Source organism: Ambystoma mexicanum, chromosome 3q (assembly GCF_040938575.1).
Source record: "Ambystoma mexicanum isolate Mex_15411 chromosome 3q, UKY_AmexF1_1, whole genome shotgun sequence".
Classification (NCBI taxonomy): domain Eukaryota; kingdom Metazoa; phylum Chordata; class Amphibia; order Caudata; family Ambystomatidae; genus Ambystoma; species Ambystoma mexicanum.
This window is the reverse complement of record NC_090926.1, coordinates 173828850-174117207: the sequence shown is the minus strand read 5'-3', so window position 1 is coordinate 174117207 and position 288358 is coordinate 173828850. Positions and strand designations below refer to the sequence as shown.

General features: G+C 47.4%; 1 protein-coding gene across 1 annotated transcript; it reads right to left on the bottom strand.

Moving 5' to 3' along the window:
- Positions 1 to 139228: 139228 nt before the first annotated feature.
- On the bottom strand, positions 139229 to 271491 carry LOC138582281 (thiol S-methyltransferase TMT1A-like). Its single transcript, XM_069653422.1, has 3 exons — positions 270905 to 271491; positions 140013 to 140276; positions 139229 to 139772 (listed from the first exon to the last, which is right to left on the bottom strand). Exons 1-2 carry the CDS (start codon positions 271403 to 271405, stop codon positions 140040 to 140042), a joined length of 738 nt encoding a protein of 245 aa, XP_069509523.1. The 5' UTR covers positions 271406 to 271491; the 3' UTR covers positions 139229 to 139772; positions 140013 to 140039.
- Positions 271492 to 288358: the final 16867 nt, after the last annotated feature.

The window sequence follows — 288358 nt, the reverse complement described above, 5'->3', positions numbered from 1 at the left end:
GACTTACAAGTGGATCATGGGTGATGAATCAGTGGACCAGGTCCAGGCCATTACATATTTGGGGTACAATCTTACAAATAGGGTTAGTGTGAAACTATGGAAACAGAGCCTTGACGAGAAGGTCTGCAAACTTAAATCCCAAATGAAATTCTTGAGAGTGAAGGTTTGCAGATTTCCTCTGATACCGATAAGGCGATACTATCTTGCCAAATGCGAGCCCATCTTACTCTATGGCCTTGACATTTGCACCCATGATATGAGTCTAATTCTTTTTTGAAAATTATATTTTATTGACATTTTAAGTTATAACATCATATAACATATACAGGCATAAATCTCCATAACACAATTATAACGGATCCCTCCTGACCAAAACCCCCCACCGACCCGCAGTTTGAGCTCCCGTATATAGTCCGTCTAGCGAGTTTGTGAAGATCGTTACAATGTTTATTCAATTGTCTTTATGCACACTGACGTTTTAGGCCAAAAGTTGAGCAACTTTCAGTTGGTCTTGCCGGCAGTGGCCCTTCACGTCTGGGGGTGGGAAGCCCTCAGTACAAAGTTGTCCGTCTAGGCGAGGCGTCCATATTTTTCAAAAAAGGGGAGCCATAATTCTTCAATATTTGATTTGGACTCATCTATCAGATGAGTGAGGAATTCCATATCGTAAATGGCCCGTACTTTCGTGACCCATACCTTTTCACCCGGCATACAAGGGCTTTTCCATTTCTGATCCTGCAGCACCTGGCTGCCACCAACATGACCTGCAGCATATGACCCTGAGTTCCTTTGTGGTCATCCCCTATGTCGATTCCTAAGAGGAAGAGCCAGGGGCACAGGGACCTCTCAATTCCATCAACCCCTTTGATCCAGGATAGTACCTCTCCCCAGTATGTCTGGACCACCGGCCACCTCCACCAAATGTGGATGTAGTCACCTTTTGCCCTCTTACATTTCCAACAGTGCGGGTCGTATTCCGCCCTCATTCTAGCGATCCTCTGCGGGGGGTAGTGCCATCTATGTATGACCGTAAAAGCCTGTCGAAATTTCAGCGAGGTGGTGGAACGATTAGCCCGTCTGCACATTTTAGCCCACCTTTCGTCATCTATCTCCCCCCCCAGGTCCCTCGCCCATTATGCGCGTGCTGGTGGGGGGTCCCTCGGGGCGGAGAGCAGAAAAAGTTTGTAGAGGCGAGATATCACCCCCCTGGAGCCCCGGATGGAAATGATGAGTCTCTCGAAGTCAGTTAGGTCTCTCCTAAGGGTGTCACCCCATGATGGTTCGGTAAGAACTCCCTTGAACTGGAGGTATCGGAATGGTGACAAGGTGCCTATACCCAAAGCCTCCTCTAAGTCTTTCAGGGGTAGAAATGAGCCCCCCACCCAGAGGTGACCAGTCCTGCTTAGACCGGCTTCAAACCACTTTTGAAATGCGGCCGGCTCCGCTATCTTGTCTATGAAGGGGGGAGCCCAGATGCAGCTCAGTGGGGAGGGCCAGGTTGTGAGCCATCGATAGTAGCCTCCCTCCCTCCACAAGGACCACAACACTTTCAGGACTGAATGGTTCAGGACCCTTCTGGGGATGTTCTTTCTTGGGACCCACAGCCACTCCTCAAGCGTGACAGGAGCAAGAACCTTGTTATCCACGGCCACCCATTGCTTTTCTGTCCCTGGGGTAAAGTGGTCAATCAGCACCCTGAGCTAGGAGGCCCCATAGTATGTCTCCAGGTCCGGGTACCCCACCCTTCCGTCTTCCTTTGGCCTTGTTAGTGTCTCATAGGAGATCCTGTGCTATTGGCCAGACCAGAGAAAGTTCAAAAGGACTAGTTTTGTTTCTGTAAAGAATATCTTGGGCACCTGTATGGGAAGCATTTGAAACATGAATAGAAACTTGGGGAGAACCACCATCTTCACCAGGTTGAGCTGCGCCATCCAGGAGAGACCCGATATTGCCCATCTCTCTATGTCCTTTTTAATTTCTGACCAGAGTGGGGGGAAGTTACCCGGGAAGAGGTCGTCCGGATCACGTGTCACTTGGACCCCCAGATATCGGAATTGGTCCCCCTGTAGTCTAAAGGGGAGTCCATTCACGTAGTTTACCTCTGAGTCTACCAGACCCCCCCTATGAACGCCACCGACTTCCCGAGGTTGACCTTAAACCCTGATAGTTCCCCATAGTGCGTCAGGCCCTGGAGGATCCTGGGGACTGTCTGTGATGGCCTCGTAATGTAGAGCAGTGCGTCATCAGCGAATAGGCAAATCTTGCAGTTTGTGTCACCTATTTGTACCCCTCTGATAGCCTCATCGTTGCGAACCGAGATTGCCCAAGGTTCCATAACCAACGCGTATATTATGGGAGACAGTGGGCATCCCTGTCTCGTGCCTCGCTCCAGGGGTACACCTTCGATTCAGTCCCATTCGCCACCACCCTGGCTGAGGGGGAAGAATATCTTTCCGCAAATTACTGAAATCTTGGCCCCTAAAATCGACCCCGAACTCAAACTAACTCAAACTGGATAACAGCATTTCAATGGGCCTCATTCCGAGGTTGGTGGTAGTCATGGCGCTATTTGCGCCATGACTGCCACCAATAATGGTACCGTGTCTGGTTTGGTGCAATGGGGACTTACCGGTCTAGTCAGACCTTGGCGGGACCAGTAAGTCCCCATTCACCAAACCATTCCCCATTCCTATTTGAGCCTCATAGGGCTCAATGGGAATGGGGAGGGCGCAAATAACGGGCCAGCGTATGCCAAGCCCATTATTTGAGCCCAGGTCCCTTAACGGGTCCCGTCCTTAACACCTGGTCAGACCAGGCATTAAGGAAGGGACCCGCTAAGGGACCTCGTAGTAGGGCGGTAAGGGAATACCGGCACCGGTCTCCTTACCAGTGCCCGGTATCCCTTACCACCCTACTCGGAATGAGGCCCAATGACTTTTGCCCAAATGCTAGATCATAAATAGCAATGCAGCATCATGATCTGAGCGAGAAATTGAAAAACGATTAACCTCTATTGGTTAGCTAAAAATAACAAACAAAATAGAATGAGTAAAAAGGATCAAACCTGTGAAGTAGATAAAAAGAATAAGCTGTACGAGAGCAGTAAAGTGGCTGAAATTAATGAAATGGATGAAATAAATGTAATGGACAAGAGGATCAAAGTGGACGTGAGGATTAAAGTGGATAACAACAATTCAACTAACCCAAACTACTAGATCATAAATAACAATAAAACAAATAACAATACAACCTCAAGATCCATGCGAGAAATCGAAAACTAATAACCTCTAATGTAAACTTAAAAGGACAAACAGAATAGAATGAGTAAAGTAGATCAAAGCAGTGAAGTGGATAAAAGAATACATTTTGCGAAAGCAGTAAAGCGGTCGAAATTAATGAAAGGGATGAAATTATTGAAATGGACGAAAGGAACAAAATGGACGAAAGGAATAAAGTGAAGAGGATGGAAAGATGTATATAAGAGACGGATGAGTGCAGACAGATGGCATGGAATGTAAGAGTGCATGGCATAAATGGAAAGTACTGAATAGACGATTCGAGTACACAAGATGGGTGTAGTGCATGGGACAGATGGAGACCACGGAACGGATCGAGCACGTGCGACAAGTGACATGGGCTGAACCGATGATGCAGGATGAATGAACGAAGTGAGTGGAGCGGGTGAAGTTGGTGGAGTGGATGAAGCGCGTAGAGCGGATGAGTGCGTAGAGCGCATGAGTGCATAGAGCGCATGAGTGTGTAGAGCCGATGAGTGTGTAGAGCGCATGAGTGCGCAGAGCGCATGAGTGCGTAGAGCGGATGAGTGCGTCGAGCGCATGAGTGCATAGAGCGCATGAGTGCATAGAGCGCATGAGTGTGTAGAGCCGATGAGTGTGTAGAGCGCATGAGTGTGCAGAGCGGATGAGTGCGTAGAGCGGATGAGTGCATAGTGCGGATGAGTGCGTAGAGCGGATGAGTGCATAGAACGGGTGAGTGTGTAGAGCGGGTGAGTGCGTAGAGCGGATGAGTGCGTAGAGCGGATGAGAACATAGAGCAGATAAGAGCGCAGAATGAATGAGGGCATGAAGCGGATGAGCGTGTGGAGCAGATAAGAGCGTGGTGTGGATGTAGGTTGTGGTGCAGATGTAGGGTGTGAGTAGATAGTAGAGTGGGGCGGATGTAGAGTGTTGAGCAGATTTAGGGTGTTGAGCAGATGTAGGGCATGATGGTGTTGAGCAGATTTAGGGTGTTGAGCAGATTTAAGGTGTTGAGCAGAGGTAGGGTGTGCTGGTGTTGAGCCGATGTAGGGTGTTGAGCGGATGTAGGGTATGGCGTGGGAGCAGAGCGGGTGTAGAGCACATAGCGGGTGTGGAGTGTGTAGCGGGTGTAGAGTGTGAAGCGGGTGTAGAACGCGGAGCGAGGAGCGGGTGTAGAGTCCGGAGCGGGTGTAGAATGCAGAGCGGGTGTAGAGTGCAGGGCGGTGCAGAGTGCGGAGCGGGTGTCGAGTGTGGACCAAACGGATGATGTATGTGGACGGAACGGGTGAAGTGGTTGGAAGGAAGTGGGCACTCAAGACGCAATGGTCGCAGTCCTCCGGCAGGATGTCGGACTCGGTTCAGGTGCTGCCCTCGGTCGCCCGGGACCTTCGGTGGTGGGCCGTCGATGGCAACTTGATGAAGGGGGCTCCATTTTGGCTTCCCTGGCCGGAGGTGACGATCGTGACGGATGCATCCCTCACGGGATGGGGAGCTCATGCCAACGGGCTGACAGTCAGCGGTCGTTGGTCTCCGTCGGAGTCCAGACTCCATATCAATCTGTTGGAGCTGAGGGCCGTCAGGCTAGCCCTGAAGGCTTTTCTGCCGACTGTGCGAGGAAAGAATGTCCTGATCCTGACGGACAACACAGTGGCCATGCACTACCTCAACAAAAAGGGGGGGGCAGGGTCACTTCCTCTGTGCAGGGAGGCGATGCAGCTCGAGTTCTGGGCCATCCAGCAGGAAGTTTCGATCTCGGCAGTCCATCTGGCCGGAGACGAAAACGTGACGGCAGATGCTCTGAGCAGGCAGAGCGCGATCTCTCACGAGTGGGAGTTGGCTCAGGAGATTCTCCTGGAGATCTTCGCCCTTTGCGGGACCCCTCAAGTGGATCTCTTCGCCTCCAGTGTCAACCGGAAGTGCGAAAGGTTTTGCTCGCAGGAATTTCCTCCAAAAGGAGCCTTGGGAGACGCGTTCGTGGTGGGTGGTCATTCCCGCTGCTGTACGCGTTTCCTCCAGTCCCCGTCATCCCGCAAGTGCTGCGGAGGTTACGGAAGTTCGGTTCCCGGATGATCCTCATTGCTCTGGCGTGGGCTCGGAGGACGTGGTACCCGGACCTTCTCGACTTCTCCATGTGCCCTCCACGTCGTCTTCCCTACCGAGACGATCTGCTCTCACGGGAGGGGGGTCAGGTTCTCCATCCAGAGGTCAGATCCCTCAACCTTCACGCTTGGCTTCTGAAAGGTTGAGGTATAAGGATTGGGACCTCCCTGAAGACGTGATGGAGGTGTTGCTTTCGGCCCGAAGGCCAGCAACAAAGTCTCTGTACCGTTGCCGTTGGCGTAAGTTCTGCGACTGGTGCAGAGTTCAGAATGTGGATCCTTTTGCATGTGACATCCTCATGGTTCTGTCCTTTTTACTTTCTTTGGCCCACAGGGGCTTGCAAGTGGGTACCATTAAAGGTTACCTGGCGGCGCTGTCCATCTTTAAGCGCTCGTCTGAAGAGTGTTCTTACTTTAAAATCCCTTTAATTTCACAGTTTCTGAAAGGGCTCACTAATGTGTTCCCTCCATCACCTTTCCTGGTGCCCGATTGGGATTTAAACCTTGTTCTTAGGTTTCTTATGGGTGCTCCATTTGAGCCTTTACATTCTTGCCCTTTGAGGCTGTTAACTCTGAAAACTGTGTTTTTAGCTGCGGTTACTTCCGCTCGCAGAGTGAGTGAGTTACAGGCACTTTCAGTTAAGCCACCCTTCACTGTATTTCACAAGGACAGGGTTGTCCTTCGAGTTCGTCCTTCTTTTCTTCCGAAGGTAGTGACAGAATTTCATTTGGCCCAGAAGGTTGTTCTTCCGGCATTCTATCCTCCTCCGCATCCTGGTAAGGAAGAGGAGAGGTTCCATAGGCTTGATCCTAGGAGAGCTTTAAGCTTTTATGTTTCACGCATGTCCCGGGTCAGAGTGGACGATTAACTCTTTATTGGTTACGCTGGGAAGCGTTTGGGGCAAGCTGTGACGAAACAGACTTTGTCTCGCTGGATTATTTTAGCCATCTCGGAGTGTTACCGCTTGGCGGGTAAGGACCCACCGGCTGGCTTGCGGGCCCATTCTACCAGGGGTGTGGCTGCATCTACTGCCCTGCAGAGGGGTGTTCCTATTCGCAACATCTGTGATGCAGCCACCTGGGCTTCAGTACATACATTTGTACGTCACTATTCCCTCGATTCCATCCGGGGGCAGGATCTGGCCTTTGGCAAGGGGGTCCTTTGCTCTGCTATTTGATTGGCTATTCTAAATTTTGATTCTAAATTCTTTCCCTCCTCCTTGCTCTGGTACTGCTTTGGGAGTCTTTCATAGATATGGAATACGTCGGAGGACCCAATCCCCTCGAAGAACAAGTTACTTTCTTACCTGGTAACGTTCTTTCGATGGGATGGTCCGACGACGTATTCCATATCGCTCCCGTCTTTCTTCGATGTTACTTTTCATTTGTTCTCTTTTATCTCATAGTTCACGTTCTTCCTCCTCCAATTTGTCTGTTCTCCGTTATATTATTCCAAAAGGATATCAGGGTAAATAACATTTTTTTCTTGTTTCCTGCAATCAGTGATGCCCATCGATCTTCAGGCAAAAGTGAGATTTGGTTCTTCATAAACCATCCACTAGATAGATTTCTTTTTTCGGATAGCGCAGGACATATCATAATGATGTGGTGGAGACTCTCAGTTACCGCTCTATCTTTACAAAATCGGCAGTGTTGTTGCGTTCCGGGAATTTGTTTCCTTGCTGACATTATTTCTCTTGTTGGTAAAATATTTAACCTTAGTCTCATGAACGTATCTCTGATCTTGGATGATGGAAATATCTTCAGGTACGTTGGCAATTGGTTGATGGATCTAACATCTAGTTTGCATGGTATATCGTGATGATACTTGGCTTTGATCTTATTCGTATGTATCCAATCATTATCTATAACTCTCTTCTTCGCTTTTTGTGGTCTTTTCTAAATTATTTATTTTGTTGTTATAATTGTTGTGGTGGTCCCAGGAGGAGTTACCACGATAAAGAATTATCCAATCATAGTACTAATCCCTGTATATTGCATGTATAGTTTATTCTCCATAAACTATTCCCAAACCCGTACGATGAGTGCAATAACATCAGCAATGATGAATTTTGAGTATTTAATCCATTGTTTGTAAGAAGAATTTGGACTGCTGCGGCTCATGTTCTTTTAGCTCTCCACGTTTTATTTTGGAGATGTTAATAAAGTCGGGTTTTGCCATTCATTTTGACTATCTACGTTATCGGGCATGGGATTTTCTGGCCTTACCAGACCCGCTGAATATGATGTTATCTGAACCAACTTGGTAGCGATCGGATGGTTGGCCGGAGCAGTTGGATTGTCGTGATCCCCCGCCGTGACCCCAAGAACTGTAAGGCGAATGTCGTGGCCTGTGAATCATGCATGAACAGAGAGGTCAACAGGCACCCCTTGAAGAAATTCTTGTCCGATCACCGTGGGTACGCCCCGTAGGGCATACGGTGGCTGGTTGATTGAGGGAGGTCCGATACCGAATGCCCTCAGCTGATCCACATATGTAAGTATAAGCATGGATTCGGAAAAAAAGATAAAAGGGGTGTATTTTGTATATTGGGGAATTAAGAAATTAAGAGATTTTTGGTGGAAGATCCCTAGAGACAAGACCCCCTAGAAGTCCTTGCGATGTGATATTGAAGATGATTATGAAATCCTCTGGCAAGGCTAGGGAAGAGTGTGTGGTAAACCCTGTTGGTGGGGTGAATTTAGAAAAAGTAAGTATCCCTCATTAGGAGAAGGCAGCTGCAGTGTATTTATTTTGTTGGGGTTTGCTGGCACCAGCTATAGGTTGTGCGTTGGTGTTCGTTTTGAAAATATTGAACTTGTGTATCTCCTTTCGTGAGAAGCGAAAAGCTGTGGTGTCGGCAGCATGTTGGTGCTTGCCTGGACAGTTACGTTGTGATAATAAGAGTTTTTGGTTTTGGGGAAGTAACGCTGAAGAACTGTAACACAGAGAAGTGTTGTGTGAAAAGATCGATTGAATATAAGAAGGCAAGTTAGAGGTCAAATATAAATGCCTGTTAAGTATCAGCGGGTCAAGTGTGATGTGCCAACATGGGGGAGACACCCCTCATGCACCTGTGTAAGGCGTTGTCTATGTACAAGGACAAAATGAAGAAGTATAATGACCAGTTGGTGAAAGGGACTGCTGGGAAGGGGTTCAGGCCATGGCCACAGGAGGACACTCTTTCGGGATTGATACTGCAACAGATAGCGACATATTTACATATTGCATATAAGGGGAAAAAGTTAAATAAGCGATTGGCTGTTTTAGAGCTGTGTAAAATGCATTGTGATGATATGGATGCTCAATCAACACATAGAGGGGGGCGAAGACGGTGGCACACAAACAGAGTTTTGGGATGGACATGAAGCCCAGATTGAGAGTGTGGATAGGACCCCAGATAGCGAACCCGAGGCAAATGAAAGCCTACCCCTAACTCCTGGCAGAATGGAGCAACAACCTACAGCTAATTTGGGAGTTGGTAATTTGACTTTTCCCCTTCTTTCTAGTTTGAATTTGGCTCTCAAAACCCTGGGTTAGACATAGGAAACTTTGGGAGGTGTCTTGGCGGGGTAACAATCTGCCTTTAACGAACTAACTGTATGACTGCCCTTTTTGAAGGGTCTAGTAGAGGGTAAAACTATGAACGATCTAAATGTAAAAGAGGCCACCAGATTGAGGGTTGAACACAACATCAGGCTGGCCACTATGGATGCCAAACTCACCCCATTACTAGAATTTATGATTTCAGGGGAACGGCCATCTCTCTCTTACAGGGGGAAAGAGTTGAAGAAACTCTATGTCCTTGTTGCTATGTTGCAGAGAATTTGCAGGAAGGCGGGAGGTCAAATGCTCCAGATAGTCCATCACCTCTGTTGGATGTGATGATACAAATGGAGGTGGTCAATCACGAACAAGCCATAGAACCACCCAAGAGAGGGCTCATTACTGGTATTAGTAGTGGAGAATCAGATGAAGTACACCAGATTCTGCCAGCTAAAGGGACTAAGTGTAAAGAAAAATCCAAACATATCAGAAAAACAGTGGAATTACCACACGAGGAAACTCCCGATTCACCAAATTTGCAAAATCAGGGGTAGGGACCACTTAATGTATCTAACTACTATATTAATGAAGTTCCTCAGTCAGCCATTCGTAGGAGGAAAAAAGGGAAAAGAGGGGTGAGGATGCATAGGAAAACTAAAAATATTCCAGATACCAAAATTAAGGAAAGGAACTCTAATCTTAGAGCAATTAGAAACATATCAGTGCAAGAAGATCAACTTAAACTGCCTAGTACTGGTAATGACCCTCCTAGTGGCGACAGGACCCATTCTGGGGAAGTGTCAAAGGTGGGGGTCTTTGGTTGGGGGGGAAGCAGTCAATGACATACAGATGCAAACTATACAGGATAGGGATGAAAATCAATTTAGGGCAGTACTTGTGCAAGACCGCCCACAGACAAAACAAACTAAGATGACGGCCTTTGGAAAAATAGTCAGCACAAAGCATGCTAGAGTCTCTACTGGTTCGCAGCATTTGGGGGTTTCCCCTTTGCTGGGCTCACAGTCTTTAGCTCCTGCAGTGAGTGAAATACCCCTGACAGGCATATAGTTAATCGGGGCATAGTCCACGCTTAACACAGAATGTGGGCCGTTCTCTAATAATATGACTAAGGGTGTAGTGTCCACAGGCTTAATGATCCCATTGGGTGATAACAGCCTAGGGTTACCTGTAGCTAAGCCTGAGGAATTAGTCCTTAATAGGAATAAGGAGCTGTTAGTTCCAGAACAGCCTGTTGCCTTGATTAACACAGGTAAAATCATTGGCTGGATAAATAACAACAAGACAGATCAAGTGTCCAATCTTAATATAACTAATCTGTTAAATATCTTTAAGAAGATCCCTCTACTTCGATCTATAACCACTGACGATATTGATGCCATTTCTCTGCTAGCTCATAACAACCTCCGAATGGTATGTAATTTCCATTCAGAGATGGCGGCACATATGGTTAGAGTTCAAGATAAAAACCTTGAGTCATTGGGATTTAACCTGCTGACACTCTCTAGTGCAAAGGAGGCTGACATGTTCCTTGCTTACAAGGAACCCACGACTATTCCAGTGGGGCAAAAGGTACATTCTGCCTTTAATCCATCTCCGTACCAGTTCTGTCTTTGATTTTTAGTCTGCTAAACAATGGTCAGGACTGATCTTGGCTACCCTAAGACAGGGTTCAGGATGTGCATGACATGACTAACATAGAAGTTATTTCATGGAATACGTGTGGGAGTGTTCATTTGAACACATTTTTCACATTTTTTCGTATGCCATCAATCCCCTCCCACGCATATATTTATTCAAGGAAACCATGATGGTTGATCACCTGTGCATAGAGGGCTTTAACACTTTCTCACATCCTGCCTCAAAGGGTACAGCAGGACGGCCAAGTGGGAACTTGTCTATAGCCGTAAATCGTAATTTGGGTTTCAAGTGAGTGATCTGTAGTAGGCATTGGCTCTTGGGTATTGCATTGGATATAGAGAAAGTGTTAGAGCCTATATTGCTGTTGAATATTTATTGGAATCCCTTGAACGTGCCATTTGAGAAAGTGGAGGAGACCCTCAGTGAGGTCTTGGGGGAATGGTGTGAAAAGGGTCTTGGGAAACGCATTATGATGGGAGGAGATTTTAATTCTCTATGTGCCGAAGGTACCGAGTGGAACGATAGGGGGGCTATTCCTAAGATTCTCAACCACAATCTTTGTAGGGGGATGCAGTGGGACACTTTTCTGGAGGGTTGGGATCTTGGGATGTTTGACCACCAATTCCATTTCGGAATTACCCAAGCATACGTGGAAGAGATGCTCTAACAGCTCCAGGAATTATTTCTTCTACGTGGTTAATGGATGGAAACATGCGTGTGGGAACTTGGCTCAGATTGACACCGACCTCGGAGATTATACCCCTTTAGCCTTCGCTCTGACTTTGGCCTTCCTGGGTATCCAAGTAAGACGTGAGCTTATGGGTCTTTCAGTGGTGAAACAAGGGAGATCGGTTAATTGGAATGCTAACACCATTAGGAGATTTAATACCCTCCTTACAGAAAACCTAATAAAAGCCGCCCTACCTGATTTGGGGGAAAGTTCCCACCTACGAGGAGGGAATCTGTATAACAACATTATGCTGACCTGTGCCTATAAAATTAGTAAAGCGGGAGGCAACATCATCAATAAATCTGAGAGCTTAAGATGGGACTCTAGAATTCATAATTTTAAAATTAACAAAAGAAGGGATCTGGTGGCTCTTAAAAAAACAGTCCTTATTGTTAAGGGAGTTTCTGGTTCTAAAGAAAAAGATAATTCTGAGACACAAAAACTTGGTTAAATCACTTATGATGGATCATTATCTGAATTCCCACCAGAATATGATGGAAAGTCTCTATAAGGGTATGGATGGCAAATTCTGGGCCACTGTTAATAGGACTTTAGTCCCTTCTAAAGGCAGTCTAGACTGTCCAATCCAAGCTGCGGCTTGGATCACCTATTACACAAACAAATTTGCATTGCCCTCGAAATGTGTTGCAGGCCCAGGTATGGATTTGGTATCTCCTGTTACTGGAGGCTGTATATGGGACCACGAGGACATTATATGGGACATACATACATAAACGTAAACCGTCCAGAGCCCCTGGCCCAGATGGCACTCTGCCCTTTGTTATCAAGGCTGCCCCTGAGCTGTGGGCCAATCCCTTGAAACCAGTATTTATCCACATCTTTGAGACCCACACTGTCCTGGAATCTTGGGTTCAATCCATCATCGTGCCCATATATAAGAAGGGCGATATCTTAAACCATAGTAGTTATAGACCCATTGCGCTCATCGATGCGGCTAGTAAGGTTTTTGCCATCCTGCTCTTAAGAGACCTTAATAAAAAAAAGTGGTAAGGCACAATTCGCATCTTAGCAAATTCCAAGTTGGTTTCAGGGAAGAGCTGGGAACCAACCTAAATGCAATGGTTTTGGCATATTTAAGAGATTCGGTACATCAGCCCAACATAGGAGATGTGTTTATAGCATCATTGGACCTCTCAAACGCATTTGATGGAGTAATAAGATCGAGGTTGTGGTCCAAGATGCTAGCTATGAAGATCCTGCGTAAGACTGTCCAGCTCCTTGCTTTACTTCATACAAACACAACCATTAGGCTTCATCTGACTAAGGAGGGTACTTTGTCCAGGGAAATAGTTATTTTTGTGGGGGTCAAGAACGGCTGCTCACTGGCACCAATTCTCTTCAATCTGTACGTGTGCGATGTTGAGGGAGTGTGGCAGGGACCTTCCATTGCACCGGCCAGGTTGGGGAGGATGGTGGTCGAGTGGATGGCTTTTGCAGATTACTTTATTCTCTTGGACCGTACCCCTTGTGGCCTTAAGAGAAAAATATATCTTTTTTATCTTTATTCAGTTGCTAACAATCTTTTGCCTAGCACATCCAAATCTCAGATTTTGGTCTTTTCTAAAAGAAGAAAGATTCAGACTTACAAGTGGATCATGGGTGATGAATCAGTGGACCAGGTCCAGGCCATTACATATTTGGGGTACAATCTTACAAATAGGGTTAGTGTGAAACTATGGAAACAGAGCCTTGACGAGAAGGTCTGCAAACTTAAATCCCAAATGAAATTCTTGAGAGTGAAGGTTTGCAGATTTCCTCTGATACCGATAAGGCGATACTATCTTGCCAAATGCGAGCCCATCTTACTCTATGGCCTTGACATTTGCACCCATGATATGAGTCTAATTCCTTTTTGAAAATTATATTTTATTGACATTTTAAGTTATAACATCATATAACATATACAGGCATAAATCTCCATAACACAATTATAACGGATCCCTCCTGACCAAAACCCCCCACCGAGCTCCCGTGTATAGTCCGTCTAGCGAGTTTGTGAAGATCGTTACAATGTTTATTCAATTGTCTTTATGCACACTGACGTTTTAGGCCAAACGTTGAGCAACTTTCAGTTGGTCTTGCCGGCAGTGGCCCTTCACGTCTGGGGGTGGGAAGCCCTCAGTGCAAAGTTGTCCGTCTAGGCGAGGCGTCCATATTTTTCAAAAAAGGGGAGCCATAATTCTTCAATATTTGATTTGGACTCATCTATCAGATGAGTGAGGAATTCCATATCGTAAATGGCCCGTACTTTCGTGACCCATACCTTTTCACCCGGAATACAAGGGCTTTTCCATTTCTGAACCTGCAGCACCTGGCCGCCACCAACATGACCTGCAGCATATGACCCTGAGTTCCTTTGTGGTCATCCCCTATGTCGATTCCTAAGAGGAAGAGCCAGGGGCACAGGAACCTCTCAATTCCATCAACTCCTTTGATCCAGGATAGTACCTCTCCCCAGTATGTCTGGACCACCGGGCACCTCCACCAAATGTGGATGTAGTCACCTTTTGCCCTCTTACATTTCCAACAGTGCGGGTCGTATTCCGCCCTCATTCTAGCAATCCTCTGCGGGGGGTAGTGCCATCTATGTATGACCTTAAAAGCCTTTCGAAATTTCAGCGAGGTCGTGGAACGATTAGCCCGTCTGCACATTTTAGCCCACCTTTCGTCATCTATCTCCCCCCCCCAGGTTCCTCGCCCATTCTGCGCGTGCTGGTGGGGTGTCCCTCGGGGCGGAGAGCAGAAAAAGTTTGTAGAGGCGAGATATCACCCCCCTGGAGCCCCGGATGGAAATGAGGAGTCTCTCGAAGTCAGTTAGGTCTCTCCTAAGGGTGTCACCCCATGATGGTTCGGTAAGAACTCCCTTGAACTGGAGGTATCGGAATGGTGACAAGGTGCCTATACCCAAAGCCTCCTCTAAGTCTTTCAGGGGTAGAAATGAGCCCCCCAGCCAGAGGTGACCAGTCCTGCTTAGACCGGCTTCAAACCACTTTTGAAATGCGGCCGGCTCCGCTATCTTGTCTATGAAGGGGGAAGCCCAGATGCAGCTCAGTGGGGAGGGCCAGGTTGTGAGCTATCGATAGTAGCCTCCCTCCCTCCACAAGGACCACAACACTTTCAGGACTGAATGGTTCAGGACCCTTCTGGGGATGTTCTTTCTTGGGACCCACAGCCACTCCTCAAGCGTGACAGGAGCAAGAACCTTGTTATCCACGGCCACCCATTGCTTTTCTGTCCCTGGGGTAAAGTGGTTAATCAGCACCCTGAGCTAGGAGGCCCCATAGTATGTCTCCAGGTCCGGGTACCCCACCCTTCCGTCTTCCTTTGGCCTTGTTAGTGTCTCATAGGAGATCCTGTGCTATTGGCCAGACCAGAGAAAGTTCAAAAGGACTAGTTTTGTTTCTGTAAAGAATATCTTGGGCACCTGTATGGGAAGCATTTGAAACATGAATAGAAACTTGGGGAGAACCACCATCTTCACCAGGTTGAGCTGCGCCATCCAGGAGAGACCCGATATTGCCCATCTGTTTATGTCCTTTTTAATTTCTGACCAGAGTGGGGGGAAGTTACCCGGGAAGAGGTCGTCCGGATCACGTGTCACTTGGACCCCCAGATATCGGAATTGGTCCCTCTGTAGTCTAAAGGGGAGTCCATTCACGTAGTTTACCTCTGAGTCTACCAGACCCCCCCCTATGAACGCCACCGACTTCCCGAGGTTGACCTTAAACCCTGATAGTTCCCCATAGTGCGTCAGGCCCTGGAGGATCCTGGGGACTGTCTGTGATGGCCTCGTAATGTAGAGCAGTGCGTCATCAGCGAATAGGAAAATCTTGCAGTTTGTGTCACCTATTTGTACCCCTCTGATAGCCTCATCGTTGCGAACCGAGATTGCCCAAGGTTCCATAACCAACGCGTATATTATGGGAGACAGTGGGCATCCCTGTCTCGTGCCTCGCTCCAGGGGTACACCTTCGATTCAGTCCCATTCGCCACCACCCTGGCTGAGGGGTAAGAATATCTTTCCGCAAATTACTGAAATCTTGGCCCCTAAAACCGACCCCGAACTCAAACTAACTCAAACTGGATAACAGCATTTCAATGGGCCTCATTCCGAGGTTGGTGGTAGTCATGGCGCTATTTGCGCCATGACTGCCACCAATAATGGTACCGTGTCTGGTTTGGTGCAATGGGGACTTACCGGTCTAGTCAGACCTTGGCGGGACCAGTAAGTCCCCATTCACCAAACCATTCCCCATTCCTATTTGAGCCCCATAGGGCTCAATGGGAATGGGGAGGGCGCAAATAACGGGCCAGCGTATGCCAAGCCCATTATTTGAGCCCAGGTCCCTTAACGGGTCCCGTCCTTAACACCTGGTCAGACCAGGCATTAAGGAAGGGACCCGCTAAGGGACCTCATAGTAGGGCGGTAAGGGATTAGCGGCACCGGTCTCCTTACCAGTGCCCGGTATCCCTTACCGCCCTACTCGGAATGAGGCCCAATGACTTTTGCCCAAATGCTAGATCATAAATAGCAATGCAGCATCATGATCTGAGCGAGAAATTGAAAAACGAATAACCTCTATTGGTTAGCTAAAAAGAACAAACAAAATAGAATGAGTAAAAAGGATCAAACCTGTGAAGTAGATAAAAAGAATAAGCTGTACGAGAGCAGTAAAGTGGCTGAAATTAATGAAATGGACGAAATAAATGTAATGGACAAGAGGATCAATGTGGACGTGAGGATTAAAGTGGATAACAACAATTCAACTAACCCAAACTACTAGATCATAAATAACAATAAAACAAATAACAATACAACCTCAAGATCCATGCGAGAAATCGAAAAATAATAACCTCTAATGTAAACTTAAAAGGACAAACAGAATAGAATGAGTAAAGTAGATCAAAGCAGTGAAGTGGATAAAAGAATACATTTTGCGAAAGCAGTGAAGCGGTCGAAATTAATGAAAGGGATGAAATTATTGAAATGGACGAAAGGAACAAAATGGACGAAAGGAATAAAGTGAAGAGGATGGAAAGATGAATATAAGAGACGGATGAGTGCAGACAGATGGCATGGAATGTAAGAGTGAATGGCATAAATGGAAAGTACTGAATAGACGATTCGAGTACACAAGATGGGTGTAGTGCATGGGACAGATGGAGACCACGGAACGGATCGAGCGCGTGCGACAAGTGACATGGGCTGAACCGATGATGCAGGATGAATGAACGAAGTGAGTGGAGCGGGTGAAGTTGGTGGAGTGGATGAAGCGCGCAGAGCGCATGAGTGCGTAGAGCGGATGAGTGCGTCGAGCGCATGAGTGCATAGAGCGCATGAGTGCATAGAGCGCATGAGTGTGTAGAGCCGATGAGTGTGTAGAGCACATGAGTGTGCAGAGCGGATGAGTGTGTAGAGCGGATGAGTGCGTAGAGCGGATGAGTGCATAGAACGGGTGAGTGCGTAGAGCGGGTGAGTGCGTAGAGCGGATGAGTGCGTAGAGCGGATGAGAACATAGAGCAGATAAGAGCGCAGAATGAATGAGGGCATGAAGCGGATGAGCGCGTGGAGCAGATAAGAGCGTGGTGTGGATGTAGGTTGTGGTGCAGATGTAGGGTGTGAGTAGATAGTAGAGTGGAGCGGATGTAGAGTGTTGAGCAGATTTAGGGTGTTGAGCAGATGTAGGGCGTGATGGTGTTGAGCAGATTTAGGGTGTTGAGCAGATTTAAGGTGTTGAGCAGAGGTAGGGTGTGCTGGTGTTGAGCCGATGTAGGGTGTTGAGCGGATGTAGGGTATGGTGTGGGAGCAGAGCGGGTGTAGAGCGCATAGCGGGTGTGGAGTGTGTAGCGGGTGTAGAGTGTGAAGCGGGTGTAGAACGCGGAGCGAGGAGCGGGTGTAGAGTGCGGAGCGGGTGTAGAATGCAGAGCGGGTGTAGAGTGCAGGGCGGTGCAGAGTGCGGAGCGGGTGTCGAGTGTGGACCAAACGGATGATGTATGTGGACGGAACGGGTGAAGTGGTTGGAAGGAACGGGTGAAGTGGTTGAAAGGAACGGGTGAGATGGTTGGAAGGAATGCGTGTAGTAGGGGGAAGAAACGGGTGAAGTGGGTAGCAGGAACGGAGGATGGATCTGGAAGAACGGGTGATGTATAAGGAAGACGGGTAAAGTATAAGGAAGCAACGGGTGAAGTATGTGGACAAAATGGGTCAAATATATTAAATCGAACGGGTGAAGTATGTGGATGGAACGGGTGAAGTGGATGGATCAAGTGAAAAATGTGGTTGGAACGGAGGAAGTATGGGATTGGAACGCGTGAAGTATGTGAGTGGAACGGATGAACTGGGTGGAATGGATGAACTGGGTGGAACGGATGAACAGAGTGGTATGGGTAAACAGGGTGGAATGGGTGAAATATGTGGACGGAAAGGGTGAAGTATGTAGATGGATGTGGATGGAACGCGTGAAGTATGTGGATGGAACGGTTGAAGTATGTGGATGGAACGGGTGAAGTATATAGGTGGAACGGATGAAGTATGTAGATAGAACGATGAAGTATGTGGATGGAACGGGTGAAGTATGTGGATGGAACGGGTGAAACATGTGGAAGAAACGGGTGAAATATGTGGAAGGAACGGGTGAAGTATATGGATGGAAAGGGTGAAGTATGTGGATGGAACGGAGGAACTGGTGTACAATGGATGAAGTGGGTGGAACGGGTGAAATGGTACAACAGATGAAGTAGGCGGATGACCGGGTGATGTGTCTGGAACCAGTGAATTGGGTGGAACCGGTGAAGTGGGTGGAACCAGTGAAGTGGTGGAACGGGTGAAGTGGATGGAACGTGTGAAATGGCTGGAACCAGTGAAGTGGATGGAACGTGCGAAGATGACGTATGTGGAAGGATGATGCATGGAGAAAGGTAACGTGGGTAGAACGAATGAAAGGAGCAGTGCATAAAATGGTTGGAGTGCAGGGAACGAATTGGAGTGCATGGAACGGATTGAAGTGCATGGAACGGATTGGAGTTCATGGAACGGATTGGAGTGCATAGAATGGCGTGACTTACATGGAACGGTTTGGAGTGCATGGAACGTTTGAAAGAGCATTGAAAGGAACAGTACTGAGTGCTTGAAATGGTCGTAATACATGGAACTGTTTGGAGTATATGGAATGGATGGAGTACATGAAACCATTGGAGTGGGCTCGATCTCAAGAACCTAAGGTAAACCACCATATCACATCTCCACGCTTACTCTGTTCTCATACCATCATTTGCCTCATACTCCCCATCAACCTAACTAAACACTGCTGGTTATACACCCTCCAGCCTAGGCGTTGTCCTCAGGCCTCACGCAGCCAGATTCGGTCTGGATAACAACCTGCCAGAACGAACACATACTCTTGATCTCTCAACCACCACACCTACCGCTAAGAAGCAGCTCTCACACAAATGCCACACCAGCTGCACACATATCCGGTGCTCACATGCACCGCTTGACTCTCTCTATTCTCTCTACTGACTGGAACTTCGGTTCCTGAGGGCGTTCAACCTACCAGCGCCTTTTGACCATACCAATGGTACATAAGGCGCTATATAAATGCAAAGTATCATAACATAACATAACATATAGTGCCGACATCCAGCCTAACCACCTCCGCCCCATCCCCAGAGAAGAGAAAACCTCCCCCATGAAAGCCCAGCTGACCCTGTCGAAGGTCTTCTCTGCATCGAGGGCCAATAAGAGTGCCCCCTCCTCCCGGACCGTCCTTGAGCTGAGCACATGGAGGGTTTTACGCATGTTATCGGAGCCCTGTCTGTTTAGGATGAATCCCGTCTGGTCAGGGTGGATTAAGCGGGGGAGGCAACCCCCCAGTCTAGTCGCCAGGATTTTGGCAAAAATCTTAGCATCTAAGTTCAGAAGCAAGATAGATCTGTACGATCGATCCACACTCTGCCTGGTCCTTGCCCGGTTTGGGTATTACGGTGATAAGGGCCTGTAGGAACGTTGGTGGGATCCAGTCCTGGTTTCTGATTTGGATGAATAATTTGGCCAGTGGCTTCACCAGAATGGGATGACATTGTTTATAGAAGTCAGCCGTAAAACCATCTCTCCCCGGGGCCTTCCCTGCCTTCAGTCTCTTGATGGCACCCTCCACCTCCTCCTCTGATATTTCTCCTTCCAGGGCCTCTCGCTCAGTGTACGTCAGTCGGGGCAGGGGGTGTTCAGCCAGGTAAGTCCGGATATCATCCAGGGACTCGCCATCCTGTCTGGTGTAGAGTTCTCTGTAAAAGTCTGCAAAACCCTCTGCTATTGCCTCCCGTCCCTTGCAGACCCTGCCCCCTTTATCTCTAAGAAGACTCACCCCTCTCTCTATTCTGCATCCCCGCGCCCTATGTGCCAGGAGGGTCCCCACTCTATCACCCCTTTCATGGTACCTTTATTTGGTGTATCTCACTTTTTTAATGACTTCCCCTATGAGGACTGTGTGCAGCGCCTGTCTTTTACCCTGCATCTCTACCAGGAGCACCTCTCGGTCCTCCCCGGCCATGCCTAGCCTGGCTCTCAGGGCACCCAGTTCTGCTCGTATCTTATTTTCAGCTAGGCCCCTTTCACGCTTACGCCTAGAGCCTTCCGCTATGAGGATGCCCCTAGAGGTGGATTTCGCAGCTTCCCACACCACAGCCATATCCATCTCCCCATCGTTGTTTGTTTCGAAGTAAGCTAACATTTCTTTTCTCATGAATTCCCGTAAAACTGGGTCTCTGAGGAGCGTATCGTCGCACCGCCATCGCGATGATCTCGGGGAGATGGGCAGCGACCAATTTGCCACCAGCAGTTCGTGGTCTGACCATGTTATTGCCTCCACCCTCGGTTGCTCGACCACCCCTCTCCCTTCCTCCAAGATTAACAGGAGATCAATTCTTGTATACGTGTAGTGCAGGGGCGAGAGGAAGGTGTATCCCCCCGGGCCCGGCCATGCCCTGTGACATACATCCACCCAGTAGTGTTCCCTCAGAAGGGTCTGCAGGGCTAAGTTATCCTTGGAGGCTCCCTTTGTCGCACCCCCCCTTTGCTGACCGCCAGTCCAGACGGGGGTCCAATATGAGGTTGAAATCACCTCCAAGTATCATGGCCCCCTCTGCCCATTCGTCCATTACCCTGAAAATTTGAGTGAGAAACCGTATCTGGCCCGAGTTGGGTGCGTATAGGGTGGCTAGCATGATACGTTCCCCCTTATAGGTACCTTTGACCCCCAGCAACCGTCGCCCAAATCCCCTCTTGGTCTCTATTGCTGTGAGGCGGAGCGCCTTGCCCAGGAGGATACCCACCCCCTCCTTTTTGGTGCTTCTGTGGGAGGCCCAGTAATCACTTCCAATTTCCTTCCCCCTTATCATCGATTCCTTCCCCTGTTTATAATGTGTTACCTGTAGGAAGAGGACCATTAATCGCTGCTTGTGGAATATGTTGCTAGTAAGGGATCTCTTATTCTGGGAGTTTAAGCCCTTAACATTCAGCGTGCCTATGTTTCCCTCAATCATTGTCGGCCTTCATCTCGCGCTCTTCAAACATCTTTGTGTATTTTCTATGTAGAACCCATTGTGGAGCAAAAGGCCACGGCTTGAACTGTTTTTCCCCTTTTCCCCTAACCCCAACCAAAACTTCCCTTCCCTCCCCCCTTTTTTCTTTTACCCGCCCCCTCTCCGTCCCTTGTCCCCTCCCTTACATATCCATTGTGTAAGGCGTTCGTCTCTGTCTCCCCAACACTTGCTGGGAATCACAATAATAAAGAACATTCCCTCACTTATTCCACTCTGGAACATTTCCAAATTTCGGTCAACCCCAAAGTCCACAATGAAGGCCCGCCCAGCCATATTCCCCTCCTCTCACCCATGGCCCACGGCCCGCCTCACCAATCATAAGCCCTGCGAGAGTTAGCAGTGGGTGTGAACCAAAAAGCTCACCACGGTCTCGGGGGCAGCTTGTGGCGACCCCGAAATACCCCAACGCCTCAAGCCTCCCATCGGGTGGCTCTACTAATTTGAATCGTGTCTAATGAACAAAAACCTGCCAACCGTCGCAAAAACTTAGGACAACCTGTATTTCCCCCCTGTACCTGGAACTCACCGGGGGTCATGTGGGTCACTGTGGTGCAGTGATTAGACTCGCAGCATGTCCATTATGTTCATGGGGGTCCAACACGGCCTGCTGGGGATGCCTCGTTTTCTGAAACTTCCGAGTGCCTTTCACCTTGAGCTTTCCTTGGGTTAGATCAGGGCCCTGTGGGTCCTGGCTGAGGTCTCTATCACCTCTGCTGTGTTCTCCGGACGTTCCCGGGGCACCCCCAACCAAGTCCTCGGTGGCTCTCTGTATGTCCTCCTCCGTCACGAGCTGGTGCTTCTCACCCTGCCACTCAAACGCTAAGTGGAATGGGTGTCCCCATCGATATTGGACACCCTTCTCCTGCAGCCATCTGGTGCTGGCCCCGCATTTTTTCCTCATCTGGAGTGTGAGGGCCAATAGGTCGTGGAAGATTGCCACCCTGGAGTTTCCATATTGTATTTCTCTAAGGTTCTTTGCCCTATCCAGTATCCTGTCTTTGTCTCTATAATAGTGGAGTTGCGCCAACACCGAACGCGGGGCCCTTCCGCCTCCACCCACCCGGTGAACCCTGTCGATCATGACCGTTTCTCCAGAGTCAGATTCTAGGGCGATCCTGATAATGTCCTGTATCTTGCCCTCAAGGCCCATCTGGGTCTCCCCTTCTGCCTCCACCAGGCCAAAGATCTGCAGGTTGTTTATCCTTTCACGATTTTCCATGTCGTCAACCCTGAAGCGGAGTTCAACCTCCCGATGTTGCATCTCCCTGAACCTTGTCTCCATCTGTGTTTCCAGGAGGTCGGTAGATGCTTGGTTGTTCTCCACCCCCTCCATTCGGTCTTCCAGCGTGGAGACATTGGCCGTGAGGTCGGCAAACTTGGCACCCATGTCCGTTCTCATCCCCCGTATTTCGTCAAGGATCATCTGTATATTGCTCTGCATCGTGTTCATGTCCGGGACTGGGGCGGAGGGGGCTTCACACTCCATCTCTTAGTCTTCTGCTTTGAAGTGGTATTTCACCAATGTCTCCATCCAACTCATGGGATGCCGCCCCCTCTGGTTCCTGTGGCCTCTCGTTGCACCCAATGGCTTCTCCCCAGGACCAGGGATTGCACCTCAATGCCCACCGCGGTTCTTGCGCACAATTTCGTTGTGGGCAAAACCTCAGAGTCTGTTGCGTGTAGTCGGAGTTCCCACAGACCAGTTGACTCTACCTTATCACTGTCCCTGCGTAGAGCTCCTTCTACCTTCCAGGCAGGACCACCTTTGGTGCGTTAGGTTCGAGTCGATGTCCTGGGGCAGTTCCAGTGCCTTTCCGTGCCCTTTGTCACTCCACCATGGGTTTTGGGCGGTTCTCTGCGTGTTCCCCAGAGTTTGGGATCCGGAGTCTCCAGTTATTTTGGTGCCCCCCAACTCCTCCCAGTGCACCTCCCCCGTGTGGCAAGGAGGGGCGGTGTCGGCGGAATGCAGTCAGTATCGCTCTTGCTATGGTTTCCGGGGGGGTTCTGACGGGCCAACGGTCCTCTGGATGCTCACCTGCACTCAGCAGTCCCCGCAGGTGTTCGGGCTGCCTTTCAGTGTTTGGGCAGGGTGGTGGGGTTGGGACCACCTGCTTTAGGATTACGTGTGTGGCCCTACAGTGAGGGGTCAAGATACCACATCTCCTGTGTTGCTGGGGCGATCTCCCCACGTGTCTATCGTTGTGGTGCTTTTGGCCTGTGCAGGAGAAGGGGGGCCCAGGCACGCTCCCGCGTCAGCCCGGGTCTGTGGAGGAGTCCGGTGAGGGGGGGGCTGGTATCCTCGGTGTCCTTGGTGAGGTCAGGGGGTCACCACGGCTCCACCCGCAGCCCTCCCAGATGTTGCCTCACCTCCGTTAGTGTCCCACTTTATGGGGATTGGGGGGGGTAGGGGGCCCGGGCGCGCTCCTGAATTAACCCGGCAGGTGAAAGAATCCTCAGGTAGGGGCCAGGGGAAGAAGAGAGCGCCTCCATTGCTCACGGGCCGTCAGGCCCAAGGTGCATGCAGGGCTGTACCAGGTCTCCGCCCGCCACCCCTCCCAGGGCCGCCTCGTCTGCCTTGGGCTCTCTGGAGATAGAGAGCAGCTGGATCCTTGCTGAGTGGCCCTCTCCTGTTTGCGGGGGGGCTCGGCTCCACAGTGGGGCCCCTCTGCATGATCACCACCAGCCGAACAGGCCGCTTTGATGGGGTACCGGACTCCTCCCCCTCTGGATGGCGGGCAGCTCCGCGCTCCTCGGCTTGAGTACGCCGCAGGGCAAGGTGGGGGAGGGGGGCTGCGGGGCCGCTCTCAAATATCTCCAGACCGAGGGCACCTAGCGATCCGGCACAAGTGCCCGTGGGTGCTTCACCAGTTCCAAAGATAAGGAGAGGGAACGGAAAAAAAGGGCGAGAAGTTTAGAAAGGCGTGCAAGGAAGTGAATGAGATCATGAAGGATCATACTCTCCCAGATGAAGGAGAGGAAGAAGTAGATATACGAAGTGGAAGTATTAAACCACACAGGAGCAGTAAAGATAGTAGTGACAAGAGTATAAAGGGGAGCATATCTAGATCAAGACAAGGGTAAGTAAGGCGCATATTGGAGGAAATTCTGAGCGGAACGCATAGGTCAACCCCTTATAAAAAAAACAAGATTTTGAGGACCGAGAATCTCTTCTTCAGAGTGGCAGGGACTATATCCGGTGAGAGAATTAAAAGCAGCGGCAGGGTATACTAACCCCACACACTAACCCCACTGATGCACATCCTGAATAAATTACCGAGGATACTTTGGTTGGGGAAAAAAAATAGGCAAAACAAAAGGCCTACGGGTGATTAATATGACGCGCAATGTGAGTTACAGTTATGGGCGAGAAAACAGAAAGAGAAGAAAGAGCAGGAAGATAGAGCTAAGGAGAAAGAACGGGAACGGGAGTTTGAAAAGATCAGAGAAAGACGATGAAGGGAATTTGATGAGATCCTTCCCGGAGCATATGCCAAGGCAAAAGAAAAAGATAAGGAGTGGGAACGGAAAGAAAGGGAGAGAAGTTTAGAAAGGTGTTGTAAGCAAGTGAATGAGATCATGAAGGATCATACTCTCCCAGATGAAGGAGAGGAAGAAGTGGATATAAGAAGTGGAAGTCTTAAACCTTACAGAAGCAGTGAGATAGTGGTGACAGGAGAATAAAAGGGAGCATATCTAGATCAACACAACGGTAAGTAAGGATCATATTGGAGGGCATTCTGAGAGGAAAGTATAGGCCACCCCTTAGAAAAGACTAGATTTTGAGGACAGAGAGGATGATCAGAGCGCTGCAAGTGACAATGCAACGTTCATTGATGTAACAGGAGACGATGAGGGAAATGAAGCAGAGGAGGAGGACATATAAACCTCTCCTGTGGACTATGAAAAAAGGGGAGACAGAATCTGGCTAGGTATAGCGGAACACGAGGAAATCCCTGGGCTCCCAAGACAGCGATCAGGAAGTTTGGAAGACAGCAAACCTTACGTTGATAGGTTGAGAATTCTACCAGGATGGAAGAAAATAAGTCAAACAAATGTAAGGCTGAAGGCAGAGGGGATGAAAAGGCAAGGGCAAGCGCCAGGTTAACACAGGTTCCATTATTATATAAAGGAAGAAGGCAACCACAATATTTGCCGTGGCCACAAATGGACAAGAACAATTTGATTTGTAAACTGCCGACTCTGACATCGGGGGCGGGGAAATGGATTTACGAATTAGATAAGATGATGGCTGGGATGACCTTAGCAGTAGGCGAATTAAAGAGCTTGCTTTCTACCACATTGGGGGAGAGAGCAGATAATATATGGAAATGAGCAGGGTATCCTGCAGTGACCGCCCAGAACACTAGGCATGACACAGCGGCTTTTAACAAATGTAGAGCCGACGTATGAAGAGCACTTAGGGTTCAGTACCCAGACACATCAGATATGAGTACAATAATGGCAGACAAAATGCGGGATGAGGAAGACATGTTTGCTTATGTTCAAGAGATTCAATAGAGATGGTGGCTCAAAACAAGAGAGCCGTGGGATGAAAACGTTGCTATTTTTAACCATATATTATGTCAGGGCCTGCCTGAGTCGGTACAGAGGCAGTTGAAAAAGATTGTGGGTATGCAAGCTAGCCATGGGCAGAGATTCAGTTGACGATCAATCACCATTGTCGATTGAAACAGGAGAGGGACAAGGAGAAACTTGAAGAAAGGAAAATGGAGGAAACAAGACTTGTACAAAAGAAACTGTCTAAGTTTACAGTGGAATGGGCGGTTATAATGAATAAAGGGACAGGAGCAAAAGCACAAGGGGCACAACACGTATTGCCAGTGGAGAGTGGGAATTTTGCGGGAAGAGGAGAGTATAAATATTTCCCACGAGGGAGAGGAGGTTTTCCCCTAGGCAGAGGGTTTCACGTGCAAGCTCCGCAAGGAGTAGGACTTAATGGAGGACCAACTAGGTTTGATGGGCAGGTACAGCAGTGTTGGGCATGTGGTACAATGGGACACATTGTACAGGTTTGTAGGAACAGAGGAGGAATGCAGCAGAATTGGCTTGGCTCGAGGGGGGAAATATGTATCCTCCCCCATACATTGCAAAACCGCCCAGTATTATGTCTGAGATCACATCCAGTATCAAACACATGTGCCAGAGTTAGCATATCCACAGCATGGGATGCCTGCGCAGGTACCTATGCAGACACAACCAGCACCAATGCAAACACAGCAGACACATGCACACATTACAAATATCCACAACAGTGTAAACCCCAGCCATGATGCAGAAGCAAGCAGTTGTGCCATGGAAAGCGACTGTAGTGCTACAAACACCTGCACCCAAAATACGGGTTGTGACTGTTGTGGGGAACCCTTTTACCGGCACAGGACTGAATTTGTATCCACAATACGACAGCCCACAGATAGACCTTATGGTGCCCATCCTTTCAGTTACAACTGACTTTCAAGAGCAACCAAGGGTGGGAGTGACCAAATGTGACAAGCACACTCTTTCTTCTTGTATCATTGAGGGGAAGTATCCAATGTCAGGCATTGCAATGAATGCACAAGGCTTTTTTGGGGCAACAAATACGGTTCTTTTTACTGATGAATTCCCTGTTACCATAGGGGAACATGATTTGACCATGCCAATATTGTGCTCCATAAAGACTCCAGGTAACATTCAAGGGAGTGATCTGATGAGTCGCCTTAATATGACCATATCTTTCACTGACCAGGGGATCATGTGCTCCACCCCATGGATTCATTATGTAAACACACAGGAATTTGTATTGACATTTCCTGCCAAAAGGAGCAGAGGGGTGTTCCAGTGAAACTGGCAATCTTTTTCTATGGAGTCTACATGTTGTTAGCATGGCTTCCAAGAACCGAGAACAGACTGTTGAGGGTACCCACAAAATTCTTGTTCAGACCAGAGGTGCCTATGGACATGGAAAGGGATAAGTAATCATGATAGAGCTTGAAGCAGTAATAGTGAGCAAGGATAGAGTGGTCCTGCATGGAGGAGAGGAAGAGGGAGTAAACTGGAGGACAGTTGTAGCTCTCGATGAGGGGCACAGATTAATTGATTTGACAGACTAAGAACTGTTCACAGATGATGACTCAGATGATGAAGTACTGTTTGACATTAGCCTCACATGTAGGTTGAATGCAGGGAGTTGCCGCAGAGACTGTTGTTGGCAAAAATAGTACTGTCCTTTCTTCAGGAGGACCTGGCAAAAGTACTGAAAACATTGTGGACCACCAGTCCAAAATGATGTTGGCTTGTTGAAAGGGGTAGGGACAGTTAAAATCAAGCTGAAGCCAGGAGCCTTTTGGCCTCAAGTGAGACAATATACAGTGTCAAAGGAAGCAGATGAAGGCATTTACAACACTATCACTGCTTTAATGCGGCAAGGCATAATGGTGCCTTCACAATCCCCATCTAACATGGCTGTGCACCCAGTGTAAAAATCGACGTGGGAGTCATGGAGATTTATTCAGGATTTACGGCCCCTGAACAACATTGTTGTGGAAGAGTTTCCGTTGGTCCCAAATCCTGCCACAATATTGTGTAATATCTGAGCGAAAGCTAAATATTTCACAGTAATAGATTTAAAGAATATTTTCTTTTCGATACCACTCTACAAAGAGTCTCAGGATTTTACCTTGTTTTGTTAATGTGGAAGGAAATGAAAACACACACGGTTGCCCAAGGGGTATTGCGAGTCACCCTCAGTCTTTAAGAGAGTGCTACAGACCGACTTGGGGAATATGCAAACTGATAGCATGATATTACAATATGTGGATGACATTTTGGTCTGCAGTGAGACTGCGGAAGAATGCAGGAGAGACTCAATACATCTCATGGCTGAACTGGCAGGGAAGGGATATAAGGTCAACAAGGAGAAATTGCAGTATTGTCAGGAAGAGGCCTTGTACTTAGGTCTGTTGATATCTCAGGAAGAGAAAAAGGTAATGCCTGAAAGAGCAGAGGCCATTATGAAAACAGACAGATCTGAAATAGTGAAAGGAGTGCAGCAATTCCTGGGCCTTTGTAAATATTGCAGGGCATGGGTCTGTCCGGACACTCTTAAACGGACTCAAAGAGGCACACAAGTAGAACTGTAAAATCACTTGACAGCTGAGATGATAGATGCCTTTGACAAATTGAAAATAGCAATCAGCACAGCACCAGTGTTAGGGATTCCCGACTATAATAAGGATTTTTTTCTATTTTCCCATTTCAAACAGAGTAGTGATAATGGCTGTCCTCATGTATAAGACTTCTATGAAACATAAACCATTAGCATTTTATAGTACAATATCAGACCAAGTCATGAGAGGACAATATCCATGCGAACAAGCATTAGTGGCAGCTGCAATTGCCATTGAAAAGTCTGATAGCATTACGATGGTGTGCAGAATCAGTCTTTAGGTGAAACATGCACTATTTTCTATGCGAGAGAAAACTAAAAGTACTTTAATTTCAAGGAGAGCCTCCGGCTACGAGGTAATTATATCCAACCCAGCATTTAACATTGTTAGGTGCAGTGTGGTGAATCCAGGCAGATTTATAGCAGATCCTGTTGAGACAGGGGACAGTGTGCATGACTGCACTGAATACATTCATCCTTATGATGAGATACCACCTATGAAGGACAGTGCCCTCGGAAGGGGACAATTCTCTTTATTGACGGGTCATTGATGAGTGATCAGTCCACGGGTGAGGGGCACACTGCGACAGCAGTGGTAAAGGAAAACCTAAATGGTAGCCTTGAGACAGTGATCATCATGAAATTACCATTGCATTACTCAGCACAAGCAGCATAATTGGTAGCACTGATCGTCACCTGTGCTTTCAGGCCTGTCAGACTGGAGGAGGCATAGCTTCTAACGTGAAGACGACACACTGTTGCAGCATGTGCTGCTATTCGACAGACTCATAAATGCACTTCAACTCCCATAGGGCATCGGCGTAGCAAAATGCATGGCCCATACAAAGGGTGTAGACACTGTTTCTCGTGGTAACAAAGTCGCTGACTCTGAAGGAAAATTAGCAGCTTATTTCACTGAAATTACTGAGCTTGATTCTGCATCCAATACACACACTCATGTCCGTAACATGTTGTCGGACAAAGGGTTTCATTTATTGTCCACAGCCCAAATAATCGAGTTACAGGGAAGAGCCCCAATGTAAGAACGGGAACTTCAGAATTGCAACGGCTTCAGGTATATGCTGGTAGTCTATGCCCCTTTTCAGCGTGGATAGAAGCAGGACTGTGCACCCACCCTGATGCAACTTGTGCAGCAAAATTCCTCATACCTAAGGTATTCCCAAGTGGGGAGTATGTGAGGTGATCCCATCAGATTATGGGCCAGATTTTGTAAACAATATATTTAAGCACTTCACACTTTCTTCCGCTTATCACCCAAAAGCAGACAGGATCTGTGAATGTCTCAATGGCCTACTCAAAGAGCACATCACTAAATTAAATGTAACCCTGAAAAAAGGATGGTTTCATGGCACTATTTGCATTACATAATCATCCTGGCGCAGATCATCACCTGACTCCTCATGAGTTGGTGACTGGATGCTGTATGCGTGTACCTCTTGCTCCTCCCACTCGAGCCAAAATTATGCCCATAGTTCATCTGCTGTTCTTGGTGATGAAATGCATGAGTACTTAGTGGCTATGATGGCGAGTGTTTCTTTTATGTCTCAACAGCTTTGAGCACAGCAGGGGAAGTCGAAGAAGATTGATGAAGACAACAAACAATCCAATCCTGCAGCATCAATAAAGCCACTTTCCCTATTTCGTGGAGACCTCGTGCTGTGCCAGAGCTTTGTGTGTCGTTGCCACAAGCTGCGATTTGAAGGACCCTTTAAGTTAAAAACATCACAAAAACAGTTGTGAAGTTACATGGAAGGCGTGCCTGGCTGCATCTTGGCAATTTCAAACTGTACAAAGGTGAGACTCCCCAGCCGCAACTCCCAGAAGTTGAAGACGGAGAAGAAATGAAGCAAATCCCAACAAGATCAGTTGCAAGAAAAACAAAACTCAGCAATTAGGGATTCCAGAAAATAGTGAATCCTTTGATTATATATAATGAATTAAAAGAGACAAAGAAGATATTGCATTCAATTATGCCACCACAACTAGCACTTCCTTTTCCTTTCCTTTGCTTTTCAGGAGAACTCTAACAAAGTATTGAATGTCTCTCATAAAATTCATTTGAATTTTGGCATTGGCCTATCTGGTAAAAATATACCCTGCCTACGGAATACAAAACATAACCCTTGCTGTTCGGATAGTGAACATCAAAACATGCTTTGTGTTTGAACAGACTCTTCTGGCTGTGCTGACACCATATTTCTTGTGAAAAGGTCATAATTTTCTTTTGCAGGTAAAAAGGACTTTCGAGAGACAAATATGGAACTGTTCAGTCTTGTTAGGTATTTGAGTCTAGTTCAAAGAAATAATAACAATGATGCATGTAACTGTTCATACAAAGTTGATACACTAGCTATAATGCTTATTGCACTGTTGTTTACCTTTTGAAGTTTATATTTCATTATTCTTTTGGCCCTGAGAGAGCTGGTTCTTTATAATGTGCCCAGACCAGCATATAATATAACACCTATCAACATGGCAAATGAGATAAAGCCACAAGACCTTTATGTGGTTACCACTCAAGTCAAAAGACTAAAAAGAAGTGTTGTGGTTGAGGTAAGGAGAGAGACGTCTGAGGAGAGCTGCTATGCCTGCTCCCTTATGCCCTATGCCATAAGTGCCTCCGTAATTTCCATAGCCACAGAAGTAGCAGCAAAGAAAGCACATTGCCTGAAACACATTGCACTGTGTATGACTAAGGGACAGTTCCAGGTTCAGACTGCTGAACTGGTATGGGAAAAAAAGCCAACGTCCCACCGTGAAGACAATTACATACAAGAAATAAAGTCTATGATAAAGGAAGAGACATAATATAAGGTAATAGTGAGCGTCTCATCCGTAGCACAGGAACAGTACTTATATGAGAAGAAAATAAAATGTTGCAACGCAATGATAAGGAAGGGAAGGAGATACCAGGATGTTTGGAGGGAAATTACATACAAAGGGAATATTACTAACGCCTGATAGATTGACTGAAGGGTTAGCAGAGTGTAAAGCACTAGCACTCCTAGAACAATGGGAATAAGATGTACTGAATGTCAATGCAGAGTGCATAAACTTCTGGCCCAAAAGCACAAATCTACTCACCTGGGTCAGTGATGAGGGGGGACCAGTGCCCATAGTGCCCCTAAAGAATACCACCCTGTGTTTCTGAAATAACAGTACAGTTCATGACGGAAGGAACTCCAATTGCCAGAGGAATTTTGATGTACCAGGAATTAAGTCAGGAACAATAGTTCTGATGGACCACTCTTGAGCTTGTGGATCCAACGCGTATATGAAACTTACCCCAAATTGGGGAGGGTTATGTTCCATAGTGCTGTTGAATATACCAACTCTGGTAGTGCCTCAGAGTGACATAAAAATGACTAACTACCCTAGAATGGATGCACACCTAAGTAGGAGAAGGGAGAATTATTTCTCAGCAAAATTGAAGGAAGCTCTTGCAGAGATACCATATGAACACAGGTTGTTCAGTACCGCTTCAACAGTACTTTCATCCATTTTCCTCCTCGAATTACAAACTACAGTAAATGCAAAGTGGCTGCAGATCATGAGATGGGAATTGTTGCAACAGTGAAGGACTTCAATGGCATAAGGGAAGAGCTAAGAGCCATCAGTCTCAGAGATCTCCGAAACACGTATGTTCTTGATTTAATAACAGCCATGCAAGGCGGTGTATGTGCAAATATCGGGCCTTCCTGCTGTACGTACAAACCTGCACACAACAGGGAAAATGGGTCCCTCACAGATCCTATAGCCATTCTGACAGAATTGCACCAGAAAATGGAGGATGAAGTGGATGAACCATCTGTTCTCCTGGATAACCTCTGGTTGGCCAATGTATTCAAGTTATTAGTAGCCATCGTGGTATTGGTACTCTTCGCCTTTTGCATCCTGAGAGTTGTGATAAATGGATGTAAGAAAGCTGCCAAAGGAACAGTTGGCATGGAGATAATGCTAGGTTTCAATGCTCCTGCACATGGCAACAGGCATCCCAATAATATACCTCATGTCTGCATGAAGGAAAGCCCCATTGTTCATACAGGATTAACACTTACGTATGCACAATTCTGCAAACCTGATGGGGAGTGCTGCTATATGACCTGGAGCATGGACAAACACATAAAACTTGCAGGTAACCTGATGGGGGGTGACTAGGAAATGAATTCCAAAATCACCAAATTGGGAAAAGGGCTCTAGAAATGGTGTGGTTGAGGATTCAACCAGAGGGGGGAGTGAAGGCAAACAGCTGAATGTGTCCATAATGGTGACAGCCCCTCCCTCAGCCCAATATCATATGGGGGAGAAACGCTATACATTAAGGTGTCCATAACGACCATATCCCAGGCAGGCGCAAGAAGAAATGAACTTGATTTGATTTAAGATGGCGAGAAAGACTGACTTCCTAGTAACCAAATCATGTGCACCGGATAGACATGAAGCAAACACGACATGAGGAAATACGAACAGTATGTGAAATATGCATAGACCGAGAACATAACATCACCAACTTATTAAGTCTAACTTGAGCAATACATATAAATTGGTTGACTAAAATAGAAGCAGCATGATACTGAAAGGCCATCTTAATTCATATGGATAATACAGCACACAAAGCAGAATGAATGAGAAATCCGAAAATCTATGAATCTCAGAGGGCTAAATTCTCTGCAAAACAGAATGTGCAAAATGGGGACAGAAGCTGTGAGGTTCCAGCCAAGGTTACAGAGACATTAGGGAAGATTTGAATGGCTCAGAATAGTAACAGGAGATAGTGTTTCCCTAGACATCAGACACACTGCTCGAGATGAGTATGAAACAATTAGCCTTTGAATGTCAGGTGCTGGAGTAAACAATTGTTAAAATCCCAAGAGGACTAAATCAACCAAGTTTCTATTGGTCTAGTGTAGATGGCTAGTCAATTGGTCGATGTTAATTAGAAGGTGCCAACCAATCCCCATTCGCAAAGTTGTGCCATCCAGTACATGTCACAGTAGCCAATAGTTTATTTAGTAAATTATGTATTTTGTTATCGTGTTTGGGGTGATCCCAGGAGGAGTTACCCGATAAATAATTATCCAGTCATAGTCCTAATCCATATATGTTCCATTTATAGTTTATTCCCCATAACTTTTCCCTAAAACCCGTAGGTTTTGTGTGCAACAACGTCAGCAATTACAAATTTTGAGTATTGAATCCATTGTTTGTAAGAAGAATTTGGAGAGCTGCGACTTGTGTGCTTATTGAAGTCCTCGCTTTATTTTGGAGCTGTTAATAAAGTCGGGTTTTGCAATTCATTTTGACTATCTCCATTATTGGGCACAGAATGTCCTGGCCTCACCACACCAGCTGAATCTGGGGTTATCAAAACCACCTTAAGTGTGTTAAGTGTGTTAGGTCTGGATGTCCTGGTTTTCTCATCTATGGTCTGCTTCAGATTGGATGAGTCTAAAAGTGAGAGAAAAAGTGAGAGAAAAAGCTGTCGAGTATCTGCATCAAGAGGCAAGGCTAGAGATAAGTGTCTACAATAACACTTGCTGGACATGGGGGAACAGGAATGTGGAGGCCCTCTCTTTTTCCCCTCCCTTCCACAGCCCGGTCTCTCCTTTTCACACCCTTGTCTCTACCTACCACACCCCTGCCTCTCTAGCAACACTCATCTCTCTCTACCCCAACCCTCTCTCTACCATATCACTTTCTTATTTACCACCCACTCTTTCACTATTGCAGTTCTTCTCTCTATCAAGCCTCTGCTCTCTCTACCACCACCTCTCTAACAAACCCTCTCTACCACCCCTTCTCAACAGACCTCTTTCTACCACACCCCCTCTCTCTACCACAATCCCTCTCTTTACTACCCTACCGTACCACATCCCTCGCTCTACCACCCTCCTCTACCACCGCTTCTATCACATCCTTACCCTACCTTACCCCCCTTTAACACACACCCTCTCTACCACACCTCCTCTTTCTATGACAAAACCTCTTGCTACCCCCTTGCACATTCACTTTCACTACCACACATCCTCTTGTTACTATAACCCCTCTCTCGCTCTACAAAACCCTTCTCTATCTACAACACCCCTCTCTCTCTCTTCCAATTGTATGTAACATCTCCCACTCTGTATCACATCCCCATCCTTACTCTCTGCCCCTCTTCTGCTACACTGCCTTCTACTCCAGCCTCTTCTTCTACCAGACCATCTTCACCCCACCACACCCTCTCACTCCCTACCTCCCCATCTCTCTACCAGCCCCGGTATCCCTCCCTATCACACCCCATCGTTCTACCACCCCTGTCTATCACATCTCACTATATGATTTACTTTCTCTATCACATCCACTCTCTCTACCATGCACACTCTCTCATTACCACAACTATTTTCTCTCTAGCACCCACTCTGTCTGCAGCAAATACTCGCTCTTTACCATCCCCTCTCACAACACTTTCTCTACCATATCCTCTCTCGCTACCAAATCCCCCTCTCTCTACCACACCTTCCTCTCTACCACATGACCTTTCTCGCTACACTACCCCCTCTCTCTCACCTTCTGTCTACCACATTCCTGACCTCTCTACAACACACCTGATCTCTCTCTCTTCCACTCACTTCACTTCCACCTCCTGCGCTCTAGCACATCCCCATCCTCACTCTCTACCTACAACACCCCCGACTCTTTAACACAGTTCTTCCTCTACCATGCTCCTTCCTTTACCAAAGCCCCCACATCCAAAACACCTACTTCAACTAACATGCCTTCTTGTAGCACACCCCTATCTTCTAACTTACCCCCTTCTTGTACCACAGCCTTATTCTACCACACCACCTCTGTCTACCACACCCACTCTCTCTACCATCCCCCTTCTCTACCACACACCCCTCTCTCTACCACATACCCCTCTCTCTACCATACCCCATCTATATCACCCCCTCTCTAATGTCCCCTCTCTTTACCACACCCTTTGTAACAACCCCTCTCTACAACCCTCACTCTCTACTGCACATACGATCTCTGCACCACATACCCGGCCATTCTCTCTTCCATTTCCATCTACCACCCCTGCTTTCTAGCATATCCCCATACTCACTCTCTGCCTACCACACCACTCACATTCTCTACCATACAGCTTTGGCTCTCCCAGACCTTCTTCTTCTCTCTTCCACACCCATTCCCCTGCTATACCCCCTTTTTCTACCTCACCCCTTGCTCTCCCCACCCCTTACCTCTACCAGACACCCTTCTTCTACCACATCACCTTCTTTTACCACACCCCTTTCCTCTTTACTGCACTCCCTCTCTCTACCACACCTCCTTCTTCTCTACCACACCTACCTCTCTCTACCACACCTCTCTCTTTCTCTACGACACTCCCTCTCTATGTATTTTGCTGCCATACACCCTCTCCTTCTCTACCACATACCATATCTCTCTCTACCACACCCGACTCTCTCTACCATCTCTCTCTCTACTACACCCCAATTGCTCCCTACTACACCCCTTATCTCTCATCCACTTACTCTACCACCTTCTACCCTCTACATCCCCTTCCTCGCTTGCTGCGTCTCTCTACAACTTCTGCTCTCTACCACACCTTCCTCCTCTCTCTACCATGCCTTCCTTTATCACATCCCTTCTTCTACCACATTCCCTTCATCTATCAAATCCCCTTCCTCTTTATCGCACTACTCTATTACGTTCCCTCTCTATCACATTCTCTTCTTCTCTCGAGCACACATTCTCTTTCTCTACCACAACACCTCTTTCTCTACCACGCACGTGATCTCTCTTCCACTACCCTCTACCAACCCCTGCCCCTAAAGTGTCCCCTTCCTCACTCACTTTCTCTACCATACCCCCTTCTTCTATCACAGCCCCTTCCTCTTCAGCACACTCCTTTTATTACATTCCCTCATTATAACATTCCCTTTCTCCCTCTGCCATACCCCTTCCTCTCTCTATCACACCCTCTTTCATTGCCACCCGACCCTCTGTAAAACCCTCTCTTTCTCTACAACACCTTCTCTCTCTACCATGCACATGATCCCTCTATCACACAAATGATGGCTCTCGTCCACTCCCTTCTAGCACCCCCACTCTCTAGCACATCCCTTTCCTTACTCTCTTCCACTCTCTACCAAACCCCCTCTGCCACATACCTGATCTTAATACAACACACCTGATTTCTCTCTTCCACTCCACAATATCACCCCAGCTCTTTAGTTCACCTCCTTGCTTACTGTCTGCCTACCACACCCCTTACTCTCTACCACAGTTCTTCCTCTGCCATGCTCCTTCCTCTACCAAAGCCCCCTCCTCTACCACACCCTTCCTCTACCATGCCTTCTAACTTACCCCCTTCTTGTACCACACCCTTCCTCTACCACACAATCCCTGTCTACCACACCCACTCTCTCTACCACACCCCCCTCTCTACCACACACCCCTCTCTCTCTACCACATACCCCCTCTCTACCATAACCCGTCTATATGACCCCCTCTCTAATGCCACCTCTCTTTACCACACTCTCTGTAACAACCCCTCTCACCAGCCCTCTCTCTACCACACCCCTTTCTCTCTATAACACATATGATCTCTCTACCACATACCTGATCATTCTCTCATCAATTCCCACCTACCACCCCTGCTTTCTAGCACATCCCTCACATTCTCTACCACACAGCTTTGGGTCTCCCAGACTTTCTTCTTCTCTCTTCCTCACCCATCCCCCTACTATACCCCCTTTGTCTAATTCACCCCTTGCTCTTCCTCCCCCCTACCCCTACCAGACACCTTTCATCTACCATATCACCTTCTTCTACCACATCCCCTTCACTGCACTCCCTCTCTCTACAACACCTCCTTCCTCTCTACCACCCCCACCTCTCTCAGCCACACCTCTCTCTATGACACTCCCTCTCTATGACCCCCCATTTTGTTGACATACACCCTCTCCTTCTCTACCACACACCATAGCTCTCTCTACCACACCCCTACTCTCTCTAGCAGACCCCCACCCTCTCTACCGCACTCCTGTCGCTCTGCCACACCCTGTTCTCTCCCTACCATGCCCCCTCCTCTCCTTACTACGCCCCAATTGCTCCCTACTACACCCCTTATCCCTCGTCCACTTCCCTCTACCACCTGCTATCCTCAACATCCCCTTCCTCACTTGCTGCCTCTATCTACCACTTCTGCGCTCTACCACGCCTTCCTCTTCTCTCTACTTTACCGCCGTCCTCTACCACACACACCCTTTCTCTACTACCACACCTTCCTTTATCACATCCCTTCTTCTACTACATTCCCTTCTTCTATCAAATAACCTTCCTCTTTATCACACTACTCTATTACATTCCCTCTCTATCAGATGCCCTTCTTCTCTCTAGCACACATTCTCTCTCTCTACCAGAACACCTCTTTTTCTACCACACACCTGATCTCTCTCCCACTACCCTCTACAAACACCTGCCCTCTAAAGTATCCCCTTCCTCACTCGCTTCCTCTTTCACACTCACTTCCTCTACCACACCACCTTCTTCTATCACACCCACTTCCTCTTTAGCACACTCCCTTTATTACTTTCCCTCATTATAACATTCCCTTCCTCCCTCTACCACACCCCTTCCTCTCTCTATCACACCCTCTTTCACTGCCACACCATCCCTCTCTACCACCCTCTCTTCTCTCTACAACATCTGCTCTCTCTACCATGCACATGCTCTCTCTACCACCCAACTGATGGCTCTCTTTCACTCCACTCTAGCACCCCTGCTCTCTAGCACATCCCCTTCCTTACTCTCTGCCACTCTCTACAACCCCCCTCTCCTTACCACATACCTGATCTTAATACAACAGACCTGATTTCTCTCTTCCACTCCACTATACCACCCAGCTCTTTAGTTCATCCCCTTCCTTACTCTCTGCCTCTCTCTCTCTCTCTCTCTCTCTCTCTACCTCAAACCTCATATCTCTACCACTGCTGCCTAACTCCCCACTCTCTAGCACATCCCCTTCCTTACTCTCTGCCTCTCTTCCATACCCTATCCCTCTACCACACACCTGCTTGCTCTCTAGTGCACCTTCTTCCTTTCTCTACCGCACCCATTCCCCCTACTGCACCCCTTCCTTTTCCTCACCCCTTCATCTCTCTCACCTCCTTCCTCCCCCTCACCTTCTTCTCTCCCTCTCACCCTTCTTCTACCACATCCCCTTCCCCTTTACTGCACTCCCTCTTTCTACCACACCCCCTTCCACTCTCTAGCACACCCTCTTCCTCTCTCTATCACACCTCCTTCCCCTTTCTACCATGCTACACTCTCTCTGCCACACCCCGTCTCTACCACACACCCTCTTTCTCTAGCACAAACCCTCTCCCTCTCACCACAACTATAACTCTCTCTATCACACACCCAATCTCTCTACAACAGCCTCATCATCTCTACCACAGCTCCACCCTCACTATCACACCCTATCTCGCTCCACCACACCACTTCCTCTCCCTATCACACCCTTGATCACCCTTCCACTCCCCTCTACAACCACCTGGCTTCTAGTACATCCCCTTCCTCACTCACTGTGTCTCTCTACTACAACTTCCTCTTTCTACCACACCTTCTTCTTCTCTCCACCCGATCTGGCTTTTTTACCACACCCCCATCTTCTTCCACATCCCCTTCTTCTATCAAATCTCCTTTACTGCACTCCTGTTGTAACATTCCCTTACTATCACATTCCCATCCTCTCACTGCCACACACTTTCCTCTCTATCACACCCTTTCCTCTCCCTACTGTACTTCATCTGTCTGCCAAACACCCTCCCTATCAAACACCCTCTTTCCCCAACACACCTTCTCTCTCTAACACACCCTCTCTCTATCTACCACACACCTAATCTCCCTATAACACACCTGATCACTCACTTCAGCTCCCCTCTACCCCTCTCCCTAGCACATCTCCTTCGCTCTCTGCCACATCCCATTCTTCACTCTACCCCACACCTTCCTCTCTCTACCACACCCCCACTCTGTCTACACAGCCCCTCTCACCATCTACAACACCACTTTTATCCCTCTACTGCACTCCCTGCCTCTTCATCACCCCTACTCAGTACTATACCCCTCTTTACTACAATATCTTTCCCTCTACCACACTCCTCTCTCTACCACACCCCCTCTCTACCACACCCCCTCCCTCTCCTCTCCCTCAATATCACACTCCTTCTCCATTACTACCAGGCTCCTGATCTCCTGCACCACACTCCCTATCTCTAGCTACCACACACCATATCTTTTGCTACCACACACCATACCTCCTACATCCATACTCCCTCTCTCTCCACCAAGGTTCCTTGCACTTCACCACACCACCCCTCTCTCTCCACTACATTCTATCTCTCTCTACTACACTCCCTCCCTCTCTCTACCACTCCCTATCTCTCTCTACCTCACTCCCTCTCACTGTACTATACTACCTCTCTCTACTACATTTCCTTCACTCTCTAACACACCTCCTGTCACTCTGTACCACGCCTCTCTCTACCACACCCTCTATCACTCCCTCTCTCTTTTCATCACATCTTCTCTCACTCTACCACATCTTCTCTCACTCTACCACATCTCTTCTCTTTCTCTACCACATCTCCTCCCATTTTCTACCACATCTCCTCTCATTCTCTATCACACTCCCTCTCTAACACACTCCCACTCTCTCTACCAGACTGCCTCTCTCTCTACAACACTCCCTCCCTCTCTACCACACCACCTTTTTCTATTTTTTGCAACATTCACCGAAGCGATAAGGTTCTCTCCCTGCTTCTTAATGCTTGCCTGTGTCTGGGCTCCCCATCACATTAGCTCGTGTCTCCTGTTGCCTTCCTGGTCTCAGGGCCTCAGCCAGCCCCTCTCCTCTTCAGCCCTCCTCCTTTAACTCCCCCTCCCACCCCATCCACAGATTGCCTCTTCATTGGGTCAGATGACCGGAACAAGCCTTGAGGCTTCCGGGTCCTCTTCCATTGTCGGAGCGCACACAAATTTAATTTTGCAACATCTGCTGAAGCAGTAGGTTTCTCTCTCTGCTTCCTAATGCTTGCCTCAGTCTGGGCTACCCCATTGCATTAGCCTGTGCCTCCCATTGCATTCCTGGTCTCAGGGCCTCCGCCAGCCCCTCTCCTCTCCAGCCCTCCTCCTTCCACTTCCCCTCCAACCCCATCCATGGATTGGCTGTTCATTAGTTCTGATGACTGGAAAACGCACCTCATCAGGAGTTCCCTCAGGGCAGCCTGCAATGGGCCACATAATGGGTGCCTCCCATGACACCTCCCCCACCTGTTTGCTCATTCACCCTGGGCACCCTTGAAAGCCGTCTACTGCAAAAACCAGGTAAGGTGGTAGGAATTGGGAGCACAGCCAGTACTGTGCTTCTGTAAGCCTGCCACTACTTTATTAATACCATTCTATTTTTACCATTGTGTTGAATGTTGCTGTGCTCCAAAGGTTACCAAAGTTAGACACAGTATTGAATATTGTAGAATTGTTGAGTATAGCCATTGCATTAAATTTAGCTGAATTTTTGAGTATAGCCAATTTAGCTGATTTTTTTCGTATAGCCACTGTATTGAATTTAGGTACATTTTTGAGTATAGACATGCATTGAATTTAGCTGCATTTTTTAGTATATCCATTGCTAATTTTGCTGAATTATTGTGTATAGCCACGGTATTGAATTTAGCATAATTTTTTAGTATAGCCATTGTAATGAATTTAGGAGAATTTTGATGCAACTGTTCACTAACCCTACTAAAAACTCTCCAATATCCTGCATACCCACACTCAAATGTTCGAGAAAAGGTATCCGTTAAGAAAGCCATACCAGATGTATGCCCGAAGAGGTGATAATCTCTTGGAAAAAGGTCCCCAAAGGAATATGAAAACAAGAAAAGGAGAAGCCGGTGACGTCACAAAGATAAGCATGACGCACTGAGAAAAGTGGTTGAAGAAAAGGATGTATGGATCCTATGGAATCTGATGATGAAATAAGGAACCAAGTAAATGTTCCTGTGCAGGAAAGAAGGTTGCATGCGTATATGTGACTCACTGAAGACAATGCAAACTGTTTAATAACTGTACAGATGCTGTAACGCGAATAGATTAAGTGATCATAGAAGCTGGCTACATGTAGTGAATAGACTGCAGGCAAAGCCGCCAATATATATATATAAAGGAACTGGACATCGGTGTCACAATTTTAGTACACTCATACCCACAGAGAAAATGGATCGAAAACTGTGTCACAGCAAAGAATTCGTTTTGAGCATGAAGGAAGGTAGAAAGGCTGCTTGGCCTGATGTCAAGACTGGAAGCAGCCAAGAACTGGTTATCTGTTCTCAAAGGCAGCAGACGTGAGAAGCCTGATCATCCCTTGGATAAAGCATGAGGAAAGAACACAATGAGTGCCAAGTTTATTAATTCAAGACAATTAAAGGCTATGAAATGGGCCGAATCGCGGTCTCCTGTCACGTGAGTCGAGGATGAAAATAGGAGGTGGGCATGGGGACCAGAACTGTGATAAGCATGTACCAATACTCCTTTAAATTCCCAGAGAAAATAAACTACTACAAGGCTCAACAGTTCAAAGACAAGTCTGCATTGACGAAGGCATGGTCGATGAGAGATGCGGGACTCATTGTGTGAGGAGGTGAAGTCAAGTTCACCCCCTGGCACCTGGTTCTGAGCTTACGTGCTGCTAGTGTGCCGGATGTTCCAGACATGGTATGAGCGTGTGTTACGCTCACCTGGTATCCACAGGGACGCCACCCAGCCCTGGTTGGATGATTCATACTCTTGAACCCTCTCCCGGTCCCTTGGTAAGGCCTCTGGTTAAAGATGGGTCTGCAATATAGGAGAGCTGGATTCAATACCAGATTGTCTTTATGTTTTCCCACCTCCCTTGGCCTCAACTCCTTCCTCCCCCTTGGGTCTTCTCCTCACCTTAATATTTTAAAAGGTGGATTCTCCGTCCTACTCCTCATGGCAGGGGCGCGTAGATGTGGGGGCGAGCAGAGACCAAGTTACTTCACTGGTGCAAGCCCCCCTGTGGGATTCCAGGCCTGCTGCCACTCTGTAGATTTGCTGCTTTACAGTCTTTATATGCAGTTCTTATGTTCGAATAATAATGTCTTGCTTCTTTCCTTTTAGGTATGGAAAGGTATTTTGGTGTTGTCGTGCAGTTTGAAGAAGAGCATGGGCCGGTAGGCGAAAGCGTGGTGTGCACGATGCTGTCCGGTGAGTAATGCGCGATGTACAGCGCTGTTTTGCCTTTTATATTGCTAACCTGTGTCTTTTCTCTCCTGGCAGGTCGCGATGTTCCTCGCCGAGTGCCATAATGTTCCAGTGATGATACTGACCAGGAGATGACTACCCAGGTAAGAATTGTGTGGCTTTCTTCGATCGGGAGGAAACGTGAGTAAACGGTTACTAATGCTGTCTTTCTTTATCCTTTTTCCAGGTTATGGTATTCCAGGATGCATGCGGTGCCGGATGATGGAGTTCGTACCTTCAGATGAGTGGAACTGAAGTCGGCGATGGATTGAAGACAGGATACTGTTCCAAGTAAGTTTCGTAGTGTTCTTTCTCTCTCTGCAGGTCCTTGGTTTCAGGTAAACTGGCATTGAAGAACTGGACAAAGTGAGTGTTACGCTGCTCACAGCAGAATAACGCAAAGCATGTTCTGCTGTTTGGGTGCGGTTTAAATAGTCTCAGGTAAAGTAGTCCAGGTAAAATAGTCCCAGGCCTGCCACACCCAAAGTAGTCCAGGTAAAGTATTCCCAGGCCTGCCACACCCAAAAGACTAGACCGCATAGCTCAGTCCCTTGTAACTGAGCTATGTGTGTGCCTCCATGTTGGCTGAACCCCCCAAGTTAAATAGTCCCAAGTAAATAGTCCCCTTCTAATGTTGATCTTCATGATGGTTATGAGCCTGGTGCCAAAGGCGCCAGGACTCACTCCAAGAGAGTCTTGGATGAGGTTTTAAGGCCTCTGACCTGGCCCTAACTGGAAGGGTGACTTGCCAGTGAAGGCCAGGGGTAAGGGTCATGACAGCACTCCCCCCCCCAAGGCCCCTTTCACAGTGGCACTTCTGCCTAGTCCTGGTTTGGCTGGGTAATTCTGATGGAACCTTTTAATTAAGCGAGGTGCATGGATGTATTCACTGGGTAGGACAAGACGTCTGCCTTTCCATTTCGGACTCCTGGCCGGAAGGTGATCACATAATCATATTCAGTGAAGAAAAGAGCCCACCCCAGTTGACGGGATGATTGAGCCTTTGCTGTTTTTAGGTATTGCAGGTTTCGATGATCAGTTATGACCGTGACAGTATGTCTAGCACCAAGGAGATAGTGTCGCCATGCCTTGAAAGCTGATTTTATAGCCAAGAGTTCTTTGTCTGTGATAGCATAGTTGAGTTCGGGAGGTGAGAATTTTCGTGACCAGAAGGCCACAGGGTGTAACTGCCCAGTTCCTGGGTCCCTTTGCGAGAGAACAGCTCCCATAGCCATGCTAGAGGCATCTGTTTCAGCTATATAAGGGAGGTCTGGGCGAGGATGCCGTACAATTGGAGCAGAAGTGAATTTTTTCTTAAGTTCTTGAAAGGCCTTCTCTGCTTCTTCGGTCCAATGGAACTTTTTAATGTTTTTTCTCAATAGTGATGTAAATGGATGCACTATTTGGGAAAAATCTGGGATGAAACGGCGGTAAATGTTTGCAAAGCCCAACACACTCTGGATTCCTTTAAATAAAGTTGGTGACGGCCAGTTAAGAATGGTATCTACCTTGTGCCTATCCATTTTGATACCTTTTGGTGTGAGGATAAAACCAAGGAATTCCACTTCGGTGACATGAAAAGAGCATTTTTCAAGTTTAGCATATAGTTTATGTTGGCAGAGTTTATTAAGGACGGAGCGGACATGCCTGACATGGTCTTCTTTTGTAGCAGAATACACTAAGATGTCATCAATGTAAACCAGGGCGCAAACGTCGATGAACTCCTGCAAAACATCATTCATAAAGTACTGGAATGCAGCGGGAGTGTTGCAAAGTCCAAAAGGCATTACCTTGTATTCATACAAGCCGTATTTGGTACGAAAGGCGGTTTTCCATTCGTCTCCTTTCTTCACTTGAACAAGATGGTACGTCCCCCTAAGGTCCAGTTTGGTATAGATTTGGGGCGTCTTTGACTTGATCCAATAATTTGGGAATAAGGGGCAGTGGATAACTGTTTTTTAATGTGATCTGGTTTCATGCGCGATAGTCGATGCAAGTCCTCAAATCTCCTTCTGTCATGATCTCTGCTTCCAAAAGATCAGGACTTGCCCGACTCCCTTGGAAGCAGACCCATAACCCCGGTTCCGAGTGCCAGCCAGTCCCAATTGGGACCTTTTGGACCCTGTCCTGGCGCCAGTGGCACCAGGCTCATAAAGATGCCCAGTCCCAGCGCTGGAAGCGCCGGGCTCATAATGCTTGGGTGAACTTACCTGCAGCAGACCATGCTGCTTAATTACCTGCCAGTTGAACCCCTGATCCTCTTCTGTTTGGGACTACTTTTCCTGTTGGGTGGGGCAGGAGCCACTCCCTAGGTTCAGAACACTGGAACTCTTCTGGAAAGCAGGAACTCTTTTCTTACCTAGGCGTGGCTGTGGAAGGAGACACCTAAGCACTACAGGAGGCTATTTAAACCACACCCGATGGATGAATCTTGCTTTGTGTTATTCTGCATTCTCTGCAGCAGAACGCTCATCGTGTCTTCTGCTTCTGATCCTGGGCCTAAGGGAACAAAGGCTTACCATCCTGGAATCCAGTCTTCAGCAGCACCTGTAAAGACAAAGAAAGAACAGGTTAGCACTACGGTCTTCAGTGGCAGCGCATCTCTTACCTGGTCTATCGGCTGTCACCAACGCCTCGCGCTGCATTCCGGCATCTGAAAGACAAAGGCTTACCTACTCTTCGCATGCTCCGGAGGTCTTCGCACTGCATTCCGGCATCTGAAAGACAAAAGCTTACCAGCTCTTCGCACGCTCCGGAGGCCTTCGGCGCTGCATCCCGCATCTGAAAGACAAAAGAAGGTGCGTTTAAAGACGTTGGGCAACTTTATTACTCACGTGCCATTACTCCTTCCCACGCCGAATCCAGTGGGTATTCCAGCACCCTTCAGCTTCTCTAAAGCTCCGAACTTGTAGCTGCAAGATAAAAGGGACAGTTAGTGCGCATCGTGAAGCAGGCTACAAGCGCTTACTTACGTGCTTCCAGGCGCTTCTATTCCTCACGCGGGTTCGATCCTCAACTCTCATCAGCCCGCCATCCGCCATCTCCGGAACCCTGCAAAACAAGAGGTATCATTACAAAAGACTTTTAAGACATTTGAAGTGCCCAGAACTAACCGTTCGTGCAGTTGACGACTGACAGCAGTCCTCTGAGGTCAAGAGGCCTGCACCCTTATCCAGTGAAGAAACTGGTTACGGCACCCTGCCCCGAGGCAGATGGAGAGCTCGGCGTTCACTTACCTAAGACATCTTACTCTTCAAGTCAGACATACAGTGCACAGAGGTCCAGCCCAAAGAGCCAACCGTGTGTTACACATCACCTTTGAAGATACGGCATTCACCCAGTCAAGACCGGCGCCTCTGCGGGAATCAGGTGAGCATTACAGAACACAAAGCCTACCGCAAAACTCCCACCCAGGCGCTATGGAAACCTCGGATACCGACCAGCTAGCCCAGTTACTTGGGGAACTAAGAGCAGAAGTGCATGCAGCCCGTCAGGAAACAAATGCTCTAAGAAGGGAACTGATTATTTCCAAGGAGCGAACAGACGATCTCGCTAGACAATTGCTACAGTCACAAGCCGGACAAACTCTGTTACCCGCATCAGGGGCAAATCTTCCTTCAACATCCTCTACGAACCCAGTGCAGATCAACCTACCTGGGATTGTACCTTTGGCACCGCCCGAACGATTTTCTGGTGACCCAAAGAGGTTTGCAGTATTTATTAATCAGTGCCGGTTGCACTTCCTATGCCGGCCAGCAGCCTTTCCAACTGATCAAGCTAAGGTAGCTTTCGTGCTTTCGTACCTTAGTGGCAATGCGGCAGACTGGTCGATCCCTCTAGTTAATCAAGATGATCCGGTTCTCCATGATTTTCAAGCTTTTCAGCTCAGTATGGAAAAACTGTTTGCAAGACATTCACATGGGCAGGCCTTGGACAATGAGCTCCTTTCATTTCGACAGGGTAATCAAGACCTTTTGGCTTATATTGCGTCTTTCAACAGACTGATAGTGGAAACTCGATGGCCTGAGGACAAAAGGATTACGCTGTTTTATAGAGGTCTACGTGGAGAGCTCAAAGATGTCTTAGCCCAAGTAGTGAATCCCCCGCAAGACTGTTCGGACTATATTGACTTAGTCGTTCAAATTGACCACAGACTGCAGAACAGGAAGGCCGATCGTTCCAAGTTTGATGCTCGAGTATTTTCCAAACCACCAACTCCTACCAAAGGAGTAGACTCCGGGGAACCCATGCAAATAGGGGGCCTGAAAGGACCACTAACACAAAAGGAGCGGGAAAGGAGAAAACAGCTGCAATTATGCCTCTATTGCGGAAACTCGGGGCACTTTCTTCGAGACTGTCCGGTGAAACCAGCCAAGAAGGCAGTAGGAGCTGCAGTTACCAGGGTCACAAACTCTGAGCAGGGAAACGACCTCGCCCGACAAGAATAGAGGTCCTCTTGCCGAGCGTTAAAACCAGTTCAGTGACCTCGCATTTCGTGATACCTATGGTCCTCATTAGCCCTGAACATCCGGATCGATTACATGCGATTGAAGCTTACGTCGACAGCGGTGCCATCGGCAATTATGTGGATCATGAAATGGTTTTGAGGATGAATCTGACTATTTGTCCAAAGGCTGTAAAGGACGTCATTACTACGGTGGATGGTACGGAGATAGCCTCCGGACCAGTAACGCATACCACCCAAGAAGTGACGCTAGTAAGTCAAGATGGACACCATGAGAAGATCGTGTTCGATGTGATCAAGGCCCCTCAGTTCCAGATTATTCTAGGAATTCCTTGGTTAGAGAAGCACAATCCTCAGATCGATTGGCGAGCAAGAACGGTTCAGTTTCCAGAATGTGTCTCTACTTGTCACCCTCGACCTGGTGTTGCACTGGCAGCAATTTCCTCGGAGGCTTCCCAGTTACCTCCTGAATACCTAGAATTCCAAGATGTTTTCCGGAAGGATCAGGCTAACTCTGTACCTCCTCATAGGTCTTATGACTGCCAGATAGACCTGATACCTGGATCTACTCCTCCTTGTAGTAGAATTTATGCCCTCACTGAGCCTGAGAATCTTCACCTCGGACAATACCTGGATCAATACCTAGCGAATGGGTTTATTCGTCCTTCCAAGTCCCCTGTTTCCTCAGCTTTGTTCTTTGTTCCAAAAAAAGAAGGGGACCTTAGAATTTGTATAGATTATCGCGCCCTGAACCAGATCACCGTTAAGAATAGATATCCGTTACCTTTGATCCCTGAACTCCTGGACCAAGTTAGAAAAGCATGCATATATACAAAGCTGGATCTAAGAGGAGCCTACCACTTGGTACGAGTAAAAGAGGGCGATGAATGGAAGACGGCCTTCCGCACCAAGTATGGGCTATTTGAATATCAGGTCATGCCCTTCGGACTTTGCAATGCCCCGGCCGCCTTTCAATATTTTATGAACGATGTCCTCAGAGAGCTCATAGATGTGTGTGTTGTTGTTTACATTGACGACATCCTCGTTTATTCTTCATCGGAAACTGAACATCGGAAACACGTGAAAATGGTCCTCGAGAGATTGCGTCAACACAAACTTTTCGCTAAGTTGGAAAAATGTGTTTTCAACGTGACTGAAGTTGAATTCTTGGGATTCATATTATCACCTAGCGGAGTGCGTATGGATTCAAAGAAGGTCGATGCAATTCTCAAATGGCCATCGCCATCCTCTGTAAAAGGTGTTTAAAGCATGTTAGGCTTCGCTAACTTTTACCGCAGGTTTATCCCCGAATTCTCTCGAATAGTCCAGCCCATCACCGCCTTGTTAAAGAAAAACAAACGTTTTGAATGGTCTACCGAGGCGGAACAAGCTTTCCAGAATTTGAAGACTAGATTTATCTCTGCACCGATCTTAAAACATCCTCGCCCAGAACTCCCCTACATCGTTGAAACTGATGCTTCGAGCCTTGCCATGGGGGCAGTTCTATCACAAAAGGACCCAGTAACCAATCAGTTGCATCCCGTGGCATTTTGGTCCCGCAAATTCTCGCCTCCTGAAATCAATTACACTATTACTGATAAGGAACTTCTAGCTATCAAGTCCGCCTTTAAGGCTTGGCGGCATTATCTTCTGGGGGCCCGACACACCGTTACTGTGATTACAGATCACCGAAACCTGCAATATTTGAAAACCGCAAAAGCTCAATCCTCTAGGCAACTCCGTTGGGCACTATTCTTTGCCGAGTTTGACTTCATAATTACCTATCGACCTGGTACAAAAAACGGTAAAGCTGATGCCCTTTCTCGGATGGGAGTGGAAGAACATTTGATCAATCCTAAACCTGTACCTATCATTCCCGAACAAAGAATTCTAGGTGTAATCGCCACACAATCCATAGAGGAAGTTAAGGATAAAGCCAGGCTACTGGTAACTCCAGCAGACATACAGAATTGGCATCTGCAGGGAAAGGACTTTACGGTGAAGGACAACCTATTATATTTCCAAGAACGGTTATACCTGCCCAGCACAGATTTACAGAAAAAGGTAATCTCTTGTTATCACGATGCTTTAATGGAAGGACATCCCGGTATGACCAAGACCTCGGAAAAGATCAAGCGCTACTTCTGGTGGCCGTCTTGGAAAAAAGATATCAGAGACTTTATAATGTCCTGTGGAGTATGCGCCCAAAACAAGAGTCAAAAGGAAAAACCAGCCGGCCTCTTACGCCCTATTGACATCCCGCCTCGCCCTTGGCATACGCTTTCTATGGACTTCATCACCGATCTACCTCCATGCTCTGGGTACAATACGATCCTAGTAATCGTGGACCTATTCTCCAAGATGGCGCATTTCATTCCACTCAAAGGCTTACCAACAGCAGCAACTCTGGCCCGAGAATTTCTCGAAAACATCGTCCGACTGCACGGTTTTCCTTCAGTTCTAATTTCGGATCGAGGTAGTCAATTTATTTCTCATTTTTGGCGAAGTTGCTGTCGGTCGGCTCAAATTGATGTGAGACTTTCGACCTGCCACCACCCTCAAACCGACGGACAAACCGAGAGGACCAATCAAACTCTGGAACAGTATTTGCGCTGCATGCTACAACAAACTGAAAAAACTTGGAAAGATATCCTTTGGATAGCCGAATATGCCTACAATAACTCTGTCCACTCGGGAACGGGGAAGACCCCATTTTTTCTTTTATACGGTAGTCACCCTCGAACCTCGGAGTTGGATCCACTCCAAGATCTTGGAACACCAGCAGTAGACCACCTGCATTCTACAATCACCCAAGCCTTTAAGGAAGCCGTTTCTCACCTTCAAAGGGCTAAAGAACAATACAAGAAAGGAGCAGACCAACATCGGAAGGAAGCCCCCCAATATCAAGTAGGAGATCAAGTCTGGTTATCCACCAAATATCTACCTCTAAAAGGACCACGCACATTCAACCCAAGATACCTTGGTCCCTATTCCATCACTACCATAGTAAATCCAGTAGCGGTCAAGTTGGACTTGCCCCCTCACATGAAGATACATCCGGTCTTCCACGTCTCTCTATTAAAACCCGTGCAACCTCAAACCCGACTAACTACATCTCCAAAACCTATTCTAGTTGATGGAGAACTCGAGTTTGAAGTCAAAAGCATCATGGATTCCAAGATCTCCAAATCTAAACTATTTTACCTGATTGACTGGAAAGGCTACGGTCCCCAAGAAAGATCCTGGGAACCTGCAGAATATGTCCAAGCGCCTCGTCTAATCAAAAGATTTCATCGAACATTTCCTAACAAGCCCAAACCCCCGGAGAAGCCCGGTTTGGGAGGGGCCTTGAGGGGGGTACTGTCATGATCTCTGCTTCCAAAAGATCAGGACTTGCCCGACTCCCTTGGAAGCAGACCCATAACCCCGGTTCCGAGTGCCAGCCAGTCCCAATTGGGACCTTTTGGACCCTGTCCTGGCGCCAGTGGCACCAGGCTCATAAAGATGCCCAGTCCCAGCGCTGGAAGCGCCGGGCTCATAATGCTTGGGTGGACTTACCTGCAGCAGACCATGCTGCTTACTTACCTGCCAGTTGAACCCCTGATCCTCTTCTGTTTGGGACTACTTTTCCTGTTGGGTGGGGAAGGAGCCACTCCCTAGGTTCAGAACACTGGAACTCTTCTGGAAAGCAGGAACTCTTTTCTTACCTAGGCGTGGCTGTGGAAGGAGACACCTAAGCACTACAGGAGGCTATTTAAACCACACCCGATGGATGAATCTTGCTTTGTGTTATTCTGCATTCTCTGCAGCAGAACGCTCATCGTGTCTTCTGCTTCTGATCCTGGGCCTAAGGGAACAAAGGCTTACCATCCTGGAATCCAGTCTACAGCAGCACCTGTAAAGACAAAGAAAGAACAGGTTAGCACTACGGTCTTCAGTGGCAGCGCATCTCTTACCTGGTCCATCGGCTGTCACCAACGCCTCGCGCTGCATTCCGGCATCTGAAAGACAAAGGCTTACCTACTCTTCGCATGCTCCGGAGGTCTTCGCACTGCATTCCGGCATCTGAAAGACAAAAGCTCACCAGCTCTTCGCACGCTCGCAAGAAGGTGCGTTTAAAGACATTGGGCAACTTTATTACTCACGTGCCATTACTCCTTCCCACGCCGAATCCAGTGGGTATTCCAGCACCCTTCAGCTTCTCTAAAGCTCTGAACTTGTACCTGCAAGATAAAAGGGACAGTTAGTGCGCATCGTGAAGCAGGCTACAAGCGCTTACTTACGTGCTTCCAGGCGCTTCTATTCCTCACGCGGGTTCGATCCTCAACTCTCATCAGCCCGCCATCCGCCATCGCCGGAACCCTGCAAAACAAGAGATATCATTACAAAAGACTTTTAAGACATTTGAAGTGCCCAGAACTTACCGTTCGTGCAGTTAACGACGGACAGCAGTCCTCTGAGGTCAAGAGGCCTGCACCCTTATCCAGTGAAGAAACTGTTTACGGCACCCTGCCCCGAGGCAGATGGAGAGCTCGGCGTTCACTTACCTAAGACATCTTACTCTTCAAGTCAGACATACAGTGCACAGAGGTCCAGCCCAATGAGCCAACCGTGTGTTACACATCACCTTTGAAGATACGGCATTCACCCAGTCAAGACCGGCGCCTCTGCGGGAATCAGGTGAGCGTTACACCTTCCTTCTTAGGTACGAAGAATAAGGGACTGGCTGCCGGTGATTTGGACGGGCGGATAAATCCATTTGCCAGGTACTGATCAAGATAAGATTTCAAATGGAGGTTTTCTGATTCAGGAAGTGCATCGATTCAGCCACAAGGAATTTGCGCACCAGGTATGAGGTCGATCTGACAATCGTAGGGCCTGTGCGGTGGTAGTGTATTGGCTTGTTCTTTCTGGAACACATCTTGAAAATCTTGGTATTCATTTGGTAGAGTACTAGTCACACCTAGTACAATCGCCGCCGTACTGGGAGTAGCAGATGTACATAAGTCTGTTTTCCCCTTTTCTTGGTAATAACAGGAGCGTGCACAATCATCAGAAAAGGCCAACTTCTTGGCACGCCAATCTATTAGAGGGTTGTGAGCTACCAACCATGGCATCCCTGAGATTAGTCGAAACTGAGGAGCTTTGATGAGATCGAATGCAATAGATTCTCAGTGTCCATCCTGGCACAGTAGGGTTAGTGCTGCTGTACATTGGGTTACTGGTCCGGAAGCTATTTCTGTCCCATCAACAGTAGTAACTTTTTCAGTAGTCGACTTAGAGCATAAGGGAAGCCCCATCCCTGCTGCCAGATCTTGGTCTACATAATTCCCAACTTCCCCGCTGTCTATGTATGCTTCGACAGCATGCATCCGAGACGGTTGTTGGTGATTGATCAAAATTACTGGTAATGCCAAGTGTGAGGTCTGTGGCTCATCCTTCTCGCTCGACAAGTGGACCTCTACGTTTGCCGGGCTTGGTAGTTTTCCGACTCCTTGTTATTATCTCCCTTCTCTGTGGCTCCAACAGTTCTCCTTGGTGGTTTCACTGGACATTCTTTGAGGAGGAGGCCTGATTTTCCGCAATATAAGCATAATTGCTGTTGCCTTCTCTTGTCTCTTTCAGTTTTAGTTAAAGGGGGCCCTACACCTCCGATTTGCATGGGTTCTACCGTTTTCTCCAATGTACGTGGAACATTATCCTTTGACCGGACATACACAGCTCGAGTGTCTAACCTTATCCGGTCCGCTTTTCGGTTTTGTAATCTGTGATCTAATTGCACCACAAGGTTGATGAATTCTGCTCAGTCTTTAGGTGGGTAAACCACTTGAGCAAGGACATCCTTTAGTTCCCCTCATAGACCCCGATGAAATAGTGTGGTCCTTTTTTCCTCAGGCCACCCAGCTTCAATGACTTGTCTGTTAAATGTTGCTATACATGTAAGCAAGTCTTGACTTCCTTGACGGATTGACAAAGGTTTGTTGTCTAATGATTGGCCCTGGGCATGACAAGCAAAGAGTTTTTCCATTTCCATCTGGAAACCCCCAAAGTCATGTAACAACGGGTCATCCTGACTTACCAATGGTACCGACCAATGTGCAGCACTGCCCCTCAGATATGACAAAACAAAAGCAACCTGCCCTTGGTCGTTAGGAAAAGCCCCAGGTCTGCAAAGGAAATGAAGACGACACTGGTTCATGAACGTTGCATACTTCTTGGGGTCCCCTGTAAATCGTTCAGGTGGAGCTAAAGGAGCTGCCCCAGGAAGGGTTATTTGTACTGGATTGGTAGAAGTTGGTACAGGTGCTGGCGGAATGTTACCATGCAATGGGGTCTGTCCTGCCTGTGATTGGAGCAATTGTCTACTTATTTCGTCGGTACGATCCTTAGTAACAATCAAATCCCTCCTAAGAGCATTGGTTTCTTGCCTGGCTGAATGTACTTCAGCACGTAACTGCCCCAACAACTGAGCTAACTGGTCAATCTCTGAAGTCTCCGTGACGCCCAGGTAGTTAATATTATTGAGGCTTCGCATTCTGTTACGCTCACCTGGTATCCACAGGGACGCCAACCAGCCCTGGGTGGATGATTTTCACTCTCAAAGCCTCTCCTGGTCCCTTGGTAAGGCCTCTGGTTAAAGATGGGTCTGCAATATAGTAGAGCTGGATTCAATACCAGATTGTCTTTATGTTTTGCCACCTCCCTTGGCCTCAACTCCTTCCTCCCCCTTGGGCCTTCTCCTCACCTTAATATTGTAAAAGGTGGATTCTCCGTCCTGCTCCTCGAGGCAGGGGCGCGTAGATGTGGGGGGAGAGCAGCGACAAAGTTACTTCACTGGTGCAAGCCCCCCTGTGGGAATCCAGGCCTGCTGCCACTCCGTAGGTTTGCTGCTTTACAGTCTTTATATGCAGTTCTTATGTTCCTCTTAGTTCGAATAATAATGTCTTGCTTCTTTCCTTTTATGTATGGAAAGGTATTTTGGTGTTGTCATGCAGTATGAAGAAGAGCATGGGCCGGTAGGCGAAAGCGCGGTGTGCACGATGCTGTCCGGTGAGTAATGCGCGATGCGCAGCGCTGTTTCGCCTTTTATATTGCTAACCTGTGTCTTTTCTATCCTTGCAGGTTGCAATGTTCCTCGCCGAGCGCTGTAATGTTCCAGATATGATACTGACCAGGAGATGACTAACCAGAAAAGAATTGTGTGGCTTTCTTCGATCGTGAGGAAACGTGAGTAAACGCTTACTAATGCTGTCTTTCTTTCTCCTCTTTCCAGGTTATGGTATTCCAGGATGCATGCAGTGCCGGATGATGGAGTTCGTACCTTCAGGTGAGTGGAACTGAAGTCGGCGATGGATTGAAGACAGGATACTGTTCCAGGTAAGTTTCGTAGTGTTCTTTCTCTCTCTGCAGATCTTTGGTTTCAGGTAAGCTGGCATCAAAGAACTGGACACAGTGGGCCTCATTACGACCCAGGCGGTAAGTTACCGCCTGGGTCGTACCCTTACCACCATGGTGTAAACTACGTTTACACCATGGTGGATGGTGGATTTACCGCCCCCATTCCAAGGTGAGTGGGGCGGTAAATCCCCATTTCCCATTTTACCCTTCCCCATTCCCATTTTTGCCCCATAGGGCATAATGGGAGTGGGGAAGGCGCTAATTACGCCACCGTAAATTACGGTGGCGTAATTAGCACCATGGTCCCTTAGCGCCATGGATTTTAACGCCTGCAAAAAGCAGGCGTTAAAATCACCATGGCGCTAAGGGACCTTGTAATCAGGCGTTAAGGGTCGGCGCCGTTTACGGCGCCGTTAACCCCTTAACGCCTGACTCGTAATGAGGCCCAGTGAGTGTTACGCTGCCCACAGCAGAATAACGCGAAGCATGTTCTGCTGTTTGGGTGCGGTTTAAATAGTCTCAGGTAAAGTAGTCCAGGTAAAATAGTCCCAGGCCTGCCACACCCAAAGTAGTCCAGGTAAAGTAGTCCCAGTCCTGCCACACCCAAAAGACTAGACCGCATAGCTCAGTTCCTTGTAACTGAGCTATGTGTGTGCCTCCATGTTGGCTGAACCCCCCAAGTTAAATAGTCCTAAGTAAATATTCCCATTCTAATGTTGGTCTTCATGATGGTTATGAACCTGCGCCAAAGGCGCCAGGACTGACTCCAAGAGAGTCTTGGATGATGTTTTAAGGCCTTTGACCTGGCCCTAACTGGAAGGCTGACTTGCCAGTAAGGGCCAGGGATAAGGGTCATGACAGCGTGTCAACCAATTATAGAGGGGCATATAACTAAGGGCCTTATAGTTTAAGAACCAATGGTATTCTGTGTACTTAATAAGTGTTGAGGATGACTTGCAATAGAGGCAGGCTTAAGTTGTCCACCTGATAGTAGATGTCCTATCACAACCCGACCACTTATGGAAGGTATATTTAGATGTTTTCCTTGAGTCAAGCACACCCCTTTGTAGGTTTTTCTTATTTGACACGTAGCATGATGTCACTTATGACAAATATTTACTATACAGGATTACACTTATTAACTTATTACACAATCATTTAGAAAGAATTTCACTAGAAGACAACTTAATATTATATACCAATACACTTCAATACAAAACTCCAAGATTTCGAGACAGTTTGCGCTCCCCTGAAATAGGAGTCAAATGGCAGTTCAGTTACTTAGAAGTGGGTAAAAGGGACAAGGTAAGTAGAATAGATCACATGTACTTGTTGGACAGTGAAAATAGTTTCAGTTCACCAGAAGAGTTCAATTCAAGTCAATAGGCCTAGGCCAAAGTCAATGGGCTAGTGTTCTGGATAGGAAAGAGCAGTTCTGGTATTAAACAGTAAAGTCTTTGCAAAAGTTCTCAGAAGTAGCTTAGGTGAAAAAGAATCATATGTCTGGTCACAAGCTGATTAGGCTTGCAAGTTGGGAAAGTTTCACGAACTTTCACCGCAAGAGTGGCGTTCTCTCAATCGGATTGGCACAGTACCTTAATATGAAGAACAGAAATGTAGCTGAAGATTTTGGTTCCTGGCAGGTCCTGCAGATCTCACTGTTCCTGAGCCTCAGTCATGGGGACAAGAGAGAGGACGTCGGGGGACTTCTGCACTGCACGGGATCGTTGAAAAGCAAACAAGATGAAGTCACTTCAGTTCCAGTAGCTGCAGATTGAAGCGCACAAGCTGGTCTCCCTCTCCCTGGTTAATCCTAACCAGCCTTGAGAATGCTATCCAGGTGGCTTACGAGTTGATTGCTTCCACCAACTCAAAGGAAGAAGTCGTCCTTGAAGGGGCTTCTCTGTCGAGATGAACTTGGCAATTCGGACCTGCATCAGGGCTTCACCGGGCAAACCAATGGTCCAGGGGTTGCAGCAGCTGTCCTCTTCCAGCTCTTCTTCGGTTCTTTCGTTCCAGTGGTCGACACTGCTTGCCAGTCCAAGAGACTCGCCTTTTAAACAGTTCACTCCCTTTCATTCCAGCCTAGCTGTCACTCACCCTGCAGGGTGGCTGTCCTTGCTGGACAGTCAGCCAGCCAATCACACCAGAGTGCATTTGGGTCTCCTCGGAGACTAAGCATAGGGAGTTTCGGGCACCTCCCTCGCTTCCTGCCCACCCAAGACACTCACACGCCAGAGGCGGTCTTCAATCCTGAAGCCTGCCAAAGGCATACGAACAAAGGGACCAAACCTGGTTTGGCGCGCAGACACAAACACTAGAAGGACCTTTCCAAAAAGAAACTGCGAAAAAAGAAGTCCAGACCTGTTTAAACAAAGGGGCTTAAGGCGCCATCTTGAAAAACATGGCTCCCGTAATTTTTAGCTACCGGTGTTCGCGGTGGGGAAAAATCATGGTAGTTTGTTGTAAAACCACTGCCACCAGCCTTTCCAATAGGAAAGGATAGCATTTGACTGCTACATGAGTAACTAGACACAGGGGATACTAGGTAACCCCTCCAGCACTCCATTGTAAAATGGTGTGTGCTGGGTCTAGTAATTTGGAAAGACTAGTAAAGTCAATTTCACTTTACATTCTCTGGGAAACAGTAGTTTATCCCAGAGAAGGTATTGAAACCTTTGGGAAGTCTAAAAGACATCCCTGTGTCACTGCACTGAGGGTGCTGTGTAACACACATGAAAGGATGATGCCTATGGTGTTATCTAAAACTCCATAATCAAAGAGTACAAGTGTAAAACACACATCAAAATACACGAAAGAGTGGGAAAAAAGGCTCACACTCTTTCCAGGTAAGAAAATCAAGTCCTAGAAATCCAGCAAAGTTGCTGGGGGTCTCTAAGGTGAAGGTAATTAGCACATTAATGAGAATTCTCCCTAAGGGGGGGCGCTGTTGCGCACGTGGAGAGATGGACGCCTCTGTGTAAGCTCTCCAGGCACCCTGGGCTGCAGCACCAATAAATGTGCCTAATGAAGCCGGTTCCACATGGAATTCGCCTGAGGTGCACCGCCGAGTCTATTGGACATCCACACGAAGTTTGATCACGACTGCCCGCGCCAGCTCGAAGATATTCAGCGAGGAAGTTGCCTCACGGGTGCCGGGAGATACCGCGTCGTGCGGCCCGCGAAGCAGGAGGAGGAACCCGGCAGCATGACGAATCGAGGGCTGCACGGCCCGAGCTCGGAGGCCTGCTGGCGCATGAAGGGTCGCGGGCGGTCCAGTCACCGTTGAGCGCCTGCTGGCTGTCATGATGCCCGCTCCCGGGGAGCCGGTTCAAGCCCTGCGTCCCCGAAAGTGGACATCCAGTCCCCAAGGAAGGACCCAGCAACCCCATATAGGGGCCCTTTGGACAGTGTCCTGGCGCCTATGGCGCCAGGCTCATAAAAGACATCAGTCCTGGCGCCATAGGCGCCAGGCTCATTATGGGAGTGCTTGGGTGCACTTACCTGATGCAGACCATGCTGCAGGATCCCGGCCTCCTGGAGGCCTGAAAGGAACTAATTTACCTGTGGGACTAATTTACCATCCGGGCGTGGTCGGGGAAGGATACATACCTGATTGGAGGAAGGATACATACCTGGAACTTCTTCCAAGGCTATTTAAACCCCACCCGAACAGCCACACGTGCTTCGCGTTGTTCTGCATCTAGCAGCTGGACGCTCACCGTGTCTGCTCCTGCATCCTGACTTCTGCCACGCCTGCCAGCATCCTGGATCACCTGCAAAGGAAGAGAAGAAGAGAACAGAAGAAGGAAAAGTCCTTACCTGCTAAACCCGCATCCCGGAGACATCTCGCTGACAATCCTGAAAAGGAAAACTTTTATTTAAAAGCTCATTGCGTCGATCGCTGCAGCGCTGCATTCCACTCACCTTTACAGGGCGCCTCCATGTTCAGCAGCGATCATCCGGATTCGCAGTCACGTCCCAGCGCCTAGGGAGAAAAAGACCAGAACAAAAGGTGAGAGAGAGAAGGGAATAAGGAAAGCTAAATCTCCATGTTAAGACTTACATGTTGATTCATTCCCTCTTCATTTCGGGTCCGCGCCGCATCCTGGCATTTCCGGACCCCGGCCCCTAAGGGGAAAAAAAGAGACATCAGCGTTAATGAGCGAATGAAAAGACATTACCAAAAAAACGCTCATTAAAGACTTACCTAATTTCTACAAGGATTTCACCTCTCATCTCGGGTCGGTGCCTGTTCCCCAGAATTCCGTACCCCGGCCCCTATGGGGAAAAGGACACTAGCATTAGTACATTAATGCATGGACACAAGGGGAACCTCTTATCAAAAAACTTACCTGGAAGCCAAGCAAGTTTGGTTCTCACCAATCCGAAAATCCAGTGAAGTAACTGGATACCAACACGCCCCTGCATCAGAAGCAGGATGGAGAGCTCGTCCTTCCAGACCCTAAGGTGAGACGCTACGAGGAATCACAGAAGGGTTTCGAGGAGGGTGAGAGGGGAAAGTTAGAGGCCGATGGCATTACCCCGCAGACAGTTAATCCCCTATTTTCGCCTACAGAAGGATACTTCTGCGAGCCAGACAAGCCAGATTTGGGGGCCCGGTCCAGTCCGTCTTCCGAACCCTGCGCATTACCTTAGAAGAGGTCACAGCAGCGCGAACCAGGCCAGCGCCTCCGTGGGAGTCAGGTGAGCGTAACAGAACGCAAAGACTTCCTACAAATTCCCACTCAGGCGCTATGGAAAGTTCTGAGACTGATCAGTTGGCCCAATTAATGGGGGAATTACGGGCCGAAGTACATGCCGCTCGTCAAGAGACTAATGCCCTCAGGATGGAATTAATAATATCAAAGGAAAGAACTGATGACCTGGCCAGACAGCTTTTGCAAGGTCAAGCTGGGCAAACTCCTCTACCCGGTTCCGGAGGGAACCCCGCTCCTGTGGTTTCCAGTAACCCTGTGCAGATTAATCTACCTGGAAACATGCCGCTGGCCTCACCCGAACGCTTTGCTGGGGACCCCAAACGATTCGCCGTATTCATGAATCAGTGTTGTTTGCACTTCCTATGCAGACCTGGGGCCTTCCCTAATGATCATACCAAGGTAGCCTTTGTATTGTCATATCTCAGCGGCTGCGCTGCCGATTGGCCAGTTCCACTGGTTACTCAAGATGACCCGATTCTCCGTGATTTTCAAAGGTTTCAAGCAAGCATGGAAAGGTTATTTGCTCGACACTCTCAGGGGCAGGCCCTGGATGACGAACTTCTATCCCTGCGACAGGGCAATCAGGACCTCCTATCCTATATTGCAACCTTTAATAGACTAATTGTGGAAATGGGATGGCCACAGGATAAAAGAGTCACGTTGTTTTATCGAGGCCTACGCGGAGAACTTAAAGATGTCTTGGCCCAAGTTGTAAATCCGCCCCAAGAATGCACAGAGTATATAGACTTAGTGGTCCAATTGGATCACAGACTTCAAAACAGAAAAGCAGATCGGTCCAGGTTTGAGACCCAGGTGTTGGTCAAGGCCCATGCTAATCCCAAGGGAGTTGATGTCTCTGAGCCTATGCAAATTGGAGGGGTTAAAGGACCCTTAACTCAAAAGGAACGTGAAAGGAGGCGGCAGTTAAAATTATGTCTTTATTGTGGGTATTCTGGACTCTTTCTACGAGATTGCCCGGCAAAACCCCCCGAAAGGCGGTAGGAGCCACTGATAAAAACCATGAAGACTCTGTTTCGGCAAACGACTCCGCCTGACAAGTGTAGGGGTCCGCTTGCCGAGCTTGAAAACTAACTCTCAGACCTCGCATTTCATTGTGCCAATGGTTCTCGTAGATCCAGAACAGCCTAAGCGGTTGCATGCAATAAAGGCATACATCGATAGTGGGGCTATTGGAAACTATGTGGATCGTGAATTGGTCTCTAGGATTAACCTCCCTCTCCGTCCTAAAACCAGCAAAGATGTCATCACCACAGTCGATGGAACTGAAATTGCCTCTGGACCGGTAACACATTCCACTACTATGACTCTTATTGGTCCCGACGGCCATCAGGAGGGTGTTGTGTTTGATGTAATCAAGGCTCCACAGTTTCAGGTTATTCTTGGAATCCCTTGGTTAGAGACACATAATCCTCGAATTGATTGGCGAGCTAAGAGAATAACCTTCCCGGATTGTACACAAACCTGCTACCCAGAAAACCTGAAGATTAATCTAGCATCTGTAACCTCTGCCTCCATGCAACTACCTCTGGAATACCAAGAATTTCAGGACGTCTTCCAAAAGGAACAGGCCAACACGTTACCTCCTCACAGATCGTACGATTGCCAAATCGATCTGGTGCCTGGTGCACAACCCCCTTGTAGCAGGATTTATGCCCTTACCGAACCTGAGAATCTGCATTTGAGACAATATTTGGATCAATACCTAGCTAATGGTTTTATTCGCCTGTCAAAGTCCCCGGCATCCTCGGCTTTGTTCTTCATGCCCAAAAAAGAAGGCGACCTTAGAACCTGTATCGATTCCCGTGCATTGAACCAGATAACGGTTAAAAACCGTTATCCTCTGCCTCTGATCCCTGAACTCCTTGACCAGGTGATGGACGCTTGCATATACACCAAGTTAGATCTCCGGGGGGCTTATCATCTGGTACGAGTTAAAGAAGGCGACGAATGGAAAACTGCCTTCCGTACTAAATACGGATTATTCGAGTACCAGGTGATGCCTTTCGGATTGTGTAACGCGCCGGCTGCCTTCCAATACTTCATGAATGATGTCCTTCGGGAACTCATCGATGTTTGTGTTGTCGTATATATCGATGACATTCTGGTGTACTCCTCTTCGGAATCTGATCACAGAAAACACGTCAGGGCAGTACTTGAAAAATTGCGCCAACACAAACTATTTGCTAAATTGGAGAAATGTGTTTTCCATACCACAGAAGTCGAGTTTCTATGTTTCATCCTGACACCCAAAGGAGTCTGAATGGACTCAAGAAAAGTGGATGCCATCGTCAAATGGCCATCACCTAGCTCTGTAAAAGGGGTTCAAAGCATGCTCGGCTTTGCCAATTTCTATCGCAGGTTTATCCTGGAATTTTCACACGTGGTACAACCCATTACTGCACTCTTTTGAATGGTCTGAAGAAGCAGAGCAGGCCTTTCAGGATTTAAAAGCTAAGTTTACCTCCGCACCTATATTGAAACACCCGCGTCCAGATCTCCCTTATGTCGTCGAGACTGACGCATCCAGCCTAGCCATGGGAGCTGTCCTGTCCCAAAGAGATCCCGAAACCAACCAACTGCATCCCGTAGCATTTTGGTCCAGAAAATTCTCGGCACCCGAGGTTAATTATGCAATCACGGACAAAGAACTGTTAGCCATTAAGTCCGCTTTTAAAGCCTGGCGGCATTATCTGCTTGGCGCTCGACATACCATCACAGTGATCACTGATCACCGGAATTTACAGTATTTGAAAACCGCCAAGGCTCAGTCATCACGGCAGCTCCGATGGGCTTTGTTTTTCGCTGAATTTGATTTCGTGATTACCTATCGACCTGGCTGCAAGAATGGCAAAGCAGACGCCTTATCCCAAATTGGAATGGGAGAATCTGATACAAACTCAGAACCAGTACCAATAATTCCCGAACAGAGGATTCTAGGCATGACTTTGTTACAGACGCTTGAAGACATTCAAGCCAGAGTGAAACAACTCCTGGACCCTACAACCTTACAGGATTGGATACAAAAGGGATCAGACTTTACCATAGACAATGGTTTACCTTATTTCCAAGGACGCTTATTCCTGCCACATAAGGAATTACACGAACTAGTTATTTCCGGTTATCATGATGCATTAATAGAGGGACACCCCGGTATTGCCAAGACAGAGGAAAAGTTGAAAAGACAATTTTGGTGGCCCTCTTGGCGAAAAGATGTTAAATCTTTTGTGATGTCCTGTGGTGTTTGCGCCCAAAATAAAAGTCAAAGGAAAAGACCAGCCGGTCTCCTTCAACCTCTAGACATACCGCCAGCACCCTGGCACACCCTATCAATGGATTTTATTACGGACCTGACTCCTTGTTCGGGGTACAATACTATTCTGGTAATTGTGGATTTGTTTTCCAAAATGGCCCACTTTATTCCTTTGAAAGGTTTACCTTCAGCTTCTGTCCTAGCCAAACAATTCCTCGAAAATATTGTTCGGCTACATGGATTCCCATCTATACTAATCTCTGACCGGGGAAGCCAATTCATTTCCCACTTCTGGCGCAAATGTTGTCAAATGGCGCAGATCGACGTAAGATTATCGACCAGTCACCACCCTCAGACCGATGGTCAGACCGAGAGGACAAATCAGACCGTTGAGCAATACTTACGGTGTATGTTACATCAATCTGAAAGCAACTGGAAAGACATTCTTTGGATAGCCGAATAGGCATATAATAATTCGGTACACTCTGGAACTGGCCACAGTCCTTTTTATACTTTGTTTGGGCATCACCCTCGAACCTCAAACCTTGACTCACCTGGGAACCTCGGAATGCCTGCAGTAGAACATCGGCATTCAACAATTATCAAAGCCTTCGAAGAGGCAACTACGCATTTACAACAAGCCAAGAGAAAATACAAGGAGAATGCTGATCTACATCGGAGTGAAGCACCTCCGTATCAGATTGGGGATCCAGTGCATACATGCCAACATTCTGTGACCAAAAATCTGTAGGAATCTTAAAGTTTCAAAAATAGTCAGGCGAGGAGGTAATGATAGGAATAGGGCGCGTCAGCAGCCCATTGTCATTGAATGAGCCCGCCGCCGCGGGTGCATTCAATGACAATGAGGCGCCTGACACGCCTTCTGCCATCACGCCAGCTCGGGGGAGCCCTTGAAAGACTCGCCGGAGTTCACGTGGTGGGGGGCTAATGGCGCCTTTTGTGAAAGGCACTCGCGGCGGAGGGGCGCCCTTCGCCCACCTCCGTAGGCGCCTTTTACATCAAAGGCCTGCATGCTGCGCCTTCTCCCACTACGCCAGCTCGGGGAAGTCCTTGAAAGACTCCCCCGAGCTGACGTGGTGGGGGGCTAATGGCGCCTTTGGCCAAAGGCACCCGCGTTGGAGGGGCGCTTTTAGCCCACCGCCATGGGTGCCTTTGATATTAAAAGCCTGCATGCTGCACCTTCTCCCGCTACGCCAGCTCGGGGAAGTCCTTGAAAGACTCCCCTGAGCTGGCGTGGTGGGGGGCTAATGGCGCCTTTGGCCAAAGGCACCCGTGGTGGAGGGGAGCATTTAGCCCACCGCCGTGGGTGCCTTTGACATTAACAGCCTGCATGCCGCGCCTTCTCCCGCTACGCCAGCTCGGGGAAGACCTTGAAAGACTCCCCTGAGCTGGCGTGGTGGGGGGCTAATGGCGCCTTTGGCCAAAGGCACCCACGGTGGAGGGGCGCTTTTAGCCCACCGCCGTGGGTGCCTTTGATATTAAAAGCCTGCATGCTGCGCCTTCTCCCGCTATGCCAGCTCGGGGAAGTCCTTGAAAGACTCCCCCGAGTTGGTGTGGTGGGGGGCTAATGGCGCCTTTTGCCAAAGGCACCCTTGGCGGAGGGGTGCTTTTAGCACACCGCCGTGGGTGCCTTTGACATTAACAGCCTGCATGTCGCTTCTTCTCCCGCTACGCCAGCTCGGGAAGTCCTTGAAAGACTCCCCCGAGTTGGCGTGGTGGGGGGCTAATGGCGCCTTTGGCCAAAGGCACCCGCGGTGGAGGGGCGCTTTTAGCCCACCGCCGTGGGTGCCTTTGACATTAAAAGCCTGCATGCCGCGCATTCTCCCGGTACGCCAGCTCGGGGGAGCCCTTGAAAGACAACCCCGAGCTGGCGTGGGCAAAAAAAAAAAAATGTTTTAAAAAAAAGTTTATTTTTTGAATTATTTTTTTTTTTACAAACAAAAATCGGTATTTGGTGTCAAAAAATCGGTAGGCGGTAGGACTGCTTAAAAAGCGGTATCCTACCACCTAAATCGGTAGGGTTGGCAAGTATGCCAGTGTGGTTAGCTACCAGACATTTACCACTCAAAGGGCCTCGAACTTTTAATCCAAATATCTGGGACCTAATTCTATTATGGCAATAATTAACCCAGTGGCTGTTAAACTTGATTTACCAGCTAGTATGCGAATTCACCCTGTTTTTCATGTGTCACTTCTGAAACCAGTGGTACCCCGGAACCCGAATGCTCAAACCTCCAGAACCTATTCTAATAGATGGGGAGCCCGAATTCGAAATGAAGAACATTTTAGACTCAAAAATGTTTAGGTCAAAACTGTTCTACCTAATTGATTGGAAGGGGTACGGACCTCAGGAGAGGTCGTGGGAACCCAGCGACCATGTGCATGCACCTCGATTAGTCAGGAAATTCCACCGACTCTTCCCAGACAAACCAAAACCCCCGGAGGCAACAACCTTGGGAGGGGCCTTGGGGGGGAGTGCTGTCATGATGCCCTCTCCCGGGGAGCCGGTTCAAGCCCTGCGCCCTCGAAAGCGGACATCCAGTCCCCAAGGAAGGACCCAGCAACCCCATATAGGGGCCCTTTGGACAGTGTCCTGGCGCCTATGGCACCAGGCTCATAAAAGACATCAGTTCTAATGCCATAGGCACCAGGCTCATTATGGGAGTGCTTGGGTGCACTTACCTGATGCAGACCATGCTGCAGGTTCCCGGCCTCCTTGAGGCCTGAAAGGAACTACTTTACCTGTGGGACTAATTTACCATCCGGGCGTGGTCGGGGAAGGATACATACCTGATTGGAGGAAGGATACATACCTGGAACTTCTTCCAAGGCTATTTAAACCCCACCCGAACAGCCACACGTGCTTCGCAGTGTTCTGCATCTAGCAGCTGGACGCTCATTGTGTCTGCTCCTGCATCCTGACTTCTGCCACGCCTGCCAGCATCCTGGATCACCTGCAAAGGAAGAGAAGAAGAGAACAGAAGAAGGAAAAGTCCTTACCTGCTAAACCCGCATCCCGGAGACATCTCGCCGACAATCCTGAAAAGGAAAACTTTTATTTAAAAGCTCATCGCGTCGATCGCTGCAGCGCCGCATTCCACTCACCTTTACAGGGCGCCTCCATGTTCAGCAGCGATCATCCGGATTCGCAGTCACGCCCCAGCGCCTAGGGAGAAAAAGACCAGAACAAAAGGTGAGAGAGAGAAGGGAATAAGGAAAGCTAAATCTCCATGTTAAGACTTACCTGTTGATTCATTCCCTCTTCATTTCGGGTCTGCGCCGCAACCTGGCATTTCCGGACCCCGGCCCCTAAGGGGAAAAAAAGAGACATCACCGTTAATGAGCGAATGAAAAGACATTACCAAAAAAACGCTCATTAAAGACTTACCTGATTTCTACAAGGATTTCACCTCTCATCTCGGGTCGGTGCCTGTTCCCCGGCATTCTGTACCCCGGCCACTATGGGGAAAAAGACACTAGCATTAGTACATTAATGCATGGACACAAGGGGAACCTCTTATCAAAAAACTTACCTGGAAGCCAAGCAAGTTTGGTTCTCACCAATCCGAAAATCCAGTGAAGTAACTGGATACCAACGCGCCCCTGCATCAGAAGCAGGATGGAGAGCTTGTCCTTCGAGACCCTAAGGTGAGATGCTACGAGGAATCACAGAAGGGTTTCGAGGAGGGTGAGAGGGGAAAGTTAGAGGCTGATTGCATTACCCCGCAGACAGTTAATCCCCTATTTTCGCCTACAGAAGGATACTTCTGCGAGCCAGACAAGCCAGATTTGGGGGCCTGGTCCAGTCCGTCTTCCGAACCCTGCGCATTACCTTAGAAGAGGTCACAGCAGCGCAAACCAGGCCAGCGCCTCCGTGGGAGTCAGGTCAGCGTAACACTGACCCCAACCACCCGACCATCATTGTAGGAGTAGCAGGGGAGCAGGGGTCCGGAGCCTACAAAACAGATGGTAAGAGGGCCGGGAGCCCCGCACACCATCGGCCGGTGGGGATCCGACCCCCCGGGCCTAGCTGCCTCCTCCACCCAGCGGGCTGCCCTTCTCCTGCTGCACTGGATGAACTGGGGGACTGCGGGGGGAGAACTCAGCCCACCGTCGCAACGCGCAGCTCTACCAGGCCCGCGGCCGACACTACCATTGGAATCAGAAGCCGATCCACACGCGGCTAAAGTTCAGAGCCGTCACGGGCATTGGGACTCGGCTCCTGTAAAGACTGGTGGGGGGGTCTGTACTTCTGCTCTCTATATGGTAGAGGAGAGGCACAGAAGACCCCAGCCAAGATTCTCTATTACGGTAGCAATGGACGAGCAATCAAGGCCTAGCTTCTCAGGAGGTGATGCAGGCTGGTTCTTCCCCAAGCCCCCACAAAGGAATGTCCACACACTGTATTACTGAAAACACAGTCTTTATATAATTAGTTCAAAGGTTATGTACACTTATCACAATAACGCACTTTGTGCTCAGGAAAATCAATAATGGTAAATATCTACAATTCTAAAGTGGTACCACTAATATTAGACCTCATTAAAGTGCATTCACAATACTGTAGACATGGCACACAGATCAATAAGAAGGAAACCAGCAATAGAGAGAGGAGAGATAAAAGATGGTTGAAGCAATAGGCAGAATACTGGCCCTCGCTACTGGACACAGTTCTGTGTGGAGATCCCCCCACCTGGGCAACCTGTAAAATAAAGAGATATAACACAAGCCCAGTCCATATATTGTTCAATAGTCTTATTCTCTCCTACAATGTTTTTACCCCCCCAATGTACCTGGTGGAGTCGAGTTCCTCGAAGAGGCGTCGACAGATCCTCCTTGAATGACCCCCTTTAAAGCAGGAGTCACGGATCGTCGAGAGGCGTCGAGAAGCGTCGAAGAACTCGGTGTTCGGTGTCGGGGAATCGACGGCCCTTCTTGAATGCCTTCCCTTTCAAGCGGGAGACACGGGGCGTCGAACGTCCGACAACAAACAAGGTAGAACGGCGTCGATGAGGCGGCAGGCTTCGATCCGAGCGGTGCTCGTCGGCGTCGAGACATCGGCGTCCTGCGAGGAAGAGGCGTGCGGGGCACCTCGGCGACACTAGTTCTGGACCGCAAAGATTGTGGGTGACGGTGGCCCAGCAAGGGCGTCGAGTCGCTCGAGTCTTTGGGGTCGTGAGGTGGCGGGAAACCCACCGGCGGATTCTCCTCGGCGCGTTGGTCGTCCTCGACTTTCTCCGGCAGGACAAAAGCGGTCGACGGTGCGGACGAGGGAGTCCTTCGAGTCAAATGTTCTTAGGCAAGGAGCGGACGGCTCCGGTCGTCGGCGGCACGGCGTCAAGTGGTTCCCACGGCTGGGCAACACAACTTCGACGGGCCTCCAGCGGTTACACAGACCTGCGAACCCTGGTCGACGGCAATGGACTTCGACAGCGTCGATGTCCGGGTGCTTCACTTCGATCTCCTCGGCGGTCCCGTCTCGGGTCGGCAGCCTTTCGAGGGTCTGACTTCCAGGGCGCTTCGGCGAAGATTCAGCGGTGCTCGATGGTCCCTCGGAGCACGGGAAGAGGGCGCCTAGCCAGGTCCTCTCTCGGGTCAGTCCTCGACGATTTCGACAACCTTCAGTTTCTGTCGAAGCAAATGCCACAGCAAGTCTTCTTCTTCCAGCTGGACGTCGAGGATCAGCAAATCCAGTTACTCTTGAGTGGAGACTCAGCTTCTGAATGCTTCTGAACAATTTCCAGTGGTGAGAGGTCCCCAGATATACTATTCTGTCTCTCATCCACACTGCTGGCACACACACAGCAGCCAATCACACAGAAGGGCATTCATGCAGTCAGTCAGCCAATCAGGCACACAGTGCATTCAGGCCACACTCCTCCCTTTCAGACACTCACAACAAGGAATGTGGATTGGGACAAGTACCCAGCCATTCAACACTACACACTGCATTCAGGCCAGTTTCGGGCAGGGCTGTCTCAGTCTTTGTCTCACATGCCAGAAACCAGACAACCACAACAAGAAGTGTATATTGGTCACACACTCCATTCACCCAGGTCCCACCCACAGGAGGTACCCACAACATACAGTCAAAGGGAAGGCTCCAGTCAGTCTAGCTGGGCCTTCACAACAACACCATATATGGAACTTCCACCCAACAGCCAGTCAGGGGGAAGGGACAGAGTCAGGGCTTCCCAGGACTTTGGGAAAAACAAGACAACAGGCAATAGAAAGCAAGAGGCCACAGGGGCCATCTTGTTTTCTATCAGGAATCAACTGATCCCAATGGCAGGGCCTGGGTATCCCAAAATGGAGGACACCCAGAGCACCTGTCCAATTCAGCATGGAGCTGCCACCAGCCCATACCCTGCTCTGTGGGCCACCCACAGGTGCCCAAAAACATACACTAGGGGCACAGGGTGGTACCCCTACCCAGGGGTGCCATAAGGGTATCCCATGGGTCTGTTCACCAAACCAAAAGAGAGAGCTGCACTGCCAGGAGTCCCAAATGGACTCCTGGGCAGAAAACATAACAGAACACACGATAAAAGGCAGAAAAGGACAAGGATTCAGAGGCCCTGTCCCTCTGATGCATTTCCAGCATCACAGTCGCCCCCCCCCCAGACTGAGGTGGAGGGTGTCTAATCTCCCACGGGATAGACACCCTCATCCAGACGGTCAACATACCTTCTGGAAAGGCCATCCGCATTATCGTGACTCTTCCCTGGTCTGTGCTCTATGGTGAAGTCTAGCCCTTGCAGGCTAATGGACCACCTGAGCAATTTCGGATTCTCACCCTTCATCTGCATAAGCCACTTCAGGGGCTTATGATCTGTTTGGACCTTGAAGGTAGACCCCGTAAGGTAGGGCCTAAAACGCCTAAGGCTCCAAACTATGCTAAAACACTCCTTTTCAACAGTAGCCCACCTAAGTTCTCTACCCTTGAGTTGTCTACTGATGAATATGATAGGGTGTTCTCTCCCTTTGTCATCTAACTGGGACAAGACAGCTCCAATTCCGGTGTCGCAGGCATCCGTCTGGACGATAAAGGGTCGGCTGTAGTCAGGCGCACACAACACAGGTGCCCGACACAGACTTTCTTTCAAGCCATCAAAGGCCCTCTGACAGTCTTCAGTCCAATTAACCTTCCTAGGCTGTTTGGGCGAAGTTAGAGCTGTCAGGGGTGCAGCTATGGTTCCATAGTCTGCCATGAAATTGCGATAGTACCCAGTGAGGCCCAAAAAGGCTCTCACCTGGGTTTGAGTAGTGGGAGTCTCCCAGTTCTGTACGTCCTGTACTTTACTGGAGAGAGGTTGGATTTGACCCCCTCCTACCTCATGACCAAGATAGGTAACTTTCCCCTGAGCTATCTGGCACTTGGTGGCCTTGATAGTGAGGTTAGCCCTTTTCAAGGCCTGCAACACCCTATCCAGATGTGTCAAATGCTCTTCCCAGGTGGAACTGTAGACGGCAATGTCGTCTAAGTAAGCCACACAAAAGGCTTCCAGCCCACTGAGCGCATGGTTGACCAATCTCTGGAAGGTGGCAGGGGCATTCTTCAACCCAAAGGGCATGACCCTAAACTGGTAGAGTCCCTCAGGTGTGGAGAATGCCGTCTTTTCCTTGGCATGGTCCGTCAGAGCTATTTGCCAATAGCCTGAGGTAAGGTCAAAGGTGCTCACAAATTTGGCAGCACCTATGGTGTCCACGAGCTCATCAGCCCTGGGCAATGGGTGCGCGTCAGTTTTGGTGACGGCATTGACTCCTCGGTAGTCCACACAGAACCTCCAATCCTTGGTACCCGCCTGGGAACTTGCCTTGGGGACAAGGACCACTGGACTGGACCAGGGACTGGTTGAGGGTTCAATAACACCCAGATCCAACATCTTGGCGACCTCAGCCTGGATGTGGTTTTTGACGGTATCCGACATACGATAGCTCCTGCTCTTGACAGGCACGCTGTCACCAGTGTCAATTTCGTGCTTACACCACGGTGTAAGGCCCGGTGTCAGTGAAAACAGAGAGGCATACTGCTGGAGCAAAGCCCTGCAGGCCCTCTGCTGCTCTGTTGTCAAATCGGGAGAGAGTTGTACTCCCTCCACTGAGCCATCCTGAGGGTTGCTATGCAGCAAATCAGGAAGGGGCTCACTCTCATCCTCTTCTTGCCCTGAAGCTAGCAAGAGACATGAGACCTCTGCTCGCCTGTGGAAAGGCTTGAGCCTGTTGACATGGAATACCTGGGGGGCTACCCCAGAGGCTCCCATGTCAACCAGATAATTGACTTCGCCCATCTTGGAGATGATCCTGAAGGGTCCAGTCCACTTGTCTGCCAAAGCTCTAGGCTTGGTAGGCTCCATCACAAGGATTTCCTGTCCCGGAGTCCAATCCACTTGCGAAGCTTTAAGGTCATGCCAGTACTTGTTCAATTCCTGGCTGGCCTTGAGATTTGCTGTTGCCTGACCCATCATTTGTGTCATCCTCCGCCTGAGGCCTAACACATAGTCCCCCACTTGCTTGGCGGGACCTGGAGGGGTGGCTTCCAAGCCTTCTCGGATCAAGGCGAGGGGCCCCCTCACGGGATGTCCAAAGAGTAACTCAAAGGGGCTGAAACCAACACCCTCTTGAGGTACCTCTCTGTAAGCAAACAGCAGGCATGGCAGGAGGAGATCCCATTTCCTCCTTAGGGGTTCTTCCAAAGCCCCTAGCATGCCCTTGAGAGTTTTATTAAATCTCTCAACCAGACCATTGGTCTGGGGGTGGTAAGAGGTGGAGAACTTGTAGGTTACCCCGCAGTCTTTCCACATGGTTTTCATGTAACTAGACATGAAGTTGGATCCTCTGTCAGAGACAACCTCCTTGGGGAATCCAACACGGGTGAAAATGCCCAGGAGAGCCCTGGCAACCACCTTGGCAGTAACAGTCCGAAGGGGTATTGCCTCAGGGTACCTGGTGGCATGATCTACCAAGACCAGGATGAACCGATGTCCACCTGAAGTGGGAGGGTCAAGGGGACCGACGATGTCGATGCCCACCCTCTCAAATGGTGTGCCAACCACTGGTAATGGCTGCAGTGGGGCAATGATCCTGCCTCCAGTCTTGCCAGACAACTGACAAGTGGGGCAGGTCCTGCAGTGGGACTCCACCTCTACCCCCATCCTTGGCCAGTAGAAATGGGCAGAGAGCCTCTGCTTAGTCTTCTTAGTCCCAAGATGACCAGCCAAGGGCACCTCATGCGCCAACTGCAGTAGGAAGGGCCTGTAAACCTGGGGTACCACCAACCTCTTGCGGGCACCAGGTTCAGGCTTAGTGGGCTCACTAACAAGGAGCTCACCCTCCCAATAAATCTTGAATGTCCTTGGCACTTCACCTTGTGCCTGGGACAGGGCCTGTTTCCTCAGACCCTCGAGAGAGTGGCACTCTCTCTGTCCTTTACAGAAGTCTGCCCGGGAGGGTCCCCCTTCAGCTAACAAGCATTGAAGGTCGGGATGATCCTCCGGGTTAAGAACCTCTCCCACAGGAGAGTCTTCTGCCTCTTCTCCCACAGGAGTTGAGTTTGGGTTTTCCACTGGACCCAGCCCGTCCGGAGCATGGATCCCAATGGGTGCTGTCGGAACAGCAGGAAGAGAAGGTGTTCCCTCCACAGAGGTGGCCTTCTTGGTCTTCCTTCTTCTTGCCTTAGGCCTCGCCTTTGGCTCGGGTACCTGACTCACAGCCAGACCCGGTGTCACCTGTGACCTAGTGACCGCAGCAGCAGTCAGGGGAAGACCATCCGAGATCAACCCCAACTCCACTAGATCATTACCTAACAGAATGTTAGCAGGGACATTGTCCTGAACCAGGACAGGAAGCTTTGCTGTCTTGTCTCCAATCATGAGTGTGACTAAGGCTACAGGGGATAATTTGGGAGGCCCACCAGCTAACCTGGTGGTTTGCAGAGGAGCACCTTCATAGTCCTCTGGCTTGAGCAGGGTCCTGTCCACCACTGTCATGCTTGCCCCAGTGTCTCTCAAACCAGTAGAAGGCTGGCCATTCAAGAGGACACTTCTCAAAAACCTACGGGTGTTCTGCGGGATATTTGCCAGTACTTCTGCGTACTGGTCCCAGGCCCCAAGGGACACTAAGGAAATCTCTACCGGAGCACCAAAGGTGATTCCGGTAGAGGAGGGGAGGACAGTGGCCTCCACCTCAGACACGGGGTAAGGGTAGGTCAGGCTGACAGCCTGTACTCCAAGTGCCTTACCTTTACACTTGGGGTCACCCCTTTTGTGATCCAGAGCCCCACAATCCCAACAAGTGCCAGGAGTGCGGGGTACGGTACTGGAACCACTGGGAACCTGCTTTGCAGCCGGTGGACCACTACTCTTATTCCCAACCACAGAGGACTTATCCCCACTAGATTTTTGGGTCTTAGGAGAGGAAGGTTTTGGTTTACCCGACTGTGACTGCTTGGGGGACTCCTCAGCTTTCTGAGAGGCCCCCTTCTCTTTGTCCTTGTCCTTCCCACTGGAGTCCTTAGGGGACACCCGGTGGGAGACCCACTTGTCAGCCAACCTAGCCAGCTTAAAGGGGTCCAAAATGTTCTGGTCAGCCACATACTGACGCAGCTCTGGTGAACAGGCTTCAGAAAAATGCTCAAAAAACAAGAGGTGGGACAACTCAACAAAAGTTTTCACCTTGTATCCATCAATCCACCCCATCATGTTCATGTGCGCAGTACTCACCCAGTCAACCCAAGACACATTCTCTCTTTTCTTAAATTCCCTGAACCTTTTAAGGTATTGGGTAGGTGTCTTGCCAAACTTGGCAATCAAAGCAGACTTCATACACTCATACTGACCCCTTTCTTCCACACCCAGCTTCAGAATACAGTCATATCCAGTTTGAGGCACTCTGCTTAACAAACACTTAGCCCAATCTCTTTTATCTACATCATGAATTGCACAAGCCATTTCAAACGCTTCAATCCATTGTAGGATATCTGAACCCTCCACAAACACACCAACCAAATCTTTCATAAACTTGGTGGCTGGGGACCTGACACTCTCACTGGATCTAGCTGAAGTCTCCACTCTAGCTTTCTCTAGCTGGATTCTCTGACATTCAGTGTCCTGGCTTTTGAGTTCAAGGTCCTTATTTCTGAGTTCAAGATCCCTATTCTTGAGTTCCACTTGCTGTGCCAGCTCCTCTTTCTTAAGCTCAGCTTCTATTTCCAACTTGCGATATTCAAAGGCTAACTTCATCCTCAATAACTCAAGTTCCATGGAATTGCTGGGGTTTGGAACAGAGGCAGCAGGAATGGTGGCATTCCCAGAAACAGATTCAGCGACAACCCCAGGGGCAGAGTCCTCACTGGTTGCATCCCCCCCTTCATCAAGGGTTTCACCATCAGTCTGGTAGTCCACCAGGGCAGCTATCAGCTCAGCCCTAGACTTATCCACAAAGTCTAACTCCCTGGCTTCACAAGCACTCTGGAGAGCCTCTAAGCTCATCCGAGTCAATTTATCATTTGCAATGGACTCCATTGCTTGTAATGCAGTTATTTGGAACACACCCGAACCTTAATCTAATAAAGTGCGGATATTTTGTAAGTGGCACGGTTATACACTGAGTCTTAAAACCATAAGCATCCCACCGCTGGCCACCAGCTGTAAAGACTGGTGGGGGGGTCTGTACTTCTGCTCTCTATATGGTAGAGGAGAGGCACAGAAGACCCCAGCCAAGATTCTCTATTACGGTAGCAATGGACGAGCAATCAAGGCCTAGCTTCTCAGGAGGTGATGCAGGCTGGTTCTTAAGTACAGTGTATTCCCCAAGCCCCCACAAAGGAATGTCCACACACTGTATTACTGAAAACACAGTCTTTATATAATTAGTTCAAAGGTTATGTACACTTATCACAATAACGCACTTTGTGCTCAGGAAAATCAATAATGGTAAATATCTACAATTCTAAAGTGGTACCACTAATATTAGACCTCATTAAAGTGCATTCACAATACTGTAGACATGGCACACAGATCAATAAGAAGGAAACCAGCAATAGAGAGAGGAGAGATAAAAGATGGTTGAAGCAATAGGCAGAATACTGGCCCTCGCTACTGGACACAGTTCTGTGTGGAGATCCCCCCACCTGGGCAACCTGTAAAATAAAGAGATATAACACAAGCCCAGTCCATATATTGTTCAATAGTCTTATTCTCTCCTACAATGTTTTTACCCCCCCAATGTACCTGGTGGAGTCGAGTTCCTCGAAGAGGCGTCGACAGATCCTCCTTGAATGACCCCCTTTAAAGCAGGAGTCACGGATCGTCGAGAGGCGTCGAGAAGCGTCGAAGAACTCGGTGTTCGGTGTCGGGGAATCGACGGCCCTTCTTGAATGCCTTCCCTTTCAAGCGGGAGACACGGGGCGTCGAACGTCCGACAACAAACAAGGTAGAACGGCGTCGATGAGGCGGCAGGCTTCGATCCGAGCGGTGCTCGTCGGCGTCGAGACGTCGGCGTCCTGCGAGGAAGAGGCGTGCGGGGCACCTCGGCGACACTAGTTCTGGACCGCAAAGATTGTGGGTGACGGTGGCCCAGCAAGGGCGTCGAGTCGCTCGAGTCTTTGGGGTCGTGAGGTGGCGGGAAACCCACCGGCGGATTCTCCTCGGCGCGTTGGTCGTCCTCGACTTTCTCCGGCAGGACAAAAGCGGTCGACGGTGCGGACGAGGGAGTCCTTCGAGTCAAATGTTCTTAGGCAAGGAGCGGACGGCTCCGGTCGTCGGCGGCACGGCGTCAAGTGGTTCCCACGGCTGGGCAACACAACTTCGACGGGCCTCCAGCGGTTACACAGACCTGCGAACCCTGGTCGACGGCAATGGACTTCGACAGCGTCGATGTCCGGGTGCTTCACTTCGATCTCCTCGGCGGTCCCGTCTCGGGTCGGCAGCCTTTCGAGGGTCTGACTTCCAGGGCGCTTCGGCGAAGATTCAGCGGTGCTCGATGGTCCCTCGGAGCACGGGAAGAGGGCGCCTAGCCAGGTCCTCTCTCGGGTCAGTCCTCGACGATTTCGACAACCTTCAGTTTCTGTCGAAGCAAATGCCACAGCAAGTCTTCTTCTTCCAGCTGGACGTCGAGGATCAGCAAATCCAGTTACTCTTGAGTGGAGACTCAGCTTCTGAATGCTTCTGAACAATTTCCAGTGGTGAGAGGTCCCCAGATATACTATTCTGTCTCTCATCCACACTGCTGGCACACACACAGCAGCCAATCACACAGAAGGGCATTCATGCAGTCAGTCAGCCAATCAGGCACACAGTGCATTCAGGCCACACTCCTCCCTTTCAGACACTCACAACAAGGAATGTGGATTGGGACAAGTACCCAGCCATTCAACACTACACACTGCATTCAGGCCAGTTTCGGGCAGGGCTGTCTCAGTCTTTGTCTCACATGCCAGAAACCAGACAACCACAACAAGAAGTGTATATTGGTCACACACTCCATTCACCCAGGTCCCACCCACAGGAGGTACCCACAACATACAGTCAAAGGGAAGGCTCCAGTCAGTCTAGCTGGGCCTTCACAACAACACCATATATGGAACTTCCACCCAACAGCCAGTCAGGGGGAAGGGACAGAGTCAGGGCTTCCTGGCTTCCAAGACAACAGGCAATAGAAAGCAAGAGGCCACAGGGGCCATCTTGTTTTCTATCAGGAATCAACTGATCCCAATGGCAGGGCCTGGGTATCCCAAAATGGAGGACACCCAGAGCACCTGTCCAATTCAGCATGGAGCTGCCACCAGCCCATACCCTGCTCTGTGGGCCACCCACAGGTGCCCAAAAACATACACTAGGGGCACAGGGTGGTACCCCTACCCAGGGGTGCCATAAGGGTATCCCATGGGTCTGTTCACCAAACCAAAAGAGAGAGCTGCACTGCCAGGAGTCCCAAATGGACTCCTGGGCAGAAAACATAACAGAACACACGATAAAAGGCAGAAAAGGACAAGGATTCAGAGGCCCTGTCCCTCTGATGCATTTCCAGCATCACAGCTCCCCTGGGACAACTGAGTCAAACGGCACTGCCGCATAACCCCACTGCAGACAAAGTGATCGATTGCCCCAGCACCAGCAGCTCCTGCCACACCACAGATAGCCCATTGCGGCCACCCCAACAATACGCCATTGAGGAGGATGTAAATTCTGCTATAGGCCACACCAGAGAAGGGGGAAATACTCACTGGAAGGCGCTTTCAAGAAATAAAAATTCGCAGACCGAGATTGTATCAAGAGGTCACAACCTGCAAAATAGCTGCTTAGAGGGGCGCAGAGAACCACGTCCAAGATAACCGGCACATAAAAGGAAGCAGAAAAACAGTGCGGCGTATCCTAATGGGGGGTGAGGGCCCTCCTTATAAAGCGGAGTGTACACACCGAGTGGCACCCTGACGTAGTCCCTACCACTAAATGTTATATGACACAGCAAGCAACTAAAGGACAACATGCCCCCTTTGTGTCATCTCAATTGAATAATAGACACAGGCATAGGTAGTTACATTTTTGGGACAGATCACAAGAGGAGGGGACAAAGCACCAAGAGGCATACCTCACCACCGCTCAGGTCACAAGACACCAGCACCCTCCACCATCATCAGGCTCACCTCGCAAAAACCCAGCGACTCTTAGGCTGAAGTGAACAGGAAGGACACAAATCCTAATCTCCAAGAAAACCCGACATCATCTACTTGCTGGGTACAACACAACGGAGTCAGCCGTATAAGTGCTGGGAATCGAAGAATAGAAAAGGTTGACACTCCTACAAACTATGTAGAGAACTCCTATAAATAAATGCACCAGGTGGTCACGATCCGCGTTCATTGTACTCTGCGAGAGAACCCAGACACACCACAGCCCTCCCGCAGCGAAAAAAACACTGAACCAAAAGTAGAACCATCAGTAACCATGATGGACCCACAGGCGGTCTTCCAGGTCATGCAGCAAGGGTTCACAGCACTCAATGAAAAACTAGACGGGATAACAGTTAACGTCGCCTCCATTAAAACACAACTGGACAAGACCACAATGATAATCACAGAAGCAGAAACATGGATTTCTGGCACAGAAGATACCACAGTTTCAACGATGGCGATATAATTGGGAACGATAAAAACCAAATTCGAGGACTTGGAAGCCAGGTCGAGACGGAACAATATCCGTATAGTCGGCGTTCCGGAGGAAGTCCTAAAAGGACCCATGGAACGGTGGAAAATCTCCTGCGCAACCTGCTGGGAGACCCCGGGTGGTCACCCACGTTCATTGTAGAGCGTGCGCACAGATCCCTTGCACCAAAACCTAAACCCGGAGCATACCCAAGACCCATCATAGCGCGCTTGATGAATTATAGAGACAGAGACCTAGTGCTGAGAACCGACAGAGAAAAGCAAGAACTGAGATGGGAAGCAAATACCATACGCATTTCCCAGACTTCACGCTGGCGGTGCAACAAGAAAGGCGCCTATTCAGTGGAGTTAAAAAGCTACTACGCGAATGTCATGTCCCCTATTCAATGTTATACCCGGCCAGGCTGAAGATACAGCATCAAAACAAAACATACTTCTTTACATTTCCTGAAGAGGCAGAAAACTTTGTGGAAACTCACATCCCAATGCCGTCTCCTTCCTTAGGAGCTGTACAAGATCCCTGAGGAAAAAATATCACTTTGCAACAGAGGAGGCACTAGAATAACGAACCATGGAGTGATATGAAGGCCCTCCCCCCTGTGGGGTGGCCCTATTGAAAGGGCACATCCGAAATGGTCAATATGTGGCAAGAATGAGGTTCTTTCCCTTTACTATCCAAATGAGAGTGAGCAAAAACATGGAGCTGGCTACACTAAGAAAAGTAATATGCAGTTGCGTCCCAGGATGTCGCTACAGACCCCCTGTAGCAGGTGCACTATAAGTTGACGGTGGGAGTGGGGAGGGGCAAAGGGGCATAGTTGAAGTTCGGGGAACTATGAGGGAGGGGGAGGGTCGCAGGGCACAGTTGTTGGGGTACAGTTTTTGGACTAGAAGTTTTAAACTACAAAAAAGCACACAGATGAAGAACATATCCACGACCAATAGCATAACAAGAACAGAACATAGCATGCATTATCCTACCCATGTCCTAGGAGATGGCTAACGCAATCAAGAAGGAAATTAAAATGTGGAGCTGGAATGTCCAAGGTCTGGATTCCTGTGTTAAGAAAAGGAAAATATTGACGTACATTAACAGACAGGATCCCAAGATAGTCTTCCTACAAGAAACACATGTAGGACACCAAAACAATGGACCTCTGGCTCCAAATTGGGGGACACACCAATATTACACAACACACTCCAGTCGAGCGAGGGGGGTAGCGACTCTCATACATAAAACTCACCCGTTCACCTGTATCAGTTTCAAATGTGACCCTGGGGGACGATATGTAATGGTTCATGGCATGCTTCATGACAAAGAGGTAGTACTACTTAATATATATGGCCCAAATCTGGATGACCCAGACTTCTACTCCTCATTATTTGGAAAGCTTGCACAGTTCCCTACGGCACATCTTCTATGTGGAGGTGACTTTAATACCATCTTAGACGTGCAACTAGACCACACATCGAATCAACCAAGGCCACTCTCCAAATCTCCCCAAACGATGCTCACTCACATGGCTGATTTAGACCTGAGAGACGCATGGCGATCCATACACCCCGGCAAAAAAGAGTATACATATTACTCCACCGTGCACGACATGCACTCCAGAATAGAGCTATGGCTAGTCACCAGTGTAGCACTGGGGTGGGTCACTGACGCCCATGTTTACCCCAGAACATATTCGGACCATTCACCAATACAGTTAACGCTGAGACTCCCTGAGATTAAAATAAGCAGACCACCATGGAGATTTAAACCAGCCGCCCTTAAAGATCTAGTTTACAAGACAACATTAGCTCAACACATACAGGAATACTTTGATATAAATGAGGGCACTGTTACCAGTTATGCAATTCTGTGTCAGGCATTTAAAGTCTGTATCAGGGGCACTGCAATGTCCACGGAATTTGGAGTTCTCAAAGATATACGTAGGAATCTTGCGCGACACGGAACGGATATTGCTAACAAACAATCTCAATATGCACAATCCCCAACACCACAACTGCGACTGTAGATTAAAATCAAATTAAATGAATTTAGGGAAGTAGCGGAACGAGAATCCAATATTTTGATAAACCTGCAACAGCGCGACGGTGCGGTGAGGGCGAGCGACCGGGAAGGCTACTAGCTAGAGTGGTGCGCACTGAAAGGGGCCCAACCGCTATTCCATGCATAAAATTACCAAACGGCAATGTAACTACGGAAAACGCTGAGATTAGAGAGGCATTCTATGATTTCTACAGGCGGCTATACTCGCCCCAGAGCGTCGCAACCGAAGAGGAGATAGATCAGTACCTCTCCAATATACCAACGACACTGCTAGCAGACCCCACTAGGGAAACCTTTGAAAACCCAATTACTGAGGCTGAGATAACAGAAGCCATAAAAGCGCTCTCCAATGGGAAAGCACCGGGCACAGATGGCCTAGGGGCGGAATTCAATAAAGAGTTCAGCCCAATCCTCGTACCCAAACTGCATGCAGTATGGAAAGAGGCCCTAGAAAAAGGGGAACTACCAGAAACCACCACAGAGGCAGTTATTACACTATTACTTAAACCCGGAAAACCACCAGACGAGTGCGGCTCATACAGACCGCTGTCACTGATAAACACTGATGCCAAAATTTTCGCAAAAATATTAGCACCCCGGCTGACCCCACTGATGCCCTACATGGTCCATGAAGACCAGGCCGGATTTGTTATGGGTAGGTCCACGGCAACAAATATTAGATGTCACAAGATTCTGGCGACTATACCCGAAGATACCCAAGGGGTGGAGGTGTCCCTGGACATGCAAAAAGCATTTGACACAGTATACTGGCCCTTTCTATTTAGAGTTCTACAAAACTACGGATTTGGTCCCAATTTCATCAAACGGATCAAAATACTGTACACGCATCCTTATGCCAGGATAAGTATTAATGGCACTCTGTCAGATACGCTGGAACTCCTGGGGGCACCCGACAAGGCTGCCCACTGTTACCGCTTTTATTTGCACTAGTGATAGAGCCGCTGGCAGACATACTTAGGACCCGATACAGCGCATATGGGTTGAGGCTAGAAGGTCAATTGAACATCATCACTCTATATTCTGATGATATACTGCTATATTTAAAAAATCCAGATCGCACGCTCGGCAGAATCCTTGCGGAAGTCAAGAAATTTGGTGACCTCTCCGGTTTAAAACTCAATGCCAATAAATCGGAAATGTTCCCTCTCACAAAAACGACAGTGGCACCTCATGATCCTCACAGGATCTGCTGAAACCTGATACACATTCAATACCTAGGAACATATGTAGCTAGGACTGCCCAGTTAACACGTGCCCTTAATTACAACACCCTAGCCGACGCCCTATGTGTGAAAATGGCACGTTGGAGTGCATTACCTATCTCGATGATGGGGAGAATCGCCCTTATCAAAATGATAGTTCTCCCAAAACTCTTTTACCTATTTAACACAGTACCAGTGTGGACTGGTCGAGCATTGTTCACCAAAATAAAAAGTGCCTGCATTGCATTCACATGGGGAGGGCATCCCAGATTGAGTTGGGAGACGCTGACGGCGTCATATCTGCGAGGTGGCCTAGCGGCACCCGATTTTGAACTATATTTTCTAGCTGCGCAGGCACGTTACGCTGCTCAATGGGCTACCAGCTTCCTCAACCCTGAGAACACACCACACGACTATCACGCAACGGAACCCACCATACTGCTTCACAACATGACAAGCCCTCATCCCAAACATTATAATTCCATTGACCCAACGCAGGTGACGAACACAGCCTGGTCCAGAATTACCGATATTTATGGCACAGACAAATTGTGCCACCCTAGCATGCCGATTTGGGGCGATCCACATATACCACCTACGTTGGACAAGGAGGCAACAACACATTGGATCGCCAGGGTAATTGTACAATGGGGTCGATTGTTCCCAGACAAACATTTCATGACCTGGGAAACATTAAGAGCCGTAGTGGGAGACATAGCCAAATAACAAACTGCAATACATGCGCATCAGAGCAGCCATTAAGCGCGTATGGCCTACCGTATCAGAAGAACCAGAGATAAATCTGGGACTGGGGTACATGTTCACCGAAAGGGCAGGAAAAGTCACGGCATCCACATTACATAAAACTATTGCCCAAACTCGCCCACTGCCAGAACACAAAGCCAAGGCTAAGTGGGAACAGGACTTGGGGCAGAGAATCGAGGATCACCAATGGCTACAAATATGCACCTTGACCAAACATATATCCTGCAATGCCAGATACAAACTCATACATTATAAAATAGTACACAGGACACACTATACCCCTGCTAAGCTCAAGAGAATCTTCCCCACAACAGAAGGTACATGCCCGAGATGTTCCTCCGAGGATGCAGGTATTTACCACATGCTGTGGTCGTGCATAAAGCTAAAAGAATACTGGACAGAAATCTGTACAATACTGGGCGAAATGGCTGACCAACCCATCGACTGGTCTCCACAATAATGTCTCCTGGGAGCCATAGGGAAAATGAACAAGACATGGCGGAAACTTCTCAATCTGAGTTTGCTGATAGCCAAGAGGGCAATATTGCTGAAATGGAAGAATAGTGTGCTACCTACAAGAGAAGACCGCGAAAAAGACATGATATGGACGAATGACATTGAGGAACTATAAATAAACTCAGTACAACTCACTTCCAGGCCCAGGAACATATTGGCTAGATATAAACAATATCTGTCAGACCAAGTAGCAGTAGAGGACTCGGATTGATAGAAAATGTAATATCATATGTTGTAATGTCTGGTACTCTTAACAAATGTGTGTATGACTCATCTGTGTGCAATCATAAATAAAGTTTTTAAAAAAGAGAATTAACCCTAACAAGCAGGCTATTCAAATGGGAAGGCCCAGAACACAGCGCACAATGGAGTACCATTTAATAATTGCAGGGAAGATGTGTGGAGGGCTCTTAGGGTACAGTATTCTGACACATCAGAAATGGGTGCAATTATGACATGAAAGATGAAGGAAGATGAAAATCCTATTGCTTACATTCAGGACATTCAAGAGCGTTGGACTCTTGAAACGAAGGAGCCAAGGGGAAAAACAGTGGCATTATTTTACCACATTTTATGTCAAGAGTTGCCAGAGCAAGTGCAGAGACAAATGAAGAAATTAGTGGGTATGGAAGCCAAGCCTTGGGCTGAGATACAGTTGACAATAGTGCATCACTGTTGGCTATTGCAGGAGAAACACAAGAAGAAAGATGAGGCTAGGAAAGCTGCGGAAGCTAAATTAGTTCAGAATAAATTGTCAAAGTACGCCATACAAGGGGCGGTATTGGCAAGTGGAGAAGGGATAGGGATACAGCAAACAGTGGGTACATCGCAAGCGAATAATCAGCGTCAGATGTACCAATGGAATGGGTTCATGCCACGAGGCAGAGGTATGGGATATAGAGGAAGGGGTGGATTTAAAAGCAACCAAGGTTGGTTTCAAAATGCGCGAAATGAGAATCAGAATGTACAAGGAGGATCTAACCGAGGGCGACTAGTCAGATGGTCACCCCCTGTATGTTGGACTTGTGGGATAGTAGGGCACATTGCACACTTATGTGGGAGCCAAGGGAATGTACAGAATGGACAATTCACAAGAGGTGGGAAAGCTTATCCTCCACCATATAGCACACAAACTAGGGAAGGGTTTTCCCAAGATCAGACAGTGTATCAGACACAAGCACCACAAATGCAACAGGCACAGCAACCACAGCAAGCGCAAATGAAACCGCCACAAGGGCAGTCACAGCATGCCCCCATGCAGACACAGCAGTATACAAACACGGGACACTTGCTGACACCTAGGATAGGGGGTGTCACCGAAGTGGGAGGGAATCTTTTCACAGGTACAGGGGTGTGCATGTACCCACAATAGGACAGATCACAGGGCGACTTGATGTGTTCAGTACTATCTGTGACACCAGACCCCCAAGAGGAACCAGGGGTCTATGTGGCAATAGGAGGCACATCTTTTTCATTTTTAGTAGACACTGGTGCTACTCGTTCATGTATACGAGAGGGAAAATATCCAATGTCAGGAATTGCCATGAACGCTCAAGGGTTCTCTGGAGCTACAAGTTGAGTTCCTTTTACTGATGAATTACCAGTCTCTTTAGGAGGGGCAAGTGGCTCTGTGAGGCTTTCCAATTGAGCCAGAGGTTTTCCTTTATGGGGTGAGCATTCTATTAACATGGCTACCTGGCTTAGTGGGAAAGATGATGAGTTCTTGTTTAGACCACAAATACATATGGACGAAGAGGGGGGACAGTCTATCCCCCTAGAGTTAGAAGCAGCCATTGTACGAAGGAAAATGGCAATGCTTGAAGGAACAGATGACGAGGGCAGACCATGGAGGACAATGATAGCTCTCGAAGAGGGTTAGGCTGACTGATATTACTGATGATGACATGCTTAGGGATGATCTCACAGACAATGAAGTAGTGTTTCACATGAGCATTACTTACTGGGTAAGGATAGAGAGATGGGAAGTTCCACAGAGAACGCAAAAATGTGGAAGCGTCCAGCATTTTTTGACAAAGACTTAGAGAAGGTGGCAAGTATCCTATGGACTACAGGCCCCTATGACATAGGCCTGTTAAAGGGGAAAGGAGAAGTGAAAAAAAAGTTGAAACCAAGAGCAATTTTACCTTGAGCAAGACAATACCCCATGTCTCGAGAGGCTGATGAGGGTATTTTTAAGACCATTTCAGCACTGATGGAACAAGGCATTCCAGTACCGTCAGAATCATTGTATAATACCGCAGTTCAGCCTGTGAAAAAATCAAAGGGAGGGTTGTGGAGATTCATACATGACATGAGACCGATTAACCAGATTGTAGAAGCAGAATTTTCTTTAGTTCCTAATCCAGCGGCGAAACTATGCAGTATCCCGGTGGACGCACAATATTTCACGGTAATCGAATTGAAAAATGCATTTTTCTCAATCCCGTTCCATAAAGACTCACAAGACTTGACTTCATTTACGTTCCGCCAAAATCGTATGAATCATACTAGGCTGGCCGAAGGGTACTGTGAGTCTCCATTGATCTTTAACAGGGTCCTCCAGATGGATATAGGCAATATTGATTTAAAAAGTGCCATGATTCAATACGTAGATGATATTTGAATCCGTAGCACGACAGAAGATGAATGTGGGCACAATTCGATTTAGTTTAAGACTATTTCAGCAGGCAAGGTATGCAAGGTAGACAAAGAGAAGCTACAGTATTGTCAAGAAGAGGTGTTATACATTGGAAAGTTGATTTCACATGAGGGAAAAAAGGTGACACCTGAAAGTGCTGAGGTGATTATGAAAACTGCAAACCTGCATACAGTAAAACAGATGCAACAGTTTTTGGGGATATGTAATTATGTTAGAGCTTGGGTGTTTGATTACAGTTCATACACAAGACCCATTTGCATGCTTTAAAAAAGGCACGAGTGGACAAGGTCACAATAGAATGGACTGAGGAGATGAAGGAGGGATTTGAAGAGTTGAAAAAAGCAATGTGTACAGCTCATGTTTTGGTAATCCCCAATTATGCTGAGAAATTGGTCTTATTCTCGCACACAAATGGGACAGTCATGACTGCAGTGCTTACACAGAGGACCACATTGGGGTACAAGCAACTAGCATATTACAGCGGGATGTTAGACCCAGTTATGAAAGGACAATTTCCTTGCGAACAGTCCTTGGCAGCTGCCACGTTCACAATTGACAAATCTACAAGTACTGTGATGGGTTGCTCTATGACATTTTTTGTGGAACATGCTTTGTTTTCCATTTTAGAGAAACCCAAAGGAACATTAACATCCCAGAGAGCTTCTGCTTACGAAGTAATGATTTTGAATCCAACAATCAAAATTGTCCGATGTAAGATAGTGTATATGCTACGGTTATAGCTGAGCCAGTGACAGAAAATGACCATGTACATGATTATGCAAACTATATTGAATTTTATGATGATATAATGCGCGTAAGGGAGAACGCATTGGCGGGAGGGGAAATTCTCTTTAATGATGGTTCTTCGAAAATTAATGAAACTAGTGGAGAAAGGCATTCTGGCGCAGCTGTAGTGAGGCACAGAGTCAATGGGGAATTTGAAGTGGTAGCAAGTGCAAGACTACTGTCTCACTTTAAGGAACAAGCAGCAGAATTGGTAGCGCTTATTGTCGCACTGAGAAATATGAAGGACAGGAAGTGATTGTGTACAGTAACTCAGCCTACGTGATGTCAACAGAACATGCAGGGCTAGCGCGTTGGAAAAGGTGGGGCTACCTCCATGCGGATGGCACTCCAGTACAGCACACATCCTTATTGGACAGGCTTATTAAGACACTACAACTCCCACTTGCCATAGCGGCCATTAAATGCGCCGCTTACACTAAGTGAACAGACTTTATTTCTTGCAGAAACAAAGCCGCAGATGTAGAGGCTAAGAGGGTTGCATATTCTCCAGATATTTCAAGTTTTGATACTCCAAATGTTAAAGAAAAGGTAGTCACAGTTATGGTGATGTGAGAAGGGTTTAATAAGTTACTGATGACCCAGTAATTGAAGATTCAAGGAAGTGCACCACAGGAAGAACAGAAATTATGGAAACAAGGGGGGTTGTTCTTTGTCTCCTTCAGAAGCATTGTGGCGACAAGATAGCACTGGAAAGCTGGTGATACCAGTAGCACGGTTAAAGGCTGCACTACCCTGTGCATGTAACTAGGCAAATTCTTGCTGCAACAATTGCAGAAGTCTGGTTTGTCCCAAATCTGTTAGAACACGTTGCACTTTATGTAGTAAACTGCATCGTATGTCATAAGTTTACCACTGAAAACAAAAAGAAAGAACACTTATGCACACCTAAAGTTCTTTGAGGAATCTACCTCTTTCTTGGTTTTTAGGGTTGGTAGTGTGGTGCAGAGGAGTGTAACACAACCCTGACCACAAAAGTGATGGGTGGAAGGTTCTGAATGAATTTAAACCACTGGTAAATGCTCTGGGCAACCTTCCACACCACCATTTTTTAGCCCGTCTGCGCCATTGCAAAAGGGGACCAGCCATGTGCAAATCAGTCAGCAGCTGCCGCCACCGAAGGTAGCAGCCCAGCCCGAACTGCTAGGCCAGGTCCCCTTCGCACAGAAAACCAAGCAACCCCAGACATGTTTCGGCCTTGTTGGACCTCCTCAGTGAGGTGCAGCCTGGTTCCCTGTGGTGCGGCGAGCAAGGGACCCACGTCTGGGCATACCCTCTCTCACAAGGAGAAACAAACTGACCACAGAAGTGATGGGTGGAAGGTTTTGAATGAATCTAAACCACTGGCAATTGCTCTGGGCAACCTTCCACACCACCGTTTTTTAGCCTGTCTGCGCCATTGCAAAATGGGACCAGCCATGTGCAAATCAGTGTAACACAACCCTGACACTAGGTTGCGGGTTTGGGAAAACTGGAAAAGGGAGGGATTCCACATGTTGTGGACCCCTCGCGTCCCTGGCACACTCAAGGTTACTGTCCGTGGACAGTCAATACATTTGGTTCTTTAAATGCAATTATTTACAAGCATGTAGGTCCATAAAAATATGAAAAGGTTCTTATGCTTAGTTCAATGATAAATGTTTCAACTAGTGAGTTAAAGAAAATTAGTAATTAAATAAAATACAATAGTTTCACTCTAGATTCTCAGAGAGAAGTATATATACATTTAATTGTTTATTTCTCAAATATTGTTAGTGAGATTCTCTTTTTCACATACATATAGTTCGCAACTAACATTGTTGCATGGTGTGTAGTTCTACAGAACATTTAGCAATCTCTGTAATCTCTCACCCCTGACAATACTTAAAAACTCAATGCGTTTCGGGAAAAATCCCTTCTTCTGGAGTAATTGTTAAAGTAAATGCAATTAGTAAGACATACCTGTTATTAACTATATGAGCAAGATTCCATCTGAGAATTATTATTTCTCCTATAGATATCTAGAAACATTGAGAATTACTAATTTTCTTTAACTCACTAGTTGAAACATTTATCATTGAACTAATCATAAGAACCTTTTCATTTTTATGGACCTACATGATTGTAAATAATTGCATTTAAAGAACCAAATGTATTGACTGTCCACGGACAGTAACCTTGAGTGTGCAGGGGACGTGAGGGGTCCATAAGTTTACCACTGGGAATACACTGCAAATAATTAGAGGAGTTATTGTTCGACCAAATGGTGCTTTTCAGAATTTACATATCGATTATGTTGATATGCTGCAGATGTGTAGTGGTTACAGGTATCTGATAGTGATGCTGTGTCCCTTCTCCAGGTGGATCGAGGCAGGTCCGTGTACACACCCTGATGCCACTTGCACTGCAAAGTTTCTAGTGCGCAAAGTTTTTCCAAGATGGGGTGTGTGTGAAGTGCTGAGATCCGATAATGGACCACATTTTGTCAATGAAGTATTTGAACAGATAGGGCTTTTATTGAGCATAAGCCATACATTTTCCACTGCTTATCACCTGCAAGCAAACAGAATATGTGAGAGACTCAGTGGCCTCCTTAAAGAAAGGCTTGCCAAGCTCAAGTTAACCCTGAAGAAGGGATTGCCATACTACCTGCCCTTAGCTTCATATGCACTAAGGAATCAGCCTGGGTCGGACCACCACCTCACAACCCATGAACTAGTAACTGGGAGGTGAATAAGAATGCCTCTTACACCTCCATCAAGGAGTAGAATTGATGCCCAGACTACAGCCAAAATATTAGGAAATGAGTTACATGATTATTTGGCGTGTATGCCTGCTAGTATCTCTCTAATTTCAGATCAACTCAAGCGCCAGGGGGGTCGGTCTCGGAACACAGATGAAAACCATTCAGCAACCAAACCTATTGAACTATTATCAGCATCTAAGTTATTTGCTGGCGGTACCGTGCTAATCAGAAACTTCCATAGGAAGTGGCACGAGCCAAGATTTAATGGACCGTACACTGTTGAAAAAATGTCACTCCCTCAGCAGTAAAAGTCCAAGGCAGACAAGCACGGATACATTTGAATGACACTAAACTGTACCGCGGTGAGACCAAGCCTCCCACAGTTGTCTATTCAGAAACAAGACAAGAAGAATTTCAGCGTGTGCAGACTCTTTCGATGCGGAAGAAGAAGGACGATAAATCAACAAGTTGATAAAAAATGCAGATTGAATTTGGACTGTGAGTCCCCTTGGACACTCCTTATAGATATTATAGCAGGCGTACAGATCTTTTGCCAGGAGTCACAGGAATCTTTGAAAATGAACTTTAGAAAAACATTGATGTATCACGAATATGTCTGATTTAGATTTTGAGTTTGATAATTTGAAAAGGGAGCAATACCCTGATTAATTTCTCACGGAGTATCTATTTGGCTACATGTATAGTCCTTACAGACAGAGATGCATATCACCTTATGCTTGCTGGTTTTGTGTTATCCTGCTCTTGTCAGAAGAAATATTGATATCCGCACTTTTTTACAGGATCCTAAAAATGGGCCAGTGATCAGAAGGTTGCTAATTGCAATTATTGAACAAGTATTGTTATCATAAAAGTAGAAGTGTCTGTTATTCCCTTAAAAAATCATAGTAGAAATGAAAGATGATGAGGAAAACACAATGATGAGGAATGAGCAAGCCCAAGAAATTCCATAGTGGCATAAGTGGTGTGGGATAATATGTTAGTTCCTGATATATGTATGTGCAACTATACTTTTAGTCTTTTTGTTTCTCCTGTTAAGCATACCCTATCATAGTAATGGTCCAGGTAAAGCAGAGACTACTTTGATCCTCTCCACTCCTGGAACTATTGTTGATTTGCCTGTCACTAAAACCCCAAAGCCCTTTGGGTTGTCTCCCCAGACTAGAGCTGCTTTAGAGTTATTTCCATGGGCTGCAACAATTATGTTGCGGAGACATAAGGGAAGTGTGGAGGAGGATAATGAGGGATAAATACATACTTAGATAATGCTGCACATCTGGGTCACAACATGTGTTATCAACACATGAAAAGTGTAGGAGAAAGAACGTCTAAAGAGAGCTCTTAAGTTTGTGCCCTCATACCTTATGCTATAAATGCTGCCCAAACTTGAATTGTCAGAGGAATTCCAGAATATGATGCCAGATGTCTTGTCTGTCCTGATAGAATAGAGACTGTGTGGGTACCTTGATGCTGGGAATGATCTCAGCAGCTTGTCTATGGACGAGTCAAAACCAAGAAGGGATGGGAAGAAGTATTAATATCCTTTGCAGCTCATTTATTGAAGTCAGACTACGTACAAGAAGTACAGAAGGTAAATGATGAATGTTTAAAGTCATAAGCTGAACATGCCAAGCTGCTGACATGGGTAGAAGATGAGTCACGCCCAATGATCGTGATTCCAGTGGCGAATGCGACACTGTGCTTTCGGAAAGAAGGAAAGAAGCATGTGGGAGTTAACATAGGTTGCAAGACTACAGTTGATGTCTCCTAGATGGGAGCAGGGACGGCCGTCCTGATGGTTCAGTATTGGGCTTGTGGGTCCAGAGCCTACATGAAGCTGCCCAAAGATTGGGGAGGAAAGTGTTCCTTAGTGATCATTCATGTTCCAGCGCTAGTGATTCCTCAGAGTGACCTGATCATTGGTGTATTTCCAAAAGCAGATGCCCATTTGAGAAGGAGAAGATCGCCTGGATTCCTCAGTAGAACCAAGAGGGAGAATCACTTCTCAGCAAAATTGATAGATGCATTTGAAGCTATCCCTTATGAGCATAGACTGTTCAGCAAAACTGCTTCAATCTTCACGACTAGCTTCAAGCCTAGGATCCAGATGATGGCCAATGCAAAGTGGCTACAAATCACTCGGTGGGTACTTCAGCAGACAATCAACACTACCATAAAGGGATTCACTGCTATTAAAGAAGAATTGTGAGGGCCATACGACTACTGATCCTCCAGAACCGATAACCAATATGTCCTGGATATGATCACAGCAATGGAAGGAGGAGTTTGCGCCAAAATCGGGCCATCATGTTGCACATTCCCACCTTCTCACAATGACGAGAATGGGACCTTGACAGAGGCCATAACGTTGCTGATGAACCTACATAACAAGATGGAAGACGACACAGAGGATATTACAGATGACAGCTGTTTTGCTTCTGTCTTCTCATGGGTTCCATATTGGATGACAAGTATCTTCAAGTTTCTTGGAGCAGTCTTGGTGATGGTGATGTTTGGATTCTGTGTGATCAGGATAGTAATCACACAGTGCAAGAAGATAGCAAAGAAGGCAGTAGGAATGAAGATCATGATCGATGTTGAATCAGGATTTGAACCCAAGGAAATAACTGATGAAGAAATCAAAGAATACATAAAGGCCAGCATTGTAGCACCTGGAGGGATGAAGTTCCTATATCCAAAGAATAACAAGAATTATGTGGGACGATGGGTCTACTGTAACGCAGCAGCTATATGGCCTGGAGTGCTGACAAACAGCTAAATCAGCTGGTTCCTTGAAAGGAGAGATGAAGATCTGAACACCAGAGAAACACTTTTTCAAAAGGAAATGCAAAGATGTGGAAACTGATGAAGGTGGGGTTGATGAATCAACCAGAGGGGGGAGAGTAGAGGAGCAGCTGAATGCCTCTGCAGGAAGTCCTGCTCCCTTGCTACCTGTATGTTGGAAGCTTGAACCTGCACCATGTTTGACACCAGTAATTCTAACCATACTGCGACAAATGTTCGAGAAAAGGTATCTGTCAAGAAAGCCATACCAGATGTACGCCCGAAGAGCTGATCATCTCTTGGAAAAGGTCCCCAAAGGAATATGAAGACAAGAAAAGGAGAAACTGGTGATATCACAAAGATAAGCATGACGCACTGAGAAAAGTGGTTGAAGAAGATGATGGATGGACCCTATGGAATATGATGACGAAATAAGGAACCGAGTAAATTTTCCTGTACAGGAAAGAAGATTGCATGGGTATATGTGATGCACTGAGGACAATTCAAACCGTTTAATAACTGTTCAGATGTCATAACACAAATAGATTAAGTGATCACAGAAGCAGGCTACATGTAGTGAATAGACTGCAGGTGAATCCGCCAATATATATATACATAAAGGAACTGGACACCAGTCTCAAAATTTTTGCAAAATTATACCCACAGAGAAAATGGATCCAAAAATGTTTCGCACCCAAGAATTAGTTGAGAACTTGAAGGAAGCGAGAAAGGTTGCTTGGCCTGATGTCAAGACTGGAAGCAGCCAAGAAATGGTTATCTGTTCCCAAAGGCAGCAAATGTGAGAAGCCGGGCCATCCCTTGATTAACTATGAGGAAAGAACACCATGAGTGCCAAGTTTATTAATTCAAGACAATTAAAGGGTTTGAAATGCGCTGAATCGCAGTCTCCTGTCACATGAGTCGAGGATGAAAATAGGAGATGGGCATGCGGACCAGAATCGTGATAAGCATTGTTCGGCGAAATTCCCAGGCAAGCAGAGCAGTTTGCTAGGAGTTTGCTGACTTTGAACTTGCAGAAGGTCTAATTCCTTCCCAATCCCCAAAAGGAACTTAAGTCCAGCCAGGTAGCAAATTTAACTGAGGTTTATTACAGCAAACAAACTGCAGGGATCAAATGCACAGAGACAATTCCTTGCTCAAATAACTCGCAGGCCAAGTTTTCTAGCATGTTGCGTCACAAAAACATCACACCCTGGGCCCTTCTCCAAAAACCTCCACTACGTATAGGATGCTGAGTAGTAGTACCCCTATAGTAGCCCCTATAGAGATTATTGGATTGGCACGAATCATGTCAGGTGTCAGGCCTGGCCCATCCCCAAAAACTGCTACTTACTAATTGTTACAGATTGTGATCCCAATTATTGGTCAGTTGCCCCAGCTACCCACCCGTAAGGCCACAAGGAGTGATTGGCTAAGTTATGAGCCCCCAGGCCTGGGACAAAATCAATTCCCAGCTCGGACTGCAGCTGTTCACGGTGCTCTGTGCAACTATGCGTCTGCGAAGTGTCTGTGTGTGAACCATTTTTGCTGTGTGATTGCTCCTTTCCCAACGTATAACTGTAGTCTGCATGTAACATTTTTGTTGCAACCGTTCTCTGGTCTGTGAGGCGGCTGCATTTCTCAGCCACCGACTCTTGGCTCGCCTGCTGGGTCACGTTCTGAGAGACCATGTTCATGAGCCCTGAACTTCTGAATTATCCTGTATTTAAGAAGAATTGTGCTTTTCCACTGCAGGTGTTACTTTGGTTCAGGGCAAAGAATGTCCCTCTGCAACAGTGCGACCTTGGCGGTGGCCTCGTTCCCCACCACGGTAGTTCTGCTTACACAGTACTCACTGTGCTTCAGGTTTTCTAAGTTGGTTATGGCCTACCATGATTTCCTAAACCGTGGTCTGGTTTTCCCTATACGCGTGTAGTATCCATAGGTTAATGTGTTGTGTCTCGGTCAGGTCCCTTGAGTGCTCCTGCCGTTCCATGGGGTTATTTGCATCTAAGCATCTGCAAGCATGTAAACGTGATATTCTTGCTTCTGGTGGTTCCTACGTTGCTGCGATAACCTAGTGGTAAAATAACAAACTTGCAGACAATATGTGCATGTCACCTTCCTCTAGCTCATAGAACTGTACGCATATGTTCTTCATGTAGTGGGCGTGTGTGTGAGTGTCCCGAAGGTGCGGATGGCACGTGTGCTTCATGTCTGATGCTGCTAGGATCCTGTAGTCTCTAATGACTAGGCATGGCTTCTCAGTGCTTAAGTCGGCTCGGTCCATATAGCAGTCTCTGGTTCCGTTTTGTAACTCTTCATCCACCATGGGTAATGTTCGTACTGCTACAGGCTTGTAGGGATGGCTGAGAGGATACTTCTCACAGTACTTGTCCATTGTGGGTGCAGTGGGGGTTGGTGCAAGCTCATACGATGGCAGCCATATTGTCTTTGGTTCTTCTTCCAGTTGGGGTGTCTTTCTGGACAGGGGGAATAGTTTGACCTCCTCTCTTCAGTCCCCCCTCTGGTTGACTTGTCGACCACACCACCATTATTTCCTCCACTGTCCACCAATCGCCATACCTTAGTTATCCCTGTGAGGTGTCCATAGTAGTTGACATGACCTTCAAATGACCAGTACATGTAGACGCATCCACCTTCGGGCTTACACCATAACCATTTCCCTACGTATTTCTTTGGGTTGCGTGGGTTGTCTACCTTTATTCCAGGTCGGAACAGGTCAGATTTTGCTATTTTTTGCCTTATTTTTTCTCTTGCTTTCACAATTTCGTCCATTGCTTCCCCAGTCTCCATTTCCATTAGGACTTGCATCCCTATCACTTCTTCCACCGTCTTCTTGCACCTGCCAATACATATCTTGATCCCACACAGAGATGCTGCTCCCAGTACTAGAGCTCCTGCTATCACCCTCAATCCATCCGCCAGCCAGGACGGCATCCATGACCATGGACATGCAAACCAGCTTTTGTCTTTCCCTGTTCCTCTCAGTTTATTTTCCATTTTTGTGTGCATCTGGGCTAGTTGTGTAACTGCGTCTGAGAGGGTTCCGTTATCTTCATCATTGGCAGATATGAATGTGCAACAGGAACTTCCTATCTTTGCGCAAACTTATCCTTCCAAAGCTGCGAGGAGATCCAGAACATATCTATTCTGGAGTGCCACTAACCTTATCGCTCTGAGCTCTTCTTTTATTGTGTTGAGCCCGTTCACCGTTGAGTTTATGGTTACCATCAACTCCCAGCGAGTGATCTGCAACCATTTGGCATTTGCGTATCTCTGTACTCCGGGTATTAGTGATGTAAAGTTTCTGTGGGTTGCTGATATTTCATCCAGTGCTGCTTCTGATTTTCCCCATAAATAATTCCCCTCTCTCCTCACCCTGCTTAGTGTTTTCTGCTGGTCGGCATTGTTCGTTTGAACAGTTGTTGCAGTATTCAGCGATCTTTTCTTCCTCTTATTGTCTTCCATTTTCGGTAACTCATCAAGCTTAACGTCCTTACTCAGCACCATAGAGGGCATGTTGACTGTGCTAGGGAGCATACTCCTCCCCAGTTTGGTGGCAGCTTGTCGTAAGCTTTGGATCCACAAGCCCAGTAGTGGTCCATCAGTACTGCTGTTCCTGCACCCATCTCCGGAATCTGCTCTATCCTTTGGCATCCCACGTTTTCTCCTACTTCTTCATCCCATGTGCTGATAACAAAGAGTAGGTGTCTTGAGGGGGATTATAGGCAATGATTCAGCTTCATTGTCCACCTATGTCTCTAAATTTGTGCTTCTGTCCCATTCTTTGAGGCACTTGTCATTTTCTTCTTGTACCTTATTGACGGCGGCTTTTGTCAGAGTCAGTGCCTTGCTTACCACTACTCTGTCTTCCCATCCATCCTTAGTCTATACTCTTCCAATATCTGTGGCCTTTCCCAGCAACCGGATTCTCCTCCTTCTTCCTTTACTCTTGACCATGGGCATGGCAAGTATTCCAGTGTAATTGTCTGTGTTTCTCCTTTCTCTGGTCCTCCAGTTATGTATTGCAATGCCTCACTGAGCTGCCAGCAATTGTTCATCATGGCTAATGTTTTGATATAGTTGTCTTGATATTGAAAGGTCCCCTTGGACATCCATCGTAATGTGGCGCTTCTCCCTTGAAATCTTTCTCGCGTCTGGAACATTGCTAGATACATCAAGCATTGTGCTCTCGCTGCCGGTATTTCTGTTGCTACGAAGGTTCTGGTGGCACTCATGGTGTATCGTATTAAAAAGCAGACATAGCAGCTTTCCCTGGTCGCGTCCTTACCAATTTTGAACATGTGCTTGTACCACATGATGCTTGCTATGTGTGCTGTGTCTGTGAGATACATGTCAACTCCCTTCATTTCTGCAGCAACACTGTGCTTACCTCTCCTTACCTTATCAGCAGTGTCTTCTCTTCCACCTGACATGGTTGTCCTCGCTGCTTTGGTTGGGGGAATTTTAGCAAGGGTAAAAGCGGTTGCATGCATAGCAAAATAGAGCTGTACGAAAACAGTACACAACAGTCCAATGGGTAATAGGAACCCCACAACAGTTACTACAATCTTTATTTTATTCATTATAACCACTTACACTGCTTTGTGAGCAGCTGGAGAGATGATAAAGTTGCCTGCCTGAAATTCGCAGTAAAAAGCGTTAGTTGTTTTAGTAGTTGTAAGTATTAGTCAAGCTCCACAAACTAAGTAATCGCTAAGTGCTCATGCAAAGACTTCCTCCCACATTTTCTGTATGGTTGAGTGACGCTATCTGGGCAGGACGTGGTATGAGCTATATTCAAGTTGAGGGTATACTTGGGTCAAGTATTCTATGAATATGAAGAAGTATATCTCAGGGCATCATGCTCTAAAATAGCTGGGTCTTCTTACAGCATGGACAAATTGATTGGGCTGTCAATGGGAGGCAACATCAAACTACTTATCTAACAATTATATCAACGGTCGCAACACCATGCATGTGTGAAAAACGAAAAAGTTAAATCGTGTTACTGCTGTTAAATGTGCATAACCTGCGTGTGCGAGAAAAGAGAACGTAAAATTATGTTACTGCTGTTGAATTTGCACATGTATTCAAGTTGCAGCATTTACGTTGGGTATGAGGTTGGGTAGGGAGTGGGTAGAGTTTCTTATGGGTCGATTTGCACCAATATTGCTGTGTGTATTTCGGCAGTTTGGGAACATCTGACCATGGGTGGCCAGTTGTCTCTAATTCAGGATTAATGGGGACATTTGTGCTTTTAAGTGGTTCGTTGGTAGTTGTAGTGTTGGCCCAGTCGATATCTGCAGCGGTGCCTCTGGGCAAGGCCGATGCTTTGTAGGGCTTGATGTCGTGTAGGTGATGCCAAGTAGTTTTCCCCTCTAGCCATACTGCTCGATCAGTGACTGCCTCAACAACGTGAGGACCGGTGAACGCTGCGCATTCCAGCGCCTTGCAAAATTACATAAGAGGACCTGGTCACCGATTTGCACTAAGGGGTCTATAAGGGGTTGTCGCTCTGTGTCGTCAGTATTCTCTTGCACGTTGTCTTCTGGCCTGTCCTGGGTCTGTTGTATCTAGTGAGAGATAAAAGAAGCACTAGAAACCAGTGCAGTTACATATTCATACATTTCCTGACGCAAAACTTACTTCAGCAGCATTCTCACAATCCTTCAGGGCCCTAGTGGGAGGAGCCAATGGGAGATGCATGCGCTGCCCCGCCACCACCTCATGGGGCGTTAAATGGTGGGCAGACCCTGGCTTGTTGCGCAGTTCGAATAGTGCCAGTGGCAAACAATGAAGCCAGTTTTTCTTGGTGCTCTGCTGGAGGCCATTGAGTCGTTCACACCGCCCATTTGCTTGGAGGTGGTATGCACATGCAAATTTGTGTTTTATTCCTAGCAAGGATGTGATATGTTGGAACATTTCATTGGCGAAGTGAGGGCCATTGTCAGAACTCAGAACCTCACAAATGCCCCATCTTGGGAAAACTTCCTGGACCAGAAATGTAGCCGCTCGGAGACAGTCAGAATGGTAACAGGGTCCTGCCTCTATCCATGTTGAAAATGGGCAGACAACTACAATCATGTATCGTATCCTTGACATACTTGGATCAACATGGAGATGCAGGAATGGGCCTTCGGGCTTGGGTATGGCTACCCTCACAACTCCCAGTGTGTGCCCAGTTGCAAACTGCTGGCATGTCAAACAGTTACTGATGAAATTTGCCACATGCTCACTCAAATTTGGACAGAACCAATTTTCTCCAATGCGCGCTGCAATGACCTCCTTCCTTTTGCGTTGTATGATGTAACTGTGTCAATGCTGTTTTTAGTAATGCAAGTGGCATGACCACCTTTCCAGTGTTGTTTTGTCACCATAGGGTGTCTGTAGGGGACATCAAACATCCCCTCTTTACCCAGAGTTCCTTTTCCTCGCTGGGTGCAGCTCCCTGCAGCTCCATGATTTGTGTCTCTGCTAGGTGATTGTACCCTTTCTTCAATACCATTTGCCTTTCTCCCCCCATGTTCCGTGCTCTGTCCTTCAACTCTCACAACAGAAAATATGATGCACATTTTGCCTCATAGTCTGCTGCCTCGTTGCCTCGGGATATTGCATCTTCCCCTTTGGTGTGTGCCTGGCACTTCACCAATTCTAGCTCCTGTGGGTTCCATGTCTTAAAATCGCAGCAAAAATGGCGTGTATACAAAATATTGCAGCAAAAATGCTGTGGTTTTGCCGCCACAACCATGTAAAGGATGCGGGGGACACCCCTGCAACCCCCAGACCCATTATACCATTTATGGGAAGCGGGGGAGACCGCCGCAACACCCGCTCCCGTTACATGGTATAATGGGGTGCACCTTTACCAGGTCAAACCACAGCATTTTTTACGCACTTTTTTTTACTGGTGACATTTTTGCCGAGATTTTATTACCTGATACCCGCCTGTGGGTATGCAATCACTTCAATCAGTTCCCCCAGTAATAGTGCATGTTGTACTGGAGTCCCATCCGCCTTTCTGTTCCATCTCCTGAGCCATCGTGCCAAACTAGAATGGGCTGTGGACCTGACATACGCACTGTCCGAACATATTGTCACTCTTTTATTTACACTGTTTTGTAGGGCCAGTATGAGAGCCACTAGTTCTGCTGCTTGTGCTGAATAATGGGGTGGTAACTTGGCACTCACCAATACCTCACTGGTGCCATCTTCTCTTAGTCTTATCATAGCAGCCCCTGTTCTCCTGATCCCATCACTTAGATCAATTGTTGAGCAACCATCACTATTGTCACCAGAATCAGTGATATCCTCGTCAGAAAAAGTAGACTTCGAATCTCCTCCCTCCCCTAGCTTCTCACCTTCGTCCTCCTTCCTGGAACCCTTCCTCTCTTTTCTTCTGGTACTCTCCTTTTTTTGTGGAGATAAGGAGGACCACGGAAGGAAGCCACCGTGCCACCAGATGAGGTGACCCAGGACCCTTCCCCCCCCCGGAGTGCCAAGAGGGGAAAAAGCCTGAAGGCACAAAAAACCCCTGAGAGACCTTGGTGTCAGCTGGAGAGATGCACAGGCGGAACACTCTTGAGACAAATGCAAAGCAAGGTGAATAGATCCAAGGAGAGATGGCGGATAAGATCTTGGAGGAGTGAAGTCAGAGAGGCAACTAAGACCCTGTACACGGGGTAGCAGGCAACCAGCAAGTAGAACATGCAGAATAGCAATCCAATAGGCAGGCAGGGATCTGGTACACCTATGAGCAGTAGAAGAGAAAGAAAACCCACGAGAAGCAGGAAGCAGATTCTAACGTGAGCAAGTCAGACGTGTGCTAGGGAGCATACTCCTCCCCAGTTTGGTGGCAGCTTGTCGTAAGCTTTGGATCCACAAGCCCAGTAGTGGTCCATCAGTACTGCTGTTCCTGCACCCATCTCCGGAATCTGCTCTATCCTTTGGCATCCCACGTTTTCTCCTACTTCTTCATCGCATGTGCTGATAACAAAGAGTAGGCGTCTTGAGGGGGATTATAGGCAATGATTCAGCTTCATTGTCCACCTATGTCTCTAAATTTGTGCTTCTGTCCCATTCTTTGAGGCACTTGTCATTTTCTTCTTGTACCTTATTGACGGCGGCTTTTGTCAGAGTCAGTGCCTTGCTTACCACTACTCTGTCTTCCCATACATCCTTAGCCTATACTCTTCCAATATCTGTGGTCTTTCCCAGCAACCGGATTCTCCTCCTTCTTCCTTTACTCTTGACCATGGGCATGGCAAGTATTCCAGTGTAATTGTCTGTGTTTCTCCTTTCTCTGGTCCTTCAGTTATGTATTGCAATGCCTCACTGAGCTGCCAGCAATTGTTCATCATGGCTAATGTTTTGATATAGTTGTCTTGATATTGAAAGGTCGCCTTGGACATCCATCGTAATGTGGCGCTTCTCCCTTGAAATCTTTCTCGCGTCTGGAACATTGCTAGAGACATCAAGCATTGTGCTCTCGCTGCCGGTATTTCTGTTGCTACGAAGGTTCTGGTGGCACTCATGGTGTATCGAATTAAAAAGCAGACATAGCAGCTTTCCCTGGTCGCATCCTTACCAATTTTGAACATGTGCTTGTACCACATGATGCTTGCTATGTGTGCTGTGTCTGTGAGATACATGTCAACTCCCTTCATTTCTGCAGCAACACTGTGCTTACCTCTCCTTACTTTATCAGCAGTGTCTTCTCTTCCACCTGACATGGTTGTCCTCGCTGCTTTGGTTGGGGGAATTTTAGTAAGGGTAAAAGCGGTTGCATGCATAGCAAAATAGAGCTGTACTAAACAGTATACAACAGTCCAATGGGTAATAGGAACCCCACAACAATTACTACAATCTTTATTTTATTCATTATAACCACTTACACTGCTTTGTGAGCAGCTGGAGAGATGATAAAGTTGCCTGCCTGAAATTTGCAGTAAAAAGCGTTAGTTGTTTTAGTAGTTGTAAGTATTAGTCAAGCTCCACAAACTAAGTAATCGCTAAGTGCTCATGCAAAGACTTCCTCCCACATTTTCTGTATGGTTGAGTGATGCTATCTGGGCAGGACGTGGTATGAGCTATATTCAAGTTGAGGGTATACTTGGTTCAAGTATTCTATGAATATGAAGAAGTATATCTCAGGGCATCATGCTCTAAAATAGCTGGGTCTTCTTACAGCATGGACAAATTGATTGGGCTGTCAATGGGAGGCAACATCAAACTACTTATCTAACAATTATATCAACGGTCGCAACACCATGCATGTGTGAAAAACGAAAAAGTTAAATCGTGTTACTGCTGTTAAATGTGCATAACCTGCGTGTGCGAGAAAAGAGAACGTAAAATTATGTTACTGCTGTTGAATTTGCACATGTATTCAAGTTGCAGCATTTACGTTGGGTATGAGGTTGGGTAGGGAGTGGGTAGAGTTTCTTATGGGTCGATTTGCACCAATATTGCTGTGTGTATTTCGGCAGTTTGGGAACATCTGACCATGGGTGGCCAGTTGTCTCTAATTCAGGATTAATGGGGACATTTGTGCTTTTAAGTGGTTCGTTGGTAGTTGTAGTGTTGGCCCAGTCGATATCTGCAGCGGTGCCTCTGGGCAAGGCCGATGCTTTGTAGGGCTTGATGTCGTGTAGGTGATGCCAAGTAGTTTTCCCCTCTAGCCATACTGCTCGATCAGTGACTGCCTCAACAACGTGAGGACCGGTGAACGCTGCGCATTCCAGCGCCTTGCAAAATTACATAAGAGGACCTGGTCACCGATTTGCACTAAGGGGTCTATAAGGGGTTGTCGCTCTGTGTCGTCAGTATTCTCTTGCACGTTGTCTTCTGGCCTGTCCTGGGTCTGTTGTATCTAGTGAGAGATAAAAGAAGCACTAGAAACCAGTGCAGTTACATATTCATACATTTCCTGACGCAAAACTTACTTCAGCAGCATTCTCACAATCCTTCAGGGCCCTAGTGGGAGGAGCCAATGGGAGATGCATGCGCTGCCCCGCCACCACCTCATGGGGCGTTAAATGGTGGGCAGACCCTGGCTTGTTGCGCAGTTCGAATAGTGCCAGTGGCAAACAATGAAGCCAGTTTTTCTTGGTGCTCTGCTGGAGGCCATTGAGTCGTTCACACAGCCCATTTGCTTGGAGGTGGTATGCACATGCAAATTTGTGTTTTATTCCTAGCAAGGATGTGATATGTTGGAACATTTCATTGGCGAAGTGAGGGCCATTGTCAGAACTCAGAACCTCACAAATGCCCCATCTTGGGAAAACTTCCTGGACCAGAAATGTAGCCGCTCGGAGACAGTCAGAATGGTAACAGGGTCCTACCTCTATCCATCTTGAAAATGGGCAGACAACTACAATCATGTATCGTATCCTTGACATACTTGGATCAACATGGAGATGCAGGAATGGGCCTTCGGGCTTGGGTATGGCTACCCTCACAACTCCCAGTGTGTGCCCAGTTGCAAACTGCTGGCATGTCAAACAGTTACTGATGAAATTTGCCACATGCTCACTCAAATTTGGACAGAACCAATTTTCTCCAATGCGCGCTGCAATGACCTCCTTCCTTTTGCGTTGTATGATGTAACTGTGTCAATGCTGTTTTTAGTAATGCAAGTGGCATGACCACCTTTCCAGTGTTGTTTTGTCACCATAGGGTGTCTGTAGGGGACATCAAACATCCCCTCTTTACCCAGAGTTCCTTTTCCTCGCTGGGTGCAGCTCCCTGCAGCTCCATGATTTGTGTCTCTGCTAGGTGATTGTACCCTTTCTTCAATACCATTTGCCTTTCTCCCCCCATGTTCCGTGCTCTGTCCTTCAACTCTCACAACAGAAAATATGATGCACATTTTGCCTCATAGTCTGCTGCCTCGTTGCCTCGGGATATTGCATCTTCCCCTTTGGTGTGTGCCTGGCACTTCACCAATTCTAGCTCCTGTGGGTTCCATGTCTTAAAATCGCAGCAAAAATGGCGTGTATACAAAATATTGCAGCAAAAATGCTGTGGTTTTGCCGCCACAACGATGTAAAGGATGCGGGGGACACCCCTGCAACCCCCAGACCCATTATACCATTTATGGGAAGCGGGGGAGACCGCCGCAACACCCGCTCCCGTTACATGGTATAATGGGGTGCACCTTTACCAGGTCAAACCACAGCATTTTTTACGCACTTTTTTTTACTGGTGACATTTTTGCCGAGATTTTATTACCTGATACCCGCCTGTGGGTATGCAATCACTTCAATCAGTTCCCCCAGTAATAGTGCATGTTGTACTGGAGTCCCATCCGCCTTTCTGTTCCATCTCCTGAGCCATCGTGCCAAACTAGAATGGGCTGTGGACCTGACATACGCACTGTCCGAACATATTGTCACTCTTTTATTTACACTGTTTTGTAGGGCCAGTATGAGAGCCACTAGTTCTGCTGCTTGTGCTGAATAATGGGGTGGTAACTTGGCACTCACCAATACCTCACTGGTGCCATCTTCTCTTAGTCTTATCATAGCAGCCCCTGTTCTCCTGATCCCATCACTTAGATCAATTGTTGAGCAACCATCACTATTGTCACCAGAATCAGTGATATCCTCGTCAGAAAAAGTAGACTTCGAATCTCCTCCCTCCCCTAGCTTCTCACCTTCGTCCTCCTTCCTGGAACCCTTCCTCTCTTTTCTTCTGGTACTCTCCTTTTTTTGTGGAGATAAGGAGGACCATGGAAGGAAGCCACCGTGCCACCAGATGAGGTGACCCAGGACCCTTCCCCCCCCCGGAGTGCCAAGAGGGGAAAAAGCCTGAAGGCACAAAAAACCCCTGAGAGACCTTGGTGTCAGCTGGAGAGATGCACAGGCGGAACACTCTTGAGACAAATGCAAAGCAAGGTGAATAGATCCAAGGAGAGATGGCGGATAAGATCTTGGAGGAGTGAAGTCAGAGAGGCAACTAAGACCCTGTACACGGGGTAGCAGGCAACCAGCAAGTAGAACATGCAGAATAGCAATCCAATAGGCAGGCAGGGATCTGGTACACCTATGAGCAGTAGAAGAGAAAGAAAACCCACGAGAAGCAGGAAGCAGATTCTAACGTGAGCAAGTCAGACGTGTGCTAGGGAGCATACTCCTCCCCAGTTTGGTGGCAGCTTGTCGTAAGCTTTGGATCCACAAGCCCAGTAGTGGTCCATCAGTACTGCTGTTCCTGCACCCATCTCCGGAATCTGCTCTATCCTTTGGCATCCCACGTTTTCTCCTACTTCTTCATCGCATGTGCTGATAACAAAGAGTAGGCGTCTTGAGGGGGATTATAGGCAATGATTCAGCTTCATTGTCCACCTATGTCTCTAAATTTGTGCTTCTGTCCCATTCTTTGAGGCACTTGTCATTTTCTTCTTGTACCTTATTGACGGCGGCTTTTGTCAGAGTCAGTGCCTTGCTTACCACTACTCTGTCTTCCCATACATCCTTAGCCTATACTCTTCCAATATCTGTGGCCTTTCCCAGCAACCGGATTCTCCTCCTTCTTCCTTTACTCTTGACCATGGGCATGGCAAGTATTCCAGTGTAATTGTCTGTGTTTCTCCTTTCTCTGGTCCTTCAGTTATGTATTGCAATGCCTCACTGAGCTGCCAGCAATTGTTCATCATGGCTAATGTTTTGATATAGTTGTCTTGATATTGAAAGGTCGCCTTGGACATCCATCGTAATGTGGCGCTTCTCCCTTGAAATCTTTCTCGCGTCTGGAACATTGCTAGAGACATCAAGCATTGTGCTCTCGCTGCCGGTATTTCTGTTGCTACGAAGGTTCTGGTGGCACTCATGGTGTATCGAATTAAAAAGCAGACATAGCAGCTTTCCCTGGTCCCATCCTTACCAATTTTGAACATGTGCTTGTACCACATGATGCTTGCTATGTGTGCTGTGTCTGTGAGATACATGTCAACTCCCTTCATTTCTGCAGCAACACTGTGCTTACCTCTCCTTACTTTATCAGCAGTGTCTTCTCTTCCACCTGACATGGTTGTCCTCGCTGCTTTGGTTGGGGGAATTTTAGTAAGGGTAAAAGCGGTTGCATGCATAGCAAAATAGAGCTGTACTAAACAGTATACAACAGTCCAATGGGTAATAGGAACCCCACAACAATTACTACAATCTTTATTTTATTCATTATAACCACTTACACTGCTTTGTGAGCAGCTGGAGAGATGATAAAGTTGCCTGCCTGAAATTTGCAGTAAAAAGCGTTAGTTGTTTTAGTAGTTGTAAGTATTAGTCAAGCTCCACAAACTAAGTAATCGCTAAGTGCTCATGCAAAGACTTCCTCCCACATTTTCTGTATGGTTGAGTGATGCTATCTGGGCAGGACGTGGTATGAGCTATATTCAAGTTGAGGGTATACTTGGTTCAAGTATTCTATGAATATGAAGAAGTATATCTCAGGGCATCATGCTCTAAAATAGCTGGGTCTTCTTACAGCATGGACAAATTGATTGGGCTGTCAATGGGAGGCAACATCAAACTACTTATCTAACAATTATATCAACGGTCGCAACACCATGCATGTGTGAAAAACGAAAAAGTTAAATCGTGTTACTGCTGTTAAATGTGCATAACCTGCGTGTGCGAGAAAAGAGAACGTAAAATTATGTTACTGCTGTTGAATTTGCACATGTATTCAAGTTGCAGCATTTACGTTGGGTATGAGGTTGGGTAGGGAGTGGGTAGAGTTTCTTATGGGTCGATTTGCACCAATATTGCTGTGTGTATTTCGGCAGTTTGGGAACATCTGACCATGGGTGGCCAGTTGTCTCTAATTCAGGATTAATGGGGACATTTGTGCTTTTAAGTGGTTCGTTGGTAGTTGTAGTGTTGGCCCAGTCGATATCTGCAGCGGTGCCTCTGGGCAAGGCCGATGCTTTGTAGGGCTTGATGTCGTGTAGGTGATGCCAAGTAGTTTTCCCCTCTAGCCATACTGCTCGATCAGTGACTGCCTCAACAACGTGAGGACCGGTGAACGCTGCGCATTCCAGCGCCTTGCAAAATTACATAAGAGGACCTGGTCACCGATTTGCACTAAGGGGTTGTCGCTCTGTGTCGTCAGTATTCTCTTGCACGTTGTCTTCTGGCCTGTCCTGGGTCTGTTGTATCTAGTGAGAGATAAAAGAAGCACTAGAAACCAGTGCAGTTACATATTCATACATTTCCTGACGCAAAACTTACTTCAGCAGCATTCTCACAATCCTTCAGGGCCCTAGTGGGAGGAGCCAATGGGAGATGCATGCGCTGCCCCGCCACCACCTCATGGGGCGTTAAATGGTGGGCAGACCCTGGCTTGTTGCGCAGTTCGAATAGTGCCAGTGGCAAACAATGAAGCCAGTTTTTCTTGGTGCTCTGCTGGAGGCAATTGAGTCGTTCACACAGCCCATTTGCTTGGAGGTGGTATGCACATGCAAATTTGTGTTTTATTCCTAGCAAGGATGTGATATGTTGGAACATTTCATTGGCGAAGTGAGGGCCATTGTCAGAACTCAGAACCTCACAAATGCCCCATCTTGGGAAAACTTCCTGGACCAGAAATGTAGCCGCTCGGAGACAGTCAGAATGGGAACAGGGTCCTGCCTCTATCCATCTTGAAAATGGGCAGACAACTACAATCATGTATCGGTATCCTTGACATACTTGGATCAACATGGAGATGCAGGAATGGGCCTTCGGGCTTGGGTATGGCTACCCTCACAACTCCCAGTGTGTGCCCAGTTGCAAACTGCTGGCATGTCAAACAGTTACTGATGAAATTTGCCACATGCTCACTCAAATTTGGACAGAACCAATTTTCTCCAATGCGCGCTGCAATGACCTCCTTCCTTTTGCGTTGTATGATGTAACTGTGTCAATGCTGTTTTTAGTAATGCAAGTGGCATGACCACCTTTCCAGTGTTGTTTTGTCACCGTAGGGTGTCTGTAGGGGACATCAAACATCCCCTCTTTACCCAGAGTTCCTTTTCCTCGCTGGGTGCAGCTCCCTGCAGCTCCATGATTTGTGTCTCTGGTAGGTGATTGTACCCTTTCTTCAATACCATTTGCCTTTCTCCCCCCATGTTCCGTGCTCAGTCCTTCAACTCTCACAACAGAAAATATGATGCACATTTTGCCTCATAGTCTGCTGCCTCGTTGCCTCTGGTTATTGCATCTTCCCCTTTGGTGTGTGCCTGGCACTTCACCAATTCTAGCTCCTGTGGGTTCCATGTCTTAAAATCGCAGCAAAAATGGCGTGTATACAAAATATTGCAGCAAAAATGCTGTGGTTTTGCCGCCACAACCATGTAAAGGATGCGGGGGACACCCCTGCAACCCCCAGACCCATTATACCATTTATGGGAAGCGGGGGAGACCGCCGCAACACCCGCTCCCGTTAAATGGTATAATGGGGTGCACCTTTACCAGGTCAAACCACAGCATTTTTTACGCAATTTTTTTTACCAGTGACATTTTTGCTGAGATTTTATTACCTGATACCCGCCTGTGGGTATGCAATCACTTCAATCAGTTCCCCCAGTAATAGTGCATGTTGTACTGGAGTCCCATCCGCCTTTCTGTTCCATCTCCTGAGCCATCGTGTCAAACTAGAATGGGCTGTGGACCTGACATACGCACTGTCCGAACATATTGTCACTCTTTTATTTACACTGTTTTGTAGGGCCAGTATGAGAGCCACTAGTTCTGCTGCTTGTGCTGAATAATGGGGTGGTAACTTGGCACTCACCAATACCTCACTGGTGCCATCTTCTCTTAGTCTTATCATAGCAGCCCCTGTTCTCCTGATCCCATCACTTAGATCAATTGTTGAGCAACCATCACTATTGTCACCAGAATCAGTGATATCCTTGTCAGAAAAAGTAGACTCCGAATCTCCTCCCTCCCCTAGCTTCTCACCTTCGTCCTCCTTCCTGGAACCCTTCCTCTCTTTTCTTCTGGTACTCTCCTTTTTTTGTGGAGATAAGGAGGACCACGGAAGGAAGCCACCGTGCCACCAGATGAGGTGACCCAGGACCCTTCCCCCCCCGGAGTGCCAAGAGGGGAAAAAGCCCGAAGGCACAAAAAACCCCTGAGAGACCTTGGTGTCAGCTGGAGAGATGCACAGGCGGAACACTCTTGAGACAAATGCAAAGCAAGGTGAATAGATCCAAGGAGAGATGGCGGATAAGATCTTGGAGGAGTGAAGTCAGAGAGGCAACTAAGACCCCGTACACGGGGTAGCAGGCAACCAGCAAGTAGAACATGCAGAATAGCAATCCAATAGGCAGGCAGGGATCTGGTACACGTATGAGCAGTAGAAGAGAAAGAAAACCCACGAGAAGCAGGAAGCAGATTCTAACGTGAGCAAGTCAGAAAAAGGAAGAGGACAGGGAGAAAAGACAGGAAGAGTGGTAAGGCAAGAAGAAAGGAAAGGAAAAGAGGTACAATAAAGGAAAGCAATTGAAGATGAACCAAACAAAGCAGGAACAAAAGATAAAGCACTGAAGACAAGTAGGCGGGCTGGAAGGGAACAATGAACACAGGGAGCGATAGCAGCAAGCGGAAAACCGGAAGCGTTGCGACACATCCGCAACCCGGAAGAGGTGGAATAAATACTCCGCGTCGCGCTTACGTGCAACAACTAGACCGGTGATAGAACGATCGTGACAGGTAGGCAGTCACGGCGCAACGGGAAAACGATCATCTCCCGCACCACCAGCGGCTCCACAAGCGCCACCTGCCTCGCTGTATGACAACTATAGAGGACATATCCCCCTCAAGTGCATCTTCCTCCACCTTGCGTGTGTCACTGAACAGTTCTATATTTTTGGTACAGTCATGTGCCCACTCTCCCGGTTGATATACATCTGCCATAAATAGTGCTGGATTTACAGTTTTGCATCTTACTATTGTCAAGTCTGGTTTTTATAGTATGATCTCGTAGCCTGATGCTCTTTGGGTTGTCAATGTGCTCTTTGGCTTGTGTAGTATTGAAAACAGTGCATGCTTCATGTAAAAGGTGGTGGAGCACCCCACTGTTATTGTCAATGCCTGCTGTACTGCGAAAGCTGCAGCGGTCAATGATTGTTTGCGCGGATAGTGTCCTCTCATTACTGGGTCAAGCCGTCCGCTGTAGTAAGCAAATGGTTTATGGCACATGCTTGTTTTCTGCGTCATTAATGCATGCTTTCATAACCACACCATCGGTGTGTGAAAACAGGAATAATTCTCTTTTGTAGTCTCGGGTCCCTAACACTGGAGCCTTGCATATTGCCTCCTTCAGCTCATTGAATGCTTTTGTCATTTCTTGAATCCAAGCCAGTGTTTTTGCTCCTCTCTGAGCTTCCTTTAATGCAGTTAGCAGCGGCCTGGTATATGTGCTGTAATCAAAACCCATGCTCTGCAATAGTTGCACAACCCGAGGAACTGTTGCATCTCCCTCACCATTTTGGGCTGTAGTGTGTTTTGTATTACCTGTGCTGTCTTAGGGGTAATGTGTCTTCCATCTTTGGATATCAGCTGTCCAATGAACAGCACTTCCTTTTGACAGTACTAGAGTTTGGTCTTGTCTACCTTGTACCCCTTTTATCCTAGTATTGTGAGCATGTGTACGGAATCTGCTCTACACTGGTCTTCTGTCCTGCTGCAGTTCAAAATGTCATCTACATATTGCAGCACTGTGCTTTCTGTTTCAATGTTACTTAAATCCATTTGGATCACTCTATTGAAAATAGATGGTGACTCGCAGGACCCTTGTGGCAACCGAGTGTGTTTCCAACTGAGGTTGCGATACATAAAGCTGATGAAATCTTGTGAGTCTGGGTGTAAGGGTACTGAAAAGAAGACATTCTTCAAATCGATCACAGTGAAAAAGGTGGCTTCCACTGAAATGCCACAAAGATTCATTGCTGGGTTTGCTGCTATCCGATACCCTGCTTCTACAATATCGTTAAGAGGGCGTAGGTCTTGTATAAAACGCCATGACCCCTCGTTCGCCTTGCATACAGGGTAAACTGCAGTGTTGCATGGAGATTCTGATGGTACCAAGATGCCTCTCTCAATGAGGGCACTGATTGTTTCATAAATGCCCTCATCTGCCTCCTTTGTTAAGGGGTATTGCTTCGCTCGTGGTAGAATTGCACCAGGTTTTAGTTTCATCTTCACCCCACCTATCCTCTTTATGGACGCCACATCATAGGGATAAGCTGTCGGGTACTTTTGCCAAATCCTCCTCCCAGAATGATGGTGGCGCTTCCAGTTCCATTGCCATTTTTCTGTGCAACCTCTCTATATGTCATCTGCAACCAGAACTTCATGCTCATTTCCAACACCATCTCTGTCTCCACCCTTTCTTCCGAGAACAGCTCCTCATCTGTTACTGTAGTCAGCTTACATCCTTCTGCCACTGCAATTATTGCCCTCCATGCTCTGCCTTGGTCTTCTGTTGTGTGCACTGCATCCTAGTTCTCCCTTGCCACAACTGCCTCGATGTCTATAGACACAATTGTTCCTTCCTTCTCATTTAGTCGTGATTCTCGTCTAAACAGGTCTCACCTGGCATCCTACATACCTTTCCTGCTATTCCTGGTATCCAGGCAAGTGCCACGTCTGTCCCATACTGGAATATTGCTGGATCTACTGGCACCCGCCTCTGTACCATGTTCCCACAATATGCTTGGACGATCTGCCTTGTCGTTACTATGTGTATTCCTGGTATAGAACATATTATGCCCTTGTCTGTGAACGAGATGGTCATGTTCAGTCTGCTCATTATATTACTGCCCAGTAAGTTTACAGGTGCTTGTCGGGAATAGAGTAAGGGTAAAGATAAGTCATGATCTCCTATAGATAAGGAGATGTTATCAGTAAAAGGAACAACTTCTCGAGCCCAATAGAATCCTTGAGTGTCCATGGCATCACCTGACAACACAAATGTCCCTTCTCAGATGCATGACCTAGTCACCCCAGTGTCAACAAGAAAGGAAAGAGTTTTGCCACCTATCGCCAACCTTATGCGAGTTTCCTCCACAGGATTAGGTGTGACGGACAGGATGGGACAAAACAAGTTTGTCTGTGGGCTGTCCTATTGTGGATACATAGATAGTCCGTTCCCGGTGTAGGGGTTGTTCCCAACCATGGTGACCCCTCCCAACTTTCTCACTGTTACCACTGCCACAGTATCCATGGGTTCTGGGGAGTGGCAGCCCTGTATCTGCGCAAACTGTGGTGTTGCTTGTGGATAATGTGTTGACGATGCTGTCACTTGTGGTGCTGTCATTTGAAATGTTGTCACTGGTAAAGCCTGAGGCTGGTGCTGTACTGGATGTGGTACCTGTTGCTGGGTATTGTGTGTCTGCCCTTGTTGTTGTGCATCTTGGCCATAATAGTCCTCCTGTCTTCCTTGGTAGCCCTGCTCTCCCCTTAGTCTGCATGCTCTGGAAATATGTCCTAGCTGGCCAAAGTTCCAACACTGAGGTGGTTCCCTCCCCTGACTGCCCTGGGAACCCTCCTGCAAGATCTCCTTGTACCTGTGGCATCTGCTGATTGTAACCCCAGAAGCCTCCTATGTTTTGATGAGACTCGGGCCGAAGCCACGCCCTCATTGGAAGTCTCCCCTCGCGCGGTATCCCTGTTGGTATCCACCTCTACCCATGCACCCTCCTCCCATGGGCAGGGCATATTGTGCCTGCTGTGTGGGGCTTGTTATTATTGCCCCATCCATTGCATATTTTGCCAATTTCTTTTGTACTAACGTCACCTCGTCTGCCTTTCTCTCCCGCTTTTTGCTTAACTTTCTCCTGCCATAACTTGCAATGATGCACAATGGTGAGCTGTATTTCTGGCCAGCCCTTTGTTTCCATCCCCACCAGTTTCTTCAAACTTTTCTGCACAGGTTCTGGTAACCATTGCACCAAGATGTGATAAAACATTGCTTTCGTTTTGTCCCACAGCTCACGGGTTTCGAGGCACCAAAGCTCTTGAATCTCTTGGATATAGTTAACAGGACCTTCGTCGTCATGCATCTTGCATGACGTAATAGCCCCTTTGTCTGACGTGTCTGGGTATTGGGTCCGCAATGCTTGCCATACCACTGCTCTGCAATTTGCAAATGGTGCCCCGTCATGGGCAGTGTTATGGATAGTCAGCCCTGAGAACCCTGCCCTCTTCCAAATGTTATCAGCTGCGTTACTCAATATGGACACCAGTAGCCCCTTGACATCCCCCATTGCTAGCTGGTGTCCTGCTGTCAACTTCTCCATCTCGTATATCCACTTCCCAGCTCCCGCACTTAACAAAGGTAATCTGTATTTTACATTTTTTTTGTCTGTGTGTTTCCATGGTTTGCACTGAGGTTGTGTCCCATCTCTCTCCACTAGTGGCATCTGTGAGTATGCCTCCCTCTCATCTGGCGTTCTTCTGTATTGTCTAATTTGAATGAGACCCAGCTCATCCTCCATGTCTGCATATATGTCTGTGGGTTCTAGCCTGGGTACGCGTTTGGTTCTGTCATGTGCTCTAGACAGTCGTCCTCTGGAGTTGGCCAGTGCTGTCTCCTCCCTCCTGCGCCCTGGGAGATCTCTTAATCTATTGATGTAAGGTGTCTGTGTAGTGCACCCATTGATTGTCTGTGTGTGTGTGTTCTTCACATTCTAGCCCTCCTGCATTCTGACCCTGGGACCTACGCTCCCATGATGCCGCGTCTCCCGTTCTAGTGAGATAGAGTTTGCTGTGCCCCGTTCTCTTGCCGTCACGGTGTTCAATGTCATTGTCAGACCCCTCGTCCATGTCACTATAGAACCCTTCTGAAAAATTCAGCTTCCGTGTAGTAGGGCTTGAGTTGTGTTCTACATTGAGGTCGATATTTGAGAATTTGCATGTGTTCTCCTACTCCCGTGTCCCCAAGTGTGTGGTGCCTCTTTCTGCTGAACCTTCCCTACGTGTGTCTGTGTGGTTAATTTCTCTTCGCCTCTCCTCATCCCGTCTTTTCCTGTCTAACTCTAATGCAATCTGTTCTTTCACCACCCTTATTGCTCATCCTCATCTTCCCGTTTCCTTATCAGTCTTTCTACCTGTAACTTCCTCAGCCTTCTCTCCTCATACTTAGGTGTTTCTTGCATTATTTTCCTTCTCCATTCTGCCATCTCAGATTCCTTCTTGTCTTTCTCCTTCTTCCCCTGTTCTTCCCTCTCTATCTTCCGCTTTCTCTCCTGTTCTACTATCTCCACCTCCTGCTCCCTTCTTCGCTCCCTCTCTTCACGTACTAATGTTGCTGCCTTATCCCTCTGTTGTTGTTCCTCCACCTGCGCTGCCCAGTCGCGCCTTCCCTGTTCCAATTCTAAATCCTCTATTGCTTTCGTTGCTCCTTCTGCTGCCCCTGTCATCTTCCCCTTTAACTTCAGGAGTATCTGTGCAGCTATCCATTCTTCCGGCCCTGTTCCTTCGAATTCTGCTTTCGTGCACTGCAGCCCTTCCTCGTCTGGGTCGGTGCTGCCGGCGGCATGGTCTGGACCTCGCTGCTGTTCATCTTTGGTATATGGTGGTGGTTTATAAGATGGGTTGGAATACCCCTCTGCTCCCCTTAGTTCCCTTAGTGGGTATTCCCTGTTCGTCATCTGCATCATCAGATATTACAATAGGTTGGTTTGGGGGACATGAGGAAGGGTCAAGTACCTCCGTATTTGCCTCCTGCTGGTTCATCATCCCTACCCTTTCCCCCGCTCCCTCTTGGAACATGCGCCACAACTCGAATACGGCCATGCGGTTTGCTAATTTCTTCCCATTGTATATGCTCTGTAAGTGGGTCAGTAGCGATTGCAGCACGTCCTTAGAGAAACTGCCGTTAGGTGGCCATGGATTCAGGCTTTTTCCCTCACTGTCCTTTGACCACGGTATGCTATATTTTACGATCTTGTTTTTGTACAGGGGCAATGTCTTGCACATGAGGTGTATTGGCGTTACTCCCCCCACCATCCATTGATACATCGGGTACATTATTATTCTTTACCTGACCTCTAATCAAGGATTTCGATAGTCTGATGTTCAGGGAGCAAAAGTTAGAAGGTAATTTAAAACTTTTCAATTTCTACAAGCCTTCTTGGCTCTGTACCTTAGCCATTGTACTCCATGTAAAGCCCCTCTTCACCAATCACTGCCTTCTCCAGCACACCACCTCAATTTTGTAAGCGCCTTCCATGCACCACCTCCTCTCTTTCACCTCTGTACCAATCCCAAGTCCACACTGCTAGCTTCTCACCTTCACAACACTCCAACCTATGCACCGAACTATGGGTGACGTCACCAAGCTAAAGTTCGAACACGTAGATGTACAAGTCGCACACACAGATATCAATGACCCGCTGTTTCAATTCCACAGAAGACCCCATAAAAAGAATCCCACAAATTCAAAAGAAAAACCCCTACAGCTGTCTTCCCGCCTCTCCAGGGCAGAGTATCCATTTATTTCTTGTGACTAACTGCACCTGTTGCGTCGCTAAACGTGTGAAACGCCTCACTCCAGGAGACCTAACCAGATAGTGCACCTTCCATACGGTAGGATAGCTCCAGCTAACCCCTATGGAGATACCGTCATCTATGCTTCACGTTAAAACACCAAATTCATAGGAATACCTTATGTGCATACTTCTAAAGTCCAAGCCTATCAAGTCTATAGTCCCGGTTCATCACCAGAATCTTTTACCTCGAAGACCGAACAATCCTTAGACATAAAAAAACAGACTTCTAACTCCGCTCCACGTTCCTACTTGACACGCACCTACCAGTACTCATTAAGTACTACACAATGCTACACATTACAATGATACCTCCCGCCTCCCGCACATGATAATTCCCACCCTCACCCTTTCCTTTGCTCGTTGGCAGGACCAATACTTACGTTCCGTGCTTGTCGACGCTGCTCAGCCGCTGGCTCCCCGTCAACCGCTTGCCTCGCCTTTCTTGTATGCCTTGGACTCTTCACTGATCGCAGGCGGGATCATTTTTCAAAAACGGCTCCTGACGACTTATCTCCCGTTAGTTCTGTTCTGGTTTACTCGCAGTTCCCATGAAGATCCCACAGACTTTTCAGGTCCGGCGGCTAAGGGGCAGCTTCTGGCCGGGCTGATGACACAAACCATTGCTCTGCTACCAACTTGTTAGGGGGAACTCCCAGGCAAGCAGAACGGTTTGCTAGTAGTTCACAGACTTCGAACACGTGGAAGGCCTAACTCCTTCCCAATCCCCAAAAGGAACTTAAGTCCAACCAGGTAGCAAATTTAACTGAGGTTTATTACAGCCAACAAAACACAGGGATCAAATGCACAGAGACAATTCCAGGCACAGCTCAAAGATTTCTGGTTCACAGGACAGTTTTGAAAGCATACAAAAAAGGTAGCAGGCGCCCCTCTCTTGAAAGAACACGGCATGATAACCTGTTCAGTGGTTTTTAACCATTTTGAAAGTTCGCAGCCATCTGCTTTTTGCTCACTGTACCTTGCATCACAAATACATCACACCCTGGGCCCTTCACCAAAAACCTATCTCCACATAGGATGCTGAGTGGTAGTCCCCCTATAGTAGCCCCTATAGAGATTATTGGATTGGCCCGAACCATGTCAGGTGTCAGGCCTTGCCCATCCCCCAAAACTTCTACTTACTAATTGTTACAGATTCTGAACCCAATGATTGGTCAGTGGCCCCAGGTACCCCCCCCATTACGGGTAGTAAGGGTAGTAATTGGCTAAGCTGTGAGCCCCTAGGCCTGGGACAAAAGCAATCCCCAGCTCGGACTGCACCTGTTCACGTTGCTATGTACAACTATGTGTCTGCGAAGTGTCTGTGTGTGGACCATTATTGCTGTGTGAGTGCTCCTTTCCAAACGCATAACTGTAGTCTGCATGTAACAATTTTGTTGCAACCATTCTCTTGTCCGTGAGGCGGCTGCATTTCTCAGCCACCAACTCTTGGCTTGCTCAGAACTCTGCTGGGTCACGTGCTCTGAGACCGTGTTCATGAGCCCTGGAGTTCTGAATTATTCTGTAGTTAAGAAGAATTGTGCTTTTCCACTGCAGATTCGGTTCAGGCAAAGAATGTTCCTTTGCAACAGTGCGGCCTTGGCAGTGGTCTCGTTCCCCACCACGGTAGTTCTGCTTACACAGCACTCACTGTGCTTCGGGTTTTCTGAGTTGGTTATGGCCTACCATGAGTTCCTAAACCATGGTCTGGTTTTCCCTGTGTGGTTTGTGTGTAGTATCCATAGGTTAATGCATTATCGCTCGGTCAGGTCCCTTGAGTGCTCCTGCCATTCCATGGGTTTATTTGCATGTAAGCATCTGCAAGCATGTAAACGTGATCTTGCTTCTGGCGGTTCCTAGGTTGCTGCGATAAGCTAGTGGCAAAATAACAAATGTGCAGGCAGTATGTGCATGTCACCATCCTCTATCTCATAGGACTGTACGCATATGTTCTTCGTGTATTTGGGTGTGTGTGTGTGAGTGTCCCAAAGGTGCAGATGGCACGTGTGCTTCATGTCTGACACTGCTAGGTCATGTAGTCTCTAATGACTCAGCATTGCTTCTCAGCGCTTTAGTCAACTCTGTCCATATAGCTGCCCTCGGTTCAGTTTTGTAACTCTTCATCCACCATGGGTAATGTACGTACCGCTCCAGGGCTGTAGGGGCGGCTGAGAGGATACTTCTCATGGTACTTGTCCATTGTGGGTGCAGTGGGGTTGGTGCAAGCTCATGCGATCGGCGGTCATATTGTATTTGGTTCTTCTTCCGATTGGGTTGTCTTTCTGGACGAAGGGAATAGTTCAACCTCCTCTCTTCAGCATGTACCCATACTCCCTTATTTTCCCAGAGAAAAAGAAACTACTACAAAGCTGCGCTCAAAGACAAGTCTGCATGGCAGAAGATATGGGCGATGAGAGATGCGGGACTAATTGGTTGAGGAGGTAAAGTCAAGTTCACCCCATGGAACCTGGGTCTGAGCTTACATGCTGCTAGTGTGCCGGATGTTCCAGACATTGTATGAGCGTGTCAACCAGTTACAGAGGGCCATATAATGAAGGGCCTTATAGTTTAAGAACCAATAGTATTCTGTGTACTTAATAAGTGTTGAAGATGACTTGCAATAGAGGTAGGCTTAAATTGTCCACCGGATAGTAGATATCCTATCACAAGCCGACCACTTACAGAAAGTATAGTTAGATGTTTTCCTTGAACCAACCACAACCCTTTGTAGGTTTTTCTTATTTGCCACGTAGTATGACGTCACTTATGACAAATATTTAGTATACAGGATTATGTTTATGTGATTTGAGCTGAGAGAACACGAGCAAACGTCCGTTGATGTCTGTTGATGTCTGTTTTAGACAACTGATAAAAAAACAGTTGAACACAATTTTGCCAACTCCCTGAGTGGGTTTTATTATTTGGTGCATCCCATCCATTGCATGACATGTTACTGAATAAGGACCATAAGTTCTTCATTATTGATTTGCATGCAAAAACCTTTTATGTTATTCAAGAATACCAACCAATCTTTGCTGTTGTTGAATAAGGAAATGAGAAAGATAACATAATTTTTGTCTTTATACGTGTGGCATATTTCAAACCCATAAAAGAGAGACACTGGGCCTCATTACGAGTTTGGAGGCAGCCATACGGATTTGGATTTGTTTACAAATGTTGCATTGTGTACACAGGTCACAACGTTGTGTAGTGTCACCAATGCGGCCTTGCCACTTACTGGCAATAGCTTCAATATAAGTGCTTTAAGCAACCTTTTATTACCAAGCTATTACCAATGTGTGCTGTTTCTATTCTAAAAAGGGTGATTCAAATAGTGTTCTATTTGAAAACAGGTCAGCCTTTCTAGCAGCCTATGAATCTCATTTATTAAAGTTTGTTGTAACTAAGCATTGCAGCCTTTAGCCTTTAAATTCCACTTGCTAACTTTGGCAGCTCACTTCAAATTGTGCTCAGTTTCTCACAGATGGCTTTTTAAATCAGAAATCATGATGGCTGCATTTTAACAAAAACGAAAAACAAAACTGCCCTAGTTTACAATTGGCTGATGGATCAGCTGTATATATATATATATATATATATATATATATTGAAAACAGGGAAAAGTAGATGCGCTTTTCCATACAGGGACGGCACTCAAAGCGGTCAGGACGCCAGAATGAATCTCCAAAAAATAAATCAATCCATCAATCGCCAAAGTTCTTATGCCATATCCAGCTTTATTAAAGGCATTGCAACCTATGACGCGTTTCGCAACGCACCCGTTGCTTGTTCACATATAAAACATGAGAGGACTGCACAATGCTTTTAAATACAGAGGCGCTGCATCTCTATGGTTCAGCCCGACACATTTTGTCCCTTTTCGCTTTCACCTCTAGCAATTCCCCATAGACGCTCTATGTCAAATGCATGCGCCATTTTGGAATGTGTTAAGTCTCACTCTTAGTCCATTTAAGCTAGTGCTTTCAAATATTGCAAGATATCACATTCATCTATTTAAAACCGTTCAATTCACGGTCGCTGGTTTTTATTTACGCAACCATTTAGGTTCATTACCTCTATGCTATTTATTGAGCACAGTCAAAAACCTGCTGCCTGTGCATTGACACGTTTTTCCAATGACAGCCTGGATTTACAATTGGGCACTGGCCACATACAATGTTCTTATGCTGCCACCAATTAATTTCCTGTTTTTAAAAATATATATATATGTGGGGAAACATAGCATTTCTTTGAAAATTTTCAAGTTCAATATTATAAAGTGCATAGTGCTGTAAACATAACTCTCAATCCACTCACCTTTAAAAAAAACTCCTAAAGTGCATAGTGCAAAGTGCTTTGTTGATATCCTGAACATTGTTCCTCACAATTTATCAATTGATTTTTTAAAAAATATTTTTTTCTTAAAACATTTTTTTTCCTTGGCAGCGAGATAAAAGGATATTAATGTGCTCAGTGGTGTAAACATACATTAATGCTCACAACTAGTGTTAAATATACAATATAAAACCAGGATTTGGGCACAATGTAGACAAGAGCATGTAAAAAGAGGAAGAGGTTTGAAACAGGGAAAAAGCTCTGCAGTTCTCACTATTACATAAAAAGTCAACACACATGTATAATACAAAAAAGGGCAAAGTTAAAGTTTTATATATATATATATATATACACACACACGCAGGTTCTTGAATGGCTATCTCGGTCCCTCCCACTTAGTTGGGCTCTCTGCTGCGTCTTCTCGCTCCATGTCTGCCTGGCTTTATATCAGTCTGCCTTCTTCCCAATAGTCTGTGAATCTCTTCCACAGTTCCTTGCAGCAGGACTTTTAATATGTAGGGTTAGTTGCTGGGAATAAGACTAATTCTTCGGCCCGGGCCGTGTCAGAAGTGAGTGACTATTCAGCCACGCGAACTTAACAAAAAGGTACATGTTTCTTGAGTTGAAACCAGGAGCTGACGTCAAATAATTGGTGCTTTACACGGTAACGTGGACTGCCACGTGCAGTCGTACAGATTTTTGGATTAGCTTTTAGAATCATATTACACTTTCCCTTTGCTTACATCCACACCAGTAACATGTCTGCCATTCTGTCTATGGGAAATGTGATGACGTCCATCTTATTGTATCTATGTAATCGGCATAAATAACACATGTGTGTAATCGGCATAAATAACACGTGTATTTCATAATTCTACAGCTGCCATACTAGTGGCAGGATGTAAGATTTAGCAACTGGGAACTCAGCCATGTTACCGGTTTGCAAACATAAACATCGGCTCACTTAAATAACAAAGGCTTCTGTGCAAGACTTTGGCCCTCATTAGTTTTGCCAGTATCCCGCCGGTAATTCCAGTAGGATACCCGCAAAACCGCTTTACCATTTCTGCTGCCTGATATCTGGGTATTACAGGGTTATGGGAGGCGGAAGGGCCGATACGTTCCCATTCCATGGAGTCCGCTAGGACTCCATGGATGGGATTGCCAGAATCACTGGCACCGGTACTATCGGTGATGGTGATTCTGGCATTTTTTTGCTGACAGGGGCCTGATTTACCGGCAGGTCAGGGCTTTCGGATCTGTGTCCCCACCTGCAAACATGTGTTTTGCCGGTCCGGAATAAATGCTGGTGCCGTAATTACCAGCAATTATACCAACATTTATTCCGGACGGGCAAAACTATAAGAAGGGCTTTTATCTGCCTGCTTTTAAAATGTGCTTACTGGCTGTGAGCATAATAATCAATCCAATGCTCACTGTCTCCAGAGCTCGGGTTCTCTCTAGATTGGACTAGTGAAACAACCTCTTTCTAAATCTGCCTGCTGCCTGCTTCTACTCTCCGCCCTCTGCACTCATCCAGAACAGTACTGCGAGGCCTCAAGCCCAGGGATCGTATCTCTCCAGGACTGAAATCTCTGCACTGTTCCCAGTGGCTGCGAGGATTAAGTTAAAAACCCTCTGCATCGTCCACAAGGCCTTCTGGGGTCTGGGGCCTCAATTCCTTCAACTCGCTCTTCTTAATATCTTCCTTCGCGAGATCTTGCTCATCTGCCTCCAACTCCCTCAGGGTCAGTCGCTTCTCCAAGCAACAAGTTGGTGGTAGATCTCTCTCCTCGGCTGGTGCCTCCCTCTGGAACAGCCTCCCTGCCTCCCTTAAACTTGAGGAGAACCATCTATGTTCCGGAAACACCTCAAAACCTTTCTCTTTGCTTCTGCTTTCTCCCCTCCTCTCCTCTGCTGACCTCCTGGCTGATACTGGCACTGCACTGGCTACCTGGACACCCTCTGATCCCGGGCCCAGGTCCCTCTCCCGCCAGCGTCACACACCTGCATTGCCCACCTGGCAACCCCCGCACTTGGAGACTGTCCTGTATCCCTACAGTCCCCCACCAGACCTCGATAGCTGATGTCCGCATTTACAAATGCACTTGCCACATGCTGGCCGCTATTTTACTTATTATTATTATCTATTCCCAAGTACTGCACATTCCCTCCTCCCTTCCCACGCACTTGCGCGATCTGAATGACACCTGGCCTAGTAGGATCGCTGTATGTCCCCCTTGTTCCCCTCCCTTGCCTCGTCGCGCCTTGAAATACTTGTTTATAGGCGCATTTTAAATGCCATATCATATCATATCATATCATTCAAATTACTTCTAAGTGCTACCATCATGCTGAATGCAAGGGTTTGCTGTTTGCATGAGATATTTATGGGGGATAAATGCTCACATCTGGCTTGGTGCTAAGGACTTCATAACAGCAAGGGGAGGAGTGAGGTGGTACAACCAGCTCCCAAGAACACTAAAACATGAGTTGAAAAAGAATAGCATGAAAGATTGGGTGTTAACTGTAATATCTGTCAAATAGGGTACATTGGTATTGTCTTTGTATCCCAACAATAAAAACGAGTATATGACACAGGGTTAGATGGTAAAGAAGGACTGAGAATGATGTACCGTTCACTTCTTGAGTTTTTGTTTGTGTTATATATGTACAAAAGTAATATATTTTCTCTGCATATAAAAATGCATCCATTTTTGCTGTGATTCACTCTGTAGAATCATATTTTATGTGCAATTCGACTGGAGTTAATCAAATGAGGCTCAGTGTGGCCCCCATTTCCTGGTTAGCAAGACTATTGCATTATTGGATGCATTGTAATATCCATCCTGCTATCCCTGACTGCTCATAGGATATCCTCTGTGCACAATCCTGAAAGCTAGAAAGAATTGGTGTCTTGCTAATAGATCTTGCTATTTAAATGCCAAACATGAAAGCTAGGGTTCTGCCTGGTATATGTAGGCTCTTCTCTGCATTAGAATGTGCTTCTCTGAATAATTCTGGCAATTCACTTGTTTGGTTGCGATGACAGTCAGAGATGAATTTTGGTTACAATCATAGGTTAAAGACCACATGATCCTTGTGTATTGCAAGGAAAGCCTCTTCCACTAACAGGGCCCGTAGTTCTCTTACCATTGTTAAGGAAGTGATTTGCACTAAGAACAGAACTTTAAAAGTAAGGTATTTAGAGAGCACATGTGCATTGGCTTGAAGGACAGAAGCATTAGCCTGGGTAGAACCATATTTAAATATAAACTGGGTTTTCTGTATAGGGCTGTGCAATCTCTGTATTCCTACCATTAAATCAATTATCCCTGGCACTTTCCATCAGGTGAACTTATATGGTGATGTAGAGCACACTGTTAGGGCTGATAAATAAACCCATACTAAATGGTATGCCAGTCCATTATCTAAGAGGTTTCATCAACATTTGACAATATCAGTACGAGTTCATTGAAGTGAACCCATCAATCAGTTTATGTACCACAAGACATACCTCTTCCATGCATTGAATTAGTAGAAACGTGTGCTATGTGCTTGTTTCATTCACAATGTCCATACACCTTTGCCAAAGCTTTAAGTGACTGAAATATGGCCTTGGGAGCTAAACTGCTGAGTTGAGAGGATGTGGATTAGGATGTGAGATCATCTGTTGCTCACAAGTGAGAAGATGTATGAGTCAACGCAGTTTCATTGGCTTTGTGATTGCCATCTGAAGAAGGTACCTTGCCACTTTGACTCACCCATGAGCCGGTGCATATTCTGTACCATCCAGTCTATCAACAGTACCAATGGAAAAACATACAAGTCTGCAGCTGTGAGTACTGTGACATAATTTTGGACTCAGAGATAGGCCCAGGGTAACCAAAGGGGGCTAATTGCCCCCACCCACTATATAATGTAGGCCCCAGAGTAAGTAAAGGGAGGATCATCCGGGTTACTGCACCCATCACCACCCAGGCAGAACCACTCCCACTACAGAACTCACTGGACTCTGGGAGAGGGGAAACTGGTACCCCAGGAGAGAGAGGGACCAAGAGAAGGGAAAAGACAAGGACCATGCCAAGGGGAAAGGATACTGCCTGAGAAAAGAAGTAGCAAGAACAATTCCCAAGTACCCCTTTGCCATGTTCAGCTCCCTTATAAGCGTTGATTCGTGTCAGCAAAATCATTCACCAGGTCCCTTCAAGAATCCCTTGTCAGTCTGACCCTTCTTGTTTATCCCATTACCTACCATCCTTACAGGTACTAGTAGGTTGTAAACCATTACTTCCCAAAACCCCACTCCACATCAAAGCCGTCTGGAATTGTACCTTAACCTGAGACCTCTATTTAAGCTGCGAATTAGCAACCTCGTGTTTCTTTTGCTTACAAATAACAAATACTCAACAGTAGTTTGACATTACGATGGCCAGCATGCACTTACCTCTGGCCAACTGCGACCTTGCAAGTAAACCTCACACAGGGCCAATGGGGCACTGGTACAGTAAACTGGCGGCCAGAGAGCCGGAAGCCTGCCACAGCGAATTCCAAAACATTGTGAGATTCAAGATGATGGACATCATCTTCAGAGTTCGGTCAATGCGCTGCACCAGCTGTGAAGCACATTTTGAACCGGTACAGAAGAATGCAGTTTGGACTTCACTGCCCCTCAAGGTGGGTCTGTGCTGCTGTTATTTAGGCAACCTTCATTCAATGCCGAGTGTAGGTGTTGGAAGGGGGGGAAGTGGTTGTGATGCAGAGCAGAGAGGAATGGCGAACAAGTAGAGGTACAAAGTTTGGAGGAGACCAGAAACATCTGAAAATGGGACAGGAAAGCGGAGGACGTAGAAATTTGAGAGAGCAGAAAGAGGTAGAGAGGGGGATAAGAAGGAAGGAGGTAGAAATGCAACAGAAGAATGGAAAGACCTGCAAAGGGGAGTAAAATGCAGAGGAAGTGGAAAGTTGACAGGTGGAGGAAAGAGCTAGAGAAGGGAAAAGTAAACAGTGGAGGTGGGAAATTAGAAGGAGAGCAAAAAGGCGAGATGAGAAGAAGGTGGAAAGATGTAGAGAGGGGGACAATCAATGGAGGAGATACAGTGGAGAAATGTAAGGGGTAAAGAGTAGGGGAAGGTAAGGAAGTAAAAACAAAAGTGGAATACGGAGAGAAAGAGAGAGAGTAAGTAAAGATGGGTGAAAGATAACTGTTAGGCGATCCTCAGCACATCAGGCCTCCCCACATCAGAACACTGCTCACATTCCCCCAACATCTCCACCCCAGCTTCGAGGCTCAAGGGATTCGGTGAACCCACAGAACCGAAAACACCGTACCTTCTTTGGTGTACGGGCTCGATTACAACCTTTCCTGCATTGGCAACTGCCTTGGAGGATATATCGCAGAAGGGGCGGCGTTACGTCATCACGTCGGTCACGTGATACAGTGTGGCGTTCCTCACGTGCTCTTGGTGGACGTCACATGGCCCAGAGACGTCACATGACCCAGGGACACACAGTATAAAGAACTGAGAGGCAGGACGATCATTGCTTCTCAGCTGGCTTCGGACACTGTTTGGCGTTACTACTTGCTCCTTGCTACCTCGACCACGGAACTCTATCTTGGACTCTCTTGGACACCTCTTTGTACCTTTGCTTGGAACTGTTTACCTGTTGCCGGATTTTTGGACTGCACCTCGACTTGTCTTTGGATCATCCCTGAGTATCTTGCTGTACTTCTACGCCCAAGTCAAGCCCTATCTTACAGGTGGCCTACCCGTATCCACGCTTACCTGCGGTTCTACCACTCCAGGGACCGCTGTATCTTTTTGAGCCTCGAACCTCCCTACTAGGTTGCCTGGGTCTCCCTTACACCAGATAGGTAAGATCCTTTAGATTCTTTTGTTTACCTGCCTGTATTGTGATTGCCTGGTGCTTAACCTCATTCCTTCTTGACAGCAGCATCGGTGTTCCAGAGGCTCCGTGGATCTGGGAAGACATCTCTCACCTGTGGCCTCAAGGGTCGCACAGCGGGTTTCTATTTGTTCCCCTGTGCGTCACTTGGGGACGGAGGTCTCATCGGTCTACACGACACTCAAGTCAGAACAGACTGAGAAGCCGTATAGTCGTGTTAGACGATGCAGGGATCCACGGACGAACCCATAACTGCTTTAGTTCAGGCAATTACAATATTAAGGGCAGATATGGCCGCCGCGAACACAGTGATCCATCAAAGGTTGGATACCATACAGAGCGTTCAGCATTCCCTTCCTGCAGACCCTGAGTTTGGAGATGGCAGCTCCTCCACTACACCCCCTCCCTTGGCTACTTCTACAGTCCCGACTCCGATAATCCTCCCAACTCCTTCCCCCCTGGCTGCTCCTGAACGCTACCAAGGCGATCCCAAGAAATTCAGAACCTTTGTTAACCAGTGCAAGTTACATTTCTTATGCAGGCCTTTGGCTTTTCCCACGTCCACTGCTAAGGCCGCCTTCGCCCTTTCCCATTTAGCTGGAACAGCTGCCGCTTGGGCTAATCCCCTGTTAGAGAACAATAGCCCAGTTCTTTATGACTTTGATTTGTTGGTCCTAGAAATGTCCCGAGTATTCGATACCCGACACAAGGCACAGTCTAGGGATTTGGAGTTGTTGGAATTGACTCAGGGCAAAAGGACTCTGATAGATTACATCACCCGGTTCAATCAGCTAGTTGCGGAAACATCATGGCCAGAAAACAAGCGGGCGGTGGTCTTTTATAGGGGGTTGAGTAACACCATGAAAGACGCTTTAGCAGTGATCCCTTCTATGCCTACTCAGTATCAGGAATTGGTTGATCTCGTCCTGCAGGTAGATGCACGACGATCGGAGCGTAGAGCTGAATTGGGGGCCTCTTCCTCTCCTACTCTTGTTAGTACTCCCGCTTCCAGTACTGAAGAACCTATGCAAGTGGGAGGGTTACGCAGTCCTATTACAACATCTGAGAGGGAACGTAGAAGGGTAGATAATGCATGCTTTTATTGTGGCACCACTGGACATTTCGTGAAAGAGTGTCCTCGACGTCCCAAGAAGAGTCAGGTTTTTCGGATGGCTCGACCTTAGAACCGGAGAACAGGTCGAGTGTCCCATCATCTTCTCCGGGTACCCTTCTTGCCTTTGCTCATGTTCAACCCATCTCCGTAAAGGCTACTCTATGTCCCTCTACTGGCCTTCTTCATGCAGTCAATATCATTATTGATTCCGGTGCCACTGGTAATTACATAGATATTGATTTGGCCCATTCCCTCAATCTACCCTTAGTGGTAAAAACACGACCGGAACATGTCCAAGCCGTAGACGGCTCCGCATTGGTTTCTGGTCCTGTTAGACATCAAACTGCACCCCTGTTGTTGAACATACAAGATATACACACAGAAACCTTAAGTTTTGATTTGATCACCGCACCTCAATTCGGTATCATACTAGGGATTCCCTGGTTACGTGAACATAATCCACTGATCAATTGGCAAGCAGGCACTGTACTCTTTGAGTCCGATATTTGTCAGAATTATTGTCTCCCGGTCCATCAAGCCCCTGACACACCCTCTCGGGTCTTGGGAGCCTTAGCACAACTCACACTGACCGTTGACGATCCAGAAGTCATACAGTCCCATACTGTTGGGGGGTTGATGTCTGGGATTCCGCCAGAATATCGGGCTTTCGAATCAGTCTTCGATCGAGGCTCGTCTGAGGTACTTCCTCCACATAGAACTTATGACTGCCCAATCGAATTGCTTCCTGATTCCACTGTTCCTTCGGGCAGGATCTATTCTTTGTCTCCTTCGGAGGAACTGGTGTTAAAAGAATATGTACAGAACGCCCTGCGTTTAGGACACATCCGCCCCTCCACTTCACCAGCGGCAAGTCCTATCTTCTTTGTACCCAAGAAGGAGGGGGATTTACGTCCTTGTGTGGATTATCGGCGTCTCAACGCGATCACCAAGAAGGATAGATATCCCATCCCGTTAATTACTCCACTCTTAGATCATTTAACACATGCTTCCATTTTCACCAAACTTGATCTACGCGGCGCATACAATTTAGTACGCGTTCGCGAGGGAGACGAGTGGAAAACTGCTTTCTGTACTCGTTACGGCTTGTACGAATATCTTGTTATGCCCTTTGGCTTATGTAACGCCCCGGCCACGTTCCAACGATTCATGAATGAAATTTTCAGGGATATTCTGGCTGTGTACATGGTTGTGTATTTGGACGACATCCTGATCTTCTCTCGTGATCTTGATGACCATGTAAAACACGTCCGAGAAGTATTAACCCGTTTAAGAAAACATTCCTTATTTGCCAAACCTGAGAAATGTCAGTTCCATAAGACCTCTGTTGAGTTTTTGGGTTTCCACATCACCCCTGGGGCGTTATCCATGAACGAGTCTAAGGTCAAAGCAGTCTTAGATTGGCCTGTACCTCAAACACTCAAGTCCTTGCAGGCCTTTTTAGGATTCGCCAACTTTTATAGGCGTTTCATTTCTTCCTTTTCTACGATTGTAGCCCCACTCACGGCCCTGACTAGTCCTCGGGTACCATATCAGTGGCAGAGAGAACAGCAGGAGGCTTTTGAGACTTTGAAAACCGCCTTTACTACCGCACCGGTACTCCAACATCCCAATCCTGATCTTCCGTTCATAGTCGAGGCAGATGCCTCTTCCTTTGCCCTCGGGGCGGTACTGTCACAAACATGTCCTAATACAGGCAAATTACATCCAGTGGCATACCACTCCCGTAAGTTTTCCAGTACTGAGTCTCATTATACAGTTACGGAGAAAGAACTCTTGGCTGTCATGGACGCTTTCCGTGTTTGGCGTCATCATCTTCTGGGGGCTAAACATCCCATCACAGTATACTCCGATCATCGGAATCTACAGGATTTGGCCTCTCTGAAATGCATTAATAGCAGACAGGTTCGATGGCATCTTTTCTTTTCCTCTTTTGACTTCCGTATTATGCACCGTCCTGGAACGGCACATGGGAAGGCGGATGCCTTGTCACGTTCCCCGGGGGGGGTCCAATTGCCTACATTCCCCGACACTGTTCTCGGAAAGAGTCATGTGATTTGCCTCTGTACTCCCTCATTGTCACTGATAGACTCGGTTCGATCCTGGACTAGCAATCATTCTGACCAGTTGCGAGAATGGGACCCAGTGTATTCTGATGGATTACCGTTCGTACATGAACGCCTGTTCCTTCCCACACCTGACACACGTAATCTGGCCCTTGAGTGGTCTCATGACGCTCCCTTTAACGCTCACCCCGGACAAGAGCGCACTTTAGATCTTCTCAAGCGTTGGTGTTGGTGGCCTTCTATGAAGCGCGATGTAGAATGTTATGTTAGATCATGCGCAGTATGTGCTCAGGCTAAACATCAAAGGGGTCGACCGATTGGGTTGTTGCTTCCGCTTCCGGTACCTCCCAGGCCCTGGCATACGTTGACGATGAATTTCGTTACTGATCTCCCCAAATCGAAGGGCTTTGACTCCATCTGGGTGGTGGTGGACACGTTCACTAAAATGGCCCGTTTTGTTCCTTGCAAAGGTATCCCTTCGGCTCCTGTATTAGCGGATTTGTTTTTTGAACATGTGTTCATGCTATTCGGCCTTCCTTCGGTCATTATATCTGATCGAGGGTCACAGTTCACCTCTCGGTTTTCGAGATCCCTGACGAAGCTATTGGGCATTGATACCAGGTATTCTTCGGCCTATCATCCTGAGACCGATGGACAGACCGAAAGGACGAATCAATCTATGGAACAATACCTTCGTTGCCTTATATTGCAACATCAGACCTCTTGGTTGGCCGCTTTACGGCTTGCGGAGTTCGCATATAATAATGCGGCTCATTCAGCCACTGGTTATTCTCCTTTTTACGCCCTCTATGGCCAACATCCCAAGGTCTTGCCGGTCCCTGATGCTTCTGGTTCTGCGAACCCTGCGGCCACGACATGTCTTAGGGATCTTTCTGCCTTACACGCTAGTACAGTGGTTCATCTCACTGAAGCAAAGGCTGCTATGAAGGCCCGTGTGGATGGCAAACGTCGGGCTGCTCCCCCTCTGGTGGTGGGTTCCAGGGTCTGGTTGTCTTCACGTCATCTTCGTCTAGTGGGTTGTCGGAAGTTGCTACCTCGCTTTGTCGGTCCTTATGTGATATCAAAGGTTGTGAATCCGGTGGCTTTCCGTCTAGTGCTTCCCAGCTCTTGGCGCATCCACCCTGTGTTTCATGTCTCCCTCCTCAAACCTTGTCCCGACTCTGTCCGTCTTCGTACCCCTGTTGCGCCGGTGTCCTTGACCTCTCCAGATGTTTTCGAGGTGTCGGCCATTTTGGGCTCCAGATGGTTTAGGGGTAGGATCCAGTATCTGGTGGATTGGAAGGGTTACGGCCCGGAGGAACGTTCATGGGTTTCCGCCTCTGACCTGAACGCCCCTCGCTTGGTAGCCCGTTTCCATTTAGACCATCCGTCCTGCCCACGGGGTCGTGGGCCGTTGGGGAGGGGCTATGTTAGGCGATCCTCAGCACATCAGGCCTCCCCACATCAGAACACTGCTCACATTCCCCCAACATCTCCACCCCAGCTTCGAGGCTCAAGGGATTCGGTGAACCCACAGAACCGAAAACACCGTACCTTCTTTGGTGTACGGGCTCGATTACAACCTTTCCTGCATTGGCAACTGCCTTGGAGGATATATCGCAGAAGGGGCGGCGTTACGTCATCACGTCGGTCACGTGATACAGTGTGGCGTTCCTCACGTGCTCTTGGTGGACGTCACATGGCCCAGAGACGTCACATGACCCAGGGACACACAGTATAAAGAACTGAGAGGCAGGACGATCATTGCTTCTCAGCTGGCTTTGGACACTGTTTGGCGTTACTACTTGCTCCTTGCTACCTCGACCACGGAACTCTATCTTGGACTCTCTTGGACACCCCTTTGTACCTTTGCTTGGAACTGTTTACCTGTTGCCGGATTTTTGGACTGCACCTCGACTTGTCTTTGGATCATCCCTGAGTATCTTGCTGTACTTCTACGCCCAAGTCAAGCCCTATCTTACAGGTGGCCTACCCGTATCCACGCTTACCTGCGGTTCTACCACTCCAGGGACCGCTGTATCTTTTTGAGCCTCGAACCTCCCTACTAGGTTGCCTGGGTCTCCCTTACACCAGATAGGTAAGATCCTTTAGATTCTTTTGTTTACCTGCCTGTATTGTGATTGCCTGGTGCTTAACCTCATTCCTTCTTGACAGCAGCATCGGTGTTCCAGAGGCTCCGTGGATCTGGGAAGACATCTCTCACCTGTGGCCTCAAGGGTCGCACAGCGGGTTTCTATTTGTTCCCCTGTGCGTCACTTGGGGACGGAGGTCTCATCGGTCTACATGACACTCAAGTCAGAACAATAACCCACAAACCTAAGAAAACAGATTAGGACAGGAGAAACAGAGAGAAGGAAGGAGAACAAGGCATAGTGATGTAAGCCAGAAAGGCTGACTTACCATAGGCTTTAAGAGAGGAAGAGGTGAGCAATTATGTGACAAAGTAAAAGGATCTAAGAAGGGATCAGAAGGGGATAATGGGAACTGATTGTTGCCGATCTGAAGCAAGCCTGGGGCCCTCAAACCTTGCAGACAGAAGAGACCCTCTAGAAACTCAGCATCCTAACCAAGACAAAGCTAGAGAAAAGCATCATCCAAATCAAGAAAGTAGCGCAGGGAACACTTGAAAGCCCAATGACTTTGAGTGACTGCCAGGAGGTTACACCGAAGGAATGGTTGGACCGATGGACTACTGTCTTTAGGCAAGTTGAGATTGCTCCCTTTTCATTTCTTTAAAAACATATGGGTTTCATTTGATTTGACACCAACTGAACGCATGATATAACCATTCCCAAGATTTTTATCACATTCCTCACCAGCAGACCAGGTGATGACTTGGTAAAGGCGACCCCTTGTCACAAAGGCCTGCATCCTCTTTTACAATGGAAAGGCTAGTGCCTGTTGGGAATTCAACATGGCTCTCAGGAATAGTGTTTTGCGTTTGGAGGTAGTCTAGACATTTCCACAGTCATTATAAATCCCAAGTGATGTAGTAAATGCACCTTGAACTGAGAGGCAGTGTATGGGTGAGCATGTACGGCTTTTCTTGGTCGATATGCTGATACACCCCATAACTCCTTTGGGGCCACAACCAGTGCTGATGTTATCCCAAATACAAGGACTCCTTCATGGACACAACCAGTGCTGATGTTATCCCAAATACAAGGACTCCTTCATGGACACAACCAGTGCTGATGTTATCCCGAATACAAGGACTCCTTCATGGACACAACCAGTGCTGATGTTATCCAGAATACAAGGACTCCTTCATGGACACAACCAGTGCTGATGTTATCCCGAATACAAGGACTCCTTCATGGACACAGCCAGTGCTCATGTTATCCAGAATGCAAATACTGATAATGGAGAGGGCCCACCTTGATTCAGTAATAGGTCTGATGCTTGTCATGCACTGAAAAATGAAAATAAGACTCTTTCATGTTGATTGTGGTCCTATAGCATCTGTTCTGCTATTATGGATTCGATCTACTAAAGTGTTGTCATTTTTGTGACCCCACAAATCAGTCGAGTGGCCGGATATTAATTATTGGTCTTAATGTCTTGTCTTTCTTTGGAATGAGGAAGTACGTGCAATAGAAACCTCTGTTTCTTTTGTCCTTGGGACATTGCGCTATTTCACCTCTTCTACAGGAGAGTTTTCACCTCTACTAGCAGTAGCGCTTGATGGCATAGACTTGTTTTCTCTGGCCTGGGTGTTAAAAGCCACGGTTTCCTTCTCTCTGGCCTGGGTGGTAATTGGCATGATTTTCTGTCGAACTAGATGCAGTAGCCTTGGCTGGTGTCCAGTTAAAGGATCGAATACAAAAGGTTTGAATGCAAAAGGTGAGTCAATAGGCTTGAAAACAAAAGGTTTGAATTTTTTTTTAAATTATATATATTTTTTTGGGTTTCCGTATAGGTAAAAAAGTGGTTTTTACCACAAAAACAGGGGTTGGGAGGGGCAAAAATAAATAAATAAATAAATAAATAAATAAATAAATAAATGTGAACCTTTTGTTTTCGGTCCTTTTAAGATTCAAACCTATCGTATTTCAAACCTTTTGATTCAAACCTTTGACCTATAACCGCCTTGGTTTATAGGACACTTCTCACACACTTGCTTGTGGTGATACCACTCCATCAGTTGCTATAAACTGTAACGCTTCCCCGGCGGCGGGAAAGTGTGAGAAGGCACTGTTTTAGGGAGTGTGCTCCCATGGAGGGGCCTCTCTGTCCTCTGTTACAGTCTATCTGACAATGTATAAAGTATGGTCCTTGTGTGTATGGTCGGTATTGTTGCCATCATGGTGCTGGAGTAAGAAATTAGTGTTCATAAGCTGGTGTTGCCTGGCCTCTATACCCTATCCTAGCAGCTGGATCACCCCATTTATGAGATGGTATAGTATAAATTCCACCCAACAACTGTGCATTCTCAGTCTCCTTTTTGGAACTCTCGATTGGGTTGTATACAAATTGTTCATTTTACAACTGTTCGAGTTACAATTGACCTTTACACAATTGACCGAATTGTGAAGGTCAATTGTAACATATATGCGGGGGGGGAACCCCCCGCAACCTCCCACCCAACCCAAAGCCCAAACCGATATATATATGGGATACATTACTCACTGTAATCGTATTTCTGATGCTTGCATCTGCTTAGATTCAAATGCTGTGCATAGGCCGACATCTAGTGGAAGCTGTGGAGTATTACAGTTTGTTTTTCGAAACTCGAAAATGGGTGTCGACATAGGGCGTGCCAGTAATACTATCCCTAGTGTGACGTCCACTGTACCCATGATCCCTCACGCGTCTAGGACCCTCAGATTGTATTTTTTATGACATGAGGTAGCATGAGGAGTAACGTGAGTACAGATTATCCAAGCAGATAGATAGAAAGATAAGATTACAAGCATCCATGCGCCTTCTCTCAGAGGGGAGGAAGGGCGGGTCGCATGTGAATCTAAGCAGATCCAAGCATCAGAAATACGATTACGGTGAGTAATGTATCCCTTCTGAGGCTTGTGGAATCTGCTTATATCACATGGTGTGCATAGATTAGCGAGAAGTGTTAGAAGAAGGAGGTGGGATGTGAGAAGGGTCATGAGCAAATAAATGTCTTAGAACTGCTTGTCCCACTTGAGTATCTGTCTTGCAATGGGTGTCAATGCAGTAGTGCTGAGTAAAAGTGTGAAAAGAGCTCCAGGTAGCTGGTTTGCAAATGGTGTCAAGGGGTACATTTGCAATAAAAGCCAGAGTGGCCCCAATGCCTCTTGTATAGTGGGCTTGTGGCGAAAGGCAGAGTTTCTTTAGAAAGGGAGTAACACAGCTAGATACAGTTTATAATCCACTTAGAGATGGCACCTTTAGAGACGCGGTCTCTCTCTTTGCCTGTAGCTACGGAGACAAACAGTTGGTCTGTTTTCCTCAGCAGTCTGGTTTTGTTTACATAGTATAAGACCGCCCTACACACATCTAGGGTGTGTGGTCCTGCACTGACAGAGCCTGAATTTCACTGACTCTTCTTATAGATGTAATGGCTACCAAGAAGGCATTTTTATATGCCAGGTGTTTGAGACTGCTCTTATGCATGGGCTCGAAGGGAAGGCCCATGAGTTTAGCAAGCACCACATTAAGGTCCCACCCTGGTGGTGGGTTAGAAATTGGACGGTGAAGTCTCTTTCTCCTTCCATGAAGGCTTTAACCACTGGTACTTTCCACCACGATACTTTGTTATGCGAGGTGGTGTACACTGACAGAGCTGCTAGGTGTACCTTCAGTGAATTAAATACCAACCCTGCATCAGCAGGTGGAGCATGTAGGTGACTATAGTGGAAGGAGTGCAATCAACTGGGTTGATTTGCTTATTCTGGCACCAGATAACGAATCTCTTCCATTCGTTAAAGTAGCAATACCTTGTGTTTGGCTTCCTAGATTCTTTTAGGATGTCCATACATCTCTGAGGTAAATTGAGATATCCAAACTCTATGACCTCAGGAGCCAAGCTGCCAGGTTCATTGAGTTGGGTTGAGGATGTACTGTCTGACCTTGGTGCTGGGACAGTAGGTTGTGCCAGTACGGGAGCATGATGGGTTCACACACCGCTAGTCTGCGTAAGTGTGGGAACCACGGTTGCCTCGCCCACATGGGAGCAACTAGGACGAGCGTCATCAATTCTCTGTGCATCTTGTTGACCACCTTCCTGATGAGGGGGGTTGGTGGAAAAGCGTATGCAAACATCCCTGACCAGTTCATCCACAGGGCGTTCCCCTGGGAGTCTGGTTGGAGGAACCTGGATGCGAATCCTGGGCACTGTCTGTTTTCGCTTGTGGCGAATAGGTCTATAGTGGGGAAACCCCACTGAGAGAAGAGATCTTCTACGATTTCTCTGTGTAGACACCATTCGTGTTCTTGTGGGAGGGGATCCCTGCTCAACGGGTCCGCCAGAGAATTGAGATCCCCTGTAACATGTTGAGATGACAGGTAGATGTTCCGTCTGAGTGCCCATATCCACATTTTCTGGGCAAGCTTGGACAGATTTGGCGAACAAGTCCCTCCTTGCTTGTTCAGGTAAAACATTGCTGTTGTGCTGTCTGTCAGGATATGCACTGACAGGTTTAACAGGTAGGGCTCGAATGCTTGAAGAGCTCTGAATACTGCCAGAAGTTCTAGCATATTGATATGATTCTTGGCCACTGAGTGAGACCAGAGACCCTGAGCTGTGTGGTGGAGAAGGTGTGCTCCCCACCCTGACAGGAATGCGTCTGTTGTGACTACAGCCTGTATCTCGGGATCGTAAAAGGGTTTCCCCTTTGACAGGTTTTCTCTTGTCCACCAGTGAAGACTTTGTACAAGTGTTGGCGAAACGACCACTAGATCGTCCCACTGACCACTTGCCTGAGACCACTGTTTCGCCAACCATTCTTGCATGGGACGCATGCGCAGGTGCACGTGGGGGACCAGGTAAATACATGACGCCATCATGCCCAGCAAACGCATCGCGTTGTGCACCGTTATCTGGCGACCGGCGTGATATAGCGGAATTTGCAGCAGATTCCGAATTCTATCCTCTGATAGAAAGGCCAACCTTTCTTGTGTGTTTAGGACAGCTCCTAGGAACTGTTTGGAGGTGCTTGGCACAAGACTTGACTTTTTCTCGTTTATGGAGAAACCCAATTCGAAGAGGAGGTCGATAGTTCTTTGAATATTTGATCTGCAAATTACTGGGGTCCCCCCCATTGATGAGCCAGTCGTCCAGGTAAACGTACACTGGGATTGCCTCCCTGCATAGGTGTTCCACCGCCACCGCCAGTACCTTGGTGAATACCCTTGGAGCCGAGGTTAAACCGAAGGGCAGTACCTTGAACTGGTAGTGCTGACTGTCCACCTTGAAGCGCAAGAATGTGGGAACATGGAAATATGAAAATAGGCATCTTTCATGTCCAATGTTGCCATTTAATCCCCCTTTTTTAGGAGGGGGATTACCTCTTGGAGAGTAGTCATCCGAAACTTTTGAGGCTTGACATACTTTTTTGCAGGCCGTAAGTCCAATACTGGGCGCATTGTCAAATCTTTTTTTGGCACAAGGAAGTAAGTTGAATAAATACCCTTGTTTACCTGGTGTCCCGGGACGAGTTCTATCGTGTCCTTTGCTATAAGATTGGCGATCTCTTGAAGGAGGATCTTCTGGTGGTCTAATGAATGTACTTTTTGACTTGGAGGGTGGTTTCGGGGACGCTCTAACAGTTCTATGCAGTATCCTGCGGACACTGTGGACAGCACCCATCTGTCTGATGTGATCCCTTCCCAAGCTTGGGTGAAGTGGGTAATGCGTCCCCCTACTGGGGATGCGTGAGAAGGGACCCTGAACGGAACGTCACTGTTTTGCGGGAGGCGTGCCGCCGCCTCTATTGGGGCTGCCTCTACCCTTACCACGTCCCCTCTTGTTACCCCTGCCATAACCTTGGGTACACTGCTGGTTGTTGTTATTCCATGGGGCACCCTGCCCCTGGGAATAGTTGGAGCCTCTTTGTGAGTTTTGGCCACGTGGGCGACGAAAATTGCCAATCCCTCTTTGATTGGGGGGTTTGTTAGCTAACTGGCCCAGGGATTTGAGAGTCTTAAATTTATCTTCTGCATTTTTTAAGGCATCCTCTACCGCCTTACCAAACAGTAGATCGTGCTCCACCGGTTTGTCTATTAAAGATGCTTGTGTCTCGGGTTTAAACACAGATTGTCTTAGCCAAGCATGTCTTTTGATAACAGTGCTCTCTGCTATCAATCTGTCGGCGTTATCCGCGGCATCAAAGGTTGCCTTAAGGATGCAACCGGACACGGCTCTTCCCTCCGGTGCAACCTGTGCCAACTGGCTTTTTAAAGGTTCCGGGGCGGAGTCAATGAGCGCCGCAACTTCTTCCCACTGATGGCAATTGTAACTCGCCAGTAGGGTGGTGGAGTTGGCAATCCTTGCCTGGTAGGCGGAAGTGGAGGCTACCTTCCTTCCCAAACCATATATCTTCTTGCTCTCCTTGTCGGGGGGAGCTTCAGACAATGATAAGGGTGTTCCCGCCCTCTTTTGGGTATTAGTCACTACCAGGGAGTCCGGCTTCAGTTGCCCCCTTATGTAGAGTGGGTCTGATTGGGCTGCCCTGAACAGTTTTTCAATCCTGGGGTTTACAGCCCTGGTGAGATTGGGATTGAGAAGGGAAGGGTCTATTCTCCTTTGTATTAACTTGAGATAGGGATGGCCTGGGCAACAGGTCTCTTCTTTCCCACTAGTTCCTCGGTAAAGTCCCTCTCCTCCTGTGCTCCCTGCGTATCTATGCGGAAATGTTCAGCCACTCTAGATAACACCTCATTTAGGAGAGGTTGGTTGTCGACAGGAGTGTCGGTAACCGGAGGTTCCTTGTCTACTGGGGAGTCTACTCTGTAGACTTCTGTGTCATCTTCGTCCTCCTTTTGGCCCTCGTCATCCCCATAGTAATCCACTCCAGTATGGACGTCCAACGTGGCCAATTCTGGATCCTCGTTAAATGATGTATCCTCATCATATTGAGAGTATGGCTAAACGTGGTAAAGGTCAGAAGACCTACTTTGTGTTGGCGCCTCAACTCGAGGTTTTTACCAGGGGTTGCAGGTCTTTAGACCCTGAGGGGGTTGCCCCGTCAGGGGTATAGGCAAGGAAGTGTAGTGGCATAGAAATCTGCTAGGGATGACATTCTAGACATAACTCTGTCTATATCCTCACTTGACCATTCTTTAGAGCTGGGGATTACCCTCTCCTGGGAGTGTTTCCCTTCTATATCCTGACTTGACCTATGGCCTTGTGCAGGGGTCTTGGATATTTTTTCAGAAGATTGTGACTTGTCCCTATGTGTCTGTGGTGCAGATGAAGGCTGAGAATGCTTTTTCTACTGTTTTCCCTCCCTCCCCATGACTGGAAGAGTGCTTCCCCGGTGTTTACACCTTTTTCGGAGCTCTTCGACGTCTGGCATCGAGATTCGGGGGTAGTGTCCCTTTTCTTAGCGAGTGGAGGTCGGGGCACGGGAGCAGCTGTTACGCGGTCTGCTGACGCCGACTCCTGGAGTGGGGCCTGGGGATGGTGGTCGTCTTCATCTCCCGACGATCGAACCTCCATTAGTTTAGAGAGCGAGGCACTATTGGCAAAAGTGGATGGTTGCCTGGTGTCATGCGGCGATCTTGATCGAGAACACCCAGAGGACACTGATTCGGTGGACCGTTCTCTGCGTCCCTCTCTCCGAGAACTCGACGCACACGCCGAGTCTCGGTTGGACTTCGAGTGCTTAGTTGATGTGTTGCGGGTAGCGCTTGTGTCGCCGGGGGTGTTCCCCATAGCTGCCCTGCCGGACAACCTTCCGAGGTTGGGGACTTGCGCTTGGCTGTCTCTCCGGGGCACTTTGCCCTCGCCGTCCGATAGGATGGCGTCGCTGCCATCACTGAAGGCGCCCTCCGCTTCATTGGCCTCTCGTTGCCTGGCGTGGTGGGCCCAACGTTTGATCGAACGGTCTTTAGAGTCTTCGGTTTAAACCGACTACACGCTCTGCAGGTCGCCTTGAGGTGGTCCCTTGGCAAATAGAGGTTACAGGTAGCGTGTCTGTCAACCCAAGGGTACTTGCGGTTGCACCTAGGGCAAAATTGGAAAGGGGTACCCTCCATATGCACCCTGTGGCAGTGGGCTAGTGTGTGTAGAAATATATAAGAAAATGTATCTATATATATAGAGTGTTGAGTATGTACCACCCCCCACTTTCCCTACTTGTAGGGGCCGAGGCCAGAGACCTTCCAAGGCCCGGGCTGAGGCCAGAGGGCTTCCTAGGCCCAAGTCCGTTGTGCAGCTCTCGACGGTTGTTTTCTTCTCCGGCCGGCGTCGAGTGTCGACCTTTGGTGACTCGATGTTGGGATGGAGAAAACGGGGAAATATGATTTTTTGCAAAATTATGGCTAAGGCCAGGGAACTTCGCGGGATGTTTCCGACCAGTATGGCGGAAAAAAACAATCTGAGGGTCCTAGACGCGTTAGGGATCATTGGTACAGTGGACGTCACACTAGGGATTGTATTACTGGCACACCCTATGTCGACGTCAATTTCCGAGTTTCGAAAAAAAGAAACTGTAATACTCCACAGCTTCCTCTAGATGTCGGCCTATGCACAGCATGTGATCTAAGCAGATTCCACAAGCCTCAGAAATATATATATGCGGTCAATTGTGAAAAGGTCAATTGTGACCCTTTAAAACCAGTCAATTGTTCATTCCAAAATTGTAAACAAACAATTTGGTGTATACCCTCGATTGGCTCATCCAATTGATTTCTAATCAGGGATTTGCCCATCAGTAGTATATTGATGAAAGCTGCTTCCGTTTCAGATTAAAAAACCTGCCACTCTGAGCCACGAGTATCTTTCTAACACTCACCATGTGGCTGCTTGTCAATCGCACCCTCTTGTAAAATGGTCTGTCTGTGCACTTGCTTCCTCTGGTAGCATACTTATAAAATGTTACATCATGTACCATTTGGAAAAGTCATACCTTGCTAGTAATGATGTACCATTTGAATATATGCTGTACACATCTGCGGTAGTAGCCGTCTTCTGGTTGCATGTTTACAGGGATTGGGGTTGTTTCTTGGTCTGGTAATTGTTTGAATGCAAACAGATTTATTTTGAAAAGTTCGCTGCGAACAATTATCAGACGAACAAACAACCCCACACCAATTTTAGACCACAGAGACCAGGCACGTGCATTGGCCCACAGTGTCAGGCCACATCTGAGGCCTGCAGAACCATGGATTGCTGGTAACCAAGAGGACCTCGGCTTTATCACGTTTCAATTTCAGACTGTTGCAAGAGTTGCCATTCAGACACGGTTGGAACTTACTTGAGATGCTGTTCAAGTCACTGTCGAGCCAAGGGAAAAGCTGTGTCATCATCATAGGTATAGAAAATACATCCAAAAGAGTGAATATCTTTTCCCAGGGAGGAGGAAGATAGAGAGTAAAGAGGGGAATGGGAATATTGCTGGAGCACCCTACAAGGTATAAACTGAAAATCATATGCAAATGGGATAGTAGGAATCACCTGCTTTCTGTGAGAGGAAAAGAATGACCCACTGCAAAGCACTGCGGGTACAACAGTAAAAGTGAAGGCAGCAAAAAAGGACCTAATGTTTGATTGTCTGGAAGGCATTTAAGAGATTTAATATGGCCATCACCCAAACACCGCCGATGTCTGACAAAAGATGGATGCCACTGACCGGAGCCACAATAACTTATTCAGTGCCATATCCAGGGTGAAACAGGATGGCCTGGACAGGATGGAGAAGAAAAGGCACCTAATGGTATATGCTAGTTCATGCACTAGTCTGTCCTCCTCGGCCTTGTAGCACTTACATTTTGTGAGATAATTTAGTGTTGTTCTACTTCGTGGGATTATCATTTTCTTGGGAATTTGCTGTAATACTTCAGCATTCCTTCTCCTGGAACTGGCATCTTGAAGTTAGTTGTAATGTTCCTCACACGGGTGCACAGAGTTGATCATTTCGAGTAAAGAACTGGCTTCCGTGTCTTTTTTTACACAAATTTTGTTCTTTTAGTAAGAGATTGTTGCGGCAGATCTACCTTGACATTATTTGAATGCAAGAAAGATTCCTAATTTCAATGATACTGGTTTATTCAGAGAAGGGCACATAAGTTACTAAATGCTGAATCCTAGGTGCAAATAACCAGATGCACCTTATGCGGTTACTGCTGATAACTGTCCATAAACCCATATTCACTTCATTCTGTGTAGGTAAAAGTAATTATATTTATCCTTTTTACATACATTTCCAGTTCCTAATCTCCTGTTAAAGGAGGTCTTCTTTATAATTAATGAACTGGCCCATTTCCAAGCCCTGCAATGTCAGAGTATTCCTATAAATTTCACTGATTTGAAAACAAAATATGTTTACAATCTCTTTGTTTTATAGTTCAAATAACATCTTTTGTACTTTATTTTAAGACAAACAAAGCAGCAACAGTAAGAGTGTACAGAAACTCCCAGCAAATTACACATATCCAATCAGAAGTGACACTGCAGCAGGTAAGCCGCATCTCCCCCAGTGACTCATGAGGAGAAGAGGTCTGGTGGCTAAGTTGCTGACTTTGGAACCTGGATACCTGCGCTCTGTTTCCAGATGTGGAACTTGACCAACAAGTTGTGTGATTCTCGGCAAATCAACTTCCTGAACCTGAAATTGAAAACATGTACATGTACATTTTCAGAAACCAACTCTGCAGCGTCTAGAACTATTCCACTAACATGCCCTCACCCACTGAACACACTATGGTTTCTGTAATCCAGTCTCAACCTGACCCATCACACTGTCATGTTCAGTAAATCGTTCCCTGAAAGTGATTGGCTGTCATTTGAGGTAGGGACACCATTTTCCAACTACTGACACAAAATTAGTAATTTAGGTGGAACAAACCTTTGTAAATAGTGCATGGAAGGGCAGTTATTTGATTGCATATCCAATAATGTGTGGTGCAGTAGGTTGCAAAGGAAGTGGAGCCCTGATGTGCTGCAGCTTCATCTCTGAGAATGGAGCCTTCTCCAGGTCTTTCCAGGTCTCTCTGCAGAGGTTGCACCCGCCGAAGATGTTTTTCCAGGCGGGATCATATATTTTTTGGAAAATGTAGGTCCAGGTTGAAGGATCTGCACATACGTGCTCCACAAAGAAGTATGCTCCGCCCTGAAAACAACAATTCGGAGAAACTGTAAATAATGTTATTTTATCAATAGAATAAATGTGGAAAATAAGGCAAGACGGAAGGTATACAATAGACTAAAACTCTCCTTTAAGGATCGCATAAGAAAGAAATCCCAGACTGCGAGGCACCAACTAAGCCTTACTCTGGAACATCAAACCTTGCCACCCAGCTATTTGCAATCTACAGTCAGGCACTTGCCCTCTTCCACATTGACGATGGCAATGCCAATGGTGGCTACTCCAGAGGTGGTGGCACATCACTGCTCCTCCGCTTTTTGGCACCCTTTGTGTCGTGCTAAGCACTACATTTATATGTATTATGGAGAAGTACCTTTCACTCACTCCATGATCTTTCCTTTCTTTCTTCCATTCACACTTTCTGTAACTCGGCCCTTATCAGTGCCAAAAAACTATACTTTTCTAACCTTATTGTCTCATATTCTCCTCACCCTCTGCATCTTTTTCAGCTTCTTAATAGTATCTTCTCCCCATCTCGTGACCCCCTTCTTTCTTCTTCACTTACTCCTACTAACCTTAAAACCGGGTATAGTGACTTTTTCGAATGCCATATTTTCGAAATGCCATTTTGTCGGCACAAAATTGCTGAAAAAAAAGATTTCGAATGTTTTTTTTTAATTTTATTTTTGAAATGGGGGTATTGACACATTTTTTTACTTACAAAACAAAAAAAAACATAAAATAAAAAAGAATACATTCAAAAAAAAAAATGTAAGCAAATTGTTTTCGACAAAATGGTATTTAGAGAATATGTTTTCGAAAATATAACCGGATACCCTTGAAAACCTCTTCATCTCAGAAGTTGCACACCTACGTTGCTCCTAATCAGCCATTAGTAGCACCTCATCCTTTATCCCTCCTCATCTTTTGTCATCCTTCTCCTCCTACTCTCTTATATGCAAGCATGATAATGAATCTAACCTTGCACGCATTCACCCTACCGCTTCTACCCTCGAGTCTATTCCTTTCCCTCTTATTACTTCGCTCTTTCCTTTCCTGTTGCCTTATCTAACTTATCTTATCAATCTATCCTGTCCATCTGCAACTTTCCCTCACTGAGTTTAAGAATGCAGTCAAAAAAACCTTGTCTGGACACTTCTGCACCTTCATGATACCACCCCATCTCTGTTCTTCCCTATCTTTCTAAAATCTTAGAACATGTGGTCTATACTAAAGTCTCATCCTATTTTGATCACATCTCTCTTCTACCACCATCTCAATCAGGCTTACGTCCATTTCACTCTACACAAATGGCCCTCCTCTCAGTTTCTGATTCCCTTTTATCTGCCTGGCACTCTAAACTCTATAAACTCTCTTCAATTCTTATTTTACTGGATCTCACTGCTGCTTTCGATTTTACACTCCTTTCCACACCACATTCTTTACGATTCTCTGGTACTATTCTTTCTTGGTTTTGGTTGCATCTGTCTGCCTGTTCTTCTTCTGTTGCTTGGAGTGGCTCAAAGTCCTCATCTTTTCCCCAGGCTCATGGAGTTCCCCAAGGCTCAGTTGTGTGATCTCTCCTTTTTTCATTGTACATTTCCCCCCGTCTTCAATTATTTCTTCCTTTGGGGTTTTGTCGTATTTCTATGCTGACGAATCTCAACTCTATATTTCTTTCTCCTCCTTTTCTGATACTCTACAACCTCCTATTTCTGACTGTCTTCCCTCAATTCAATCTTGGATGCACTCACATTATTTACACCTCAATCCCTCAAAGGCAGGCATTCTATTATTTCCTGCCGCCTCTACTGTCCCTCCTCCTATTATCTCCTGCCATTTATTTTCCTCCTGCCTCTCGTCTCTTCATGTCTTCCACGTGTAATTAAGGTGTCCTTTCTGAGTCTTTCCTTTCCTTTCACTCACATATTTCTAATTCTTCTAGCTCCTGCCGTTTTCAACTAATATTCGTAAAGCTTGGCCCTTCCTCACATTCCACACCAAGCTTCTTATCACTGCATTAGTCTTCTCTCGTCTTGATTAATGTTCCTTTCTTCTTGTTGGTCTGTAACTCGGCCATTCGCACTCTTTGAGGAATTCCCCCTCGGTCTTCCATTGCTTCCATTTGTCAATCTCTTCGCTGGTTATCTTTTGAATTCTGATTGCAGTTTTACTTTCTCCGTATTACGTTCAAATGTTTCCATGAGTTGGCCCCTGCTTACCTTTGCTCACTCGTTTCTTTGTTTGCTCCCTCTCGTTCCCTTCGTTCCCAGGCCTAGTTTCTTCGAACTGTCCCTCAGCCACCCTGCTCCTAATCCCGTTTTCGCACTTTGTCTCCCTAGGCTTTGGAATGCTTTATCACTGCATATTAGATCTACTGCCTCATAGTCTCTCTTTCACACACATCTTAAAAATCATTTGTTATCCATCATGTCTTAACTGTTACATTTGCTGAGAATCTAATAATATATAGATTCTTGCAAAGTGCAAAGATTGGAGTTCCTGTCACCCTGCAAAGTGTGATATATAGGATATTGATTGGGCCATCAGCAGCCCAGACATGCATGCATGATGCATGATGCATGCACGGCACTGTTCAGGTTATTACATAGACTTGAAGGCCAGTAACTATAAAGTCACTGCCTTCATTCACTGGGCACGGAAGATTGCAGCCCAATGAACACAATACCTGCCCGTGTGCTGCCCTCAAGACTGTGCCGCTTGATCCAAAAGAGAAAGAGAGAAGGAAACCATCAGTCCCTTAGTGCCTTAGTGTTTTGCATGTTAGTGCAAAGGTGTGTGAATTTCTGTGTATGAGATTGTGTGCGTGTGTGCAGGTATGTAGTATGTGTGTGCGTTTGTCTGTGTATGTAGGGGGAGATTAAGTTTGTGTCAGTGTGTGTGTGTGTGTGTGTGTTCATATTTGGTGAGAGAGGGGTGCCTAGCATTGACTTCATTAACTATCCTCTGCCTGGTGATCTTGCATAGAGGCAAAGTAATAGAGTAAGAGGGGTTAGTGATTGTGCCGGTTGTGCCAGAATGATGAAAATATTTGTACAGGCCAATACTGACATATATCGAGCACAGGAAATCAAGGGATGTGATGGCTGGAAGGTTTAGAATTAATCTTAAACCTCTGGCAACTGCTCTGGGCAACCCTCCAGACCATCATTCTTCAGCCTACCAAGCCATTAGAGAAATGTAAAAGACTATATGCAAATCAGGCTTGTTACCACCCGTAAAGGGACAGTCCAGCACAAACTGCTTGGTCACATCCCTACTGGAGGAGACCACAAGCAAACCCAGACATGCCTCATCCATACTGGGTGTCACCAGTGAAGTGTAGCTTGGGTTTCTACACCCAGCAGGCTTGGGACCCACCTCTGAGGACACCCACACCACTTGGGGTGACAAGGCAAAACAAAACAGGTGATGGGTGGGGTTGCTTGTCATCTTGTGCAGAAGGAATGTGACCAAGTAGTTTGGGCTAGACTGCCCCTTTTATGGTGGGGCCAAGCATGATTTGCATATGGCTTTTCATTTTCTGTAATGGGTTGGCAGCGGGAAAACTAAACACACAACACTGAAACTGCATCTAGACAAAATCAGTCCCTATTGTCCACAGCAATAGATTACAAAGAACAATTTCCCTTTATAAATATATGAACATTTTTTATTTCAAACCAAATAATAAATGAAAAAGAATTATTTTTATTTTATACACAGTATATAGAAAGTAAAACTAAGTTAAAAAATAATCCGCACATCAATCCATTAACAAAACAAAATGAAAAACACACAAGAAATACAAAAAAATGAATAAAATCAAATAGTCCTTTAATACACCACTCAATGCTTGTTGCAAAGCTTGCCTACATCACATAGACAAGACAACCCGGACATGTGAACGCTTCCGGCCTTATTCAGGCTTTAAAGGCTCTGGACTTTCATCAGGGGGGAAATATGATTTCTTCCATTTTTTATGTATAGACTCCAAGTCTGTTTATCATATTAATAAACAGACAGTTTTCCTTCACAAAAAACGTAAAGTCTTAGGCTGTATAAGGTGATTAGCAGACATTTTGTTCACACTTGCCAACATTGTTCATTGGCTTTCCTCTAGAAGCTAGTCAAAAATATCCAAATGTCAACTTCTGTGTTTGTCATACCTTCTTAGTGGGATCATTCAACAATGTTCTATCAAGAGAAAACACTGTTCTCTTTCCCAGTTTGAATGGTTGGTTAGCACGATCTGTAATTAGTTGAAGCCTGCCCTTCCGTTCCTCGCGTCTGTGTACTCTAATGTGTGTGATCCATTAAACAAAAGTCAACAGTAGAATACTGGTCTGATGGGTTGCCCAGAGCAATGCCAGAGGATATGATTAATTCTAAATCTATCAGCTTTCACCTCTTTCTTACTCAAACCAGGTTTGCATTGTTCAGCCCAGAAAAGGAATGCTAAATGCAAAGAATGATATTCCAAGGTTTGACTAGCTATGGTAACATTAGTGGAGGCCATGTGCAAAACAGTAGACATTGTATAGACAGAAGTCTGCAGGGGTCACATGAAGGACATCAAGGATAGGAATTCCCAAATCAAGGCTCCCCGAAGTCTTTCAAACAAGGGGAAGACCTACCGACATTAACTATCCCTATTTTTAACATAACTGTCTCTACTCTAAGTGAAGCACAAATATCTTTATTTTCTAAACACCTGCCATTTATTCTAACACAAATAACATCAATATTCTATCTAGAGATCGAAACTCAGATTCGTGACTGAAGGTATTTTAGTGATAGAACTTGGGACCCAGAAGATAATGCCAGTGGCCCTCCAGGTAAATTTTCTGTTACTCCCCCTAATAGCAGAACGCCTCTATAAAGAATTGTCTTTCAACAAACTATCATATAAAATAATCATATTGAGTTTTAAAAACAATAAATAGCAGCCATATAACCTAGACATTGAAGAATAATTCCAACCTGGTGATAAAGCCCAAAGACATGGTTAGAGGTATTAATGTCCTCAGCCTACATAAATGTGATCATGTGGCACTCATGTTGATAGGTAACAGAGAAAATTGTGAACTATTACCAATCAACCGCCTAGAAGAAATAAAGTTTCCAATAGAAGAAGTAACAGGCATAGCTTTAGTAAATGGTCATATCAACAAAGATGAAGATACTTATTTTAATAAATAGATGCTTCATCATTGTTATTTATTTGTTTATACGTGCCGAAAGCCCGCAGGCATCAGGGTGCCAACATTTAGACAGGACTCTAAACCAAACTTAAGAACAAGCCATCGACGAGTAGTCGAGTAGGGAAGCTCAAGGGGAAACTATACTAGACTTAAACGCATAGAGGGTTCGGGATCTGAGGGAAGGCTATATAGGGTCCTAGTGTGTCATCATTTGAACAGATGTGTTTTAAGTTTCTTTCAAAACAGTTCTAGTCTTAGAGGTAGTGGTAGATTGTTCCATTTAGTTGCCACTTTACTAAGGAAGGCTTTCCTAAACCATGTGTTTGCTTGTGAGGTGCTACAACGATAAGGCCCTGCGTTTGAGATCTGAGAGCTCGACCAGGTAGGTAACAAGTGATCTTTTCTTTTAGGTATACAGGTGCTTTCCCATATAAACACATGTGTACCAGTGTCAGGGCTTTAAACTGGATTCTATCTTCCACAGACAGCCATTGGAGTGTTCTTCTGTCCTCACTAATGTGTTCCTTCTTGGTTTACTTTTTTATAATTCTTACTGCATTATTCTGGATTGTTTGGCATTTTATTATGCACCATTTATTTACCCTAGTAATAGTGCATTGCCATAATCCAATCTGGAAGGTTTGGTTGCTCTGGCTATACATGTACAGTTTTCCTCGCTCAAGTAGGGTCAAATAGCCCTGAGGAGCCGTATATAGTAGGAACAGTTTTTATTCAATTGCATGACCTGAGCCTCAGCATTAACAGAGGTTTCCATGACTATCCCTAGGGTTTTCACTGTGCTGGCCACTTTAATGGGGCAATCGTTGATAGAGAAAGACTCATACTGTTGACTTAGGTTAGCCCTTGCTTGACTTGATCTGAAGATAATCAGCTCCATTTTTTTGCCGTTGGGGCACATCCATTTATTAGTCATCCAAATTTCTATTATCTTGTTTAGTGCCTTAACTTTATCGCTGTCTTGTAGGTAGTTTACACTCAGTTCTACTACCAACTCGGTTCGGTCTGCGTAGTTGATGAAATGTGCGCCAATTTTGTCTAGTATTATGCAGAGAAACCCAATATAAAGATTGAAAAGGAGAGGGGACAGAATGGCACCTTGCGGTACCCCACAGAAAATGGATGTTTCATAGGAGAATTTATCCTCCCAATGTACCTTGGATGTTCATTCTGATAGAAAAGATGTTAGCCAGTGAATTGCTTCTTTGGAGCAATTTGCCCCCTCCTACAGCACTTGTTTGAGCTGTTTGTGATCTATGTGATGTTTTATAGTCTTCCAAAATTGTACAAACAGGCACTGGATACACCTGGACACTAATAGTTTCTGGATGTCGGTCAGTAGTAGAACCATTGTGAAACTACATTGATAATCATCTTTAGCAAATGGCAATCACATGTCCCTCATTGTTATCAGATACTAGAGATGTAATTCATCTTGTTGAGTGAATCTATTTTGATTCAGCAAATGAAAATTTGGTGATCTTCACTGCTTCTCCTCATAAGGATTGCATCACTCAAGTAATGGCAGTGAGCTTAATAGAAAGGAATCTTGATGAAAGACCAGTATCACATTCTGCCCCTACTGTATTTATACCAGATTTGTTAGAAACTGAGCTTGTGAACAAATATGTTCTATATGGTGGCCAATTCTAACTCCAACAAAAAGGAATGGCAGTGGGAGCAATATTTGCATCCAGTCCTGATAACATCTCAGGGTGCATTTTGCAGGGTATCTTTGCAAGTACTCATTCCAACTAAATCTACGTCTTTGAGGAAGATACATTGACGATATTGTGGTCAAATGGAATGGAGCACCAGATCACATGAATGAGTTTGTAAAATGGCTAAAATATTTGAAGCTCACCATGACAGCTGTCCACGGATATTAAGAATGAAGTGAGTGATTGAGTAACTATCTCTGAGTTGTATCAGAAACTGTCAAACCAAAATACTATTTTTCATTAAAATAATCAGCACACAAGGTCCCAGTAGCATATGATCCCATTTGGGCAGTTTCAAAGAATGCGAGGAAATTGCACAAAAAAAGGATGAATACTTTATCCAAATAGGACATGGATATCCAGGCAGACTGTGATGGCATGCCGTTAAATGGACCAGGAATAATAACTGCATAGAACTACTAACAAAATGTTGAAAAGAAACACTGGCACAACACATTATGCATGCAACTACTTTGTGTAAGTACTCCAGTGCTTTTAACAAGATAGCAATACCAAACGGCCAATTTGCAACATTGTAGAATGGACCAACAGCTCTTTGCATCAAACGAGGGCAACTTAAGAAAGCAGTCAGTCCACTGAATCAGTAGAAAAGAGGATAGAAGCATGAGAAAGACCTGGGGTGTTTTGTCCAATAACTGGATATCTCCAATGTGAATTGTGCAATCCCTGTAAGGATGCTAGGACCAATAAGGAATATCATTATTGGGACATAATTTGGAAAGAAAACTATTTTCAAACTGCCAACCACAGAATGTTGTGCACGGAATAGAATTTCCATGCAAATTGCTATATGGGGCTATGATAATCGGGCGGTTACACGTGAACTGTGGGAGCCCGATCTTAAATTAGATCAGGACTGTCACAAGGACCTGTAATGCATGACACCACAATGAATTGCAAAGAGGGGTCTACAGGTGAGAGAACGCTATGTGGACTAGCTGACAAATTGCAGTTATATTATATGCTGTTAGGAATGCAAGAACGTTTTTTGCAGGTTGGAAGTCTGTATACGAAATTAGGAAGTTCCGAAACCTAACCTAAGCATTCAAGTTGTTAGATTGTGAATATAACAATCAGACAAAGTTACTCATCATAGGAACTACTGTACTGCTAGTCAATAGTCCTCTTTCCCCATACCTTTGGGATATGGCATTTATTTTACCTAGCAGAAAAATATGTCCTTCTTTTATTACAATAGCAAAGTCAGCACATGTGTGGACTCGGCCTGCCCCTCCAAGCACTGCTCTCACTTCTCAACTTCACCAGTCAGTGCTTTTCCATCCGCCTTGGGTGTACTTGAGCAATTACTATGTTTTCACTAGTACCCCAAAGGTAGGATGCTCCTACGCCTAACTAAACTAAAGAGAATGTTTCAAATTGTTTGACCAAACTGAGCAGCATTGCTACAGGCAACATCCATGCAGTAATGTCCATGAAATAATGCTCATAGAAGGCTGATGGTGTATTCACATTGTGATCTGTGACAATGTCCCATGTTCCAGGTTAGATGATGGGACTGAAGAGCCCATGGGACTAGGGACCACCACTTGATCCATAAATGGGGCCACCGACCATATAAATGGGGGATCCCTTCTGCTCCCCAGTCCATACCACTTGCCTCATTATATGAAGGTCGCTACCTATGTTCAGGACGTCACTGTTGTCCAGGCTCAAAGACATGAATATTATAATGTGAAAATATACACTGTGTTGGTTACAACCCACAACCAAGAATGACCAGCTGTGGAAAGATGGATTTATTTATCCATGCACAACGCCCACAGATCCACACAAGCTAGACAATGCAAAACTTGATGACACAGTATGAGCAACAACAGTCTTCTAGCGAAGCTTTCCCATGAAGCTGCCTGTGACCCAGTCTCACTGAAGTCATCGGAAGGCAGCACTACACAGGGACTCAAACAATTACCCACCTCTTCAAATCAGGAATGAAAGCCTCAATGGAGGAGCCACAGCCGCCAATGGCAAACCGATCAATCAAGATGGGGTCCCCTCAGGTTGAAACCATAGGCCACTGAACTGCTTTGCTACATGCACAGAAATACAAAACAGCTTTTGTTTTCAAAGTCGTTTAGCAAGTTAGCCAACCAAGCTTGTTTGCAAGGAAACCCCAGCAGAATTCAATTACAAAATATTATGATACATTTGGACAGAGTCACTAGCAGGTGAAAGGGGCAATGGTTTATCAGAGGCGTGGGAGTTAGGAGTTGAAGATAAGAGGAGCAGGGTTGTGTGTGGCTGGAATGTAAGGATGGTAGAGGAGGAAAGGCCGAGTGGAGAATGAGAAGTAGGTGGCAGAGATAGAGAAGAAGATATCAGGGAGTGGGACAGAAGGGGCAGTGACTATGGGGAATAAAGAGGAGGTAAAGGAGGATGAAAGCAGTTATAAGGAAAAGGTGGAGAGAAAAACTACGAACAAGAAGGTAGATGAGGGACAAAAGACTTATTCGGAGGAGGAGGTGAGAACAACGAGAAGGATCAGTAAGGAGATGGCTGCTAGATCTTTAAAAAAAAGAGAAGTGAAGGGAAGGTAGTGACAACAAGAGGAATTGAGGAGAGACTATACGGAAGAAAGCTAGACATGGAGGTGGGGAAAAAGAGAGCATAGAGTTATTGAGGAGGAAAAGAGGAGGGGCACGAGAACAAGGAGAGGAGGAGGAAGAGGGCGTAGCCAAGAAGCACAAGGCAAGGGGCAGTAAGCTAGAAGCATGTCTCAAAGGAATTGTATGATCGGACTGAAAAAAAAGGTCTGACCGTACAAAAAGTCCGAAAAATGCTACCACCAAAGGTTCAAACTTTTGGTGTTCGAACCTTTGGTGTTCGATCCTTTGGTGTTAGCATTGTAGGTAAGTATATAAAAAAAAAGACTGCGCGGGCAGCAGGAGTGGCCCCCGCAACACCCCGTTCACCATACTGTGTGGTATAGGGAGCGGGGTGCTGCTGGGGACACCCCTGCAGCTCCCGAAAAGAAAAAGTGAAGGGGAACTGGCACCACAGGGACTCAGCATGCAAAAAAGGTAAGTAGGGTTTGTTTATGTTGGGGTGTGGGTGAGGGTGTGGGTGGGAGAGTGTTGTGGGTATGTTGTTGGTGTGGGTGGGGTTGTGGGTTTGTAGGGGTTTTGAATTTGCATGGGAAATGTGCACGACGGAAAAATCATGCAGATCCTGTCTGAAAACTATGTGCTTGGAGAGAACGTGGCAGGGTCTGAGACTGGCACAAAGGGGGTTAAGCCTGGCAACTCCAGGGCCCACTGCAATGTTTTCTAAGATCTCAAAGAGTCTGACACCTGACCCACGTTCAGACAACCAGTAGCACCAGGGCTGCTGGTGCCAATTCCACACCAAGGGAAGAAATACTTCCTGGCAACTTCAACGAAAGCGAAGAATCCAACTTCAAGAGCCAAGAAATAAGTGCTAGATCCCTTAATCGTCAAAATACGAGTGATTGTTCAGCATCCCAGTGGCAAAGACTAAGGGAAAGAGAGAAGGACTGAATGTTAAAAGGAGCAACAGAGAAAGAAAGCCTGATTTCTTCATATTCTTTGATTCCCCACAGTGCAAACTAATCTCTTAGCGCTTCTGCTGTTTAATAAAGGTCCTTGAACCTTAGAGTTCCTTGTTGACCCATCTGCCGTGACATGGTTTAGCAATAACTCCCAAAGGAATATACTGCTGGAAAGCGAAAGAGCTGCCTTTGCCCACAACACGTTCGCAAGGAGTCCTTTCAGAGGAGAAATCTTTTGAAGTGAATAATCTACCAGTATGCAGCAACAACCCATTGTGTGCCACGGATGAATGGTTTCTAAGAAACATTGGGCCTCATTACACGTTGTGCGGTAGGGATTTAACGTTACCGGTAAGGGAATACCGGTACCGTTAAATCCCCATGCCAATAACGACCCGGCTCACCGCTATTTGCGACACCGCTAAGTACGGTGCCACTTAAAGTGGCCAGTCCATGGGCGTGCGACCCTCGATTCCGTAAATAACGCCATGCCGCTAATAGCACATCATCACAAGCCAGGCAGACGTGCTAATGGCGGCATGGAAAAGCCCCCAAAACCCCTTACCGGCATGGCGCAAATACCGGCTTCGTGAACCACCCGTTATCAGAACCTAGCAGTGTTCCCACCTGCCACAGGTGGACAAAATCATCACAGGTGGAGGCAATGGAAACTGTGGCAGCACAAAAGGAGCACACCACACCCCTCACACACCCGTTCCCACACCAAGATGGTTCCAATACTAGCAGCATTACATGGGCTGGAGGACATGATTGCAGTGCAGCAGCAACAACAACAGGCAGCACAAAGGACACGCAGGAGGAGAAGGAGGAGGATGGCAAGATAGGTGCAGCAAGCACCACCAGGGCACCTATGCATACCACAGAGACAGCCACCAATCCCCAGGATCTGAGCCAGTCCATTAAACCTAACCCCTGAGCAGATACACACCCTGTACCGTCTGGACCGGGATACCATCACCGGCATCATGTACATGACACATGACGACATTGTCAGCCTCATAGACATCAGAACTGCCATTCCCCCCTCTACAGAAGGTGGTGACTGTGCTCCATTTCCTGGCCACAGGCACCTACCAGCATACAGTGGGGCAGATGCAAGGCATCTCACAACCAGTATCCTCACGCACGCTGAACCAGGTACTCAATGTCCTCCTGAAGCATGCACAGGAACACATATTCCTGCCACGGACTGCCCAGGAGATCGCAAACACCAAAGTTAGCTACTATTCACTGGCAGGCATCCCAAGTTGCATCAGGACCAGCGACTCTACCCATGTGGAATTGGTGGTCCCACATCAAAATGAAGTAGTCTACCAAAAGACAAAAAAATTCCACTCCATCAAAGTGCAAATGGCATCTGACGCTAAGACGATAATCACACATTGTTGTGCCCGATTTCCCAGATCAACCCATGATTCCATGGCCCTGCGTAACTCAAACATGCCACGCTACATGGAGCGACAAGCTGGTCAACGTTCCTGGCTACTTGGTGACTAGCAGGGCAAGCACATGGCAGTGTGATGTGGTGGGGAGAGATACATACTCCTACTGGGTGTTGACTGTCGTCTGTAGGACAAATGGACATACAGATGTAGGCCAATGTCCATCAGGGAAGGCCGCAATGTCCTTGAGGAGAACACACATGCAATTATGAGCTGCACAACATAGAGTACAATCCAGGTTTCCGAATATTGCACATCCGTCCACTTTGCACATCATGCCACACCACATACCACACAAATCAGCAACATGGCATCAAGATGGTACTACAGAATCAGCACGGCACAACATCAAGACAGCAATATGCCCTTGAATGCATGCAAAGGTAACACCCCTAGCCATACCATTGAACCACGCACCTATAGCACCACTGAAGTGATGCCACACAGCATGGCAACATCCTGGCCATCGCCTCTTGCATGGCCAGGAGGGACACGATGAGCGTCAGCATCTGATGTATCAAATGCAATGAGATACAATGTGATACAAGGGAGAACTATTATGGATGGAGATGGGTATTGTTGCCCTGATGTATGTGGTGAGGCCCACAAAGGACACTGTCCCCAATGAAGTACACATACACAATGATGGAGACCAAGCCTGTGTTTCAAATTTTCAACAGTGTATTGTGATCATAATGTGTACAAAAAGTGCATGGCCCCAACGGTGCAAACACCCTTTCCCCCCTCCGACTCCCCCCACAACACTCCCAAAAACACCCTTTCCCCCTACCCCTCCCCCCACAACACTCCAAAAAAAAACCTTTCCCTCTCCCCCCTCCCCCCACAACACTCCCAAAAACACCCTTTCCCCTCCCTCCTCCCCCCCACAACACTCCCAAAAAAACCCTTTCCCCCCTCCCCCCTCCTCCCTCCCCCCACAACACTCCCCAAAACACCCTTTCCCCCCTGCCCCCTCCCCCCACAACACCCCCATGTGAGGTTCATAGTGTGCAGGTGTCCTGCTCGACATGTGCCAGCAAGTTTTGATGGCCCTAATTCTCATGGGCTCCTCCGCCATTGGGTGGTTGGGATGGCGTGCGCCTCATGATGCGCAGAGAGCGGCGCCGGGGGCTTGTTTGTCGGGCACTCGCAGAGGAGGAGGTGCCCCGTTGATCCTGTGGTGGGGGGGGGATATTGTCGCTCCATGGTGTCCGCAATACGTGTGAGTGCCTGCCTAAGTTGGGCCATTTCCTCACAAATCCTGTTCGTGCAGGCCTCCATGGCATCCCTTGTCTGGCTTGCATACGTACTAAGCTCAGACGGGCTGCCTCTGCCACAAGCTGGCCAACCAGCGCAGTGATTTCAACCTGCCTCTGGCTGATGGTAGCAAGGTCGTGTTGACTGGATCCAGCTGTTGGGGTGGCTGCTGCACCCTGGTCCATGCCTCTGGCATCAGGTGAAGGCACCTGAGGGCTCCATCGTCCTTCCACAGTCTCGTTGCCTGATTCTACATGGCTACCTGATAGTGATAATGGCCTTGGGCTTGGCTCAATGGACCGTGGTGGGCTGGGGGTCTGGCTTTGAATCTGAACGTCAATTGCCTCCTCAACGTCCGAAAGCGGGGAGGTGGATGCTGCCTCACCAGTGGAACTGGTGGCAGCAGAGTGTGCGCCCTCCGTGATGGTTTCCAATGTCATGGGGTACACTGCCGTGGGTGGAACAATTGCAGCAGCCGTGGCCTCAGGCTGTGTAGAACTGGTGCTCTTGCTGCCTTTGCTCCTCTGCTGCTGGTCACTCCTCCTGGTTCCCCTTGAGGGGGTCGCAGTGTCCCCTCTATCATGTGTCCTGGGCTTTTCTTAGCTGGTGGAGCAGGTGTCACAGTGTCCGGTTCATCAGTGTCTGTCTGTGACCCTGTAGGGGACAAAAATAGGGAGTATCATTGTTTATGGTTCTACGTGCCTTATGTAGAATGTTTAAGTCATGCCACTCTATGCATTGGGGCCTCTTTATTTTGGAATCCGATAACGGGGATGTTGGGTGGGTCATGCATGAATGGGTCTGTGTTGCACGTGTATGTGGTGATGCGTGCATGTAGGTTTGTGGCTGGATCGATGGCCTGATTATGGACTCATATTTGGGGGGCCCATCACCCTTCACTGTGCATTGTTTGATGTATCGACTCAACCTCCATCTGATGAAGTGGGCGCACCATGCTCCATGTCTCCAACACCCTCGATCGATTCCACACCAATTGTGGCTGGACAGGTCTCCACCCACTCCCGGAGTTTTATAGGAGAATCTGCGCCACCTCCTGTGGCCATTTCCAGCTTGCGATTCACGCACGGATGTTTCGTACACGGACCCGTAGGTCGTCCCACCGCTTTCAGCAGTCCTTGACAGTGTGGGTGGTGGTGCCCAACGCACTGACTTTGTGGGCAACCTCTGCCCAGATGGCCTTTTTCTTGAGGAGGGTCTCCCGCCGCATGTCATTTGTAAAAACGACATTGGAATTTGCCGCAAGTGTCTGAGTAAGCATGATCAGCTCCTCGTCGCTGAATTTTTCTTTTCACTGGCGATCAGCACCTTTCTTGACGGCCTTGGCATCTTCGCGCTGTCCTGGATGATTTTGTGTTGGAGTCTTGTCGAAAGAGGTCCTGGATGCAGAGGATGGCAATGGATTGTGTTTTTAAAGATGGCCGTCATGCTCCCTCCCGTTCCTGTGCGATGAGGCTATTTCCGGTTCCGCATTTTAACAGTTACTGCTAATAGCGGTGACCGCTATTTGCATGCAGAGTGAGGGCGGAGATGCTATCTGCACTTTCGTTGAAGCCGGTAAGGGACTCTTTTGGGTCTTTAGCGGCACGGCGATATGGTCATTACCGGCATGGCGCTATGCTTGTGTCCGTGTACTCATAATGGTACGCTATTGGCGCCCTCTTGCCAAGGCGGATACGTTAATAGAGCCATGCCGGTAAATGTTGATTTTTACTGCACAACGTGTAATGAGGCCCATTGTTAGGTAAAAGCTGATTAAAATATAATGCTATTTCCAGAACACCTGAGGGGTTAACCACCATACAAAAGATACCAAAAGATGGTTTAGCCCCTCAGTGTGCCTTTTTATCATAAGGCTTTAGAATGAAAAAGAAGAGCCTTCTGAATTTCTAGAAGCCAGAGTTCTGCCAGGTAGTTGCAACACAAGTCATTTTGGATGCTAGGTTTGGCCATGTTGGGAATAAAAGAGAGCTTGTTGTCTAGCGTGAGGGATACAGAATTAACAAGTCTCTAGATGCACATTCTGCAAATTCTAGTCCACATATGTTTGTACTGTAAACACGATGAATCCTTCCTAGCACCCTTCATAATGCTCATGTTCTCCTATGAGATACCAATATGCCCAAACGTCAACTCCTCAAGTACAAAGCCAATGAGCTCAGGGACTGAGAGGATGGATGCAGGCACACCACTGCTTTTGAATGAGAAGGTTCTCCCTGACTAAAAAACCAACTGCATGGACCCCCTCCAAGGTCATCATGTCCAACTGGGCAATCAGAATAACTAATCAAAGGTTTCTCTTCAAATCTATAATGGCCCTGTGGCTGAGGGGAAAGAAGGAAAGGCAACTATCCTCTTTCAATAAATCTTTACAGCAACCCCCAAAGCGTGGCGCACCCAGGCCATCCACAAGGTGTAAAGGGGGTATCTGCTGTTCAGATGGTTGACACAATTTCATCTGGATGCTGTTCTCATTCATGAATGATGACAGACAGAAGGCTGAGGAGATCTCCTCAACATTGAGAGTCCCAGGCAGATGCAAAGTCTGGAGGAGAATATTGTCATGAATGGCATATTCCCACAATGTCATAGTTAGGATGGCTCAGTTCACAGACTTTGTACTGCCCTCTTTGTTCCGACAGAATATTTCTGTAGTGTTGTCTGCTAGGATCAACACCACCAGGCTGGCAACGTTTGGAAGAAATGCCTTCAAGACAATTGCCCTGATCACTAGACAATGTTTGTGATCTTGCCTGTAATTCGAGGTTGTGGACTTGGGGATCAACTCACACTGAGAAAGTATAATTTATGTTGATTAGCATCGAAGGTGCACCTTGCAAAATGCAGCCCTTATAATAAAGTTGTCACAGTGGCAACACACCATCTACCCACCAGATATGGGAGAATAACTAAGAACCGCTGTTTAATTTTGAAACTACTGCTCGGGGTAATGATTTATGTCAGCATTAAGAATGCTACTGCAGTCAATACATTATGACAACAAAATATTTCAGATTAAGATTAAGTGCCATGGAATTAAATTAAGGTGTTTGAATATTTCAAATAAAAATCCCTTATCGGCTGAAATAGAATAAACATAATCTCCATTTATGAAAAGTGTGATAGTAGGAAAGAGACGAACAGTCAATTTGTTTCGGAATATGAAGCAACAGTAAGAACATTCCCCACTCTAATTCTTTGAAGGAGTTTAGCTCTAGGAAGTTTTCTTTGAATACTGAAATTGGATACAATGTGTTTATAGAAAAAGAGACCTCCAAAAATGAAAATGGTGCTCTAGCAGAATAAATAATGGTGAATCAGTAAAATCCCTCATGAAAGCAGACGTTTAATTTGTCGTATGACAATTGATGGTGAGGAGTGTTCATGAAACAATTGTTCAAAACAAGGGCCTAAATTAGTTACCCATATTTATTAAAGCTTTGTGTTTTTTTCATTTACAGTATGTTGTACCTAATTTTAGAATTTGTATTTAGAAGTGGAGGAATGATAAAACAGCTAGAGGGATACACATGGAATGTTAGGTCTTGGTGAGCCATTCATTTCTGGATGTCTTTTTAGTTTACTCTATCTAGCAAAGCCCAATATAATGATCCAAATATACAAATTGCCATCTGTTTGAAATGTTTTTACAGTGTCCTGGATCAAGTGTGTCTGGGATCAAGTATGTCTGGGTTTTAATGAACGTGTTAAAGTTGGGATAGACCGAAACATTAGACAACGTTGACCTCGTTTTGCTAATGTCAATTCTTGTTTATGAATTACAAACATTGTTTGTCTTCATTTGAGTTATGTATACCTATGTGTTTTTAAGCATATGGTTATTGTTAAAGGTGTACATGTTAATTTTCATCACTTGGTTATTGTCAAGATTGTGCATACTATCTGCTTGTATATTGTTTTGTTCAGTATTGCTTGTCTCAATATATCTATTCATGTGGTTTATCAAGCTTTTATGATTTCACAAATATGTAATAAAAGATTGTACCTATACTTATTTGTGTATTTGTATAGCACTGCATCCGGCAGCCATCAGAGTGCATTACATGTAGACAAGTACAGTGACGGGACAACATGGACAAGTGATATTAAGTGTCAGGTTCTAGGATTTTGGTAAGGTGACTTTATTTAAAAAAAAAGGGTCTTAAAGGCATGGGCCCTCATTACGACCCTGGCGCAAAGCGAAAAACGATGGCGGTAAACGATTACCGCCATCGTCTTCCGCTAGGGCCGATTACGACCCGTGACCGTAAACTACGATGTCATTAGCGGCATCGTAGCTAACGCTGCCGCTGACTGCGCCAAGGGCGCGCGCACGCGAACATCCACACCGTACTTAGCGCCATGGCGGAAAGGTACGCGAATGCCGACCCAAGCGGACATGCCCCTAACGCCATCACCCAGCCCGTTAAGTACCTTACCGCCATGGTGCCAATTACGCCATCGCGAACCAACCGTAAAGGGCCATGTAAAGTGAATGCAGCTGCCACAGGTGCACAGAAACAGCACAGGTGAAGGCAATACAGACTCAGGAAGTACAAAAAGAGCACACCCCACCCCTTCCCACACCCAGTCACACTCCACAATGATACCAATAGGACTAGCAATGTTGGGGCTGGAGGACCTGATAGCAATGCAAGTGCTACAACAGCAACTACAACAACAACAACAACAACAACGGGCTGCACAGAGGAGACGCAGGAGGAGAAGGAGGTCAAGGCAGGCCCAGCAAGCCCCACCAGCACAGCCAGTGCCACCACGCAGGCAGCCCCCAATCCCACGCATCAGAGCCAGCCCATTCAACCTCACCGCTGAGCAGATCCACACCCTGTACCGACTGGACCGGGACACCATCACCACCATTGTGGACATGATACACAACAACATCGTCAGCATGATTGAAACACCCACTGCCACCCCCCCCCCTACTGAAGGTAGTGTCCGTGCTCCACTTCCTGGCCACAGGCACCTACCAGCACACAGTGGGGCACTTGCATGGCATATCACAACCATTATTCTCGCGTACACTGATGCAAGTGCTCGATGCCCTCCTCAAGCACACAGATGACCACATCTCATTACCACGGTCTGCCCAGGAGATTGCCAACACCAAGTGGGTTTCCATGCACTGGCCGGCATACCTGGTTGCATTGGTGCCATTGACTGCACCCATGTTGAATTGGTGGTCCCACATGCCATGGAGGTACCGTACCACAACCGTAAACATTTCCACTCAATCAACGTGCAAATGGTCTGTGACTCCAACAGGAGCATCACACATTGTTCTGCCAGATACCCCGGATCAACCCATGATTCAATGGTCCTTCGGAACTCCACAATACCACGCTACATGGAGCGACATGCAGGCCCAAGATCCTACCTACTCGGTGAGTCTAATGTCATGAGCATGGAAATGCAAAGTGGGTGTTGAATGACGTACCAATGCATATTTCATCTAGCAGATACAGGGGGGTGATGCATACGTCAAATGGGTGCAACTAGCAGTAGCCAGATCATTCTCTGTGGCAGCACTGACGTCAACAGAGTAGTGTACACATTATGCCTGACCTAATCATCCCAACATGTGAATGAAAGTGTATCCCAAAAACGACACAACCATCTGCAAGTGCATTGTGCAAATTGTGACCGCATTGACCCTAAAGAAAACCACCAACATGCACGTCACCATGCACCAACTACTGAAAGGCCTGTCCCCCACAACTGCGCACAAAGGAGGCACATGACAGACAGGAACATCAATGCACCACTACAAGACCCACAAACTGTCCCCATTGACACCAGTAATGCTCACTGGGGTCATAATGAGCCAGACATCAATGTTGCTATCATGTGGGCTTCAAGCTCACAGGACACGTGCAAGATCACATGAATGACGGCCTGAACAGACACCGTGGATGGCCATTCACAAGGCAATCGTCCCCCCTGCATTGTGTTTTTGCATGCAAAACAGTACATGAGAGCCATGAACACATACTGGTTGCACAGTGTAAATCCATTAGCACAACTCTAATTGGTGCACAGTAACAGTCGGAATCAAGGCACGGTTGTGCGTCATGTTCACAAATCAATCTCGTTCCTGACACATTCATTTTTCACATTTTACAGGTGATGCGGGCTATCCCCTGAAGAGGTGGCTCCTCACACCAGTGCGGAACCCATCGAACCAGCATGAGGAGGACTACAACCGTGCCCATGCACGTACCCGTGTGGTGATAGAGCAGGCTTTTGGCCTACTGAAGGCAGGTTTCCGCTGCCTCAGCAGGTCTGGCGGGGCACTCCTGTACCGCCATGAGAAGGTTGCAAAGATCGTCATGGCATGTGTCATGCTACACAATATGTGCATCAGACGAAACGTGCCTCTGCCCCCTGACGCAGAACCACAACCACCTGATGATGGGGATGATGATGATGGGGATGGGGCAGCACCTCAGGGAGGCAGCGATGCACAGGAGGGGCATATAATGCGTCAGAATGTCATTGACCAATACTTCTAGCACACACAGCGTGTGTGTAACATATGGATGGCACTTGGGGCACTGTGTGTGTCTGGTATGTCAACACTGTGGACTGTAAAACAATAAAGCACACATACGCAATGAGCAATGTCCACACATTTCGTTTGTGAGAAATGAAAAAGTGTATTGTTCTTCTGAATAGGTATAACAGAACCCCTCCCCCTCCCCCCTGAACACTCCAACACACCCAATTCCCCCCTTCCCCTCCCCCTGAACACTCCAACACACCCAATTCCCCCCTCCCCCTCCCCCCTGAACACTCCAACACACCCAATTCCCCCCTCCCCCTCCCCCTGAACACTCCAACACACCCAATTCCCCCCTCCCCCTCCCCCTGAACACTCCAACACACCCAATTCCCCCCTCCCCCCTGAACACTCCAACACACCCAATTCCCCCCTCCCCCTCCCCCCTGAACACCCTGCAAACATGTGACAGTGCCCGTGGTGAAGTGTGTATAGTTTTGCACACTATTGACTGCCCCCTCTCCCGGAACCTGGGGCCCCCCTGCCTGTGCTCCTCAGGGTCCTGGATGACCTGCGGACGGGAGAGGCTTGTGCTGAACTTGCAGTTGAGGATGTACCGGGCTGCTCAGTACGGCATGTGTCCACAATTGTCTGGATGAGCTGGCTCATCATCTGCCGCACTGCAGCAAGTTCGGTGCATATGTCCCTGCTGGCAGATTGGATGGCAGACCTGATGCCATCAGCACTCCTCTCCATGGCTGCACTGGCACTTCCACATTCTGCAACATGCTGCGTGAGGAGTGTTCCCAGTACTTCCTGCCTGTTGGCAATCTGTTCCAGTGACAGCTGGAAATCTGGCCCAATGGAGGGTGCCAATGGGGGACCAATGGGACTACTCCCATCTTCCCCAACTCCCACTGGGCTTGGAGTTGCTGGCCATGAATTAGCAGGCGATTGGCCCTGGGTGTCATCTCCATGATGGCTGATTGGGGATAGGTGTGGTGAGTGAAGTTGCGTGTTGTGGGCAAGTCCAGTGTCATCCTCCACATCACTATCGGAGCAGGCAGCGATGGCTGCAGTCTCCCCAACAGTACTGCTCCCTGCTGACACATTGCCCTCAGTGGGCAACAGTGGGTGTTGTTGGGCTGCAGGCGCTGTCACGACCCCGTCCTCGGGGGACTTTGCTGCCCTGGCCTCTTCAGCCTGGCGTGGTTTCGGCCTGGGTCCAGCAGAGGTGGATGCATGGTTCCCTTCTCCCACTTTCCAGGCCTTCTTGGCTGGGGTGCTGGTGCTGTCGTCCCTGCCAGTGTCCGATTGCGAGCCTGTGGTGGAGCAGAGGAGGGTGACTGTTATTGATGGTTCAGCGGACATTGAGCAGGCATTGTGAAGAGTGTAATGGATAGATGGTGGAGTTAGTAGCCCGTGACATACAGGTTGCCTCCCTTTAGGTTCGGTTTTGCATGCAGGTGTGTGTCTGCCTACTGTACAGTGTACATGCTGCATGTGCGCAGGGTGTGGCTCATCTGCTGATGTGTTGCGTCTGCCACATTGTGATTGTCACGTGCAAGTGTATCAGGGTGTCTTGCAAGGCTGGATATGAGGCACCTCCCTATGTCTCCAGATGTCGGGGCCCCTCTCTCCATCTCGCCGACACCTTTGATGCACTCAATGCCAATCAGAGAGGCACATGTCTCCTCCCATGGCTGCATCTTCAGTGGGGAGTGTGCTCCCCCGCCAGTTCCCAGGGCCAGGTTACGTTTGGCAGACATAATGCCCCGGACCCTGATCCGCAGGTCGTCCCACCTCTTGCGGCACTGTTTGGAGGTGCGTGGGGTGGTTCCAACAGCACTGACACGTTGTGCCACAAGTTCCCACACCTCCTTTTTGCGGCCTATGGCTGGCCGGGTCATCTCAGTGGAGAAGACAACATCGGCCTTCTCCTGGAGCGTGTCTGCAAGCATTTGCAGTTCCTCACAACTGTAGCGCTCCTGCCGCTGCCTGTCACATGCCTTCTTCACAACTTTCGGCATGGTTGGGTGTGGAAATGGGTGGGTTATGGGAATGACAGGGTTTGAGGGTTGGTTGTGGTGTGGTTGGGTAGGATGGCAATGGATTGTGTTTTTTAAGATGGCCGCTGTGCTGTTTCCCGTTCCGCCGCGATTACGCTATTTCCGGTTCCGCCTAATTGCGGTCACCGCTAATTACGGTGACCGCTGACTACGGTCGGCGCAATGATGGGTGGCGGTAGGTCACCCTGCGCTGTTAACAAGGCCGGTAAGGGCTATTTACGGCATGGCGTAGTTTACGTTACCGCCATGGCGTAATGCTCGTGCGCGATGGGTCGTAATATGGCGCTCTTATCGCCATCGGACCATGGCGTTAACGCTCATTACGCCATGGCGGTAATTTCGATTACTTACCGCCTGGGTCGTAATGAGGGCCATGGTCTAGTAAAAAATGTTATTTAAAAAATAGATAGGCAACATAAAAAAAAATACTAGCATTCTCTTTTTTAAAACTTCCTATGTAAAATGTTGAGCTATTCAAGCTCAAAATTTGCAAAAGCAAGCACATGGGCGCATCCATTTTGTGAAATGGATGCCCTCCTGTGCTGGCTTTTGCTTTTGCGGCACTAATGAAAGAAAACCCAGCCAGCTGTAGTAAACAAAAGCTACCGCTGGGTGGCTTTCCCTTCATTAGTGCTGTACGCGGAGGACGGGAACCGGAGACCAGAGCAGGAAAGCTGCAGCTGAATCTCGGTAAGTGCTATTAATTTTTTTCAAAAAATAAGCACTATCTGGGTTTTTTTTTCTAAGTTTTCCGGGCTGGAGGAGCCCCGAAAACTTAGAAATAAAACCACAGCTTTAAAAACGTTGTATTTATGTTTGCGGTCACTTTTGAAGCGACCACAAACATTAATACAACATTATTGTGTTGGAAAACGCTGCGGTTTTTCTTTCCAAGTTTCTCAGGCTCGGAGGAGCCTGAGAAACTCGGAAAGAAAAACCGCAGCGTTTTCCAACACAACCGCGTTGTGTTTCTTCCTGAATCTGCTTTCCCATTTGGGGCTCTCGGGCTCCCCAAGGGGAGCCCGAGAGCCCCAAATGGGAAAGCAGATTTAAGCAGAAACAACGCGGCATTGCGGAAAACAACTGCGCTGTTTCTGTCTGAATCTGCTTTCCCGTTTGGGGCTCACGGGCTCCCCACGGGGAGCCCGAGAGCCCCAAATGGGAAAGCAGATTTAGGCAGAAACAACGCAGCATTTAGCATTTCCCATTTGGGGCTCTCCGAGAGCCCCAAATGGGAAATCAGCTGTAGGCAGAAACACTATGCGGCATGTAAACGCTGCGGTTTTTCTCTCTGAGTTTCTCAGGCTCCTCCGAGCCGGAGGAGCCTGAGAAACTTGGAAAGAAAAACTGCAGCGTTTTCCAACACAATAACGTTGTATTTATGTTTGCGGTCGCTTCAAAAGCGACTGCAAACATAAATACAATGTTTTTAAAGCTGCGGTTTTATTTCTAAGTTTTCCGGGCTCCTCCAGCCAGGAAAACCTAGAAAAAAAACGCAGCTAGTGCTTATTTTTTTAAAAAAAATAAATAGCACTTACCGAGATTCAGCTGCAGCTTTCCTGCTCTGGTCTCCGGTCCCCGTCCTCCGCGTACAGCACTAATGAAGGGAAAGCCACCCAGCGGTAGCTTTTGTTTACTACAGCTGGCTGGCTTTTCTTTCATTAGTGCCGCAAAAGCAAAAGCCAGTACAGGCGGGCATCCATTTCACAAAATGGATGCGCCCATGTGCTTGCTTTTGCGAATTTTGAGCTTGAATAGCTCAAAATTTTACATAGGAAGTTTTAAAAAAGAGAATGCTAGTATTTTTTTTTATGTTGCCTATCTATTTTTTAAATTACATTTTTTACTAGACCATGCCTTTAAGTTTCTTCCTGAAGCATAAGTAGTTTGTTTCAGCTCTTAGGTTCATAGGTAGTTTCTGCCATTTGGTGATGGCCTTGGAGGAGAAGGCCCTGCCTAGTCTGTTTGTTCTTTTAGCTGTGATGATATGCAAGAGACCTTTGTCTCTTGATCTAAGGATGCGACTTAGTTCATACCAGGTGAATTGCTTCTTTAGGTATGCAGGGGCATCTCCAAATAGACAACGATGGACCAGTGTCAATGTTTTGAATATGATGCAGTCCTCTATGGCAAGCCAATGTAAGTCTCTCCTGTCGCCTGTGATATTTTCTCTCTTGGTTTTGCCAGTTATAGCTCTTATTGCATTATTTTGAATTACTTGGCACTGTTTTATGCAATTTTTGCTGGCGCCAAGTATCAGGGAATTACCGTTATGAAGCCGGGAAAGGATAGTGGCCCTGGTGATTGTTGTGTTGTTTTGTTGGTTTATCAAAGGTCTGATGCTTCTCAGGAGTCTTTGGTGGTACTAGCAATTTCTTTTGAGGTAGGCGACTTGGGCCTCAGCACCCAGTGAGGCTTGTAGGTAAATGCCAAGTTCTACTTTTTCAGAGACTTTGATTGACGTCTCTTTGATTTTAAATGAGGAATAAGCAGTGTTAAGTTTTTTCCTGGCACAAGATGAGCCAAAGGTCATTAGCTCAGTCTTGGTGCCATTAAGACACATCCAATTTGCCTTCATCCATGTTTCGATGGAGTTATATATAGTTGGTAGTTTGTTGCTGTCTTGGCTGTAGTTTCTGCTAAGCTCAAAGACCAGCTGCGTATCATCGGCGAAATTGGTGAAAAATCCCCCCAGCACAGGTACAGGTTAAAGAGCAGCTGAGAGAAGCTAGCTCCCTGTGGATTGCCACAGTCCACTGGCCTAGTTGATGAGGCATGCTCACCCTAAATGATCTTGGACCATCTGTCTTGGAGGAAGAACGACACCTAGTCGATAGCCCCTTTGGAGCAGTTTCCCTATGAGTCCAGGGCCTCTCGGAGCAAAGGGAAAGCTGCCGAGAGGTCCAGGAGAATCAGTATGCCTGTCTATCCAGGATGCTCAGGATGCCCAGCATCTCTGACTGAAGATCAAAAACGCGGACTCTGTGCTGTGGCCTTTTCTAAAGCCTGACTGTTGTGGATGGAGGAGGTTGTTATTGTCCACATAGTTCTGGAGTTGGTCAGTAGCGATCTTGTCCAGAATCTTTAAAAGAAAGTTACAGTTTGTGATTGGCCTAGGGTTTGAGGGGTCTTGTTGGTTTCATTCTGGCAGGGGGGTAAACGTAACTGTTTTGATAGCTGCCGGGACTGTGCGGTCCCTAAACGAGGCGTTGACCATTCTTCTGATGGATGCAGTGAATATTTCTGCGTTGTCCAATATTAGTTTGGGTGGTATTACATTTTCTGGGCAAGATGTGCAGTTAAAGTTTGAGATCTTTTTCCTCATGTCTTCCATAGATATTTGGGTGAACGGAAATTTTGGACCTTGTGGTTAGGATTTCTTCTTGTGTTGGAGCTGGGAGAGGGGGGCTGGTGTTCTTACATTTTGTTATTGTTTCTCAAGCTTTGATGATTTTGTTTTGGAAGGCTGTTTGGACCATTTCATAGTATTCTTCTGAGGGATGGAATGGTGGGGAAAGGGTTTTTGGCTTTCAATGGATTTCAATATTTGGAATAATTTCACTGTGGAGTTTGCAGCAGTGGCAATCTCTTCATAGTAGTGGTTCTTTTTTAGTTCTTTGAATTTTGTCTTATACATAGTGTATATGTTCTTCCATTTCTTTTTATTAGTCTCAGTGGGGTCTTTTATCCATTTTCTTTCTAGTTTTCTTTTCTCTTTTTTGAGTGCGTTGGTTTCTGCATTGAACCAGTTTTGGTGATTTGCGTTGGGTCCGACTTGTTTGTTTTTTATTGGGGCGTGAAGATCAAGGAGTTCCTGGAAATAGATACTGTAAATCAGCACTATTTTATCACATGTGTCATCGTCAGTTGTAGTGTTCATGACATGATTTATTCCATGCGATAATATGTAAGTCGTAATTATTTTTAGGTTTCTGCCTTGTACAAGCATTGGGCCATTATTTAGTTTTTCTACTTTTTGTTTTGGTATAAGCCTAGATTAAATTTTGTGGAGATCTGACCAAATACATGGGTAGGTTGTCAGCACTATAATGTCAACATTATTGGTGATTATCCAGTCTAGCTGGTTTCCTGAAGTGGAGGTGGGGTCTTTGTTTATTACTGAGTAAGAGCAGTTTTATTGGTCAGCCTCTAGATTGGTGGCTTCCATTTCCTCTCCAACGGTTAATGTCAGCAAGGAGTATGGTCCCTGTGTTTGGGGCTTTGAGGTTGTTCAAAATTAGGGTTAGTTCATTGTTGAAGTCTGAGACCACCGAAGGTGGTCTGTAAATGACTGTGATGTTGAGGCAGTTATTGTGGGTGGGGTCAGTTTAAGGAGTAGAATTTCACATCCTGTGCACTTTATAGGAGAGGGAAACAGCTTGAGGTTTTGTCTGGCGATTATCGCCACTCCACCTCCTTTACCTATTTCTCGGTTCTTAAAATAGATAGTGTAGTCTAGTAGTGCAGCAATGTCAATGGTAGGTCCCATTGGTTCTTGTAACCATGTCTCTGTTAGGCAGAGGATGTCTAAATTGTCCTAAACGATGTAGTCATGTGAGCATGCTTGTTTAGAGATCTTGTGTTTAGTAGCGCAATTATTAATTGAGAGAAGTTTGTGGAGTTGTTTGTATTTGTTTGCTTTGTTATGTTCTCACTCGAAGCTTCTGGGTTTGATTTAGCTGGTTCAGTATTACCTGCCTCGGCCAAGGTGGTTGGTAGCAAAAGTTCTACTGCAGGGGTGGGGGTGTTATCGGATGTGGCTGGGATGAGAAAGTAATTTCTAGCATTTATGTATAACTGAGCTAGCTGCCGGTTTTGTAAAGGTTTTGTCCGAGCTAGCAGGTGACAAATTTTAGAATAACCCATACCTGTGTAAGTGTCTCAGGAGCTGCTTAGTGCAGGGCAGAGTTTTACGCCAGATGCCGAAGTCCGCCGTGGACCGGCGTATACCGGCTTGTCGCGGTAGCGCTGGTGCTGAACCGCCTGACCTTTCCCTAAATGCGACATTGGGGTTTCTGGGAACTGTAGTTCGCAAGTAGTTTTTGCTTCGCAACACGTGTTTAAGCCTGAACAGGGTGATGGTCCCCTTGTGAAGCTTAGAGGTCACAGGTACCCTCTTGACAGCTGGAGTGACAACAAAGTCACTTCAGCACAGAGGCTGCCTTTAAAATGTGCACCCTGTTCCAAAATCATTTAATTATGAGAGTTACTATCCTGGTGGCAGTTGTACATTTTAAGCATAAGCAACACCTGAGTGAAAGTATGGTGGCTGGTTCTTATCATAATTATTAATGCCACACCAGATTTGTATCATACATATGTTAGCTCAGTGAGCCCAGGCCAGCCATGGACAGTCTGTCTGCATTCTCCCTAGACTGACTGTCTCTCCTGCAACCAGCAGGGCAGGAGCCAGCCTAGAGTTGCCTCTCTTTTGATCCTTTGTGAGATTAGGTAACACCTCTCTCCAGCAAGACAGCGCTGCAGCAGGAGCTGTCCTGGGAAACAGTCCTCAAAGGGCACACCCCGTAAAAAAAGACTTGACTTACATCCGCGTGCTGCATACCAAAGGGATTTTGATGCTATGGGTCTGATAAGGGAGCTGAGTTAGTGAAGCCAGAGGGAACTCAGCACAGGTGTGGAAGGGTACATTTCTTTCAGTATATCTCCACCCTTCCTGTCTTCTCAATTTCCATTGTCAGAAAGCACTTTGGATATGATGCAAGAAAGCAAGGACCACTTGTCACAAGAACAGGGATTGAACCCCTTAAACCAGGCTTGTTTTGACCAATCACCTTTTGCATATGAAAAGAGGCAGTCTCCCACTTCTTATTTCATTCACTGTTGGACCAGGAATTCAGAAAGAATTAATCTGTTGTTCTTCTGTGAGAGTTGATCTTTCCTCAGCCCTCAGCCATTGAGGTAATGCACAGTGTCGGAAGTGGCTGCTACGTGATACATGATACGTATGAGAGAGACAGCAGTGCAGATTGACACTTGCGTTACCTCGTATGCTACCTTGCACGCTACCTTGTACGCTACCTCGTACTTTCCTCAAAGGGCCGCCGACTTGTTGGTACTGGATAACGGGAGCGGCGTGAAGGCTTAACCTGCCGGTGAGTTCTCCCTCTTGGGAGATATTCTTGACTGCACACTGTGCTTAGCATAGGACAGAGCTAAACACTCCTGACCCTGGGCTGTGGGCCGCAAAGGACCCCCTGATTTGGTGCGGCAGGCAGTGAGAATATTCCACCTCCCACGGTCGGGCCAGGGTGGACTGGTTTCTTTTTTAACATCCCTTCAATTATCACCTATAGTAAAGTGGGTGCAACTGTTTGTGCATCTGCACATTTGGGAGACTGGAGTAAATTTACCGGCAGAACTAGCATTGGTGGCAGGGCAGGGAGCTAACCTAACCTTCGTATTCTTTCTCTACTGTCAATTGGTAATTTCACCACGCTGGTTTTGGGCAAGCACACTTACTCTTGTGGGATATGAAAGATTCAGGCAAATGGAAATATAGTCTACGTAGTACAGGGATTAAGCCCGGAAACCGAGCCCGTAGTCCGGCTGCAGGGAATCATAGTTTAATTAAAGAAGCGCCTCGAGCAAAAAAAAGGGTTAAGGAGACTCCCAGTCCTAAACAAATGCCTAACATACAATCAAAAATTATCACTTTCCTTGAGCTGGTACCAAAAGGCCCAATGGCAATTGATATGCCCACTGAATCTGTGACCTCAACGTTAATGACTGAAAACCTGGAAGCAGATAGCTCAGACCATTCTTTTACTATAGATAACAATGGCTCGCTCTTGAATTTGTCTTACAACCTGAAACATAATTCTTTGGGATTCACCCCATTGTCCTGTGACAACATACCTGGGTCGAATTTGTCAGCGAGTCTGAACCTGGAGGCACTTGCATCAATAGTGGATTTGTTGTACGAGGAAACAATCTTGGAAGAGGAAGGTTCATTTATAACGCAGTGGTCCAACACAGGGAAGACCACAGTACTCCCTTCTAATACTGCGACCCTCTCCACCAAGATAGATGCCCTGCTGTCCTTGTGTTCGAAATTGGTGACTGACCAGTTTGAGGTTAAGGACATTATAGCAAGAGTGGTTGATGTAATTTCGGCAGCAAACGCTGACCTTTTAGCTGGCTCTGACTAGCATAAGGGGGTTCCCACATTACTTAAGCAATCTGCCCATTACAGAACTACTTCTAACTTGCCTGTGATTGACTCTTGCCTGAAGATGTTCCACGGAAGGGCAAGGAAGAAAAAATGAATGTACGTTGAGCGCATTGTATTTCGGAGCAGCACCAGAATGACTCTTTGCGGGTAACTTCAGAAACTGAGGAGGAGACAATGGAAGCACTGTGTATTGAAAATTCATTGATGAGATGCTCTCCCATGAAAAAGCCCAGACGTAGGAAACATCTACAAATCGGAAAATCTCCAAAGCCCCTCAAATGAGTGGAGTGGAGTTCTTGAATGAAAAACTGACCACCAGAGTAAGGGATATCCCTGAATCAAGAGCCATTACTGCCACAGGTCTAGCAACTTTTGTTACCCAGGATCAGGGCAATGGTTCTAGCAGACAAGTCGAAGTTAGGGGCCCACTGAACAAATGAATAAGCAGGCAACAGCCTGGGGCCCTTAGGCCACCCCCCAAAAAGAAGGATTTAATTACAGGTGTTGGAGAAGATCCATATACAGAGGTCCTTTAGCGACTGATTGACATTCCTCCCATGACTGCTTATGCAGAAACTCTCACAAGCATAAACGTGCGACCAGGAATGTTAAGCTACTCTTTGAAATGGATCACTGGAATCTGCAATTCTGTATGGTCAAGTTAAATCATTTATTTAAACTCCAGCCACAGCAGCTAAGAACTAGGGAACACTATACTAATTGTTTTGATCCACTTGTCCAAAAGGCAAAGTATGACCTGCGGAAGCAACAGTCGACAATAGGTAGGTCCGCGGGTCACACTGATCTGAGAAAAAGGCAACTAAATATTCTAGCCTAAACTAGATATAAAAATTGGTTAAATAGCCATACATTTTCCTTGAGAACTGTCAATTGGAAAGGGGGGCGTGGCTAACTGGCCATGTAGAAGGCTGGGTGGCTCTGGAGCTCCCAAGGATCCGACAATCATTCTAGAAAACCTGCCGTCCAAACTGCAGAACACCCACCCAAAAGGCAGGCAAAAGCATGGGAGAACAAGCGGCGTGCAATGCGCAAAACCGGAGCTGAATCCGAACTACGTTGAAGAAGTTCTTTCGAATGTAAAGGAAATTAGCGATCCGACGGATTTCAACCAAATGGCCACCGCACTATTGAACAAAGGATTCGGGGACTGGACGCTGCAGAGCCAACAGAGAGGAGCCCCGCAGAAAGAATCAACAGACCCGGCATCAGGGAGAGACTAACAGCGAGACCAGAAGTGCATGGAAGGAGAGGCACGCTACACGCGGCAGCGAGCTGACTCCTACCCACAAGGCGAGCAAAGCAGCACGGAGACACTACGGGCAGCACAGAACAAAGGGACATACAGAAACTGGGGAGCAGAGCAGTGACCCTGAGCATCGGAGCGCGGTGCGCACCGGGCCAGGCCCTGATGGTGCCCCAGCGGGGCTCTGGCCCACAGGGAGAAGACAGGAGGTGTAGGGAGAAGCAGCTGCAGAAGGCATGGAAAACTGAAAGAACACCCAAATAAGGGAGAGATGAGAGTGATCATCGCAAACTGCCTACACGGGGGAGCCTCACACACCGAGATGCCCATCACAGCGTCCCAAGTTCCGGACCGGACAAAAACACAAAGAGGTTTAAAAAGGCTCCCTCTAGAGCAGTCTTCAATCTGTGGGGCGCGCCCCCCTTGGGGGGCACGTCAACATGCCTGGGGGGGGGCACGTGATGCCTAAGTTTTCCGGGCTCCTCCAGCCTGGAAAACCCAGCTAAAAAAAAAACCCAGCTAGTGCTTATTTTTTTTAAAAAATCAATAGCACTTACTGAGATTCAGCTGCAGCTTTCCTGCTCTGGTCTCCGGTCCCTGTCCTCCGCGTACAGCACTAATGAAGGGAAAGCCACCCAGCAGTAGCTTTTGTTTACTACAGCTGGCTGGCTTTTCCTTCATTTGTGCCGCAAAAGCCAGCACAGGAGGGCATCCATTTCACAAAATGGATGCGCCCATGTGCTTGCTTTTGCGAATTTTGAGCTTGAATAGCTCAAAATTTTACATGGGAAGTTTTAAAAAAGAGAATGCTAGTATTTTTTTTTATGTTGTCTATCTATTTTTTAAATACATTTTTTTTTTACTAGACCATGCCTTTAAGCTAGCCATCACCATGCAAAGTTGAAAGCAGGTAACACACGTTTTGCATTTGTATCACGTATCAAGACACAGTATTGCACTTATATCTGGGGTTTTATTTTGGGCAAAGCTAGCTAAGAAGCAACCGTGCATTGTAAATGCCATTGAGGGTATTAGGTTAGGGAGGGAGTTACAATAGCATGTTTTGTGGCCTCCTTGAAAGAGAATAGACGTTATACAACAGCTGCGACTGGCTCAGTGTGAAGAGTGCTCCACCTAGAACTCAGCTGTGTGTGTAGCAGTAATCTGTGATGGCATTGCTTATGATTTTATTTGCAGGTTTGCAAAAAAAATTCACGCTTCAAGGCAAACTAGTGAATGCAAGTTTAAGCAGCACTTTCAAGTTGGGAAAATTATGTATTTTTTGTTAAATGTAAGACGCCCACTTGGGGAACAATAGTGTGCTCAGCATGTTGAAAGCCTGTCTTTAACAGTGATGCCTCCCCACCTCTGCTCTAACACCTTCTGTCCTCCCACCAGACCTGCAGCTCTTGCGTCAGAAGATCTTCGCCTTCCCATACTTGACTAACTGTTCTGTTTTCATTGCAGCAGCATTGCTCCATGTATCCTTGATTAACTGTTCTGTTTTCATTTCAGCAGCATTGCTCCAAGCTTCAGTCTATCAACCAAACCACCTGTGTTCCAGCAAGAAAAACCCAGTGAAGCACTTGCCCCAGTCACGCAGGTAAGGATTTATTTTCCCTGTGTGCTACTGGATGAGTACATATGCTGATGTTTTATATCAACCCTGTGCAAGGTTGCGCCTGCAACCTAGTCCGGGACCACACTTCAAAAAGAAATTAGAGCTAGGCCTGCATGATCTGAATGGGAAGTGTTCTGAGACTTGTACCAATGTATTTTAATCCAACCAGTGTTTCTGACCCATTTTTGCATGGGGCTTCCCTCCCCCACTCCCAAGCTTTTCAGAATGTTTATTTGGGATTTTTTGCTTTTTTAAAATCTCCTCTCCTTTTTTCCTCACACCATATTTCTGACCCTTTTTTGCATGGGGTGTTTACCACCAACCCCAGCCTTTTCACATGGCTCAGTTTAACCCTTTGTATGTGGTGTTTGCCATTTTTGCGCTTTTTTTCGGGGGAGAGGGGCTCAGGGGGAACCTGTGCTGTATTAATAATGCGGCTCCCCTATGGCAGATTGCTGGAGCCCAGCAATCTGTCACAGGGGAGCCGCGTTATAAACACAACATTATCGGACTGTCCAAAGGGCTTTGCACAGCTGATAATAGTTTTTGCGTATGGTTGTTCCTTTCACTGGTCGGGGAAGCATGAGTTGATACTTTTTCTCTCAGGCTCTGTACATGTAAGTTTGACATTGTAGTTGGAATGGTGCTGAGTAAGATGTATGCTGAGAAAGTGATTCTCCCAACCATTCTCGCTGTCAACCGGGTTATGCTTGGTGAAAGTGCAGCAGAGAAATGCAAAAGTATCCCTATGTCAGGCACAACAATTTGCCGCCGTATTGCTGACCTGTCCTCTGATATCAGTACAGAATTGATATCGTGCTTGAAAGACAGCCAGTTCGCCCTACAGTTGAATGAGGCCACTGACATATCAAAAGAAACTCACTTGATTTCCTATGTGAGGTACTGCCATGGAAAGGAGATGTTGGAGGACTTTGGGCCTCATTACGACCCAGGCGGTAAGTTACCGCCTGGGCCGTGACTTTACCACCATGGCGTAAACTATGTTTACGCCATGGTGGTTGGCGGACTTACCGCCCCATTCCGAGTTTGGCGGGGCGGTAAGTCCCCAATCCCCATTTACCCTTCCCCATTCCCATTTTTGCCCCATAGGGCATAATGGGAGTGGGGAAGGCGTTAATTACGCCACCGTAAATTACGGTGGCGTAATTAACTCCATGGTCCCTTAGCGCCATGGATTTTAACACCTGCTAAAAGCAGGTATTAAATCCGCCATGGCGCTAAGGGATCTCGTACTCAGGCGGTAAGGGTCGGCGCTGTTTACGGCGCCGTAAACCCCTTACCGCCTGAGTTGTAATGAGGCCCTTTGTGTTTTGTAAGCCAATTAAGGGCAGAGCAACTGCACCTGAACTCTTTGAAATTTTAAACAACTTCCTAAATTCCAACTGCCTAAAGTGGGAAGCGTGTGTTGGTATTTGCACGGATAGTGCTCCTTCAATGTGTGGTGCTAGAGCTGGGCTAAAAGCAAAAGTATTGGCAGTAGCCCCACATATTGTGTGGACACACTGCATGATACACCGGGAAGCTTTGGCTGTGCGCAATATGGGGCATGAACTCACACAGGTTTTGACTTCTGTTGTAAAGATCGTACATTTTGTTAAGATACACCCGAGAAGAGCCTGTCTGTTTGCCACTTTATGTGCAGAAATGGGAGCTGACCATGATGCTTTGCTGTTTCACACAGAGGTCAGATGGCTATCCAGAGGAAAGGTTTTAAATCACATCTATGAACTCAGAAACAAAGTGAGACACTTTCTCCTGGATTTAGACCAGACAAAAGCAGAGCCTCTGTGTCATTCATGCTGGCTTGTACTGTTGGCTTACCTTGGCGACATCTTCGAAAAGCTGAATTTTCTAAACCTCTCCCTGCAAGGCACAGAAACCACATCATTTGCCATGAATGCAAAAATATCGGCATTCAAGAAGAAGCTGGAGCTTTGGAGGAGGAGGGTTGATATTGGCATTGCCGATGCGTTCCCATTATTAGAAGATGCTCTTGAGGAGATGGAGTATGATCTTTCATGTGTTTCTGAAGTAATTGGAAACCATTTAAATGCTCTCAGAACCAAACTCGATAAGTAATTTCCCGACGACAATTGCAACATGAATGACTGGGTGGTTCAGCCTTTCCTACCAGACGTAGGAGCCCATCTCCCAATACAACTCCAGGAGGAACTAATGGAGCTCCAAAGTGACCGCCTAATAGAGAGCCAATTCAGAAAATTGTCCTTGGGTGCATTTTGGCAACATGTTTCTGCAGGGTTTCCAACGTTATCGAAATGTGCAGTCAATGTACTGTTTCCTTTCAGCACCTCAAACCTGTGCGAGATAGGGTTCTCTGCACTTGCAGCCCTAAAGAAAAAAATATTGGTCAAAGCTGGAGATGGAAGAAAGCCTGCGGTTGGCTATTGCAAAAATAGAACCCAATATTGACAGGCTGGCTGGTGAAAGGCAGGCCCACCCTTCACACTAGTTCTCCAGTATGCCACTGTCCAACTTGCAAGTGACAGCATTGACAGTACGTTGTTGTACTTGAGAAACAAATTGTTACAGCACTTGGATAGCAAATGTTACTACAGGACAGCAATATTGGCTGTTTTTGTTTGTGTGAAATAAATATCCAGCACTATTTTCAGTCGAGTCCTCTGTATTATAGCAAAATAATCTGAATGCTTTGTTCACAAATATTTCTCCTCTAATATGATTTGAATCATTGCAAGCAATGATTTTGAAACAACGTGGTGAGTTCATGTGTATAGGGGGGGCCTGGGCCGGAGAAATTTTTCTTAGGGGGGCTCGGGTTCAAAGAGTTTGAAGACCACTGCTCTAGAGTCTGCCCGAAGCGCACTCTCAACGCGAGGAGTGGGGGATACGGAGCGTGAGACATAGCCCTCAGAGTGGGGACGCAACACCCAGCGTTCAGTGTGGACCGCCGGCACAGCGCAGACCGCTTCACTGGTGCAAGCTTGAAGCCGGAACGGAGGAGGCAAATGAGAAGCCAGCTCCCTCTGAACCACGCTACTGGTGCTCCCACAGGGCTATGAGGAGTGGCCACGGAAGGCAAGCCCCAGCATCCTGCAATAATAGGCAGACATCCAACCCCATATGTGGACCGCCCTGAAGGACATAGGCTTGTGACAAAGGGCAGACTGTTAATAGGGCACAGCAGTACAGCAGTACAGGAGTACTTGCTACTGGCACATGAGCACCAGTTCGCACTGTGGCTTACCTGAACCAAGGAAGACACGAGACACACATGCTGCACGGGACTACACATCAAGCTGTGTCTGGGCAACGCAGGACGGCTGGCGGAGGCACAAGTTAAGGCACCTGTGGACTGACCACCAAAACTGTAAAAACAGGAGACTAAATAGTCATAGGCCCACCCCTGAAGGCATGCGAGGAGGGGGATCCGCCAAGACACAACGCAGCACACACGCTGCATTACACTAAGATACCTCCACCGGAGCCACACCAAAAAAGACGCCAGCCAAAGCACAGAGAGGCGGCCCAGGTACGTGTAAGACTGACTGAGGCTGCCCACATTGTGTGCCATAAATAAGTCGGACTGACCCAGGCAGCACTACATTGAACGACTCCAAAGGAGACCACCACCCTGGGAGAGAACAGTAGGGCCAGAGCACCCGGATACGACAGCGGATAGCCCCCATCACACTGAGCCCAACGTCGGATAGAAGCGAATAGCCACAATATTGCACGGCCAGGTCCCACCCACCCGGAACTGTAACACTGTAATATATCGGAATGGCATCCAAGCAGACCAAGATGAAGGGGAAACAGTCTACGATGGAGGACTTCACTAGAACTCTGCAACCATCGGAGGGAGCCAGGAGCAAAGACAGAAGCGCCCAGATGGATTCCTCCCCAGTACGGGGGGACTGGCAGATCCTAGAGGCCATTGCAGACTTGAAAGTGGCGTGGGAAACGAAACTGGAGGCTGCTATGACTGCACTAAAAGAGACGCTGGAATCCAAAATCGACGCAGTACAACTAGACGTGAACCTCCTGAGACAGGACATAAGAACTATAGCGGAGCGCACAGGTAAATTGGAAAAAGAAGTGAAGACAAACACAGCTAACTGCGCGTCGCATGCCTCGGAGATGCACACCTTACGACAACAAGTGAGCAATCTGGAAAACAGGGCTGAGGAAGCCGAATGACGGGCACAAAGAAACAACATATGGATCGTGGGGCTTCCGGAAGGAGAATAAGGCTCGAACCCAACCGAGTATATTGAAACCATGCTGCTGCAAGAAATAGAAGGGGGAACACTAACTTAGGGATTTGCAGTGGAGAAGCCGCATGGAGCCCTGGCAAGGCGGCCCACCACGGGGGCTCCCCCAAGAAAGTGGGACTTGATTATAGTCTTGTGACGCAAGAGGATGGCGGGTAAAATGTGGCATATGACAGGGAGACACAGAGTACCCAAACTCACACCCACTAGATAAGTTAGTCGGGTTACCAGTAGTGCGGTAACCCCCTGCTGGGTTCCCAGTTCCGGCTTAGCTGGATAGGATCAAATGCAGGCTCGCCTGAGATCCAGGGATGGAGCTGGGCAACAGTTGGGATTGGGACGGGAGGGAGGTGGGGGGGATTTGGGGAGTTTGTTGTGATAGTTGTTAGGGAATGAGCTTGCACCTACGTGCCTCTGTGCATGATCCACGCCAAGTACTCTTGGGTTGAAGGACAAGGAGGGAGGGAGAGAGGACGGGATATGGAGGATAATGGGGGACCTTAGAATAGTAACCTGGAATGTCAGAGGACTCAACAGCTACCTGAAGAGAAATAAGGTAATGATGTACCTGAGAAGGCAAAAGGTGGAAATAGCCTTATTGCAAGAAACCCAGATCACTAAAGAGAAAGAAGAGGTGGTAAAGAAAAAGTAGAGAGGGACCACCATAGGAGCAACGTATTCGGCATACGCCAGGGGGTAATCATTTGGGTGGCGCCACATGTGCCCTTCCAGATGCTAAAGACCATGGTGGATCCGGATGGGAGGATGGTAGTGATTGGGGGGCTGCTAGAGAACAGAGAACTGTGCATCATAAATACATAAGCCCCTAACCAAGACACAGTGGCCTACTTCAAGACGTTATATAGCAAGATCAGCCCCCACATAGGAGGTGCGATCATATAGGGAGGGGACTTCAATTGCACGCTGAACCCCAAAATGGATAGATCAGACACAAAACTAGATAAGCCCGTCCCCGCAGCGAAAATGCTACAAGCCCTGCTAAAAGACTTTGGGCTGAAACACATATGGAGGCAGCAACACCCGAATGATAGGCACTACTCACACTATGCCGCCCCACAGAACTTGCACACGAGACTGGATTACATGTTCACCACTCCGGAACTTGCTGGGGAATGACGGTTTCAGAATATAAGGCGAGAATACTATCGGACCACTCCCCCCTGGTCCTGGTGTGGCGACATCAGCCCCCAAGATGGAGGCTTAGAGCCAAGGCATTGAAGGGTACTGCATTCCGAGAGGACCTACGGGAGGAGATAATTGGGTATTTCGAAAATAATAAATAATACTGGAAGCGTGGAATCAGAGGGTACCCTGTGGGAGGCCTTCAAGGTGGTAGTAAGGGGTGCGGCCATATCCAAATCTAGAGGGCTCCAAAGGGGCATAGTACAAGAGTTACAGGAGATGGAAAAGAAACTAGAAGCAAGAAGGAAAAGAGGAGGCACCTCACAGGAGGACGCTGAATGTGTGAGCCAATTATAACAGGCATGTGGTGGGCTCTGGGAGAGGTTATGCAACCTGAATTATAAAAAATACATTGAAAGACAACACGCAGGGGGGGACAAACCAGGGAGGCTGCTTGCATGGCTATATAAGGACAAGACACCAAGATCAGTGGGCCAAGTCTGGAACACCCATGAGAGTGTGAACGAGGGATTCCTTAGATTCTACAAACATCTCTATGAAGATACAGGAGAGACGGGAGAGCAGGAGAATCAGGAGACGCTAGAAGACATAGGCTTACCTAAATTAAGTGTGGAAGGCAGGGAGAACCTGGAGGCCCCAATCACAAGAGATGAATTAGAAACAGTGGTAATGCATCTGCCCATGAGCAAAGCCCTTGGTACAAATGGGCTCCCCAGTGAATTCTATAAAATGTACAGACAAGAAGTGCTCCCCCCGCTACTGGCAATGTTAAACGAGGCCTTCGAGAAAGGGAGACTGCCGGAATCTCTGAGGGAGGCGGTAATTATTTTGCTCCTTAAACCTGACAAGCCAAGCACAGACTGTGGGTCGTACAGACCACTATCTATGCTAACCCAGGATAGTAAAATCCTCACATCTGTGCTGGCAAATAGACTTAAGCGGGTAATAAATAAATGTTTACACACCGATCAAACTGGATATGTCCCAGGTAGAAGCATATCCGATAACCACAGGAGGCTCCACCATATCATAGAACAGGCGGAGTGCGACCCAAGTGAAATAGCAGTAGTCTCGCTAGACGCAGTTAAAGCCTTCGACTCTGTAAGGTGGCCTTGGATGATGGCGGCCTTGAAAGAATACGGGATGGGACGGGACCAGGGCTGAAAATGGTGTATAGCTCCCAAAAGCCAGGGTCAAAACGGGAGTGATAATTTCAGACAAATGGCAATTTAGCAGAGGCACGAGACAGGGCTGCCCATGATGCTGTACATCCTTGCACTAGAACCGCTGGTGATCTATCTGAGACAGCAGTATGAAGAAATAGGGGTTTATACTAAAAGGGGACTGCACTTGATATCATTGTATGCGGATGATATGACAATGCATTACTTACCGTAAAAGCATTTCTGATGGTTGTATCTGCTTAGATTGACATGCTGTGCATAGTCCGACATCCAGTGGTCACTGCGGAGTATTGCATTTTGTTTTTCATAGTTGAAAAGGGGATGTAGACAAGGCGTGTCTGTAACACTATCCCTATAGTGACGTGCATTGTACCCACAATCCCTCACGCGTCGAGGTCCCGCTGTTTGTGGTTTTTCTGCCCTGAGGGAGCCTACTAGACATGAGTGAGTACGGAAAAGAGAGAGAGAGATAAAGGATGTCTATGTTCCTTCCATCTGAGCGGGGAGGACGGGTGGGCACATGTGAATCTAAGCAGATACGGTAAGTAATGCATTGCATTTTGATGTTTGTTAATCTGCTTAGAATCACATGCTGTGCATAGACTAGCGAGCAGTACCCGGAGTTGGAGGTGGGTTGTGAGAAGGAACAGTAGAAAAAATATGTCTTAATACTGCTTGTCCCACCTGGGAATCAGATCTAGAGTGGGCATCTAGACAGTAGTGTTTTGTAAAGGTGTGTACAGAACTCCAGGTTGCCACTTTGCAAATGGAGTCAAGAGGGACATTTGCAATGAATGCTATGGAAGCCCCAGTGCCAGGAGCAGAATGTGCTCTTGGCTTGAAGAGTAGTTCTCTCTTAGCAAGAGTGTAGCAGAGAGTGATGCATTGGGCAATCCATCTAGATATAGTGGATTTTGAAACTGCATCTCCTTCTCTTCCTGCTGCCACAGAGACAAAGAACTGATTAGTCTTTCTCAGAGGTCTAGTTCTTTCCATATAAAACATGACCACTCTGCGCACATCTAGTGTATGCAGGCTCTTTCCTCCTAAATTTGAAGGGTTTTGAAAGAACGTCGGTAGTTCTATTGACTGGTTGACATGGAATTTAGAAATACATTTTGGTGCAAAGCTAGCATGTGTGCGTAGAACGACCTTATCCTTGTGAACTGTTACAAAGGGTCACTCTTGCATTGGGCGCATGCGCAGGCACACATGAGGTACCAAATATATACATGACGCCATCATTCCTAGCAAACGGATTGCTTTGCGTACCGTCATCTCTTGACCGGCCACATATTGAGGGATCTGAAACAGCATATTTTGGACCCTCTCATTGGAGGGGAAGACAAGGCTGTCCTTTGTTTGAATTAGAGCCCCTAGGAATTGTTTGATCTGGCTGGGGTCTAGGCTGGACTTCTTCTCGTTGATGGAGAAGCCCAGTTGGAACAAAAGGTCTACAGTATTTTGGTTATTTGAGAAGCATGTCTCGTAAGAATCCCCTGTTATGAGCCAATCGTCGAGGTAAGGGTATACTGGGATGGACAACCTGTGCAGGTGGGCCGCTGCCACTGCCACTACTTTCGTGAATATCCTCGGCGCTGACACTATGCCGAAGGGTAGCACTCTGAACTGGTAGTGTTTGCTCTCTATCATGAACCTGAGGTATTTTCTGTGCGCTGGCAACATTAAAATATGAAAGTATGCATCTTTCATGTCCAGTGTTGTCATGTAATCTCCCTGTGAAAGCTGGGGGATTACTTCTTGTAAGGTCATCATGCAAAACTTTTGAGGTTTGACAAATGTGTTCGCTGGGTGCAGATCTAGTACAGGGCGCTTGGTTAAGTCCTTTTTGGGTACAAGGAAGTACACTGAATAAATAACTTCCGTTACCTGGGATAGAGGCACAACTTCTATTGCTCCTTTTTGTAGCAGCAGTTCCACTTCTTGAAGAAGGATGGCAAAGTGCTCCGGTGATAAGCGTCGTTCCCTTGGGGGTCTGTACTTGGGGGACCAACTGAATTCTATGCAGTAACCGCGGGCTATAGTTGACAATACCCAGCGGTCTGATGTTATTCACTCTCATGCTGGGAGGAAAGATGTTAGCCGGCCCCCGACCGGCGATGCATGGGAGGGGACCCGAACCTTCGGGTCATTTGGTGTTGGTAGCCAGGGATCCTCTGGGAGTGGGGCCCCGACCTCTACCCTTGCCACAGCGTTGTCCTCTTTGAGTGTATTGCCCACTGGTTCCATGAGTAGAGGACCAGTTGCCTGCAGTGTACTGCTGTTCGTGTTGCTGTTGTTGACGTTGGCCTCGAAAAAAGCATTTGTTGCCAAATCCTCGCTTATTGGGAGGCCTTGAGATTTGGTCTAAAGTCTTTAGGGTGTTGAAATCCTTCTTTGCGGTCTACAGTTCATCATCTACCACTTTCCCAAAAAGGTTAGAATCCTTTATTGGTTTATTAATGAGTGACGCCTGGGTTTCTGGCTTAAAACCTGACTTGTGTAGCCAGACATGGCGCTTCAGAAGTATCCTCTGGACATGATGCTCTGGTTAACGAGAGTTCCTTCTGTTACAGTGGTTAACAATCGAGTTCTTAAGGGCTCGGGGACTTCCTCGAGGTCTTGCCGTAACTTTCCCCATTGGGCATCAGCATAACTTGCCAGTAAGGTATTATTATTAGCAACTCTGGTGGAAAAAGCTGCTGAGCTGTAATTCTCTTACCCAGGGCGTAGAGTTTCTTTCCTTCCTTGTCCGGGGGTGCTTCGCTAGTTGATAGCGGAACCCCTGACCTTTTCCTTGTGGTAGTTACCACCAAGGAATCTGGTATTGAGTGACCCTTAATGTATAATGGGTCCGAAGGAGAGGGAGTAAACAGTTTTTCAATTCTCGGGTTGACCCCTCTAACCAACGCAGGTGTAGACAGCGATGGGATGATTCGTCTCTTAACTGAGGCGAGGAGGGGAATGGTCTGGCTAGTTGGAGGTTTTTCCTTAATGATTTTTTCTACAAAATCAATATCGGGAGTAATTTCCCCAGTCTCAATTTCAAAGTGCGCTCCTGCTTTCTGTAGTAGCGCATTGCAAAGTGGGTTGGTCGTCTATAGGTGATGGGATCCTGACCGGTGTGGTCTGAGGAGAGGAAAGGTTCAGGATCTCAGGGTCTGAAGACTCTGTTGGGGACTGCCAAGGCAGTGAGCCACCTTCATCTGGGTCTTCTTCGAAGCCCCCCCATGTCAGGGTTTTCCTCAAAACCTTCTTCGAGGTTCTGTTGGTCTCCAATATTTAAGAACTCCTCATGCTCTTGGAAATGAGAGTCTTCTTCAGTGAGGTCATAAGTATTAGTCTCCATTTGAGGGGGGTCAAATAGTCTAGGATATTTAGCCCTGGGGTCCTCATGAAGTACCTCGCTTAGCCTCTTGGGTGTGTTATGTTCAGGAGTGGACATACATCTATCCAGCTTGTCCATACATGATTGGAATCTCTCAAATGTCCAATGTGGTAACCCAGAACGGTCTGGAGGTGAAAAAGGAGGCTCCTCTGCCTGTAGCCGTCTAGATCTGTCCCATAACGTCGAGAATGAAGTCCCTTCGCCTTCTGAGAAACCTTCTCGTAGGCTTGGGCCTTCCTTCGACGGCGGGAGCGGTTCCTGCCTCCCTTACGGCATTCTCAGCGTCTCCAGAGGGAAACTTGCAATACATCTTGGAGGTGATGGAGCGCTATGCGACTCTCTCAGGTATAGCGGTGAACCCCAAAAAATCATGCATGTTCTCCCTGGGTAGGTACAGAGAAATCCCACAGGAGAACTTACCTATCTTGCAGATAGCCTGGCAGACCAGAACATTCAGATACCTGGGGATTAACATATATCACACGGCTGTAGACAAGCACAAATATACACAGAGAGGGCAGTAGAAGGTATCAAGAATAGCATGGGGTTCGGGGCAAAGCTCCCCCGAGCCATGGTGGGGAGGGCGCCTTGCTTAAGATGGTGGTCCTGCCTAGGCTATTAAATAAGTTCGCAAATGTCCCACACATGTTGTCCAAACACTTTTTTATCAAACTCCAGAGTCTATGCAGAGGTTTCCGGTTGCACAACTCCAGAAACAGGGTGACCCTATGGAAATTACAGAATACGTATGACAGAGGGGGGATAAACTTGCCGAACTTTGAGATATACCAGTTGGCAGCGCAGTTACAATATGCCGCTAGGTGGCTGTCGGAAGACGAGACAGCAGAATCTAGATTGCTGAGGGATGAATGCGACCCTTATTTCCTAAAAGAACTGATATGGCTACCCAAACCAGGGATGCATGGGAGATTGAGATTGCAGGCACTGGGCTGAAAGACTTGGCACAAAGCGTGCCGAGCTCTGGGAAACCCAGCCCCATGCTCCCCACAGGTGCCACTTGTGGCGTTATGCGGGTTAGATGAGCAACTAAGGAAAGGGATCTGCAAACACTGGGAGCCGGTAGGCCTAGCGACCTTGGGAGATATATGGCAAAAGGGGAAAGCACTGGACTTCCAAACGATAGTGGACGAAACTGGGATACATGTGGGATACATCACATATAATAGAATAGTTAAACGGGTGAAGGAAACGTGGTCCGAAATAGCAGTATCAGAAAAACCGGATACAGTCATGGAAACAATGTATGATATCTCGGAGGGAGGGCACAGAATATCCCAGATTTACGAACTGGTGATGTCTAGAGTGGGAAAGGAGCTGCTCCAACTGAGACAGGACTGGGAGGAGGAAGCGGGAGAACCAATGCAAGACGGGCAGTGGGAAAGAGCTCAGAGATATCATAAAAAGGTGTCAAAGAATGCGAAGCTGCAACAGGTTCAGTTATACATCACCCGATGGGCATACATGACCCCTCGAATGATCACCAAATTCGGAAGTACAGAAGTACAAAAATGCCCAAGTGAGGGGGGGTGGAGGCTGGGATGATCCATATGTTCTGGGCATGCCCAGAGGTGGGAACATTCTGGGAGGAAATCAAGCTACGACTATCTGAAAAGGGACTCAAACTAGACGTGGAATCCGTGTGGGCATGAATGATGGGAGGATTTACCAGACCACGCAACCTGAAACACGTATGCAAACTCAAGGACCTGGCCTACATTCTGGCCAATAGGAGAATAGCCATGAGCTGGAATGCTGCCTATAGACCCAGACTAGAGGCATGGTGGAACGATCTCTTAAAATGGGCAGACGCTGAGACAGTAGTATGGTAGAGGGGAGGATGATGAAGCTCTGATAGCATGGAGACAAATGGTAGCCACGTTGCCGGGGTCCTTCCATGCCAATTCCAGTGAATATGACATGCCTGAGAATGGCGAAGAGAATCAACCCCAAGAGGAGGGTAGCCTGAAGAATTGAGGTGGAAGCTCGAGTTCAAGGGAGGGGAGGGGGGAAGACATTAATAAATAACACGCAATGCATGCTAAGAAACTTGTAACTGAAAATGTCGGGTGTGATGGTTAAGTTTTGTTTGGTGTAAAAACCAATACAAATTATTTTAAGAAACAAAACTGTCAATTGGAAACTCTTCTTGAAAATACTAAAAAATAATGATTATAAAAAGTTTTAGTGTATGTTGAGAAGATGGTTAAACATTAATGTTAAAGCAGATCTGAATCCAATTGGCGCCTTGGAATGGCAAATGGCCATTGGAAAGCTCAACCATATTCTTGACCATCAATATGTGTCAGACTCTAAATATGTTGTTACTCTGGGTTTTAACTAGGGTTTTTCATTGGATGATATCTTATTGATTATCAAGTCATTGAACAACTCCAATGCCCAGGGCCCAGATCTGTTATCCAATGCCGTTCTCAAGGTTAATCCTTTATTTTGGGCCGCAAGTCTTGAATGAGGGGGCCATCCCGGACTACTGGAGAAAATCGTTTTTGATCCCTGTACATAAGAAGAGTGATATGGGGGACTGCTGGCAATGCTGGACGCAAGCCAAACGATTTTCTCTAACATCTTGTTGAAGAAACTCGAGAAATGGGTGGCAGCAGCCTGCCTGTTGTCACCGTGTCAGACAGGTTTTCGAAAGGGGCATAGTACCCTGCACAACATCAGTGCGCTCCAATTTGCAATCACTGCTTGTAAAAGCACCCCAAATGGAAAACTCTACGTGTGCTTTATTGCCTTTAGCAGGGCTTTTGACTCAGTATCTCGTCTACTGCTGTGGTCGAAATTGCACCAATGGGGCATTGACGGTACCTTGTTATGACATGCATTGCTTACCGTAAAAGCATTTCTGATGATTGTATCTGCTTAGATTCAGCTGCTGTGCATATAGTCCGACATCCAGTGGTAACCGCTGAGTATTCCATCTTGTCTTTCGAGAATCGAAAGGGGACGTCGACATGGGCGTGCCTGTAACACTATCCCTACGTGATGTGTAGTGTACCCAAAATCCCTCACGCATCTAGGTACCTCTGATTGTATTTTTTCTGCCGTGAGGGAGCCTTATGACTATCGTGAGTGAGTACAGAAAAGAGAGATAAGTAGTAAGACGTCTATGTTCCTTCCATCCAAGCGGGGAGGAAGGGTGGGCGCATGTGAATCTAAGCAGATACAATAATCAGAGATGCTTTTACGTTAAGTAATGCATGTCTTCTGATGCTTGTTAATCTGCTTAGAATCACATGCTGTGCATAGTCTAGTGAGCAGTACCCAGAGTTGGAGGAGTGTTTTGAGAAGGAACAGTAGTGAAAAGATGTCTTAGTACTGCTTGTCCCACCTGAGAGTCAGACCTAGAATGAGTGTCTAGGCAGTAGTGTTTTGTAAAGGTGTGTACAGAACTCCAGGTTGCCGCTTTGCAAATGGACTCTAGGGGAACATATGCAATGAATGCTATGGAAGCCCCAGTGCCTCGAGTAGAATGCGCTCTAGGCTTGAAGGACAACTCTCTCTTAGCAAGAGTGTAACAGAGTGGGATGCATTTGACAATCCACCTTGAGATTGCTGATTTAGAGACAGGATCCCCTTCTCTACCAGCTGTCACTGAAACGAAAAATTGGTTTGTTTTCCTCAGTGGTTTAGTTCTGTCCAGGTAAAACATGAGTGCCCTATGGACATCTAATGTGTGTAGGCTTCTTTCGGCCATGGTAGTAGGGTTCTGGAAGAAAGTAGGCAGTTCTATTGATTGGTTCACGTGAAACTTGGAGATAAATGTAGGCGCAAATATAGGGTGAGTGTGCAGAACCACCTTATCTCTGTGAACTGTAATGAAAGGGTCTAGGGCTGAGAGGGCCTGTAGTTCAATAACCCTTCTAATAGAAGTGATAGCCACTAGGAAGGCTGTCTTATAGGTAAGATCTTTGAGACTTGCTCTATGCATAGGTTCAAATGGAGACCCCATAAGTCTGGTTAATACCACATTCAGGTCCCATCCAGGAGCTGGATTAGAAATGGGGGGATGAATCCTATTGACCCCTTCCATGAAAGACTTAATAACTGGTATCTTCCACCACAACACCTTCTGTTGTGACGTGGTGTAGGCTGAGAGAGCAGATAAAACAACCTTTAGGGAATTAAAACCCAGCACTGAGTCAAGTACAAATGCCTCCACGACCTCGCCCCGCCCTACCTGACCGACAGAATCACCAGGCATACGGCCACCAGACCCTTAAGATCACACTATGTCAACACGATTGTCACACCCACCTCACGAAAGGTGCGAGCTGGAGGCTCCAGCTTCCCCACCCAAGCAGCCACGCACTGTAACGCCCTGCCACCTCACCTAAGACGGATTGAATCACACCTAGCCTTCCGCAAGGCTATTAAAACTAAACTCTTTGTCTGAAAGACTATCCATCATGAGTTGGCTCAACGGTTCCTTGCATTTTCTTCCGTTTAACAATGCTTTGCATGTGTGTTCCTCTACCTGCAACCAAGAGCCCACTGGGCACCCCCTGTAAATTGAATCTTCGCATTTTCTGTAACAGCGCCTCAATGCCTTATGGGCTGCAAGCGCGCTTTATAAGTGCAAAAAATAAAATAAAATAAAATAAGTAAGTGAGTCAGGTACATTACAATGTGCGTGGGAGAACAGTCAATGGGATTGACGCCCTTGGAATTGCACCAGATAACGAAGCGTTTCCATTTACTGGAATAGCAATATGGGGTGTTAGGTTTCCTTGCTTCCCTAAGTATGTCCATGCATCTATGAGGGAGTTGTAGGTGTCCGAACTCTATGACCTCAGTAGCTAGGCCCCAAAGTTCAATGTTTGCGTAATGGGTGGAGTGTCTCCCCTTTGTCCTGCGGCAACATGTTTTACAGGCAAGGTAGCTTCACTGGGGGAGAGAGGGACATCTCCATCAGATGAGCGAAACAGGGTTGGCAGGCCCACATGGGGGCCACCAATATCATGGTGACTGGTTCCTGGTGCATCTTGTGGACTATCTTGTTGACTATGTGAGTCAGGGAAAAGCGTAAGCAAATTTCCCTGACCATGTGATCCAGAGTCCATTCCCCTTGGAACGGTTCTGGGGTACCTGGAGGCGTAGTCTTGGCATTGAACGTTTTCCAGAGTCGATCTCTGGGAAACCCCATTCTGGGAAAACGTTGGAGATGATGTCTTTGTGTAATCGCCATTCGTACTCTATGGGTAGTGGGAAATCTCTGCTGAGTATGTCTGTCAGAAGATTGAGTTCCCGTGGAACATGTTGTGACAACAGGAACATGTTGTGTTTGAGAGCCCACTTCCAAATATTCTGGGACAGTTTGGACAGCCCTGGAGAGTGAGTGCCACCCTGTTTGTTCAGATAGTACATGGCCGTGGTGCTGTCTTTGAGGATCAGGACTGTCTTCCCTTGCAGTTGTGTCTGAAAGGCCTTCAGTGCTTTGAAAACTGCTAACAGTTCCAACAGATTTATGTGGTTGGATGCTATGTCTTACAACCAAACTCTGTGTGCTGTTTGTTGAAGCAGGTGAGCTCCCCACCCTGTGAGAGATGCATCTGTAGTGAGAGTGGCCTCCACTGCGGGGGTGGTGAAGGATTTCCCCTTCAAGACGTTGTACCTCGACCACCACCACAGCGAGAGAACGAAGGCTGGCGAGACAACCACTAGATCGTCCCATTGTCCGCTGGCCTGACACCACTGGCTGTTGAGCCACTCCTGCATTGGACGCATGCGCATGCGTGTGTGAGAAGCCAAATAAATGCATGACGCCATCATTCTTAACAGTCGCATAGCCTTGCGTACCGTCACATCTTGACTGGCTACATAGTGAGGGATTTGAAACAACATATTTTGGACGCTCTCGTTGGAGGGGAAGACGAGGCCGTCCTTTGTTCGAATTAGAGCCCTAGGAATTGCTCGACTTGACTGGGGTCTAATCTGGATTTCTTCTCGTTGATGAAGAAACCCAGGCTGAACAAAAGGTCTATTGTCCCCTGGGTATTTGACAGACATGTCTCGTAAGAGTTCCCTGTTAAAAGCCAGTCGTCGAGGTAAGGATAAACTGGGATGGATAGTCTGCACAGGTGTGCTGCTGCCACTGCCAGTACCTTTGTAAATACCCTTAGTGCTGAGGCTATGCCGAAGGGAAGTACTTTGAACTGATAGTGCTTGTCTTGTATCACGAATCTGAGGTATTTTCTGTGCGCTGGCAACATTGAAATATGAAAGTATGCATCCTTCATGTCCAATGTTGCTGTGTAATCCCCCTGTGTGAGCAGGGGGATGGCCTCCTGCAGGTCGACCATAAGAAACTTTTGAGGTTTGACAAATGTGTTTGCTGGGCGCAAATCTAGTAAAGGGTACATGGTGAGATCCTTTTTGGGTACAAGGAAGTACACTGAATAAATACCTGTGTTTACCTGTAGAAGAGGTACGACTCCTATGGTGCCCTTTCCCTGCAGGGCCTCGACTTCTTGTAGCAGGATGCGCAGATGTTCTGGCGTCAGGCGTCTTGAACGTGGAGGTCTGAATTGGGGGGAACGGCAGAATTCTACACAGTACCTGTGGCCGCCGGTCTTAAGTACCCACTGACCTGTAGTTATCCCCTCCCATGCTTGAAGAAATTATGTTAGCTGGCGCGACCAGGGAGGCATGGGAGGGGCCCCGGATCTGCGGGTCATTTCTTGCCTGAGGCTGGGGAGCCTCGAGGGTTAGAATTCCGGCCCCTTCCTTTTTCACGTCGTTGACCTCTTGGGGGATACGGTGTGGTGTAGCTGCTGGTTCCTTGGGGAGAGGACCAATTATTTCCTGAGCCGTATTGGTTCTGAGGGAAACGTTGGCCACAAAAGGAACTTCTCGATCCACTCCCCCTCCTTGGGGAAGGCCTCTGGGTGATCTGATCCAGGGTCTTGAGGGTGTCATGCTCTTTTATAGCAGTTTCAAGTGCTTAGTCTACTGCCTTTCTAAATAGATCAGTCTCCTCCACCGGCTTATTTATTAGTGAAGCTTGCGTTTCTGATTTGAAACCAGAGTTTCGTAACCATGCGTGCCTCTTCAGGAGGGTACCTTGAGCTAAGGACTTGCCAGCTGTCTCTGCCGCAGTGTCAGCAAAGGGATATTCATCCTGATTGTATTGGTGCACAGGAACCTCATCTCCAGTGAGGTCATAAGTATATATTTCTTCTTGTTTTTCCTGAATAGGGTCAAAGACTTTTTGAAGTTAAGCCAAAGGGGGAAAGGAATTCTCTTCCCGTGGCCTCTTGGGCGTAGACTTCTCTGAGAGTTGTACAAAACTCTCTAACCTATCCATACATCCCTCAGATTTCTCCCTGGTCCAAACAGATGCACCAGAGGAGTCTAGGGGTGGAAAAGGCTCTTGTAATGGATTTTCCATCTCAAAACGTCGAGATTTCTCCTTTAACGTCAAAGAAATCCCTCCAGTGCCTTCCGAAAAGTCCTTTCGGGGGACCGACGGTTCATGTGTGTCCTTGTGTCTGTCCTTAGGTCTATCCGTGGGTTCCGATGAATCCTCCGGCTTATCCCTGGATTTCGAAGAATCCCTAGGTTTGTGCTTAGGTATCGACGAATCCCTGGACCGTTGCTTCTGATTACACGCCAAAATAATCCTAACAATGCTTTCCGCAACCTCTTCATATGTGGAAAGGCATCTATTTCGGTCCTGCGGGTTGCGCGGTTGTATTTGACGGAACCGGGGCCTTCTTGACCGTGGCGCCTTCTTCTGATGCGTCTTGACCATCTCCTGAGTATTGGGGGCAGCACCCTTTGATTTAGAATGCCCGGGCGCAAGGCGCACCTGCGTCCCCCTCTAAATAAGGGTACCGGCATTAGCAGGCCCGCTAATAGCGATCGCGCTAATACCGGAACCAGAAGTAACGTCATTGCGCCGGAACAGGAACTGGCGTGGCGGCCATCTTGAAAAACACAATCCATTGCCATCCTCGATACACAAGACCTGGAGCCTAAAAAGAACACCAGAACATCTACCACACCACCAGCACAATGCCAAAGGCAATTAAGAGAGGGGCATCCTGGCAGCGCAAGGAGCGGTTCACCGAGGAGGAACTGAACATGTTCGAGGACACTCTGGCTGAGAATGCAGAGGTGGTCTTTGCCAATGACCTGAAAAGAGCAGCACAACTTAAAAAAAAGGAAATCTGGGAGCAAGTGGCCCAGAAAGTCAGTGTGGTAGGCACCACCCCCCACACAGTAAAGGACGTCTGAAAACGTTGAGACAACCTGCGCCTCAGAGTGTGCAATATCTTGTCGGCCAACCGGAGCCAGGGCCTGGCTACTGGTGGTGGATCTAACTCCCCAATCAAACTCAGCCACTGGGAGGAAACCTGCGCCAGCACAATCGGGATGGAGTCAATAGAAGGTGTGAGAGACATGGAACATGGAGCCACGTCATCGGCAGATGGAGGTGAGTGTCCTAAGGAAACACAGTATTGCAAAGTCTGATAATAGTCCACCAATGTGACCATGCCATGAGGCAATGCATGGCCCATTACACACACATGGACACATCCCTGCCTAGATGCCGTCCCCAGCACTTCTACATCCGCATGCATGCAGCATGCCTATGCCATACCTGACACACACCACAGACAGGGAAACGGCATGTGTCACACAGCACGCAGTCCACAACACAAAGGCATGTCTCACAGCAGACACCACCACACACATGTCTGAACCTAACATATGCCTGAGCAGCCCTACCAAATGGCAGATAACCTGTATGCCACAAGAGTAGGACAGCAAGTCCTCAAATGTGTACAACTGCACTAATACCATTGTATGCATGATGCATGTACAACCATCACTGATGCTGTCCCTCTTATGGTCCCCCACAGGCTGAGATACCGACAGCGATGCAGAGGACTCTGCAGCACAGGCCACCACACCTACCAAGAGGGCCAAGTCCAGGGAAGAAACCAACAGGCCTTCCACCTCCAAGGGCACTGGCAAGGCAGATCTGCATCTGAGGAAAAGACACCAATGGATGCCAGGGTACAGGGCTGTCATGGGTCTTCCACAACTCCACAAGTCCCAACACCTGTGGAATCCGCAGCTGTAGAGCCACTGGCAGATGGGACCCTGTCTGCAGCTACCGGTTCGGTTGGGGAGGCAGCTGCCACTGCGCCACAGAGTGGCGATGAGGTCCTTTCACAAGGCGAGGTCTGTGTCCCTGAGGAGGACTCCCACTCCATGGAATTCTTTGGCACACCAAGCCCCTCAAAAGAACACCAGTACACACCCATCAGCTCACCCGATGGCACCTCTCATGTCCAGTCGGGAGGAGAGGCTGTAGAAGAGGCCTGGAGCCCCACACAGGACACACCAGATTTGGGCCCATTGCCACACCTGCCATCCACCTCCACAGGGGTCCGGGACGGGGAGTTCAGGATGACGTAGATGGTGGCGCGCCAGCAGGAGCTGACTAGCCTAGTCAAACAATATGTCACTGATGGTGATGTGACGAGGAGGGAGGCCAGAGACAACACTGCGGCAATGAAAGGGGCCATAGAGGCGAACACACAGAAGATATGTGTGGAGCTGTCGGCTGTGTGGCAGGTCCTTGACAGGATTGCGGATGCCATGGAGGCTCTGCATCCTGCCCCGACAGTTGAGCATGCGCCCATGGGGTCTTCCTCGTGCTCCATGCAGACAAGCCCCCTGCGCTGGTCTGTGCGCACCATGCCCCGCCGCAACATGCCACCCCCGGAGTCAGACACAGGCCATTAGTTGGAGGCTCAGCCTGCATGTGCACACCTATGGAGGCTCGAGTGCCATAACATTGCATGCCATGTGTGGGGGAGTTGTGGGGGAGGGGGTGTGTGGGGTAGTTGTGGGGGGAGGGGAGGTTAGAGGGGGTGTGGAGAAGTTGTGGGGTGAGGGGGGTCTGTGGGGGCGTTGTGGACAGAGGAGGAGGGTAGAGGGTGTGTGTGTGAGGTGGAGGGTATGAGCACATTTTACTTCTTACTGTTAAATAAACCCGTTGTGGACCTGAAAAAATACTAGCCTGGACATACCTTATTGTGTATGTGTCATTTATTGGTTTGCAGTGCATAGTGTCCATGTACTCCCACGCCCAGTCCCCTCAGTTCCACATTCATGGCACCCTCAGCACCCATGTCTCTTAGAAGTATTGGCCAATCACTGACTGGCGCACAGGACGTCCCTCCTGTGCAGCGCCACCGCGATGATGTGCAACCACATCTTCTTCATCTTCTTCATCATCACCTGGTGGTTGCTGTTCAATGTCAGGGGGCAGAGGCACGTTCCGTCGGATGCATATGTTCTGCAGCATGACACATGCCATGATGATCTTGGCCACCTTCTCATGCCTGTAGAGCAGTGCCCCACCCGACCGGCTAAGACAGTGAAAACGTGCCTTCAACAGGCTAAATGTCTGCTCAATGACCACACGGGTACGGGTATGGGAACGATTGTAGTCCTCTTCGCGCCTGTTCTGCAGTTACGGACAGGGGTGAGGAGCCACGTCTTCAAGGGATAGCCACTGTCACCTGCATGGGTGCATAATAAGGTATGTGTAAGTCAATTCCTGATGGACACCTGTACTTATCACACATGCCTCAGATTTTTGTTGTTCACATGCACATGTCCCTGGTTGTATGCACACATTTCACCTTGCCACAATGTGTGCTGTGCCATGGTCTTATGGTGTGGGTTGTGTCTTCTAGTTGATATAGGGTGTACACTCCCTTGATGTTCTGCATGCACTGTGGATGTGTTCCGCTGTGTTTGTTATCATTATGTAATTTGTAGTGATTGGTATAGTTTTGTTACTGGCAGCGTTGCCAGAAGTCTCAGCATTATTTGTCATTCAGCGCTTATTATTTCCATGGTGACATGCAGCGCTACTGTGCTGGTGGCCCTGTGACAAGCAGTGTATACCCTTGGTGGAATTGATTTGTGCACTCTCATGGATGCTTGTCCTGTGTTGTGAATTGCTGCAGACATTTGCATTGTGCATACTCACAGCATGTTGGAGGTCTGATGATGGGTGGTGGACATGTTGTGGGATGTGGGCTGGTTGAAAGTTAGGTGTGCTGTAATTGGTGTGCAGCTTCCATCACTGCAATGAGGATTGGTAGTCATGTTCAGTTAGGGATGCTTTGGGGCACAGTGTTTTGCGATGTGGCCTTTGTGCTGTCACCACACCAATGACGCCATGGTAGCGTGTGCATCTCTCCCCCATTACACTGCTCTGTGCCTGTCATGCGATTTACCAAGCAGCCAGGCACGTCGTCCTGCATGTCACTCCATGTAGCGTGGTAGCGTGGAGTTCCGCAGGACCATTGAGTCATGAGTTGATCCGGGAAATCGGGCACAACAATGTGTGATGATCTTGCTGGAGTCACATAACATCTATACATTGATGGAGTGATATAGCTTACGATTGAGGTACACCACCTCCGTGGCATGTGGGACCACCAATTCTACATGGGTGCAGTCAAGTGCACCAATACAATTTGGCATGCCTGCCAGTGCATGGAAGCCAACTTTCGTGTCAATATCTCCTGGGCAGTCCGTGGTAGGGTTATGTAGTTCCTTGAGTGCTTCAGGAGGGCATCCAGCACTTGGTTCAGCATGCGAGAAAATAAGGGTTGTGACATACCATGCATGTGCCCCACTGTGTGCTGGTAGGTGCCTGTGGCCAAGAAGTGGAGCACAGACACTACCTTCAGTAGAGGGAGGATGGCGGTGAGTATTTCAATCAGGCTGACAATGTCGTTGTGTATCATGTCCACATTGGTGGTGATATTGACCCGGTCCAGATGGTACAGGGTGTGGATCTGCTCAGGGGTTAGGTTGAATGGACTGGCTCTGATGTGAAGGATTGGGGAATGCCTGCATGATACCACTGCCCGCACTGGTGGGGCTGGCTGGGCCTGTCTCACCCCCCTTCTCCTCCTGCGTCTCCTATGAGTTGCCTGTTGCTGTTGCTGGTGTGGCAATGCAAGCATGTCCTCCAGCCCCAATATTGCTACTACAAGAGGAATCATTTTGGTGGGGGAAGGGGTGTGGTGTGTGGGTGTGCTCCTTTTGTGCTGGGCCAGACTCCTGTGCTGATTGTGTGCACCTGTGGCAGTTGGGAACACTGCACATTGCTGTTTGCGGCATCCCAGTATCCCTTATTACCACCTTCATGATGCCAGTACTTGCATGTCCGCATGACTTGTGATGTCCTCCTGTTAGCGCCATCGGTATTGCCAGACCAGGGGCGTGTGGCAGCGCGCATGCCGGTACGGGGAGCACGGAATCAGCGGTGGTGCTAATACCGGGTTGTTGAGTCGTAATAGCCCAGGGTGGTATGCGGTGCCGATAATCCCTTATTGGCATCGTTTCTCCATTACATCCAACCTCGTAATGACCCCCACAGGGAACAAAGAGAGAGGAAAAGGAAAGGCATTCTCGGAAAAGGAAATGTCCACCCCGACCCCACTCTTCCAATTGTGTAGGCCGGCCAATTGCTCGGCAGCCCCGACCGGAACACTGTCCGTCGAAGGTCCGTGGATCCGGCTTCGGTGTAGATCAGGAAACAGCCATCAATGGAATGGAAGGTAGGAGAATAATTAATTACATTACGATATATGACCCAGGGTCAAAAGGATAACAATAGCAATGACCCTGGACAAGCTCTGCATAAGGCGACCAGTATGCTGGGTGGAAAAAAACAATCTCAGGGACCTTGACGCGTGAGGGATTTTGGGTACACTACACGTAGGGATAGTGTTCCAGGCACGCCCATGTCGACGTCCCCCTTCGATTCTCGAAAGACAAGATGCAATGCTCTGCGGTTACCATTGGGTGTCGGATTATATGCACAGCATGTGATTCTAAGCAAATTAACAAGCATCAGAAATTTCATTACACTGTTGCACTCAGGCAACACAGTGGTGGTCGGTATGAAACAAGAGGGACTTATTACCTCTGAGATCCCAGTAAATATGGGTGTGAAACAGGGATGTGCCGTTTACTATACAACTATATGTAAATGATATGGGTAAGGCAATTCAAGCAGTGCGTAAATTTGCTCTGCGGACAGGAACTAAGCTGACACACTGGCTCAGCTACGCTGTTGACATGGTCCTGCTGGATAGGAACCCAATTGGGTTGCAGCGCTCAGTAACCTCATTAGCTAAGAATGCTGGTAAGAATTATCTAAATATAAATACCCAGAAAACTAAAATACACGGTAACTGGACCACAGTCCAGGAAAACCAGATTTGCATGGGCTATGAATGGCGCAACTTTGGAAATTGTGGACCGATATGTGTATTTGGATTTCCCGATTCAAGCAGTGCGTAATTTTGCTCTGCGGACAGGAACTAAGCTGACACCCTGGTTCAGCTACGCTTTTGACACATTCCTGCTAGATAGGACTCCAATTGGGTTGCAGCGCTCAGTAACCTCATTAGCTAAGAATGCTGGTAAGAATTATCTAAATATAAATACCCAGAAAACTAAAATACACTGTAACTGGACCAGATTTGCATGGGCTATGAATGGTGCAACTTTGGAAATTGTGGATTGATATGTGTATTTGGATTTCCCGATTTGGGATTCCCCGACACCTGAATTGCATAAAGAAGCCATTTCTTTTAAAATATAGAAGAAATTGTATTCTTTAAAAAAATGTATACATCTTAATGGAGGTATTAATATTGAAGGACAAATTGCTCTTTATCTGAATAGCATTGTGCAGGGAATTCTATATGGTCTGGCCATCCTCCCTGAATTCTTGATGCCTTTGTTGGACAAATTAGAAGGAAAGATATTGAGATCTATCCTCAGGGTTCCACAATCAGTGCTGTTTGAGACACTCCGATGTGAATTAGGTGTCCAATCAATAAAGTCATGATGGGTAACACAACGTTGTACGTTATACATCACGATTATTCTTGCATCTGATGAATTGAATACACTATTTAGCTACCTAGAAACTTCTAACATGCAAGTTTGCAAAAATTAGTTAATATTACAACTTTGTAAAACTACATTAGCCCACCTTACCAACTTCAATCTCTCCCTGGACGAGCTGATTAGCCTACTGAATTGGTATTGCATCCGAAAAAAGAAAGCAAGGATGGCTGACAAATGAAATAGCATAGACTGCCTGTCCTCCAAGATGATGTATACAAAATATTCTATGCATGGATTTTGTAGTCATGCTCCTAGGTCATATTTAATGAAATTATACTCCTATGCGATTCACAGATTCATTATTTATCTGTGAATGAATATTCTCCCAACATTTGGGCATACTGGCAGATGGAAAAAAATTCCCAGAGATAAGAGATTTTGTCACCTGTGCAATTCGAGGGTTGAATCAGCGCGTAATTTGTTGACGTAATGTCCATATATTATGCTAAGGGTTATTCCAATTTCATAACTGACATGTTCCGGATAGAGTGTAACCAGTTTTGGAGTAACTTGCTGTAATCCCATTGTAACCTTCTTAATAATGTTAATCATTTTAATAATGTTAACTATTCTAATAATTATTGTGATGTAATTATTGGTCTTTTTAATCCTGTATGTTTTGTATTTTCTTTGGTAATTTCTCATGATACTGATTTGGTACTTTTTGATTAGATTTTTATAATGTATTGTGTATACGGTTTGTTTTTTAACCAATAACACAAACAGAAGAAATTTGAGGTGAAGTAGGATTCCAAGATAGAGGCAAGCTCTGCTCTCTACCCACTCCCAGGGCACACAAGGGGTGACTCTTGATGAAGATCATGTCCTGCCACTCTGCACCAAACCTACCAAGACTGGGAGAGCAGTAACTGAAAGGAGTCACCCTGTTCTAGGGCCCTCTAGGTAGGTCTCCCAGCATCTGGAGCGCCAAATCAGCAAGGATCCCTTTTCTATAGCATCAAACCAATGGAACCGCATTTGAACAGTGTTCAGAGTACTCAAACCAGAGGGACACACCAGTGCTGCTTTTGACACTTCATGAAACCTTCGAATGACAACTGTTTTGCAACAACCAAACTGAATCACTGCTGCATCATGCGAAGAAGAGCAAGTCACCTGTTTGGCTCAAAAAACCTGCTCATTACTAAGGACCAACTTGAAATGCTGCCTCTTCTAACCCTGCATTGGATCATCAAGGTCATCAAGGTCACTGTATCGAATCAACAGACCTTGATTCGAACCACGTCACTCACTGACCCATACCAGCAGTTACCAATGTCATGAGCCGTTTAGACCCTCGATCTGACCATGCAGAGCCATCCGAACCGCATGACCTAAATGCTGCATCAACCTCCCACTTCAAACCAATTAGATACCAGCTCGCCACTTCAGCCAGCACAACTCACCGCACCTGAATCTGGTTCGATCCGCACTGCATTACTGTTCCAATTCTGGTATGACACTGTCGAAGCGCCGAACATTGGATTAGGGTACCTTGAACTGACACTATCTCTATGCTCCAGCTTTTGGGGCCCTAGAGACTGGCTAAGTCCCTTTTGCACCCTTTTACCATGGAAAGGCACATCCTTTTTGAATTCCTTATTGCATTCCTTGCCCGTTTCCTTCCCTGCTGAAAACCCAGATTGCTGCACCATTACTTTCTGCATTTCTAGGTCTTTGCTTTACAGTGGTGGGTTTTTATAGATAGTGTTTTATAATTATTACTACATTAGTGTGGCTAATTAAAGTATATATATTTTTTTGGACTGTTGTACTTTACTATTTGGCTTACTGCTGGATCACATGCACCCCTTCTGAGAGAATAGCCTTCCCTCTGCCCACATTATCACAGAAGGTGAAGGAGGTATATATCTTAGCTGTGCTTGTTTTACCTTTATGATTGGGACGACTGGTGGTTTATAGAAGTGCAGGGGCTGAGTAGGCGGTTCAGCCACTACTCCTCCTTAGGTCCAACATATCACATGTCATGCACACACCATGGCAATGCAGGGACATGTTCAAGCCTACATGAACACACACCCACCCACCGACCAACATGTCACACATCAAGCACCATATTTGACGTGACACAGACATTGTCGTGCCTATGGGACACACCCCATGCTCAGAAAAGTCTAGTACCAGATCATTCCAGAACCAGACCACATGGAAATATTGGGAGTACAAATGTACTGCACTGGACACAAAACACTCTCACCTACACACGAAACTCATTATAGAAAGAAATCTCTCTCACTCATAAGCATCCCAAATATTACATAGTGAAAAAACTCACTACAACAAAACATTTTAAAAACAGATTTAGACAACCGACTTCCACCCCACCTCAGAAGGTGCAGGTAAGGATGACAATAGCTCACAGTCAGGCTAAAGTGTACCTCACAGGAGAACCTTAATAGTGTACATGGCGGTAAGTACAATGTAGCTCACTAGAAAACAATATCTGCGCACATTGTACACTCATGTAATAAATGAAAACAAAAGTGTTACATATCAATGCATGTAACTGTTGTACTATGCACGTGTAGACACAAATGTTATAACAAGGAATGGATTACTCGTGTAAATTGCTAATACCCTTGAACCATACGATAACTTAGGTTAATAAATTAGACACACGTTGCTGTAGAGCACTTTTGTTACAATAACACATTAATAAAATAACAAGCAACTATGTACATGTCACACACCAAAGACCTCCAAGACCTCCACAAGCAATGATGTTTTATCTGTCTGCAACGTTGGCACTGGTTATACCATACACAAAAGAAAACAGCAACTTGGTCCATGCTTTTCAAGCAGGTATACACTTTCATTTACAGTATCAAGTTAAGGCCAAATAAACAGCAATGTGAAAGAAAGCACCTGACACAAAAAACATGGCATATACACCTATCACCGGATGAATACATCAGGTAACTCAAAACAAAATCATTCCTTCAACACTTATTCTTTCCTGCATGGAGAATTGAAGGGATTCCTACGGGAGCTAGGGAAGATCACCTGCAACGTAAACAGTGGAGATTCTAAAGTAACAGTATCATTATGGGGAATAAACAAACTTGGCTCAGAGATCTAATCTGTCCTTAGTCCAATGTTCAATTCTCTATCGTAACCAGCAAGCTATAATGGTGAAAAGCATCCTTCAGCGCATTTATGTTCTCAGGGTATTTAAAGTGCCCCAGCGGGCTTCTTTCTTTGGCATTTGATCCAGAAGAAGGAGAATCCTCCTGGTTCTGCAGCTGTTCAGCACCCATCTATCTCTTCGCATTCTCTAGGGGACTCCTTTGATAGGATTATAAAGACTGGAGGGGGGTTATTGTACTTCTGCCCCCTATGTGGTTGGGTACAGGCACAAACACCCCAGCCAAGACTCTCAAATGGTGGTAATGGATGAGCAACCAAGGCTAAGACTCAAGGGAGGTGATGCAGGTTAGTTCTTAAGTACAGTGAATTCCCAGGCCCCCACCTAAGGAATGTCCAAACACTAAGTTAGGTGATAACACAGCTTCTTTATATAAAATAAGATTCTGATAAATATACACATAAATAATACACTTTGTACTTTAGCCACACTATCTTAATACTGGCAACAATATATTTACACTATGTGGTGCCATACTATATTTAGATTCACAAAAAATGCATCAAATGCTGACAGTTTTAAAAAGCATGAGAATTACTAAGCAAGGTGTAACTTCAAAGATCAGGGTGAAAATGCATATTACTTTCAGAACATAGACGATATACTTTCTTTAGATTCAAATGGTAATGCCGTGTGAGGATCCCCCACCTGGGAAACCTGCAAGAGAAAAGTTAGGGTGTATCTTATCTTGTCTATTACAGCCCAGTCCAAAAATGTTTAATAATGTTCTGCTTTAATTTTATAGGTTCCACCACCCCAATGTACCTCCTATGCCACAGGAGAACAGGATCTAAAATTAACCTGGGACCCCTGGACAACTCCTGAGGCTGGAAGATGCGCTTCCTCGTCACAGTATCTTTGGTGCTTTGGCAGGCAAAGTGGTGTAGTTTCTTGGCTTTACTCGAAGGGACTCCTCGAGGACAGACCCCCTTAGAAGAAGGATGTCGAGAGAAAAGAGGGAACCATGCAGTCCCAGAGGGGTAGCACTTTCGGTCTTCACAGTGGTCTCCTTTGGCCAGTCATTACTCTGGCTGTTGATGTCCCATGAAGGTGAAACTTGCTGTGGACTACGAAAAGGTCTGGCTGATGAAGATAAGACCCTTGGAGAACATGGATGACTTTCAGTGGCGACGGGTGCAGTGGCAGAAGTAGTTGTCAGGTTTCAGGATTTCGCAGTTGACTGACATTTGGTTTTTCGGTATTGCAGCCAAAGCACTGACCTCTGGATGGCTTCTAGTGCTCTGAACTTGACCACTGGACTGGACTGTGCACCCTCACCAAGTCTGTACCCTCGGGGTGTCTTCTTCAGATTCTGGTGGCGGGAAAACCAACAGCATACACACTTCTTCCCCCAGTGACCGTGGATCCTCTTGGGAGAGGAAAAGTGGTCACCTGTGGTGGCAAAGGTGTCCCTTGAAGGATTCTTCATGGAGTTGGAATTTTCGCAGCTCCAGGTGCTACGCAGCACTATGCCAGGGTACCCCCTCCTCAGGGCAATACACAGCAATTGGGCTTCCAGTCGTCACAAAAGACTCCTCCGGACCGTGGGGGATACCACTGAACTTCTTCGGATCAAGATGTCCAGGCACTCTTCTTCTGGACTCATGAAGACCCCTTTTCAGACGGTAGGCACACAGGACTGGCTTCCATGGTACTTCCGATGAAGAGCAGCAGTGGCACGATGATCACTCATAGCTCAGGAAAAGGTAGCCTATCCAAGTCCTCTCTTGATTCTGTCCTTGGGTCAGCTCAGCAGTCTTCAGATTCCTTGAAGAAATGCAGCAGCAGATGTCTTCCTCCAACTGCCCACATCCAGGCCCGCATCTATGGAGCCGCAAACAACTCGGCTGAACTGTTTAAAATCTGCAAGGAACTAGCCAATCCATCTGCAGTCTCTACCTCACCTCTTCCATCTCAGGCCCTTTGCACTGCACTTGCCATCCACTTCACTGCTAAAACTCAGGACATCCTACGTTCTCTCTCATCCCCTCCCTCCACCACTCCTCCCAACATCCTCCTTCCTCCCCGACACCACCCCATCCATCCACACTCTCTCCTCCTTTTCTCCTGTCATATCGGATGCAGTTACTACAGCAGTTTACTCTATTAAGGTTTCATCCAAACAGGTCTCACCCTGTTCTTCCAGAACAATCAAGGACAATATCTACTCCCTCGCTCCAGATCTCACTGATTACTGCAACCACTCTCTTGTTCCTTCCCTTCCTCTCCCATGCACTCCTTTGTGCACTGAAAGGAAGACATGGTATCAACAGTAAGACAGTGTTAAGATGGAGTTCCGAACTCTGACCTGGGAGGCAGAGGTTCAGAAGGCCAGCCTAGTTTCTTGGAACAGGGTAAGCTTCTGGACAAGCCAGACCAATCAAGGTAGCATTGGCGGTGGTGAAGACTAGGTCTCAGAAGGGCTGAGGGTGACTGAAAGCCCACAATGAGCACACACAGTAAACCACACTACAAATCACACCCAGTCAGGTGTATATATATATATTAAAAATACATGCACATTTGTTCAAGGCTTTTGAAATCAAACACAAAGCAAATATCAACAGTAATACCTCAAACCAATACAACTCTACTACAGCACATATATACAATACCAAATGGCCTAAAGGGTTAATGCACATAATTGGTCCACAACCTAAAAGGAAAGGGAGCAAGCAGTGAAAATAGACTTTAGGCAGTTCTTCATCAATCAATTCCTAAATGAGAGGCAGTCCAATCCCTACGATGAGTGGAGCCTAGTGCTCAAAAGTACTTTCAAACGCTGGTGCACGTGATAGTGCAGAAGGGCAAAAAAATGGGGTCTCTTGTAGGGGCTGTGGCAGCTCAGGAAGGTAGGTGAGACGATGAACAATAAGTTCCCACTATTCGCAGAGGGTCTCCCCGACAGGGCAGAACATGTTCCAGGAGTTGGGAATGGGACGATAGCACAGGCTACCTGTGGAAAGGTGAGCGGCCCACAGCGGACACTTGTGCGTAAAAATAGATGGATGTGCTAGGGGCCACAGGTAAGGGTTGCAAGTACTCACCAACCCCCGGTGCACTCCGGACCTAACATGGGCATTCAAGTCCACTTCGGTTGCAGGTTCAAATGCGGCAGTTGTGCGGCTCTGCAGCTTTCAGCACAAAAGATACAGTGATGATTCTGTGACGGGACACTGGCAATTTCTCTGCTCCTGGTAAAGGGATCAGGCCAGTTTCACTGCAGCAGGCTTCAGGGCAAAGAGGGGCACAGCAGAACGGCACCTGTGAAGTTCATCACCACGGCTGGGCGACTCGGTGACTGCGTATACTCCGGTTCGGTGGCTCTCTCTTTATTCCAGACCTGGGGATTCGGTGTGAGACCAACGAAAACAAAGAGTTTACGATCTACCAAGTTTCGAGTGTCAACTCGAAAACGGCAGTGGTTTCAGAGCAAAGGTCCTGCGCAAGCTGGTCAGTTCACTGGTTGGTCCAGGAACACTTTCGAAGAGACTTATTTGCAGGTTAAGATGAAGGTGCTGAGAATAGTTGATCCCACTATTCCAATTGGTCGAAGCGCCTTTGCAGACCTTCTGGTTCGATCCGATGCAGAGGGGTCCAGCAGGACAATAGCAGGCTCAGGGTGCCAAACCTTCCAGAGTCACCTTCCAGGGTCACCAGCGTTTCCTCGATTCGGCTTCTTAGTTTCAGGATACTTGGATCCTATCCTAGGTTCAGTGAGAACTCAAGAGATCGACCTGGTATGGGTGTTTGGAGCCTTCTCTTATCCAGAATCTCCTTCGTGCCAAAACAAAGAGGACCCAATGGGAGATCTGCTCACATACAGGCACACCAGACGTGGACCAATCACGGACCACAGTGGTCCCAGTCATTCCCAGCACACCAGACTATCTGGCACCCAGGATGTTTATTGGAACTAGACAGTCCAGCCCACATCCTGGAGGCACACACACAAGGCATGCCGAAGCCTGTGAAAGATTGGTGTTTGGCGGGAGAGTGCATGCCCAAATAAGGACAGACCTGTGTCTGCTCGACCTGAGGAAGGCAAAGGGTCAAGATGGCCAAAGGGAAGGACAAAGAACCTCATGGCATGGCCATTTTGGAGCCAGGCCACCTTCCTGTGCCAGCCGCGGTAAACGTGGTGTGCATGGCAAGAAAGGGTTCAAATAAGCAAAAAGATAAGCTGCCACCAGCCCTGTCCAAGGCACATCTGCACCTCTCCTAAAAAATCCTTTGAGGGAGTCCAGAGCAATGTTCCCTCTAATTATTTTTCTCTTAGTGCGGAAATTATTTTTCTTTGTGTGCGCATTATTTCCCCTGTGTGCAACTGAATAACGATCTAAGCCACTTTTTTGAGCATGCTTAGTTAGTGAGATACCATCTCTGAAGAGTTTGGAAGGCAATTTCCCCTTCCCAACCACCGCAATGCTTTACAAATCAGTGTAAAAGGAGCATCTTACAACTCTTTTTCTGAAAATGTAGGCTAGAGATCATCAACCTGTCCAAGACTTCAAGATATACCATAGTACCAAACAAAAGTATCCTGCTCTGTAGCACTGCTCAGTAACAATACAGAAAGTGCTTAATGTCATTGGGAAACAACTCATGTGTATGACAAAAACCAAGTATCGCTAATCACTGATGTGGCTGTGAAGAATTCAGAAATGAAGCAATGTTTGCAAATTGACTAATTGTAACTGAAAAGAATGTGTCAGAAAACATGCCAATAAGAGTTCATGTGCCGCTTTAATGGAGTAATTCAAGGGCCAGGAGAAGATGCATCTCATAATTTGTGTAAGGACGATAATTGCATCAGAATAACTGCACCACAGAATATGATGATCGGAATTCCTCGGCCTCTGCTCACTTTCCACATTATGTTGGTCTGTGAGTTGTGATAACATTTACTCAAAACCGGACTTACAGCTAGGAGGCATATACACCATCCATTTTACTCCCTAAAAACGGGGTAATGTGCCTAACAAAAACCGGAAGCCATGAACATATAGGAATCTACCCCTGCTTCTACCCACAAAGTTCCACTAATATCTTTTCGAATCAATGACCAGCAGAGCAGCGGCATTGGTAGAAACTCGAATAATATTACTGCCGATCTCAAGAGGAATTTGAAAGGGAAAGAACATATTTTAATAAGCATGAAATATTCCTACTAGCAAAGCCAACTACTTTCTTACTCTCTGAAAAATGTTTTGATTCCAAGTATGGAGTAAAATTGTATACGAACCCTGCTTGTAACCCCCGGGGAAACTTGGGGTGACCAACCCCAAGTTAATTGCAAAAATTCAGAAAAGGTAGCAGGCACCCCTCTCTCGAAAGAACATGGCATGATAACCTGTTCTGTGGTTTTTTTCCCACTTTGAGAGTCCGCAGCCATCGCTTTTTGCTCACTGTACTTTTCACAACAGAGGAATAACCATTTGCATATCAGTTTTTGGCCCGTCCACAGGTTATCATGCCATGTTCTTTTTAGAGAGGGGCGCCTGCTAACATTTTTTGTATTCAAGCTTGTATGGTAGGGCAATGTAAATCGGTTAGACCAGAATATCAAGAATAGTTAGTATAATTTATCTTAATTTTGAGAGAAAGCAAATATTAGGTAGCTGCTGTGTCTTGTCCCTTATTATCTCTTTTTGAATAGGTGGTAAGTGTCTGTGTGAGCTGCTAAAATTCTTCTGAGCGGCACCCGGAAGGAAGCTGGGCAAGCGCACATGCGCACAGCTTAGAGGGAACATTGGTCAAGAGCCTATGGAAACAAAAGGAAAACCCAAGCGCACTGTACTGTAAGGTACATTGTGCACTTGTAACATGTTGTAGAAAGGTTGCAACACTGTAAAGGATTAAGGGAAACAAATTCTACCAGTACTGACTGTCTTTAAGGGCATTGTTATTGTTATTGTTATTTTGCACTTATATAGCGCCTTATATACCATTGGTATGGTCTGAAGGCGCTGGTAGGTTGAACGCCCTTGGGAACCGAAGTTCAGATCAGTAGAGAGAGAAGGGAGAGTCAAAAGGTGCGTGTGTGCACCGGATATGTGTGCAGCTCGTGCGGTACACGTGTAATAGCTGGTTCTTATCGGTAGGTGTGGTGGTTGAGAGATCAGGAGAATGTGTTCGTTCTGGCAGGATTAATCCGGAACGGATGTGGCTGCGTTAGGCCTGGGGAAAACGCCTGGCTGAGGGTGTGAGACCAGCAGTGTTTACATAGAATGATGTGGAGTAAGCGGCGGATGTTCGTATGAGAACAGTTATACCGAATGGTGTCATAGTATCCCTGTGTTCTAGTTGAGTGGTGATGTAAAGGAGAGAGTAAGCGTGGGGTGTGGTATGAATGGTTATATGCTCTTTCAGTGTGCAAACTTCAAATGCAACTTTCCCAGATAGGGTACTGGGCGAACTTCTAAGTTCTATTTTCCACAGAGAGGCTACTAGGCAAACCTTTAAGTACATTTTTCCATACAGAGGCTATTGGGAGCATTTCTAAACTCAATTCATCAGCGATGCTACTGGGCACACTTCTAAGTGTAACTCTTGCAGAAGTTATTGGGTACACTTCTAAATGCAATTTTCGCACAGCGTCTACTGGGCACATTTCTAAATTCAATTTTCCAGAGAGGTTATTGGCGAACTTCTAAATGCAACTTTCCAGAGTGTCTATTGGATACACTTCTATAATCAACTTTCACAGATGCTATTGGTAGCACTTCTAAATGCAGTTTTCACAGCGTGGCTAATGGGCACACATCAATGCAGCTTTCACAGAGGATATTGGGCGCATATCTAAATTCAGTTTTCCACAGAGAGGCTATTGGGCGCACTATTAAAATCCATTTTCATCGAGGCTATTGGGAGTACTTCTAAATTCAATTTTCCAGTGAGGCTATTGGGAACACTTCCAAATTCAATTTACCAGGCTATTGGGCACACTTCTAAATGTAACTCTTACAGAGGCTAATGGGTACACTTCTAAATTTCATAGAGGGTTATTGGGCACACTTCTAAATGCAACTTTCCAGAGTGTCTATTGGGTACATTTCAAATGCAACTTTCCAGAATGTCTATTGGACACATTTCTAAATGCAATTTTCACAGAGTGGCTATTGGGCACACTTCTAAATGTAACTCTCATGGAGGCTAATGGGTACACCTCTAAATTTCACAGAGGGGTTATTGGGCACACATCTAAATGCAACTTTCACAGAGTGGTTATTGGGAACACTACTAAATTCACAGCGAGGTTATTGGGCACAATTCTAAATGCAACTTTCCCGAGTGGCTATTGGGCACACTTCTAAATGCAACTTTCACAGAGGATCTTGGGCGCACTTCTAAGTTCCATTTGCCAGAGAGGCTATTGGGCACATTTCTAAGATTTACGGAGAGGCTATTGGGCACACTTCTAAATGAGACTTTCACAGAGGATCTTGGGCGCACTTCTATGTTCCATTTGCCAGAGAGGCTATTGGGCACATTTCTAAGCTTGATGGAGAGGCTGTAGGGCACACTTTCTAAATGCAACTTTTATATGCTAACCTTCACAGTTCCATCTAGATGCGACGCAGGCCAATATTCATAATGCCATCTAAGAGTGGACATGCTTAACTTTCACAATTCCGTCCAGGAGTGGACATGCCACGTTCACAATTCCATCCAAGTGTGGACATGCTAACCTTCACAGTTCCATCCAAGTGTGGGCATGCTAACATTCACAATTCTATCTAAGAGTGGGCATGCCAACCTTCACAGTTCTATTCAAGTATGGGCATGCTAACTTTCACATTTCTATCTAAGAGTGGACATGCTAACTTTCACAGTTCCATCTAAGGGTGGGCATGCTAACTTTCACAGTTCCATCTAAGGGTGGGCATGCTAACATTCACAATTCCATCCAAGTGTGGGCATGCTAACCTTCATAGTTCCGTCCAAGAGTGGACATGCTAACTTTCACAGTTCTTTCTTAAGAGTGGGCATGCTAACTTTCACATTTCTATCTAAGAGTGGACATGCTAACTTTCACAGTTCTTTCTAAGAGTGGACATGCTAACTTTCACATTTCTATCTAAGAGTGGACATGCTAACTTTCACAGTTCCATCTAAGGGTGGGCATGCTAACTTTCACAGTTCCATCTAAGGGTGGGCATGCTAACATTCACAATTCCATCCAAGTGTGGACATGCTAACTTTCACAGTTCTTTCTTAAGAGTGGGCATGCGAACTTTCACATTTCTATCTAAGAGTGGACATGCTAACTTTCACAGTTCTTTCTTAAGAGTGGACATGCTAACTTTCACATTTCTATCTAAGAGTGGACATGCTAACTTTCACAGTTCTTTCTAAGAGTGGACATGCTAACTTTCACATTTCTATCTAAGAGTGGACATGCTAACTTTCACAGTTCTTTCTAAGAGTGGACATGCTAACTTTCACAGTTCTTTCTAAGAGTGGACATGCTAACATTATGGCAGTCTATGTTATTTGGAGGTAAAATAGAGTGGCATGGGCTTTCTGGAGTGGAGTGATTGCTCTACTCTCCCACCCATACCACACTCACGGTTTTGGTGGTGTCTGTTAGTTGCTGGCTTCATTGGCTTCCCCTGCGGACACCTGCAGACACATCTTGGAGCCGCCTCTGTTGGAGCCGCCCTTGGCCTTGGGGCCCTTAGCCGCTGGGGGCTGCCGGGCAGAGGGCTGCCCTGGGAGGACCAGTGATAAAGGACGAGGGGCCTATCAGAGGGGGGGGGCGGGAGGGATGGGATCAGGAAGAGGATTTAGAGGAGGGGAAGTGAGGTCCGACTCACCTGCTCCTAGGATGGGAAATAGGAGCAGGTGCAGGAAGCGGGTCGCTACACCGACGCTGCCTCGGCCGCAACAACCAATCAGGGGCGGGGGGCGGGATGGGAGGCGGGAGGGGAAGAGCCAGGAAACGGGCTGGGGAGTTCGGGGCATACGGGGGCCTGGGGGCACTATTTAGGTTTAAACACATGGAGAGGGGGGCGGGATGGGAGGCGGGAGGGGGAGGACCAGGAAGCGGGGCTGGGGAGCTCGGGGCACGCGGGGGTTGGGGGCATTTTGGCCATAAAAAAACACATGGAGTGGGTCGCGCAAGGGATCCGACTCACCTGCTCCTAGGATGGGAAATAGGAGCAGGTGCAGGAAGCGGGTCGCTACACCGACGCTGCCTCGGCCGCAACAACCAATCAGGGGTGGGGGTCGGGATGGGAGGCGGGAGGGGAAGAGCCAGGAAACGGGCTGGGGAGTTCGGGGCATACGGGGGCCTGGGGGCACTATTTAGGTTTAAACACATGGAGAGGGGGGCGGGATGGGAGGCGGAAGGGGGAGGACCAGGAAGCGGGGCTGGGGAGCTCGGGGCACGCGGGGGTTGGGGGCATTTTGGCCATAAAAAAACACATGGAGAGGGTCGCGCAAGGGGTCCGACTCACCTGCTCCTAGGATGGGAAATAGGAGCAGGTGCAGGAAGCGGGTCGCTACACCGACGCTGCCTCGGCCGCAACAACCAATCAGGGGCGGGGGGCGGGATGGGAGGCGGGTGGGGAAGAGCCAGGAAACGGGCTGGGGAGTTCGGGGCATACGGGGGCCTGGGGGCACTATTTAGGTTTAAACACATGGAGAGGGGGGCGGGATGGGAGGCGGGAGGGGGAGGGGAAGGACCAGGAAGCGGGGCTGGGGAGCTCGGGGCACGCGGGGGTTGGGGGCATTTTGGCCATAAAAAAACACATGGAGAGGGTCGCGCAAGGGGTCCGACTCACCTGCTCCTAGGATGGGAAATAGGAGCAGGTGCAGGAAGCGGGTCGCTACACCGACGCTGCCTCGGCCGCAACAACCAATCAGGGGCGGGGGGCGGGATGGGAGGCGGGAGGGGAAGAGCCAGGAAACGGGCTGGGGAGTTCGGGGCATACGGGGGCCTGGGGGCACTATTTAGGTTTAAACACATGGAGAGGGGGGCGGGATGGGAGGCGGGAGGGGGAGGACCAGGAAGCGGGGCTGGGGAGCTCGGGGCACGCGGGGGTTGGGGGCATTTTGGCCATAAAAAAACACATGGAGAGGGTCGCGCAAGGGGTCCGACTCACCTGTTCCTAGGATGGGAAATAGGAGCAGGTGCAGGAAGCGGGTCGCTACACCGACGCTGCCTCGGCCGCAACAACCAATCAGGGGCGGGGGGCGGGATGGGAGGCGGGAGGGGAAGAGCCAGGAAACGGGCTGGGGAGTTCGGGGCATACGGGGGCCTGGGGGCACTATTTAGGTTTAAACACATGGAGAGGGGGGCGGGATGGGAGGCGGGAGGGGGAGGACCAGGAAGCGGGGCTGGGGAGCTCGGGGCACGCGGGGGTTGGGGGCATTTTGGCCATAAAAAAACACATGGAGAGGGTCGCGCAAGGGGTCCGACTCACCTGCTCCTAGGATGGGAAATAGGAGCAGGTGCAGGAAGCGGGTCGCTACACCGACGCTGCCTCGGCCGCAACAACCAATCAGGGGTGGGGGGCGGGATGGGAGGCGGAAGGGGAAGAGCCAGGAAACGGGCTGGGGAGTTCGGGGCATACGGGGGCCTGGGGGCACTATTTAGGTTTAAACACATGGAGAGGGGGGCGGGATGGGAGGCGGGAGGGGGAGGGGAAGGACCAGGAAGCGGGGCTGGGGAGCTCGGGGCACGCGGGGGTTGGGGGCATTTTGGCCATAAAAAACACATGGAGAGGGTCGCGCAAGGGGTCCGACTCACCTGCTCCTAGGATGGGAAATAGGAGCAGGTGCAGGAAGCGGGTTGTTACACCGACGCTGCCTCGGCCGCAACAACCAATCAGGGGCGGGGGGCGGGATGGGAGGCGGGAGGGGAAGAGCCAGGAAACGGGCTGGGGAGTTCAGGGCATACGGGGGCCTGGGGGCACTATTTAGGTTTAAACACATGGAGAGGGGGGCGGGATGGGAGGCGGGAGGGGGAGGGGAAGGACCAGACCAGGAAGCGGGGCTGGGGAGCTCGGGGCACGCGGGGGTTGGGGGCATTTTGGCCATAAAAAACACATGGAGAGGGTCGCGCAAGGGGTCCGACTCACCTGCTCCTAGGATGGGAAATAGGAGCAGGTGCAGGAAGCGGGTCGCTACACCGACGCTGCCTCGGCCGCAACAACCAATCAGGGGCGGGGGGCGGGATGGGAGGCGGGAGGGGAAGAGCCAGGAAACGGGCTGGGGAGTTCGGGGTATACGGGGGCCTGGGGGCACTATTTAGGTTTAAACACATGGAGAGGGGGGCGGGATGGGAGGCGGGAGGGGGAGGACCAGGAAGCGGGGCTGGGGAGCTCGGGGCACGCGGGGGTTGGGGGCATTTTGGCCATAAAAAAACACATGGAGAGGGTCGCGCAAGGGGTCCGACTCACCTGCTCCTAGGATGGGAAATAGGAGCAGGTGCAGGAAGCGGGTCGCTACACCGACGCTGCCTCGGCCGCAACAACCAATCAGGGTGGGGGGCGGGATGGGAGGCGGGAGGGGAAGAGCCAGGAAACGGGCTGGGGAGTTCGGGGCATACGGGGGCCTGGGGGCACTATTTAGGTTTAAACACATGGAGAGGGGGGCGGGATGGGAGGCGGGAGGGGGAGGACCAGGAAGCGGGGCTGGGGAGCTCGGGGCACGCGGGGGTTGGGGGCATTTTGGCCATAAAAAAACACATGGAGAGGGTCGCGCAAGGGGTCCGACTCACCTGCTCCTAGGATGGGAAATGTCAGTTTCCTCATAATAAAGTGAGCAAAAGCCCAGGGGAGTGCAGCTTAAGGCTGTGCTCCACCGATAAAAGTCAGACTATGGTGTTTAAACAGCAGCAAAACTTTGGGGGTACACAACTGGAGGGAAAAGTACACATAAATGGGCCAAGGACAGGGGGAATTAATCCACCCCTGGTTGAGTCTCATGTTCAGGTTGGTTAAACATTCTGGACAACCCATCAGCATTGCTATGTTGGACACCTGCCCTATGCTCAATGGTAAAGTCAAACCCTGGCAGGCTGATGGACCACCAGAGCAACTTTGGATTCTCCCTTCATGTTCATTAGCCACTTTAAGGGCTTATGGTCAGTTTGCACAGTGAACTCTACTGTGGACCACCTGAGCGCTCTGTTCTTAAGCTGGCGACTAATGAATCCAATAGGGTGTTCATTACCCTTCTCATCTACTTGTGATAGTACAGCTGCTATCCCAGTGTCAGGGGTATCTGTCTTCACAATAACAGGTCTTTGTTAATCAGGGTCACTGAGAACAGGGACCTGGCACAATGAGTCTTGTAAGCCATTGAAGGCCTTCCCACACTCTTCAGACCAAGATACCTTCTTGGGTGTCTTTGGAGTTGTGAGAGCAGTCAGAGGGGCAGCTATGGTTCCATAGTCTGCCATTATATTTTGGTAGTACTCTGTGAGTTCTAAAAAGGCTCTCACCTGGGTTTGTGTAGTGGGGGTAGGCCAGTTTTGTACGGTTCGTACTTTACTGGGTAGACGCTGTATCCTCCCTCCACCTACTCCATGCCCAAAGTAGACCACTGAACCTTGACCAATCTGGCACTTAATGGCCTTTATGGTCAAGTGGGCCTTCTGAAGAGCCTGCAACACAATTCTAAGGTGTTTCACATGATCCTCCCAGGTGGTAATGAAAACTGCCATATCATCCAGATATGCTAGACAGAATTCATTCAACCCATTAAGGACATGATTCACAAGCCTCTGAAAAGTGACTGGTGCATTCTTCAACCCAAAAGAGATTACCCTGAACTAGTAAAAGCCCTCTGGAGTTGAGAATGCTGTCTTCTCCTTGGCATGTTCTGCAAGGGCTATTTGCCAATAGCCTCCAGTGAGGTCAAATGTGCTGAGGTATTTGGAGGCATCCAAAGTATACACCAGCTCATCTGTTCTAGGCGAGGGGTGTCCATCTGTCCTGGTGACAGCATTCAGGGCCCTGTAATCCACATAGAACCCCAACTCAGAGGAACCTGCTTTTGGTATCAAAAGAACTGGGCTGGACCAAGGACGACTGGAGGATTCAATCACCCCAAGATCGAGCATCTTGTTGACCTCTGTCTTGATGTAAAATCTTACTTTGGCTGACATTCTGTATCCCCTACTTTTAGTAGGTACATTATCTCCTGTGTCAATGTCATGTTTGCACCAAGGTGTCAAACCAGGAGCTAGGGAAAACAAGGGGGAGAATTGCCTCAGCAAACTTCTCACCTCAGCCTGTTGAACATATGTCAGGTAAGGGGCCACTTTGACACCCTCAATGGGGCTATCTGAAGGACTGCCCTGGAACAGGTCAGGAAGAGGTTTCATACTCCTCCTCCTCAACATCTGAAGCCAACAGTGGTACAGCTATTTCAACTCTTGGGATGAAAACCTTCAGCCTATGTACATGGAACACTTTTGGAGCCTGTCCAGCTCTTCCAAGGTCCACTAAATAGTTGACCACACCCAGTGACTCTGCCACTGTGTAAGGGCCTGACCATCTGTCCTGCAAAGCTCTAGGCCTTATAGTATTCATGATCAGGACTTGTTGGCCTGGTGGGAAGTTGATCAGGGAAGCTTTCTGGTCATACCACTGTTTCACCAGAACTTGCCCAGCCTTCAATTTCTCACTAGCCTGACCCATCAGGAGTACCATTCTTTTTCTGAGTCCCAGCACATAGTCCACTACATTGGTAGTGATCGGAGGAGTGGGCATCTCCCACCCCTCCTTGACTATGGCCAAGGGTCCCCTCACAGGGTGACCAAAAAGAAGCTGGAAGGGGCTGAAGCCAACACCCTCCTGAGGTACTTCTCTGTAGGCAAACAGTAAGCATGGTAATAGAAGATCCCATTTTCTTCTTTGGGGCTCTTCGAGAGCCCCAATCATGCTTTTAAGGGTTCTGTTAAATCGCTCAACTAGACCATTGGTTTGGGCGGTATGCGGATGAGAACTTATAGGTAACCCCACATTCCTTCCGCATGGCCTGCATATACTTTGACATAAAGTTGCTGCCCCTATCAGACACAACTTCTTTAGGGAAGCCAAGCCTAATAAATATGCCAAGTAAACCTTTTGCAACTGACTTGGCAGTCACAGTCTTCAATGGGATGGCCTCAGGATACCTGGTGGCATGGTCGCCCAACACCAGGATAAACCTATTGCCTGGGGATATTTGGGGGTCAAGAGGACCAACAATGTCAATCCCTACCCTCTCAAATGGTACCCCACAACTGGGATTGGTACCAATGGAGTTTGGATTGTTGTCCCGTTTTTCCCAGATACCTAGCATGTGGCACAACTCCTGCAGTGGCTTTCTACTTTCACCCCCATCTTGGGCCAGTAGAAGTGCATGGATAACCTTTGCAAGGTTCTCTTGATGCCAAGGTGGCCAACAAGGGGGACTTCATGCGCCAACTTCAAGAGGAAGGGTTTTACAGCAAAGGGAACCACCAACCTCCTATGGTCTCCTTCTGTAGACTCTGTGGGCTCACTGAAGAGGAGCGCACCTTGCCAATAAATCCTGTGCTTCCCATGAGGTTCACCCTCAAACTGGGAGCAGGCCTGTCTCCTCAGGCCTTCTAAAGATGGCCACTCAGGTTGGCCATTACTGAACTGAACCCTATCAGGACCACCTTCCACCAACAAACTCTGTAGTTCAGGATGGTCATGGGGATTGAGGATTTCAGGCAACACCTCTTCCTCATCAGGTTCAGGTGTTTTACCAACTACCTCCACCTGTCACGCTCACCTGGATTCCACAGGGGCGCCGAACGAAGCTGGACTGCTGCGGTCTCCACCAGTGTGACTCGTAGCGAAGTGTTGATTGACTGCACTTGCCCACTCAGTTTCATCTGCCTGGCCCTCAAGAGGATTTTCCTAGAAGCAGTAAAGTGAATTAGCCACCAGTGCTAGAGAGGTTAACACTAACACTATCTTCCCGAAAACTTCTAGTATTCTCCTTCGTAAAGTCTCACCTTATACTTAGGAAGGATGAACTCACCATCCTGCGTTTGGAGTGCAGGAGTGCATAGAACTTCAGTTACTTCACTGATCTGAAGGTATTTGGCAGAGTTCCAGACAAATTATGACTTTGAGGTAAGTTGTGTGTAAACCAAATGTATAGTTCTTTTAGAGTTCAAATGTCTGTTAATTCACTCATGCTCCTTTCATACATTTCCCACGCAGCGTGGTCCAAGGAGCGAGTTCGCCTCGATGGATGAAGGTAGCGCCTTGGTAAGAGTCAGTTTGCACCAAGCACTGTTTAGAAAGTAATATTGTTCCAAGTGCGATTAACCAATAGTTCTCTATCTTCATTGCAGATGCGGCGCCTTTGCGAAAATGTCGAGCGCAGTATGGTGACCAGCGCTGCCTCAAGCGGTAATATGCCAAGTAAGTATCTTGCGGTAAGTAAATGAATGCCTTTGGCGGAACCCCGCTCACCTTTTGTTTGTTCTTGTTTTTTCAGATGCTGATGTTGCGAGCGGCGATTCAACGGGCACCACACTGGGTCGTGAATATGCTCTAATGATAGGTGAGTATGGCGCGGTGCAGCATCTGGCAATGCGATGCGGTTGTTTTAAATGTTTTTTCCCTTTCTCAGAGGTGCGGCTGCTCCAGGAGAAGATGATGACCAAATGGGAATCTTCCTGTTCTAAACTTCTCTTCTTCTTTCCTTTTCTCTAGGATCAGCTCCGGACACAAACGGGTGTAGCTGTAGACTGAATACTGGACTGCAGACACGGTGAGCGTTACGCTGCTAAGATGCAGAATAACGAGAAGCGTGTGCTGCTCTTCGGGCGTGGTTTAAATAGCATCAAAAAAGTAGTTCCCAAGTAAAGAGTTCCAGTACCACACCCAAGTAGTAAAATAGTTCCTAAAGGAAAGTAGTCCCTTCATGGCCTCATGATGGCCTGTAGGTGAGTTCTTTGCAGGATGACCTGCACAGTTTAAAGATGCAATATGAGCCTGGCGCCTGCGGCGCCAGGACTGAACCCATATAGCCCCTAGACGGGGTTTCGGGAATTCCTGGGTCTTTGTGGATGCCACAAGGCCCCTCCTAAGGCGGTTCTCCTTACTGGTCCCGGCTTGTCAGGGAAATTCTGGTGGAACCTTTTCACCAGTCGAGGTGGATGAATATTGTCACTTGGTTCCCATGACCTTTCTTGTGGACCATAACCTTTCCAGTCAATCAGATAAAAAAGTCTTGATTTGACTATTTTTGAGTCCAAAATATTTTTAACTTCAAATTCTGGTTCTCCATCTATTAGGATGGGATTAGGTGGTTTGGTTAGTCTTGTCCCTGGCTGTACTGGCTTTAAAAGTGAAACATGAAAGACTGGATGAATTCGCATATTTGAAGGTAACTCCAATCTGACAGCCACGGGATTAATAATGGCTTTAATAGTGTGTAAGGTCCCAAATACTTGGGGTTAAAGGTGCGAGTCCCCTTTAAAGGTATGTGTCTTGAAGCTAGCCAAACTTGGTCTCCTATCTGGTATTTCGGAGCTTCACTTCTATGTTGATCTGCGGTTTTCTTGTATCTCTCTTTAGCCTGTTTCAGATGTTCGGTTGCTCTTTTAAAAGCCTGCATTATAGTGGCGTGTAGGTTGCTCACGGCAGGCATCTCTAAGTGTTGAGGCGGGTCGAGTTCAGAGGTTCGAGGATGCCATCCATATATAGTGTAAAATGGACTTTGTCCTGTTCCTGAGTGCAATGAGTTGTTGTAGGCATACTCAGATATCCACAAAATTTCCATCCAATTGCCTTCGGTTTGATGTAACATGCACTGTAGATATTGCTCTAGTGTTTGATTGGTCCTCTCAGTTTGACCATCGGTTTGAGGAAGGTGGCTGGTTGATAGTCTTACATCGATTCCCCTTTTGCAATGGCGCAGACGGGCTAAAAAACGGTGGTGTGGAAGGTTGCCCAGAGCAATTGCCAGTGGTTTAGATTCATTCGAAACCTTCCACCCATCACTTTTGTGGTCAGTTTGTATCTCCTTGTGAGAGAGGGTATGCCCAGACGTGGGTCCCTTGCTCGCTGCGCCACAGGGAACCAGGCTGCACCTCACTGAGGAGGTCCAAAAAGGCCGAAACATGTCTGGGGTTGCTTGCTTTTCTGTGCAGAGGGGACCTGGCCTAGCAGTTCGGGCTGGGCTGCTACCTTCGGTGGCGGCAGCTGCTGACTGATTTGCACATGGCTGGTCCCCTTTTGCAATGGCGCAGACGGGCTAAAAAACGGTGGTGTGGAAGGTTGCCCAGAGCAATTGCCAGTGGTTTAGATTCATTCGAAACCTTCCACCCATCACTTTTGTGGTCAGTTTGTATCTCCTTGTGAGAGAGGGTATGCCCAGACGTGGGTCCCTTGCTCGCTGCGCCACAGGGAACCAGGCTGCACCTCACTGAGGAGGTCCAAAAAGGCCGAAACATGTCTGGGGTTGCTTGGTTTTCTGTGCAGAGGGGACCTGGCCTAGCAGTTCGGGCTGGGCTGCTACCTTCGGTGGCGGCAGCTGCTGACTGATTTGCACATGGCTGGTCCCCTTTTGCAATGGCGCAGACGGGCTAAAAAACGGTGGTGTGGAAGGTTGCCCAGAGCAATTGCCAGTGGTTTAGATTCATTCGAAACCTTCCACCCATCACTTTTGTGGTCAGTTTACATCGATTTGGGCCAATTGACAGCATTTCCTCCAAAATTGAGAAATGAACTGATTTCCCCAGTCTGAAACTAGTACGGAGGGGAATCCGTGTATTCGGACAATATGTTCTAGAAATTCTTTGGCCAAGTTCAAGGCTGAAGGTAAACCCTTTAATGGAATGAAATGGGCCATTTTGGAAAAAAAGATCCACTATTACTAGGATGGTGTTGTACCCATTACATGGGGGAAGGTCAGTAATGAAGTCAAGGGATAAGGTATGCCAAGGCGTAGGTGGAATGTCCAAAGGTTGTAATAGACCTGCTGGTTTCTTCTTCTGGGTCTTATTTTGGGCACAAATACCACAAGACAGTACAAATGACTTAATGTCTTTCTGCCAAGTAGGCCACCAGAATTATCTTTTGATCTTGGCGATCCCAGGATGCCCTTCTACCAAGGACTCATGATAATTGGAGATAACATGTTCTTGTAGCATGGGCATAATTTTAGGGGGGGACGGGGGTGTTTGTCCCCCCCCAACTTTCATGGCACACTTTTTTGTCCCCATTCATTTGAATGGGGGTACCTTTTCTTCGTAGGTCATGTCCCCCCCAACATTTTCAGCAAAGTTTCTCCACTGTCTTGTAGTTCTTTACTTGGTAGGTAAAGACGTCCTTGATAGTATGGTAGGTGATTGATGACTTTGCCTTTGTTTAACCAGCTTTGTAAGGCTGCAGGGTCGAAAAGCTGCTGAATCTCTTTATGGACATCGTCCAGAGTCTGTAGAGTAGTTATTCCAAGAATTCTTCTCTCTGAAATTATGGGTACAGGTTCTGGATTTGAATATGCTTCTCCCATTCCAATACGAGATAAAGCATCTGCTTTGCCATTTCGACAACCAGGTCAGTAGGTTATCACGAAATCATATTCGGCAAAAAATAAGGCCCATCTAAGTTGGCGTGACGATTGAGCCTTGGCTGTCTTTAAATATTGTAAGTTCCTGTGATCCGTGATTACAGTGATGGTGTGTCGAGCTCCGAGAAGATAATGCCGCCAGGCCTTGAACGCCAACTTGATGGCCAGTAATTCCTTGTCGGTAACTGCATAGTTTAACTCAGGTGCTGCAAATTTCCATGACCAGAATGCCACCGGGTGAAGTTGACCAGTCTCAGGATCCTTTTGGGAAAGGACAGCTCCCATGGCTAAGCTGGATGCATCTGTTTCAACCACGTATGGAAGTTGTGGGCATGGGTACTTTAAAACAGGAGCTGAAGTGAATTTCTGTTTTAGGTCTTGAAAGGCCTTTTCTGCTTCTTCAATCCACTGGAAGCGTTTATTCTTCCACAAAAGAGCTGTGATGGGGTGTACAAGATGTGAAAAATTAGGAATGAATCTGCGGTAAAAATTAGCAAATCCAAGCATACTCTGTACCCCTTTAATCGAGGTAGGTGAGGGCCACTTGGGGATTGCATCCACCTTTCGTGAATCCATTCGAACTCCATTTGGGGTCAGGATAAATGCAAGGAATTCGACTTCCGAAGTATGAAAAACGCACTTTTCCAATTTCGCATATGATTTATGCTGACTTAGTTTTTCTAATACAGCACGAAAATGTTTCACATGGTCTTGTTCAGATGAAGAGTACACTAAGATGTCGTCTATGTACACAACAACACAGATGTCTATGAGTTTGCGAAGGACATCGTTCATAAAATACTGGAAAGCTGCTGGTGTGTTGCAAAGCCCGAAAGGCATCACCTGGTATTCGAACAATCTGTATTTGGTACGGAAGGCAGTCTTCCATCCGTCGCCCTTTTTTACGCGTACCAGATGATACGCCCCTCGGAGGTCCAACTTAGTGTAGATATGAGCATCTTTCACTTGGTCCAGTAGTTCTTGGATCAGGTGCAACGGGTATCGTTTTTTTACCGTTATTTGATTTAATGCGCGATAGTCAATACAAGCCCTGAGGTCACCTTACTTTTTAGGAATGAAGAATAAAGACGATGCCGCCGGAGACTTGACGGGCGAATGAAGCCATTAGCTAGGTATTGATCCAAATATTGCCGTACATGAAGATTTTTGGATTCTGTGAGGGCGTAGATTCTACTGCATGGAACTTGAGCGCCAGGTAGGAGATCGATCTGGCAATCGTATGATCTGTGGGGTGGAAACGTGTTTGGGTGGTCTTTTTGGAAAACATCCTGAATTCCTGGTATTCCTGGGGTAACTGAGTTGTCGGATTCGTGACCGTAGCCAGTTTTTTGATCAAATTTCTTTCAGGGTAACAAGTGTGTGCACAATCCGAGAAGGTCACTCTCTTTTCTTGCCAGTCAATACAAGGATTATGAGTTTCCAACCATGGCATCCCCAGAATTATTTGGAACTGTGGGCCTTTGATTAAGTCAAACACAATGTTCTCTCGATGCCCATCTTGACTCAACAGTGTCATCTCCATAGTTGAATGAGTTACTGGGCCGGAAGCTATTTCGGTCCCATCGACGGTGGTGATTACATCAGTTGTGGTTTTTTCGCAAAGAGACAGGTTCATCCTTGTAGCCAATTCTTGATCCATATAGTTTCCTATGGCTCCGCTATCAATGTATGCTCTCACTGCGTGCATACGAGATGGCTGTCGATGATCTATAAGGACCATTGGTATAATTAGGTGCGAGGTCTGAGTGTCCTTCTTCATGCTCGGCAAGCAGAGCTCTACGCTTGTCGGGCGTGGTCGTTTCCCGATTCTGATTCCATATTGATTTTGTCGGTGACTCCTATCACCTTCTTAGGTGGTTTCACTGGGCAATCCCGTAAAAAATGCCCTGAGGTTCCACAATACAAACACAATTATAAGTGTCGCCTCTTGTCCCTTTCTTTTTGAGTCAAAGGTCCTTTAACCCCCCAAATTTGCATGGGTTCTGATACATCAGTTCCTTTGGGGGTGACATTGTCCTTAGGTCTTACCAATACTCTATTCTCAAATCTAGCCCGATCAGCCTTTAGATTCTGAAGTCTGTGATCTAACTGAACAACCAGGTCAATGTATTCAGCACGTTCTTGAGGTGGGTTCACTACTTGTGCTAAAACGTCTTTTAGTTCACCTCGTAGCCCACGATGAAATAGCATAATCCGCTTGACTTCTGGCCATCCGGTTTCTACCACCAACCTATTGAAAGTTGCGATGTAGGTCAGCAAATCCTGGTTACCCTGACGCAAGAACAAAAGTTCGTTATCCAAAGCTTGGCCTTGAGAATGTCGGGCAAATAGTCTTTCCATGCTTAGTTGAAAACCCTGAAAATCTCGAAGAAGAGGGTCATCCTGGTTGACTAGTGGAATAGACCAATCGGCTGCACTGGCGCTGAGATACGATAGTACAAAGGCCACCTTTGCTTGATCATTCGGAAAGGCTCCAGGTCTACATAAAAAGTGCAGGCAGCACTGGTTCATAAACACGGCGAACCTTTTAGGGTCCCCCGCAAAGCATTCTGGCGGTGCTAAAGGGACTGTCCCTGGTAAAATCACTTGTTCTGGATTACTTGATTGAGCTTGGGCTTGAAGTAATTGTCTGGCGAGATCATCCGTACATTCTTTTGCCACAATCAGTTCTCTCCTGAGAGCATTAGTCTCTTGACGGGCGGAATGCATTTCAGCCCTAAATTCTCGCAGTAGTTGAGCTAATTGGTCAGTCTCTGAGGTCTCCATGATGCCCGGGTGATTTGTAGTAAGGCTTCGCGTTCTGTCACGCTCACCTGGATTCCACAGGGGCGCCGAACGAAGCTGGACTGCTGCGGTCTCCACCAGTGTGACTCGTAGCGAAGTGATGATCGACTCTCAGTTTCGTCTGCCTGACCCGCAAGAGGATTTTCCTAGAAGCAGTAAAGGGAATTAGCCACCCGTGGTAGAGGGGTTAACACTAACACTATCTTCCCGAAAACTTCTAGCATTCCCCTTTGTAAAGTCTCACCTTATATTTAGGAAGGATGAACTCTCCATCCTGCGTTTGGAGTGCAGGGGAGCGTAGAACTTCAGTTACTTCACTGATCCGAAGGTATTTGGCAGAGTTCCAGACAAATTATGACTCCGAGGTAAGTTGTGTGTAAACTAAATGTATATTTCTTTTAGAGTTCAAATGTCTGTTAATTCACTCATGCTCCTTTCATACCTTTCCCCATGCAGCGTGGTCCAAGGAGCGAGTCGCCTCGATGGATGAAGGTAGCGCCTTGGTAAGAGTCAGTTTGCACCAAGCACTGTTTAGCAAGTAATATTGTTCCAAGTGCGATTAACCAATAGTTCTCTATCTTCGTTGCAGGTGCGGCGCCTTTGCGAAAATGACGAGCGTAGAATGGTGACCAGCGCTGCCTCGAGCGGTAATATGCCAAGTAAGTATCTTTCGGTACGTAAGTGAATGCCTTTGGCGGAACCCCGCTCACCTTTTGTTTGTTCTTGTTTTTTCAGATGATGATGTTGCCAGCGGCGATTCAACGGGCACCGCGCTGGGTCGTGAAGATGCTCTAATGATAGGTGAGTATGGTGCGGCGCAGCAGCTGGCAATTCGACACGGTTGTTTTAAATGTTTTTTCCCTTTCTCACAGGTGCAAATGCTCCTGGAGAAGATGATGACCAAATGGGAATCTTCCTATTCTAACCTTCTCTTCTTCTTTCCTTTTCTCTAGGATCGACTCCGGACACAAACGGGTGTAGCTGTAGACTGAATACTGGACTGCAGACACGGTGAGCATTACGCTGCTGAGATGCAGAATAACGCGAAGCGTGTGCTGCTCTTCGGGCGTGGTTTAAATAGCATCAAAAAAGTAGTTCGCAGGTAAAGAGTTCCAGTACCACACCCAAGTAGTAAAATAGTTCCTAAAGGAAAGTAGTCCCTTCATGGCCTCATGATGGCCTGTACGTGAGTTCTTTGCAGGATGACCTGCACAGTTTAAAGATGGCAATATGAGCCTGGCACCTACGGCTCCAGGACTGAACCCGTATAGCCCCTAGATGGGGTTTCGGGAATTCCTGGGTCTTTGTGGATGCCTGTTCCCTGGATAGCTAGATCTGTTCCGGATGTCTGGGGGCAGGCATCGTGACACCACCTCAGTTGTAGGTGAGTTAGGGGGAATACTCTCTTTCCCTCTTCTGTCTTTTTTTACTCCTTTAGCCTTGGGTTTCCCATTTGGATTGGGCTTTGCATTGGACTTGGCTAGTGCAGCCCTTGTTTGTGACCTTGTGCATGGTCTCTCTGCTGTGTCACCCACAAGACCTAAGTCTTTGAGATCATTCCCCAGAAGGACCTTTCCTGGGACTTGCCTTTGAATGCTCACTGGAATCCTGACCACTGTACCATTTATAGTGAAAGTACTCACTCCCCACAATACCAATAAAACTCAGAATTAAGAACACATCCCAGTAGGGAATGAGACCACGAGAGAAGATTGCGAGTAGTCAAAGATTTATATAAAATTCAGCATCCAGAGAACTCTGCTGTCTCGAGAGCGCCCTGGCAAACAATACAATACAATGGGCCTCATTACACGGATGGCGGTGGACCAAGGTGCTACTAGCACCTTGGTCCATGCCAGTAAAATACCGGCACCGCCTTGGTGGAAAGGGTAATTACCGCCCTATTCCAAGGTTGGTGGGGCGGTAATTCCCCCTTCCCCCATTGCCCTTCCCCATTCCCATTTTTGCCCCATAGGGCTCTATGGGAATGGGGAAGGCGCTAATTACGGTGCTGCAAATTGCGGTACCGTAATTAGCTCCCTGGTCCCTTTGCGGGTTGGTTTTTAACGCCTGCAAAAATGGTGTCCAAGTGTATCTTGCAATAGCCCCGCCTCTGCTCCAGCTGAGCCCTTATTCCTCATGGCAGAAAAAGGGCGATGTGGCGGGGGTCTTCAATTTCATCTAATCCCAGACCATGGTATGCATCATAATCCTTTCTTTCCACCCCCCTTTTCCCACCTCCTACTCCCCCCTTGGCCATTGTGTAACTTTTTCACCTTTTAGGAAAAATGTTCATCCAGGTTTCATCATTCTGTTCGCTCCCACCCAGCAAAGATTGTGACACAGGGTACATTTGGGTAGTTGGGACATAGGGTATAAAGTGCATTTTATCGCCATCTGAGGTAGGCTCTTCATTTGTGTGCATATTTATGTATGGCGATTCCGAAATACCGAACATAGAATAATCATCATTGTACTCATTGGATACGTTATCAACATCATAACCCATAGAAGCATATGTAAAAATGGGGGGTTTGACTGTTCGGTTTTTGTGCAGAGTGGTTAAGTTAGCATCCACTGAAGCATTGTGGCTCCAAATAACTTTAAAGCCATCCCAAATGAGGCTCGACCCTTCTCGTATTAAATGTACCCCGTACCCCCTCCTTTCTATCCCCCAATATAAATGATATGCTCCAGTACAGGCCAAGGCAAAATAACATCACAGAAAAAAACTATTGCTACAAAATAGAGGCCACAATCATAATTGTGATTCCTAGTACTACTAATTTCTTCCTTATCACTATCTGCATTTGTGGCGTTGTTAGTGAGGGCCCACCTTTCTGTCATATTTCCACCTGAAGGGGTGATATAAATCGGTTAAGTACACAAAATAATCCACTTTTATCTTCTTTCTTGTTATAACATATCATTATATTCATTTATATCTTTTCCATACACATTTTGAAGCAAAACAGGCGATGATAGAGAACATAAGAAAAGAGTGCAGGAGAGAACTATCCATGAAGAAAACGTGCTATGTCGGGTGTGATTGAAAGATACTGAGAGGGTGAGATATCAAGTGAGGCGTAGAGAGAGAGAGAGAGAAATAGAGAGAGAGAGAGAGAGAGAGAGAGATAGTTATATATGTATACATATTTATAATCTCATTCCACTTGTATTCATTGTTCATTACTCTTGTTCCTGTGTTACAGCCCTAATTTTCATCATTGCCTTTACTTCTTTAGTCCCACTTTTCTTTAGGGAATAGCAACCTCTTGTTCCTGTGGCTGTTTTGGGGCACAGTGCTCTCATTTGCCTTTCTTATATCTGAAAGGTGCACCCAGTACTTCAATCCCTTAACTTTTACGGCTGAGGGCGTACAGTAGATCACTTCATAGGGGCCATGAACGGTGGGGAGTTCCATCTCGAAACTGCGCATGTATACCTGTTCACCAGGCATTAGCGGGGCTGCTGGGCTGTCTTGTGCGGGTGTATTTGCATCCGTTTGGTGTTCTTGTGTGAATGGAGGCGCTACCTGTTTTGCTATACTCTTCACTGCCCGTGTCAGTTGGGTGAGATATTCCTTAAATTCATCCCCTAGCACTGTAGCAGCTCTATGAACGTCTGATGCTCTCCTTACTGTTGATAGTGGTGTTTGAATGTACCTTCCCGTCACTATTTCATGCAGGCTCAAATGGTGGTCCTTACTTGGCTGTGTTCTGAGCTGGTACAGTGCTAGAGGCAAGCAATATACCCAATTTTTCTTAAGAGTGTGACATAATTTAGACAATCTGCTCTTGAGGCGGCCGTTTATCTTTTCTACCTTTCCGTTAGCTTGCTGGTGATAAATCAAACAGTGTTTATGCTTTACCCCTAACAATGTGGTCACTTCCTTGAATAGGTCATTTACAAAGTGTGTGCCGTTGTCTGAACGGATCACATCACAGATCCCCCACCTCGGGAATACCTCCCTCACCAAAAATGTTGCTGCACACTTGGCATCTGGGTGCGCGCACGGTCCTGCTTCAACCCAACGTGAGGAGGCGCACACTACAACTATGAGGACCTTGCTCTATTGCATCTTTCCCCCATGTCGGCATAGTCTATGTGTAGTTCTCGAAATGGTCCTGATGGGTGTTGGAGTGTTCCTCCCAATGTTCTGAGTGTCATTCCTGAGCTGTACTGACAGGTGGTGCACTCTATTATTAATTTTGTTAAGTGTTCCTGCAGATTGGGTTGAACCATTCTTCTTGGATGTCTGCTGCAATGTGCTGTTTTGTTACATGTGCTGGAAAGTGAAGTTGTTGGAATGCAATCTGTAGTAACTAACTCTACTGGCATCACCACCTTTCCAGTCATTTCCTGGTGCCATAGTAAGTCTGTGGATGATTGCTTGCACCCTCGTTTCTCCCATAACTCTTGCTCTTCATGTGGGGCGCGTCTCTGTAACTCTATTGTTTGAAGTATGGGTGGAGAGCTGTAACCCTCTTCCTTGTCATCATGTGTTGTTGTTTTTACTATACACTCTGCTGATGGTGGGATATTGAAGTATGCTGCTTCTTTCACGGCGGCATCCGCTGCCGCATTCCCGAGTGAGATTGCATCTGTGTTATTTGTGTGTGCCTGGCATTTCATTAAGGCCACTACTGATGGTACCGCTAATGCATCAATGAGGTCATTTAATAACGCTGCATTTTGGACAGGGGAGCCATCCACTCTCCTGAACCCGCCAATGTGACAAAACCCTGAGTGTACCGTTGTTGTCACATATGGCAAGTCAGAGTATATCGTCATTGCACATCCCTTTGCTGTACGCAATGCTTCAATTAATGCAATGAGTTCTGCTGTTTGTGCTGAAAAATGTGAGGGGAGGCGAGGTGTTTCTGCACTATTACTTCGTATTCTTCCCCTTCAATTCTTACCACAGCTGCCCCCACATGTTTTTCTCCCGTTTTGCAATCAACAGACGCTGACCCATCCATAAAATATATTTCACCTCCTTCTAGTGCATTTTCACTTGCTTTAGGGATGTCGTCTTCCTCTCCTTCATTTGTAGCGCTATCATGCGCTTGCATATCCTCCACTGTGCAGGGCTCTGTAATGAATGTGGCTGGGTTTACAGTTTTGCACCGTACAACATGTACGCTTGGGCCCGATATTATTATCTCATACGCAGTTGCTCTCTGTGTAGAGAGTGTGGATTTTTACCTTTCTAGTATGGCAAATAGAGAGTATTCAACAGTGTGATCGAGCAGCCCATCATTATGGTGGTGCTTTTCTCTATAGCGAAGGCGGCGGCTGCGAGCGCCTGTTCGCATGCAAACTGTCCCTGCATTACAGAATCTACCACTGTGGTAGGCCAATGGACTGTGACCTAGTGATGTTTTTTGTGTGAGCACTGCTGTCATTAATATTCCATTACAATGTGAGAACAGGTAAATCTCCCGATCATAATCTGGAGTCGCTAGAACGGGTGCGTTTGTAATGAGGTCTTTCAATGTATAGAATTGTGTGATCATTTCTTGTGTCCATTTTATGGGTGTGCTGTTCTTTTGTGCTTCTTTTAGTGCTTGGAGAAGAGGGCGTGTGTATGCAACATAATCTAATATCCAAGCACGGCAATAGTTGCACATGCCAAGGAATGTCTGCATCTCCTTGACAGTTTTAGGCATCATGGTGTGGCGTATGGCTGCTGCTCTGTCTGGTATGATCCTTTTACCATCCTTCGAAATTAACTGTCTTATATACAGTACTTCTGCTAGGCAGTATTGCAGTTTACCTTTGTCTGCCTTGTACCCTTTTACTGCTAGCAGGTTCAGTAATGTTATTGTGTCTGCTCTGTATTGCTCTTCACTCTCACTGCATACAAGGAGATTGTCTACGTATTGAATTCCGGTGCTTTTTACGTCAATATTGCCGAGGTCTTTGTGCAAGATTCTGTTAAATATGCTGGGACTTTCACAGTACCCTTGAGGTAGCCTGCAATGTTCATACCATTTTCCCCCTAAGGTGAATGCTGTCAAGTATTGGCAACTGGGGTTGAGTGGTACTGAGAAGAAACCATTCTTCAAATCACCACTGTGAAATGGATGCAGGGTTTGGCACTAACGGGAAATCTTTCTGTATGACATCATTAAGTGGGCGGAGATCCTGTATCATCCTCCATGTCTCACCCCTTGCCTTTTTTATAGGATAAATTGCAGTATTACATGGTGAATTTGATGGCACAATTATCCCTTGTTGTAATAATGCACTTTGTCTCTTTTATTCCCTCTTCCGCTTCTCTGGACAGTGGATATTGTTTTACGCTAGGTGGGACCGCGCCTGGTTTTAGTTTAATTTTTATAGGTCTTACACCTTGCAAAAGACCTACATCATGTGGCCCTGTTGTCCACAAGTCTGGTGGTATCTCTCCCATATCTTGATCAAAAATGGAAGGTGGTGTACTGACACTGGCCATGAGGGGGTTATGTATCTCTCTGTGTTGAATCATTAGGTCCCATGGCACGCATATCTCCATTATTTTTTCCCTGTCAGTATCATTATCAGTAAATAGCTCTTTGTCTGTCAAATCTCACAGCGCTATATTTGGGTCTATGCATAATACTGTTCTCCACTCACATCCATGCGTGTCCAGTCCTATTGCCACAATACGTCTGCCTGATACCTGCACCACCTGTAGGTCAATAGAAAGGATGGTGCTGGGCACAATCTCTGGGCTTATCACAGGGCGGAAAACAAAATCAGATGGCACCCTCCATTCTTTTTGGGTGACTTCTGTTACCACTCTAGCCAGAACTTGTATCCCGTAGGTAAACATGTCAACATCTGTGGGCACCCCTCTTACTGCAACCTCGTTTGTCATTGTGCTGATCATTAGCATTGCTCGCACTGGACACACCCCTGGGGTGAAACACACTATTCCCCTTTCTGTAAAGGAGATGGTCATATTAAGCTTACTAAGGCGGTCCCTCCCCAGCAAATTTATGGGAGAATCTTTGTGATACAGCAGGGGCACCTAAACCATTCCACCCCCCCCCCCCACTGTTACGTCCAAATATTTTGTGTAAGGAACTTTTAACATTGCCCCAGAAACCCCTGCGTTTCCAAATCTTTCCCCCAGAGGGGAAACCGGCCCTCCATGAGGCATGATTTTTCCGCTCCCAAATCTACCATAAAGATGACTTGTTTGTTTCCTATCTACGCTCCCACTAGTGGTTCCTCTTCTGCATGTAGGGTAGTAGATAGGATTGGATACACAAATGCTTTCTGTGGGCTGTCCTAATCGGGGTATGTGTTGGTTCCTGTAACGGAGAAAACGCTGTCGCCAACTACTGCTGTACCGCGAAACAGCACTGGTGCGCCATTGGCCGTGGTAGCGAAAATGTTAGGGTGTGTGTTCCCCATTGTATTCTGACGTGCTGGTTGGGGTGGCATGCCTTGTGGTTGTGCTTGTTGTCTGTGTTGAATATGTTGTGTTCCTTGCGGGTAGTCATTATAATTTTGCTCTTGTTGTCTATTACCTCCCATTAGCAATCCATGGGGGCTGCCTGGGTGAGGGTGGCCGAATTTTTGTTCATTTCCCATGGGAGGGGCTCCTTGATAATATCCCATAGGCTGTGCTCGACATTCCCGTAAAAAGTGTCCCCACCTCCCACAGTTCCAGCAGGACCCTTGACCTCCTCCTCGCATTCCTTGTCCTCCAAACCCTGTTTCCCTGACCTCCAAATCCCCCTCTCTGTCCCCTGTACGCACCTTGTCCTCTTGTGGGCCTTCCCTGCCATTGGGGTCAATCGTACTGCTCCTCTCCAGCCCATTGCTCCTGTCCGTTTGCAGACCATGTGGCTACCATCCTTGCTAGTGTGCTCCTTGACTCCTCCTCCCTGTCTCTCAGTGGGTAGGGCTGCGTTAATTGCAGCGACCTTCACTAGTTTATTCTGTACAAGCTTCGCCTTTTCTGCCAAAATCCTCTGTGCAATTTCTTTCTCTCTTTCTTTGATCCTCCTACAATGATGTACTATAATGCTCTGAATCTCAGGCCAGCCTTTGGCTTCTATCCCAGCTATTTTATCCGAGGCCTTCTGTACCTCCTTTGGGAGGCCCCTTTTGATGAAAAAGTAAAAGAGGAAGGTGGATTGGTCCCAAGCCGTGCCCATTTCTGATCTCCACAGGTCCTGCATCTGAAGAATGAATTACGCAGCCTCCTCCTCCTCCCCCATTATACATCGCATTACCAAATGTAAACCTGGGGTATATGGGAAGGTTCTCCGTAGTGCATTGCACACCTGTGCTCTCACGTTGTTAAAAGCTGACCCATCATGGCGGTCGCAATGTATAGTTACTCCCAGGAAATCTGCCTTCACCCATACCCCGTCTGCTTGGTTTCCTACCGCAGACACTAATAAGCTTTTTACATCCCCTATGGCCATAGGCACTCCTGCTGTGTTCTTTTCAAATGCACGTATCCACTTTCCTGCCCCTCCTGAAGGTGGGGGAAGGACCTTCAACAAATTATTTTCGTCCATTTGTGCCCATGGTATGTAATGGGGTCTCACTGCTCCCTTGTGGATGAGAGGCATTTTCAGTCTTGCTTTACTTCCTTTTTTACTTACCTTTACTTCTTTTGCTTTGCCCAATGACATATTTCCCAATGTGCTCCTCAACCTTCCCTGCCACCTTTCCCGTATTACCCCATCCTCTGGGTCCTCTCGTAATGGCAAGGATAATCCTGCTGCTGCAGCTCCCTCTTCGTACTTGTCTAAATCACTCCACATCTCATCTATTTCCCTCTCTGAATCCCCACTTCCTTGTTCCTCCCCTGCTGGACTGCCTCCTCAAGCTGCCCGCACAATCTGTATGGGGGTATCATTAAGAAGAAAGAAAAACTCTCCTGACTTCCACTCATGTTCTGGCACTGTTGGTAAATTCCCCTGAGGTAGCGGTGAAGGTGTTAGCCCTCCCGCCACGCTTGATGGTGCTTCCCCTCCCCCAGGCAACATCTGTCATCTGTCACACAATGCCCGTAATCGTCAAGTTGTCTTTCCAAATCCCCATTGAGACGTGCTAAGTGTACTGCAGGGGCGCTCGTAGGTCTGTACAGCCCTCTAGGATCATAAGGAGGCGGGGCTGTGGCTGCAGGGGGTCGGCGGGGCACTTAGTTTGGGCAAATAAAATGGGTCACTATACCCCGCAGAGGGCCTAGTCAGTAGTGGGCATAATCTAGTGAGGTCAGTATCCCCCGTTTTACCGCTTTTTCCTTTGTTCTTACTCCCCCCTCCCCTGTTGGGGCTGGTGCCACTTCTGTCCTTTCCTCTTTTATTACGTCATTACCAGGGGCTACATCTTCAAACATCCTCCAGAGATCCAATATTTCACGTCTATTTTAAAGCTGCTTACCTCGATATTTTGCTAGCAGGTGGCTTGTCACAAGGTCTAACACTCTTTTATCAAATGAACCTCCTTCTGGCCACACCTGAGAAGATCCCTCTCCCTTTATTTCCGTGAGCCACGGCTCATGGTATTTTTGTATATTTTCGCTATACAGGGGGATGTGCTGACGGATATGAGCTAAAAGGTGTTTCATGACACCCGAGGTTACATTTGTGGTTACTCGTGTGTGTGTAGTGCGTCACAACTATACTTGAGAAATACATCTGTTTACTCTGGCAATACTTCAACACTCACTGTGTATTTATCACAAAAACCCTTGTTACTTACACCTCCTTGCTTCTATATGAACAACAAAGAACACACTTTCAATACTTCTTTCATGTAGGACACACTTACGTTTAAATTTTGAACGTACCAACAAATTTGACGTTGACGACAGTTAACATATAACATGTAGGTTGCTTTGGTTCTAATTATACTCCTGCCCTATCCTAGTCGCACTTATCCATATTCTGTTCTCCCATTCACTCGCCTTGCCCTGAGTCCACTTGGGCTGACTTCTAAAAGAGTTACAATTATGATAAAAAGAATTTACTAAAGTTAATAGTATCTCCCGAGTCTACTCAATATATGAGACTGCTATGTTTTTTATCTTCTCTTATTTCCTGCACTGGTTGAGACAATGCTACGTGGCGCTGCCTTCTACCCCCCTTCGGAGCTAGGTTCCCGTACTCTTCCTGTATTCTGTTACCTCTGTATTCACAACCTTATGGCCATATAAAGAAAAGATGAGAAAAAAGCCTATCAATTACACTCACACAGTCCCTAGACCCAAAATCTGACTCCCTACTATGTTACTTATCGCTATCCTTATACCACTTATATTTCTCTTCTTTGAAGTTCTCGCAACCAATACTCAAGTGTCCAAGGTGGTCCGAGAGCCTCTGTTCACAGTCTATCCACAATCGGGGCTGCACCCCAACTAAGCCATGACTCGCATTGGTGAGCAGTCGGGTATTCGCAATGCGAGGGCTCTTGGAACCTCTTCTTTTGTGCGCACACTGGTCAGCCACAGGAGGTCATGGTTTTACTGGGCGCATCCCAGATCTCGCCACACGGCACGGGGGCTTCTCTCGGTTCACCCTTGATCACGTTGCGGGGGTCACCAAGTGAAAGTACTCACTCCCCACAATACCAATACAACTCAGAATTATTAAGGGCATGGCTGCCTCCAAACTCGTAATGAGGCACAATGTGTTTTTAAAACGTTACAGCATCATCGATGACAAGTTCTATACAGCCAGCAAGTTACAATATCATTGGTTAAAAGGGAGGTGCACATATAGTTCTTTATGGGCAGGCTCCACTGGATTGGTCCATGACTTGGCAGGAGGTTGGACATCACGTGATTCAGCTGGGCCGGTCCGTGCGAGGTGAAGTTTAGGCCAGGTCAAGAGGCGGCTGGACCTCACTAGCTAATCTATACACTTATTCTAGACATGTAATAAACAATGAGCATCAAAATACCTTTGAATACATCTTAAAGGCTTATAGGTTGGACATACATAACTACATCATCTCACATTGGGTCATCCATAAGGTGAAGGGTGTTGGGGTCTTGCCTTCTGTGATAATCTGGGGACTGGTGTGGTCTGGCACATCAGGGTGAGGCGGGGAGTAGAGTGACACATGTTAGTTTAGGACAGGATATACTGTGACAGGGGTCTGGGTTTATTGGGGGCACTCTGGGGTGGTCAGCACTGTGGGGGCACACTTCTGTTACATCAAGAGAATACCTTAGGAGGGCACAGTGTTACACAAGCAGTCATTTTCCAACAGAGAGGGTGAGGGGGCAAGAGCAGGTTTGTGGAGATGGATGAGCTACAAGTCATGGTTTGGGTCAGTTCACACACAGGACAGTGATCTCAGAGGAAGAATGATATGATACATAGTTACAGTTAGCTTCAGCGCATCCGTGAGAAAAGGACTTGGGCCATGCAAAAAAAGCTGGGGGCGGTTGGTGCTCGCTGTGCGCGGCGCTGCAGAGGGGAGAGGAGACTTCGTAGTGCCGAATTACGGCCTAGTCCAAAGATTGAGTCGAGGGCGCACAAAATGGAGTCCAAGTGTATCTTGCAATAGGCCCACCTCTGCTCCATCTGAGGCCTTATTCCTCATGGCAGCAAAAGGGCGATGGAGGCGTCCACCACTAGTGCAAGAGCAAGCAGTTCATCTTGTGTAGAATGTATGGGGGGGCTAATTTGCCCCTTCCTTCCTTACAACAGGCATAACTGGGAACTTGAGAGGGGGACCATCAGCTAACTTAATGGGCATCAAAAGAGCTCTTGCAAATTCCTCTGGGTCTGAAAAGGTGGAATCCACTACTGTTCTGCTGGCCCCACGATCTCTAAGGGCAGGAGTGTCAGCACACTGTCTTTGAAATAGTGCTTAGTGTTCTCTGGAATGCTAGCATAAGCCTCTGAGACTTTAGGCTCCCATGAACCTGGGGAAACTAGGATTACCTCAGATGATTCTATACCCACTAGGGAATGAACCTGAGGAGAAGGATGCCCATGTGATCTCTTCCTTCTAATAGAAGGGGAAGGCCAGACTCACAGAGTGGACCCCCAAGGTTTTGACCTTACATCTGTGGTCCCCCTTCGCATGTTCACTTGCTCTACAAGCCACACAAGATCCACTGGGTCTTGGGACATAGGGAGGCCTACTATAACCAGAGTTCTGTTTGTTTGGAAGAATAACTTCCACATCCCTGAACTTTCTCTTGGGACTTACCCTTACATTTCTTTTGTGGCTCTTTTGGGAGGAGGTTTTATCAGATCCCCCACCCTCTTTATCTTTGGACTTTTTCCCTGCCTCCTGCTTCTACAATGAGTCTTGTCTTTATGGGACACTCCATGGGGCACCCACAAATATGCTGCTATGGCCAGCTTCTTAGAATCTAACTCCTTTGAATATGCCAAACGCTGCTTAAGTTCTGGGGAACAAGATGCAAAAATATGTTCCAGCATGACAAGTCATATCATACCCTCAAAGGTGGAGACCTTACAGCCTTCAAACCAGCCAGTCAAATTGTATAGGAATCAGTAACATAAGACACCCAAGTGTTACCTTCTTTCTTCTTGTACTCTCTAAACCTATTCAAGTATTGGGCAGGAGTCTTAGAAAAATTTAAGATGCAAGTCTGCTTCAATTTTGAAAAATCCACTCTTTCAGCTTTTGACATCTCCATAATAGCACTGCACCCAGAATGGGGTAGTCTGCTGAGCAGCAATACAATCTTGTCAGCATTTACAACCTCTTGGACTTCACATGCATACTCAAATGCATTTAACAAGTCCATAATGACATTCTTCTCATCATACACACTGAGCATATCTTTAGGAAATCTTGGATGAGAGGAGGACCCAGACACATGACCACAACCCTTGGACCCATTTGAAACTTGAAGCTTATCCAGTTCCAACTGGTGATCCTTGCCCTTCTGTTTTTCTGCCTGTTCCACTTTCAGCTTAGCCATGTGAAATTCAAGCTCGTTCTGCCCAAACAGCAGCTCTTGCTTCTTGAATTCCAACATGGCACCAGCATCAGAGCTGGCAGAGGAAACCTGGGACAACACATCATCTCTGTCTTCCTGGGTACCATGCATAAGTGCAGCGACAGATCTGTCAGTGAGAGCAGCCCCACCTCTTTCTGCACTTTCATCTGTGGTAATGGCATTGAGTTGCAACTCTTGACAATCTATGAGCCTTTGAATCATTTCAACCTTTGTACCTTGAGCAGGCAAGCCTCTCTCAGTACACTTCATTCTCAATGTTTCAGATTTTGAAGCATTCAAAGTTATATTCATAATTGTTTCCATAATTATAGATAGGTCTATGGCCTTTACAGTTACCTACTACTAAGGTCACTATGTGTCCTGGGTAGGGATCATCTGAAATGTCTTCTTCACTGTGCAACAATGGGTATCTTCAGTCCCATCCCACTGCTGTCCACACATTTGTTAAGATGGATTTCTGAACTCTGACAAGGTGGGCAGAGGTTCAGAAGACCAGCCTAGTTTCTTGGAACAGGGTAACCTTGTGGACAAGCGAGACCAATCAAGGTAGCATTGGTGGTGGTCAAGATATAGGTCTCAGGAGTGGTAAGGGTGACTGAAAGAACACAATGAGCACACACAGTAAAGGACACCACAAATCACTCCCAGTCAGGTATATATATATATATATATTAAAAATACATGTACATTTATTCAAGGCCTTTGAAATCAAACACATAGCAAATATCAACAGTAATATTTAAAACCAATACAACTCTACTATAACACATATATACTATACCAAGTGGCCTAAAATGTTAATGCACAGAATGGGTCTACAACCTAAAAGGAAAGGGAGCAAGCAGTGCAAATAGACTTTAGGAAGTTCTTCATCAATCAATTCCTAACTGTGAGGCAGTCCAATCCCTACGATGAGTAGAGCCTAGTGCACAAAAGTACTTTCAAACGCTGGTGCACACGATAGTGTAGAAGGGCAAAAAACGGGGTCTCTTGCAGGGGCTGTAGTAGCTTAGGAAGGAGGTGAGGCGATGAAGAATAATTCCCACTATTCGTGGAGGGTCTCCCCAAGAGGACAGAACAGCTTCCAGGAGTTGGAAATGGGACGGTAGCACAGGCTACCTGTGGAAAGGTGAGTGGGCATCGGATGTATGGATGGATGGATGGATGCGGAAGGGGCCACCGGTAAGTGTTGCAAGTACTCACTGACCCCCTGTGCACTCCAGACCAAACTACGGCAGTCGAGTCCACTTCAGTTGCAGGTTCAAATGCGGCAGTTGTGCGGCTCTGCGGCTTTCAGTGGCGAAGATACAGTGATGATTCCGTGACAGGACAGTGGCGATTTCTCCGCTCCTGGTGAAGGGATCATGCCAGTTTCACTGCAGCAGGCTTCAGGACAAAGAGTGGAACAGCAGTAAGGCACCTGCAAAAGTTTGTCACCACAGCTGGGCGACATAGAGACAGCGTATACTCTGGTTCGGGCGCTCTTTCTTTATTCCAGACCTGGGAAAGCCAAGTGTACAAAATTCTGTGTGAGGGTGCCGTGAACAGAGAGCCTACTATCTACCAAGTTTCAAGTGTCAATTCAAAACGGCTGTGGTTTCAGAGCAAAGGTCCTGCGCAAGCTGGTCAGCTAACTGGTTGGCCCAGGAACACTTCCGAAGAGGCTTACTTGCAGGTTAAGATGAAGGTGCAGAGAATGGTTAATCCCACTATTCCAAACGGTTGAAGTGCTTTTACAGACCGTCTGGTTCGATCAGATGCAGAGGGGACTAGCGGGACAACAGCGGGCTCAGGGTGCTAAACCATCCAGCGGGTCACCAGCGGTTCCTCGACTCGGCTTCTTAGTTTCAGGATACTTGTATCCGATCCTAGGTTCAGTGAGAACTCAAGAGATCGACCTGGTATGGGTGTTTGTAGCCTTCTCTTATCCGTTATCTCCTTCCCGCAAAACAAAGAGGACCCAATGGGAGATCTGTTCACGTACCGGCACACCAGACGTGAACCAATCATGGACCACAGTGGTCCCAGTCATTCCCAGCACACCAGACTCTTTGGCACCCAAGATGTGTATTGGAACTAGACAGCCCTGCCCACATCCTGGAGGCACGCACAAAAGGCATGCAGAAGATGGCCGAAGGACAGGACAAATAACCTTGTGGCATGGCCATTTCGGAGCCAGGCAACCTTCCTGTTCCAACCGCAGTAAACGCGGTATGCATGAGAAGAAAGGGTTAAAAAATAAGCGAAAAGATAAGCTGCCATCAGCCCTGTCCAAGGCACATCTTCATATCTCCTAAAAATGTCTTTGAGGAGTCTAGGGCCTTTGGAAACGAAAGGAAGACACAAACGTACTGTACTATATGGTACATTGTGTACTTGTAACATGTTGCAGAAAGGTTGCAACATTGGAAAGGACTAAGGGAAACAAAATCTCCCAGTACTGACTGTCTTTAAGGGCATGTCAGTTTCCCCATAATAAAGTGAGCAAAAGCCCAGGGGAATGCAGCTGAAGGCTGTGCACCACTGGTAATAGTCAGACTATGGTGTTTAAACGGCAGCAAAAAGTTAGGGGGGTACACAACTGGAGGGAAAATGACATGTAAATGGGAAATTGTCAGTGACCACAGTTAAAGGGTGTTTATTGAATGTTCACAATGGTGAGATAAAAGCCTATCTAAACCCAAATCTACAGATGGGAGCAGGTTACGACCATCAAATAATAACAATGCAGTCCCAGTGGAGTCTTGTCAAATTAAAAGGGCCTATACTAAAAAAAAACTATTGCTAATCCTTACTACTAATTTACAAATAATTTGGGGGGATGTTCATGAAAAAGAAAGAAGTGTTCACAAAATGATAAGTTAGGATGCTCAGGCCGCTGGCCTCCCTTCACCACGTTTTCAGCATGGGACAATGCGGTTCACTTGAGCAAAGCACACACTCCGGCTTCTGCGGCACGAGGGTACAATTCCATTTTCACCGTTCAAGACACTTCTGTGTCCAAGCCTCTTTACTTCTTGCAAGTTTCTTGACTCAGAGGGTCTGATATATAAAAACAACACAAAAACATTATTATCCTTCTCCAGTATTCAATTTGGGTGTTCACCCTGGATCCCCCTCTGCCAGGCTCAGAGCCCTTTCAAAACAAAAGTTCAGCGTTGGATCCCCCTCTTCTGGGCTCAGATCCCTTTCAAACAAAGGTATAAATAATTCCTTCTTGGGTGACTCAAGGTTCACCCCAGATCCCCCTCAGCCGGGCTCAGATCCCTTTCTTTCACTCGATTAGTCTCCCTCAGCCGGGCTCGGACCAATCGTGGTGTACTTTAAACTATCGAAGACTTTCGGATGTGCATGGGATTTAGCAAGACCTGTTGCATGACCACTTCAATCTCAGTATTACTTTTTTTAACAGTCAACATCAGTTGGATACCTAACGGAGACCTTAGAATGAGCACCCTCGTGGCGCTGGACCACTCAGTTTATGGTATCTTGGGGTGCTTCCTAAGGATCAATCACAAAGTTCAATTACTCCTTTGGTTCCAATTATATCTGCGTCGCTCTTTGCAAATGCCTCACACACTGTTTTCTTTGTACAATGTTGCAGTTTCCGTCCTTGGTTCAAAACAGAAGCTCGTTTGGTATCGGTCTCTCCGGCTCACCGGCTGTGCTGTCTTTTCTGAAGTTGCTTTGTTGTAGGAGCAAACGACAGCACCATGGCGGCAATCGCTCCTCCCCGCCTTGTTTATCGACGTGGGAGAGCCCTGGGTACCTCCGACAGACTATGCAGGTTTGATCAGCCTTAGTTCGTGGTCTTCAGGTTCTTACTTTCCAAGGCTCACAAAAGTAACAGTCTTTAGAGGTCACAGGTACTTCCCTCCTTGCGACTCTCTCTGGTCTCAATGTCTTTCTCCTTGTATTAAACTGCCATCTTGGAACTGCTGTTTCTTCATGTGGTTTGCCTCGCTCAGAGTGTGCTTTCGAGCTCCGCCTTTTATCTGTGTGGGAAGTGTGATGAAAGTCAGGTGTGTTTAATGATCTGTAATTACCTGACCTTGCCTGACTGTGGTGATGGGAAATGTCAGGTATACGGCTCTGGTATTAGTCCGTTGTCGCTCCCGGTGAACTGTCCGTGAGATGGTGTTTGTGTCAGGAAAGGGTTTGGGGGTGGTTGAGTTCCTAGGTATCTGTCATGGGCGCTACTCCCGAGGGGCCAGGACTGGCCCAGCGCCCTCGGAAGCAGACCCGTCTTCCACTACTCCGGACCCAGCAGACCCCTAATGGGGCCCTTTGGACCGTGCCCTGGAGCCTTTGGCGCCAGGCTCATGAAGGGTTTCAGTCCCGGCGCCATAGGCGCCGGGCTCATATTTATAAACAGTGTAATAATGCTTGGGTGGACTTACCTGAGGCAGACCATGCTGCATATTTACCCAGAACAATCCAGTCTGGTTGAAGTCCCCAGCCATCAGGGCTGGGAGGAACTATTCCCTCCATTCAGGAACTCTTTTCTTACCTGGGTGGAACCGGTGGAAGAACACACACTGGAAGCACTTCTCTGCTATTTAAACCACGCCCGATGGAAAACACGTGCTTCGCGTTATTCTGCAGCAGCAGCAGGAAGCTCACCGAGTCGGCTCCTGCATTCCAGGTCCAGAGTCATCTTCAGCTTCCGCGCAGCAACCTGTGGATGAAGAAAGACACAGAACAATACTTACCAGATCCCGGAATCCAGTCACCGGCAAAACCTGCAAAGAATAAACATAAGGTTAGAAAAGTGCAACTCGCTCGCAGCCGCGCCCGCTTACCTGATCCATCCGTGATTGAAACGGAGCTAACCGCAGCCTTCTCTTCGGCAGCTTCTCTGCACCTGAAAGGCAAAGGACATAATTAAAAAGGGGTTCGGGTGACGGCAGTCGCATTCATCTTAACTTACCAGTTTTTGCACGCGCAGAAGCGGCTGCATCAACCGCAGCATCCCGGGACCTGAAAACTAGAAAAAGGACATTATTAGAGGTGCCATTAAAAGCGGCCAACGATCATTATACTTACGTGCATCGGCACGTGCAGTGGCAACGGATATAAAGCCCGCAGCATCCCGGCACCTGAAAACTAGAAAAAGGACATTATTAGAGGTGCCATTAAAAGCGGCCAACGAACATTATACTTACGTGCATCGGCACGTGCAGCGGCAACGGAAAACTACGCCCACAGCATCCCGAGGCCTGAAACAAAGGAAAAGGGACATTATTGAGGTGCCCATCTTTTAAAGCCTAAAGACTACAGTATACTTACAGGCATCCGCTCCTGCAGTAATGGCGGCATTGCTCTTCGGCATCCCAGCACCAGTGCCACAACTAAGGCCGCAAAAGACTTGAGCCTCAACACTGAACTCATCCAGTGACGTAACTGGAATCCACGCACCCCTGCACCAGACGCAGGATGGAGAGCTCAGCATTTATACGTCTAAGGTGAGAGCTCGCCGAGACAAGTAGAAAGCTAGGCTGTGGGAGAAACTGGCGATTGGTGGGAGAAAGAATCCCATCAAACGGTGATTAACCCTTTTTCTTCCACCTGCAGAAAACTTACCCTGCAAGTCATTCGATAAGAGGAAGCCCAGTCCTGAGAGTCGTCCGAGCTCTACGCTTCTCAATTGAAGAAACGATAGCAGCCCAGCCGGGATCAGCGCCTCTGTGGGAATCAGGTGAGCGTTACAGAACGCGAAGCCCACCAATAACCTCCTACCCAGGCGCTATGGAAACTTCCAACACAGACCAACTGGACCAGTTATTAGGGGAATTAAGAGCTGAAGTTCATGCTGCCCGCCAGGAAACGAATGCCCTTAGGAGGGAATTGATAATATCAAAAGAACGAACTGATGATCTCGCCAGACAGTTATTACAGACACAAGCGGGGCAAACCCTGCTACCTAATTCAGGAGGGAGCTATATCCCAGCGGCTTCAGCCAATCCTGATCAAATCAACCTACCCGGAAATGTGCCATTGGCACCGCCTGAACGCTTCTCTGGTGACCCTAAAAGGTTTGCGATGTTTATAAATCAATGCCGATTGCACTTTCTTTGTAGACCTGCAGCCTTTCCGACTGACTAGACTAAGGTAGCCTTTGTGCTTTCGTATCTTAGCGGCAGTGCCGCTGATTGGTCGATCCCTCTGGTTACACAGGATGACCCGATCCTTTGTGATTTCCCGACCTTCCAGGCAAATATGGAAAGACTTTTTGCAAGGCATTCCCAGGGGCAGGCCCTGGACAACGAACTCCTTTCCCTATGACAGGGCAATCAAGATCTTTTGGCCTACATTGCATCATTCAATAGGCTAATCATGGAAACCAGATGGCCTGAGGACAAAAGGATCACGCTTTTTCACAGGGGTTTGCGTGGCAAACTGAAAGACGTCCTTGCCCAGGTAGTGAATCCTCCTCAGGATTGTTCAGAGTACATTGATTTGGTGGTCCAATTGGATCACAGACTACAAAACAGAAAGGCGGATCGATCCAGGTTTGAAACACGAGTGTTCCCTAAGCCTCAAAGTCACACCAAAGGAGTTGAAGCCGTCGAACCTATGCAAATTGGGGTTGTAAAGGGTCCCCTAACCCAGAAAGAACGCGACAGGAGACGACAAATGCAACTATGTCTCTATTGTGGAAATTCAGGACATTTTCTTCGAGATTGCTCGGTGAAACCACCTAAGAAGACAGTGGGAGCTTCTGATAAGAGTTCTGAAAAGCCTGAGCCGGGAAACGACCTCGCCCGACAAGTGTAGAGGTCTGCTTGCCGAGCGTAAAAACCAGTTCTTTGACCTCGCACTTCATAATGCCAATGGTCCTTGTAAACCCAGAGCAACCGGATCGTTTGCATGCAATTAAGGCATACATTGATAGCGGAGCAGTTGGAAATTATGTGGACCGCGAATTGGCTTCCAGGATGAACTTACCTCTTTGTCCAAAGGTGGTTAAAGACGTCATTACCACGGTGGATGGGACGGAAATCGCCTCCGGACCAGTGACCCATACCACTACTGAAGTGACGATACTAGGCCAAGACGGGCATCAGGAGGTAATTGTGTTCGACGTGATCAAGGCTCCTCAATTCCAAGTAATTCTAGGGATTCCTTGTTTGGAGAAACACAATCCTCAGATTGATTGGCGAGCAAAGACGATAAAGTTCCCAGAGTGCACACCAACTTGTTATCCACGACCCAACATTGGCCTAGCGTCAGTAACGGCTGATGGTCCACAATTACCTCTAGAGTATCGAGAGTTCCAAGATGTTTTTCAAAAGGAACAGGCTAACACCTTGCCACCCCACAGATCATACGATTGTCAGATAGATTTGCTACCCGGTGCAACTCCCCCTTTCAGTAGGATTTACGCCCTTACCGAGCCTGAGAACCTTCATCTGCGACAGTATTTAGACCAGTACCTGGCCAATGGCTTTATCCGTCCGTCGAAGTCCCCTGCATCCTCGGCTCTGTTCTTCGTACCAAAAAAAGAAGGTGACCTCAGAACCTGTATAGATTATTGTGCTCTGAACCAGATAACAGTAAAAAACCGGTACCCCTTACCTCTGATCCCGGAACTCCTTGACCAGGTAAAAAACGCCTGTATTTATACTAAGCTTGATCTCCGGGGAGCTTATCACTTGGTACGGGTCAAGGAAGGAGATGAATGGAAGACGGCCTTTCGCACTAAGTATGAGCTATTTGAATACCAAGTGATGCCCTTTGGACTATGCAATGCACCGGCCGCCTTCCAATATTTTATGAATGATGTCCTCAGAGAGCTCATTGATGTCTGCGTTGTCATCTACATAGATGACATTCTTGTGTACTCATCTTCAGAAGCTGACCATCGAAATCATGTTAGGGCGGTCCTTGAAAAACTTCGCCAACATAAACTTTTTGCCAAGCTCGAAAATTGTGTTTTTCATGTCACTGAGGTCGAATTTTTGGGATTTATTCTGACACCCAAAGGAGTCCACATGGACTCGAGAAAAGTAGACGCTGTCCTCAAATGGCCGTCTCCTACTTCCGTGAAAGGCGTTCAAAGCATGCTAGGCTTTGCCAATTTTTACCGTAGATTTATTCCAGAGTTTTCACGAGTGGTACAACCCATCACCGCCCTCTTAAGAAAAAATAAACGCTTTGAATGGTCTGCAGAAGCAGAACAAGCCTTCCAAGAGCTAAAGGCTAAATTCACCTTGGCGCCAATACTGAAACACCCACGCCCGGACCTCCCTTACATCATTGAAACCGACGTCTCCAGCTTAGCAATGGGAGCAGTCCTATCACAAAGAGATCCAGAGACTAACCAACTGCATCCTGTGGCATTCTGGTCTCGGAAGTTCTCAGCGCCTGAGATGAACTACACCATCACAGACAAAGAGCTTCTAGCGATTAAATCAGCCTTTAAGGCATGGCGGCATTATCTCCTCGGGGCCAGACACACCGTCACAGTGATCACCGATCATCGAAATCTGCAGTATCTGAAAACTGCCAAGGCTTAATCCTCCAGACAGCTTCGCTGGGCTCTATTCTTTGCTGAATTTGACTTCGTGATCACTTATCGCCCCGGCAATAAGAACGGCAAAGCGGATGCTCTTTCCCGAATTGGAATGGGAGATAACATTGCCAATCCAGAACCTGTACCAATAATTCCTGAACAAAGGATTGTGGGTCTGATTTCTTCACAATCCATTGAGGATATTGAAGAAAAAATTAAACAACTTGTAACCTCACCAGACTTACTGAACTGGTTACAAAAAGGAAAAGATTTCACCGTAAGCAATGACTTGCCTTATTTCCAAGGACGATTGTTCCTACCACACGCCGATTTACAAAGACAGGTAATCTCCTGCTATCATGATTCATTAATTGAGGGTCACCCTGGCATTGCCAAAACCACAGAAAAGGTGAAGAGACACTTCTGGTGGCCTTCGTGGAGAAAATACATAAAGGAATTTGTGATGTCCTGCGGTGTGTGCGCTCAAAACAAGGGTCAGAAGAAGAGGCCAGATGGTCTTCTGCAACCATTAGACATCCCACCGTGTCCCTGGCATACCCTTTCCATGGACTTCATCACAGACTTACCCTCCTGTTCCGGGTACAACACCATTCTTGTTATTGTGGACCTGTTTTCTAAAATGGCCCACTTCATTCCGCTAAAAGGCTTACCTTCAGCATCAGTCCTAGCCAAAGTATTTCTTGAAAACATCGTCCGGCTACACGGCTTCCCGTCAGTACTAATCTCAGATAGGGGGAGCCAGTTTATTTCCCACTTTTGGTGTAGCTGTTGTCGATTAGCTCAAATCGATGTAAGACTTTCGACCAGCCATCATCCCCAGACCGACGGGTAAACCGAGAGAACAAACCAGACTCTCGAGCAATATTTACGATGCATGCTACAACAGTCGGAGAGTAACTGGAAGGACATCCTTTGGATAGCTGAATATGCTTACAACAATTCAGTTAATTCGGGTACCGGGAAGAGTCCCTTCTGCATCTTGTATGGGATTCATCCTCGAACCTCCAACCTTGATCCACCTCAAGATCTTGGAACACCCGCCGTTTATCAATTGCACACCGTTATTACCCAAGCTTTTAAGGAAGCGACTGCACATCTACAACAAGCTAAAGAGAGGTACAAAAAAGGAGCAGATCAACACCTAAGCAATGCCCCTCAATACCAGGTTGGGGATCAAGTCTGGCTGTCCACCAAACATTTATTGCTTAAAGGGCCTCGCACCTTCAACCCCAAATACCTGGGACCATATCCAATTACGGCCATAATTAATCCAGTGGCCGTTAAATTATAATTGCCAACCTATATGAGAATACATCCTGTATTTCACGTATCTCTTTTGAAACCCATGCAACCTGGAACCAGATTGACCAATCCTCCAGAGCCCATTCAAGTGAATGGGGAGCCCAAATTTGAAGTAAAAGACATTTTGGACTCTAAAATCATCAGATCGAAGCTATTCTACCTAATCGACTGGAAAGGCTACGGACCTCAGGAAAGGTCATGGGAACCCTATGACCACGTCCATGCTCCTCGTCTAGTCCAGAAATTTCACCGAACCTTTCCCGATAAACCAAAACCCCCGGGGAGGACAAGTTTGGGAGGGGCCTTGAGGGGGGGTGCTGTCATGGGCGCTACTCCCGAGGGGCCAGGACTGGCCCAGCGCCCTCGGAAGCAGACCCGTCTTTCACTACTCCGGACCCAGCAGACCCCTACAGGGGCCCTTTGGACCGTGTCCTGGCGCCTTTGGCGCCAGGCTCATGAAGGGTTTCAGCCCCGGCGCCATAGGCGCCGGGCTCACATTGATAAACAGTGTAATAATGCTTGGGTGGACTTACCTGAGGCAGACCATGCTGCATATTTACCCAGAACAATCCAGTCTGGTTGAAGTCCCCAGCCATCAGGGCTGGGAGGAACTATTCCCTCCATTCAGGAACTCTTTTCTTACCTGGGTGGAACCGGTGGAAGAACACACACTGGAAGCACTTCTCTGCTATTTAAACCACGCCCGATGGAAAACACGTGCTTCGCGTTATTCTGCAGCAGCAGCAGGATGCTCACCGAGTCGGCTCCTGCATTCCAGGTCCAGAGTCATCTTCAGCTTCCGCGCAGCAACCTGTGGATGAAGAAAGACACAGAACAATACTTACCAGATCCCGGAATCCAGTCACCGGCAAAACCTGCAAAGAATAAACATAAGGTTAGAAAAGTGCAACTCGCTCGCAGCCGCGCCCGCTTACCTGATCCATCCGTGATTGCAACGGAGCTAACCGCGGCCTTCTCTTCGGCAGCTTCTCTGTACCTGAAAGGCAAAGGACATAATTAAAAAGGGGTTCGGGTGAAGGCAGTCGCATTCATCTTAACTTACCAGTTTTTGCATGCGCAGAAGCGGCCGCATCAACCGCAGCATCCCGGCACCTGAAAACTAGAAAAAGGACATTATTAGAGGTGCCATTAAAAGCAGCCAACGATCATTATACTCACGTGCATCGGCACGTGCAGTGGCAACGGATATAAAGCCCGCAGCATCCCGGCACCTGAAAACTAGAAAAAGGACATTATTAGAGGTGCCATTAAAAGCGGCCAACGAACATTATACTTACATGCATCGGCACGTGCAGCGGCAACGGAAAACTACGCCCACAGCATCCCGAGGCCTGAAACAAAGGAAAAGGGACATTATTGAGGTGCCCATCTTTTAAAGCCTAAAGACTACAGTATACTTACAGGCATCCGCTCGTGCAGTAACGGCGGCATCGCTCTTCGGCATCCCAGCACCAGTGCCACAACTAAGGCTGCAAAAGACTTGAGCCTCAACACTGAACTCATCCAGTGACGTAACTGGAATCCACGCACCCCTGCACCAGACGCAGGATGGAGAGCTCAGCATTTATACGCCTAAGGTGAGAGCTTGCCGAGACAAGTAGAAAGCTAGGCTGTGGGAGAAACTGGCGATTGGTGGGAGAAGGAATCCCATCAAACAGTGATTAACCCTTTTTCTTCCACCTGCAGAAAACTTACCCTGCAAGTCAGACATTCGATAAGAGGAAGCCCAGTCCTGAGAGTCGTCCGAGCTCTACGCTTCTCAATTGAAGAAACGATAGCAGCCCAGCCGGGATCAGCGCCTCCGTGGGAATCAGGTGAGCGTTACAGTATCCTACCTGGTAGGATGGGGAAATGGTTTTATAGGGAAGGGGGTACCACGTCTCACCCTCCTGTGTCCCACTTCCACTCCCTGAAGACCCCTCATCCAGGTGATCCTCCCACATTGGTCCACCCCCAGAAACTGTATCCAATAGAGATGGCAGTGTCCTGGTCACCTGGATGACAGATCCCCGGCGACTAGAGGGTTAGACACCTTTAGGTTTCTCACAGCCCCCCCTTCTAAAAAAAAGCCAACAGGTGACCCCTTGTGTCCAACAAATTATTGTCCTATCTCTATCACTCCCTTCCTTGGGAAATTCTGGGAGAAGTTGGTCTTGTCTGCATGACCATCAATCTGGATTCTGAGCATCCAGATGCACAGAAACTCCTCTTCTGAACATCTGTGAAGAACTACTTGAAAATCTTGATTCTAACTCCCCAGCTGTTCTCATTCTCCTTGACATCTCCTCTGCCTTTGACCCTGTTAACCACTCTATCCTCATAAAGCGGCATTGTGATACTCTTGGTATCTCAGGCTGGCCACTGGAGTAGATGGGCTCCTTCCTCACCGACCACCCCTCCCAGGTAATATTTGGCTCCTTCTCCTCCTCCACCTCTATATCTGCCTGTGGTGTTCCATAGGGCTCGTGCTTTAGCTTTTAAATATCTACCTGCCCCTCTTGCTCGCCTGATCTCCAACTTCTCTCCTCATTTCCAGTACTAAGCAGATGACACCCAATTCTTCTTCAAACTCCCTTCTTCTCTTCCTACCTCCTCTATCATCCCTGACTGCCTATCCGCTATCCAGTCATGGTGCTCCTCTAATGATCTCTGTCTCAATGCTATCAAACCTGAGATCCTCCCTATTGGGATGCCTGCTCCTTGCCTCCCCCCTGCGCTCTGTCCACCCTCAATGGGTTATTCTCCCTCTCCTTCCTCTGAAGCCAGAAATCTTGGGGTCTTCTTCAACTCTTCTCTTTCCTCCACTACTCATATCTTGTACCTTGCTAAGAAGGCCCATTTTCAACTTCACCTCCTTGGAGGCATTCTACCTTTCCTAACCTTCCCTCAGAAGCTCAATGTCTCTACCGCTCTGGTCCTCTCCAGGCTGGACTACTGCAACAGCCTCTTTCTTAATCTACCCTCTTCTTCTTTCTGCCCCCTACAACTAATTCAGAATAGGGCTGCACGATTTATCCTTGGCATTAAGCACAGGGACCGTATCTCTCCAACCCTAAAATCTGTCCACTGGCTCCCGGTTGCTGCAAGGATCAAGTTCAAATCCCTCTGCATCATCCACAAGGCTGTATGGGGTCTGGGACCACGCTATCTGCAACTCACTCTTACTAAATACTCTCCTTCTAGATCCCTTCAATCCTCTGGCTCCAACTCTCTGCTGGTTAAATGCTTCTCCAAGCAGAGAGATGGTGGCAGATCTCTTTCCTCATCTGTCTCCCTCCTTTAGAAAAGCCTCCCTCTCCCTCTCTGTCTTGAACCGGATCTCAAGTTCGCAAAATTTTCAAAACTTTCCTCTTCTCCTTTTCCTTCCCTCTCTCCCTTCCGTGCTAGCTCCCCTCAGTCGCTTGAGATTGGCGGGCAGGTACCTTATGAGTGCTACCGGATCCTAGCCTACTGCCCAGTCGCCTTCAGCATCCGCCCCCTCCTGGCACTTGCCTTCGGGCCCTCTCCTGTCTGTGGAGCTGTATCAGGTTTGCACTTATTGGTCTGGCGCCTGGCATCCCCTCCATGGGCTGTCACCACATTACACTTGCCTGTTCTCTCCGCAGTAGGCTCCCTTGTACTTCTCCCCCTGGGGCACCCCTAAGCACTTACCCCCACCCCTTTTTCTCTTTCCCCTCCTTCTCTGCACTCGCCCGTTCTGAATGTCAGAAGGCCTAGTAGGAGAGTTACTGTCTTGTTTTATTCATTGTCACTATCCTGTATTGTCATTATTGTTCCCTTGTTCCCCTCCCCTTCTTGCCTTGTGGTGCTTTGAAACACTATTCTAGCTGTATAAGCGCCTTATAAATGCCCAATAAATAAACTGGACACAGGATGCAAGCTTCAAGTTTCAACTTCAGCTTCTGCACAGAACAATTTGGTGAGGGCGGGGTCCCTTCATATGCACATTTGCTCCCCATTCACTCAGGCTGAGCAAGGCTCCGTCAGCCGAGCACACACCAGTGCATTCATGCATGCAGACAACCAATCAGTCTCACAGCCATTTAGGCCATTCGCCCAAAACCAGATACCCTTAACACAGAATGTGGATTGGAGTAAGCACCCAGCCTTTCAGAGCACTACACTGAATTCATACCAGATACAGAGCCTCATTACGACCCTGGCGGAATGGGTATAACGGCGCCGGTAAAGGTGCCGGTGCCGTTAAACCCATTCCACCCTATTACGAGGTTCCCTTGCAGGACCTGCTCTGGATGTCTGGTCAGACCTGACGTCCTTTGCGGGTCCCGCGAGGGGACCAGGGAGTTAACAACGGGCCCGTTATTAACGGCCCGTTGTTAGCTCCCTCCCCATTCCCATTGAGCCCTCTGGGGGCTCGAATGGGAACGGGGAAGGGTACATTGATTGAGGAATTACCGGGTCCTCCAAGGTTGGAATGGCCCGGTAATTCCTCATTCAAGGAACCCGGACCTGAGTTTGGAGGCAGCCATGCCCTTACCAAGTAAACTCGTAATGAGGCCGACAGTCAGGGCAGGTGCAGGCATTGTGTTACACAACCAAAACCAGACACCCACAACACAGAATGTGAGTTGACTCCATACTCCATTCATACAGGTCCCACCCCAAGGGTGTACCCACAGCACATATTCCCTAGGAAGGCGCCAGTCAGTCTGGCATTGGCAGCCCACCATATGTATGGTCCTTCCACCCAACAGACATTCAGGGCAAAGGGACCGGAGACAGGGCTTCCCAGAACGTTGGGAAACAAGGGTTAAAGGCAATAGAAACCATGTTGTGGCCATCTTGCCTTTGTTCAGGAATCCATTGATTCCTATGGCAGGGCCTGGGAATCCCAAAAATGGAGGACACCTAGAGCCACTGTCAGGTCAGCATGTAGCTGCCACCAGCCCATACACTGCCCTTTAGTCAACACACAGGTGCCCAAAAACAGACAGAAGACACACATAGAAGTGGTAGGACAAGGACTGGGAGGACCTGTCCCTCCAAAAGGCATTTCCAGCATCACATGGACCCTTCCTCCTCATCCCCCACGTATGCTCTTTTCAAGCTACCATGACCATCACACCACCCCTTATCCCTTGACCGCCAGCCAAGGGTCACCCTCCTTGGATGGGGTCTGCCGCAGATCTTTTCAGGTTTTCAGTATTAACAGCATGATACAAGCTGCACCACTGCAGGACAAATAGCCCCAGGTAGACTATTTTCGCTGCTACTTCTCAGTGGTCTCTGGCTCTTGCCAGCTTCTGACTCAAAGCCACCAACAGTTTCCTTGCTCCACTCTATTCTTTAAGTCTTCTCAAGGTCTGGGGTATTTGGCCTAGCCACCTGATATTCTCTCCTGCTTCCCAATTTCTGTAATTAAGCTCTCTGAGTTGTGGTTCAGTTTGCCCATTAGCCCTGAGTCTAAGGATTGGTTTGGGCTTTGTGGATCCACATCTCCCCCATATGTGTCCGCTCTCTTTCCCACTAGAATCAGGTGTTCTGTATTCCCCAATTGCCCATGTTTTCCGGTAATAATGAGCCTTCCCTCATCTTGTAGTCAGCGGTAGCTGGTAGGTCCCACATTACGGCTCCCAGCACCATCTGCAACTGTACTTGCTCAAATATGATCATTTCTGTGCTATGCGTGTATTCCATGCTTGTTCTCCCCTGCTCACAAATGCCTGCTGTTCCTCAGGCTGCCATTCATATTCCATCCTGGGGCATCTGTTGTGGTTCCACAGACTAGGTCCAGGGAAAGTGGCAGTTAGATGGTTAGTGAATGGAACTGAACTTGTCCCTGTCTCACACATAAAATATTTTGGGTTTTGACATGGATGCAGCCCCAAGTAAAGCAGGTACCCTGAAACGATTGAAACACAAAGCCAACCTCTTCGCTATCCAAATGAAGAGAGTGAACAATGACTTTTGCACATTTTCCATTCTGCCTCTCATTGAATGTTATCAATTAAAAGTTGTTCAAACTATTATATACAAAATGGAAATCTTCCACTTGGTATGGGAACTGGATTGGGACCTTTTTGAGCCTGCCCATAACATCCTTAAGATTCAAACTGGGCCTAGTTTCACTTAGAGGGCAGCACTGTTGAAAGGTACTCTCATTGTACCGAAAGATACTGGTCCCTCCACAAGGCTCAATCTTTGAGGATATCAAAAATGGAATAACAGTTGGTATACGGTCCGTTATTTAATTTGAACAACTTTGAAAATTACATTTGATCAAATACTGCACCGACCCTGGATATCCTGATTAATGATCCAATCCTGTCCAAAATAATACTGTGTGTCTGATTGGATCCAAACCATTGGTAGGATTCGTGCTTACTCCCTTTATAGAAGTTTTCAAACGGTGATAAGTTTTTGGGAGTTATACCTCTGTACCTGAACACATTTCCTAATTTGCATTGGAGATGCACCTTTTTGCGATTTAGTCTAACAGGGTCATCATGAGTTTGGCGGTAACCCTTAAATGTGGGGGTAACGCTATTACCACCACATTTAAGGGTCCACCAAATCACGGGTTTGGCTGGATTTACCTCCAGCACTGAGCTGTGGGTAAATCTGAGCGAATTTGCAGATTTTTGGCGCTATTATGCTGCGGTAATACCGCTGACGGTAGTGGCGCTAAAAATTCCCCTTTGGGCCCAATGGGGAATTCCCGAATGGGACCAATGGGGAATGGGGAATTACTGTTGCACCAAACCCATGATCTGGCGCTAATAGCGCTGGGGTTTTGGCGGTACTGCTAATAGCCCCAGCAGTATCCCGTCGGTAATACCGCCGGGATACCGCCCAACTCGTGATGAGGCCCTAAATCTCCTTTCTACTAATGAAGCATTGGCAATACAATTCAAAACCAAGGAAGTACCTAATAGTTGTAGCTTCTGCAGCTCCAAAAGGACTGTACAAAGTCTGTAACGTATATTACTCACATGTCCGGCACTGGCTAATATAAACATGTTAACGTTTGGATGTTTTACCAATGATCCACGATGGCTAATGACTGAAGAATTTTGTGATTGCCTTTTGAGTGGTCATGATACCTCTCTGACTTTGACTGTACTAAATTTTTAACAAAGTCAAATGTGTGTGCATTAACAGAAGAAGTAGTAGTATTTGAGATGTTTTTGGGACCTCTTCCTTTTTTCTTTTCTTTTTTATTCTTTTTTTTCTTTAGACAGATTTTATGAATTTACTGTTTTTAGATTATGTTGTCGAAATTGTATAGGATCATATGATATGATCTGAACATTTTTTAGAAAAGAACACAAATATATAACACAATTGTTGTCCTCAGCAAAACTTTATTTTTTCATCATAAAGCAGTTGCTGTGTTATGAGTTGAATTTCCTGGATTCTCCCCACGGTGATATACCTTATAATTGAATTCAAAATGGGGTCTTTTGCCTAGGTAGTTTTCCTGGTAAGGATGTGGCTTTTATTCCTATTCCTTGCTATTCCGACACGTGTTTCTCTGTCTCTATAGAGACAGTTCTTCAGGGGATATATGGTGTGTTTTGAATCCTCACAAGTTTGGTCTAATTCATAAACACAGACCTGAAAGAATATATAAACATGGGTAAACGTACATTGTAAAAGGAGTCACATATTCTTTGTTATAGCAGGCAAAATTAGAAAGAAGCGGTTGCAGTAGTCCAGCCTAGAGAGGACCAGAGCTCTGGAGACAGTGAGCCTCTGGGGGAAGGAGAGGAAAGGAAGAATACCTCTGAGGAGGTGCAACTGGTAGTGTGACTTCTTGGAGACATCAGAGATGTGAGCAGAGAAGGAGAGTGTGGAGTCGAAGATGACCCTGAGGTTTTTAGCCTCACTGGTGGGAGCAGGAAGGGGGCCAAGAGAAATTGTTTTTATATGTTCTTGTTCATGGTCTTTTTAAATATCTAGTGTAGTGATTGTTGTTATGATGTTGATACCATGCTCTCATGTGAAAAGTTAACTTGTGTTACCATACCACAGTAAAATAAAAAAAAATAAAAAAGAAAGTGTCAGTCTTACAGCATATAGTCTATCCTTCACAATACTTTACTTAGTTTGAGGTTTTAGGTCTCCCTGCCTTCTGCTATTACTTCCTTTAAGGCATATCACTTTGAAGAACCCTTCATTTTTTTCCAGACAATACACCATATGGTGGACACTATTGGGAGGACTTCCTTGAATGGGTGAATGTGGAGTCCGCAAAATCAGGTGATATGATAATGATCATCTCTGGACCCCAATATATCACATCAAGAAGTGGCTTCCCCTTAGTTGCCCAGTCCCCCTTCATGGTCTCCCTGATAATTGACTGTTACACACCACAAAAAGCTTTGCTTATTATAGTTATTGGAAGCCTTATAACCGATTAAGAACAAAAAAGCGACATGCATAGTACGAGTAATACAATGATACTAATATAAATGCAAACCGTTAACAGAAATGTAGGACTGTAGAGAAGGTAAGACAGAAATATATTCCTAAGGTTTATGACCACAAATACAAAACCATACACACCAAAGTATAACATATGCATATGTACTTACTGCCCCCAGCTTCATCACAGTCATATACAGCTGCTGCAAGACATCTCTCGCAAGCGGACGAGGCATACACAAATCGCTTACATGCATAAAAAAAACATTGCGCAATAAACATGGTTCTATTTTGAAACTTGCAAAATGATCCTAAAAAGAAAGTAGTAGTGGCTGAAAACTATTTATAAAACAGAGCTAATGATCCAAATGTAAAGCTTGCCAATACTATAAATACCAAGGTACAAACTCTCTGTCTAAAGGTGACAAAAAATAAAGGATATCAATAGTTTAATGTGAGTTGATGTTCAATTAGTAGTATGATGGACTTTGCTTGTATTATAGAATTAGTTCATTATATGTACAAGGGAGTGCGGAAGCCCTTTTACTGAGAACAAACATGGGCCGAATACCCTGCTCTATGGAATTTCTTCCACTCAGGAGTGCCTATAACCACGGTTTACGTCACTGCACCCTTCACAGAGGATAAATATCGATTTGCATATCAGTCTTTGTCCCACCCACAAGGGCAGTCCAGCACCAAAATGCTAGGCAAATCTCCTCTGAACAAGAGTACCGTCAGCAACACCAGACACGTGTTTCGGCCTAGTCGGGCATCATCAGTGAGGTGAAGCTGAGCCTCTCCAAAACACAGTGAGCAAGGGGTTCACGTTGGATTAACATGGGTTACTGATGGTGAAACCCCACGTTTTACAGTTCCAAAGGAGTGTGGGAGCTCCTCTACTGAGAACGAACATGTGTCAAATACCCTGTTCTATGAAATTTCTTCCACTCAGGAGGGTTGATTATATGGTCTGGCACAGTGGCTTTATGTTATACATTTACTTTTCTTTAATATTTGAACAATAGAAAGAAGCCCACAAAATTACATCTCTCATGAATCCTCTACTGGCCTTCTCCACCAGTTATCATGTCCTCTTTTCTAACTGTTCCCTGTTGAATATTAATTAATACGCTGTTTTTGATCATCCAGCTTCAGGGCCGCTGAGGATGTATGAGCAGTGCATGTAATGGTAGACAGCAGGAGGAGTGCTCCGTTCCCTGTGCAGCCTCAGTGGCCCGAAGCATGATTTAGACTCCAGGGAAGTGCTAAGCACATGAGGACGTTCCGCCAAGGGAACACAGAGCAGGGCTGGGGTGTGCACGCGGTAGGCATCAGAAGGTAAATCGTAAGTGATTACAAGTACAGGTACAGGGTAAATCATGAGTGATTAAAGGTGCAGGTACTGGGTGGTTCTGTGCTTTAAATCCATTGACAGAGCCCTGTCATCTTTGAAGAGGATTTTCTCTCCATGGGTCTCTTCCAGGGCCGGCCACAGCAGGAGCTGTATGGCTGGTGAGGGAGCTTGTTCCTTTGGCTCCTCCTACCAGGAAAAGGGATATTTCCATCAGTCCCAACAGTGGTCTACGCCCTTCTGCTCTCAGAAATTGCCTTAGTCCACAGGCAGAGGTGGAAGAGGTTCTGGCAGTGGAGCGATGGGGTAAGTTACTCCAGCATACCAGACTGAAGGAAAGCTGCGTGTTTTGTAAAGAAGTGATGTCTTATTTCTGCAGTTCTGCAAGCATTGCAGGTGTTCAAGATAGAGTTCATATGAAAGCCTTACCAGGGGAGGTACAGGAGGATGTCTTTTTTCCCATGAAAACTGCAGGCTGATATAGCAGAAAGGGAGGGAGTTGTTACAGAAAAGAGTGATAGAAAGAATATAATTGCACCCTGGTGCTCAGCAATATCTTTCTAGCAATGAAAAAGGACAATGGGTTTCATCCGGTCATCAACCCCAGAGCAAAAAACAGCTCTGTGTTATATATCATCATTTCACAATAGAGAAGACTGCCACACAGAGAGACATGCCGAGGCCTGGAGATTGCTTGGCTCGATTATTACGTTACATTACTGTTCTCTCATCAGCAAAGGCAATTCCTCCAGTTTAAGTTGGAGGGAGTAATGTATCTATTCACTGCTCTGCCTGTTGGACTATTTTCCGCTCCTTGGTGCTTCACCAAACTGCTGGAGCCAGTGACAGCCTTCCTTGGGTGCAGGGATGTCTGGCTTCTCAAGTATCTGGATGATATTTTGATCACGGCTGAATCCTCCCAGGAAGGTGCATAGTTAAACTCTTCCGATGATCATCCTATTGGATTTATTGGGGTTTGTCATTAACTGACAGACATCTGCTTTGATTCCCCCACAGGCTATGCTATTTCTGTCGTTCAAGTGGAGCTGCAAAGACTCCTCTCTTTGCCTCCCAGCAAACAGTATGAGTGCATCTCAAGAAGGAGCTTTGGCGAGTGCTCAGGCAATCAGGGGTTTCTCTCCAACTTCTGGCACATTGGTTAGGGCTTCTTTCAGCATCCAATCAGGCCCTTTGTCATGGCTCTCCTCATCACGGAACCCTACAAAGAGTTAAAGACTAAACTTTGCATCATGATGTATAACATTCCAGCTGTGTCCTGCTTTCTTCAGAAGCAAAAGAAGGGTCACTTTGGTGCGTGAATCACATGGACATGTGCAACAGACTGTATCCCGCCTCAACACCCATCACCATCTTCTGGTGGTCTTCAGCTGGAGACCAGGTCCTTTTGCCCAGGCAAAGGACGTCTTCTTTGAGGTTTGGGGGGAAGGGGTTCATTACACTTGCTGCTAGATGTACACCTGCACAGGATGGCATTTGTACAAGGAACGCTGACCTGTCCAGCTCAACCTTGTTATCTGTTAGTCCTCCAAATGAACGTGGAGCCCCCAATCCTGTTACCACAGTTCTGAGGCATTTTGTTAGATCCACTAGTTCATCCTCATGCAGGGGAGTTGGGGGCCGCCCTTCAAGTAATGGTCTGGAAAATTCCAGGGTGGGAAGGGAATGCGAGAACATTTCAGCAGAGGCTTCAGGTTTCATTCAATGTCCATGGGCACCCAACACTGTCAATACCTATGACTAGGCATGGAAGGTATGGGTTTGCTGGTGCCTTCGAAGGAACCTGGATTTTCTTAATTCTGGATTATCATAGGTTGTAATTTTATTGGAGAGAAAGGCTTCTACACTTTCCTACCATACAGTGATTACTTAAATATCAGCCATTTCCTACAGACATTGCCTGGTGAAGGGTCTTCCAGTGGGGAAGCATCCTTTGATGTGCCATTTGTTTAATGGAATTAGGCTCAGCAATCATCCGTAGGACAGGTCTGTAGAATATGAACTGTGTATTATCTTTGATCGAGTATTTGCCATATAATGGGGGCGTACCGTTGAAAACACTTTTAGCTAAATTGGCTATGCTCCTGTGTCCAGGTTCCTTCAAAGGGTGTAGTTGATGTAAGAGCTTTGAATTTGTCGCTGAGGTCTTTTTCTCCTGATGGGGTGTCCTTTATTATTTCCGATAGGGTTAAGGTGACGTCTAGGCTAGTGGACCTAGGCTCATTACGTTCCCTAGCTTTTAGGATTTCCCTAAACTTTATGTGGTCCAGTGTCCTAAGGAATCGAATCACAGGCGGGCTTGCTGGGGGATTTTGCAGGTGAACATTTTGTCATTTTCTATAAACGTTTCCACCCAGTGCCTTCCATATACTGTCCAGGTGTTGTAAATGAGTGATGTCTTAACAAGACACACAGCTGTATGGGGCACATTCAGAGAGGGGCAAATACAGCACATTTTGGCAAATACAGCTTGACAGATACCTAAGAACATGAGTGGATGACACAAGGAAGGCAGAGCCACTCCCATCCAGGTCATGTCATTGAATACAAGAGGATTTAGGTCTTTTACGACTAATAGTGACGGGCAGGCTTATGTTTTGTCAGCAGACATTCCTTTTACAGGAGACCTGGGTGTTGGATTGTTACTCGATTGATGGTTATCAAATCACTGAAAGGTTTGCGACATGCCTTAATAAGGGTAAGCTCTCGGGGGGTCTGGTCATAGGATTAAAAAATCATCTCCATATGAAAGAATATGAATTGTCGAACAAGAACCCAAATATCTTGGCTGTTGGTGTGGACCTCTCCAAGTCTAATAAACAGGATCATCTCCTTTTTACTAATGTGTATACCCCCCTGGCCAGGATGATTTGAAGGTGATAATAGACGTGTTGGAGGCAACTATGAGTGAGTGGTATATGCAATGGCCACAAGGCTTTTGCATTATTGCTGGGGGTATTCATTATCAGCTGTTATACTGCAGAAATAAGAGTATACCCTTCTGATATTCCCCTTTAATAAATCAGAATAAGGTGAATGGTATAGATCATGTATTGGAAATTTCATCTTGTGGGGAGGGACAATGGCATGAATCTTTCACAATAAAAGATTTGATTTTGCTAATGGAAACTGCGAAAAATTCAAGCCAACATTCCTTTACGTGGACTAATGGGCATAGATTCTCACTGATGGACTATATTTTGTTAACCAAAAACCTATTTGAGAACATTACGGGATTTTTTTTTTTTTTTTTTTTATTTTATTTATTTATTTGTTTACAATTCAATGAAATGAATTTTTACAAACAGTTGAGAGCGACAGCAACCCTTAATGAGATGCGCCGCGAGCTTTCATGTAGTTATGTCAGATTCCTGGTGAGAATAGGATTACCTCTTCCAGGTCAATGTAATGTTTAGATGGAGTTGGTTGGGCTCAAGCGGACGTAAAGGGCCGAATGCGTAAAAGATACCAGAGGAAGCTTAGTCTCCCTGATTACCATTATGGTGATAAAGTGGTGGCTTTGGAGGTATTGCTCTCATTACGGGATTTCAGTTCTTAGATACAGTGCTTAGTGACCACAAGATATTATGGTTTCAAATGGATTTGAAGAGGAATAAAGTATGTGAGAAGTTGTAAGCGACATTCAGGTAAATAATGCATGTAACGAGGTGACATGGTCAGAAAATAATGTTTCTGCATTTAGTACATGTTGTTTTGGAAACTCCATGGAAGAGAAGCTTTTGTCTTTTGTTAATGTCCCTGAATATGAAGTGGTTATTAGTGATACTGGGCCTCATTCCGAGTATGGAGGTAATCACAGCGCTATTTGCGCCATGACTACCTCCAATACTGGTACCGAGTCCGCCCTGGTTCAATGGGGACTTACCAGTCTATTCCGACCTTTGCGGGACCGGTAAGTCCCCATTGAAAAAGCCATTCCCCATTCCCATTTGAGCCCCCATAGGGCTCAATGGGAAGGCGCTAATAACGGTACTGTAAATTGCTGTACCGTTATTAGCTCTAAACTCCCTTAACGGGTCCCGTCCTTAACGCCTGGTAAAACCAGGAGTTAAGGAAGGGACCCGCTAAGGGAACTCGTAGTGGGGCGCAAAGGGATTACCGGCACCGATGTCCTTAACAGTACCCGGTATCCCCTTGCGCCCAACTCGTAAAGAGGCCCACTGGCTATATCATGGTCCCTCGATTGAGGCAAAATCATTATCAAAGATCTTGTGATGAAGAAATTAATGACATGGCAATAGTCAGCAGGAAAAACAATAAAGAAATGTCTATTAAATATAGGAGACAGAAGCCAGTATCTCAGTTGGAAAGAAATAGTGAGGTTGCACATTTAAAGATGTCCTATAAGAACTGGATTAATGTGCATAAGAGTTCTATGATGTCGGTTCGCTGGATGATTATATTTAAGGCACTTAGAAGTTCGGATCCAGAGAAATTGCGGTCACTTATTAAAAGATATACCTCCCTGGTTCTTACTAAAAGGGAAATTAATCCTATACAGGAAACCACTTGGGTTACTTATAAACGAGCTATGTATTTTAGAGTGACAAAGAATTTGATATTTCTCTCTAACATGATAAACTGGCAGGTGAGGGTCCCTTGGACATCATAGTGGAGGATTTAGAACATAAAATAAATAGTCTTAAATCTTCTCGGGCCCTTGGACTGGATGGTTTGGCGAATGTGGTCATAAAAAAAGATCCTCAAAAATGGGCAATGGTTAAAGATAAACACATTTTTCGTTTTGGTCACCAAGACAGGAATCATACCTCAGAGATGGAGGAAGTCTATTTTTATTGTGATCGAATAAGAATGGAGCCTGGGATAACCCAGATAACTATCGTATATTAGCCATGGTAGATACCAAGGCCAAGATATTCTCCTCCTTTTTGCTTGATTCCTTTAATAGTTGGGTAAAGGAATACAAGATTCTAAGTATACAGCAAGTGGGTTTCCACAAGGGAGTGGGTACCATTGCTGGGCTATGGACACTGATGTACCTGGTACCTAAGACCAAGGAAGAAAGATCGGCCTTGTTGTACATATGTTGCATAGACTACAGCAAGGGGTTTGATTCTGTGTATCAAAAAATGGTGTGGCATACATTGGTTGGTTTGGGTATTCATCCCCAGATACTGTATTTTTGTTTACAAAGTTTATGTACCAAGACTACAGATCAAGTTAGACTTAGCCAAGATGGTATTCTTAGCCAAAGCATTATTGCTAATCATGGTCTTAAGCAGGAGTGCACTCTAGCACCCAGGGTATTTAATTAGTATATCTCGGACCTTGATATTGCCTTGGCTAAATTTAGGAATTTTCCACCCAGGCATTAAAACCAATGCCATTGCTTGGTTAGCCTACGCAGATGACTTGGTTATATTTGACACCACTCCCATAGGTCTACAGAGGAGCATAACAACTATAAAGGAACACACAAAGCTAACAACTTAATCATCAATCTTAAAAAGATCAAAATTATGGTCATTAATGCAAAAAGAAAGTACAAAAATTTCAGGTGGAAAAATAATGATGAAATTATTGAAAAGGTTGAGAAATATACATATCTGTGCATTCCACTTAGGATTCTCTCAGCATTAATAAATTGGCATCTGACATCAACAGTAAAGTAGTCAAAAAGTGTAATGTTATAAGAAGATTTGCTGATTATAGGGGAACCATTTCTATGGAAATCATGAATTGAGTATATAAAAGCTGTACCATACCAAGTGCCCACTATGCAATGGAGGTGTTATGTAACAACGAGGTTAAGTGGCTTTCAAAACTGGAAATTAGAATTTGGCGTGTTACTTTGGGCCTTTCCTCCTCGACTCCCATTAAAGCTATTCGATGTGAGCTAGGGCTCACATCACTTGTTACTTTGAAAAAGATAGGCACAAGCATATTTTATGTAAAGATGTTTGAAGCGAGTACTCAACATACCTCGATATATAACCTTTTTGATAAGTTACTCTATTTAAGGTCTCAGCTCAAGACCTTAAAGAAATGGCTGGAGGACATTATAAAGTCTTTTCTTGATATGATTGGTTTTGAAATTAAGGGGCTAATTCATGGAAGCATTTTATAATGACAAAACCCCATTGGAAAATGCTCTGTGAATAAGGGCCTCAATATTCAATAAATATTGGGATTGCAGCTAGAGAAATAAAAAGGAGAGCCGAAATTTGGGAGCGAGATAGTAACTTCTGAGAACTGGGGAAGAAAATCAACAAAGTTTTATTATTGATGGACCAGCCAAGTATTTTGTGAATATCAGGGAACCTGGGCTGAGAAGATTCATTTTACAGCTGCGGGCAGAGCAGTTGCCAACCTGGTCTCGACTTGGTGCCTGGTTCGCCATTCCTAGACATGAAAGACTTTGTCGTTTATGTCATATTGAAACAGAGAGCAAGACATTTGTTAACAGGTTATCCAACATTGACGGATATTTATCATATTGTTATGGATGTTTTAAGAGTTTTAATAACATAAGGGAAGATCAAAAGTGAGCATATATTTGCGTAGGTCAAAATATACATTTATGTTAAAATCTGTATTATATGTGGCAGCTCATGATTAAGAAAATTGAAAAGGTGGATAGATGATTTTAATAATTTTAAGTATTTTTAACATATATAAGATTTGTAGGTATTAGATAAAAGTATAATGAATTGTTAAGCATTAAAGTTTAAATGCATTATGTGATGATATGAGTAGTTCCACATTATGTGTATTGTTTAATTGTGTGTAGTTTTTAAGGTTTTTGCTTTTTAAACCAAAAACACTTTAATAAAATAATAAATAGTGGAATTCGAATGATAGTTTGATATAATGAAGAAATTATTTTTTATATGTTGAATGAGTGTTATTTTGTCAATAGTGATCTTGTATATGAATTAGGTAGATTGCATTGAATTGTTGTAAATCTTATATGTTCATTGTGGAAGTTATTTGGTGACTACTTTGCACCAAAGAAAGCATGTTTACTACCCACAACTCAGAATTATTTCTAAGGCTTCCCAACTTTGATAGCTAAAGTAAGTTAAATTGAGTTGTCCAGGATCACACACTTTGGTCAAGTGGTGCAGTCGAGACATGAGCTCACCTTGCAATTTTGGCACTTGAAATAGAGAATAGATACTACCAACCCAGTTCCACATCCACCTACCGCTCCATAGTAGGAGATGGTAGGCACTCCATAAAATACTCACTACGATAAATATGGATCAGCGCAGCACCACCACAGCGAGACGAACCATAAGGAACAGCCAACAACCCCACCTACAGGGATACAAGCCGAATGGAACCAGAAGTACCTGACAAGAAACCTGGCACCAGGATACAGACCCCAGTAACCCAACCCTCAACTTTCTGCATACTTAATCCACACAAAGTCACACAACCATTTCTCTCCCAGCAATCCGCACGCACTTTACCACACCACAGCAAAAACACATAAACAGCACCCACAGCACACAAGGTCTCACCCGATCCGATACTTGTACCAAAGCCCAGCACTCGGTGGATACCGAGCTGAAGCTGCCAACAGCACACCACTTCTCCCACTCTCCTACTCCCCTCCTCCCGACTAACCTTACCCGCCCTCCTCCTGTTTACAGATCCGCCAGAGCGCCTGGGACAATTCCGTTGGTGACGGTGCGCTATATAAACACCTTTAACATAACATAAGATAACTTGACCATACAGCTTCCGAGCTCGTGTGTACAAATATGTGTTAACAATATCGTAAACACATCCTTTTGGAGTTTTACAGCTGTACTATGGATATTTACACACAGTGAAAGAAAAAGCATAATAAGGTCGTCTCTACATAGTCACTGTTTTACACAGCACCCATCACGTGTCTAACCACACACATTTGCACTTCTTAAGGTACATCCCATTATAATAAGGACTCAAGGTTGTGCCTAACAGTCACCCACTACTGGTCCCTGCCTTTATAAAGATGCTCTGCTGAGACATCTTAAAAAAGCATTTCAAAGACTGTCATTTTCTTTCTTTGTATTTAAAAAGTACAGAAAAAACACTCAGTGACAGAGATCATGACTTAGTCTCAGAGCACTGCCTAGGAACAGCTGATACTGCGGCCTGAAAGTACCTTCTGCCTGGACAGCCTCAGCCTCCCACAACAGGAAATAGCTGCACATATGTTGGTAGCCATATACTGAAACAGAAAACTGTAAACATACATTAGCCACCTTTATAAACACTTGAGTCCATTCTGAACTTCGGTTAGGAGTCACTGGGCCTCATTACACGGATGGCGCTAAGGGATTACCGACACCGGTAAGGGCACTAGTGCCGGTAATCCCTTAGCGCCATAATACGAGGTCCCTCAGTGGGTCCCGTTTTAACGTGTGGCAAGACCACACGTTAAGGAAGGGACCCGCTGAGGGACTCCAGGGCAAATAACGTTACAGCTAATAGCGGTACCGTTATTTGCTCCTTCCCCATTCCCATTGAGCCCTATGAGGGCTCAAATGGGAATGGGGAAGGGCCTTGGTGAATGGGGAATTACCACCCCGCCAACCTTGGAATGGGGTGGTAATTCCCCCATTCACCAAGGCGGACTCGGTAAAATACTGGCGGCAACCATGGCGCTAATGGTTGCTGTGTAATGAGGCCCACTGTCCCTGGAACAGACACAGCCTTCTTAGGAGATTATTGCATTGTGAGGACACTGGGGTGTTTGCAGCCCAAAGCTGCAGCACGCCATGGCTGAGCATGCTCCTTTATTGCTTCCTCTGGAGGCACTCATGGCAATGAGGTATCTATCATGCGTGTGCCTCGTGTAGCCTGGGAAAGTGATTGGGGGTGAGTGAGATCCATATAGATGGAATGGAAGTGACAACAATCATTGCACCATAAGAGCTTTGCAGAGCAGAGCTGGATAGTGAACTCACACCCTGTTACCTGTCCCATAATGTGCAATATTATTCTGCAGCTTGGTTTTTCATTTGGCATCACTGTTACAATATGTGTAAAGTTCGCAAACTTCTCTTAAATCCCAGTCCCTAAGGTTCACATGTCAGCCTTTCGTCATTTACACTCTGATACAATGAGTGTCATTATGGACGATACTAGCAACTGGCCTAAAAGAAGTTTAGTTCAAATGTACTTCACAAACTCTATTTTATGTGATTTTTTTCATTGGTTCTATAAAGCGCTGCGTAAAATGCTGGTGAACAGTAGCCCTGCAGCCTTAGCAAAATATGGAGGACTGTCATTTTATAAAAAATCATCCAGGGTGAGATAGCTCAGCAATGAGAGATTACAATGTCAGTAAAATAGCTCTGCATGTTAGTGTGCCTGCTGCAAAAATCTGTGAGTAGCCTGCTGGTTACATGTTCAATACTAGTTAGAGCTCAGCTGGCTAATGCATTTGAAGAAGTGCTCTCACGGGGCCCCCACAGAATCTTAATCCAATCCTGCCATATCTCCCTCCAGTTTCAGTCTATTTTTTTAGAAATGTGCACCTTCCGGGTATCTTTAAGTCTGTATCCTCTATCTATGCTATGGTTTGGGTACCTTCATCCTGTCTTGCAATCCATTTCCTGCATATTTTATTCATTCTACATAATCTAAAACTGTTAATCTGTGTCTTGTATATGTAACAGGACAAGGTCAACTTTCTTTCATCAAAGTACCTACTCCCTGTGCTGCATTCATGCTAGAGCATGTATGCCTTCCTCCTGGCCCCCAATATATATCTTGCATCCACGCTGGAGGACATGCACATTATATATATATGGGATACATTACTCACCGTAATCGTATTTCTGATGCTTGTATCTGCTTAGATTGACATGCTGTGCATAGGCTGACATCTAGTGGAAGCTGCAGAGTATTACAGTTTGTTTTTCGAAACTCGAAAATGGGTGACGACACATGGCGTGCCAGTAATACTATCCCTAGTGTGACGTCCACTGTACCCATGATCCCTCACGCGTGTATGACCCTCAGATTGTATTTTTTCTAACATGAGGTAGCATGAGGAGTAGCGTGAGTACAGAAGATCCAAGCAGATAGATAGAAAGATAAGACTACAAGCATCCATGCGCCTTCTCTCAGAGGGGAGGAAGGGCGGGCGCATGTAAATCTAAGCAGATACAAGCATCAGAAGTACGATTACGGTGAGTAATTTATCCCTTCTGAGGCGTGTGGAATCTGCTTAGATCACATGCTGTGCATAGATTAGCGAGCAGTGTTAGAAGAAGGAGGTGGGATGTGAGAAGGGTCATGAGCAAATAAATGTCTTACAATCGCTTGTCCCACTTGAGTTTCTGTCTTGGAATGATTGTCAATGCAGTAGTGCTGAGTAAAAGTGTGAATAGAGCTCCATGTAGCTGCTTTGCAAATGGTGTCAAGGGGAACATTTGCAATGAAAGCCAGAGTGGCCCCAATGCCTCTTGTAGAGTGGGCTCTTGGCGTAACAGGCAGAGTCTTTTCAGAAAGGGAGTAACATAGCTGGATACAATTAACTATCCACTTGGAGATGGCACCTTTAGAGACGCGATCTCCTTCTCTGCCTGTAGCTACGGAGACAAACAGTTGGTCTGTTTTCCTTAGCGGCCTGGTCTTGTCTATATAGTAGAGGACCGCTCTTTGCACATCTAGAGTGTGTAGTTTCACCTCAGCAGAGCTTTTGGGTTCTTGGAAGAAGGCCGGAAGCTCAATGGACTGGTTAACGTGGAATTTAGAAATGAACTTAGGTGAGAACCTAGGGTGTGTTCGTAGAACCAGTTTATCCTTATGAACAGTAAAGAAAGGATCCTGCACTGACAGAGCCTGAATTTCACTGACCCTTCTTATGGATGCAATGGCTACTAAGAAGGCAGTTTTATAGGTCAGGTGTTTGAGACTGGCTTTATGCATGGGTTCAAAGGGTGGGCCCATGAGCTTAGCAAGCACCACATTAAGGTCCCATCCGGGTGGTGGGTTTGAAATTGGAGGGTGGAGTCTCTTTACCCCTTCCATGAAGGCTTTAACCACTGGTACCTTCCACCACAAAACCTGTGTGTGAGGTGGTGTAGGCTCACAGCGCTGCCAGGTGTACCTTGAGTGAGTAAAATACCAACCCTGCATCCAGCAGGTGGAGCAAGTATGTGACAATATTGGAAGGAGTTCAATCGGGTTGATTTGTTTATTCTGGCACCAGATAACAAATCTTTTCCTTTTATCAAAGTAACAGTGCCTCGTGTTAGGTTTCCTAGATTCCTTTAGGATGTCCTTACATCTCTGTGGTAAGTTGAGATGTCCAAACTCTATGACTTCAGGAGCCATGCTGCCAGGTACATTGAGCTGGGTTGAGGATGCACTGTTTGACCTTGGTGTTGGGACAGTAGGTTGTACCAGCACAGGAGTCTGATGGGTTCGCACACCGCTAGTCTGCGTAGGTGTGGGAACCACGGTTGCCTCGCCCACATGGGAACAACTAGGATGAGTGTCATCGATTCCCTGTGGATTTTGTTGACCAGCTTCCTCGTGAGAGGGGCTGGTGGAAAAGCATAGGCAAACATTCCTGACCAGTTCATCCACAGGGCGTTCCCCTTGGAGTCTGGCTGAGGGAACCTGGATGCGAATTCTGGGAATTGCCTTGTGGCAAATAGGTCTGTAGTGGGGAAACACCACTGTGAGAAGATGTCTTCTACGGCTTCTCTGAGTAGACACCATTCGTGTTCTTCTGGGAGGGGATCTCTGCTCAAAGCGTCCGCTAGCGAATTGAGATCCCCTGGAACATGTTGAGATGACAGGTAAATGTTCTGTCTGAGTGCCCATATCCAAATTTTCTGGGCAAGCTTGGACAGATTTGGCGACCGAGTGCTTCCCTGTTTGTTTAGGTAAAACATTGCTGTTGTGCTGTCCATCAGGATCTGTACTGACAGGTTCAACAGGTGGGGCTCAAACGCTTGAAGCGCTCTGAATACTGCCATAAGCTCTAGCAGATTGATATGATTCTTGGCCACTGTGTGAGACCAGAGAACCTGAGCTGTGTGGTGAAGGAGGTGTGCTCCTCACCCTGACAGGGATGCGTCTGTTCTGACTACAGCCTGTATCTCTGGATCGTAAAAGGGTTTCCCTTTTGACAGGTTCTCTCTTGTCCACCAGTGAAGACTTTGTACAAGTGTTGGCGAAACGACCACTAGATCGTCCCACTGACCACTTGCCTGAGACCACTGTTTCGCCAACCATTCTTGCATGGGTCGCATGCGCAGGCGCGCGTGGGGGACCAGGTAAATACATGACGCCATCATGCCTAGCAAACGCATCGCTTTGCGCACCCTTATCTGGCGACCGGGCTGGTATAGAGGAATTTGCAGTAGTAGATTCCAAATTCTTTCCTCTGATGGAAAGGCCAACCCCTCTTGAGTGTTTAAGACAGCTCCTAGGAACTGTTTGGAGGTGCTTGGCACCAGACTTGATTTTTTCTCGTTTACGGAGAAACCCAATTCGAAGAGTAGGTCAATCGTTCTTTGAATGTTTGATCTGCAAATTACTGGGGTCTCCCCCGTGATGAGCCAGTCGTCCAGGTAAGGGTATACTGGGATTGCCTCCCTGAGTAGGTGTGCCGCCACCACCACCGCCAGTACCTTGGTGAATACCCTTGGAGCTGAGGCGATACCGAAGGGCAGCACCTTGAACTGGTAGTGCTGACTGTCCACCTTGAAGCACAAGAATCTTCTGTGCGCTGGGAACATGGAAATATGAAAATAGGCATCTTTCATATCCAATGTTGCCATGTAATCCCCCTTTTTTAGGACGGGGATTACCTCTTGGAGAGTAGTCATGCGAAACTTCTGGGGCTTGACATATTTGTTTGCAGGGCGTAGGTCTAATACTGGGCGCATTGTCAAATCTTTCTTTGGCACAAGGAAGTAAGTTGAATAAATACCCTTGTTTACCTGGTTGCCCGGGCCCAGTTCTATCACGTCCTTTGCTAGAGGATTGACGAACTCCTCGAGGAGGATCTTTTGGTGGTCCAAGGAATGTATCTTTTGACGTGGAGGGTGGTTTCGGGGACACTCGAGCAGTTCTATGCAGTATCCTGCGGACACTGTGGACAGCACCCATCTGTCTGATGTGATCCCTTCCCAAGTTTGGGTGAAGTTGGAAATGCGTCCCCCTACTGGGGATGCGTGAGAAGGGACCCTGAGCGCAGCGTCACTGTTTTGCGGGAGGCGTGTTGCCTCTGCTGGGGCTGTCTCTACCTCTACCACGGCTCCTCTTGTTTCCTCTGCCATAACTTTGGGTAGTCTGCTGGTTGTTACCCCATGATGTACCCTGCCCCTGTGTATAATTGGAGCCCCTTTGTGAATTGTGGCCGCGTGGGCGACGAAAATTACCATTGCCTCTTTGATTAGGGGGCTTGTTGGTCAACTGTCCCAGGGATTTCAGAGTATCATACTCGTCTTTGGCAGTTTATAATGCGTCCTCTACCGCTTTGCCAAACAGTAGATTAGGTTCCACTGGCATGTTGATTAAGGATGCTTGTGTCTCGGGTTTAAACCCTGACTGTCTTAACCAAGCATGCCTTTTAATGACAGCGCTCTCTGCTATTAGCCTGCCCGCGTTATCTGCGGCATCAAAGGTTGCCTTAAGGATGCAACCGAACATGGCTCTCCCCTCCGACACGACCTGGGCTAACTGGCCCTTTAATGGTTCCGGTGCAGAGTCAATGAGGGCAGCTAACTGCTCCCACTGGTGTCAATTGTAACTTGCCAGCAGAGTGGTGGAGTTGACAATCCTTGCCTGGTAAGCGGAAGTGGAGGCTACCTTCCTTCCCAACCCGTACAATTGTCTTGCTCTCTTTGTCTGGGGGGGCCTCAGATGCTGATAGAGGTGTCCCGCCCTCTTCCGGGTTTTAGTAACTACCAAGAAGTCAGGCTTCAGTTGACCCCTTATGTAAAGCGGGTCTGATTGGACTGCCGTGAACAATTTCTCGATTCTGGGGTTTACTGCCCTGGTGAGGTTAGGAGTGAGAAGGGAAGGATCAATTCTCTGTTGTATGGACTTGAGAATTGGAATGGCTTGGGCAATGGGTTTCTTTTCTCCCACTAGTTCCTCAGCAAAGTCCCTCTCCTCCTGTGCCCCCTGAGTGTCTATGCGGAAGTGCTCTGCCGCTCTAGTCAAGACCTCATTTAGGAGGGGCTGGTTGTCGACTGGAGAGTCAGTAACTTGAGGTTCTTTGCCGACAGGGGAGTCTATTCTGTAGACTTCTGGGTCATTTTCCTCCTCATCTTGGTCCTCGTCGTCCCCATAATAGTCCACCCCAGTTTGGTCGTCCAGCATTAGCAAGTCTGGATCCTCATCCTGTTGTGGATCCTCACTATACTGGGTGTAAGGCTGGATGTAAAAGGGTCTGAAGTCAGACCTTGCGTTGGAGTATCAAACCGAGGATTTTTACCAGAGGGCTGCGGGTCCCTAGATCCTGAAGGAGTAGCACCATCAGGGGTATAGGTGAGGAAGTGTTCTGAGTTCTTGGAGTAGAAGTCTGCTAGGGAGGTCATTCTAGTCATAACCCTGTCTATATCCTCACTGGTCCATTTTTTGGAGCTGGGAATTACCATTTGTTGAGAGGGTTCCCCTTCTATTCCTTGTCTGGACCTATGGGCCTGTACAGAAGTCTTGCATTGATGCTTATCTGAAGACCTAGAACTGTATTTATGTAACTGTGGTGCAGAAGAAGGGTGAGATGGTTTCTTCTGCTGTTTACCCCCTTCCCCATGAGTAGAAGAGTGTTTTCCTGATGTTTTCACCTTCTCAGTGCTTTTCGACGCCTGGCGTTGAGATTCGGGTGTAGTGTCCCTTTCCTTCGAGAGAGGACGCCAGGACTCGGAAGCAGCCGCTGAACGGTCTGCCGGAGCCAACTCCTGGTGTGCGGCCTGGGGCTGGCAGTCATTTTCGTCTTCTGATGAGCGTACCTCCATGACTTTGGTGAGTGAGGCACCTTTGGCAACTGTGGACGGTTGCCTGGTGTCGTGCGGCGATCTTGACCGAGAACGCCCAGAGGACACCAATTCGGTGGACCGCTCTCTGCGTGCCTCTTTCCGAGAACTCGACACGCGCGTCGAGTCTCGGTTGGACTTTGAGTGTTTAGGTGTAGAAGTGCTGTGGGTAGTGCTCGTGTCCCCGGGTGTGCTCCCCATAACTGCCTTGCCGGACAATCTTCCGAGGTTGGGGACTTGCGCTTGGGCGTCTTTCGACCCCTCCTTGCCCTCGCCGTCCGTAAGCAGGGCGTTGCTGCCATCACTGAAGGCGCCCTCCGCTTCCATGGCCTCGAGTTGCCTGGCGTGGTGGGCCCAACATTTGGTCGAGAGGTCCTTTAGTGTTTTAGCCTTGAACCAGCTACACGCTGTGCAGTTCGCCTCAGGGTGATCCCTCGGCAAGCAGAGGTTACAGGTGGCGTGTTTGTCAACCCAAGGATACTTGCGGTTGCACTTGGGTCAAAATTTTAAAGGGGTACCCTCCATACGCACCCTTGGCAGCGGGCTAGTGTGTGTAGGAAAAATAAGAGTGTAGAGTATGTTTCCACCCCCACACTCTCCCTACTTGCAGGGCAGAGGCCACAGGCCTTTCAAGGCCCGGGCTGAGGCCAGAGGCCTTCCGAGGACCAAAGTCCGTCGTGCAGCTCTCAACGGTTGTTTGTTCTCCGGACCGGCGTTGAACGTCGAACTTCGATGTCTCGACGTGGGAGTGGAAGAACGGGGAAATTATATGATATTTGAAAAATATGGCTGAAAGCCAGGGAACTCTGCGCAATGCTTCCGACAAGTATGGCGGAAAAAAACAATCTAAGGGTCCTACACGCGTTAAGGATCATGGGCACAGTGGACGTCATACTAGGGATAGTATTACTGGCACGCCCTGTGTCGACGCCGAGTTTCGAAAAACAAACTGTAATACTCCGCAGCTTCCACTAGATGTCGGCCTATGCACAGCATGTGATCTAAGCAGATTCCACAAGCCTCGGAAATATATACATGTTATGTGTTTTCGCACATATACACAGCTCACAACATTGCAATCCTGCCTCACTAAATTGTATTTAAAGAACGTAATATATACATCATGAATTTTTGAAATGTGAGTGACACTGCCTCAGCCCTACTGGCTTTTTTGAGGTAATTTGCCTGTAGCAATGGACTCTCCCTATTATTAAATAAATTACTGCAGTAGTCCTCATTTAAGACAACTCAGCAGTAGGAAACTTCATGTACCCCTGATGCAATGCATGACTGACTCTTCCCCATCCCTATAGGCTTTTCAGAGGGCCATGTCTGTTATGAATTCCCTAAATTGTAAACCTATATAATGCACAGTGTGTTGACCGCTGAATGAAGAAAAGCAGAATTAGGCATGCCTCACATGTGACTGACTGCTGGTCTGACATGCAGTCTTACAGTTACCCACTGACACTTTACTACTTTGATGAATTTCAGAAGGCTGAAAGGCTTTGTTTTAATGCAGATTCAAACCTGGGACCTGCTGGTTACAAATAGATCTCGGCAGTAGGTTCATTAACTTACAAGAAATATTCCAGCAGGGTTTAATTTGCTGTCCTACTAGTACCTGGGTAACATCAGAGATGTACAGGACTCCATTTCTTCTTGATAATCCACTCACCTACTCTTACCCAACACCTCTCTTTCCCCTAACTTTTGTCTTCCTTCCTGCTGCCTTTGAAGCAATTTTGTGTACATTGTTTCCCACGAATAACCCAAACTTCTCCTGGGGACTATGGGCATCATTACGACTTTGGAGGTAGCCATGGCGCTATTAGCACAATGGCTGCCTCCAAAATCGGGTCCGGGTTCCCTGAATGGGGAATTACCGGGCCATTCTGAGTTCGGAATGCCCGGTAATTCCTCCTACTGGGAACCCGGGCCCGGACCTTCCCCATTCCCATTTGAGCCCCCATAGGGCTCAATGGGAATGGGAGAGGGAGCTAACAACGGGCCGATTCCGACCGGCCCTTTGTTAGCTCCCTGGTCCCCTCGCAGGACCCGGTAATGACGCCTGGCTTTACCAGGCGTCAATAGCGGGTCCTGCGAGGAGACCTCGTAATTTTGCGGAAATGGTTTATCGGGTCCGCCTCCATTAGCGGAGCCCGTTAACCCATTCCGCAAAAGTCGTAATGAGGCCCTATGAGCCTATGATTTAAGCTGGAGGAACAATCCGTGGCAACCCACAAACCTACTCGAATCTAGCAAGAAGATTTGTCGAAGACCACAGGTCACTTTTTAGAAGGCTCGGCCAGCCAGGCTTACTCATAACACATAACTCATAACACATGTCTTAGTACCTGTGCCTTCTTGCTTATGTTCAATCTGAGTTCTGGATTAAGTATGGGGTGTGTGTACCTTTTTCAAATAAATAACCCGGCACTGCGAAGGCCCCAACACTAGTGACATAGTGCCGACAATGTGCAAATGACCAGCTGTGCAAGTGTCCTAACAGTGCAAAAGGCAGACATTACAACATGCAGACTCTACTACTTACAGATTCACCAGCACTGCAAATACCAGACACTCAAATGAAAATCCTACAACATACAGATTATGAATAAAACATTCAAAAAGAATATACTCACGGGCTTGAGTATTCGTAACACTTCTTTAAGTGCCTTTTCCACGCTGTTCACCGAGCATAACACAGCAGTGGAGACCACCACTTCAACCGAGGCATCGTCCACCTCAGACAAATTCTCAGCAGGTGCCACCAAATTGGGCTCGAAGTGCAGGTGATCATTTTCAGCCTGGCTCTTTCTCAAATACTCCTGGAAATGGGGGTTTGCATCAGTGCAGGTGACTTTGGCTCCTCGTGGATAAAACGGGAAATTGCTGCCTGGTCCGCACCCGAGCTCCAGCACTTTTAGCCGCCCCGAGGGACCTGCGAAATCCGGCAGGCAGCTAAAGAGCTCCTTCTTACAGGAATGCAAGGCTGCGTGGTAATCTACTGCGAGTTTGACAAAGAGGTGTGGGAAGAGCAGCATAGCCAGTGGCTCCCACAGTCCCAGAAAGTCCAGAAGGTGTGCTGGCAGGGCCAGGAGCCATATAGAGAGGTGGACGGCCAAGTCAACGAAGAGCCCCATCCCCAGAAACACGATTAGGGCTTTCTGGTTATGAGCACTGAGAGTTGATCAGCTTTATAATTGACAGTACACTCTCTTTTGGCGCCGCCGTTTCGCCGCGCCCATTTTGGCGCAGTAGCCTTTCTGGCGCGGGCGACGTCTAAACACCCTCAAGCCAAATTCAAAAGCATAATTCTTTGCAAATGCAGCACGTTGACAGGTCCCTGTTAACGTGTTGTATTTGCAAAGAATGATCCACCTCTGAGGGATGGAAGCAGGGGGGCAGGGAAAGGGGGAGAGCAGTAGGTGATGGAAGGTGGGAGATAGGAGGGGTAAGAAAGTAGCTAGAGAGGCAGGACTGAAGGCCGAGGGGAAGTAATCATTAAAAAAATTTTAAAAGTAGTGTGCTTCCCTGAGCGATGGTGGCAAAATATGTAATAAACAAATAAATAAATTAAAATATTGAACTGCAATGCAATTCCCTATGTCAGAGTGGCCCAGTGCATTGCAGCGCACAGTTCAGGCATGCATGACCGCAATATTTCTAAAAAGGTAGCTGGCGCTCCTCTCCAGAAAGAACATGGCATGATAACCTGTTCTGAGATGAGAGTTTGCAGCACACGCTTTTTGCTCACTGTGCCTTTCACAGATGGGAAATAGCCATTTGCATATCAGTCTTTGTCACGCTCACATGGGCAGTCCAGCACCGAAATGCTATGGCAATTCCTCTCTTAACAAGCGTACCAAAAGCAACCCCATACACGTGTTTCAGCTATGGGTATCCTGGGTACAGATGGCTTACTCACTGAAATGGGGCTGAATGTTGAGCTGGAAGCTCTCAAAGTGCTGTCACGCTAACATCTCTCAACGAGCTGCGTCTCATGTGGGTGGGGGTGCAGTTCTCAGAGATCAACCATGGTGTAGGCATCAAAGTGTTTTTAGAGGGACATCGCTCAAAGTGCTGCCAGAAAGTGAGCCCCTCTCAAAATACTAACATCATTGGGCCCCATCGATCTCAACGTACTATCTGGGGCAGCCCCCTCAAAGTTTCACCAGCGCCTAGGTGTTACAGTGTGACCAGAGTAGCTAGCCATTCTTAAAGGGCTTCCAATGGGTAGTGCTGAAAGTGATTAGCGGGTCACAACGTGGTGCCAAAGCGTAGTTGCGAAAGTGCTGCAAGTGGGGCAGCAGAGTAGTGCCAGAGAAAGTCAGATGGATCATAAAGTGCAGCCAGGCGAGCAGTTCTTAAAGTGCTGCGATGGGATGCCTCTCAACGTGTTGCCAGGAGTGCAGCTCTCAAAGAGCTGAGAGAGCTTAGATCTCGTTGTGCTTCTGGAGGCGGGGGCGGGGCATAGGCAGCTGCAAAGTGCTGCTGGGGGGGGGGGCAGCTATCAAAGTAGCAGGAGAGGAGTGCGACTGCTACGAGAGCAAATACCTTTCAAGTGTGGTGCAAGAGGGACAGATCTAGCGCTGACAGACGACAGCCTCCAAAGAGTCACCACAGGATGCTGCTCTCAAAGTGCTGCCAGAGTGGCAGCTCTGAAGTGGCGACAGACAGACAGCACTTGATGTTCTGCCAGGGAACATGCCTCGAAGTGCTGTCAGAATGGAATATCACAAAGTGCTGCCTTTGCAAGATCTTGGAATTCTGCCACGGGGTAATTGCAGAGGATGTTGACAGGCGCGGCCCCCAATAAATGCCAGGTGACGCCCAGGAAGCCATGCCAGAGGGCTCGTTATCAAACAGATGAGTGCGTTTTCAAAAGGCTGTCAGAGGGTGTAGCTCACACCAGGCGTTCCCAGGAGGGGACTCTTTCATAGAGGATACAACCCACAGCAGGGTCGGACTGGGACCAGATATAGGCCTGACTACACACACAAAAGTGGCCCAACCCTCGCCTCACGACCCTTGACCTCTGATGATAACCCCTGCAGCCGTCCATTTGCCTTTGCTCCCAAATATCTTTGCGCATGCACACAATGTTTTCACCCCCATGAATTGGCATGACACAAGATTTCAATTGGCAAAATTGGCCGCAGTTTTATTTCCATGACAACAGAAGTATTTGTACACAATAGTGACCTCATTCTGCGCGTGTGGCGTTTGCTTGCCGGATTTCCTTTGCTTCCCCCTATACTTGGTCTAGTAGGCCCCCAACTCCCCCGACCCATTGTACCTGTTCCTATCCTGCCCGTGCAGGGGTCCGTGGGTGGGGAGAGCGCCGTTTGTTTCCGGGGGGAAGCTGAGCCTTGTTTGTTCCTACCAGGCGCCCCCGCCGTTTAGGCCCAAGAGGCGCTGGTCCAGAAGAGCGAAGACCCATTCTGTTTCCTTCTGGCTCGTCCGGAGTCTATCATTTGTGCTTGGTTGCCCAAACACCGCCAGCTTGTCATTTCTGACCTGGGTGCCCTGCGACAGCACAACCCGGGTGTCCTCCTCCTTGTATTTCGCGGGTGGGTGGGTGGAAACGAAATTCCTTGTCCGGTGGCGGCGACCGGGTCCCAGTGCCGGAGCGAGATGCCTGGTCCCTGGTCCCGCCTGCTTATATCCAGCAAGCCCCGCCCCCTTCCCTTTGTTTATTTTTCGCGGGCTTCCCGGCCCATTCAGCTTTGGCGCCGTTTCGCCCCCTTTGTCCTTTCCCCTTCCGGGTGAGGGCCTCCGCTCCCGGCGACATGACCCCGCAGGGGTTACCCTGCTGCCTCCTCCATTTTGCGGACGTTTTCCGTCGTCAGCTCCATAACCCCTGCAGCCGTCCATTTGCCTTTGCTCCCAAATATCTTTGCGCATGCACACAATGTTTTCACCCCCATGAATTGGCATGACACAAGATTTCAATTGGCAAAATTGGCCGCAGTTTTATTTCCATGACAACAGAAGTATTTGTACACAATAGTGACCTCATTCTGCGCGTGTGGCGTTTGCTTGCCGGATTTCCTTTGCTTCCCCCTATACTTGGTCTAGTAGGCCCCCAACTCCCCCGACCCATTGTACCTGTTCCTATCCTGCCCGTGCAGGGGTCCGTGGGTGGGGAGAGCGCCGTTTGTTTCCGGGGGGAAGCTGAGCCTTGTTTGTTCCTACCAGGCGCCCCCGCCGTTTAGGCCCAAGAGGCGCTGGTCCAGAAGAGCGAAGACCCATTCTGTTTCCTTCTGGCTCGTCCGGAGTCTATCATTTGTGCTTGGTTGCCCAAACACCGCCACGCCAACCGGTGGGTTCTCGCCCTCCGTTGGCTCCCTTCTCCCTCATTCCTTCTCACAATTCCAGCAATTTGGTGCAAATGTTCCAGAAAAAGAGCTCCATTCCTTTAGGGGATAAGTGCACCCCATCGGCTAAGAAATACTCGGGAGTCTTCCCGTCAATCAGCCCATGCCTGATCTGATAGAAACCTCTGCCCTTGCAGAATTTGGCCATCGCCCCGTTCAGCTTCCTCCTTGATTTCTCTACTGCCGAATGGTCTGCTGCTCCCCTCCATTGCAACCGCGGAATCACCTCGGACCAGATGATCTCCGTCTCCCCCATCTGTGCTGATATTTCCTGTAAAGAGCTTGTGATGTCTCTCAGCAAGGGCCCCCTCCCCAAGCTGGTCAGGTCGTTCCCTCCCAAGTGTATTACCAACACGTCCGGCTTCCGCCGTTTGTTTAGCAGCGTATGCAATTGCCCTATCAGCTGGGCCCATTTCATCCCTGGCACCCCGTGCCATTCGATCTTGAATTCTCCTGCCGTCAAGATTTCCTGCTGCTGGTTCCAGCTTGCCTTTGCCCTTGAGATGAATGAGTGCCCCACCACCCATACTGTGCGTCGCTTCCTTTGGTGCACTGCTGGTAAATGACATGGAGGGAACGGCATGGTTATCTTTACACTTTTTCCGGCCTGACATAACGTTTATAACATCCTGACGACCATCTCCCCAATCTCTTAATCTCTTCGGCCCCTAGCCCCCCGACTGATGCTGAGGTGGCGGCCCCAATCCGAAAGGAATGTGTCCCAAACTGGCCCCCTGCCATACCCATTTTCTCCAGCCCAAGAGACATTACTTTTCTGAACTGAAATCGGCTCAGTGCGGACCCATCCCCGTGAGTGAGCCATGGCGCCTCAGCCCCTGATGGCCGTCTCTGTCGCATAAAGTTTGCCGCTGCCGCCACCGGGCAAACCCTGCTCGCTTGAATGGCCTGTACGGTCAGTGCCGTACCCTTTCCTTTCTGATCCGTCTTTGACCGCCTCACATAAATGACGACCTGAGCGCCCCCCACTTGGATGTCCCTGACGCGCAAGAACCCACTCCCTTTGCCGTTCTTGTTTTCCGGCACCAATTCGCTGATTCTGAGCGCCCCAAAAAATGCCACAGTAAAAGCCGCCGAGAAGAGCACACGCTCTGATTCATCCCGACATACTTCCCCCAGGCATTTAATTAATCCGTGCAATTTCCCAATATCGATTGGCCGTCTCTCATCCGGTTTTGCTGTGCTTTGCCTCGCCCAGCCCTTCATGGCCAGCATGACATAATGCTCCTTAGTGGGGTCCTTCTCCCCGTGTACTTTTGCATGATGTGCAATGGCTGCTAGGTGATAGCTTACCCAAGCCCGAGTCTTCCCTGTCTTCCAGCACCAGCCTATGAATGCTCTCACCGGGTTCTCCACGGGGTCCCCCGCTAGTACCTCCTTTTGGATTTGTGCAAACCGAATCCAACAAGCCCTGTACCTCTTGGTTGTACCGGGTGCCAGGGCAGTTTCAACTAGTGCGGTCAGATCGCCCCAATCATCTCCCACCATTGTACCTTGAATGGGGTCATCTCCTCCCTTGCTTCGGGGCAGCTCTCCCGGAACCGGTCCCACTGTAAACGAGACAGAGAATCAGCGGCCGTGTTTTTTATCCCTGGAATGTGCCGTGCTCTAACCTCAATGTTTAACTCTAACAGACTCCTGGTGAGTTCTCTGAGGAGCCTCAGCACCCTCGGGTTACTGGACGATCCTGTGTTAATGATCTGTACCACAGCCAGGTTGTCCGACCATAGCGAGACCTTGGAATTCTGCAGCTGCCTGCCCCACAGCCTGAATGCAACCACTATGGGGAATAGCTCCAGAAGCGTGATATCTTTTGTGACCCCCTCCTTGTGCCATTCCTCTGGCCATGCCATGCCGCACCATCTGTCCCCCAGAATTGCCCCGAAACCCAGGGACCCGGATGCATCCGTGAACAGTTTGAGCCTCTGACTGCTTGCCCATTCCGCCCTCCAGATTGCCACCCCGCTGGACTCTGACAGGAAGCCATCCCACATTCTGAGATCCTCTTTTACCTCTGCACCCAATCTGACGTGCTGCGCGGCATGTTGTAAACCCACCGTTTTTAGTTCTATACTTCTGGCAAATGCCCTCCCCGCTGGTATCACTCTGCCTGCAAAATTGAGGTTTCCAGCCAGCACTTGCAATTCCCTCAAGGTTGCTTTGTTTTTACCCATCAGCTCCCGAATCAAGCCCCTCAGTTTTTTAACCTTGTCCTGAGGGAGCCTACACTCCCCTTTAACTGAATCGATCTCGATCCCCAGAAATGTCAATGTCGTTGCCGGCCCCACGGTCTTTCCTGGTGCAAGGGGAACCCCTAGTCGTTCCATTTTATTTTGAAATATCTCCATCATGGATCTGCACTCATCCGTCCCCTCCCTCCCCACGAAGAGAAAATCATCCAAGTAGTGCAACATTCCCCCATCTTTTATCTCCTGCCGCACCGTAAACTCCAGAAAGGAGCTGAATGCCTCAAAATATGAGCAGGAGATGGCGCACCCCATGGGGAGGCATTTGTCATAGTAATACTTATCCCCCACCTTAAAACCCAGCAAGTGGTGACTATCCTCGTGGATCGGTAATAGCCGGAAGGCAGATTCTATGTCAGCTTTCCCCAGCAATGCCCCTTCCCCTGCCGCTTTTACCATTAGTATCGCATCCTCCAGGGAGGCGTACTGCACCGTGCACTGTTCCTCTGGGATGCCGCTGTTCACTGACTGGCCTTCGGGGAAGGATAGGTGGTGTATCAGGCGGAATTGACCCTCCCCCTTCTTCGGCACCAGTCCTAGTGGCGATACTACCAGATTGCTCATGGGGGGCCTAGAGAATGGGCCGGCCACTCTCCCCAGCCCCACCTCTTTGTTAACCTTCCTTTCCACCACCTCAGGATTCTCCAGAGCCGATCGTAAGTTGGCCGCCTCCCTTCCCCCTTGAGAACCTGCCCCCGGGATCCTAAAGCCCCACCTGAACCCTTGCCATAGCAATTTTGCGTCGGCTTTGTTATGGTACTCATTTAGGCAGGGAGTCATGGCAAGAAGGCTAACTGGTGTGGGCAATGCCCTTTTAATCATACATTTGTCATTCATTGTTACCACAGCATTGCCTTGTTTTGTCGGCGCATCACTCAACATTCCCTTTATTCTTTTGTTTCCCTCCCTCCCCGGGTTTAGCCTCTCTCGGAGTGGCCCTGCGGGTGCCCGTACCACCGCCCCTCTGGTGCTTGTACCTGCATGTTTTCCCGTATGAGCAATACCCTTCTGCAAACCGCCAGCAGACTTCTGGCTCCCCCTGGTGGGCTGCTGCCCGGTACCCCCAGGAGGAGGGCCCGCGAAAGGACCCTCTGCCCCGTTGAGGGAACCCGCCTCTGCCTCTCCCACCCCGAGACTTCTCTCCCGGTGACTCGTCCTGTGATTCCCTGCAGGGCACCACTTTGTCCATGTACCCCCCAACATCCATCTCGTCCCATGACATTGCTGGCCATATCTGCATTTTTAATCTAAAGCCCCGGTCATACTCCAGCCATCCCTCGCCTCCATACTTCTGATACAAATCATGCACATATTGCTCGCACGCTATCATCGCCAATGCATCCTGCGGGTACCTCTCCATCATTACTGACATATACATCCTATAAGCTTTTAGCCAGTTGTTAATGGAACGCTCCACCTTGGTGGCCTCCCTGTCCCTTTTCTCTTTTTCCTTTTCAGACAGTTCCTTCAATCCTCCCCCGGTGGGGACGATCCCCAACAAATCAAAGATGTCAATGAATTCCTTCCTCCACAACCTCTCCTTGATCCCCCATGGAATGTGCCACACCAGCGAATTCACCGTAGCCCGCATAGGTGCGAACCCTGGCATTGGCCTCCCATACTGGGTTGCCTGCCCCCACAGACCCCCGGTTTCACTGCTGCTCAGGCCTGCTGCTACGGGCTGCGCCGTGCTCAGCCCCCCTACCAAGACTGCACCAGGCCCTGCCTCCTTCTGCGTCCCCTGAGCCCCTGCCGGCGACCCAGAAGCCAACTGCTGGGCTCCTTCCCTGCTTACCGACGCCCCTAGCCCCTGGTTTGTCCATTCTTGACCCCACGGGAGCCCTGCCAACTGTGCTTGCTGCCCGCCTCCCATAGGTGGGCCCACACTGGGCAGCCCGACAGATAAGAAACCCCCGGGCGGTATCCCCCTCTTCTGCGGCAATTGACTCATTCCACCCGCCTGTGCCCAGCCTTGCGAGCTACCGCTGCACCATGGCCCTCCCAGCCCTTGTGATGCCCCCAGATGCGTGGCTATACTTCCTTGAGACAGTCCCCCTACCACCATACCAGTACTGGGCACAACATTCGGCATTTGCCCCATTTTCCCCCATGCTTGCATGCATTCTAACACCATACCTTTCACTGCCTCCAGGGATGTTGCTCCTCCACCCGCGACATCCACCGTTCTGGTCGCAGGAGCGTCGGGTGGGCTCACTCGATTCCCTGGAGCCTCAGCAGGTGTAGGAGCCGTTAAGGCCGCATCCTCCTGCGCCCTCCCCTTCTGCCGTGGTCTCTTGGTGCTGCTGGCCTGCTCCCTGCTCGCTTTAGCCCTGGCCGTCATTGTCCTTTTCCTTTTGCTCCCCTGGGTCTCCTCTTCATCTTCTTCCTCCCCCAGGCTGTGGATCTCGGCCTCGATCGTTGTGGCCTCGCTGCCACTGTCCTGAAACATCAGGGGGGAGCTTTCCACCCCCTGGCTGCGCCCCTCCTGACTAGGTTGGGCCACCATCCTGGACATCCAGTCCGGGCCATGAGTTGCTGCTGCTACCCTGGCCAATTCCATGAATGACGCCAGATCCATTTGTCGGCCTCGCAATGGGTCAACCGCCTGCCTCTTGCTTCTCCTGCTTCTCCTGGGCCGCTCGACGCTGTTGTCTGTATCCAGTGTAGCCGCTCCTCCCCTGCGGCTGCCTCCTTGCGGCCTGCCGAATGCTTCCGTCCTCTTGGAGGGAGGGCGTGGGCGTCTGCGTGCCCCTGTGCTGGCCCCTCCGCCCGGCACGTTTCTGTCCGTGAGGGTTGGGCGGGGGATTTGGGGGACCGTTGAACCCTCCAGCGGGCTCCCCCTCTACCTGCTCCCCCGACCGGGTTGCAGCCTCCGGCGGGCCGTGTGACCCGGCCGACTTTCTTTGTCCTCTGCCTCCGGCCGTCGCTAGGCGGGCTCCCCAGCAGCTCTGCTCCGCCTTCAACCCTCGATACCTGGTCCTGAGCTGGGCCCGCCTTCTCACGCCGCTGCTTCGGGTCAGCCGCGCTGCTCCTCCGTGTCCGCCGGCTGTCTCTCCCTGGCTGCGCGATCCCGCCTGCCGGCTCCTTGCGGTCGACCTCCCTCCGCGCTCCTGGCTCTGCTCGGCTCCTTCTGCTAGGCGGGCGATCCCGTCAGCAGTCCTCCGTCTCTTCTTCCAGCCGCGCTGCAACTCTCGATCAGCTGGGCCGCCCTTCCACGCCGGCCGGCTGTCCTCCCACGACTGCACGATCCCGCCTGCTGCTTCCTCGTAGCGCTTTCCCCGACGCGCTTCCTGGCCCGGTCACTGGTCCTCCTTCCTTCTGCTGGGCAAACGAAATTCCTTGTCCGGTGGCGGCGACCGGGTCCCAGTGCCGGAGCGAGATGCCTGGTCCCTGGTCCCGCCTGCTTATATCCAGCAAGCCCCGCCCCCTTCCCTTTGTTTATTTTTCGCGGGCTTCCCGGCCCATTCAGCTTTGGCGCCGTTTCGCCCCCTTTGTCCTTTCCCCTTCCGGGTGAGGGCCTCCGCTCCCGGCGACATGACCCCGCAGGGGTTACCCTGCTGCCTCCTCCATTTTGCGGACGTTTTCCGTCGTCAGCTCCATATCACCGGAAGTGATATCATTTGACCCCACCCCAAAGTGACATCCAGGAAGCGATGAAACATGACCTTTCACCCCTTGACTAAACAGGAAGTGGCATCAAATTGCATTGTTCCTAAGAACACTACGAAAAATATGGTTATGATTTCACTAATGTGATATACATTTCATACAATAATGGATCACCATATGTATCATTAATATCTGTGTGCATAGATCCATATTGACAAATGACTGTGAATGCAAGCAGACGTCCAAGGCCAAATGATATGTTATTGTATAGCACTTACGCTTAAGCTCTTTTCACCCAGCCTGTGACTCATTTATCGACCTAAGGAGGATGAAAGGCTGAGATGGCCTTGCTGGGATTCGAACCTGCAGATTACACACACATCACAGCAGTGAGCGCTCAACCCACTGAGCTATCATATCGGCTATAGTAAAATGAGAAATTATTCTGTAGTGGATACCATTAAACTGGCAACTGAGATTTAACAGCAGACCAGTTAAATTAATCTGCAGGTCTGGTGCAAAGTCGGCTGCATGTCAAGCCTGCATGCATCTACGCTATACCCTGTATCTATTCCCCTACCTATCCTCCCTCCTCACTTTCTATACTCCTTCTCGTTCTCTCCGCTCTGCTGATCTCTTCCTACTCTCTCCTCCTCCACCCTGCACCCCTTCCCGCTTCTGCTCTTTCCAACTGCTCGCTCCTTTCCATAGGAACGGCCTCCCCCTCCACATCCGCTCTACTCCCTCCTTCCCTACCTTCCGCACCTCTCTAAAATCTTCTCTTCCATTCACCTCCCTAACACCCTTTGCTTCCTCTGTTACTTCTGCTACTACTTCTACCCACACATCCTACTCCCTTTCCTACTTCTGTACCTCCTCACCCTCTCCTTTCACTCTACTCCCTCCTACCCCACTTCCTGCACTTCTCTAATTCTCATCTCGTCCATTCTTCTCCCTTAGACCCTCTGCTTCCTCTCTTACTGCTGCTTTTACCACTACTCATACCTCCTACTCCCTCTCACACCTTGGTCCCTCTCTACTCTCATCAATCCTCTTCTATAATGTAAATAGTTTTTTGTACTGTTTTCTGGTTTAATTCAATTGTTATTTAATGCTTGTTGTATCTTGCTTGTTCCTCTTGTAAAGCGTTTTGGATTAAAACGCCATATAAATTAAATAAAATACAAATACAAAATACAAATCTACTTTCAGGCTTCAGAGGTTGGCAAAATAGGGAAAGCAGCGCACTCACAGGACATCCCATACTCTGAGCACTCGTTATCTCATACATGCAAACAAACATCCTGAACAGCATGCCAGGGAGAATGGACAGATAGACACATTGGGCCTCATTACAAGTTTGGCGGTAGCTTTGTTGGTAAAACCGGCAGGCTGCCGCCGAACATGCAGAACTCATAGTTTTCCGGTACGGTAATAACCGTACCGACAAGCTTACCGGTACCGTTGTTACTGTACCGGCAAACTTGTAATGAGGCTCATTACAACAAAGCATTCATTGTGGCACAATGAAGTCAATGGCCACTTGATGTGCTATGGTCAAATATTTCTACACTGTACAGAAGCTTTTAGGCACAAGGATTTTGTCAAGTGACCGAGGACACCGAGATGGAATGTCTTGTAATGATCGTAACAGAGACAACGGCAGAAAAAAAACACATTCTATTAGTGCAACTTGCGAAAGGCAAAATACATACTCTGAAATGGATGCTTATTCTACTCTAAAATTGGTAGTTTATCACTAATATCACTAATACATATTTACCACTAATACAACAGCACAGCAACTCCAGGGGGCACCGCGCCCCATGGAGTGGCGACACGGTGACAGCCGCCAGCCCGGCCGCGGCCCCTCAACTTTGCATGCTGCAGCAGCATGTGAATGATGCATACATCATAATTTATGATGCACACATCATGCATGCAAATAAATCATCAAAGCAAGGTAACATATGTTACCTTGCATTTATGAATTATGCCGTTGAATGTGTTATTTTTATTATTTTTATAAATATTTTTTGGGTAAAATTCTTTTTTGTCAAATTTTTTTCACAACTGTCCCAGGTGTGGCCAGATACCAGCCCCGATACCCCAGGGACGATTACGGCCTGGCCACGAGCCAAAAGGTCGAGGGTCCAATCCGACCCTGACCCACAGTCACGAGGGAGGGGCAGTCATCCCAAAGCTCCCGGAACTGGCGTCTCTGCGAGTTCCACTGGAGGAGCTGCTCTGAAAAGGGGCGAGAGAGGCGACTCGCCCACAGCCCATGAAGTGTTCTCAGAGGGGCTGTCTCGCAACATGTCTCAAAGTGCTAGGTTGCTGATATTATGTTGTTTGCTTAAAGAAGAATATTCCTGATAATATAAGGAATTAATGAACAAATAAACGATCGAATTACTATCACTCACAAGGAATTCTTTTGAATATAATTTCGTTAAACTCATGAATTAACCCATTAAATTGAATAAATCCCTTTGGGATCCAAGGGTCTGCGGCCCACACCGATGGCTAGTTAGCCTAGGTCTTTTTTAATCACATGTGGCTATCAGAGGGATTTTCGGCATCCCTCGCACCAAAACATACCAGTGTTGTATAGTATCCTGCATCCCCATGGCAGCCTGAGGGAGGCAGTGTTCGACAATCTTCGGAAACAAGATTACTTGGATACCCCCAGTGGTAGAAGTGTACCAAAAAAGTAGTGGAACTTCGGTGGCAGACAGAGTAGGAATGAAGGGAGCAACATGCAACACATTTTTCAAGGGTTGCAGTCTTGCTGGTTGACAGCCAATTGTTTTGAAACATATTTCACTTTGGCTGTAACTGATATCCAGTGGTAAAGTGGAGAAGTGTGCTTTAACTTCTCAAAGAACAGTCCCAGAATGGTGAAAATGGTTGCAAACAGTAGTGGAGCTGTTATTAGTAAAAAAATAAAAGTAGTAGAAAACCGCTCCTGACCGTTCCCGCTCACTTCGATCACTGGATACCCCGCCCACCCACAGATGGCTTCAGCCATACAAACAGCGTAAATATGAAAAATTTGAAAATAAAGCGTGATAGCCCGCCCTCCAACAGCTCCAGTTCCTGGGATTGGCCAGTGATGATCTTTGTAGCTCCGCCCCTGCCCATTCCTGTCATCCGCGGGGGGATGCAGTATATCCTACAACACCAGGAGCACAACAAAATGTTAGCTGCTAACAGTTCAAATGATCAGGGCACATTTTGTTTCTTCCAACACATTTCTTTTGCAGCAGCAGAGGCTTTCTTATGCATAATGGTGAATTTCCAACTGAAAGACCACCAGTCACCTTGCAAATCTGTGACAGTTAAAGCGAGCAACACAATAAAATCCTATGAGACTCCAATGGGTATGGGCATTTACCATTTACCGGCGCCTGACTTCACGGAACAACGAGTCGTAATCCCCTGGGGTTTCCGGCAAGCCAGGTGCCGGTAAATATTGCAAGTCCTTAAACTTGGCCTGGGTATCAGGCATGCAAATGGACAGTTGTGTAGCTCTCTCCAGTAATGGGGTGTGGTCTGGCGCTTGTGCATCTGCTATGTTATTTTATCTTGCATTTGTGTAGTGCCTCCTGACATTTATTGTGTTGAAGTGCTTTTGTCTATCAGAGAGGCAAAGGAGTATGACAGAACATTCAGTAGTGGTAGGGAGCAATTAAGTTGGGTAGATAGTTGGGAAGATAGAGAAGATGCTCAGAAAGGCATGAGAAGAAAAAAGTGAAAGGGTTATGTGTACAATTGGATAGAATTTATCATGGGACTCAACTGTATTCTATGGGGTGCAGCGCCGAAAGGAGAGATAGCTGGAAAAGAGAAGTTCACTGTGCCAGGAGTTATGTCTGAATGTACTCACTGCATGTTGCTCCTGGGCATGTGAAGCCATTTTAAGATGGGTTGTATGGCAGAAATCCAAATTTGTCAAGTTTGGAAAAGCTCCCTGAAAAGCAAGCAAAAAAAACGTCACTTTTCTGGTTTCCTCATTTATGTCATGGTTACCAAACTCAAGGCTTGTGCTTGTGTGCAATGTGCTTAGGGACACAAAGCCTGTCTCTGTCTTAGCCATGTTCAGACTTCTGAGTTTTTCACAGTGTCATGTGAGCCAATACATGTAGAAACCATGCTCAAGAAAACACAGCGTGCAAAGCCCCTCTGCTGCTCCCCTAAACCAAGAACAGCAAGTTTGTTTAGGTGGGTTCTGTAGATGGGAAAGCTGGAAGGAAACATGGGCACATTTCACTGAGGGTGGGACCTCGACCACAGCTTCCTTGGGAGTAGAACCTACATCCCGCCTTCCTGGAGGTTTTCTGAGTCCTGCTAGGAACTATAAGGTAATGGTTATATTGGTGTGTGAAGCAAGAATCTGCTGAGGCTGGGAGGTTATAGAAGTTAATTTACATAATTTAGCCTTTGACTAGTCTTCTCACCCTTGGCTGCATGTATTGTGTCCCTTAATAGAGGGCATAATTTAAATGTTAGGTCAAACAAGCGTGCATGGTCTTGTTAACAGAGTAGAGTTCCAAGTCTAACCTTCATTCTTTTTTGTTGTGTATTTAGGGGGTTTCTACATGCTGTATCATGGCTGCTTCAAAGGTGCTTGAAAATGTGATATGTAAAGCAAAGCATTCTAGTGAAACCTCAACATAATACAACATGACCTAAAAAAATAGTATAAAAGGAAACCAACATATTATTCTTCCCCCTCTTCCAAAAGGAGTGACTAAGCACATGCAGTAGCACTCAGGTAGATTCTAGTTAACGTGCATTTAGTTTTAGGAAAAGTACACATTGATCCTGGCAGAACAAGACATTACACAATATGTTCTACAGCTTAAAACATGACATGGTATAGCATAACATAACACGATGTAGCATACTAAACCTAACTGAGTGTAGTACTTCAAAACCGGGCAGGGTCTAGACAATACGGCTCAGTGCAGGCACATAGCAAAACATTTACAAGACAATAAGTAACATATGTGCTCGCGCAACCAAAAACAAATGGTTGTCATTGTCTTCAAGTTCCGCAACGACAAGATAATTCAACCCAGTTCTAAGAGCAAGTACCATTTCCCATAGAGGCCAAAGGTGAGGAGGGGATGACAGCCCATGAAGATGATCAAACAACCAGGAAATGTTTTCATTCACGTCAACATGCACCTAACAAACAAGGCTACCCCACAAAAAAACAGATTATGTAAAAAGTCTATGACTTCATCGCACACTCCACACTTGTGACCCTCTTCTTCAAACCGGGCCTGGGAATCTGGCAGCCGGTTGAAGTTGACAGGTATCAGAGATACTCTATCTCCCTGCAGAGCTCGGAAGCGAAAACCGAATTGAAATGGAAACAATACCAGCGTCAACAAATGAAGAATTGTTGTCCACAGAAATGTCAACCCCAAAACAAGGACAATGACACCTACTGCTTGCATCGCTTGACACACCTGGCAACATACACACCTGCACCCACGCTCATCGCCGCAGTCAAAGACCCATCAGACTAGAATAATCCAAAGAAATACTAGCACCATGCAAACTAAATAAACTCGATTGCCTTTCACTTTTAGCTGGGTGCCTGGCTTTGTAGAAGTGCAGGAGTTGGGCTTGGCGTAGTACAAAAATAAAGAGGCACCAGCAAATACCCCTGCTGCCGTGGAACGGTCTGACAAAATCAGTACAAGCTAAACATTAAAAAGCAAACCGCCCCATCAGTGACACAAGTTACAAAAGTTACAAATCCAAATATCTGGTTGGCGTGACCCTATACATAGGCTTCCTGCTCCATAAGGGATGCCAGGCCATTGGTCCCAGCCTCTTCGGTCCATCTTCTTCCACATGGGCTCCTTCTTGCATATCATCGTCCGTGAAGCCACCGTTAATTGCTAATTATAAGCAGAAAAACAATAGATTCTCTATCTCTGACCTAATGTGCACCTGGTACTACAGACATGGGGGCAGAGGATACATCCGAGGTCACTATGACTTGCAACCCTAGCCCGATCACAGACACGTTGGTGCCTTTCCAGAGCTCTCCACCCTCATTTTAGGTTTGTTGTTTTGTCCCTCCCCGCACCTCGCAGCATAAAAACATGCCCTATCGGTTAAGGTAGCCAGTCCCTGCTTTCTGATCTTTACTGATCAATTGGGGGTCTAACAGCTTTATGGTCGGTAGTCTGAGACTGGCTGGTACCTTGGAATGCTGAGGTCTTGGGACGGGGCATATGGGTGCTATAACTTAAAGCTGGGACTGGAGAAGGTCGGAGCCTTATACCTTTTTGCAGGGCACTCTCAGCCCCCTCTTGGCCTTGCAGGGCGCATTCCTCCTGGGCTACGAAAGTAGGCAACTTAAGACAATGAAAGGTCTATTAATCTCTGCGGCTGTGGCCTTTCTCACTGCTGTGCATGTTACAACCTATTCCCGCATGCATACCCTTTCTACATTTATGGCCTGGGCCCGCTGCCTGGCTGCCATGCAGCGTTAGGCAAAGGCATCGATTTCAATATGGCTGCTACTTTCTAAGATGGCGTTTCATTCCCACTGTGATCCATACACAAAGTATGTGCTAACCTATCCAAACTATAGTCCCTGTGGACACCTCCTCAATCCTGTAACCTCCCCAAGACACTACACCATGCTTCCAGGTCTATGCCTCATCCGAAACTACTTGGGGCCTGGGTCGATCGCCCCCCCTTGCCAACATTCCCCCCTTTCATTAATACTACAATAAATAACTCCCAGGTGGGTCTTTCAGCTTCCCAATTTTCAGGGTCTAGTGAGAGAGTCGTGGGAGTGCCTGGGAGGTGGAGGCGTTTCTCTATTTCAACCATGCGGGGCCTACTCGGGTCATCAGTGTGGACCTGACTGTCTTTTATACAGAGAGGTGCACCTGGTACCCCAATTGAAACCATCATCCTTGCGCTGCTAGGCATTGCTTTGGCACAGCATCAAAGTCCCACTTCGCAGGTGCAGAGGATCACCCACACGAACACCACCACAGACACCACGATTTTCACTATCGCCCTCATCCATGATGGTGCCCAGGAAAAAAGATTGTTGAACCAGTCACTTTTCGGTATACCAGCTTATGTGTGCATATGGGTTCCAAGAGTGTGCAGGGCCTCTATTATTTGTGTAAGGGACCTATTTTCAGCATTGTTTGGATGTATAAATGTACATTAAGAATTGCCAATCATGCAGGAAACGACTCCCTCCATTGTCCAGCACATTGCAGTTCTGCAGCGTCATTAATCCGATAGCTCGCATTTGTCTCTTCTTTGTTATACAGTCTATATTGATCTGGTATTTCTTTCAGCAGCTGCGATGATTCTTGCGATGGATAGCTTCTGTTCAGTCAGGATACAATATATGGGAGGCTACACTGAGATCGCTGTGGGGGCATCTGTCATCTGTCATGATGATGTCGTTGGGGCGAGCCAGCCCTGAGGTCCCACTATTAGATGTTCTTCAGGGATCACGATGAGAGCTGAGTGCAGCGTCATCAGTGAGCAGGTGCCCCTCCATGATGGCGGGAAGTGCAGTAACGCTTGCTGACCACAGACCCAGTAGTTATCCATCACTGCTGCTGTGCCTTTCTTGAGATCTGGGATGTATAGCGTTTGCTGCACTTGCTGTTGGTCCCCACAAAACATTTCCTTCTTGTAAAAACACAGTTCATAGTCTTCCAGTTTCGGCACCTTCACTGGCTTCTCCATGGTCTCGATCGGTATGAGTTTGTCACGTGCTCATTCCAATATTGTCTGCACACGTCATTCACTCTTGCAATGACCTCTTCCCTGAATCCCCACA

Coding starts and splice junctions, on each gene's coding strand:
- LOC138582281 (XM_069653422.1), bottom strand. CDS start 271,405: ATGGGGCTCTTCGTTGACTTGGCCGTCCACCTCTCTATATGGCTCCTG. Junction 140,277..270,904: donor TGTTACGAATACTCAAGCCC/GTGAGTATATTC, acceptor TGTTGTTTTCAG/GGCGGAGCATACTTCTTTGT.